General features: G+C 45.7%; 1 protein-coding gene across 5 annotated transcripts; it reads left to right on the top strand.

Annotated features, from left to right (window-relative positions):
- The first annotated feature begins 38,094 nt into the window (after positions 1–38,094).
- On the top strand, positions 38,095–216,514 carry SLCO2B1 (solute carrier organic anion transporter family member 2B1). 5 transcript variants are annotated; one of them, XM_069759476.1, is made up of 15 exons: positions 38,095–38,261; positions 99,255–99,361; positions 106,706–106,843; positions 128,360–128,522; positions 130,144–130,365; positions 152,202–152,300; positions 155,018–155,148; positions 169,553–169,655; positions 177,307–177,471; positions 180,417–180,615; positions 181,179–181,338; positions 191,455–191,624; positions 199,705–199,769; positions 201,576–201,696; positions 215,635–216,514. In XM_069759476.1, the coding sequence occupies exons 2-15, from the start codon at positions 99,278–99,280 to the stop codon at positions 215,819–215,821; spliced, it is 2,007 nt and encodes a 668-aa protein (XP_069615577.1). In that variant the 5' UTR covers positions 38,095–38,261; positions 99,255–99,277; the 3' UTR covers positions 215,822–216,514. The 5 variants fall into 5 exon arrangements, with proteins under 5 accessions (XP_069615577.1, XP_069615576.1, XP_069615578.1 ...); XM_069759475.1 differs by lacking the exon at positions 38,095–38,261 and adding an exon at positions 66,321–66,496; XM_069759477.1 differs by lacking the exon at positions 38,095–38,261 and adding an exon at positions 76,217–76,321 and having other exon boundaries at positions 215,635–216,300.
- Positions 216,515–288,358: the final 71,844 nt, after the last annotated feature.

Genomic DNA, 288,358 nt, shown 5'->3' on the forward strand with positions numbered 1-288,358 from the left:
GGTGTAATGTTCTGGGTGTAATGTTCTGGATGTATTGTTCTGGGTGTAATGCTCTGGGTGTAATGTTCTGGGTGTAATGCTCTGGGTGTAATGTTCTGGGTGTAATGTTCTGGGTGTAATGCTCTGGGTGTAATGCTCTGGGTGTAATGCTCTGGGTGTAATGCTCTGGATGTAATGTTCTGGGTGTAGTGTTCTGGGTGTAATGCTCTGGGTGTAATGTTCTGGGGGTGTATAGCTCTGGGTGTAATGTTCTGGGGTGTAATGTTCTGGGTGTAATGCTCTGGGTGTAATGCTCTGGGTGTAATGCTCTGGGTGAAATGTTCTGGGGTGTAATGTTCTGGGTGTAATGCTCTGGGTGTAATGCTCTGGGTGTAATGCTCTGGGTGAAATGTTCTGGGTGTAATGCTCTGGGTGTAATGCTCTAGGTGTAATGCTCTGGATGTATTGTTATGGGTGTAATGCTCTGGGTGTAATGTTCTGGGGGTGTAATGCTCTGGGTGTAATGTTCTGGGGGTGTAATGCTCTTTGTGTAATGTTCTGGGTGTAATGTTCTGGGGGTGTAATGCTGTGGGTGTAATGGTCTGGGGGTGTAATGCTCTGGGTGTAATGTTCTGGATGTAATGTTCTGGGGGTGTAATGCTGTGGGTGTAATGTTCTGGGGGTGTAATGTTCTGGGGGTGTAATGTTCTGGGTGTAATGTTCTGGGTGTAATGTTCTGGGGGTGTAATGCTCTGGGTGTAATGTTCTGGGGGTGTAATGCTCTTTGTGTAATGTTCTGGGGGTGTAATGCTGTGGGTGTAATGTTCTGGGTGTAATGTTCTGGGGGTGTAATGCTCTGGGTGTAATGTTCTGGGTGTAATGTTCTGGGGGTGTAATGCTCTGGGTGTAATGTTCTGGGTGTAATGCTCTGGGTGTAATGCTCTGGGTGTAATGTTCTGGGGGTGTAATGCTCTGGGTGTAATGTTCTGGGTGTAATGTTCTGGGTGTAATGTTCTGGGTGTAATGTTCTGGGTGTAATGTTTTGGGTGTAATGCTCTGGGTATCATGTTCAGGATGTAATGTTCTGGGTGTAATGCACTGGGTGTAATGTTCTGGGTGTAATGTTCTGGGTGTAATGTTCTGGGTGTAATGTTCTGGGGGTGTAATGCTCTGGGTGTAATGTTCTGGGTGTAATGCTTTGGGTGTAATGCTCTGGGTGTAATGTTCTGGGTGTAATGTTCTGGGGGTGTAATGTTCTGGGTGTAATGCTCTGGGTGTAATGTTCTGGGTGTAATGCTCTGGGTGTAATGTTCTGGATGTAATGTTCTGGGTGTATTGTTCTGGGTGTAATGCTCTGGGTGTAATGCCCTGGGTGTAATGCTCTGGGTGTAATGCTCTGGGTGTAATGCTCTGGATGTAATGTTCTGGGTGAAATGTTCTGGGTGTAATGTTCTGGATGTAATGTTCTGGGTGAAATGTTCTGGGTGTAATGCTCTGGGTGTAATGTTATGGGTGTAATGCTCTGGGTGTAATGTTCTGGGTGTAATGTTCTGGATGTATTGTTCTGGGTGTAATGCTCTGGGTGTAATGTTCTGGGTGTAATGCTCTGGGTGTAATGTTCTGGGTGTAATGTTCTGGGTGTAATGCTCTGGGTGTAATGCTCTGGGTGTAATGCTCTGGGTGTAATGCTCTGGATGTAATGTTCTGGGTGTAGTGTTCTGGGTGTAATGCTCTGGGTGTAATGTTCTGGGGGTGTATAGCTCTGGGTGTAATGTTCTGGGGTGTAATGTTCTGGGTGTAATGCTCTGGGTGTAATGCTCTGGGTGTAATGCTCTGGGTGAAATGTTCTGGGGTGTAATGTTCTGGGTGTAATGCTCTGGGTGTAATGCTCTGGGTGTAATGCTCTGGGTGAAATGTTCTGGGTGTAATGCTCTGGGTGTAATGCTCTAGGTGTAATGCTCTGGATGTATTGTTATGGGTGTAATGCTCTGGGTGTAATGTTCTGGGGGTGTAATGCTCTGGGTGTAATGTTCTGGGGGTGTAATGCTCTTTGTGTAATGTTCTGGGTGTAATGTTCTGGGGGTGTAATGCTGTGGGTGTAATGGTCTGGGGGTGTAATGCTCTGGGTGTAATGTTCTGGGTGTAATGTTCTGGATGTAATGTTCTGGGGGTGTAATGCTGTGGGTGTAATGTTCTGGGTGTAATGTTCTGGGGGTGTAATGTTCTGGGTGTAATGTTCTGGGTGTAATGTTCTGGGGGTGTAATGCTCTGGGTGTAATGTTCTGGGGGTGTAATGCTCTTTGTGTAATGTTCTGGGGGTGTAATGCTGTGGGTGTAATGTTCTGGGTGTAATGTTCTGGGGGTGTAATGCTCTGGGTGTAATGTTCTGGGTGTAATGTTCTGGGGGTGTAATGCTCTGGGTGTAATGTTCTGGGTGTAATTCTCTGGGTGTAATGCTCTGGGTGTAATGCTCTGGGTGTAATGTTCTGGGGGTGTAATGCTCTGGGTGTAATGCTCTGGGTGTAATGTTCTGGGTGTAATGTTCTGGGTGTAATGTTCTGGGTGTAATGTTCTGGGTGTAATGTTTTGGGTGTAATGCTCTGGGTATCATGTTCAGGATGTAATGTTCTGGGTGTAATGCACTGGGTGTAATGTTCTGGGTGTAATGTTCTGGGTGTAATGTTCTGGGTGTAATGTTCTGGGGGTGTAATGCTCTGGGTGTAATGTTCTGGGTGTAATGCTTTGGGTGTAATGCTCTGGGTGTAATGTTCTGGGTGTAATGTTCTGGGGGTGTAATGTTCTGGGTGTAATGCTCTGGGTGTAATGTTCTGGGTGTAATGCTCTGGGTGTAATGTTCTGGGTGTAATGTTCTGGGTGTAATGTTCTGGGTGTAATGTTCTGGGGGTGTAATGCTCTGGGTGTAATGTTCTGGGTGTAATGCTCTGGGTGTAATGTTCTGGGTGTAATGTTCTGGGTGTAATGTTCTGGGTGTAATGTTCTGGGGGTGTAATGCTCTGGGTGTAATGTTCTGGGGGTGTAATGCTCTTTGTGTAATGTTCTGGGTGTAATGTTCTGGGGGTGTAATGCTCTGGGTGTAATGCTCTGGGTGTAATGCTCTGGGTGTAATGCTCTGGGTTTAATGCTCTGGGTGTAATGCTCTGGGTGTAATGTTCTGGGTGTAATGTTCTGGGTGTAATGTTCTGGGTGTAATGCTCTGGGTATCATGTTCAGGATGTAATGTTCTGGGTGTAATGTTCTGGGTGTAATGCTCTGGGTGTAATGTTCTGGGTGTAATGTTCTGGGTGTAATGTTCTGGGTGTAATGCTCTGGGTATCATGTTCAGGATGTAATGTTCTGGGTGTAATGCTCTGGGTGTAATGTTCTTGGTGTAATGCTCTGGGTGTAATGCTCTGGATGTAATGTTCTTGGTGTAATGTTCTGGGGGTGTAATGCTCTTGGTGTAATGCTCTGGGTGTAATGTTCTGGGTGTAATGCTCTGGGTGTAATGCTCTGGGTGTAATGTTCTGGGTGTAATGTTCTGGGTGTAATGCTCTTGGTGTAATGCTCTTGGTGTAATGTTCTGGGTGTAATGTTCTGGGTGTAATGTTCTGGGTGTAATGTTCTGAGTGTAATTCTCTGGGTGTAATGCTCTGGATGTAATGTTCTGGGTGTAATGCTCTGGGTGTAATGCTCTGGGTGTAATGCTCTGGGTGTAATGTTCTGGGTGTAATGTTCTGGGTGTAATGTTCTGAGTGTAATTCTCTGGGTGTAATGCTCTGGATGTAATGTTCTGGGTGTAATGCTCTGGGTGTAATGCTCTGGGTGTAATGCTCTGGGTGTAATGCTCTGGGTGTAATGTTCTGGGTGTAATGTTCTGGGTGTAATGCTCTGGGTGTAATGCTCTGGGTGTAATGCTCTGGGTGTAATGTTCTGGGTGTAATGTCCTGGGTGAAATGTTCTGGGTGTAATGTTCTGGGTGAAATGTTCTGGGTGTAATGTTCTGGTTGTAATGTTCTGGGTGAAATGTTCTGGGTGTAATGTTATGGGTGTAATGCTCTGGGTGTAATGTTCTGGATGTATTGTTCTGGGTGTAATGCTCTAGGTGTAATGTTCTGGGTGTAATGCTCTGGGTGTAATGTTCTGGGTGTAATGTTCTGGGTGTAATGCTCTGGGTGTAATGCTCTGGGTGTAATGCTCTGGGTGTAATGTTCTGGGTGTAGTGTTCTGGGTGTAATGCTCTGGGTGTAATGTTCTGGGGGTGTATAGCTCTGGGTGTAATGTTCTGGGGTGTAATGTTCTGGGTGTAATGCTCTGGGTGTAATGCTCTGGGTGTAATGCTCTGGGTGAAATGTTCTGGGGTGTAATGTTCTGGGTGTAATGCTCTGGGTGTAATGCTCTGGGTGTAATGCTCTGGGTGAAATGTTCTGGGTGTAATGCTCTGGGTGTAATGCTCTGGGTGTAATGTTCTGGGTGTAAGGTTCTGGGTGTAATGTTCTGGGTTTAATGTTCTGGATGTAATGTTCTGGGTGTAATGTTCTGGGTGTAATGCTCTGGGTGTAATGCTCTGGGTGTAATGCTCTGAGTGTAATGTTCTGGGTATAATGCTCTGGGTGTAATGTTCTGGATGTAATGTTCTGGGTGTAATGCTCTGGGTGTAATGTAATTATTGTACTTGTTTTATTATTGTACTTGTTTTATTATGTATACCCCTCCTCACATGTAAAGCGCCATGGAATAAATGGCGCTATAATAATAAATAATAATAATAATAATAATAATAATAATAATAATAATGCTCTGGGTGTAATGCTCTGGGTGTAATGTTCTGGGTATAATGCTCTGGGTGTAATATTCTGGGTGTAATGTTCTGGGTGTAAGGTTCTGGATGTAATGTTCTGGGTGAAATGTTCTGGATGTAATGTTCTGGGTGTAATGTTCTGGATGTAATGTTCTGGGTGTAAGGTTCTGGGTGTAATGTTCTGGGTTTAATGTTCTGGATGTAATGTTCTGGGTTTAATGCTCTGGGTGTAATGCTCTGGGTGTAATGTTCTGAGTGTAATGTTCTGAGTGTAATGCTCTGGGTGTAATGTTCTGGATGTAATGTTCTGGGTGTAATTTTCTGGATGTAATGTTCTGGGTGTAATGCTCTGGGTGTAATGCTCTGGGTGTAATGCTCTGGGTGTAATGTTCTGGGTGTAATGTTCTGGATGTAATGTTCTGGGTGTAATGCTCTGGGTGTAATGTTCTGGATGTAATGTTCTGGGTGTATTGTTCTGGGTGTAATGCTCTGGGTGTAATGCCCTGGGTGTAATGCTCTGGGTGTAATGCTCTGGGTGTAATGCTCTGGATGTAATGTTCTGGGTGAAATGTTCTGGGTGTAATGTTCTGGATGTAATGTTCTGGGTGAAATGTTCTGGGTGTAATGCTCTGGGTGTAATGTTATGGGTGTAATGCTCTGGGTGTAATGTTCTGGGTGTAATGTTCTGGATGTATTGTTCTGGGTGTAATGCTCTGGGTGTAATGTTCTGGGTGTAATGCTCTGGGTGTAATGCTCTGGGTGTAATGCTCTGGGTGTAATGCTCTGGGTGTAATGCTCTGGATGTAATGTTCTGGGTGTAGTGTTCTGGGTGTAATGCTCTGGGTGTAATGTTCTGGGGGTGTATAGCTCTGGTTGTAATGTTCTGGGGTGTAATGTTCTGGGTGTAATGCTCTGGGTGTAATGCTCTGGGTGTAATGCTCTGGGTGAAATGTTCTGGGGTGTAATGTTCTGGGTGTAATGCTCTGGGTGTAATGCTCTGGGTGTAATGCTCTGGGTGTAATGCTCTGGGTGTAATGCTCTGGGTGTAATGCTCTAGGTGTAATGCTCTGGATGTATTGTTATGGGTGTAATGCTCTGGGTGTAATGTTCTGGGGGTGTAATGCTCTGGGTGTAATGTTCTGGGGGTGTAATGCTCTTTGTGTAATGTTCTGGGTGTAATGTTCTGGGGGTGTAATGCTGTGGGTGTAATGGTCTGGGGGTGTAATGCTCTGGGTGTAATGTTCTGGGTGTAATGTTCTGGATGTAATGTTCTGGGGGTGTAATGCTGTGGGTGTAATGTTCTGGGTGTAATGTTCTGGGGGTGTAATGTTCTGGGTGTAATGTTCTGGGTGTAATGTTCTGGGGGTGTAATGCTCTGGGTGTAATGCTCTGGGTGTAATGTTCTGGTTGTAATGTTCTGGGTGTAATGTTCTGGGTGTAAGGTTCTGGGTGCAATGTTCTGGGTGTAAGGTTCTGGGTGTAATGCTCTGGGTGTAATGTTCTGGATGTAAGGTTCTGGGTGCAATGTTCTGGGTGTAAGTTTCTGGGTGTAATGTTCTGGGTGTAATGCTCTGGGTGTAATGTTCTGAATGTAATGTTCTGGGTGTAATGTTCTGGGTGTAAGGTTCTGGGTGCAATGTTCTGGGTGTAAGGTTCTGGGTGTAATGCTCTGGGTGTAATTTTCTGGGTGTAAGGTTCTGGGTGCAATGTTCTGAGTGTAATGTTCTGGGTGTAATGCTCTGGGTGTAATGTTCTGAATGTAATGTTCTGGGTGTAATGTTCTGGGTGTAATGTTCAGGATGTAATGTTCTGGGTGTAATGCTCTGGGTGTAATGTTCTTGGTGTAATATTCTGGGTGTAATGTTCTGGGTGTAATGTTCTGGGTGTAATGCTCTGGATGTAATGTTCTTGGTGTAATGTTCTGGGGGTGTAATGTCCTGGGTGTAATGCTCTGGGTGTAATGTTCTGGATGTAATGTTCTGGGTGTAAGGTTCTGGGTATAATGCTCTGGGTGTAATGTTCTGGATGTAATGTTCTGGGTGTAATGTTCTGGGTGTAATGCTCTGGGTGTAATGCTCTGAGTGTAATGTTCTGGGTGTAATGCTCTGGGTGTAATGCTCTGGGTGTAATGTTCTGGGTATAATGCTCTGGGTGTAATGCTCTGGGTGTAATGTTCTGGGTGTAAGGTTCTGGGTGTAATGTTCTGGGTTTAATGTTCTGGATGTAATGTTCTGGGTGTAATGTTCTGGGTGTAATGCTCTGGGTGTAATGCTCTGGGTGTAATGTTCTGGGTATAATGCTCTGGGTGTAATGCTCTGGGTGTAATGTTCTGGGTGTAATGTTCTGGGTGTAATGCTCTGGGTGTAATGTTCTGGGGGTGTAATGCTCTGGGTGTAATGTTCTGGGGGTGTAATGCTCTGGGTGTAATGTTCTGGGTGTAATGTTCTGGGTGTAATGTTCTGGGGGTGTAATGCTCTGGGTGTAATGTTCTGGGGGTGTAATGCTCTTTGTGTAATGTTCTGGGTGTAATGTTCTGGGGGTGTAATGCTGTGGGTGTAATGTTCTGGGTGTAATGTTCTGGGGGTGTAATGCTCTGGGTGTAATGTTCTGGGTGTAATGTTCTGGGGGTGTAATGCTCTGGGTGTAATATTCTGGGTGTAATGCTCTGGGTGTAATGCTCTGGGTGTAATGCTCTGGGTGTAATGCTCTGGGTGTAATGTTCTGGGGGTGTAATGCTCTGGGTGTAATGTTCTGGGTGTAATGCTCTGGGTGTAATGTTCTGGGGGTGTAATGCTCTGGGTGTAATGTTCTGGGTGTAATGCTCTGGGTGTAATGCTCTGGGTGTAATGTTATGAGTGTAATGTTATGGGTGTAATGTTCTGGGTGTAATGTTCTGGATGTAATGCTCTGGGTGTAATGCTCTGGGTGTAATGCTCTGGGTGTAATGCTCTGGGTGTAATGTTCTGGTTGTAATGTTCTGGGTGTAATGTTCTGGGTGTAAGGTTCTGGGTGCAATGTTCTGGGTGTAAAGTTCTGGGTGTAATACTCTGGGTGTAATGTTCTGGGTGTAAGGTTCTGGGTGCAATGTTCTGGGTGTAATGTTCTGGGTGTAATGCTCTGGGTGTAATGTTCTGAATGTAATGTTCTGGGTGTAATGTTCTGGGTGTAAGGTTCTGGGTGCAATGTTCTGGGTGTAATGCTCTGGGTGTAATTTTCTGGGTGTAAGGTTCTGGGTGCAATGTTCTGGGTGTAAGGTTCTGGGTGTAATGTTCTGGGTGTAATGCTCTGGGTGTAATGTTCTGAATGTAATGTTCTGGGTGTAATGTTCTGGGTGTAATGTTCTGGGTGTAATGTTCTGGGTGTAATGTTCTGGGTGTAATGCTCTGGGTATCATGTTCAGGATGTAATGTTCTGGGTGTAATGCTCTGGGTGTAATGTTCTTGGTGTAATATTCTGGGTGTAATGTTCTGGGTGTAATGTTCTGGGTGTAATGTTCTGGATGTAATGTTCTGGGTGAAATGTTCTGGGTGTAATGCTCTGGGTGTAATGTTATGGGTGTAATGCTCTGGGTGTAATGTTCTGGGTGTAATGTTCTGGATGTATTGTTCTGGGTGTAATGCTCTGGGTGTAATGTTCTGGGTGTAATGCTCTGGGTGTAATGTTCTGGGTGTAATGTTCTGGGTGTAATGCTCTGGGTGTAATGCTCTGGGTGTAATGCTCTGGGTGTAATGCTCTGGATGTAATGTTCTGGGTGTAGTGTTCTGGGTGTAATGCTCTGGGTGTAATGTTCTGGGGGTGTATAGCTCTGGTTGTAATGTTCTGGGGTGTAATGTTCTGGGTGTAATGCTCTGGGTGTAATGCTCTGGGTGTAATGCTCTGGGTGAAATGTTCTGGGGTGTAATGTTCTGGGTGTAATGCTCTGGGTGTAATGCTCTGGGTGTAATGCTCTGGGTGAAATGTTCTGGGTGTAATGCTCTGGGTGTAATGCTCTAGGTGTAATGCTCTGGATGTATTGTTATGGGTGTAATGCTCTGGGTGTAATGTTCTGGGGGTGTAATGCTCTGGGTGTAATGTTCTGGGGGTGTAATGCTCTTTGTGTAATGTTCTGGGTGTAATGTTCTGGGGGTGTAATGCTGTGGGTGTAATGGTCTGGGGGTGTAATGCTCTGGGTGTAATGTTCTGGGTGTAATGTTCTGGATGTAATGTTCTGGGGGTGTAATGCTGTGGGTGTAATGTTCTGGGTGTAATGTTCTGGGGGTGTAATGTTCTGGGTGTAATGTTCTGGGTGTAATGTTCTGGGGGTGTAATGCTCTGGGTGTAATGCTCTGGGTGTAATGTTCTGGTTGTAATGTTCTGGGTGTAATGTTCTGGGTGTAAGGTTCTGGGTGCAATGTTCTGGGTGTAAGGTTCTGGGTGTAATGCTCTGGGTGTAATGTTCTGGATGTAAGGTTCTGGGTGCAATGTTCTGGGTGTAAGTTTCTGGGTGTAATGTTCTGGGTGTAATGCTCTGGGTGTAATGTTCTGAATGTAATGTTCTGGGTGTAATGTTCTGGGTATAAGGTTCTGGGTGCAATGTTCTGGGTGTAAGGTTCTGGGTGTAATGCTCTGGGTGTAATTTTCTGGGTGTAAGGTTCTGGGTGCAATGTTCTGAGTGTAATGTTCTGGGTGTAATGCTCTGGGTGTAATGTTCTGAATGTAATGTTCTGGGTGTAATGTTCTGGGTGTAATGTTCAGGATGTAATGTTCTGGGTGTAATGCTCTGGGTGTAATGTTCTTGGTGTAATATTCTGGGTGTAATGTTCTGGGTGTAATGTTCTGGGTGTAATGCTCTGGATGTAATGTTCTTGGTGTAATGTTCTGGGGGTGTAATGTCCTGGGTGTAATGCTCTGGGTGTAATGTTCTGGATGTAATGTTCTGGGTGTAAGGTTCTGGGTATAATGCTCTGGGTGTAATGTTCTGGATGTAATGTTCTGGGTGTAATGTTCTGGGTGTAATGCTCTGGGTGTAATGCTCTGAGTGTAATGTTCTGGGTGTAATGCTCTGGGTGTAATGCTCTGGGTGTAATGTTCTGGGTATAATGCTCTGGGTGTAATGCTCTGGGTGTAATGTTCTGGGTGTAAGGTTCTGGGTGTAATGTTCTGGGTTTAATGTTCTGGATGTAATGTTCTGGGTGTAATGTTCTGGGTGTAATGCTCTGGGTGTAATGCTCTGGGTGTAATGTTCTGGGTATAATGCTCTGGGTGTAATGCTCTGGGTGTAATGTTCTGGGTGTAATGTTCTGGGTGTAATGCTCTGGGTGTAATGTTCTGGGGGTGTAATGCTCTGGGTGTAATGTTCTGGGGGTGTAATGTTCTGGGTGTAATGTTCTGGGTGTAATGTTCTGGGTGTAATGTTCTGGGGGTGTAATGCTCTGGGTGTAATGTTCTGGGGGTGTAATGCTCTTTGTGTAATGTTCTGGGTGTAATGTTCTGGGGGTGTAATGCTGTGGGTGTAATGTTCTGGGTGTAATGTTCTGGGGATGTAATGCTCTGGGTGTAATGTTCTGGGTGTAATGTTCTGGGGGTGTAATGCTCTGGGTGTAATATTCTGGGTGTAATGCTCTGGGTGTAATGCTCTGGGTGTAATGCTCTGGGTGTAATGCTCTGGGTGTAATGTTCTGGGGGTGTAATGCTCTGGGTGTAATGTTCTGGGTGTAATGCTCTGGGTGTAATGTTCTGGGGGTGTAATGCTCTGGGTGTAATGTTCTGGGTGTAATGCTCTGGGTGTAATGCTCTGGGTGTAATGTTATGGGTGTAATGTTATGGGTGTAATGTTCTGGGTGTAATGTTCTGGATGTAATGCTCTGGGTGTAATGCTCTGGGTGTAATGCTCTGGGTGTAATGTTCTGGTTGTAATGTTCTGGGTGTAATGTTCTGGGTGTAAGGTTCTGGGTGCAATGTTCTGGGTGTAAAGTTCTGGGTGTAATACTCTGGGTGTAATGTTCTGGGTGTAAGGTTCTGGGTGCAATGTTCTGGGTGTAATGTTCTGGGTGTAATGCTCTGGGTGTAATGTTCTGAATGTAATGTTCTGGGTGTAATGTTCTGGGTGTAAGGTTCTGGGTGCAATGTTCTGGGTGTAATGCTCTGGGTGTAATTTTCTGGGTGTAAGGTTCTGGGTGCAATGTTCTGGGTGTAAGGTTCTGGGTGTAATGTTCTGGGTGTAATGCTCTGGGTGTAATGTTCTGAATGTAATGTTCTGGGTGTAATGTTCTGGGTGTAATGTTCTGGGTGTAATGTTCTGGGTGTAATGTTCTGGGTGTAATGCTCTGGGTATCATGTTCAGGATGTAATGTTCTGGGTGTAATGCTCTGGGTGTAATGTTCTTGGTGTAATATTCTGGGTGTAATGTTCTGGGTGTAATGTTCTGGATGTAATGTTCTGGGTGAAATGTTCTGGGTGTAATGCTGTGGGTGTAATGTTATGGGTGTAATGCTCTGGGTGTAATGTTCTGGGTGTAATGTTCTGGATGTATTGTTCTGGGTGTAATGCTCTGGGTGTAATGTTCTGGGTGTAATGCTCTGGGTGTAATGTTCTGGGTGTAATGTTCTGGGTGTAATGCTCTGGGTGTAATGCTCTGGGTGTAATGCTCTGGGTGTAATGCTCTGGATGTAATGTTCTGGGTGTAGTGTTCTGGGTGTAATGCTCTGGGTGTAATGTTCTGGGGGTGTATAGCTCTGGTTGTAATGTTCTGGGGTGTAATGTTCTGGGTGTAATGCTCTGGGTGTAATGCTCTGGGTGTAATGCTCTGGGTGAAATGTTCTGGGGTGTAATGTTCTGGGTGTAATGCTCTGGGTGTAATGCTCTGGGTGTAATGCTCTGGGTGAAATGTTCTGGGTGTAATGCTCTGGGTGTAATGCTCTAGGTGTAATGCTCTGGATGTATTGTTATGGGTGTAATGCTCTGGGTGTAATGTTCTGGGGGTGTAATGCTCTTTGTGTAATGTTCTGGGTGTAATGTTCTGGGGGTGTAATGCTGTGGGTGTAATGGTCTGGGGGTGTAATGCTCTGGGTGTAATGTTCTGGGTGTAATGTTCTGGATGTAATGTTCTGGGGGTGTAATGCTGTGGGTGTAATGTTCTGGGTGTAATGTTCTGGGGGTGTAATGTTCTGGGTGTAATGTTCTGGGTGTAATGTTCTGGGGGTGTAATGCTCTGGGTGTAATGCTCTGGGTGTAATGTTCTGGTTGTAATGTTCTGGGTGTAATGTTCTGGGTGTAAGGTTCTGGGTGCAATGTTCTGGGTGTAAGGTTCTGGGTGTAATGCTCTGGGTGTAATGTTCTGGATGTAAGGTTCTGGGTGCAATGTTCTGGGTGTAAGTTTCTGGGTGTAATGTTCTGGGTGTAATGCTCTGGGTGTAATGTTCTGAATGTAATGTTCTGGGTGTAATGTTCTGGGTGTAAGGTTCTGGGTGCAATGTTCTGGGTGTAAGGTTCTGGGTGTAATGCTCTGGGTGTAATTTTCTGGGTGTAAGGTTCTGGGTGCAATGTTCTGAGTGTAATGTTCTGGGTGTAATGCTCTGGGTGTAATGTTCTGAATGTAATGTTCTGGGTGTAATGTTCTGGGTGTAATGTTCAGGATGTAATGTTCTGGGTGTAATGCTCTGGGTGTAATGTTCTTGGTGTAATATTCTGGGTGTAATGTTCTGGGTGTAATGTTCTGGGTGTAATGCTCTGGATGTAATGTTCTTGGTGTAATGTTCTGGGGGTGTAATGTCCTGGGTGTAATGCTCTGGGTGTAATGTTCTGGATGTAATGTTCTGGGTGTAAGGTTCTGGGTATAATGCTCTGGGTGTAATGTTCTGGATGTAATGTTCTGGGTGTAATGTTCTGGGTGTAATGCTCTGGGTGTAATGCTCTGAGTGTAATGTTCTGGGTGTAATGCTCTGGGTGTAATGCTCTGGGTGTAATGTTCTGGGTATAATGCTCTGGGTGTAATGCTCTGGGTGTAATGTTCTGGGTGTAAGGTTCTGGGTGTAATGTTCTGGGTTTAATGTTCTGGATGTAATGTTCTGGGTGTAATGTTCTGGGTGTAATGCTCTGGGTGTAATGCTCTGGGTGTAATGTTCTGGGTATAATGCTCTGGGTGTAATGCTCTGGGTGTAATGTTCTGGGTGTAATGTTCTGGGTGTAATGCTCTGGGTGTAATGTTCTGGGGGTGTAATGCTCTGGGTGTAATGTTCTGGGGGTGTAATGCTCTGGGTGTAATGTTCTGGGTGTAATGTTCTGGGTGTAATGTTCTGGGGGTGTAATGCTCTGGGTGTAATGTTCTGGGGGTGTAATGCTCTTTGTGTAATGTTCTGGGTGTAATGTTCTGGGGGTGTAATGCTGTGGGTGTAATGTTCTGGGTGTAATGTTCTGGGGGTGTAATGCTCTGGGTGTAATGTTCTGGGTGTAATGTTCTGGGGGTGTAATGCTCTGGGTGTAATATTCTGGGTGTAATGCTCTGGGTGTAATGCTCTGGGTGTAATGCTCTGGGTGTAATGCTCTGGGTGTAATGTTCTGGGGGTGTAATGCTCTGGGTGTAATGTTCTGGGTGTAATGCTCTGGGTGTAATGTTCTGGGGGTGTAATGCTCTGGGTGTAATGTTCTGGGTGTAATGCTCTGGGTGTAATGCTCTGGGTGTAATGTTATGGGTGTAATGTTATGGGTGTAATGTTCTGGGTGTAATGTTCTGGATGTAATGCTCTGGGTGTAATGCTCTGGGTGTAATGCTCTGGGTGTAATGCTCTGGGTGTAATGTTCTGGTTGTAATGTTCTGGGTGTAATGTTCTGGGTGTAAGGTTCTGGGTGCAATGTTCTGGGTGTAAAGTTCTGGGTGTAATACTCTGGGTGTAATGTTCTGGGTGTAAGGTTCTGGGTGCAATGTTCTGGGTGTAATGTTCTGGGTGTAATGCTCTGGGTGTAATGTTCTGAATGTAATGTTCTGGGTGTAATGTTCTGGGTGTAAGGTTCTGGGTGCAATGTTCTGGGTGTAAGGTTCTGGGTGTAATGCTCTGGGTGTAATTTTCTGGGTGTAAGGTTCTGGGTGCAATGTTCTGGGTGTAAGGTTCTGGGTGTAATGTTCTGGGTGTAATGCTCTGGGTGTAATGTTCTGAATGTAATGTTCTGGGTGTAATGTTCTGGGTGTAATGTTCTGGGTGTAATGTTCTGGGTGTAATGTTCTGGGTGTAATGCTCTGGGTATCATGTTCAGGATGTAATGTTCTGGGTGTAATGCTCTGGGTGTAATGTTCTTGGTGTAATATTCTGGGTGTAATGTTCTGGGTGTAATGTTCTGGGTGTAATGCTCTGGATGTAATGTTCTTGGTGTAATGTTCTGGGGGTGTAATGTCCTGGGTGTAATGCTCTGGGTGTAATGTTCTGGATGTAATGTTCTGGGTGTAAGGTTCTGGGTATAATGCTCTGGGTGTAATGTTCTGGATGTAATGTTCTGGGTGTAATGTTCTGGGTGTAATGCTCTGGGTGTAATGCTCTGGGTGTAATGTTCTGGGTGTAATGCTCTGGGTGTAATGCTCTGGGTGTAATGTTCTGGGTATAATGCTCTGGGTGTAATGCTCTGGGTGTAATGTTCTGGGTGTAAGGTTCTGGGTGTAATGTTCTGGGTTTAATGTTCTGGATGTAATGTTCTGGGTGTAATGTTCTGGGTGTAATGCTCTGGGTGTAATGCTCTGGGTGTAATGCTCCGAGTGTAATGTTCTGGGTATAATGCTCTGGGTGTAATGCTCTGGGTGTAATGTTCTGGATGTAATGTTCTGGGTGTAATGTTCTGGGTGTAATGCTCTGGGTGTAATGCTCTGGGTGTAATGTTCTGGATGTAATGTTCTGGGGGTGTAATGCTCTGGGTGTAATGCTCTGGGTGTAATGCTCTGGGTATAATGTTCTGGGTGTAATGTTCTGGGTGTAATGTTATGGGTGTAATGTTCTGGGGGTGTAATGCTCTGGGTGTAATGTTCTGGGTGTAATGCTCTGGGTGTAATGTTCTGGGTGTAATATTCTGGATGTAATGTTCTGGGTGTAATGTTATGGGTGTAATGTTATGGGTGTAATGTTCTGGGTGTAATGTTCTGGATGTAATGCTCTGGGTGTAATGCTCTGGGTGTAATGCTCTGGGTGTAATGCTCTGGGTGTAATGTTCTGGTTGTAATGTTCTGGGTGTAATGTTCTGGGTGTAAGGTTCTGGGTGTAATGCTCTGGGTGTAATGTTCTGAATGTAATGTTCTGGGTGTAATGTTCTGGGTGTAAGGTTCTGGGTGCAATGTTCTGGGTGTAAGGTTCTGGGTGTAATGCTCTGGGTGTAATTTTCTGGGTGTAAGGTTCTGGGTGCAATGTTCTGGGTGTAATGTTCTGGGTGTAATGCTCTGGGTGTAATGTTCTGAATGTAATGTTCTGGGTGTAATGTTCTGGGTGTAATGCTCTGGGTATCATGTTCAGGATGTAATGTTCTGGGTGTAATGCTCTGGGTGTAATGTTCTTGGTGTAATATTCTGGGTGTAATGTTCTGGGTGTAATGTTCTGGGTGTAATGCTCTGGATGTAATGTTCTTGGTGTAATGTTCTGGGGGTGTAATGTCCTGGGTGTAATGCTCTGGGTGTAATGTTCTGGATGTAATGTTCTGGGTGTAAGGTTCTGGGTATAATGCTCTGGGTGTAATGTTCTGGATGTAATGTTCTGGGTGTAATGTTCTGGGTGTAATGCTCTGGGTGTAATGCTCTGGGTGTAATGTTCTGGGTGTAATGCTCTGGGTGTAATGCTCTGGGTGTAATGTTCTGGGTATAATGCTCTGGGTGTAATGCTCTGGGTGTAATGTTCTGGGTGTAAGGTTCTGGGTGTAATGTTCTGGGTTTAATGTTCTGGATGTAATGTTCTGGGTGTAATGCTCTGGGTGTAATGCTCTGGGTGTAATGTTCTGAGTGTAATGCTCTGGGTGTAATGCTCTGGGTGTAATGTTCTGGATGTAATGTTCTGGGTGTAATTTTCTGGATGTAATGTTCTGGGTGTAATGCTCTGGGTGTAATGCTCTGGGTGTAATGTTCTGGGTGTAATGTTCTGGATGTAATGTTCTGGGTGTAATGCTCTGGGTGTAATGTTCTGGATGTAATGTTCTGGGTGTATTGTTCTGGGTGTAATGCTCTGGGTGTAATGCCCTGGGTGTAATGCTCTGGGTGTAATGCTCTGGGTGTAATGCTCTGGATGTAATGTTCTGGGTGAAATGTTCTGGGTGTAATGTTCTGGATGTAATGTTCTGGGTGAAATGTTCTGGGTGTAATGCTCTGGGTGTAATGTTATGGGTGTAATGCTCTGGGTGTAATGCTCTGGGTGTAATGTTCTGGGTATAATGCTCTGGGTGTAATGCTCTGGGTGTAATGTTCTGGGTGTAAGATTCTGGGTGTAATGTTCTGGGTTTAATGTTCTGGATGTAATGTTCTGGGTGTAATGTTCTGGGTGTAATGCTCTGGGTGTAATGCTCTGGGTGTAATGTTCGGGGTGTAATGTTCTGGGTGTAATGCTCTGGGTATAATGCTCTGGGTGTAATGCTCTGGGTGTAATGTTCTGGGTGTAATGTTCTGGGTGTAATGCTCTGGGTGTAATGCTCTGGGGGTGTAATGCTCTGGGTGTAATGTTCTGGGGGTGTAATGCTCTGGGTGTAATGTTCTGGGTATAATGCTCTGGGTGTAATGCTCTGGGTGTAATGTTCTGGGTGTAATGTTCTGGGTATAATGCTCTGGGTGTAATGCTCTGGGTGTAATGTTCTGGGTGTAATGTTCTGGGTGTAATGCTCTGGGTGTAATGTTCTGGGGGTGTAATGCTCTGGGTGTAATGTTCTGGGGGTGTAATGCTCTGGGTGTAATGTTCTGGGGGTGTAATGCTCTGGGTGTAATGTTCTGGGGGTGTAATGCTCTGGGTGTAATGTTCTGGGGGTGTAATGCTCTGGGTGTAATGTTCTGGGGGTGTAATGCTCTTTGTGTAATGTTCTGGGTGTAATGTTCTGGGGGTGTAATGCTGTGGGTGTAATGTTCTGGGTGTAATGTTCTGGGGGTGTAATGCTCTGGGTGTAATGTTCTGGGTGTAATGTTCTGGGGGTGTAATGCTCTGGGTGTAATATTCTGGGTGTAATGCTCTGGGTGTAATGCTCTGGGTGTAATGCTCTGGGTGTAATGTTCTGGGGGTGTAATGCTCTGGGTGTAATGTTCTGGGTGTAATGCTCTGGGTGTAATGTTCTGGGGGTGTAATGCTCTGGGTGTAATGTTCTGGGTGTAATGCTCTGGGTGTAATGCTCTGGGTGTAATGTTATGGGTGTAATGTTATGGATGTAATGTTCTGGGTGTAATGTTCTGGATGTAATGCTCTGGGTGTAATGCTCTGGGTGTAATGCTCTGGGTGTAATGCTCTGGGTGTAATGTTCTGGTTGTAATGTTCTGGGTGTAAGGTTCTGGGTGCAATGTTCTGGGTGTAAAGTTCTGGGTGTAATGCTCTGGGTGTAATGTTCTGGGTGTAAGGTTCTGGGTGCAATGTTCTGGGTGTAAGTTTCTGGGTGTAATGTTCTGGGTGTAATGCTCTGGGTGTAATGTTCTGAATGTAATGTTCTGGGTGTAATGTTCTGGGTGTAATGTTCTGGGTGTAATGTTCTGGGTGTAATGCTCTGGGTATCATGTTCAGGATGTAATGTTCTGGGTGTAATGCTCTGGGTGTAATGTTCTTGGTGTAATATTCTGGGTGTAATGTTCTGGGTGTAATGTTCTGGGTGTAATGCTCTGGATGTAATGTTCTTGGTGTAATGTTCTGGGGGTGTAATGTCCTGGGTGTAATGCTCTGGGTGTAATGTTCTGGATGTAATGTTCTGGGTGTAATGCTCTGGGTGTAATGTTCTGGGTATAATGCTCTGGGTGTAATGCTCTGGGTGTAATGTTCTGGGTATAATGCTCTGGGTGTAATGCTCTGGGTGTAATGCTCTGGGTGTAATGCTCTGGGTGTAATGCTCTGAGTGTAATGTTCTGGGTATAATGCTCTGGGTGTAATGTTCTGGATGTAATGTTCTGGGTGTAATGCTCTGGGTGTAATGCTCTGGGTGTAATGCTCTGGGTGTAATGTTCTGGGTATAATGCTCTGGGTGTAATATTCTGGGTGTAATGTTCTGGGTGTAAGGTTCTGGATGTAATGTTCTGGGTGAAATGTTCTGGATGTAATGTTCTGGGTGTAATGTTCTGGATGTAATGTTCTGGGTGTAAGGTTCTGGGTGTAATGTTCTGGGTTTAATGTTCTGGATGTAATGTTCTGGGTTTAATGCTCTGGGTGTAATGCTCTGGGTGTAATGTTCTGAGTGTAATGTTCTGAGTGTAATGCTCTGGGTGTAATGTTCTGGATGTAATGTTCTGGGTGTAATTTTCTGGATGTAATGTTCTGGGTGTAATGCTCTGGGTGTAATGCTCTGGGTGTAATGCTCTGGGTGTAATGTTCTGGGTGTAATGTTCTGGGTGTAATGCTCTGGGTGTAATGTTCTGGATGTAATGTTCTGGGTGTATTGTTCTGGGTGTAATGCTCTGGGTGTAATGCCCTGGGTGTAATGCTCTGGGTGTAATGCTCTGGGTGTAATGCTCTGGATGTAATGTTCTGGGTGAAATGTTCTGGGTGTAATGTTCTGGATGTAATGTTCTGGGTGAAATGTTCTGGGTGTAATGCTCTGGGTGTAATGTTATGGGTGTAATGCTCTGGGTGTAATGTTCTGGGTGTAATGTTCTGGATGTATTGTTCTGGGTGTAATGCTCTGGGTGTAATGTTCTGGGTGTAATGCTCTGGGTGTAATGTTCTGGGTGTAATGTTCTGGGTGTAATGCTCTGGGTGTAATGCTCTGGGTGTAATGCTCTGGATGTAATGTTCTGGGTGTAGTGTTCTGGGTGTAATGCTCTGGGTGTAATGTTCTGGGGGTGTATAGCTCTGGGTGTAATGTTCTGGGGTGTAATGTTCTGGGTGTAATGCTCTGGGTGTAATGCTCTGGGTGTAATGCTCTGGGTGAAATGTTCTGGGGTGTAATGTTCTGGGTGTAATGCTCTGGGTGTAATGCTCTGGGTGTAATGCTCTGGGTGAAATGTTATGGGTGTAATGTTCTGGGTATAATGCTCTGGGTGTAATGCTCTGGGTGTAATGTTCTGGGTGTAATGTTCTGGGTGTAATGCTCTGGGTGTAATGTTCTGGGGGTGTAATGCTCTGGGTGTAATGTTCTGGGGGTGTAATGCTCTGGGTGTAATGTTCTGGGGGTGTAATGCTCTGGGTGTAATGTTCTGGGGGTGTAATGCTCTGGGTGTAATGTTCTGGGGGTGTAATGCTCTGGGTGTAATGTTCTGGGGGTGTAATGCTCTTTGTGTAATGTTCTGGGTGTAATGTTCTGGGGGTGTAATGCTGTGGGTGTAATGTTCTGGGTGTAATGTTCTGGGGGTGTAATGCTCTGGGTGTAATGTTCTGGGTGTAATGTTCTGGGGGTGTAATGCTCTGGGTGTAATATTCTGGGTGTAATGCTCTGGGTGTAATGCTCTGGGTGTAATGCTCTGGGTGTAATGTTCTGGGGGTGTAATGCTCTGGGTGTAATGTTCTGGGTGTAATGCTCTGGGTGTAATGTTCTGGGGGTGTAATGCTCTGGGTGTAATGTTCTGGGTGTAATGCTCTGGGTGTAATGCTCTGGGTGTAATGTTATGGGTGTAATGTTATGGATGTAATGTTCTGGGTGTAATGTTCTGGATGTAATGCTCTGGGTGTAATGCTCTGGGTGTAATGCTCTGGGTGTAATGCTCTGGGTGTAATGTTCTGGTTGTAAGGTTCTGGGTGCAATGTTCTGGGTGTAAAGTTCTGGGTGTAATGCTCTGGGTGTAATGTTCTGGGTGTAAGGTTCTGGGTGCAATGTTCTGGGTGTAAGTTTCTGGGTGTAATGTTCTGGGTGTAATGCTCTGGGTGTAATGTTCTGAATGTAATGTTCTGGGTGTAATGTTCTGGGTGTAATGTTCTGGGTGTAATGTTCTGGGTGTAATGCTCTGGGTATCATGTTCAGGATGTAATGTTCTGGGTGTAATGCTCTGGGTGTAATGTTCTTGGTGTAATATTCTGGGTGTAATGTTCTGGGTGTAATGTTCTGGGTGTAATGCTCTGGATGTAATATTCTTGGTGTAATGTTCTGGGGGTGTAATGTCCTGGGTGTAATGCTCTGGGTGTAATGTTCTGGATGTAATGTTCTGGGTGTAATGTTCTGGGTGTAATGCTCTGGGTGTAATGCTCTGGGTGTAATGTTCTGGGTGTAATGCTCTGGGTGTAATGCTCTGGGTGTAATGTTCTGGGTATAATGCTCTGGGTGTAATGCTCTGGGTGTAATGTTCTGGGTATAATGCTCTGGGTGTAATGCTCTGGGTGTAATGCTCTGGGTGTAATGCTCTGAGTGTAATGTTCTGGGTATAATGCTCTGGGTGTAATGTTCTGGGTGTAATGTTCTGGGTGTAATGCTCTGGATGTAATATTCTTGGTGTAATGTTCTGGGGGTGTAATGTCCTGGGTGTAATGCTCTGGGTGTAATGTTCTGGATGTAATGTTCTGGGTGTAATGTTCTGGGTGTAATGCTCTGGGTGTAATGCTCTGGGTGTAATGTTCTGGGTGTAATGCTCTGGGTGTAATGCTCTGGGTGTAATGTTCTGGGTATAATGCTCTGGGTGTAATGCTCTGGGTGTAATGTTCTGGGTATAATGCTCTGGGTGTAATGTTCTGGGTATAATGCTCTGGGTGTAATGCTCTGGGTGTAATGCTCTGGGTGTAATGCTCTGAGTGTAATGTTCTTGGTGTAATATTCTGGGTGTAATGTTCTGGGTGTAATGTTCTGGGTGTAATGCTCTGGATGTAATATTCTTGGTGTAATGTTCTGGGGGTGTAATGTCCTGGGTGTAATGCTCTGGGTGTAATGTTCTGGATGTAATGTTCTGGGTGTAATGTTCTGGGTGTAATGCTCTGGGTGTAATGCTCTGGGTGTAATGTTCTGGGTGTAATGCTCTGGGTGTAATGCTCTGGGTGTAATGTTCTGGGTATAATGCTCTGGGTGTAATGCTCTGGGTGTAATGTTCTGGGTATAATGCTCTGGGTGTAATGCTCTGGGTGTAATGCTCTGGGTGTAATGCTCTGAGTGTAATGTTCTGGGTATAATGCTCTGGGTGTAATGTTCTGGATGTAATGTTCTGGGTGTAATGCTCTGGGTGTAATGCTCTGGGTGTAATGTTCTGGGTATAATGCTCTGGGTGTAATATTCTGGGTGTAATGTTCTGGGTGTAAGGTTCTGGATGTAATGTTCTGGGTGAAATGTTCTGGATGTAATGTTCTGGGTGTAATGTTCTGGGTTTAATGTTCTGGATGTAATGTTCTGGGTTTAATGCTCTGGGTGTAATGCTCTGGGTGTAATGTTCTGAGTGTAATGTTCTGAGTGTAATGCTCTGGGTGTAATGTTCTGGATGTAATGTTCTGGGTGTAATTTTCTGGATGTAATGTTCTGGGTGTAATGCTCTGGGTGTAATGCTCTGGGTGTAATGCTCTGGGTGTAATGCTCTGGGTGTAATGTTCTGGATGTAATGTTCTGGGTGTAATGTTCTGGATGTAATGTTCTGGGTGTAAGGTTCTGGGTGTAATGTTCTGGGTTTAATGTTCTGGATGTAATGTTCTGGGTTTAATGCTCTGGGTGTAATGCTCTGGGTGTAATGTTCTGAGTGTAATGTTCTGAGTGTAATGCTCTGGGTGTAATGTTCTGGATGTAATGTTCTGGGTGTAATTTTCTGGATGTAATGTTCTGGGTGTAATGCTCTGGGTGTAATGCTCTGGGTGTAATGCTCTGGGTGTAATGTTCTGGGTGTAATGTTCTGGATGTAATGTTCTGGGTGTAATGCTCTGGGTGTAATGTTCTGGATGTAATGTTCTGGGTGTATTGTTCTGGGTGTAATGCTCTGGGTGTAATGCCCTGGGTGTAATGCTCTGGGTGTAATGCTCTGGGTGTAATGCTCTGGATGTAATGTTCTGGGTGAAATGTTCTGGGTGTAATGTTCTGGATGTAATGTTCTGGGTGAAATGTTCTGGGTGTAATGCTCTGGGTGTAATGTTATGGGTGTAATGCTCTGGGTGTAATGTTCTGGGTGTAATGTTCTGGATGTATTGTTCTGGGTGTAATGCTCTGGGTGTAATGTTCTGGGTGTAATGCTCTGGGTGTAATGTTCTGGGTGTAATGTTCTGGGTGTAATGCTCTGGGTGTAATGCTCTGGGTGTAATGCTCTGGATGTAATGTTCTGGGTGTAGTGTTCTGGGTGTAATGCTCTGGGTGTAATGTTCTGGGGGTGTATAGCTCTGGGTGTAATGTTCTGGGGTGTAATGTTCTGGGTGTAATGCTCTGGGTGTAATGCTCTGGGTGTAATGCTCTGGGTGAAATGTTCTGGGGTGTAATGTTCTGGGTGTAATGCTCTGGGTGTAATGCTCTGGGTGAAATGTTCTGGGTGTAATGCTCTGGGTGTAATGCTCTAGGTGTAATGCTCTGGATGTATTGTTATGGGTGTAATGCTCTGGGTGTAATGTTCTGGGGGTGTAATGCTCTGGGTGTAATGTTCTGGGGGTGTAATGCTCTTTGTGTAATGTTCTGGGTGTAATGTTCTGGGGGTGTAATGCTGTGGGTGTAATGGTCTGGGGGTGTAATGCTCTGGGTGTAATGTTCTGGGTGTAATGTTCTGGATGTAATGTTCTGGGGGTGTAATGCTGTGGGTGTAATGTTCTGGGTGTAATGTTCTGGGGGTGTAATGTTCTGGGTGTAATGTTCTGGGTGTAATGTTCTGGGGGTGTAATGCTCTGGGTGTAATGTTCTGGGGGTGTAATGCTCTTTGTGTAATGTTCTGGGGGTGTAATGCTGTGGGTGTAATGTTCTGGGTGTAATGTTCTGGGGGTGTAATGCTCTGGGTGTAATGTTCTGGGTGTAATGTTCTGGGGGTGTAATGCTCTGGGTGTAATGTTCTGGGTGTAATTCTCTGGGTGTAATGCTCTGGGTGTAATGCTCTGGGTGTAATGTTCTGGGGGTGTAATGCTCTGGGTGTAATGCTCTGGGTGTAATGTTCTGGGTGTAATGTTCTGGGTGTAATGTTCTGGGTGTAATGTTCTGGGTGTAATGTTTTGGGTGTAATGCTCTGGGTATCATGTTCAGGATGTAATGTTCTGGGTGTAATGCACTGGGTGTAATGTTCTGGGTGTAATGTTCTGGGTGTAATGTTCTGGGGGTGTAATGCTCTGGGTGTAATGTTCTGGGTGTAATGCTTTGGGTGTAATGCTCTGGGTGTAATGTTCTGGGTGTAATGTTCTGGGGGTGTAATGCTCTGGGTGTAATGTTCTGGGTGTAATGCTTTGGGTGTAATGCTCTGGGTGAAATGTTCTGGGTGTAATGCTCTGGGTGTAATGCTCTGGGTGTAATGTTCTGGGTGTAAGGTTCTGGGTGTAATGTTCTGGGTTTAATGTTCTGGATGTAATGTTCTGGGTGTAATGTTCTGGGTGTAATGCTCTGGGTGTAATGCTCTGGGTGTAATGCTCTGAGTGTAATGTTCTGGGTATAATGCTCTGGGTGTAATGTTCTGGATGTAATGTTCTGGGTGTAATGCTCTGGGTGTAATGCTCTGGGTGTAATGCTCTGGGTGTAATGTTCTGGGTATAATGCTCTGGGTGTAATATTCTGGGTGTAATGTTCTGGGTGTAAGGTTCTGGATGTAATGTTCTGGGTGAAATGTTCTGGATGTAATGTTCTGGGTGTAAGGTTCTGGGTGTAATGTTCTGGGTTTAATGTTCTGGATGTAATGTTCTGGGTTTAATGCTCTGGGTGTAATGCTCTGGGTGTAATGTTCTGAGTGTAATGTTCTGAGTGTAATGCTCTGGGTGTAATGTTCTGGATGTAATGTTCTGGGTGTAATTTTCTGGATGTAATGTTCTGGGTGTAATGCTCTGGGTGTAATGCTCTGGGTGTAATGCTCTGGGTGTAATGTTCTGGGTGTAATGTTCTGGATGTAATGTTCTGGGTGTAATGCTCTGGGTGTAATGTTCTGGATGTAATGTTCTGGGTGTATTGTTCTGGGTGTAATGCTCTGGGTGTAATGCCCTGGGTGTAATGCTCTGGGTGTAATGCTCTGGATGTAATGTTCTGGGTGAAATGTTCTGGGTGTAATGTTCTGGATGTAATGTTCTGGGTGAAATGTTCTGGGTGTAATGCTCTGGGTGTAATGTTATGGGTGTAATGCTCTGGGTGTAATGTTCTGGGTGTAATGTTCTGGATGTATTGTTCTGGGTGTAATGCTCTGGGTGTAATGTTCTGGGTGTAATGCTCTGGGTGTAATGTTCTGGGTGTAATGTTCTGGGTGTAATGCTCTGGGTGTAATGCTCTGGGTGTAATGCTCTGGGTGTAATGCTCTGGATGTAATGTTCTGGGTGTAGTGTTCTGGGTGTAATGCTCTGGGTGTAATGTTCTGGGGGTGTATAGCTCTGGGTGTAATGTTCTGGGGTGTAATGTTCTGGGTGTAATGCTCTGGGTGTAATGCTCTGGGTGTAATGCTCTGGGTGAAATGTTCTGGGGTGTAATGTTCTGGGTGTAATGCTCTGGGTGTAATGCTCTGGGTGTAATGCTCTGGGTGAAATGTTCTGGGTGTAATGCTCTGGGTGTAATGCTCTAGGTGTAATGCTCTGGATGTATTGTTATGGGTGTAATGCTCTGGGTGTAATGTTCTGGGGGTGTAATGCTCTGGGTGTAATGTTCTGGGGGTGTAATGCTCTTTGTGTAATGTTCTGGGTGTAATGTTCTGGGGGTGTAATGCTGTGGGTGTAATGGTCTGGGGGTGTAATGCTCTGGGTGTAATGTTCTGGGTGTAATGTTCTGGATGTAATGTTCTGGGGGTGTAATGCTGTGGGTGTAATGTTCTGGGTGTAATGTTCTGGGGGTGTAATGTTCTGGGTGTAATGTTCTGGGTGTAATGTTCTGGGGGTGTAATGCTCTGGGTGTAATGTTCTGGGGGTGTAATGCTCTTTGTGTAATGTTCTGGGGGTGTAATGCTGTGGGTGTAATGTTCTGGGTGTAATGTTCTGGGGGTGTAATGCTCTGGGTGTAATGTTCTGGGTGTAATGTTCTGGGGGTGTAATGCTCTGGGTGTAATGTTCTGGGTGTAATTCTCTGGGTGTAATGCTCTGGGTGTAATGCTCTGGGTGTAATGTTCTGGGGGTGTAATGCTCTGGGTGTAATGCTCTGGGTGTAATGTTCTGGGTGTAATGTTCTGGGTGTAATGTTCTGGGTGTAATGTTCTGGGTGTAATGTTTTGGGTGTAATGCTCTGGGTATCATGTTCAGGATGTAATGTTCTGGGTGTAATGCACTGGGTGTAATGTTCTGGGTGTAATGTTCTGGGTGTAATGTTCTGGGGGTGTAATGCTCTGGGTGTAATGTTCTGGGTGTAATGCTTTGGGTGTAATGCTCTGGGTGTAATGTTCTGGGTGTAATGTTCTGGGGGTGTAATGCTCTGGGTGTAATGTTCTGGGTGTAATGCTCTGGGTGTAATGTTCTGGGTGTAATGCTCTGGGTGTAATGTTCTGGGTGTAATGTTCTGGGTGTAATGTTCTGGGTGTAATGTTCTGGGGGTGTAATGCTCTGGGTGTAATGTTCTGGGTGTAATGCTCTGGGTGTAATGTTCTGGGTGTTATGCTCTGGGTGTAATGTTCTGGGTGTAATGTTCTGGGTGTAATGTTCTGGGGGTGTAATGCTCTGGGTGTAATGTTCTGGGTGTAATGCTCTGGGTGTAATGTTCTGGGTGTAATGCTCTGGGTGTAATGTTCTGGGTGTAATGCTCTGGGTGTAATGTTCTGGGTGTAATGCTCTGGGTGTAATGCTCTGGGTGTAATGCTCTGGGTGTAATGCTCTAGGTGTAATGCTCTGGGTGTAATGTTCTGGATGTAATGTTCTGGGTGTAATGCTCTGGGTGTAATGTTTTGGGTGTAATTTTCTGGGTGTAATGTTCTGGGGGTGTAATGGTCTGGGTGTAATGTTATGGGTGTAATGCTCTGGGTGTAATGTTCTGGGTGTAATGCTCTGGGTGTAATGTTCTGGGTGTAATGCTCTGGGTGTAATGCTCTGGGTGTAATGCTCTGGGTGTAATGTTCTAGGTGTAATGTTCTGGGTGTAATGCTCTGGGTGTAATGCTCTGGGTGTAATGCTCTGGGTTTAATGCTCTGGGTGTAATGCTCTGGGTGTAATGTTCTGGGTGTAATGTTCTGGGTGTAATGTTCTGGGTGTAATGCTCTGGGTATCATGTTCAGGATGTAATGTTCTGGGTGTAATGTTCTGGGTGTAATGCTCTGGGTGTAATGTTCTGGGTGTAATGTTCTGGGTGTAATGTTCTGGGTGTAATGCTCTGGGTATCATGTTCAGGATGTAATGTTCTGGGTGTAATGCTCTGGGTGTAATGTTCTTGGTGTAATGCTCTGGGTGTAATGCTCTGGATGTAATGTTCTTGGTGTAATGTTCTGGGGGTGTAATGCTCTTGGTGTAATGCTCTGGGTGTAATGTTCTGGGTGTAATGCTCTGGGTGTAATGCTCTGGGTGTAATGTTCTGGGTGTAATGTTCTGGGTGTAATGCTCTTGGTGTAATGCTCTTGGTGTAATGTTCTGGGTGTAATGTTCTGGGTGTAATGTTCTGGGTGTAATGTTCTGAGTGTAATTCTATGGGTGTAATGCTCTGGATGTAATGTTCTGGGTGTAATGCTCTGGGTGTAATGCTCTGGGTGTAATGTTCTGGGTGTAATGTTCTGGGTGTAATGTTCTGAGTGTAATTCTCTGGGTGTAATGCTCTGGATGTAATGTTCTGGGTGTAATGCTCTGGGTGTAATGCTCTGGGTGTAATGCTCTGGGTGTAATGCTCTGGGTGTAATGCTCTGGGTGTAATGTTCTAGGTGTAATGTTCTGGGTGTAATGTTCTGGGTGTAATGCTCTGGGTGTAATGCTCTGGGTGTAATGCTCTGGGTGTAATGTTCTGGGTGTAATGTCCTGGGTGAAATGTTCTGGGTGTAATGTTCTGGGTGAAATGTTCTGGGTGTAATGTTCTGGATGTAATGTTCTGGGTGAAATGTTCTGGGTGTAATGCTCTGGGTGTAATGTTATGGGTGTAATGCTCTGGGTGTAATGTTCTGGGTGTAATGTTCTGGATGTATTGTTCTGGGTGTAATGCTCTGGGTGTAATGTTCTGGGTGTAATGCTCTGGGTGTAATGTTCTGGGTGTAATGTTCTGGGTGTAATGCTCTGGGTGTAATGCTCTGGGTGTAATGCTCTGGGTGTAATGCTCTGGATGTAATGTTCTGGGTGTAGTGTTCTGGGTGTAATGCTCTGGGTGTAATGTTCTGGGGGTGTATAGCTCTGGGTGTAATGTTCTGGGGTGTAATGTTCTGGGTGTAATGCTCTGGGTGTAATGCTCTGGGTGTAATGCTCTGGGTGAAATGTTCTGGGGTGTAATGTTCTGGGTGTAATGCTCTGGGTGTAATGCTCTGGGTGTAATGCTCTGGGTGAAATGTTCTGGGTGTAATGCTCTGGGTGTAATGCTCTAGGTGTAATGCTCTGGATGTATTGTTATGGGTGTAATGCTCTGGGTGTAATGTTCTGGGGGTGTAATGCTCTGGGTGTAATGTTCTGGGGGTGTAATGCTCTTTGTGTAATGTTCTGGGGGTGTAATGCTGTGGGTGTAATGGTCTGGGGGTGTAATGCTCTGGGTGTAATGTTCTGGGTGTAATGTTCTGGATGTAATGTTCTGGGGGTGTAATGCTGTGGGTGTAATGTTCTGGGTGTAATGTTCTGGGGGTGTAATGTTCTGGGTGTAATGTTCTGGGTGTAATGTTCTGGGGGTGTAATGCTCTGGGTGTAATGTTCTGGGGGTGTAATGCTCTTTGTGTAATGTTCTGGGGGTGTAATGCTGTGGGTGTAATGTTCTGGGTGTAATGTTCTGGGGGTGTAATGCTCTGGGTGTAATGTTCTGGGTGTAATGTTCTGGGGGTGCAATGCTCTGGGTGTAATGTTCTGGGTGTAATTCTCTGGGTGTAATGCTCTGGGTGTAATGCTCTGGGTGTAATGCTCTGGGTGTAATGCTCTGGGTGTAATGTTCTGGGGGTGTAATGCTCTGGGTGTAATGTTCTGGGTGTAATGTTCTGGGTGTAATGTTCTGGGTGTAATGTTTTGGGTGTAATGCTCTGGTATCATGTTCAGGATGTAATGTTCTGGGTGTAATGCACTGGGTGTAATGTTCTGGGTGTAATGTTCTGGGTGTAATGTTCTGGGGGTGTAATGCTCTGGGTGTAATGTTCTGGGTGTAATGCTTTGGGTGTAATGCTCTGGGTGTAATGTTCTGGGTGTAATGTTCTGGGGGTGTAATGCTCTGGGTGTAATGTTCTGGGTGTAATGCTCTGGGTGTAATGTTCTGGGTGTAATGCTCTGGGTGTAATGTTCTGGGTGTAATGTTCTGGGTGTAATGTTCTGGGTGTAATGTTCTGGGGGTGTAATGCTCTGGGTGTAATGTTCTGGGTGTAATGCTCTGGGTGTAATGTTCTGGGTGTTATGCTCTGGGTGTAATGTTCTGGGTGTAATGTTCTGGGTGTAATGTTCTGGGGGTGTAATGCTCTGGGTGTAATGTTCTGGGTGTAATGCTCTGGGTGTAATGTTCTGGGTGTAATGCTCTGGGTGTAATGTTCTGGGTGTAATGCTCTGGGTGTAATGTTCTGGGTGTAATGCTCTGGGTGTAATGCTCTGGGTGTAATGCTCTGGGTGTAATGCTCTAGGTGTAATGTTCTGGGTGTAATGCTCTGGGTGTAATGTTTTGGGTGTAATTTTCTGGGTGTAATGTTCTGGGGGTGTAATGGTCTGGGTGTAATGTTATGGGTGTAATGCTCTGGGTGTAATGTTCTGGGTGTAATGCTCTGGGTGTAATGTTCTGGGTGTAATGCTCTGGGTGTAATGCTCTGGGTGTAATGCTCTGGGTGTAATGTTCTAGGTGTAATGTTCTGGGTGTAATGTTCTGGGTGTAATGCTCTGGGTGTAATGCTCTGGGTGTAATGCTCTGGGTGTAATGTTCTGGGTGTAATGTTCTAGGGGTGATATGTCCTGGTTGTAATGTTCTGGGTGTAATGTTCTGGGTGTAATTCTCTTGGTGTAATGCTCTGGGTGTAATGTTCTGGGTGTAATGTTCTGGGTGAAATGTTCTGGGTGTAATGTTCTGGGTGAAATGTTCTGGGTGTAATGTTCTGGATGTAATGTTCTGGGTGAAATGTTCTGGGTGTAATGCTCTGGGTGTAATGTTATGGGTGTAATGCTCTGGGTGTAATGTTCTGGGTGTAATGTTCTGGATGTATTGTTCTGGGTGTAATGCTCTGGGTGTAATGCTCTGGGTGTAATGTTCTGGGTGTAATGTTCTGGGTGTAATGCTCTGGGTGTAATGTTCTGGGTGTAATGTTCTGGATGTAATGTTCTGGGGGTGTAATGCTGTGGGTGTAATGTTCTGGGTGTAATGTTCTGGGGGTGTAATGTTCTGGGTGTAATGTTCTGGGTGTAATGTTCTGGGGGTGTAATGCTCTGGGTGTAATGTTCTGGGGGTGTAATGCTCTTTGTGTAATGTTCTGGGGGTGTAATGCTGTGGGTGTAATGTTCTGGGTGTAATGTTCTGGGGGTGTAATGCTCTGGGTGTAATGTTCTGGGTGTAATGTTCTGGGGGTGCAATGCTCTGGGTGTAATGTTCTGAGTGTAATTCTCTGGGTGTAATGCTCTGGGTGTAATGCTCTGGGTGTAATGCTCTGGGTGTAATGCTCTGGGTGTAATGCTCTGGGTGTAATGTTCTGGGGGTGTAATGCTCTGGGTGTAATGTTCTGGGTGTAATGTTCTGGGTGTAATGTTCTGGGTGTAATGTTCTGGGTGTAATGTTTTGAGTGTAATGCTCTGGTATCATGTTCAGGATGTAATGTTCTGGGTGTAATGCACTGGGTGTAATGTTCTGGGTGTAATGTTCTGGGTGTAATGTTCTGGGGGTGTAATGCTCTGGGTGTAATGTTCTGGGTGTAATGCTTTGGGTGTAATGCTCTGGGTGTAATGTTCTGGGTGTAATGTTCTGGGGGTGTAATGCTCTGGGTGTAATGTTCTGGGTGTAATGCTCTGGGTGTAATGTTCTGGGTGTAATGCTCTGGGTGTAATGTTCTGGGTGTAATGTTCTGGGTGTAATGTTCTGGGGGTGTAATGCTCTGGGTGTAATGTTCTGGGTGTAATGCTCTGGGTGTAATGTTCTGGGTGTTATGCTCTGGGTGTAATGTTCTGGGTGTAATGTTCTGGGTGTAATGTTCTGGGTGTAATGTTCTGGGGGTGTAATGCTCTGGGTGTAATGCTCTGGGTGTAATGTTCTGGGTGTAATGCTCTGGGTGTAATGTTCTGGGTGTAATGCTCTGGGTGTAATGTTCTGGGTGTAATGCTCTGGGTGTAATGCTCTGGGTGTAATGCTCTGGGTGTAATGCTCTAGGTGTAATGTTCTGGGTGTAATGCTCTGGGTGTAATGTTTTGGGTGTAATTTTCTGGGTGTAATGTTCTGGGGGTGTAATGGTCTGGGTGTAATGTTATGGGTGTAATGCTCTGGGTGTAATGTTCTGGGTGTAATGCTCTGGGTGTAATGTTCTGGGTGTAATGCTCTGGGTGTAATGCTCTGGGTGTAATGCTCTGGGTGTAATGTTCTAGGTGTAATGTTCTGGGTGTAATGTTCTGGGTGTAATGCTCTGGGTGTAATGCTCTGGGTGTAATGCTCTGGGTGTAATGTTCTGGGTGTAATGTTCTAGGGGTGATATGTCCTGGGTGTAATGTTCTGGGTGTAATGTTCTGGGTGTAATTCTCTTGGTGTAATGCTCTGGGTGTAATGTTCTGGGTGTAATGTTCTGGGTGAAATGTTCTGGGTGTAATGTTCTGGGTGAAATGTTCTGGGTGTAATGCTCTGGATGTAATGTTCTGGGTGAAATGTTCTGGGTGTAATGCTCTGGGTGTAATGTTATGGGTGTAATGCTCTGGGTGTAATGTTCTGGGTGTAATGTTCTGGATGTATTGTTCTGGGTGTAATGCTCTGGGTGTAATGTTCTGGGTGTAATGCTCTGGGTGTAATGTTCTGGGTGTAATGTTCTGGGTGTAATGCTCTGGGTGTAATGCTCTGGGTGTAATGCTCTGGGTGTAATGCTCTGGGTGTAATGTTCTGGGTGTAGTGTTCTGGGTGTAATGCTCTGGGTGTAATGTTCTGGGGGTGTATAGCTCTGGGTGTAATGTTCTGGGGTGTAATGTTCTGGGTGTAATGCTCTGGGTGTAATGCTCTGGGTGTAATGCTCTGGGTGAAATGTTCTGGGGTGTAATGTTCTGGGTGTAATGCTCTGGGTGTAATGCTCTGGGTGTAATGCTCTGGGTGAAATGTTCTGGGTGTAATGCTCTGGGTGTAATGCTCTAGGTGTAATGCTCTGGATGTATTGTTATGGGTGTAATGCTCTGGGTGTAATGTTCTGGGGGTGTAATGCTCTGGGTGTAATGTTCTGGGGGTGTAATGCTCTTTGTGTAATGTTCTGGGTGTAATGTTCTGGGGGTGTAATGCTGTGGGTGTAATGGTCTGGGGGTGTAATGCTCTGGGTGTAATGTTCTGGGTGTAATGTTCTGGATGTAATGTTCTGGGGGTGTAATGCTGTGGGTGTAATGTTCTGGGTGTAATGTTCTGGGGGTGTAATGTTCTGGGTGTAATGTTCTGGGGGTGTAATGCTCTGGGTGTAATGTTCTGGGGGTGTAATGCTCTTTGTGTAATGTTCTGGGGGTGTAATGCTGTGGGTGTAATGTTCTGGGTGTAATGTTCTGGGGGTGTAATGCTCTGGGTGTAATGTTCTGGGTGTAATGTTCTGGGGGTGTAATGCTCTGGGTGTAATGTTCTGGGTGTAATTCTCTGGGTGTAATGCTCTGGGTGTAATGCTCTGGGTGTAATGCTCTGGGTGTAATGTTCTGGGGGTGTAATGCTCTGGGTGTAATGTTCTGGGTGTAATGTTCTGGGTGTAATGTTCTGGGTGTAATGTTCTGGGTGTAATGTTTTGGGTGTAATGCTCTGGGTATCATGTTCAGGATGTAATGTTCTGGGTGTAATGCACTGGGTGTAATGTTCTGGGTGTAATGTTCTGGGTGTAATGTTCTGGGGGTGTAATGCTCTGGGTGTAATGTTCTGGGTGTAATGCTTTGGGTGTAGTGCTCTGGGTGTAATGTTCTGGGTGTAATGTTCTGGGGGTGTAATGCTCTGGGTGTAATGTTCTGGGTGTAATGCTCTGGGTGTAATGTTCTGGGTGTAATGCTCTGGGTGTAATGTTCTGGGTGTAATGTTCTGGGTGTAATGTTCTGGGTGTAATGTTCTGGGGGTGTAATGCTCTGGGTGTAATGTTCTGGGTGTAATGCTCTGGGTGTAATGTTCTGGGTGTTATGCTCTGGGTGTAATGTTCTGGGTGTAATGTTCTGGGTGTAATGTTCTGGGGGTGTAATGCTCTGGGTGTAATGTTCTGGGTGTAATGCTCTGGGTGTAATGTTCTGGGTGTAATGCTCTGGGTGTAATGTTCTGGGTGTAATGCTCTGGGTGTAATGTTCTGGGTGTAATGCTCTGGGTGTAATGCTCTGGGTGTAATGTTCTGGGTGTAATGTTCTGGGTGTAATGTTCTGGGTGTAATGCTCTGGGTATCATGTTCAGGATGTAATGTTCTGGGTGTAATCCTCTGGGTGTAATGTTCTTGGTGTAATGCTCTGGGTGTAATGCTCTGGATGTAATGTTCTTGGTGTAATGTTCTGGGGGTGTAATGCTCTTGGTGTAATGCTCTGGGTGTAATGTTCTGGGTGTAATGCTCTGGGTGTAATGCTCTGGGTGTAATGTTCTGGGTGTAATGTTCTGGGTGTAATGCTCTTGGTGTAATGCTCTTGGTGTAATGTTCTGGGTGTAATGTTCTGGGTGTAATGTTCTGGGTGTAATGTTCTGAGTGTAATTCTCTGGGTGTAATGCTCTGGATGTAATGTTCTGGGTGTAATGCTCTGGGTGTAATGCTCTGGGTGTAATGCTCTGGGTGTAATGTTCTGGGTGTAATGTTCTAGGGGTGATATGTCCTGGGTGTAATGTTCTGGGTGTAATGTTCTGGGTGTAATTCTCTTGGTGTAATGCTCTGGGTGTAATGTTCTGGGTGTAATGCTCTGGGTGTAATGCTCTGGGTGTAATATTCTGGGTGTAATGTTCTGGGTGTAATGTTCTGGGTGTAATGCTCTGGGTGTAATGCTCTGGGTGTAATGCTCTGGGTGTAATGTTCTGGGTGTAATGTTCTGGGTGTAATGTTATGGGTGTTAGGTTCTGGGTGTAATGCTCTGGGTGTAATGTTCTGGGTGTAATGTTCTGGGTGTAAGGTTCTGGGTGTAATGTTCTGGGTGTAAGGTTCTGGGTGTAAGGTTCTGGGTGTAATGCTCTGGGTATCATGTTCTGGGTGTAAGGTTCTGGGTGTAATGTTCTGGGTGTAATGCTCTGGGTGTAATGCTCTGGGTGTAATGTTATGGGTGTAAGGTTCTGGGTGTAATGCTCTGGGTGTAATGTTCTGGGTGTAATGTTCTGGGTGTAAGGTTCTGGGTGTAATGTTCTGGGTGTAATGCTCTGGATGTAATGTTCTGGGTGTAATGTTCTGGGTGTAATGTTCTGGGTGTAATGCTCTGGGTGTAATGCTCTGGGTGTAATGTTATGGGTGTAAGGTTCTGGGTGTAATGCTCTGGGTGTAATGCTCTGGGTGTAATGCTCTGGGTGTAAGGTTCTGGGTGTAATGTTCTGGGTGTAATGTTCTGGGTGTAATGTTCTGGGTGTAAGGTTCTGGGTGTAAGGTTCTGGGTGTAAGGTTCTGGGTGTAAGGTTCTGGGTGTAATGCTCTGGGTATCATGTTCAGGATGTAATGTTCTGGGTGTAAGGTTCTGGGTGTAATGTTCTGGGTGTAATGTTCTGGGTGTAATGTTCTGGGTGTAATGTTCTGGGTGTAATTCTCTGGGTGTAATGCTCTGGATGTAATGTTCTGGGTGTAATGTTCTGGGTGTAATGCTCTGGGTGTAATGCTCTGGGTGTAATGCTCTGGGTGTAATGTTCTGGGTGTAATGTTCTGGGTGTAATGCTCTGGGTATCATGTTCAGGATGTAATGTTCTGGATGTACTGCTCTGGGTGTAATGTTCTGGGTGTAATGTTCTGGGTGTAATGTTCTGGGTGTAATGTTCTTGGTGTAATGTTCTGGGGGTGTAATGTCCTGGGTGTAATGCTCTGGATGTAATGTTCTTGGTGTAGTGTTCTGGGTGTAATGTTCTGGGGGTGTAATGTTCTGGGGGTGTAATGTTCTGGGGGTATAATGTTCTGGGTGTAATGTTCTGGGTGTAATGTTCTGGGTGTAATGTTCTGGGTGTAATGTTCTGGGTGTAATGTTCTGGGTGTAATGTTCTGGGTGTAATGCTCTGGATGTAATGTTCTTGGTGTAGTGTTCTGGGTGTAATGTTCTGGGTGTAATGTTTTTGGTGTAATGTTCTGGGGGTGTAATGTTCTGGGGTGTAATGTTCTGGGTGTAATGTTCTGGGTGTAATGTTCTGGGTGTAATTCTCTGGGTGTAATGCTCTGGATGTAATGTTCTTGGTGTAGTGTTCTGGGTGTAATGTTCTGGGTGTAATGCTCTGGGTGTAATGCTCTGGGTGTAATGTTCTGGGTGTAATGCTCTGGGTTTAATGTTCTGGGTGTAATGCTCTGGGTGTAATGTTCTGGGTGTAATGTTCTGGGTGTAATTCTCTTGGTGTAATTCTCTGGGTGTAATTCTCTGGGTGTAATGCTCTGGGTGTAATGTTCTGGGTGTAATGCTCTGGGTATAATGTTCTGGGTGTAATGCTCTGGGTGTAATGCTCTGGGTGTAATGTTCTGGGTGTAATGTTCTGGGTGTAATGTTCTGGGTGTAATGTTCTGGGTGTAATGCTCTGGGTATAATGTTCTGGGTGTAATGTTCTGGGTGTAGTGTTCTGGGTGTAATGCTCTGGGTGTAATGTTCTGGGTGTAATGCTCTGGGTGTAATGTTCTGGGTGTAATGTTCTGGGTGTAATGTTCTGGGTGTAATTCTCTGGGTGTAATTCTCTGGGTGTAATGCTCTGGGTGTAATGCTCTGGGTATAATGTTCTGGGTGTAATGCTCTGGGTGTAATGCTCTTGGTGTAATGTTCTGGGTGTAATGTTCTGTGTGTTATGTTCTGGGTGTAATTCTCTGGGTGTAATTCTCTGGGTGTAATGCTCTGGATGTAATGCTCTTGGTGTAATGTTCTTGGTGTAATGTTCTGGGTGTAATGTTCTGGGGGTGTAATGTCCTGGGTGTAATGCTCTGGGTGTAATATTCTGGGTGTAATGTTCTGGGTGTAATGCTCTGGGTATAATGTTCTGGGTGTAATTCTCTGGGTGTAATGTTCTGGATGTAATGTTCTGGGTTTAATGTTCTGGGTGTAATGTTCTGGGTGTAATGTTCTGGGTGTAATGTTCTGGGTGTAATGTTCTGGGTGTAATGTTCTGGGTGTAATGTTCTGGGTGTAATGTTCTGGGTGTAATGTTCTGGGTGTAATGCTCTGGGTGTAATGTTCTGGGTGTAATTCTCTGGGTGTAATGTTCTGGATGTAATGTTCTGGGTGTAATGTTCTGGGTGTAATGTTCTGGGTGTAATGTTCTGGGTGTAATGTTCTGGATGTAATTTTCTGGGTGTAATGTTCTGGGTGTAATGTTCTGGGTGTAATGTTCTGGGTGTAATGTTCTGGGTGTAATGTTCTAGGTGTAGTGTTCTGGGTGTAATGTTCCGGGTGTAGTGTTCTGGGTGTAATGTTCTGGGTGTAATGTTCTGGGTGTAATGTTCTGGGTGTAATGTTCTGGGTGTAATGTTCTGGGTGTAATTTTCTGGGTGTAATGTTCTGGGTGTAATTCTCTGGGTGTAATGCTCTGGATGTAATGTTCTTGGTGTAATGTTCTGGGTGTAATGTTCTGGGTGTAATGTTCTTGGTGTAATGTTCTGGGGGTGTAATGTCCTGGGGGTGTAATGTCCTGGGTGTAATGCTCTGGGTGTAATGTTCTGGGTGTAATGTTCTGGGTGTAATTCTCTGGGTGTTATTCTCTGGGTGTAATGCTCTGGGTGTAATGTTCTGGGTGTAATGCTCTGGGTATAATGTTCTGGGTGTAATGCTCTGGGTGTAATGTTCTGGATGTAATGTTCTGGGTGTAATGTTCTGGGTGTAATGTTCTGTGTGTAATGTTCTGGGTGTAATGCTCTGGGTATAATGTTCTGGGTGTAATTCTCTGGGTGTAATGTTCTGGGTGTAATGTTCTGGGTGTAATGTTCTGGGTGTAATGTTCTGGGTGTAGTGTTCTGGGTGTAATGCTCTGGGTGTAATGCTCTGGGTATAATGTTCTGGGTGTAATGCTCTGGGTGTAATGCTCTGGGTGTAATGCTCTGGGTGTAATTCTCTGGGTGTAATGCTCTGGGTGTAATGCTCTGGGTATAATGTTCTGGGTGTAATGCTCTGGGTGTAATGCTCTGGGTGTAATGCTCTGGGTGTAATGCTCTGGGTGTAATGTTCTGGGTGTAATGTTCTGGGTGTAATGTTCTGGGTGTAATGCTCTGGGTGTAATGCTCTGGGTGTAATGCTCTGGGTATAATGTTGTGGGTGTAATTCTCTGGGTGTAATGTTCTGGATGTAATGTTCTGGATGTAATATTCTGGGTGTAATGTTCTGGGTGTAATGCTCTGGGTATAATGTTCTGGGTGTAATGCTCTGGGTGTAATGTTCTGGGTGTAGTGTTCTGGGTGTAATGCTCTGGGTGTAATGCTCTGGGTATAATGTTCTGGGTGTAATGCTCTGGGTATAATGTTCTGGGTGTAATGCTCTGGGTGTAATGCTCTGGGTGTAATGCTCTGGGTGTAATGCTCTGGGTGTAATGTTCTGGGTGTAATGCTCTGGGTATAATGCTCTGGGTGTAATGCTCTGGGTGTAATGCTCTGGGTGTAATGCTCTGGGTGTAATGCTCTGGGTGTAATGTTCTGGGTGTAATGTTCTGGGTATAATGTTCTGGGTGTAATGCTCTGGGTGTAATGCTCTGGGTGAAATGCTCTGGGTGTAATGCTCTGGGTGTAATGTTCTGGGTGTAATTCTCTGGGTGTAATGCTCTGGGTGTAATGTTCTGGGTGTAATGTTCTGGGTATAATGTTCTGGGTGTAATGCTCTGGGTGTAATGCTCTGGGTGAAATGCTCTGGGTGTAATGCTCTGGGTGTAATGTTCTGGGTGTAATTCTCTGGGTGTAATGCTCTGGGTGTAATGTTTTGGGTGTAATTCTCTGGGTGTAATGCTCTGGGTGTAATGTTCTGGGTGTAATGCTCTGGGTGTAATGCTCTGGGTGAAATGCTCTGGGTGTAATGTTCTGGGTGTAATTCTCTGGGTGTAATTCTCTGGGTGTAATGCTCTGGGTGTAATGTTTTGGGTGTAATTCTCTGGGTGTAATGCTCTGGGTGTAATGTTCTGGGTGTAATGTTCTGGGTGTAATGCTCTTGGTGTAATGTTCTGGGTGCAATGTTCTGGGTGCAATGTTCTGGGTGTAATGTTCTGGGTGTAATGTTCTGGGTGTAATGTTCTGGGTGTAATGTTCTGGGTGTAATTCTCTGGGTGTAATGCTCTGGATGTAATGTTCTTGGTGTAATGTTCTTGGTGTAATGTTCTGGGTGTAATGTTCTGGGTGTAATGTTCTGGGGGTGTAATGTTCTGGGTGTAATGCTCTGGGTGTAATGTTCTGGGTGTAATTCTCTGGGTGTAATGTTCTGGATGTAATGTTCTGGATGTAATGTTCTGGGTGTAATGTTCTGGGTGTAATGTTCTGGGTGTAATGCTCTGGGTATAATGTTCTGGGTGTAATGTTCTGGGTGTAATGTTCTAGGTGTAGTGTTCTGGGTGTAATGTTCCGGGTGTAGTGTTCTGGGTGTAGTGTTCTGGGTGTAATGTTCTGGGTGTAATGTTCTGGGTGTAGTGTTCTGGGTGTAATGTTCTGGGTGTAATGCTCCCTGTGTGTCTTGGCTGTTTTCCTCATGATTTCTGGAGCGGCTCCAGCCTCCGCCCGTTCTGCCTTCGCTCTCGCCCGGGTGTCGCAGTTTTATGTATTTATTTAACCTCATGGATCTAAATTCAGAAACTCTTAGTGGATTTTTCCATAAGTCGGAGGCGGCGGCCGTCATCCCGGACAGAACCACACGGCTCCGTGTAATTATAATGTTGCATCAGAACCTCGTCTCCTCCCTGGGAACAGAACTTTCACTTTCCTTGGAATGTGACTGATCGCAGGGATCGATGGACGGTGAGTGCGAGGAGCTGCGGCTGCAGGTGTCTGTCTGCTACACCTGAGATCACGTTGTATCATTCCTGCGCTTCTTCTATGTTGGTGGCAACATTGCTGGTGGTCTTGGTGACATGTATGATGATGGTTCGCAGCCCCCAGCCAGGGTCACTGTAACATCTCCAATTACCACGATTGCCTTGTAGCCTCTCGGTTTCTTTGTGCGATAAAAAGTTGCAGCAATCAGAGGAATGTCAGGATTATATTGTGACATTTTCTGGAGATTTGTTTATAAGTAATAATTATAGGGTCCGGATGTTCCCTTTAAGATTGCAGAGCAGACGGCGGCTGAGGGGCTCATGAGCTCGGGAGGCGATGTGTGGTGGTCTCCTGCTGATGGTGCTTGTGGGGCACAAGCAGCTTCAGCAGTATCAATTTTTCCTCTGTTTTCCAGGAGAGATTATCAGGGTATGTGCAGACAATCAGTAAATGCTGCGGGTTGGACGCTGTGTACTTGTGCAGCGTCCAGATGTTACAGCATAGTGGATGGAATTTCAAGAAATCTCATGTCCACTATGTGTCCAGAGACGTCCGCGGCTCACCCGCGGAGATGGACATGAGGCCTGTCTCTCCAGACAGCAGCATGTGTCTATGTATCTTGGGGAGATGTGAACCTCCAAGATAAATGTCACCCGTACAATGCATTGGGCGCGGTGAATCCACACAGAGGATCACAGAGGATTCACCTGCGATCAATAGCCGGCAGCACTTTGGACGCAGCGGACATGTGCTGCTCCTTCCGGATCGTGTGCACACAGCCTTATTGTCTCTATTTAGTGGCAGCATCGCTATTCTGCCTCCTGCGGGTGATATAACACAGGCTGAGGCCAGAAGTGAGAATAGACCACACTGCATGAACGAAACCAAACAGTAAATTTCTGGGTTTCCAGTCCCGAATCTTGACCACTGACTTTTTAATGTACATCTGATTTCCTGTTATTTACAAATTCTGATGTAAAATACTGACCAAATACTGAATTGTGAATAAGCCCTTAGGTAGCGCACTCTGCAACCCCAGTCTGTGGGAGTACTGTTCCTTTAAGTTTCTGTGTGTACTCTGCACCTCCGTCAGTGGGAGTACTGTTCCTTTAAGCCTCTGTGTGTACTCTGCACCCCACCTCTTAGAGTACTGTGCCAAAAGCCACTGTGTGTACTCTGCAACTCCCATCTGTGGGACTACTGTTCCTTTAAGACTCTGTGTGCATTCTGCACCTCCGTCAGTAGGAGTACTGTTCCTTTAAGACTCTGTGTGTACTCTGCACCCCACCTCTTAGAGTACTGTGCCAAAAGCCGCTGTGTGTACCCTGCAACCCCCGTATTTGGGAGTACTGTTCCTTTACGTTTCCTTGTGTACTCTGCACCTTGGTAAGTAGGAGTATTGTGCCTTTAAGCCGCTGTGTGTACTCTGCACCCCGCCTGTTACAGTACTGTGCCAAAAGCCGCTGTGTGTATTCTGCAACCCCTGTATGTGGGAGTAGTGTTCCTTTAAGTTTCTGTGTGTACTCTGCACCTTGGTAAGTAGGAGTATTGTGCCTTTAAGCCGCTGTGTGTACTCTGCACCCCGCCTGTTACAGTACTGTGCCAAAAGCCGCTCTTGTGTACTCTGCAACCCCTGTATGTGGGAGTACTGTTCCTTTAAGTTTCTGTGTGTACTCTGCACCTTGGTCAGTAGGAGTATTGTGCCTTTAAGCCGCTGTGTATACTCTGCACACCGCCTGTTACAGTACTGTGCCAAAAGCCGCTCTGTGTACTCTGCAACCCCTGTATGTGGGAGTACTGTTCCTTTAAGTTTCTGTGTGTACTCTGCACTCCCACCTGTGGGAGTACTGTGTCAAAAGCCACTGTGTGTACTCTGCAGCCGTGTCTGTACGACCGCTGTACATATAGAATAATTCTACTCATCCGCCATCTCATTGCCATTTGTAGACCAAACAAATGTTATTTCTTGACACCTGTGTGTTTTCTAGTATTGTTGCAAATAAATAATTTGTATCAGCCATCTCATTGCCAGTTGCAGGCAGAACAAATAATTTTTCTAGGCCGCTGTGTTTTCTCATAGTGTTGAAAAAAACCCTACTCTTTTGCCATCTCTTTGTGAGTAGTGTGGAGAAAAGCCACTTTCAAAAAATGAGGAAAGCCTTAAATAGAGGACATGGACGTGGTGGTGCTGGTGTATCTGCTGATGGTGGTGTACCCGATGCCGGGAGAGGACATAGGCATTCTGTATCTGCCAGGTGCCCAAATACAACACCTTTCTCTGGTGCAGGCAGGCAACAGCACGTTATGTGTCCTTTCGCAGGCCCGAGTATTGTTAAAGAAAATATTGATGAAAATATGCTAGACTGGATCCCTGAGAGTGGCTCCAGTTCGTTTTTGTTACCTTACACGTATGCAACTGCACAAAGTGCTCAGTTGGCACCTGAGGACCATGGTCATCCGGCTTCACCTCACCCCTTTGCAAATTAGCCAAACAGTCTGAGCCCCAACTCATGCAGCAGTTTTTTCTGCTTTTTGAGCAGTTCACAGACTAGGGTCCCATGGCCCATCCACCTGGATCCACCTCACAAGTGGAAGAGACTAAGTTCACTGATGCCCAACCACTTGTTAGGATGGAGGATGAGTATGTGGGAGGGCTAGTGCAGACAATCAGTGGACCACCGCAGCACATGTCAGATGATTTAGTTGCCAACAGCAGCATCTTTCTGCAGTGTGCACACTGGCATGGAGGGTAAGGTTGAGGAGTCGGTGGAAGACAATGCAGGGAATGATGAGGTTCTAGACCCAACATGGAGTGGAGGCCATCCTAGTGATGAGTGCAGTTTGGAGGAAAAGGAGGTGGCCACCCTTGCCCTAGCAGCACAGCAAAACAGGGAGCAGGGTGCAAAGGCACAGTGGGCAGCTGGTGTTGCCCACCATGCTGATGAATTCAACACACCAAAGATAGTTCCAAAGAGTTCCCTGGCGTGTCATTTCTGCAGGAAATGTGGTGAAGACAACAGGCAAAACTAACAGGTAAACCAAAATTTGTTATTCTTATCCTCTCTTGCTGACAATTTTATCTTCCAAAAGGTAGGGGAGAAAACAAGGGGATCTACTACCTTGGATCTAATCCTTATAAACAGGGAGGAAATGGTTGAGGAGGTAAGAGTGGTTGGGACCCTAGGAGGTAGCTACCATGCTATTTTAGAATTTTGGATAACTAGAGGAGGAAGAGCTGTGAAGACTCAGACTTCAAAGTTAGATTTCAGAAAGGCAGATTTTAAGGGACTAAGAAAGAGAATCGGAGGAATCCAATGGCTGGATATTCTTAAGGACAGAAATGTCCAGGAAAGATGGGAAATCTTGAAAAATTAGATTCGTTAACAATGACAAAAAGTGGGAAGAATAAGAAGCATTTAAGGAAACCAGGATGGATGAACACAGAACTTAAACACATGCTAAAAAGGAAGAAAGAAATGTTTATCAAATGGAAAGAGGGAGGCATATCTAAAGAAGAATATAATGTTGTCTGCAGAACCTGCAGGGCACGAATCAGATTATCTAAAGTTGACAATGAATTAAGGCTGGCAAGAGACGTGAAAAGCAATAAAAAAGGATTTTGGGGATCTGTCAAAAGTAAAAGAAAAGTCAAAGATGCTATAGGATTTTTACAGGATGGAAATGATGACATGGTAAGAAAGGGCAAACTGGTGAGAAGGCCGAACTTTTAAATTCCTATTTTGCATCTGTTTTCTCTCAGAAGGGAAATGTAACATCAACTGATTTTCACTGTCCTATTAAGGGAATGGAAGAATCCAGGATATCTATAAACAGAAAGATAGTGATAAAACACTTAGCTAACATAAATGAATTCAAGTCTCCAGGTCCAGATGAATTACACCCCAGAGTACTGAAGGAGATAGCAGAAGAAATTTTTGAACCACTCTCCATAATCTTTGAAAATTCTTGGAGAACAGGAGAAGTCCCAGAAGATTGGAGAAGAGCAAATGTTGTTACTGTCTTCAAAAAAGGGAAGAAGGTGGACCCAGGGAACTATAGGCTGGTGAGTCTGACGTCTATACCAGGAAAGATCTTTGAACAAATTATTAAACAACATGTATGTAAGTACCTGGATAAGAATGAAGTGTATTAAACAGAGTCAGCATGGGTTTGTAGCTAATAAGTCATGTCAGACTAACTTAATTTCTTTCTATGACAGAATCACTGACTGGGTGGATCAGGGAAATGCTGCGTAGTATATCTTGACTTCAGCAAAGCATTTGACAAAGTATCTCACACCATCCTTATTGAAAAAATTACTAAGTATGGAATGGACAAGGCAACTGTTAGGTGGATTCATAACTGGCTTAGTGATTAGACCCAAAGAGTGGTCGTAAATGGCTGCACATCCAGTTGGAAGAATGTCTCAAGTGGGGTTCCACAGGGCTCTGTCCTGGGCCCTGTATTGTTCAACAGCTTTATCAATGATTTAGATGAAGGAATTGAGGGTAAACTGATTACATTTGCTGATGACACAAAGCTAGGAGGGATAGCTAATACTAGAGAAGAGAAAAAGATATAAATAAACTGGAGCAGTGGGCAGCAACTAACAGAATGGTTTTTAGGGAAAAATACAAAGTACTACATCTGGGCAATAAAAATGAAAAAACAATATACAGAATGGGAGGAACAGGGGTAAGCAACAGCACATGTGTAAAAGACTAATACTAATAGATCATAAATAGTGATGAGCGAATATACTCGTTACTCGAGATTTCACGAGCACGTTCGGGTGTCCTGCGAGTATTATTTAGTGCTCGGAGTTTTAGTTTTTAGCACCACAGCTGAATGATTTACATCTGTTAGCCAGCATAAGTACATGTGGGGATTCCCTAGAAACCAGACAACCCCCACATGTACTTATGCTAAAACTCAGAGCACTAAAATATACTTGGAGGAAACCCGAGCGTGCTCGGGAGATCTCGAGTAATGAGTATATTTGCACATCACTAATCATAAACTGAACATGAGTCAACAGTGTGATGCAGCAGCAAAAAAAGGCAAATACAATTCTGGGATGTATTAACAGAAGCATACAGTTAGGGCCAGAAATATTTGGACAGTGACACAATTTTCGCGAGTTGGGCTCTGCATGCCACCACATTGGATTTGAAATGAAACCTCTACAACAGAATTCAAGTGCAGATTGTAACGTTTAATTTGAAGGGTTGAACAAAAATATCTGATAGAAAATGTAGGAATTGTACACATTTCTTTACAAACACTCCACATTTTAGGAGGTCAAAAGTAATTGGACAAATAAACATAACCCAAACAAAATATTTTTATTTTCAATATTTTGTTGCAAATCCTTTGGAGGCAATCACTGCCTTAAGTCTGGAACCCATGGACATCACCAAACGCTGGGTTTCCTCCTTCTTAATGCTTTGCCAGGCCTTTACAGCCGCAGCCTTCAGGTCTTGCTTGTTTGTGGGTCTTTGCGTCTTAAGTCTGGATTTGAGCAAGTGAAATGCATGCTCAATTGGGTTTAGATCTGGAGATTGACTTGGCCATTGCAGAATGTGCCACTTTTTGGCACTCATGAACTCCTGGGTAGCTTTGGCTGTATGCTTGGGGTCATTGTCCATCTGTACTATGAAGCGCCGTCCAATCAACTTTGCAGCATTTGGCTGAATCTGGGCTGAAAGTGTATCCCGGTACACTTCAGAATTCATCCGGCTACTCTTGTCTGCTCTTATGTCATCAATAAACACAAGTGACCCAGTGCCATTGAAAGCCATGCATGCCCATGCCATCACGTTGCCTCCACCATGTTTTACAGAGGATGTGGTGTGCCTTGGATCATGTGCCGTTCCCTTTCTTCTCCAAACTTTTTTCTTCCCATCATTCTGGTACAGGTTGATCTTTGTCTCATCTGTCCATAGAATACTTTTCCAGAACTGAGCTGGCTTCTTGAGGTGTTTTTCTGTCTATTTTTGGTATTGATGAATGGTTTGCATCTAGATGTGAACCCTTTGTATTTACTGTCATGGAGTCTTCTCTTTACTGTTGACTTAGAGACAGATACACCTACTTCACTGAGAGTGTTCTGGACTTCAGTTGATGTTGTGAACGGGTTCTTCTTCACCAAATTAAGTATGCGGCGATCATCCACCACTGTTGTCATCCGTGGACGCCCAGGCCTTTTTGAGTTCCCAAGCTCACCAGTCAATTCCTTTTTTCTCAGAATGTACCCAACTGTTGATTTTGCTACTCCAAGCATGTCTGCTATCTCTCTGATGGATTTTTTCTTTTTTTTCAGCCTCAGGATGTTCTGCTTCACCTCAATTGAGAGTTCCTTTGACCGCATGTTGTCTGCTCACAGCAACAGCTTCCAAATGCAAAACCACACACCTGGAATCCACCCCTGACCTTTTAACTACTTCATTGATTACAGGTTAACGAGGGCGACGCCTTCAGAGTTAATTGCAGCCCTTAGAGTCCATTGTCCAATTACTTTTGGTCCCTTGAAAAAGAGGACGCTATGCATTACAGAGCTATGATTCCTAAACCCTTTCTCCGATTTGGATGTGGAAACTATCATATTGCAGCTGGGAGTGTGCACTTTCAGCCCATATTACATATATAATTTTATTTCTGAACATGTTTTTGTAAACAGCTAAAATAACAAAACTTGTGTCACTGTCCAAATATTTCTGGCCCTAACTGTACAGTCTAGATCACGTGAATTCATTATTGCCCTCTACTCCTCTTTGGTCAGACCTCATCTGGAATACTGGGTCCAGTTTTGGGCACCACATTTTAAAAAGACATCAACAAACTGGAGCAAGTTCAAAGAAGAGCGACCAGAATGGTGACCGGTCTGCAAACCATGTCCTATGATGAACGTTTACAGGATTTGGGAATGTTTAGCTTGCAAAAAAGAAGACTGAGAGGAGACTTAAAAGCTATCTACAAATATCTCAAGAGCTGTCACATTGTCTGGGATGATTTAGTGAATCCTGCTTTGAGCAGGGGGTTGGACCAGATGATCCAGGAGGCTCCTTCCAACTCTACCATTCTATGATTCTATGAACTGGTGGTTTGCATGCTGTGCCATCACAGCCTGAAGCGAGGCATAAGTGTTCTGAACCTGAGCACCACTTGTATGATAATTCCAAGCACGAGGTGCACACCTTAAAAACCTTGACAGATCTGAGCCTCCTCCTGCTCCATCTTCTGCTGCAGTCTCGGCCTCTTACTCCTCCTCATGATCAACAGGGTCAGCTGCCTCTCTGCAAAGAGAGGATGTGACAGCATCACCAACAACAGCAGTGTCACAAAGCATCTCCACACAGTCCAATGGAAGTGTTCAGCTTTCCATCCCCCATATTCTCGAGGGAAAGGTGAGATACTCCCCTAGCCACCCATGAGCCATGATACTGAATGACAGCTTTCCACATTACTGGCCTTTGCAATGCTGCCATTCCGGCTGGTGGAGATGTACAGTTTTTTAAAAATTATGTCGATGACGGTCCCGCAGTATGTTGTACCCAACCGCCACTACTTTTCCAGGAGGACCATCACTGCTCTGTACAAACATATGGCCAACTAAATCAAGTGTGCACTGCGCAGCACCATCAGTGGTAAGGTCCACATAACCACCGATGTCTGGACCAGTAAGCACGGCCAGAGATGTTCCTTCTCCATAACTGCCCACTGGGTAAATGTAATGGCAGCTGGGACAGTGGTTGTCCTACCACAACGTAGGGTAACTGGATGTTTATCTGACAAAGTTACCTCTTCCTCCTACTCCTCTTTGTCCACTGCCTCCTCATCTGGTCACAGTAAGAACTGTAACACCAACTTTAGCATGGCCATGGGGAAACGACAGCAGGCTGTTCTGAAACTCATCTGTTTGGGAGGCAAATCCCACAACTCGCAGGATCAGACAGATGAGTGGTTGGTGCTGGTAAACCTCAAGCTCGGATTGGTTTTGGGCATAATCTGGTAGGAGCTCTAGGCCTAGCCGGTTTGTCAGACATCCATTGCTTGTGCTGAACTTGGTGGTACAGAGCTTCCTGAATAACGACCTACACATATCAGAGCTGCTGTTGAAAGTGCAGGCAGTGCGTGCTCGCTTTTGGAATTTTCACCCTGCTGCTGCTCGCGTATCTGCATTACAGCGTCACTTCTACCGTTGACTTGCTGATATGTGACATAACAAGGTGGAACTCAAAAGTGGAGGTTGAACTACAGAACACAAGGTTGAGTCGCAATGAAGATCAACCCACTTCACAACCAATGAGAGGGCCTCCATGGGGACCTGTGTGCCCTGTTGCACTACTTTGAATATTCCATTAATATGGTCAATGCTAATAACGCCATAATCGGCATTCCTTTTACCACTTATATGGTAATTCAGGCCATGATGGATGAGGTGATGGCACCGGAGGAAGAGGAGCAGGAGGAGAAGGGCTAATTCACACCGTTATCAGGTCTGTTGTCCACACATGGCTCAGAGGGTAGATTACTGTCCCAACGGTGTCCAGCCAGGGGACAGTTTGGGAGGAGGAGGAACAACCGTATTCACAGCAGGGTGGAGCTCACTGTAGCATGGCTGGGGGGATACGGAGTACCCAGACACTACACCTCACGCAAAGGACAGCTTGTCGTTGACTCAGGGCACACATTTGAAAATACATGCTGCTGTGCCTGAGTTGTCTGTATTGTTACCAGTGCAGATTACCGGGTGACTACCCTGTTGGATCCCCGCTAAAAGGACAACGTGCCATCATTACTTCCGTCACGAGTGGGATTGAAAAATGCGTGCATACAAGTGCACGCTGGTAGAGAAACTTCTGATGTCTTTCCCATCCGACACTGGGGACTCAGTGGAAGAATAAGGCGGAGAGAGAAGTTGGCAACGCAGCCGGGTCTCAGCCAGCACCTCAGAAGGCAGAGTGAGCATGGCCAAAATGTGTCAAAACTTTATGAGCATGCCACAACATCCAGCACCACCCTGTGATAGCAGGAGACAGTGTTTCAACAACATGGTGGAACAGCCCCGATTAAAATATGTAAACCTATACTCGTGTCCCATACAGGCTCCATTCCCGCGGTGTCGACACTCGCAGTCCCGAGGCTGTGATGCGGCGAAATGACATGTGGCGCGAAGAGGAAGTCCAAGATCAGCTGCAGCCATTACTCCCACTTCCTGCTCAGTTTGTTCGAAGGCAGAGACAGTCATGCCAGTGCTGATTGGGCTTCGGCCTCATGTGTCATTCCATCGTGTCACAACCCTTGGACTGCGAGTGCCGACACTGCGGAAATGGAGCCGGTACGGGGGGAGGGGGGGGGTTGGGAGTAAAGGTATATTTATTTTATCAGAGCCAAACATTTAGTTTATGAAGGTGTTGCCCTAGTAATTTTGTTCTATAAAATAGTTTTTATTGTGTAAAAGTGCCAAAATCTGAAAAACAATATAAATAGGGTATTGCTCTAATTGTAATATTGATAAGGAAGTTTTATTCTTTGGCTCAGTACAACACTCAACATAAAAAAATAAAATTCCTGAATTGTTGGTTTTTGTTCATTCTGCCTCCCAAAAATCAGAATAGAAACGATCCAAAAATGTCATGTGTATGAAAATGGTACCAATAAAAACTTCAACTCTTCCCACAAAAAGCAAACCCTCACATGACTCTGTCAACTGAAATATGGAAAAATGTGATACAAAAAATTGTTTTTGCAGTAAAAAGCGTCTTTTAGTGTGTGACAGCAGCCGAAAATGAAAACCCGATATAAATATGCTATCGTAATCGCACCAAAAAATAGTCACCTAATCACATATACAGCAGGAGGAATGTTGTAAAAAAATAAATAAATCCAATTCTTCACCTGCTGTTGATTTGTTTATTCTGCCTCCAAAAGATCGCAGTAAGGCTATATGCACACGTTCAGGAATTCATGCAGAAAATTCTTGAGAATTCCGGACATTTTCTGCATGAAATCCGCAAGAAAACTGCATGCGTTTTTGCCGCGATTTTGCCGCGGTTTTGCCGCGTTTTTGCCGCGGTTTTTTCCGGACACTTCCCAATGCATTTTGGAGTGGGAAATCCGCAAAAAAAATGCAAAAAGATAGAGCATGTCCGGATTTTGTGCGGTATGCGTTTTTTTTGCAGAAAAAAACGCATCATGTGCACAAAACATGCGGAATTCATTCTAAATGATGGGATGCTTATTGTATGCATTTTTTTTGCGGTTTTATAGCGTTTTTATCGAGAAAACCGCGAAAAAACCGCAACGTGTGAACACAGCCTAAGGCTCAGTGCACATTTATCCTGTGCTCTGCACTGAGCACTTTCACCAAGGTTTCCGTGTAAATCTCAAATGGAGACCAGAGTAATTCTGCTGCCTCATTATAGTTAATGGATCCCGGGGGGTTTCACCTGAATCATGTCACTCAGAGATTTAGATTGAAACCCCAATATAAGTGCTCAACATAGAGCGCTGGATAAATGTGATCCCAAACGTTATGTAAAATGTTCCCAATAAAAGCTTCAACTCAATCCACAAAAAAGCAAGTCCCCACTCAGGTCCATCATTTGTTAACGGAAAATAGGGACTTCCATATTACTGGTAGCACAAAGACTCTGGAAAAGCAAAATGGCTCCTCACCCTCCAAAAGAAATTCAGCAAATTCTACGCTCTTAAATCCAAATGCCCCCTCACTTCTAAGCCTCTCAGTGTACCTAAAGCACATATAGCGTCCACATTTGGCATTTCTGGAGTGATGAGAGTCCACCTAACTTACCACTGATCTAATGTTCATTTTTTTGCTGCACAAACAAGTCTTTTCTTCTTGTCTGTGGTCATGAGTCACAACTTCTTTGCAGCAATTTGACAATAAAGGTCTTTTCACATGGTCACCTCTGGATAACTGATGATGAGATGTGTCGACTTCTTGATGCCAGGAAATTATTTATGAGACATATTATTTGAGGTGCTGCCAGTTTGTGTTTGCTGGGGCTGGTAACACTGATGAACTTATCCTCTGCAGCCGTGGTAATTCTTTTTTTTTTTTTTTCTGGGGTGGTCCTCATGAGAGCCAGTTTCATTATCGCGATTGATGGTTTTCATGACTCTGCTTGAGGACACCTTCAGGGTTCTAGCAATTTTCTTGCTTGACTGACCTTTATGTCTTAAGGCTATGATTTGAGATGAGCGGATCAGGCAGAATTTAAAATAACCTATTCTCGTGGGTTTTCCTGGGAAATTCGATTTGTGCAGTGCAGGAAGCTCAGCTGAGATCTGCCTGCACTGCTCTCCAAGTCCAGCAGGTGTCTCTCCTGTACAACAATCAGTTTTTGCTGATTTATCTGGATCATCTGCAGACAGCGGGAAATTTATCCCTTCTTTTTTTGCAGTTTTTCTTCTTATTTTGTGTCCAGCTCATCTGCTGTTTGGTGAGTTATTGTGAGTAATCTGATTTAACATGATCCATTTTTTTTCTGGCAATCCTGTCCTGTGCATCGTATTATTCCACGGTGCTGTACATAACATCATATTCACCATTAGCTATGAAATTAAATCTTAACCATTCTCTACAGCAGTTTCTCCACCTATAGATCTCTGTCAGAAAAAATACACACTCCCTATCTGCCCTGACAGCTTCAGGTTGTAGGAATGTTGAGACTTGCACTTTTGCAATAGCTTGAAAGCTGCAGATTACAGAATACGGACCACACAAAAGTGTTGTTTTGGACTTGCAGTACCATTTCTCACCAGCATTGCAAGCAACATACTCTCATAGAAGTCATAACAACAGCGCCACCTTCTATAGGCTATTAGGGACTTTTTTTTAACTAAATAAATTTAGGTTTCATTACAAATTTTGCAGTGTTTTGCTTTTATAGGGTATTTTCCCTCAATATTCATCATTAATGTGGTTTCTGGTTATAAATCAGCTGAGAGGAGGTCAGAAAAGACAGATTGGAGATTAGCCCCAAAGGTGGACAAACCCTTCTGATAGCAGGGAGCAATAGATTGTAGGTCTTTTATTGAATAAAAAATACTTTCACGTGACACTAACTATGATACACTACAAATAAAACACAACAGAACAAAACATAAGAACAAAGCTCCAATCAGACGACAACAAACGACAAAAAATCACAAAGTAATAAACCGGAAATGGAACCAAAATGGAGAAAGTTCATGACCTACAAATCAGGGACGAGAAAGAAAAAATTCCAATAAAATAAAGAAAACAAAACTAAAAGACAACAAACAAAATACTCATAACTTACATGAATACCTGTAAAAATTATAAATAATAAATAGTATAAAATCAAGTAAGACGCCCGGACCACCTTCATTCATACTACTATATACAACCCCAACTACATTCACACCCTCCTATATACAATATTATATACAATATATACACTATAAACACATTATACTAAACCAAACACTATACAACACCGCAAACACAAAAAAACCCTGCTGGTCCCACTGCCGAACCTTACAGCCCCCCTTACACCACCACATTCACCCTACAACAAACCTAAACACAACACAGTGTACAACATTAAATTTTTTTTTCCTTTATTATTATTATTATTATTTTTTTAATATATATATGTGTATATATACGCCTACTCTAACTATCCCGCCACCCCTGATCCTGTTCTGGCCACAAAGTTCAGGAATCATCCGAGCTAGGATCGGGCCCCAAAGTTTTTCCCCAGGCGAGACCTGGGCCAGACCAGTTCAGTCTCTTATCACCGCCGTTGAACCCCCCAATCCCCCACCCAACCTTACGAAGACCCTCTATTATACACACTATATACAATATACTATATACAATATATACAATACGTATATACATAAACCAACATCACAGAACACAACCTACATTCTCACCACCCGAGGCTCAAGTTCGATGCCTGCAAACCTTCTATTCTGGGAACAGAAATACAAAACAAAAATCTAGGGTGTAAAGACATCAGCCCACCACCAGGATATAGGAGCGCTAACGGACTAAGGCACCCCGAAGGAGAAACCCCTCCAGAGATGGGCCGCCCTTTTGGCACCCAGTCTTTCGCACCATACCTCAAAAGAGTGGACCAGAGGTATTCGTGGTCGACCTGATCAAAGACTTTTGCCTGATGCAGGGTCAGCAAGAACCCCTTCCAAAGGCCCGCCCTGCCCCGATCCACGGCCTCTCGGACACCTAGAACAGCACTGAAAGTGCTACGGCCAGGAACGCAACAGTGCTGGGCCCCCGAAAGGAGCCGTGGCGCAAACTTCACCAGCCTGTTGAAGAGTATCTTAGCCAAAACCTTCCTGTCCACATTAAGAAGTGATATGGGACGCTAATTCTCAATGCGTGACGGATCCTTACCCTTTGACAAAATGATCAAAGCCGACCTCCTTAATGATCTCGGCAGAGTGCCCGAGCAGAGACACTCATTAAACACCTGAGTCAAGAGGGGGACCAAGGAGTCCCTAAAGGTCCTAAAGAACTCGGATGTTAATCCGGACCTGGCGATTTTTGGGGCCGGAGCCCATCGATCGCCAGTCTCACTTCCTCTTCCTTGATCGCTTCTGTCAAACCGCCCAGCGAGAGGTCAGCCCCTGGCTCTGGAACAGCTTCAGACAGGAAAGCCGACATAGTTAGTAAGTAAGTAACATAGTTAGTAAGGCCGAAAAAAGACATTTGTCCATCCAGTTCAGCCTATATTCCATCATAATAAATCCCCAGATCTACGTCCTTCTACAGAACCTAATAATTGTATGATACAATATTGTTCTGCTCCAGGAAGACATCCAGGCCTCTCTTGAACCCCTCGACTGAGTTCGCCATCACCACCTCCTCAGGCAAGCAATTCCAGATTCTCACTGCCCTAACAGTAAAGAATCCTCTTCTATGTTGGTGGAAAAACCTTCTCTCCTCCAGACGCAAAGAATGCCCCCTTGTGCCCGTCACCTTCCTTGGTATAAACAGATCCTCAGCGAGATATTTGTATTGTCCCCTTATATACTTATACATGGTTATTAGATCGCCCCTCAGTCGTCTTTTTTCTAGACTAAATAATCCTAATTTCGCTAATCTATCTGGGTATTGTAGTTCTCCCATCCCCTTTATTAATTTTGTTGCCCTCCTTTGTACTCTCTCTAGTTCCATTATATCCTTCCTGAGCACTGGTGCCCAAAACTGGACACAGTACTCCATGTGCGGTCTAACTAGGGATTTGTACAGAGGCAGTATAATGCTCTCATCATGTGTATCCAGACCTCTTTTAATGCACCCCATGATCCTGTTTGCCTTGGCAGCTGCTGCCTGGCACTGGCTGCTCCAGGTAAGTTTATCATTAACTAGGATCCCCAAGTCCTTCTCCCTGTCAGATTTACCCAGTGGTTTCCCGTTCAGTGTGTAATGGTGATATTGATTCCCTCTTCCCATGTGTATAACCTTACATTTATCATTGTTAAACCTCATCTGCCACCTTTCAGCCCAAGTTTCCAACTTATCCAGATCCATCTGTAGCAGAATACTATCTTCTCTTGTATTAACTGCTTTACATAGTTTTGTATCATCTGCAAATATCGATATTTTACTGTGTAAACCTTCTACCAGATCATTAATGAATATGTTGAAGAGAACAGGTCCCAATACTGACCCCTGCGGTACCCCACTGGTCACAGCGACCCAGTTAGAGACTATACCATTTATAACCACCCTCTGCTTTCTATCACTAAGCCAGTTACTAACCCATTTACACACATTTTCCCCCAGACCAAGCATTCTCATTTTGTGTACCAACCTCTTGTGCGGCACGGTATCAAACGCTTTGGAAAAATCGAGATATACCACGTCCAATGACTCACCGTGGTCCAGTCTATAGCTTACCTCTTCATAAAAACTGATTAGATTGGTTTGACAGGAGCGATTTCTCATAAACCCATGCTGATATGGAGTTAAACAGTTATTCTCATTGAGATAATCCAGAATAACATCCCTCAGAAACCCTTCAAATATTTTACCAACAATAGAGGTTAGACTTACTGGCCTATAATTTCCAGGTTCACTTTTAGAGCCCTTTTTGAATATTGGCACCACATTTGCTATGCGCCAGTCCTGCGGAACAGACCCTGTCGCTATAGAGTCCCTAAAAATAAGAAATAATGGTTTATCTATTACATTACTTAGTTCTCTTAGTACTCGTGGGTGTATGCCATCCGGACCCGGAGATTTATCTATTTTAATCTTATTTAGCCGGTTTCGCACCTCTTCTTGGGTTAGATTGGTGACCCTTAATATAGGGTTTTCATTGTTTCTTGGGATTTCACCTAGCATTTCATTTTCCACCGTGAATACCGTGGAGAAGAAGGTGTTTAATATGTTAGCTTTTTCCTCGTCATCTACAACCATTCTTTCCTCACTATTTTTTAAGGGGCCTACATTTTCAGTTTTTATTCTTTTACTATTGATATAGTTGAAGAACAGTTTGGGATTAGTTTTACTCTCCTTAGCAATGTGCTTCTCTGTTTCCTTTTTGGCAGCTTTAATTAGTTTTTTAGATAAAGTATTTTTCTCCCTATAGTTTTTTAGAGCTTCAATGGTGCCATCCTGCTTTAGTAGTGCAAATGCTTTCTTTTTACTGTTAATTGCCTGTCTTACTTCTTTGTTTAGCCACATTGGGTTTTTCCTATTTCTAGTCCTTTTATTCCCACAAGGTATAAACCGCTTACACTGCCTATTTAGGATGTTCTTAAACATTTACCATTTATTATCTGTATTCTTATTTCTGAGGATATTGTCCCAGTCTACCAGATTAAGGGCATCTCTAAGCTGGTCAAACTTTGCCTTCCTAAAGTTCAGTGTTTTTGTGACTCCCTGACAAGTCCCCCTAGTGAAAGACAGGTGAAACTGTACAATATTGTGGTCGCTATTTCCTAGATGCCCAACCACCTGCAGATTTGTTATTCTGTCAGGTCTATTAGATAGTATTAGGTCTAAAAGTGCTGCTCCTCTGGTTGGATTCTGCACCAATTGTGAAAGATAATTTTTCTTGGTTATTAGCAGAAACCTGTTGCATTTATGGTTTTCACAGGTTTCTGTTTTCCAGTTAATATCCGGGTAGTTAAAGTCCCCCATAACCAGGACCTCATTATGGGTTGCAGCTTCATCTATCTGCTTTAGAAGTAGACTTTCCATGGTTTCTGTTATATTTGGGGGTTTGTAACAGACCCCAATGAGAATTTTGTTACCATTTTTCCCTCCATGAATTTCGACCCATATGGACTCGACATCCTCATTTCCTTCGCTAATATCCTCCCTTAAAGTGGACTTTAGACAAGACTTTACATAGAGACAAACCCCTCCTCCTCTCCAACTTTTACGATCCTTTCTAAACAGACTGTAACCCTGTAAGTTAACTGCCCAGTCATAGCTTTCATCAGGGCCGTATTTGCCACTAGGCACTTGAGGGCACGTGCCTAGGGCGGCGGGATGCGGGGGGGCGCCCTTGAGCTAGGTTTTTTCTTTTTTTTTATTTTTTATTTTTTATAAAACTCCGGGGTCAAGTTTCCGCCCCCCCTCCTCCCTCCCTCCTTCCCGCCCCCCCCTCCTCCCTCCTTCCCGCCCCCCTCCCTCCCTCCCTGAAGACGTAATACTCACCTTCCTCCAGCGGTGGCTGCAACTGCGTCTCAGCGCCTGCAGCGCGTCCTGTCTTCAGCGGTCACATGGTACCGATCATTAAGGGTGATGAATATGCGCATATTCATCACCCTTAATTAGCGCTACCATGTGACCGCTGAAGACAGGAAGGAAGACGCTGAGATGCCAGGAAGTTCTGTGCTGCGCGCCGGTGAGAGGTAAGTATGACAGGGAAAAAAAGTGGGGTGCCGTGCACACAGGGGGGAAGGATGGGGAGCCGTGCATACAGGGGAGAAGGATGGGGAGCCGTGCATACAGGGGAGAAGGATGGGGAGCCGTGCATACAGGGGAGAAGGATGGGGAGCCGTGCATACAGGGGAGAAGGATGGGGAGCCGTGCATACAGGGGAGAAGGATGGGGAGCCGTGCATACAGGGGAGAAGGATGGGGAGCCGTGCACACAGGGGAGAAGGATGGGGAGCCGTGCACACAGGGGAGAAGGATGGGGAGCCGTGCATACAGGGGAGAAGGAAGGGGAGCCGTGCATACAGGGGAGAAGGATGGGGAGCCGTGCATACAGGGGAGAAGGATGGGGAGCCGTGCATACAGGGGAGAAGGATGGGGAGCCGTGCATACAGGGGAGAAGGATGGGGAGCCGTGCATACAGGGGAGAAGGATGGGGAGTCGTGCATACAGGGGAGAAGGATGGGGAGCCGTGCATACAGGGGAGAAGGAAGGGGAGCCGTGCATACAGGGGAGAAGGATGGGGAGCCGTGCATACAGGGGAGAAGGATGGGGAGCCGTGCACACAGGGGAGAAGGATGGGGAGCCGTGCACGCAGGGGAGAAGGATGGGGAGCCGTGCACGCAGAGGAGAAGGATGGGGAGCCGTGCACGCAGGGGAGAAGGATGGGGAGCAGTGAACGCAGGGGAGAAGGATGGGGAGCCGTGCATGCAGGGGAGAAGGATGGGGAGCCGTGCACGCAGGGGAGAAGGATGGGGAGCCGTGAACGCAGGGGAGAAGGATGGGGGAGCCGTGAACGCAGGGGAGAAGGATGGGGGAGCCATGAACGCAGGGTGGGAGGATGGGGGAGCCATGAACGCAGGGGAGAAGGATGGGGGAGCCATGAACGCAGGGGAGGATGGGGAGCCATGAACGCAGAGTGGGAGGATGGGGGAGCCATGAACGCAGAGTGGGAGGATGGGGGAGCCATGAACGCAGGGGAGAAGGATGGGGGAGCCATGAACGCAGGGGAGAAGGATGGGGAGCCATGAACGCAGGGTGGGAGGATGGGGGAGCCATGAACGCAGGGTGGGAGGATGGGGGAGCCATGAACGCAGGGGAGAAGGATGGGGGAGCCATGAACGCAGGGGAGAAGGATGGGGAGCCATGAACGCAGAGTGGGAGGATGGGGGAGCCATGAACGCATGGGAGAAGGATGGGGGAGCCATGAACGCAGGGGAGAAGGATGGGGAGCCATGAACGCAGAGTGGGAGGATGGGGGAGCCATGCTTGCAGGGGAGAAGGATGGGGGAGCCATGAACGCAGGGTGGGAGGATGGGGGAGGCATGAACGCAGTGTGGGAGGATGGAGTATAAATATGGAGTATAAATACTGGGCCCTATAAGGGGGACACAGTGTGAGAGGACAGTGTGAAGAGGGGACCGGTATAGAAAGGAGAGGTCAGTGTGAAGAGCATGTACCATAAGAGGGACAGTGTGGGGGTCATACTTTGTGCAGACAATATAGTGAGGGGCAATGTTTTATTTGGGAGCATTATAATGACACTTGTATCTTTAAGGGCGTCATGTGGAGACTTTCTGCAAAAGAGCGGCGAAGATGGAAGTCTGCAGAGACGGCTGTGGATGAGAAAAAACTCATCATGGGATCTGGACAAGATGAAGAAAAGGAGAACGGCTCCAGAGGCGACGTCATCTATCAGGTACCTGGATGTAAATGTTATTTGTGATGCTAACTCTCATGTTTTTATATATGCTAGGAGATTTAAAGGGACACTGTCACCTGAATTTGGAGGGAAAAATTTTCAGCCATAGGGGTGGGGTTTTCGGGTGTTTGATTCACCCTTTCCATACCCGCTGGCTGCATGCTGGCTGCAATATTGGATTGAAGCTCATTCTCTGTCCTCCGTAGTACATACTGTACCTGCACAATCTGCAATCTTGCCTTGTGCAGGCGTGTACTATGGAGGACAGAGAATGAGCTTCAATCCAATATTGCAGCCAGCATGCAGCCAGCGGGTAAGGAAAGGGTGAATCAAACACCCGAAAACCCCGCCCCTATGGCTGAAAATTGTTCCCTCCAAATTCAGGTGACAGAGTCCCTTTTAAAGGGGATGTCCAGGCTTGTGATGAGTCTGCAGTCATTCTTTGTGACTGCAGACTTCTGAATTCTCACAGTGCACACTGCACGCTGTCAGGATTCTCTCATGCTGGGGATTTACATTAATGCGATCATGTGCTGACTAGACATGCGTGACCTCCGTCAATGAAAATGAACTGAGCGAGGCCGGGCACATCTAGTCGGAATGTGGTCAGAAGTATACAAATCACATACTTGTGCTGACATGACCGTCCACCGGCAAGGGAGAATCCTAAAAGTGTGCAGTGCATGCGTTGTGAGAATTCAGAAGCTGCGATGTCAGGATTCAGCTCTGCAAGTTCCAGTAGTCGTCACATGGACACGTCACTCATATGCGATTTTCAGACTTAGAGTATGTGTCCACGTTCAGGATTGCATCAGGATTTGGTCAGTATTTTACATCAGTATTTGTAGCCAAAACCAGGAGTGGGTGATAAATACAGAAGTGGTGCATATGTTTCTATTATAGTTTTCCTCTAAGGCTATGTGTCCACTTTCAGGATGGCCGGCGGTATCGCCGGAGCGGCTTAGCCGCTCTGCGGTAAGCCCCGCCCCCTTTCTGGGACGCGATGATGCCGGATGTATTCACAGCACACATCCGGCATCATCGCACCCCACCATAGCGCCCTGTGCTATATCTTGCGGCGCCGCAGCGACGCCGCAAGATATACGGACATGCTGCGATCTGAAAAGACGCGCAGCATGTCCGGAGTCGCAGGGCCGCCGCGTGCGTGTTACCACGCATAGTGGAGACGGGATTTCATTAAATCCCCTCCACTATGCTGTAACATCTGGACGCTGCGTGTTTGACGTTGCGGCTCTATGCAGCGTCAGACACGCAGCGTTTCCTGCACGTGGAAACAGACCCTAATTGTTCCACTCCTGGTTTTGGCTTACAAATACTGATGAAAAATCCTGACCAAATCCTGATGCAATCCTGAACGTGGACACATACTCTTATGGTCCTGTGACAACGAGCTTCTCTTCTGCTTCTCTTAGTTTTTCACTGAACATTGAGAGCATTAGGGAGAGGAGCTCGTGGGCACATGACTGAGTGTGCAAATCACATATGTCCTTGGCGGAGGGGGGTCACCAAAATGAATTCTTTCCCCGGGTGCCAGAAACCCTAGATACACCTCGGCCGGTATGCTACTGCGAGCGGCGATTACCGGGTCCGGTGGAGGGAGGTCTGTGCACAGGCAGTGAGGCAGGGACTGAGGGTGTGCACAGAGAGGATGGAGACCCGGACACTGCCCGTCCCAGTCTACGCCGTAGCCTAGAGCCCTCATTATCATAGGAATATGTCAGTTAATAAATTGCTTTTCTGAAGCTTTATAGTGTAGTTATAGGTCAGGGAGGGTTGGATAGGGATGAGCTAGCAAGGTGCAGGGACAGGTAGTGATGGCTACTTGCGAACATGTGCGGCAATTGCGGTTTTGCACTTACGATGATACATAAAACACTGCTAGTAGTGTTTTTTCTCATTGCTGCAAGTACCGCATTTGCCGGATGGCGGCAAAACCGCAAGTGCCGCACATGTCTGTAAGTCCCATAGGGAATGAATGAGGCCGAATGCAGTGTTGCCCTAAGTGATCCATTACGCGGCAGATGCGGAAAAACTGTCGGATCTGCTGCAAAAGGCGACTTTCACATCAGCGATTTTTGCCAAAGTCACTGCCGATAGTGTTATACTCACCAAAGGGGGAGGCAGCACTAAAAGTGCCTAGGGCAGCAGAAACTCTAAATACGGCCCTGGCTTTCATCTAACCATGTCTCGGTTATTCCCACTATGTCAAAGTTACCTGTAGATATTTCTGCTTCTAGTTCTTCCATCTTGTTTGTCAGGCTTCTGGCGTTCGCGAGCATGCAGTTTAGAGGATTTTGTTTTGTTCCAATCTCCTCGCTGTGGATTGTTTTAGAAATGTTCTTACCTCCATTCTGAGTATGTTTTCCTGGGTCTTCTTTGTTCAAGTCTAATGTTTTTCTTCCCGTCACCTCTTCTTCTAGTTTAACGCCCTCCTGATGAGTGTAGCGAGTCTTCTGGCGAATGTGTGTTTCCCAGGTTTGTTGAGGTGTAGTCCGTCTCTGGCGAGGAGTCCATCGTACAAGTAATTCACACCGTGGTCCAGGAATCCGAATCCTTGTTGTCTGCACCATCGTTTTAGCCAGTTGTTTGCATCAAGGATCCTGTTCCATCTCCTGGTGCCATGCCCGTCTACTGGAAGGATAGAAGAAAAAACTACCTGTGCATCCAGTTCCTTTACTTTCTTCCCCAACTCTTCAAAGTCTTTGCAGACATCCTGTCACGATCCAGTTTCTTCCTTCCAAAGACGTGCGAGTAGTAAGAACTGACGACCTCCAAGATCCCTGATCTGGACCTTCTCAGGGATCCCGTACTGTCCATCAGCCCCGTCGCTATCTTACTCTTCAATGACATCTTGCAGCTTCTGTAAGGGTCGGGCGAGTAGTATTTCCCGTAGTCCCTCTCAAAAACCAAAGATGCATGCCTATCATACTGACACCTCATTAGCAAGGATTTCACACTGGAGATCGCCTCGCGGCTACCCCCAGTCAAGACAAGATGCTCAAGTTTCCTTCTCAGGCTCTGATACCAGGGATCCCTGTTCAGGCTTCTGAGGTTTGAGAGTTACCGGAAGAATCTCGTCACCCGATGTTTGAACATCTCCCACCACTCAGACTTAGTGTTACTTAGGCACAGCAGCGGACCTGGCTCTGAAGAAATTCCTCAAAGGACCGTCTTACAGCTTCTTCCTCAAGGAGTGACGAATTCAGCTTCCAATAACCTCTTCCCATCCGAGGAGTCTCTGTAACGCTCAGAGAAAACAATCAAACAGTGATCGGAAAATTCCACCTCCACAACCGACAACGGCGAGGAGACGGCCTCCTCCTTCAAATAAAACCTGTCTATCCTAGACCGGCACTGACTACCTCTAAAAAAGGTGAACCCCGCGTGGCCTGTGTTGTGCCGGATGTGGACATCCACCAGGCGTGCTTCACTTACTATCCTATTTAGCGTGACGCAATTGTAAGCCAGCCGGTCTCCGGAACCTCCTCTATCACAGGGTCTCGTGACGTTGTTGAAATCCCCTCCAAAGACCACCTGCTGGCTCGAAAATAAGAAAGGTTTGATCTTCATGAAGAGACACTTGCGGTCCCACTTGGACTGGGTACCGTAAATGTTAATGAGCCGAAGCTCTTGTCCCCCCATGGAGACATCTAGGATCAAGTATCTCCCCATTTCTAACTCGATCAATCGTCTGCATTCAACCGCTGCGGTCTTAAAAAGGACCGCCACCCCGCTATGCGGCTCGGCCGCAAGAGATCAGTAGGAGGGCCCGTGCCTCCACTCCCGCCTTGCCTTATGCATGGTTGATAGGTCGATCAACCTGGTCTCCTGCAAAAACAAAATATCGACGTCAAGTTGGCCGAGAAAATGAAAGGCCGTATACCTTGCCACTTCTGACTTTATGCTGGCAACATTAATGGTTGCCATCGTCAACGGGGTGGGTGGCGCCATAATGATTGATTGAATTAGATAGCCTTTTTCTTCCCACCCCCAACAGTTTCACCCTCTTCCTCTGACATTGATGAGTTTTTAGTGCGCTTAAGACAGACTCATCCATTCTCTCCTTACATACACTATGGCCTCTGTCTGGTAGTCCTGAGGTAGTCCCCCCCCAGGAAGGCTTTGTATTTGCCCCCTGAGAAGAAGACCCAGCGACCTCCTGAGCCCCAACAACCTTGTCCGCAACCTCTGGCTCCGGGTCCCCATGGCCCAATTCTGGAGGGGAGTCCTGGAGGGTCCGGAACCGGTTAGAGAGATCCACCAGAGGGGGGGCGGCTGGACCTTCCAATGGCACCTGGATCAGGGCTATGGAGTCAGAGGGGTCGCACTCCAAGGAGGAGGCTCGAGGCCCGGACCCCCTCTTATCCTTAGTTGTTTTCCTGTTACCCTTTTTCTTTTGCTGTGACCACTCCCCATCTCCCTCATCCAGACTGTCACCGGATGAAGGTTCCTGGGCAGACATGGCGTCCTTTTGCTCCTCCCTTTCAACTCTCTTGACTTCCTCGCTCAATTCGCTGTCTTTAGGATCCTCAGCTGCAAGTGAAGCACCCGGGTCAGAGTTTAGGGTCATTACTCCCTGCCCGCTGTTCCCATGGTGCTGCTCCTGCCGCCTGATATTGGATGGCGGCAGCCTGCTCCTCACCGGTTCCCTGCCTCCTCCGCCTCTGCTGGTCCCTTCACCGGCGAGATTAGTCCCGGCTTTCGCCTGTCCCGCACTCGCCGCTTTCAGGACCGCATTGGCAAAGGAACGCGGACAGCGACTGAACGGGTGACCGAGATCACCACACAAGTTACACCTAATCCTGCCACAGGTCGCAGCGAGATGGCCGAGGTCCCCACACAGTGCGCATTTCTGGGTGGTACACTGCGCACTGAAGTGTGTGGGGCTGCCGCACCTGTGACAGACCTTAGGCTGCCCCCGGTAGAAAATCAAGATCCTGTCCCTCCCCAAAAATGTTGAGGAAGGGATATGGGTAACGGTGTTTCCTGAAACCTTCAATTTCACCATGAAGGTCCAGGCTCCTGACCAGATACCATGCTCATCGAGGGTCTTCTCGGGAATACCGACGATGTCGCCGTATCGTCCAACCCAGGTGGAGATGTCAACACAGGAAAGTGACTCGTTACTGGTCAAAACGGTCACCCTCCTGACTGAGTTCTGGCGGGATATTGCTACAGGGAGGAAACCCCGCCATTCAGGGCGACCCCAAGCCAGCTCATGGCGAGACCAGAAAAGCTCAAAGCCCTCCGGTCTCACGAAGCTGACATCGAAGTAGGAGGTCCCATAGGGATGGATCAAGGCAAAGATGTCATATGCCGCGAAGCCCATCCCCAGCAGGAGCTCAGCAACCTTTGACCGATCAGGACAGGCATCCTTGCTTACCCACTGGAGACGGGCCACGTTCCTACGGTTACTCCTCTGCCCTGGTGTCGGCAGAGACCAGACAGTCTCTGCCCCTCTATCTCGGAAGGCGGAAAAACCGTGTCTCTCTATCCAGAAAGACAGATCAACCTCCCTCCCCTCTACATTGATGGAACTCTCCCCTCTCCTCAGGGCGTCCAGGAAGCGCTGCTGCAAGTCACCATCCTCAGGGTCACCAGACAAGGGCGCACTACTACCCCCAGCAGTGACAGCCCCTGAATAGCTTGGGGCTGAAGCCCCTGCCACTGCCGGGGGGGGCAGCGGGACCACCACCTAGTTCCCCTCCACCAACGCCAGTACTGCTCTCCTCATTCACTCAACCACTGCTCCCATCATTTGCAACTTCACCACTCCCATCATTCACTCCACTACTACTCCCATCATTCCCCTTACCATTGCCACCACTTCCCGTCACGTTATTACCAGTATTGTCACCACCATTTTCCCCAGTGTTCTCTGCACCTTCCACAGTCACATCCATTCCGTCCTCACTTGTGTCTGGCTTCTCTGCACTCACACCTGCTGGACCGGGGGAGGGGTGCAGCACCACACCCGGTTTCCCTTGATTGGTGCTGTGTTGTGTCTCTGGAGCTCCTTGCCCCCCCACTGCAGCAGTTTGTATTTTATTATTCTGGGCCTGCTGCTTGTTGGGGGGCGCTGCCTGCCCCGCACCCACAGACTTCGGGGTCCTGGTGTCACGTTTGGGCGCTGGAGCACTCTGTCCTCCCGCCACTGCAGGGCGCCCAGTGTTCCCTGCAGATGATTTGTCCTGCTTTTTCTGTGTTTTTTGGACTCGCTGCTCTCCTGTCGCAGCCGCATGCCTCTTCTCTGTTGAGGCGCACTGCACCCCTGTCACAACAGTGCACCCCCCTTTCGCCGCACCAAGTTTCTCGGACCTGCCCCCCACAGCCCCGGCGTCGGCTGGCTCAGCCGTAGTGAGCAGGGATGAAGTCTGCCCACACCGTCCCCCTTTCGCAGCCGCGTGCCTCTTCTCTGTTGAGGCACACTGCACCCCTGTCACACCAGTGCGCCCCCCTTTCGCCGCACCAAGTTTCTCGGACCTGCCCCCCACAGCCCCGGCATCGGCCGGCTCAGCCGTAGTGAGCAGGGATGGAGTCTGCCCACACCGTCCCCCTTTCGCAACAGCATGGACATCCCCTTCGCCCCCCTCAGCCCCGGTGATAACCGGCTTAGCCGCAGAGGGCAGGGAGGGAAACTCCTCGGGGTCCCCTATGTCCGGCGCCGTGAGTACCTCCACAGCCTCGCCTCCTGCACTGTTCCCCGCACAGACGGCAGCACCGCCGGACATCCTCCTCTCCCCACCTTGCCTATGCCCCGGACCCACTGCAGAGCCCGTGCCTTTAGGTTTGGTGGGGTTTACACAGGAGGCGGTAGGTGTAACATCATCCATCAGTACATATCTGTAACTCACCACCTCCCGTGCGGTCTCCTTCGTCGTCTTCTTCCTCTTCTTGGATTCCTCTGCTGGCTCGTCCTCACCAAAGGAAAAGCGGTCCAGGTTCACTGGAGACTCCAGCTGTCGGATCTCCTCTAGCAGACCGCCCTCCTCCTCTTCCTCCTCTAGCAGACCGCCCTCCTCCTCTTCCTCCTCTAGCAGACCGCCCTCCTCCTCTTCCTCCTCTAGCAGACCGCCCTCCTCCTCTTCCTCCGCTGACACTACAGCCTGTGCTGTCGGAGTCCTCTGCCGTGCCGGGAGGCCGCTCCCCTGTTGTCGGCTCTGCGACTCACTCTCCCGGCTGGTTCCAGCTTGTAGGACTCCAGTCACAGCCACGTCGTCCTCCTCCTCCTCGCTTAGGACGCCGGCTGGCGGCTTTCCTGAGGTATTTAACCCCTTCATTTCTGAGAACCGCCGCTGGTTCTTAAACCTCTCCAGGAAGGGACCTGCACTTTTCTCAATCCCCTCCCGGAGGAGCACTAACCGGACCATCTCATCTTTGAGGGCTCTGAACCTCTGGGAGGTCGCGGGTTTCTCTTTGTTAGAGGCTCGGGTGTTCAGGACCCGAGCCTCCCGCAGCTCCTCCTTCAGCCCGGTCAGTGCTTTGCCGGCGTCCTCGTACTCACGTAGCATGGCGACAACTCGGGAGGAGAAGGTACTCGAATACTCGCCGGAGCTCGTCTCCCCCCAGGATGTTCCTCTCCTTCCTGGGGCCTGGGGCGCCCCTGTCTCCCTCTCTGGGCAGACGATGAGCCGTCTCAGGGTTGGTGTAGGTGGGTATGGTTCTTCTCACCCGTCCCGACCTCCTCAGTCCCTCTTGGGCCGGTTGCTGCTGCTGCTCTGTCCCCCGCCGGCACAGACCGGGGAACAGAAGCCTGGGAAGCCATGTCGGCCTCCCAGGAAGCCTGCCTCTCCCTGGGGAGAAGAGAGGCCGACTCTGGGCCTCCTGCTGGAAGTGCTGGAGCTCACAAGACAGGTGCTGCTCCTAGCAGGGTGTGGCTGATTGTGGGCACCTGTCCTCCAGTCCCCTCCCCCAGTAATGGCTGATAACAGGGAGTAATAGGTTGCGATGTGGAGAGGTGGCTGTAGCTGTGGGGTCTCTGGTTCCTCCTCGTTCTGTGTAATTACTGTAATGAGATATTTGGTTTTGCACACAGACATAATATATAGATAGAGGACTCCACCTCCATGCCTGTATGGACCTTGTGCGATGGGCACAGTCATGGGGGCAGATAAGGGTCTTCCCCAAACTTCCCACAAAGCTGAAGCTACAATTGTCCAGAATGTCTTGTGCTGAAGATTACGATTTTCCCTCACTGGAGCTGAGGGGCCGAGGTCGCCCCTGATAACAGCCTATAGCATTATCCTCCTCCAGCATCTGTCGGGGCACAGTGCAGTTACGGGGAAACGTTCTCCTGGATTCAGCAAACCTAGCCTCCTCCATCAGACGCAGCTAGACAGAACACGTCTCCTCCAGAGTCCGGGGGTGGCGGCTTTACACCACTTCATCGTACGCTCGGCCTTGTGCTTGGTGATCTACGGCTACATGCAGCTGCTCAGTGGTGAAGCTCCTGATGGGGGCGCAGTGTTTTGTGTTGATACCAGAGGAGGTCTGGACGCTGCAGTTATGGGGTCAGCAGAGCGGTGGTGACTTTGTAACGTTACGGGGTCACGCAAGGCATAAATTGGAGACACTGAAGAACGAAGACAAGATCCAGAGGCAGAAAGCGAGCCAACGTAGGAGCAGGCAGGGAGCAGCATCACCAGGACAGGTGAGAATGATATCATCATATCTTAACCCCTTGCCAGTCCTAAAAAGAATCAAATCGCAAATAAAAATCATCAAATATCTGTGAAATTTAAAGTGACTTCCATTTGCCTTGAACCAGTTTGCGCAGCTTTACCGGACAGGATTGTGCACTTCCATGTTTATCAACGGGCAAAGTTTAATTTCTGGAATCTGTTTTACTGCTATGAACATTTCTTCATCAGAGACCCCAAATATTATACAATTAAAGGGACAATGCTCCCTAGTTCATACATTTTGTTCTGCAGTGTTCTCGCCATGGACGCTCGTTTTCTGTGGTTTCCTGAGGACGCACCCTGCAGAGAGATCCAGATAATACGCAAAAGCGAATGTCCAGAAATAATGCCGGAACCCCCCGGTATCGGCCCATTGTGTTATCACGGGCAGGTTCTTTCCCGTCTCCTTGTTACATATTTACCAGTTTTCCTTCTTTTGATACAAATGTAACTTTTCGCAACTTTTTCTGAAAGTTCTTGGGGTCTGAGAACGGATATTTGCCCCATATGTGGAGACGATTATCCTCAGATGATGGGCGCCATGTGCCCGACAATCCAAATGTCCTAAAGACTTTTTGGGGTGAACGTGCGACCCCCTCTCAGGACAGTCCGCACTCGGCTGCTGACCAATAAAACTTCCTGTATTTATGGCCGTCTGGCATTAAAAAAAAAAATGTGTCAGCAGAAAAAATGGGAAATAGGACAACAAAGGAAGAAGCCAGATCTGTGTCGTAACTCTGTGTCCGAGAAGTCAGGACGTCTCCTCCGTGTGGCTGCGATTGAGGGGACACAGGACGCCCCCCGACTGCCAAGGTGGAGTACGGCTGATGTCCATCACCAGGTGGAAGACTCCGAGGATCCTCCGCTCCCCGCGTCCTTCTATGCGGATGCTGCACTTATCGGTGAGTTTCTGGCTACTTTTCATTCTTGATACTTTTACTTTTTAAGATTTAAAGCTGGAAATGCAATGAAAAGACTGGAGGCAGAATTCTACGACTTCTCAGTTGTATCTATCTGTGTCTGTGATGATTTGGAATCTTAAGAGACCGTGAAAGCAGAATAAACGTCTTTTCGTGGCATTCGAGACCTGTACGAATCGGATCGTTTTATATGATCCAATCAAATCCGGCGGCCGCATTTAATGGATCTGCCCCCAATGAAGGAGATTCACTCATCCATCGCAGGGACACGGAGATGACCGAGCTCAGGGGTGCGAACTTTTTTTTATTTTTTTGTATCTTTTACCCCAAAATATAATCACAAAAATTCTATAAAGAGCAAAAAAAAAAAATACAAAAATTTGTGTTAACGTGCAATAGTAAAAAAAATTACGTAATTACAGTCATAAGCTTGCATATAATAATAATAATAATATAGATATGAAGCAAGGAGGGGACATTTTGGGGAATAGCGGTGTCTTTCTCCTGGAAGAAGAGGAATGTAACGACTCTGTATAATATCTGGGGGCTTAGAAATAACATTCTTTGGTAACTTTTTTGTGCTCCTCGCTCGGACCCTTCTCCGCTCTCCGTTTACACTGTTGTCCCCTCCGTAATAGAACTTTTTTCTGGAGGTACTCATTTATCAGTCTCAACAAAAAAAAGTTTTTTAGATTTGATCTTTTGCCCAGTTCATGAGAAAAACAGCAAAATCTGCTGTGGTAAAATGAGGAAGAGACTGAGAGGCCGATGCTGTTGTTGATAAGTTTAGTCCTGCTCCGTTCATCACTTCAGAAACCTCTGAAGTTGGTAGCGACGTTTCGCTCTTTCTGTGCTTCTTCACGGGTCCAACCAAAATGATTGCGTTGATGGAGACCAATGGGGCGCTGTCCCTGAAGTCACAGTTTGCAGAGACTGTCAGGAGTGGACTAAGAACAGAAAGATAAGGGGTGGGTGGGTTGACCACAACCCAAAAGATCAAAGTGAACCCTTCTTTGGTGTTTGTGTCTTCATCGTTCCATGATTCTTGGGCAATTTTCCTGAATTCCACATTCATTTTTTCATCTTTCTTCCACCCCCAAGAAAAGATACCAGGAGTGGCTCCACTCCATCAAAGGGCCACAATCACTTTTAGCATGACCTATAATGGTTCCTCTACTTAGGTCGCCCTTCTATTGAAAAAAGATCAATGGTGTTGAGGCGTTAAAAGGGACAAGACCCCCTCACCATGCAAAATCCATGTAGAGGAGGAGGCTGTGGTTGGTCGTAGTTGGTGTCCACTTGATACATTGTTACGTTTTTCAATTCTTTTCTTGATACATCGTTTATTCAGGTCCTACGACCATCGTGGTGGGGGGAGGGGAAGCATTGTAACTTCTTCATCCATCTTCTGGACCTCTCACACAGACTGTACATCTTTTTTTCTCTTTATTTAGCTCCCAGTTTATTGAGTCCCTGCTTAAAGGGCCGGTGCTAATTCTCTGCTGGTAATGGAGTGTGAGACAAGAGCTCTGATCAGGGACGGTCATTAGGGTCACTGACTTTATCTCTTTTGTTTGGTCAGCCCATTGTTTGTCACCTATTGATCTTGGTGTAAAGGGTCTGGGGGGCTTCAGGTGAGAGCTTTTCTTTTTGGGCTGAGGGGGGCTTATCTGCATTTGATAAATGGTTTCTATGGAGGAAGAGAATCCACAAATCCGTTAGCATCACAAAAGGCAATCTATTTTCTATCACCCTGGAGTAACTTGACGTTTTTTACAAATTCTTCAGTTTTACTCAAATTACTTGATGGAAAAATAAGCACCCCCCACCCTCCCCCATCAATAACTCCTACATCCAGTATTGTGTGTGACCTCCATGACATGTAAGAAGGCACCGAGTCTTCTAGGCCGGGAAGGAAGAAGTCGGCAATGGTAATGTTTATCTGGGCACTGTGCGGCAGTGTTTATCTGGGCACTGCATAGCAAAGTTTATCTTGACACTTTTTGGTAGTGTTTGTCATAGCAACGTTTATCTGGGCGATGTATAGTAATATTTATCTTTACACCATATGACAGCGTTTACCATACAGTGACCAGATAGAATTTGCAATACAGCGCTCAGATAAACACTGCAATATGGTGCCAAGGTAAACGTTACCATAGGTTGCCCAGATAAATATTGCCATTCCATGCTCTGATAAACAGTGCCATATCGTTCTCAGATAATCACTGCCGCACAGAATCTAGGGAAACACTACTAAACAGGTTCAAGATAAACTTTGTCATGCAGTGACCAGATAAATTTTGCTATACTGTGCTCAGATAATGTTTATCTGGGCCCCTTATGGCAATGTTTATCTGGGCACTGTATCACATTTGTTTATTTTTATATTATTAGTTTTCGTCATGTAATTTTGTGGTCAGTGGTTATAATTATGAATGTTGTATGACTGTTTATGAGCCAAAGGCAATAATTGCTTCTTAGTCTGTCTATCTGGGCGTTATATGTGTACGGTGCTATTCGATACACAGAACTCGTAATAGAGGAAATAGGGGGACACAAGTGGTAAAAAGTGGTTGCATGGCCTATCCAGGCGTTAGCACCTGGCGCACCCGGGCAAGTGCCGGGGCCCTGAGCAGGAAGGGGGCCCACTCGCCGTCGGGGACACTGGAACGCTATAGTGCCGGCCCCCGCGAGTGGACCCCCCGCCTGCTCCGGACCCCGTCACTTACGATACTTACCTCTCCCGGTTCCAGCGCTGCAGCGTCTTCCATCCTCTGACTGTGACGTTCAGGTCAGAGGGCGCGATGACGTCACCAGTGCGCGCCCCCTGCCTGAGCAGTCACAGCACAGAGAACAGGAAGACGCCGATGGTGAGGAGTCCAGAGCAGCGACAAGCAACAACACGTGAGTATTTCATTTATTTAGTTTTAATATTTAGAGCAATATATGGGGACCATCAGAAAGGGCCCATATATGGAGCATTATATGGCGCTAATTCTATATGGAGCATCTTATAGGGCCAATAATATAGGGAGCATCTTATGGGGCCAATTACATATGGAGCAGTATATGGGGCCAATAATATATGAAGCATCTTATGGGACTAATTATATATGGAGCATTTTATATGGCCAATTATATATGGAGCATTATATGGGGCCCATTATACATGGAGCATCTTATGGGGCCAATTATTTTTGGAGCATTATATGGGACCCATTCTGTCAGGAGTATTATATGGGGCCCATTCTGTATGGAGCAATATATGGGACTCAGCATACTGTATGGGGCCGATCATATACTGTTTGGAGCATTATATGAGGCCCATTATATATGGAGCAATAGATGGGGCCCATCATATACTGTATGGAGCATTATATGGGGTCAATTCCGTATGGAGCAATATATGTGGCTCATTCTGTATGGAGCATAATATTGGGCTTATTCTGTTTGGAGCAATATATTATTCTGTATAGAGGACTATGTGGTGCCAATTATACTGTATGGAGCACTATAGGGGGCCATTATACTGTATGGGGCAATATATGGGGCCATTATACTGTATGGGGCAATATATGGGGCTCATTATACTGTATAGAGGACTATGTGGTGCCAATTATACTGTATGGAGCACTATATGGAGCCATTATACTGTATGGGGCAATATATGGGGCTCATTATTCTGTTTGGAGCAATATATGGGGCTCATTATTCTGTATAGAGGACTATACTGTCCGGTTTCTGAGCTAATGTAGAATGTTCAATAGATATCACCATGTAATGTAAGAAGTAAGTGAAATCTTTGGCATTGTACTATACCTATATTTCTCTGCCGTGTCCGTGAATTATGAATTGTGGTATGTGTTAAAGGGGCCCAACCGGACTCTTTCGCCCAGGGCCCATGGAAACCTGGAGCCGGCCCTGGGCCTATCCCATCTCTTACACTATGGTGGCATATGTAAAGTGGCATATACCAGTCACCAGTTTGTATCTGTATACATACTAACATGAAATGCATTAGAGTTCAAGAAGTCTTTCGTGATTCTATTAAATTTAAAGGGATTCTCTGAGAAATAATCCACAGAGGCGTCGTTGAGGATGCAGCCCATCCTAGGCACGGACAAGGACAGGCAGAAGTCTGAAGGGATGCCACATATCCTGACTGTCGGGCCGCTGAGCAGCATCGTGAACAAGCGGAACTGATCCATTCCTTCAAAGTCTGAAAGTTATGAAAGATAAACCCAGACTCTTATCTAACCTCGTCCAGTCCTTTATATGTGTGCACACAGAAATTTTGTTGCTGGTGAAGCCCATTAGTGTTTATGGCTCCCAAAGTGCCACTCACACCATTTGATGCCCATCACACAGTATGATGCCCCATATTGTCCCTCCGACACACAGTATAATGCCCCCCAAACACACACATTATGCCAACAATCCCTCAACAGACATGATGATGCCCACAATACCCCCACACAGTATTGTGCCTTTGTGGTATCCATGCACGGTATGATGCCCCACATTGCGACCTACAGTGAGGGCCAGAAATATTTGGACAGTGACACAATTTTTGCGAGTTGGGCTCTGCATGCCACCACATTGGATTTGAAATGAAACCTCTACAACAGAATTCAAGTGCAGATTGTAACGTTTAATTTGAAGGGTTGAACAAAAATATCTGATAGAAAATGTAGGAATTGTACACATTTCTTTACAAACACTCCACATTTTAGGAGGTCAAAAGTAATTGGACAAATAAACATAACCCAAACAAAATATTTTTATTTTCAATATTTTGTTGCAAATCCTTTGGAGGCAATCACTGCCTTAAGTCTGGAACCCATGGACATCACCAAACGCTGGGTTTCCTCCTTCTTAATGCTTTGCCAGGCCTTTACAGCCGCAGCCTTCAGGTCTTGCTTGTTTGTGGGTCTTTGCGTCTTAAGTCTGGATTTGAGCAAGTGAAATGCATGCTCAATTGGGTTTAGATCTGGAGATTGACTTGGCCATTGCAGAATTTTCCACTTTTTGGCACTCATGAACTCCTGGGTAGCTTTGGCTGTATGCTTGGGGTCATTGTCCATCTGTACTATGAAGCGCCGTCCAATCAACTTTGCAGCATTTGGCTGAATCTGGGCTGAAAGTATATCCCGGTCCACTTCAGAATTCATCCGGCTACTCTTGTCTGCTCTTATGTCATCAATAAACACAAGTGACCCAGTGCCATTGAAAGCCATGCATGCCCATGCCATCACGTTGCCTCCACCATGTTTTACAGAGGGTGTGGTGTGCCTTGGATCATGTGCCGTTCCCTTTCTTCTCCCCATCATTCTGGTACAGGTTGATCTTTGTCTCATCTGTCCAGAATACTTTTCCAGAACTGAGCTGGCTTCTTGAGGTGTTTTTCTGTCTATTTTTGGTATTGATGAATGGTTTGCATCTAGATGTGAACCCTTTGTATTTACTGTCATGGAGTCTTCTCTTTACTGTTGACTTAGAGACAGATACACCTACTTCACTGAGAGTGTTCTGGACTTCAGTTGATGTTGTGAACGGGTTCTTCTTCACCAAATTAAGTATGCGGCGATCATCCACCACTGTTGTCATCCGTGGACGCCCAGGCCTTTTTGAGTTCCCAAGCTCACCAGTCAATTCCTTTTTTCTCAGAATGTACCCAACTGTTGATTTTGCTACTCCAAGCATGTCTGCTATCTCTCTGATGGATTTTTTCTTTTTTTTCAGCCTCAGGATGTTCTGCTTCACCTCAATTGAGAGTTCCTTTGACCGCATGTTGTCTGCTCACAGCAACAGCTTCCAAATGCAAAACCACACACCTGGAATCCACCCCTGACCTTTTAACTACTTCATTGATTACAGGTTAACGAGGGAGACGCCTTCAGAGTTAATTGCAGCCCTTAGAGTCCATTGTCCAATTACTTTTGGTCCCTTGAAAAAGAGGACGCTATGCATTACAGAGCTATGATTCCTAAACCCTTTCTCCGATTTGGATGTGGAAACTATCATATTGCAGCTGGGAGTGTGCACTTTCAGCCCATATTACATATATAATTTTATTTCTGAACATGTTTTTGTAAACAGCTAAAATAACAAAACTTGTGTCACTGTCCAAATCTTTCTGGCCCTAACTGTAAATCACACAGTATGATAGCCCCCTCACACACACATTATGATGTCCACAGTGCCCCACACAGTACTGTGATTCCATTCATATTATCTGAGAATGGTGATATGACCTTACGTCCCTTGCAGGCCTCTTTGGATAGGACGGGTAAGAGAGTAGACAGATTAAGAGGAGATGTAGGGCAGTGCAGCAATGTGGAGAGGACAGGTATGGTGGTAGACAGAGGTGAGGAGGAGATGTAGTGCGGTGCAGCACTGTGGAGAGGATGGTCAGTGAGGTAGACAGATAAGGAGGAGATGTAGGGCCATGCAGCACTGTGGAGAGGACGGGGAGGGAGGTAGACAGAGGTAGACAGAGGTGGAGAGGAGATGTAGGGTGGTGAAGGACTGTGAAGAGGATGGGTGTTGTGAATTCTGTTGTCGGGCTCCCTCCTGTGGTCATGAATGGTACTTCGGCTGGTTCTGTCCATGGGTGTTTCTGAGTTTCCTTTCACAGGTGACGAGGTTAATTCGTTAGCTGCTGCTCTATTTAACTCCACTTAGATCTTTGCTCCACGCCACCTGTCAATGTTTCAGTATTGGTCTAGTTCACTCCTGGATCGTTCTTGTGGCCTGTCTTCCCATCAGAAGCTAAGTTCCTGCTTGTTTTTCTTTGGTTTGCTATTTTTCTGTCCAGCTTGCTATTTAATTTGTTGTCTTGCTTGCTGGAAGCTCTGGGACGCAGAGGGAGCGCCTCCGCACCGTGAGTCGGTGCGGAGGGTCTTTTTGCGCCCTCTGCGTGATCTTTTTGTAGGTTTTTGTGCTGACCGCAAAGTAACCTTTCCTATCCTCGGTCTGTTCAGTAAGTCGGGCCTCACTTTGCTTAATCTATTTCATCTCTGTGTTTGTATTTTCATCTTTACTCACAGTCATTATATGTGGGGGGCTGCCTTTTCCTTTGGGGAATTTCTCTGAGGCAAGGTAGGCTTTATTTTCCTTTCTTCAGGGCTAGCTAGTTCCTTAGGCTGTGCCGAGTTGCATAGGGAGCGTTAGGCGCAATCCACGGCTATTTCTAGTGTGGTTGATAGGTTTAGGGATTGCGGTCGGCAGAGTTCCCACGTCCCAGAGCTCGTCCTTTATTATCAGTAACTATCAGGTCATTCCGTGTGCTCTTAACCACCAGGTCCATTATTGTCCTGACCACCAGGTCATAACAGATGGGTATGGTAATAGGCAGATGAGAATGAGATGTAGGGCTGTGCAGCACTGTGGAGAGGACGGGTAGGGTGGTAGACAGAGGTGAGGAGGAGATGTAGGGTGGTGCAGCACTGTGGAGAGGACAGGTAGGGAGGTAGACAGATGAGAAGGAGATGTAGGGTGGTGCAGCATTTTGGAAAGGACAGGTAGGTGGTAGACAGATGAGGAGGAGATGTAGGACGGTGCAGCACTGTGGAGAGGACGGGTAGGGTGGTAGACAGGGGTGAGGAGGAGATGTAGGGTGGTGCAGCACTGTGGAGAGGACGGGTAGGGTTGTAGACAAAGGTGAGGAGGAGATGTAGGGTGGTGCAGCACTGTGGAGAGGACGGGTAGGGTGGTAGACAGATGAGGAGGAGATGTAGGATGGTGCAGCACCGTACAGAGGATAAGTAGGCTGGTAGAATGAGATGAGGGAGCACATGTAGGGCGGTGCAGCACTGTGTGGAGATTTTGGGGTAAGTTTGATAAGTTTACAGTATATTGTATGGAAAATAGCATAAGACTGATCTGGCACCACTAACACAAGCCTTGTTCACTTGTGACTGGGACACGCCATGTGACTACCGGGATCTTGTGCTTAACTCTAAAAAAAGCAAATGTAACAGTCTTCATGAAAATAAGAGAAAGAGTGGCACTCACCATCCCATAAATCATTTTTTTGTTTCAGACACATTAAAAACTGTTTGCAGGAGGGTGCAGGTAACACTGTGGACGACCATCGCTTGGATAGTAGGTTCTATTGAAGCATTAGTACAATGTGAAGCGATCGTCGTCCACAGTGCTACGTGCGCTCTCCTACAACCAGTTTTGAATGTGTCTGAAACAAAGGATTGCTATTATGGGATGGTGAGTGCCACTCTTTCTTCATGAAGACTGTTACAGTATATTTTTTGCTAAAGTAAGGAGGAGGACCAGGCTGCAAGTACATGTATTGAGCCGGGTCCGGAACTGCTGAGGCTGCATCCTCTGTTTCCTGGGGAAAGGAATAGAGGACCGGACAGGCCTCATGACCCAGGAAGAGGGGGCCTGTTTAGAGAGTAAACCTGGCCGGAAAATAGGGAGAAAGCACTCGAAGCTGCAGAGAGGCCCCTGCCATCAGCGTGCGAGCAGCAGGGAAGGCAGCGCACTCCGCACCCAACCCTCCGGTGCTGCGATGGACTGCAGCAGACAGACCCGGTGGCCTAGAGAGAGACTTGGCGGGAACAGACAGCGCACAGCAGGGGGATGTGAGTGCTCCAGCCATCAAGCATAAATGTAGCGCAGGCCCGTGCTCGACTTTTCCCGCCAGCCGTGAGAGGAGCAAGGTGCTCCGTGAGGTGTGCAGCCAGGCCGAGGCGAAACGGGGCCAGCCATATGCCAGGACGCTGCTGGAGCTTGCCGCAGTGACAGTGAGAGAGCCGGGAGCCCTGTTCAGCTGAGCGCCGCACGTAATCTTAAGAGCCAGGGCAGTGTGCAGGACTGTTTGTTGCTGCTCACATTGCTGGATGTTGCCACACTGTTTGACCAGGACCCTGACAGTATTGCGGCCTTGCCTGCGTTGACCACAGCCATTTATGGACTAGGGGCCCAGGGGAAGGTACTGCACACCCACCACTGCCGCCAGAAGACTGACCGCCATTACCAGCAGGACCTTCTTGGACAAGCACCGCACCAGCTGTTGTCGGCGATACTGACTATCAAGCAGCATCTAGAGTCTGTGAAACTTCTGACACAATAAGTGTACAGAGGAGCTGCTGTTACTAAATCTACTGTTTTTCAACCCTGCATATCCGCTTGCCATTAAAGCGTTCATTCTGCCATTTAACTGTTTATTTCCCTGTTGCCTCCCTGCGTGGAGTATCCCCATGTTCAAGTAAAATTGTTAACTCTTGCTCTTCCTCCTGTCCTGTGCATCCCATTACCTGCTCGCACTACAATGGATGGACAATCGGTGCAATGACTGCACAGCATGAAGATATTAGAGGAATGGAGATAGCACTGAATGCCAGGTCTGTTGTTTGTTCAATAGGGTCTGTAAAGAATTGTCATAGAATGCAATAATAAATGGCTAAAATCTTCTGCCCTGGGCAGTAAATGCGCTATGACCCCACCCATAGTGAAGTCCTGGAGGGACCTCATTGTCCACCTCTCCACATGCCAAACCAGAATGTCAAAATCCAGTGTGGGAAGTGCGGGATTCTGTCCAGGAATTTATTGATACATTGTATCCAGTAGTGACCTGTTCTGCAGCCCTGAGCTGTGAGTATTTTCTGGGCTCAGGGGTGAATGTGGCCGGTCTGGTTTACTTTGTGTTTAAAGGTCACAAAACATTTCTCTATAATAGAGAGCGCAGGGACTGAAGGCGCAGATCTAGAGGAGACGGGTCCTGGCAGCACCTGGGTTGATGATCTATGGACTCAGGGACGAGAGAACACAACTTGTATCAAGGTAACTACTTACTTTGTGTCTTCCCGGTCAATGATGACAACAATAATGGTCAGAAACTTCAGTGTGCGCTGTCAATGTGCACATGTATTATTGCTGCATCTTTTATACTGTTTTTATACACGTAGCCCGGTGATCTTCAACCAGCGTGTGCTATCAATGTCCACGCGTATTTCCAGGATTTATTTCACCCTGTGGTCAATGTGCAACAATCCAGATGTTGATTCACTGCAGCCGGGTGTCCAGAGCTCGCGTATTAGTAATAGTTCTGGAATTTATATATATTTACCTGTTTATGGAAATGACTTTATTCGTGTTATACCGATGAGTAAAATTTCCGCATCATTTCTGCATCTCTTGGCAGGAAAAACGCAGCACAAAAATGGGTGGTTTCGCCTGCTTTTTTTTCCAAGCGTTTTCACCTGCCTTTTTCCATGTGTTTTTGCCTGCTTTTTTTCTGTACATTTTTGGTGTGTTTTTGCCTGCTTTTTTCCAAGCATTTTTATTTGGTTTTGGTGAGTTTTTGCCTGCTTTTTTCCATGTGTTTTTGCCTACCTTTTTCCAAGCATTTTTGCAGCATTTGTGGTGTGTTTGTGCCTGCCTTTTTGTAAGCATTTTTACAGCATTTGTGGTGTGTTTTTGCCTGCCTTTTTCCAAGCATTTTTGCAGCATTTGTGGTGTGTTTTTGCCTGCCTTTTTCCAAGCATTTTTGCAGCATTTGTGGTGTGTTTTTGCCTGCCTTTTTCCAAGCATTTTTGCAGAATTTGTGGTGTGTTTGTGCCTGCCTTTTTGTAAGCATTTTTGCAGCATTTGTGGTGTGTTTTTGCCTACCTTTTTCCAAGCATTTTTGCAGCATTTGTGGTGTGTTTGTGCCTGCCTTTTTCCAAGCATTTTTGCAGCATTTGTGGTGTGTTTGTGCCTACCTTTTTCCAAGCATTTTTGCAGCATTTGTGGTGTGTTTTTGCCTACCTTTTTCCAAGCATTTTTGCAGCATTTGTGGTGTGTTTGTGCCTGCCTTTTTCCAAGCATTTTTGCAGCATTTGTGGTGTGTTTGTGCCTACCTTTTTCTAAGCATTTTTGCAGCATTTGTGGTGTGTTTTTGCCTACCTTTTTCCAAGCATTTTTGCAGCATTTGTGGTGTGTTTTTGCCTACCTTTTTCCAAGCATTTTTGCAGCATTTGTGGTGTGTTTGTGCCTGCCTTTTTCCAAGCATTTTTGCAGCATTTGTGGTGTGTTTGTGCCTACCTTTTTCCAAGCATTTTTGCAGCATTTGTGGTGTGTTTGTGCCTGCCTTTTTGTAAGCATTTTTGCAGCATTTGTGGTGTGTTTTTGCCTGCCTTTTTGGTGCTTTTTTTTCGTGTGCTTTTGACTGATTGGAGTGAAGTCAAGTGTGAGAAACGCCGGGCAAAAACGCACAGAGAATTGACGTGCTGTAGATCATGTTCTGCGCCAAATCTGCAAGTCAAAAATACTCTACGTGTGCATTACACTTCAGGTTTCTCATTCACTTTGCTGTGAATAAACCTTTGCTGCAGGTTTATCTAGAAAATCTGCAAGGAAAAAATGCACCAAACCTGCAACGTGTGCACACAGACAAACTCTCCAGGTGCTATAAGGTTAGAGGTCCCGGTATGATAACTTTATATATTGATAAATAAGATAATGAATACAACTATCAATAAGTTACCAATATTGCTACACTTAATTATTGCGTATACTGGAAATTGATGATGCAAACCTGCCTCTTTGTAGTGCGCAGTAATATTTTTGGGTTTTGGTGTGCACAGATGACCTGTGGCCAAAGCTTTCACTTAAACATCCCTCCTGAGCCATTTGTATCGGCATGTACATCGCAGAAAGTTGAATAAAATGATATCCTGGTAGAAGCGAAACGCCCGCCAGGGCCGTAGGGTACTCGGCACCGGGTCCGGTACTTAAAGGGATGTGTCACGACAGCGGCGACCCGATCCGTGGCCCTGGGCGCCCATATTAAAGGGAATGTCTTTAGAGGGATTTGTGAGATAATAAGAGTTCGTGACGCCACCTGTGGTATTTGGGACAGTTGGGACCAACGCTGCTTTAAGGGGTCCTCTGGGGTGATGTTATGGCAGCTGAGATGATATAACTTCCCACAGGTGAAGTATATCTCCAGGGTGTAGATGAAGATGGTGAGTGGTGCAATAAAGAATGGAGGACACAGGTTTGCAGTCTCTACCTGGTTTACTGATGGCAGCAGGCAGCCACAGTCCAGGGCACCAGATCACAGGTACAGGCAGAGTCCGGCCGGCTTGGAAGCGAGTTCAGAGTCCCCTTTACCAGGTGGAGATGAAAGCCTTCCTCTAGCGCGGTGGTATTGTAGTCCCTTACTGCCTATGGCTTCTGGCAAGGTCCTCACAGTTCTCTCAGTCCCCCTTTAGGTAGGACTCAAACCCGTATGGCAGGAGACTCGAGCCTTTTTACAGGGTCTCTATCATGACCTGGGCTCTATGCGCCACTGTGTCACCTGGGTATTAGGGCTGACAAGTTACATGTAATCTAGCTGTCCTATCGGTTTCTGTTGTGCCTCCTAGAGTATGACACAACCTCGGTCTTCCGGTTACCGGTATCTGCGCTCTGTCAGGGAAGTAGCCCAGTCTCTGCTATTCCCCCTTATTGTCACTCTCCTGTGCTTCGCTCTCCGGCACGTTCGCTTCAAGTTGTTCTTCCTTCTGTATCTCGCTATCTTGGAGCTGCAGTATTTCAGGCTACATGGCCCCTCACTCGTCCTTCTGCCTCCGACTGCTCCCCTCTGCTGTCTGGCACCAACTGTCTAACGCTTTCTAACTGCCTAGCAACTGCCTAGCAACTGACTCCTCGTCCCGACCAGAGAGAGCAGCTCTGGCCTGTAGTCAGAGTGGTGTTGTATGTGCTGATTACCTGTCTAAAGGATCCTTCATCGCTTCCAAGCATGACATCACTCTCTCCATGAGGAAAGCAATGCCACTGTAACAACCAGGACCTGGGGCGTCACACCTGCAACCTGATGACTTATTCTTGAGAAACGCACATTTTTCTTAATATGTAATTGAGCTGTTAAGATCTATGGGCGAGGCATAGATCTCCCTGAGAATTGCTTTTGGAGCGCAGTATGTGAAATCTCTGCTTTCAATGCAACGGGGCTTTTCCTTAGAGTTTTCACTGGAGGTGTGAGCTTCAGCCATCCTTCCAGACACTGCCAATCAGCTGGTTTGGAACTACAAGTCCCAGCATATAGTCAGGCAGTGTGGAGAATGTATGGCATGCTGGGATTTCTAGTTTTATTTCAGTTGGGGGAGGTGCGGGATGAGGACCTGTTCTCCAATACAGACAGGAAAGAGGGGTCACTTAATTAACTAATTCCCATTCTCAGATTAACGATTGCCACTTTGTCAATAACTTTAAATTTCTACAAGGAAATCCATCAAATTCTAAATATCTTATCTGAAAAATTCAGCAATTTAAATGTGTGGGGTTTTTTTTAATCATGCGGTGTCGTCCTTCAGGTTGTGGAATCTCAGTTCAGATTGTAAGAAAAAAAAGTGAGTTACAAAACGTTTGTTGTTACTGATAAAGATAAATGGCAGAAATTATTGATGATGAGATGAAAAGATAACACAGCAAACAAAACAAGTAATGTACTAGAGCTGTAACGCTATGCCGACGTCCCTGCGTGATGGATCTCGCTCCTCCATGCAGGGATGCCGACATACTCACCGCCCGGCCATGGCAGCTTCCTCGTTCCCTGCTTCTTCCTCCCTGTCTCCCGGCACGCTCCTGTGTAGCGTGTACCTTACCCTGAGCCACGCCGACATTGCCTGAACTCTGGAACAGCTCCATGTTCCCTGAACTCTGAAAGCACACTTGTCAGAACAGGCTCCGAAGCAGCCATAGCTGTAACGCTGCATCCGGTCCGTGTCAGCAGTGGCGTAACTTGAATCTCATGGGCCCCGATGCAAAAGCTCCAACGGGTCCCCAAATATTTTAAATCTTTGATAGCAATACTCTTTTTCTATAGGCCAAAGGGACTTATAGGGCCCCCTAGGCTCCAGGGCCCGGGTGCGATTGCAACCCCTGCACCTGTAGTAGTTACACCCCGGTCAGCAGATGCAATACCGGGACGACCTTGAGTAGTAACTGGAGGCAGCGTAAACCTAACTCCACCAACAAGAGCTACGCTGAAAATTACGTAGCCACTGAGCTACATCTCTACTCGCTACATTATAGCATGACAATCAGTATTATATTAGTTATATTCTTGTACATAGGAGGAGTATTATAGTAGTTATATTCTTGTACATAGGAGGAGTATTATAGTAGTTATATTCTTGTACATAGGGGCAGTATTATAGTAGTTATATTCTTGTACATAGGGGCAGTATTATAGTAGTTATATTCTTGTATATAGGGGCAGTATAATAGTAGTTATATTCTTGTACATAGGAGCAGTATTATAGTAGTTATATTCTTGTACATAGGGGCAGTATTATAGTAGTTATATTCTTGTACATAGGAGCAGTATTATAGTAGTTATATTCTTGTACATAGGAGGAGTATTATAGTAGTTATATTCTTGTACATAGGGGCAGTATTATAGTAGTTATATTCTTGTACATAGGAGCAGTATTATAGTAGTTATATTCTTGTACATAGGAGCAGTATTATAGTAGTTATATTCTTGTATATAGGGGCAGTATTATAGTAGTTATATTCTTGTACATAGGGGCAGTATTATAGTAGTTATATTCTTGTATATAGGGGCAGTATAATAGTAGTTATATTCTTGTACATAGGGGCAGTATTATAGTAGTTATATTCTTGTACATAGGAGCAGTATTATAGTAGTGATATTCTTGTACATAGGGGCAGTATTATAGTAGTTATATTCTTGTACATAGGAGCAGTATTATATTATTTATATTCTTGTACATAGGGGCAGTATTATAATAGTTATATTCTTGTACATAGGGGTAGTATTATAGTAGTTATATTCTTGTACATAGGAGGCAGTATTATAGTAGTTATATTCTTGTATATAGATGCATTATTATAGTAGTTATATTCTTGTATATAGGAGCAGTATTATAGTAGTTATATTCTTGTACATAGGGGCAGTATTGTAGTAGTTATATCCTTGTACATAGGGGCAGTATTATAGCAGTTATATTGTACATAGGGGCAGTATTATAGTAGTTATATTCTTGTACATAGGAGCAGTATTATAGTAGTTATATTCTTGTACATAGGGGCAGTATTATAATAGTTATATTCTTGTACATAGGGGTAGTATTATAGTAGTTATATTCTTGTACATAGGAGGCAGTATTATAGTAGTTATATTCTTGTATATAGATGCAGTATTATAGTAGTTATATTCTTGTATATAGGAGCAGTATTATAGTAGTTATATTCTTGTACATAGGGGCAGTATTGTAGTAGTTATATCCTTGTACATAGGGGCAGTATTATAGCAGTTATATTGTACGTAGGGGCAGTATTATAGTAGTTATATTCTTGTACATAGGGGCAGTATTATAGTAGTTATATTCCTGTACATAGGGGCAGTATTATAGTAGTTATATTCCTGTACATAGGGGCAGTATTATAGTAGTTAAATTTTTGGACATATTTATCTCCCAGCTTCCTCTACACCAGTGCCATTATTCCTTACTCAGGGTTTTCTAACATGTCTGGATTTTCTTTGTTTGTTTCTTCTGCAGTAGATTATTATGACTTCTGCACTTTGGCCATTCGCTCGTCAGTTTGCTTTCTTTTTCATACACGGTAGGAATGTCGTTTCTCTGCATTGTGTGATACAACGTTCTCAGAATTTTCATATCTTCGGATTTTAGCTAACAGAGGTAAAGATAATAACCCGTCACCCAGATAATACAGGCTACGCCGCGCTGCGTGTGAGTTTAGTAGTATGCCTCAGGCAGACATATGTTCCTTGAAGAGTTTCTGCTCCTCAGGCCACCACTTTTGTCAGGAAGTGATAGGGATCCAGTGAAATACTTTAATATTTTACTGTTTTTCTTTTCATACCTTCATCACTATTCCAGTTACTCTTTATTAGTCTCAGTTTTCAGACAATTCTAAACGGATCTTATTTACTTGTGAATCCATCCTAAAGCCTTCCCTCCACAAGGGTCAGCCATGCCTACAAGTTACTTGTATGGAGAGAAGGAGAGGACAATCAAATGTCGGTGTTGGCTTCAAAAGCCCTTACGTTTTTGTATTTGGGGAAGTCCTGAAGGAGTTTGGTATCTTCTCACCTCATTATAGAGGCTAAATTCCCAAATATCCGGCAAGGATAGGGTCTCTTACGTTTATAGCCGATAATTTCCACACTATTCCTCTTCTCAAGCTTATGGTTGAGTGGACTAAGGTAGAGACATAGACTGGACAAGCTGGACCTAAAGCTCCTGGGTCCCTCAGCTATGATATATTATTCATAGTTTTTGTTTTCTGTAAATGTGTCAGAAGAACATCACGGCCCATTCCTCCCAACCATCTTTTATCCAGTAGGACAAATTTGGGGAGGTGTTCTGCTGCCCCAATACATCAGGGCTATGTCCCGACTTCAGCTATGTAGCACAGTGATGCATCCTCCACGCAGGCTCAGGCGATGCCTTGATTGTTCAGTTCCTCCTCTGACAAAGGAACTCTATATTGACAAGGATAAGAGAATTATATATGACTACACCTCTACATTCTGTTAATCATACAATCCTAGATTGCTGGAGTTGGAAGGGACCTCCAGGGTCATCTGGTCCAACCCCCTGCTCAATGAAGGATTTACGAAACCATCTCAGACAGATGTCTGTCCATCCTCTGTTTGAAGACTTCCTTTGAAGGAGAACTCGCCACCTCTCGTGTTCCACTCATTGATCGCCCTCACTGTCAGAGTGTTTTCTAATATCTAATCTGTACCTTCTCCCTTTCAGTTTCATTCCATTGCTTCTCGTGTTTCCATGTGCAAATGAGAATAATGATGATCCCTCTACACTGTAACAGCCCTTGAGATATTTGTAGACAGCTATTAAAGTCTCCTCTTAGTCTTTTTTTGCAGCTAAACATTCCCAGATCCTGTAACCGTTCCTCATAGGACATGGTTTGCAGTCTGCTCACCATCCTGATTGCTTTTCTCTGAACTTGCTCCAGTTTTTCAATGTCTTTTTTAAAATGTGGTGCCCAGAATAGGACACAGTATTCCAGATGAGGCCTGACCAAGGAGGAGTATAGCGGGATAGTTACTTCATGTGATCTAGACTCTATGCTTCTCCTAATACATCCTAGAACTGTGTTTGCCTTTTTTGCTGCGGCATCACACTGTTGACTTATGTGCAGTCTGTGATCTATTACTATATCCGTCTTTTTCATATGTGCTGTTGCTTAGTTCTTTTCCTCCCATTTTGTATATGCTTTTTTTCATTTTTCTTGCCCAGATATAGGACTTTTCAGTCCTCCTTCTTAAAAACCATTTTGTTATTTGCTGCCCACAGTTTATTTAGATCTTTTTGAATCCTCTCTCTTTTCTAGTAATAGCTATCGCTCCTAGCTTTGCGTCATCAACAACTGTAATCAGTTTACACTCAATTCCTTCATCTAAATCATAAATAAAGATCTTGAACAACACTGGAGTCAGGAGAAAGACTTGAGGTACCCCACGTGAAATATTCTTTCAACTGGATGTGCAACCATTTATAACCACTCTTTGGGTCCGATCACTGAGCCAGTTATGAATCAATCTAACAGTTGACTTGTCCATTCCATAGTTGGTAATTTTATTTAATAAGGATGGTATGAGATATTGGGTTACCCTGCATTTCTCTGATCCACCCAGTCAGTGATTCTGTCATAGAATGAAATTATGAAATTAAGTTATTCTGTTCTTTTTTTTATAGGCACATTGTACTGGTAAATTGAGATACAGTTCTTCTGTGTACAATCTAAATCAGTAAACATATATATATATAACTTATTTAGTTAGTACATAGAGGTGTAATTTTATATAGCGCTGTCTCACGATGTACCAGTACCATGTGCCTATGGAGAAGAACAGCATCTAGAGATACAGTCATAGACAATTCTCCCCTCTAATATTTTGAAATTTCTTATCTTTCAAATGCACTACATTATTTATTAAAGGTGTTGTCCAGAATTGTGTCAAAAGTGTGTAGTCACTCTGCTGTTGCAGACTGCTGACACGTGACAGTGTTCTGTGCAAGAGCCATTGCTGGTGCGATGTTGTGAATTCTGCTCTTGGGTTCCCTCCAGTGGTTGTTGGTGGGAATGCAGTTGTCTCTGACTCGCAGTCCTGGCCAGGTGTATCGGATAATTACAATTCTGACTGGGATATTTAGGTGTGCAGGATCCTTTAGCCCTTGCCAGTTGACAATGTTCCTTGTGAAGTGTTGGATCTCTTTCTGGCTTCTCCAGCTTGCTGCCAAATTCAGCAAAGATAAGTGTTTTGTTTTTGTATCTGTGGCACACTGCTGTGTGCTTGTTTCAGTTTTATTCCTGCTCTATTTGTAGGATTCACTGGAGTTGCAGATACACGCTGCTACATCTTTAGTTAGATGTAGGAAGTTTTTTGTATATTCTGCTGTGGATTTTTTGAAGGGTTTTAATACTGACCGCTCAGAACTCTGTCCTATCCTGTCCTATCTAGCTAGAGTGGCCTCCTGTGCTAAATCCTGTTTTTCTGCCTGTGTATGTTTTTTCCTCTCCGACTCACCGCCAATATTTGTGGGGGGCTGTCTATCCTTTGGGGATTTTTTCTGAGGCAAGATATTATTCCGATTTCCATCTTTAGGGGTATTTAGTCCTCCGGCTGTGACGGTGTCTAGGTTTGTTAGGTACACTCCACGGCTACTTCTAAAAATCATAGATAATAGACCTGGCCTATTTGAATGACACTTCCTTTAAATTAGAAAACAAAACCAAAAAGAGATTCTAGGAAGCAATTGTCATGAGTATCTAAAACCAACAAGTTTTATTAAGTACAAACACAAAATTATCATTAATCACACTCCCCCGGAAGAAGCAAGACGCGAAACACGCGTTGGGGCTTTCAGGACTGCACGTGCAGGTTATGTATAGCATTCATATTCCCTTGTTATTGATTTGATTGGTATGGGGCATGCTGTGGCTATCCACCCCCTGAGCACAGGCTATGTTAAGTATTGGTAATCATACAATGACTGCTATGTGAGTAAATTTATTGAGCATTATTTACTGGTTTATACAGCCACTTGCAATAGTTCGGTCCATACTTAGTACAGTGAGGTGATAGTGATTACTACATATCTAAGACATTAGGTCTTTTTCTGTCTAGTTTTTTTTTTTTTTTTTTACTTTTCATAGTACTATATCCAGACACCCATCTGCTCTATGCTGTATCCTGTGCACAATGATGTTACTATTGGAGACCTAGTTTGGCTGCTTTGCATGGCTTTGTGCCTGCGGTTATATTTTGTATGTGTATCTCGTCTAGGACAGTGTACTGTATATGTTATGTGATTAATGATAATTTTGTGTTTGTACTTAATAAAACTTGTTGGTTTTAGATACTCATGACATTTGCTTCCTAGAATCTCTTTTTGGTCACAGCTACTTCTAGTTGCGGTGTTAAAGGGAACCTGTCACCCCGTTTTTTGAGATTGAGCTATAAATACTGTTAAATAGGGCCTGCGCTGTGTGTTCCTATAGTGTATGTAGTGTACCCCGATTCCCCATGTATGCTGAGAAATAACTTACCAAAGTCGCCGTTTTCGCCTGTCAATCAGGCTGGTCAGGTCGGGAGGGCGTGGTGACATCGCTGGTTCTTCCTCAGCTGGGGCGGCCGAGTTTGCATCTCGGCTTTGGGAAAATGGCCGCCGCGATCTCTAATGCGCACGCGCGGCATCCCGCGGCCATTTTCCTGAAGCCCCGTGCAGCAGAGCACTCGATCTGCGCACGCGCGGCCCCAGGAAGATGGCCGCCCCCACCGACGAAAGGGATGACAGCGCAGATCGCGCGCTGCTTGTTCACCACTACGCCACTACGCCACCAACGTAAAGCTGAGGAAGAACCAGCGATGTCACCACGCCCTCCCGACCTGACCAGCCTGATTGACAGGCGAAAACGGCGACTTTGGTAAGTTATTTCTCAGCATACATGGGGAATCGGGGTACACTACATACACTATAGGAACACACAGCGCAGGCCCTATTTAACAGTATTTATAGCTCAATCTCAAAAAACGGGGTGACAGGTTCCCTTTAAGTTCAGGTTTGCAGTCAGTATAGTGGCCACTTTCTCCAGTGAAAGTTCTCATGCAGCTCCAAGGTCACCGGATCATAACAGTACAACTGGCCAACAATGAGTTAAATGCATCTCAGAAGAAGGGAAGGAAGCTCTTGAGCCATTTTTTTCCTCCAATCTGTTTTGTGTTCTCTTCCCTCTTAATATCTGGGTGGCTGAGGAGCCTGGTGCAAGCATGAATGTTCAGGAATTAGCTTCTCGTGTAGACCAGCTTGCTGCTAGGGTGCAAGGTATTTCTGATTATATTGTTCAGACTCCTACTTTAGAACCGAAGATTCCTACTCCTGATTTGTTTTCTGGTGACAGGTCTAAATTTTTGAGTTTTAAAAACAACTGTAAACTGTTTTTTGACCTGAGACCTCGATCCTCTGGTGATTCCATTCAGCAGGTAAAAATCGTAATCTCCCTGCTGCGTGGCGACCCGCAGGATTGGGCGTTTTCCCTGGAATCTGGGAATCCGGCTTTGCTTAATATTGACTCCTTTTTTCAGGCTTTAGGACTATTATATGATGAACCTAATTCTGTGGATCAAGCTGAGAAGACCTTGTTGGCCCTGTCTCAGGGTGAAGAGGCGGCAGAATTGTATTGTCAGAAATTCAGAAAATGGTCTGTGTTGACTAAATGGAATAATGATGCTTTGGCGGCAATTTTCAGAAAGGGTCTTTCTGAATCCGTTAAAGATGTTATGGTGGGGTTTCCCACGCCTTCCGGTCTGAGTGATTCTATGTCTCTGGCCATTCAGATTGACCGACGCCTGTGGGAGCGTAGAACTGTGTGCGCTGTGGCATTATCCTCAGAGCAAATTTCTGAGCCTATGCAGTGTGATAGGATTCTGTCTAGAACGGAACGACAAGGTTTCAGACGTCAAAATAGGTTGTGTTATTATTGTGGCGACGCTTCTCATGTCATTTCTGTCTGCCCTAAGCGGACAAAGAGGATCGCCAGTTCAATTACCATCAGTACTGTACAACCTAAATTTCTGTTATCTGTGTCCTTGATCTGCTCATTGTCATCATTTTCTGTCATGGCGTTTGTGGATTCAGGCGCCGCCTTGAATTTAATGGATTTTCAGTTTGCCAAGCGTTGTGGTTTTCCCTTGAAGCCTTTGCAGAACCCTATTCCTTTGAGGGGTATTGATGTTACACCCTTGGCTAAAAATAAGCCCCAGTTTTGGACACAGGTAACCATGCGCATGGCGCCAGCCCATCAGGAAGATTGTCGATTTCTGGAGTTGCATAACTTGCATGATGTTATCGTGCTGGGTTTTCCATGGTTGCAGGTACATAATCCTGTGTTGGACTGGAAGTCCATGTCTGTGACTAGTTGGGGTTGTCAGGGGGTTCATAATGATGTTCCTTTGATGTCAATCTCCTCTTCTTCACCTTCTGAGATTCCAGAGTTTTTGTCTGATTTTCAGGATGTATTCGATGAGCCCAAGTCCAATTTTCTTCCACCGCACAGGGACTGTGATTGTGCTATTGACTTGATTCCAGGCTGTAAGTTTCCCAAGGGTCGACTTTTTAATCTATCTGTGCCTGAACATACCGCCATGCGGAGCTATATTAAGGAGTCTTTGGAGAAAGGGCATATTCGGCCATCTTCTTCACCGTTGGGAGCGGGGTTCTTTTTTGTTGCTAAAAAAGATGGTTCCTTGAGACCCTGTATAGATTATCGCCTCTTGAATAAAATCACGGTCAAGTTTCAATACCCTTTACCTTTGCTTTCCGATTTGTTTGCTAGGATTAAGGGAGCTAGTTGGTTTACAAAGATTGACCTTCGAGGGGCATATAATCTTGTTCGTATTAAGCAGGGTGATGAATGGAAAACTGCGTTTAACACGCCCGAAGGCCATTTTGAATACCTTGTGATGCCATTCGGACTCTCTAATGCTCCATCTGTTTTTCAGTCCTTCATGCATGATATCTTCCGGACTTATCTTGATAAATTCTTGATTGTATATTTGGACGATATTTTCATTTTTTCCGTTGATTGGGAGTCTCATGTGCAACAGGTCAGGATGGTATTTCAGATCCTTCGTGACAATGCCCTGTTTGTGAAAGGGTCTAAGTGTCTTTTTAGGGTGCAGAAATTCTCTTTTTTGGGCTTCATTTTTTCTCCTTTGTCTATAGAGATGGATCCGGTTAAGGTTCAGGCCATTCATGATTGGATTCAGCCTACATCCGTGAAGAGCCTTCAGAAATTTTTGGGTTTTGCAAATTTTTATCGCCGTTTCGTTGCTAATTTTTCCAGCGTGGTTAAACCCTTGACAGATTTGACGAAGAAGGGCGCTGATGTGGCGAATTGGCCCTCTGCGGCTGTCTCTGCCTTTCAGGAGCTTAAACGTCGATTTACTTCTGCTCCAGTGTTGCGCCAACCGGATGTTTCTCTTCCGTTTCAGGTTTAGGTTGACGCTTCTGAGATTGGGGCAGGGGCCGGTTTGTCTCAGAGGGATCCTGTTGGTTCCTTAATGAAACCGTGTGCCTTCTTTTCCCGTAAGTTTTCGCCTGCTGAACGCAATTATAATGTCGGCAATCGGGAGTTGTTGGCTATGAAGTGGGCGTTTGAGGAGTGGCGACATTGGCTTGAGGGAGCTACGCACCGTATTGTGGTCTTGACCGATCATAAGAATTTGATTTACCTCGAGTTGGCCAAGCGGCTGAATCCTAGACAGGCTCGATGGTCCTTGTTTTTTTCCCGTTTTGATTTCGTGGTCTCGTACCTTCCGGGTTCTAAGAATATTAAGGCTGATGCCATCTCTAGGAGTTTTTTGCCTGATTCTCCTGAGGTCTTAGAGACGGTCGGTATTCTGAAAGAGGGGGTGGTCCTTTCTGCCATTTCCCCTGATTTACGACGGGTTCTTCAGGAATTTCAGGTTGACAAACCTGACCGCTGTCCTGTGGGGAAACTGTTTGTTCCTGACAGATGGACTAGTAGAGTGATTTCTGAGGTTCACTGTTCCGTGTTGGCCAGTCATCCTGGCATTTTTGGTACCAGAGATTTGGTTGGTAGGTCCTTTTGGTGGCCTTCATTGTCAAGTGATGTGCGTTCTTTTGTGCAGTCCTGTGGGACTTGTGCGCGGGCCAAGCCTTGTTGTTCCCGTGCTAGTGGGTTGCTTTTGCCATTGCCAGTCCCTGAGAGGCCCTGGACGCATATTTCGATGGATTTTATTTCTGATCTTCCGGTCTCCCAGAAGATGTCTGTTATCTGGGTTGTTTGTGACCGGTTCTCTAAGATGGTTCATTTGGTGCCCTTACCTAAATTGCCTTCCTCTTCTGATTTGGTTCCGTTGTTCTTTCAGCATGTGGTTCGTTTGCATGGCATTCCAGAGAATATTGTGTCCGACAGAGGTTCCCAGTTTGTTTCTAGGTTTTGGCGGGCCTTTTGTGCTAGGCTGGGCATTGATTTGTCTTTATCTTCTGCATTTCATCCTCAGACAAATGGCCAGACCGAGCGTACTAATCAGACCTTGGAGACTTATTTGAGATGCTTTGTGTCTGCTTATCAGGATGATTGGGTGGCCTTCTTGCCATTGGCCGAGTTTGCCTTTAATAATCGGGCTAGTTCTGCTACCTTGGTTTCGCCTTTCTTTTGTAATTTTGGTTTTCATCCTCGTTTTTCTTCTGGGCAGGTTGAGCCTTGTGATTGTCCTGGTGTGGATTCTGTGGTGGACAGGTTGCAGCAGATTTGGGCTCATGTGGTGGACAAGTTGGTGTTGTCTCAAGAGGAGGCTCAACGTTTTGCTAATCGTCGTCGGTGTGTTGGTTCCCGGCTTCGGGTTGGGGATCTGGTCTGGTTGTCTTCCCATCATGTTCCTATAAAGGTTTCTTCTACTAAGATTAAACCTCGGTTTATTGGTCCTTATAGGATTTCTGAGATTATTAATCCGGTGTCTTTTCGACTTGCGCTTCCGGCCTCTTTTGCTATCCATAATGTCTTCCATAGATCTTTGTTATGGAAATATGTGGAGCCCGTTGTTCCCTCTGCTGGTCCTCCGGCCCCTGTGTTGGTTGATGGGGAGTTGGAATATGTTGTTGAGAAGATTTTGGATTCCCGTTTTTCGAGGCGGAAGCTTCAGTACCTGGTCAAATGGAAGGGTTATGGCCAGGAGGATAATTCTTGGGTTTTTGCCTCTGATGTCCATGCTGCTGATTTGGCCCGTGCCTTTCATCTGACTCGTCCTGATCGTCCTGGGGGCCCTGGTGAGGGTTCGGTGACCCCTCCTCAAGGGGGGGTACTGTTGTGAATTCTGCTCTTGGGTTCCCTCCAGTGGTTGTTGGTGGGAATGAATGCAGTTGTCTCTGACTCACAGTCCTGGCCAGGTGTATCGGATAATTACAATTCTGACTGGGATATTTAGGTGTGCAGGATCCTTTAGCCCTTGCCAGTTGACAATGTTCCTTGTGAAGTGTTGGATCTCTTTCTGGCTTCTCCTGTTGCTGCCAAATTCAGCAAAGATAAGTGTTTGGTTTTTGTATCTGTGGCACACTGCTGTGTGCTTGTTTCAGTTTTATTCCTGCTCTGATTGTAGGATTCACTAGAGTTGCAGATATACGCTCCTACATCTTTCAGTAGATGTAGGAAGTTTTTTGTATATTCTGCTGTGGATTTTTTGAAGGGTTTTAATACAGAACTCTGTCCTATCCTGTCCTATCTAGCTAGAGTCGCCTCCTGTGCTAAATCCTGTTATTCTGCCTGTGTATGTTTTTTCCTCTCCGACTCACCGCCAATATTTGTGGGGGGCTGTCTATCCTTTGGGGATTTTCTCTCAGGCAAGATAGAAGTATTCCTATTTTGTTATGAAAGGCAATTCAGTATCACAATGGACATGGAGGTCAGAGCACATACTGTGATCTGACAATAACCCAAAATCATAGAACGAGCTCTGAGACGTGGGAACTCTGCAGACCGCAATCCCTGATCCTCTCCAAACACAACTAGAGGCAGCCGTGGATTGCGCCTAACGCTACCTATGCAACTCGGCACAGCCTGAGAAACTAACTAGCCTGAAGATAGAAAAAATAAGCCTACCTTGCCTCAGAGAAATACCCCAAAGGAAAAGGCAGCCCCCCACATATAATGACTGTGAGTAAGATAAAAAGACAAACGTAGGGATGAAATAGATTCAGCAAAGTGAGGCCCGATATTCTAGACAGAACGAGGATAGGAAAGATAACTTTGCGGTCTACACAAAACCTTAAAGAAAACCACGCAAAGGGGCAAAAAGACCCTCCGTACCGAACTAACGGCACGGAGGTACACCCTTTGCGTCCCAGAGCTTCCAGCAAAACAAATAGACAAGCTGGACAGAAAAAATAGCAACAAATAGCAAAGAAGCACTTAGCTATGCAGAGCAGCAGGCCACAGGAATGATCCAGAGAAACACAAGTCCAACACTGGAACATTGACAGGAAGCATGAATCAAAGCATTAGGTGGGGTTAAGTAGAGAAGCACCTAACGACCTCACCAGATCACCTGAGGGAGGAAACTCAGAAGCAGCAGTACCAGTTTCCTCCACAAACGGAAGCTCCCAGAGAGAATCAGCCGAAGTACCACTTGTGACCACAGGAGGGAGCTCTGCCACAGAATTCACAACAGTACCCCCCCCCTTGAGGAGGGGTCACCGAACCCTCACCAGAGCCCCCAGGCCGACCAGGATGAGCCACATGAAAGGCACAAACAAGATCGGGAGCATGGACATCAGAGGCAAAAACCCAGGAATTATCCTCCTGAGCATAACCCTTCCATTTAACCAGATACTGGAGTTTCCGTCTTGAAACACGAGAATCCAAAATCTTCTCAACAATATACTCCAATTCCCACTCCACCAAAACCGGGGCAGGAGGGTCAACAGATGGAACCATAGGTGCCACGTATCTCCGCAACAATGACCTATGGAAGACGTTATGTATGAAAAAAGAATCTGGGAGGGTCAGACGAAAAGACACAGGATTAATAACCTCAGAAATCTTATAAGGACCAATGAAACGAGGTTTAAACTTCGGAGAGGAAACCTTCATAGGAATATGACGAGAAGATAACCAAACCAGATCCCCAACACGAAGTCGGGGACCCACACGGCGTCTGCGATTAGCGAAACGTTGAGCCTTCTCCTGGGACAAGGTCAAATTGTCCACTACATGAGTCCAAATCTGCTGCAACCTGTCCACCACAGTATCCACACCAGGACAGTCCGAAGACTCAACCTGTCCTGAAGAGAAACGAGGATGGAACCCAGAATTGCAGAAAAATGGCGAAACCAAGGTAGCCGAGCTGGCCCGATTATTAAGGGCGAACTCAGCCAAAGGCAAAAAGGACACCCAGTCATCCTGATCGGCAGAAACAAAGCATCTCAGATAGGTTTCCAAGGTCTGATTGGTTCGTTCGGTCTGGCCATTAGTCTGAGGATGAAAAGCCGAGGAAAAAGACAAGTCAATGCCCATCCTACCACAAAAGGCTCGCCAAAACCTCGAAACAAACTGGGAACCTCTGTCAGAAACGATATTCTCTGGAATGCCATGCAAACGAACCACATGCTGGAAGAACAATGGCACCAAATCAGAGGAGGAAGGCAACTTGGACAAGGGCACCAGATGGACCATCTTAGAAAAGCGATCACAGACCACCCAAATGACTGACATCTTTTGAGAGACGGGAAGATCTGAAATAAAATCCATAGAGATGTGTGTCCAAGGTCTCTTTGGGACCGGCAAGGGCAAAAGCAACCCACTGGGACGAGAACAGCAGGGCTTAGCCCGAGCACAAATCCCACAGGACTGCACAAAAGAACGCACATCCCGCGACAGAGACGGCCACCAAAAGGATCTAGCCACTAACTCTCTGGTACCAAAGATTCCAGGATGACCAGCCAACACCGAACAATGAACCTCAGAGATCACTTTATTTGTCCACCTACCCGGGACAAACAGTTTCTCCGCTGGACAACGATCAGGTTTATTAGCCTGAAATTTTTGCAGCACCCGCCGCAAATCAGGGGAGATGGCAGACACAATTACTCCTTCCTTAAGGATACCCGCCGGCTCAGATAAACCCGGAGAGTCGGGCACAAAACTCCTAGACAGAGCATCCGCCTTCACATTTTTAGAGCCCGGAAAGTACGAAATCACAAAGTCAAAACGGGTGAAAAACAGCGACCAACGAGCCTGTCTAGGATTCAAACGCTTAGCAAACTCGAGATAAGTCAGGTTCTTATGATCAGTCAATACCACCACGCGATGCTTAGCTCCTTCAAGCCAATGACGCCACTCCTCTAATGCCCACTTCATGGCCAGCAACTCTCGGGTGCCCACATCATAATTCCGCTCAGCAGGCGAAAACTTCCTGGAAAAAAAAGCGCATGGTTTCATCACTGAACAATCAGAACCTCTCTGCGACAAAACAGCCCCTGCTCCAATCTCAGAAGCATCAACCTCGACCTGGAACGGAAGAGAAACATCAGGTTGACATAACACAGGGGCAGAAGAAAAACGACGCTTCAACTCTTGAAAAGCTTCCACAGCAGCAGAAGACCAATTGACCAAATCAGCGCCCTTCTTGGTCAAATCGGTCAATGGTTTGGCAATACTAGAAAAATTGCAGATGAAGCGACGATAAAAATTAGCAAAGCCCAGGAACTTTTGCAGACTTTTCAGAGATGTCGGCTGAGTCCAATCATGGATGGCTTGGACCTTAACAGGATCCATCTCGATAGTAGAAGGGGAAAAGATGAACCCCAAAAATGAAACCTTCTGCACACCAAAGAGACACTTTGATCCCTTCACAAACAAAGAGTTAGCACGCAGGACCTGAAAAACCATTCTGACCTGTTTCACATGAGACTCCCAATCATCCGAGAAGATCAAAATGTCATCCAAGTACACAATCAGGAATTTATCCAGGTACTCTCGGAAGATGTCATGCATAAAGGACTGAAACACTGATGGAGCATTGGCAAGTCCGAATGGCATCACTAGATACTCAAAATGACCCTCGGGCGTATTAAATGCAGTTTTCCATTCATCGCCTCGCCTGATTCGCACCAGATTATACGCACCACGAAGATCAATCTTGGTGAACCAACTAGCCCCCTTAATCCGAGCAAACAAATCAGATAACAAAGGCAAGGGGTACTGAAATTTAACAGTGATCTTATTAAGAAGGCGATAATCTATACAAGGTCTCAACGAACCATCCTTTTTGGCTACAAAAAAGAACCCTGCTCCTAATGGCGACGATGATGGGCGAATATGCCCCTTCTCCAGGGATTCCTTCACATAACTGCGCATAGCGGTGTGCTCAGGCACGGATAAATTAAACAGTCGACCTTTTGGGAATTTACCACCAGGAATCAAATTGATAGCACAATCACAATCCCTATGCGGAGGTAGGGCATCGGACTTGGGCTCATCAAATACATCCCGGTAATCAGACAAGAACTCTGGAACCTCAGAAGGGGTGGATGACGAAATTGACAAAAATGGAACATCACCATGTACCCCCTGACAACCCCAGCTGGACACCGACATGGATTTCCAATCCAATACTGGATTATGGGCTTGTAGCCATGGCAACCCCAACACGACCACATCATGCAGATTATGCAACACCAGAAATCGAATATCCTCCTGATGTGCAGGAGCCATGCACATGGTCAGCTGGGTCCAGTATTGAGGCTTATTCTTGGCCAAAGGCGTAGCATCAATTCCTCTCAATGGAATAGGACACTGCAAGGGCTCCAATAAAAACCCACAACGCTTAGCATATTTCAAGTCCATCAAATTCAGAGCAGCGCCTGAATCCACAAACGCCATGGCAGAATATGATGACAAAGAGCAGATCAAGGTAACGGACAGAAGAAATTTTGACTGTACCGTACCAATGGTGGCAGACCTAGCGAACCGCTTAGTGCGCTTAGGACAATCAGAGATAGCATGAGTGGAATCACCACAGTAGAAACACAGCCCCTTTAGACGTCTGTGTTCTTGCCGTTCAACTCTGGTCAAAGTCCTATCGCACTGCATAGGCTCAGGTTTAAGCTCAGGTAATACCGCCAAATGGTGCACAGATTTACGCTCACGCAAGCGTCGACCGATCTGAATAGCCAAAGACATAGACTCATTCAAACCAGCAGGCATAGGAAATCCCACCATGACATCCTTAAGGGCTTCAGAGAGACCCTTTCTGAACATAGCTGCCAGCGCAGATTCATTCCATTGAGTGAGCACTGACCATTTTCTAAATTTCTGGCAATATACCTCTATCTCATCCTGACCCTGACAAAGAGCCAGCAAATTCTTTTCTGCCTGATCCACTGAATTAGGCTCATCGTACAGCAATCCGAGCGCCAGGAAAAATGCACTGATATTACTCAATGCAGGATCTCCTGGCGCAAGAGAAAATGCCCAGTCCTGAGGGTCGCCGCGCAAAAAAGAAATAATAATCAAAACCTGTTGAACTGGATCACCAGAGGAACGAGGTTTCAAGGCCAGAAATAACTTACAATTATTTTTGAAACTCAGAAACTTAGTTCTATCTCCAAAAAACAAATCAGGAATAGGAATTCTTGGTTCTAACATAGATTTCTGATCAATAGTGTCTTGAATCTTTTGTACTCTTGCCGAGAGCTGATCCACAAATGAAGACAGACTTCTAATGTCCATCGCTACACCTGTGTACTGAACCACCCAAATGTCTAGGGGAAAAAAAAGACAAAACACAAAGCCAAGAAAAAAAAATGGTCTCAGAACTTCTTTTTTCCCTCTATTGAGAATCATTAGTACTTTTGGCTTCCTGTACTGTTATGAAAGGCAATTCAGTATCACAATGGACATGGAGGTCAGAGCACATACTGTGATCTGACAATAACCCAAAATAATAGAACGAGCTCTGAGACGTGGGAACTCTGCAGACCGCAATCCCTGATCCTCTCCAAACACAACTAGAGGCAGCCGTGGATTGCGCCTAACGCTACCTATGCAACTCGGCACAGCCTGAGAAACTAACTAGCCTGAAGATAGAAAAAATAAGCCTACCTTGCCTCAGAGAAATACCCCAAAGGAAAAGGCAGCCCCCCACATATAATGACTGTGAGTAAGATGAAAAGACAAACGTAGGGATGAAATAGATTCAGCAAAGTGAGGCCCGATATTCTAGACAGAACGAGGATAGGAAAGATAACTTTGCGGTCTACACAAAACCCTAAAGAAAACCACGCAAAGGGGCAAAAAGACCCTCCGTACCGAACTAACGGCACGGAGGTACACCCTTTGCGTCCCAGAGCTTCCAGCAAAACAAATAGACAAGCTGGACAGAAAAAATAGCAACAAATAGCAAAGAAGCACTTAGCTATGCAGAGCAGCAGGCCACAAGAATGATCCAGAGAAACACAAGTCCAACACTGGAACATTGACAGGAAGCATGAATCAAATCATTAGGTGGGGTTAAGTAGAGAAGCACCTAACGACCTCACCAGATCACCTGAGGGAGGAAACTCAGAAGCAGCAGTACCAGTTTCCTCCACAAATGGAAGCTCCCAGAGGGAATCAGCCGAAGTACCACTTGTGACCACAGGAGGGAGCTCTGCCACAGAATTCACAACACTATTTCCATCTTTAGGGGTATTTACTCCTCCGGCTGTGACGAGGTGTCTAGGTTTGTTAGGTACACTCCACGGCTACTTCTAGTTGCGGTGTTAAGTTCAGGATTGCGGTCAGTATAGTGGCCACTTTCTTCAGTGAAAGTTCTCATGCAGCTCCTAGGTCACCGGATCATAACAGTGCGAGTATTTTTATTATTATTTATTTATATAGCACCATTAATTCCATGGTGCTGTACATGAGAAGGGGTTACATACAAATTACAGATATCACTTACAGTAAACAAATTTACAATGACAAACTGGTACAGAGGGGAGATGACCCTGTCCTTGCGGACTTACATTCTACAGCAGTGTTTCTCAATTCCAGTCCTCAAGACCCCACAACAGGTCATGTTTTCAGGATTTCCTTAGTATCGCATAGGCGATGGAATTAATGCTTGAGCAGGTGATTAAATTATCACCTGTACACTACTAAGGAAATCCTGAAAACATGACCTGTTGTGGGGTCTTGAGGACTGGAGTTGAGAACTGCTGTTCTACAGGATAATGGGGAAGAGACAGAAGGTCGGGGGTGCGGCAGCTCCGGTGGTGGTGAGGCGGCAGCTCTGGTGGTGGTGAGGTGGCAGCTCAGGTGGTTGTGAGGCGGCAGATCTGGTGGTGGTGAGGTGACAGGTTGGGTGGTGGTGAGGCAGCAGCTCTGGTGGTGGTAAGGCGGCAGCTCTGGTGGTGGTGAGGCAGCAGCTCTGGTGGTGGTGAGGCGGCAGCTCTGGTGGTGGTGAGGCAGCAGCTCTGGTGGTGGTGAGGCGGCAGCTCTGGTGGTGGTGAGGCGGCAACTCTGGTGGTGGTGAGGTGGCATCTCTGGTGGTGGTGAGGCGGCAGGTCAGGTGGTGGTGAGGCGGCAGCTCTGGTGGTGGTGAGGCAGCAGCTCGGGTGGTGGTCAGGCGGCAGGTTGGGTGGTGGTGAGGCGGCAGCTCTGGTGTTGGTGAGGCAGCAGCTCTGGTGGTGGTGAGGCGGCAGCTCTGGTGGTGGTGAGGCGACACGTCGGGTGGTGGTGAGGCGGCAGCTCTGGTGGTGGTGAGGCGGCAGCTCTGGTGGTGGTGAGGCGGCAGCTCTGGTGATGGTGAGGCAGCAGCTCTGGAGGTTGTGAGGCGGCAGCTCGGGTGGTGGTGAGGCGGCAGCTCAAGTGGTGGTGAGGCGGCAGCTCGGTTGGTGGTGAGGTGGCAGCTCTGGTGGTGGTGAGGCGGCAGCTCTGGTGATGGTGAGGCAGCAGCTCTGGAGGTTGTGAGGCGGCAGCTCGGGTGGTGGTGAGGCGGCAGCTCAAGTGGTGGTGAGGCGGCAGCTCGGTTGGTGGTGAGGTGGCAGCTCGGGTGGGGGTGAGGCGGCAGCTCTGGTGGTGGTGAGGCAGCAGAATGGTTATTGCAGACTGTAGGCTTTCCACATTTACTCCACACTGTCACAATTCGGCAGCCTGCACACTTTTATCCAGAGCATGGACAACCATTTTAACTTGTTACCTCTGCAGCCAATTTTCATTTTTATTTTTTGCATTTTTCCCTCCATTTTTCCAAGTACCACAGCTTTCTATTGTTCATTGACATAGCTTTACTAGAATTTTTTGTGTGGGAAAAGTTGTAGTTTTGACTGGCAGTATTCACGTCATCATGTATTGTACTGAAAAAATGGGGAAAAAATCCAAGTGAGATGAAATGCTGAAAAAATGCAATTCTGACATGATTTTAGGGTTTTTCTATACGTGGCAAAGGGAGAATGAGATGCAAATGGGTGAGGCCAGAGTTGTGGTTAAGTTTGTGGCAGAAACTTTTTCACGATGTTTGATCTGTCCCGGTTTTACTTCTTGGGTAATTTGACCTCCTACAGCTCTCCGGCACCCAGATCATTACAGAAGATGATGGTGTAATGTATTTTTTTATCCTCACCCTTTTCTTTCCCTGAAGTTGATAGGATGGAAAGAGTCTGAGCTGCTGAGATCCTCTTACACTATATTCATTTTTTTACAGAGGAGTAAAGTATCTGCTGGAAAATGACGGCCACGAGTCAAAACATCTACTGTGAAAATCAGACAAAAAACAAGAAATGCTGCAGGAATCCATTCACCAGCATCAAGGTAAGAGACCGACAAACCGCACTCACCCTCCGTCCACTCCTCACTCACAGCGCACTCACCCTCACCTCACTCACAGCGCACTCACCCTCACCTCACTCACAGCGCACTCACCCTCACCTCACTCACAGCGCACTCACCCTCACCTCACTCACAGCGCACTCACCCTCACCTCACTCACAGCGCACTCACCCTCACCTCACTCACAGCGCACTCACCCTTACCTCACTCACAGCGCACTCACCCTCAGTCCACACCTAACTTATAGCGCACTCACCCTCAGTCCACACCTCACTCACAGCACACTCACCCTCAATCCACTCCTCACTCACAGCGCACTCACCCTCAGTCCACACCTAACTTATAGCGCACTCACCCTCAGTCCAAACCTAAGTGATAGCGCACTCACCCTCAGTCCACACCTCACTCACAGTGCACTCACCCTCAGTCCACACCTCACTCACAGCACACTCACCCTCAATCCACTCCTCACTCACAGCACACTCACTCTTAGTCCACACCTCACTCACAGCACACTCATTCTCAGTCCACTCCTCATTCACAGCGCACTCACCCTCAGTCCACACCTCACTCACAGCGCACTCACCCTTAGTCCACAACTCACTCACAGAGCACTGACCCTCAATCCACTCCTCACTCACAGCACACTCATCCTCAGTCCACACCTCACTCACAGCGCACTCACCCTCAGTCCACACCTCACTCACAGCACACTCACCCTCAGTCCACACCTCACTCACAGCACACTCACCCTCAATCCACTCCTCACTCACAGCACACTCACTCTCAGTCCACACCTCACTCACAGCACACTCATTCTCAGTCCACTCCTCACCCACAGAGCACTCACCCTCAGTCTACTCCTTACTCACAGTGCACTCACCCTCAGTCCACACCTCACTCACAGTGCACTCACCCTCAATCCACTCCTCACTCACAGCACACTCACCCTCAGTCCACACCTCACTCACAGCGCACTCACCCTCAGTCCACACCTCATTCACAGCACACTCACCCTCAATCCACTCCTGACTCACAGCACACTCACTCTCAGTCCACACCTCACTCACAGCACACTCATTCTCAGTCCACTCCTCACCCACAGAGCACTCACCCTCAGTCTACTCCTTACTCACAGTGCACTCATCCTCAGTCTACACCTCACTTACAGGCAACTCACCCTCAGTCCACTCCTCACTCACAGCCAGGGGTGGATTAAGGGTAGCCAGGGCCCCGGGCTATTCAGACACTGTGGGGCCCCCGGTCATGTGACGGGGTCATGTGATGGGGTCGTGACGGGTCATGCGACGGGGTCATCATATACCTGAACCAGATTATTCCAGAAAAATAGTTGCTGTGTGAAACTATAACCTGTCAAACATCCATTGATCTAGTCAATTTACCCTTCAGTTCAGTATATAGTATACAGTGTATAGTGTCAGTGTATAGGTAACACTGACTCACCAGTGACGTCTCTAGGTGAAGTCCTTCATCTTTCATCCAGCCCAGACCGCCATCACTTCATCCAGCCGGGACTCGTCTCTGCAGGAAATAACACAGTTATCTCGAGCTCCGCTTGTAGAACACATTACTTAATTTTTCCCAACTTCTACATTACACCACATGAAGAAAAAGAGGCGACATAGTGTCACTCTACACGGTAACAGGACCGCCCCCCAATTTAAAACAGTGTCCTCAAAAAATAAAATAAATACATCACTGCAGTAATAATATCCTTTAATTAGCCCCTATGGTAATAATAATATCCCCCATCCTGGCCCCATGTATCTCATTCCTGGCTCCAGCCATATGTTCTCCCATCCTGCCCTTATGAGTATCCATCCTGCCCCATATAATCTCCCCATCCTGCCCCATCAGTCTCCATCATATCCATCCTGCCCCATGATCCGGCACAATCTGTCTCCAATCCTGCCCCATGTCTTTCATTCTGCTCCGTGTCTCCAATCAGGCCCCGTATCTACATTCTGCCCATGTCTCCAGTCCTGTCCCCAGTGTGTCCAGCATCTCTGCCCCCAGTGTCCAGCATCTCTGCCCCCAGTGTCCAGCATCTCTGCCCCAATGTATCCAGCATCCTGCCCCCAATGTGTCCAGCATTCTGCCCCCAGTGTGTCCAGCATCTCTGCCCCCAGTGTGTCCAGCATCTCTGCCCCCAATGTGTCCAGCATCCTGCCCCCAGTGTGTCCAGCAATCTGCCCCAGTGTCTGACTCCAGCATATTGCCCCCAGTGTCTCCAGCATTGCCCCAGTGTGTCCAGCAATCTGCCCCAGTGTTTCAAATATTGCCCCAGTGTGTCCAGCAATCTGCCCTAGTGTGTCCAGCACATTACCCCCAGTGTGTCCAGCAATCTGCCCCAGTATGTCCAGCATATTGCCCCAGTGTGTCCAGCAATCTGCCCCAGTGTCTCCAGCATTGCCCCCAGTGTGTCCAGCAATCTGCCCCAGTGTCTCCAATATTGCGCCAGTGTGTCCAGCAATCTGCCCCAGTGTGTCCAGCATATTACCCCCAGTGTGTCCAGCAATCTGCCCCAGTATGTCCAGCATATTGCCCCAGTGTGTCCAGCATTGCCCCCAGTGTGTCCAGCAATCTGCCCCAGTGTCTCCAGCATTGCCCCCAGTGTGTCCAGCAATCTGCCCCAGTGTGTCCAGCAATCTGCCCCAGTGTGTTCAGCATATTGCCCCGGGCCCCCCGGATTGCCATTCGCAAAAAAACAAAAAAAATGCCAGTTCTCCTCACCTGACTGGCGCTCCAGCGGCAAGCTCCCTCCAGCAGCGCGGACTCGCCGGCAACTGACAATAACATCAGATGCCGGCGACGTGTGCACTGAGCCTGCGGCCGACTTCAGCTGCCAGCCTCCAATTGGCTGGCGGCTGTTGTTAACTATTGACGTGCGGGCGCGTGAAACTGCCGCAGCGCCGGTACGGGCCCGGTGAGCAGATGAGACGGGGCCCGATGCGGGCCCCCTCTGCCCACCGAGCCAATACGCCAGTCAGGGCAGTAATGCCCTGATGGTGGCGGGCAATCTGAGCGGTAGCCCAGGGCCCCCCCCACACCACTGGGCCCTGGGCTACCGCCCAGATTGACCCTATTATAATCCGCCCCTGCTCACAGCGCACTCACCCTCACCTCACTCACAGCGCACTCACCCTCAGTCCACACCTCACTCACAGCGTACTCACCCTCAGTCCACACCTCACTCAGAGTGCACTCACCCTCAGCCCACACCTCACTTACAGAACACTCATCCTCAATCCACTCCTCACCCACAGTGCACTCACCATCAGTCTACTCCTTACTCACAGTACACTCACCCTCAGTCCACACCTCACTCTGTGTACTCACTCACAGCACACTCACCCTCAATCCACTCCTCACAGCACATTCACCCTCAATCCACTCCTCACCCACAGTGCACTCACCATCAGTCTACTCCTTATTACAGTACACTCACCCTCAGTCCTCACCTCACTCTCCGCACACTCACCCTCAGTCTACTCCTCACCCACAGAGCACTCACCATCAGTCTACTCCTTACTCACAGCGCACTCACCCTCAGTGTACTCTATACTCACAGTGCACTCACCCTCAGTCCACTCCTCACTCACAGCGCACTCACCCTCAGTCCACACCTCACTCTCCGCACACTCACCCTCAGTCTACTCCTTACTCACAGCGCACTCACCCTCAGTGTACTCCATACTCACAGTGCACTCACCCTCAGTCCACACCTCACTCTCCGCACACTCATCCTGAGTCTACTCCTTACTCACAGAGCACTCACCCTCAGTGTACTCCATACTCACAGTGCACTCACTCTCAGTCCACACCTCACAGCACACTTACCCTCAATCCACTCCTCACTCACAGCACACTCACCCTCAGTCTACTCCTCACTCACAGCACACTCACCCTCAGTTCACTCCTCACCCACAGTGCACTCACCATCAGTCTACTCCTTACTCACAGTTCACGCACCCTCAGTTCACTCCTCACACACAGCGCACGTGTTTGGCAGCTGACACTTTTTATGAATTTTCTCCTTTTCATGCTCCACCTGCATATGATCTATTATACAATCAGTTATGTAATGGCAGATGTGTGACATCCCGAATATGCAGGAGACCGGGAATTACTAGTTTTACCAGGTCATATAAAGAATCCAAATGTGCGCAGTGATGCCCCCACCGTACACATGAGAATTACTAGATCTAACTTCTGCGTCATGTTCTCACACGCTACCCTTGTATAACACAAGACTTTTTGTGCAATATGTATTCTTTGTACCCTCAAAGCTGCTGACTTATGATATTAGGAACCAAACTCCAGAGCTGCACTCACTATCCTGCTGGTGCAGTCACTGTGTACTTACATTACATTACTGACCCTGAGTTACATCCTGTATTATACCCCAGAGCTGCACTCACTATTCTGCTGGTGCAGTTACTATGTACATACATTACTGATCCTGAGTTACATCCTGTATTATACTCCAGAGCTGCACTCACTATTCTGCTGGTGCAGTCACTGTGTACATACATTACGTTACTGATCCTGAGTTACATCCTATATTATACCCCAGAGCTGCACTCACTATTCTGCTGGTGCAATCACTGTGTACATACATTACATTACTGATCCTGAGTTACATCCTGTATTATACTCCAGAGCTGCACTCACTATTCTGCAGGTGCAGTCACTGTGTACATACATTACATTACTGATCCTGAGTTACATCCTGTATTATACCCCAGAGCTGCACTCACTATTCTGCTGGTGCAGTTACTATGTACATACACTACTGATCCTGAGTTACATTCTGTATTATACTCCAGAGCTGCACTCACTATTCTGCTGGTGCAGTCACTGTGTACATACATTACATTACTGATCCTGAGTTACATCCTATATTATACCCCAGAGCTGCACTCACTATTCTGCTGGTGCAATCACTGTGTACATACATTACATTACTGATCCTGAGTTACATCCTGTATTATACTCCAGAGCTGCACTCACTATTCTGCTGGTGCAGTCACTGTGTACATACATTACATTACTGATCCTGAGTTACATCCTGTATTATACCCCAGAGCTGCGCTCACTATTCTGCTGGTGCAGTCACTGTGTACATACATTACATTACTGATCCTGAGTTACCTCCTGTATTATACCCCAGAGCTGCACTCACTATTCTGCTGGTGCAGTCACTGTGTACATACATTACATTATTGATCCTGAGTTACATCCTGTGTTATACCCCAGAGCTGCGCTCACTATTCTGCTGGTGCAGTCACTGTGTACATACATTACATTACTGATCCTGAGTTACATCCTATATTATACCCCAGAGCTGCACTCACTATTCTGCTGGTGCAATCACTGTGTACATACATTACATTACTGATCCTGAGTTACATCCTGTATTATACTCCAGAGCTGCACTCACTATTCTGCTGGTGCAGTCACTGTGTACATACATTACATTACTGATCCTGAGTTACATCCTGTATTATACTCCAGAGCTGCGCTCACTATTCTGCTGGTGCAGTCACCGTGTACATACATTACATTACAGATCCTGAGTTACATCCTATATTATACTCCAGAGCTGCACTCACTATTCTGCTGGTGAAGTCACTGTGTACATACATTACATTACTGATCCTGAGTTACATCCTGTATTATACCTCAGAGCTGCGCTCACTATTCTGCTGGTGAAGTCACTGTGTACATACATTACATTACTGATCCTGAGTTACATCCTGTATTATACCTCAGAGCTGCGCTCACTATTCTGCTGGTGCAGTCACTGTGTACATACATTACATTACTGATCCTGTATTATACCTGACATTTCTAGTTGCTAAATAATAGTTTTTGGATATAACATAGTAATAATATTTAAGGACAGTGACACAATCGGGGAGATTTATTACTGTAATGTAAGTATTTGTGACTACAGTGTGTCTGTAAAGTCATGGTGCACTTTTGACCAGTCACTGGAAAGCAACAAAAGACGATAGAAATGTGATATCTGCTCCAAATAAAAGAAAAATTCTCCCAGTTTCATACCTATTCAGTGCAGTTCGATGTGAGCTCCATTTGTTGCCCTACACACATCCTAACGATAGTGGATGCATGATGTCAGTTTATTAATCAGAGTTCAGTTTATCGGGGGTTAATGTGACTGAGGGCTCAGCATCAGCTTAAATGAGTTTGTGTTGTTTGATTGGTTCTTGTTATCTCTCAAAACACAACATGAAGAGCAGACTCACCAAAACCTTGTCCGATGACAAATGCACTCGCAGGGTGCAGCAGGCCCCTGATAATAAATGCTAAAGCAGCACATGTGCCAGCTACTGATGAGAGCAACCACCCAGGGCGCCAAAAGTGCACCATGACTTTACGGACACACTGTGTAATACATTTTGTTGCAGGGTTGTATTGAACATTTTGTCCCTTTAGTTTTCCGCATCCTCTGTGTATCAGCAGCCTGTTCTCTGCTCTGTTGCTTTCATCTCTCATATAAACTGATTGGCGACGAGATGGAAGCTGAGCTCTGATTTGGTCATAATAACTGAAATCCGCTTACAAGATGCTTCAGGATAGAGTAGTCAGCATTACAGAGAAGACAATGAGCTGACTGACGTATAATAATAATGTGTTATCCAGACAGCTATGTACTGTGATGCATAGAGGATACAGAAGACATGCGCTGCTAAGTTTTTCATGAAACCTTAACACTGAAATGATTTTTTTAGCAAAAAATGAGTACAGTTAAGTAAAAAAAGTAATCCAAATTGTGGCCTCAGTCCCAATACTCACATTAAACCATTTATAAATTCATATTGGGGACTTAGCACCTATAAATATCAGACTTGTGGTACTGATATTAATTGTGTCATTTTATTTATTACATTTGTAGATGAGGAGGTTTGTTGCACCAATTCCGCACTCTCATTTACCATCTTCCGCACCTCCCCTTGTTATGATTGACAGCTGCCTTTATTGATTCCGTAGCTCTGCACACACTGGCACTGCAGGAGCCGAGAGCACACACAGTGTCAGTGTGTGTGCGTGCTCTCATCTCCCTCTCCTGTCCGCATCAGCCGCACATATGCTTTGGCATTACAAGAAGACGAGAGCGACTAATAATGAGATACAATAAGCCCTGCAATTATCACCCGCAAAGATCCTGCCTCGTAGACTGTGATCCATCTGGGCTCCTCGGGGGAGGGAACCTTGTGCAAACTAGAAGCATTAACATATGAAATATTGGCTACAATGTAACATTTCTCATTCTTTCAGGTCTTCGTGGTTTGTCATGGTCTCCTCCAACTCTCCCAGCTCCTCCTCTCCGGCTACCTCAAAAGTTCAATCTCCACCATCGAGAAGCGATTTGGGCTCTCCAGTCAGACATCTGGGATTCTAGCTTCCTTTAACGAGGTGACTGTACCCCACCCAGAAATGTTATTCCAAACACCTGTCCCTCTCAGACCCTCTCTGTCCAAGTCAACGACCAGCTCCTGAAGCCACAGTCCTCCAAATTCATCCACATCTTCAGACTCTGCTGACTGACGACCCTTCTACTGTGATGTGCTGCTCCCCAAATTATTATTTAGGGGGAGATGACAAAACGCAAACGCTAATCCAACATCCATTATCCTCCACATGAGTGGAAAATGTAGGATGGTCCAACGGAAGCATCAAAATCCAGATCCCAACATGAATTTTGAACTCAGTCTAAAGCTTTTAAAAAAAAAAAATACAGACCCCCTGAATGAATACAGACCTCGGAATGAGTTTAGAAATCAAGCCCCTAATCTCACATACAGTACCAGGTCTCATATACTTGGCTACAAAATTGTTTTAAACTGTAAATCCAACCTGTAGACCATTACAGACCTCAACATTCCGAAGGAATCCTAAATCAATTGCCTAATAAACCCCCATCCCAGACCAATCCCCTCAGTAGAACAGACAGGCCCCTGACTATCCCTCCACAAGTCAGAACCAGATAATCTAACTAAATTCTGAAATTCTGACCTCAGACCTGACCCAATTATTTTTTTTTACTCTGGTCAAGGGGTTTATATTTATTTTCAGTCTGAATTGAGTTGCATCTAATCTCTCCGTTTGGGCCGCACTGCACCGTCTCCCTCTGAAGTCAGCATGAAGAACACCATAGTAATTAGTAAAGATTAGTGACGCCGCTATTGTGTGTCGACTAGAGTAGGGACAGGATACTGCTCAAGTGAGGGACAGTGTAAAATAAATAAATAACGGAAAAAAATGACGTGGGGACCTCCGTATGCTTAATAACCAGCCAAGGAAAAGCAGACAGCTGTGAGCTGGTCTTATTATGCTGACAAAAGGGCCAAAATTCATGCTGGTTTGTCTTTGCTGGTTATTAAAAATGGGGGTACCCCAAAAAAATGATGTGTGGTCCCCACTATTTTTAAAAAACAGCTAAGACAAGGGGGAAAGCAGGGGGCTGATATTAATAGGCTGGTAGGGTCCACGGATAGTCATTAGTCTTCGCCTTTTGGCCCTTGAGGCCACCAGTTGACATGACTGTGAGGTCCTTCTTCCATCTATACAAATCACGCCTTTTGACCAGGGCATTGCCCATGTGGACAGGCTTTTTATTACTGAACATGCATTCTGAAGCACCCCAAAAATCTCACAATGGGGGGAAGGCTTTACTTGGTGCCAGACTCTTGACTTTGATATCTATGACTTGGGATTTTTGCGATGAAACCACAATATCTGCTCTTGCTTCTCTTCTTGTAAGTGTTACGTATGCTGCTATTCCCTGCAAGATAAGTTACAGTATAAAATTGATTGATGTCGCAATTTGCAAGGATTTTTCACATTGATTCATCCACACAGTGCACGATGAACTTGAGTTTTTCTATTATAGAAAGAAGCTGTGGAATCTCACACGCCACATACAGGTGCTTCTCAAAAAATTAGAATATCATCAAACAGTTAATTTATTTCAGTTTTTCAATACAAAAAGTGAATCTCATGTTATGTAGAGTCAATACACCCAGCGTGATCTATTTCACGTGTTTATTTCTGTTAATTGTTGATTGATTAGTGTTGATGTGTTGAAGTGTTGATGATTAAGGCTTACAGCCAATTAAAACCCAAAAGTCATTATCTTAGTAAATTAGAATAATTAACAAAAAACACCTGTAAAGGCTCCTAAGCATTTATAAAGGTCCCTTAGTCTGTTTCAGTAGCTCCACAATCATGGGGAAGACTGCCTAACAGGTGTCCAGAAGGCGTCACTGACACACTCCACAAGGAGGGGAAGCCACAAAAGGCCATTGGTAAAGAAGCCGGCTGTTCACACAGTGCTGTATCCAAGCAGATTGATGAAAAGTGGAGTGGAAGGAAAAAGTGTGGTAGAAAAAGGTGCACAAGCAACCAGCGATAACTGCAGCCTGGAAAGGATTGTTAAGAAAAGGCCATTCAGTAATGTGGAGGAGATTCACAAGGAGCGGACTGCTGCTGGAGTCATTGCTTCACCACACACAGACGTATCCAGGACATGGACTACAAGTGTCACATTCCTGGTGTCAGCCACTCATGACCAATAGACAACGCCAGAAGCGTCTTACCTGGGCCAAGGAGAACCAGAACTGGACTGTTGTCAGTGGTCCAAAGTGTTGTGTTCAGATGAAAGTAAATTTTGCATTTCATTTGGAAATCCAGGTCCCGGAGTCTGGAGGAAGAGTGGAGGCCACAATCCAAGCTGCTGGAGGTCTAGTGTGAAGTCTCCACAATCAGTGATGGTTTGGGGAGCCATGTCATCTGCTGGTGTAGGTCCACTGTGTTTTATCAAGACCAAAGTCAGCGCAGCCGTCTACCAGGACATTTTAGAGCACTTCATGCTTCCCACTGCCGACAAGCTTCTTGGAGATGGAAATGTCATTCTCCAGCAGGACTTGGCACCTGTCCACACTGACAAAAGTACCAATACCTGGTTTATAAACAGCAGTATCACTATGTTTGGCAGAAAACTCACCTGATCTTAACCCCATAGAGAATCTACGGGGTATTGTCAAGAAGAAGATGAGACACGAGACCTAATACTGCAGACGAGCTGAAGGCTGCTATCAAAGCAACCTGGGCTTCCATAACCCCTCAGCAGTGCCACAGGCTGATCGCCTCTATGCCACGCCGCATTGATGCAGTAATTCATGCCAAAGGAGCCCGACCAAGTACTGAGTGCATTTACTGAACATACATTTCAGTAGGACAATATTTCAATTTTACAATCCTTTTTTCAAGCTGGTGTTATAAAGTATTCTAATTTACTGAGTTAATGACTTTTGGGTTTTCATTGGCTGTAAGCCATAATCATCAACATTAACAGAAATAAACACGTAAAATAGATCAATCTGTGTGTAATGACTCTATAATAATCTTTATTATTATAGATATATTCTGTAGAATATATGAGATTCACTTTTTGTATTGAAGAACTGAAATACCGTATTTTTCGCTTTGTAAGACACACTTTATTTCCCCCAAATGTGGGGGAGAAATGGGGGTGCGTCTTACAAAGTGGATTTACCACTTACCGTTATCGTTGCAGGCTGGGATGAGGGGGTGTCCGCCGGCGCTGCCTAGGGTGTCCAATGCTGACCAGGGTGATGCTGGAGTCTCCAGTGCTGCAGGAGGCTCTGCCGACATTTTGTGAAAGGCCAGAGCCCCGGGCAGTTCGTCCATGCTTTCCTGTGCGACAGACTCTGGGAAAATGGCCGCCGGGAGGCGGCGCATGCGCATGCGCAGATAGAGATCTCGGCACCAAGATCTCGGGAGATGAGATTTCAGCGCTGAGATCTCATCTCTCGAGATCTTGGTCCGAAGATCTCCATCTGCGCATGCACTGCCTCTTGGTGGCCATTTTCCCAAAGTCCGCTGTACAGGAAAGCATGGACGAACTGCCGGGGGGCTCTGGCCTTTCACAAAATGTCAGCAGAACCCCCTGCAGCAACGGAAGCGTGCACTCACCCTCATCCCAGCCTGAAGCAACGCTCCACTCCTGCCTCCTCCAGCAGCGACCCTTGGACCCTGCTTCATGGCAGCAACCACCCCCGGTAAGCAATAAGATGCATGGATTATAAGAAGCACCACCAATTTATTAAAAAAAAGCTTTTTTCCTATTTTTCTCAAAATTTGGGGTGTGTCTTATAATCCGGAGCATCTTTCAAAGCAAAAAAATACGGTAAATTAACTTTTAGATGATACTCTTATTTTGGGAGAAATGCCTTTACACTCCCTGACAGAAGTTATGTTGCTTATCCATGTTATGTAAATAAAAGCTTATAACCTGTCGTTAAATTCATCCATGTGTTGTATAAATTATTCTTTTGAAAGCTGAAACCCTCCGAAATGTGGTTTAGGTTAAGAAAATAAATTGGCATCAATGCAGAAATATTGATCAGTTAATGGACACAGAATGGTCAGATTTTGGCAAGACAAAAGTTTTGTTGCCTGGTCATATAATGCACCCAATCCTAGTTTACATCCTCACCTGTGCTCAGTAAATGATCGGTTAAATACTGTGTGTGTGTATAAAAAGAAACCCAACACCCCAGACCTTCACTCAGAGGCGTAGCTAGAGCTTTTGCCGCCCGGGGCTGCCCCCGAGTTTGGCGCCCGCCCCCCCCCATCCCCGCTCAATACATAGTAACATAGTAACATAGTTAGTAAGGCCGAAAAAAGACATTTGTCCATCCAGTTCAGCCTATATTCCATCATAATAAATACCCAGATCTACGTCCTTCTACAGAACCTAATAATTGTATGATACAATATTGTTCTGCTCCAGGAAGACATCCAGGCCTCTCTTGAACCCCTCGACTGAGTTCGCCATCACCACCTCCTCAGGCAAGCAATTCCAGATTCTCACTGCCCTAACAGTAAAGAATCCTCTTCTATGTTGGTGGAAAAACCTTCTCTCCTCCAGACGCAAAGAATGCCCCCTTGTGCCCGTCACCTTCCTTGGTATAAACAGATCCTCAGCGAGATATTTGTATTGTCCCCTTATATACTTATACATGGTTATTAGATCGCCCCTCAGTCGTCTTTTTTCTAGACTAAATAATCCTAATTTCGCTAATCTATCTGGGTATTGTAGTTCTCCCATCCCCTTTATTAATTTTGTTGCCCTCCTTTGTACTCTCTCTAGTTCCATTATATCCTTCCTGAGCACCGGTGCCCAAAACTGGACACAGTACTCCATGTGCGGTCTAACTAGGGATTTGTACAGAGGCAGTATAATGCTCTCATCATGTGTATCCAGACCTCTTTTAATGCACCCCATGATCCTGTTTGCCTTGGCAGCTGCTGCCTGGCACTGGCTGCTCCAGGTAAGTTTATCATTAACTAGGATCCCCAAGTCCTTCTCCCTGTCAGATTTACCCAGTGGTTTCCCGTTCAGTGTGTAATGGTGATATTGATTCCCTCTTCCCATGTGTATAACCTTACATTTATCATTGTTAAACCTCATCTGCCACCTTTCAGCCCAAGTTTCCAACTTATCCAGATCCATCTGTAGCAGAATACTATCTTCTCTTGTATTAACTGCTTTACATAGTTTTGTATCATCTGCAAATATCGATATTTTACTGTGTAAACCTTCTACCAGATCATTAATGAATATGTTGAAGAGAACAGGTCCCAATACTGACCCCTGCGGTACCCCACTGGTCACAGCGACCCAGTTAGAGACTATACCATTTATAACCACCCTCTGCTTTCTATCACTAAGCCAGTTACTAACCCATTTACACACATTTTCCCCCAGACCAAGCATTCTCATTTTGTGTACCAACCTCTTGTGCGGCACGGTATCAAACGCTTTGGAAAAATCGAGATATACCACGTCCAATGACTCACCGTGGTCCAGCCTATAGCTTACCTCTTCATAAAAACTGATTAGATTGGTTTGACAGGAGCGATTTCTCATAAACCCATGCTGATATGGAGTTAAACAGTTATTCTCATTGAGATAATCCAGAATAACATCCCTCAGAAACCCTTCAAATATTTTACCAACAATAGAGGTTAGACTTACTGGCCTATAATTTCCAGGTTCACTTTTAGAGCCCTTTTTGAATATTGGCACCACATTTGCTATGCGCCAGTCCTGCGGAACAGACCCTGTCGCTATAGAGTCACTAAAAATAAGAAATAATGGTTTATCTATTACATTACTTAGTTCTCTTAGTACTCGTGGGTGTATGCCATCCGGACCCGGAGATTTATCTATTTTAATCTTATTTAGCCGTTTTCGCACCTCTTCTTGGGTTAGATTGGTGACCCTTAATATAGGGTTTTCATTGTTTCTTGGGATTTCACCTAGCATTTCATTTTCCACCGTGAATACCGTGGAGAAGAAGGTGTTTAATATGTTAGCTTTTTCCTCGTCATCTACAACCATTCTTTCCTCACTATTTTTTAAGGGGCCTACATTTTCAGTTTTTATTCTTTTACTATTGATATAGTTGAAGAACAGTTTGGGATTAGTTTTACTCTCCTTAGCAATGTGCTTCTCTGTTTCCTTTTTGGCAGCTTTAATTAGTTTTTTAGATAAAGTATTTTTCTCCCTATAGTTTTTTAGAGCTTCAATGGTGCCATCCTGCTTTAGTAGTGCAAATGCTTTCTTTTTACTGTTAATTGCCTGTCTTACTTCTTTGTTTAGCCACATTGGGTTTTTCCTATTTCTAGTCCTTTTATTCCCACAAGGTATAAACCGCTTACACTGCCTATTTAGGATGTTCTTAAACATTTCCCATTTATTATCTGTATTCTTATTTCTGAGGATATTGTCCCAGTCTACCAGATTAAGGGCATCTCTAAGCTGTTCAAACTTTGCCTTCCTAAAGTTCAATGTTTTTGTGACTCCCTGACAAGTCCCCCTAGTGAAAGACAGGTGAAACTGCACAATATTGTGGTCGCTATTTCCTAAATGCCCGACCACCTGCAGATTTGTTATTCTGTCAGGTCTATTAGATAGTATTAGGTCTAAAAGTGCTGCTCCTCTGGTTGGATTCTGCACCAATTGTGAAAGATAATTTTTCTTGGTTATTAGCAGAAACCTGTTGCCTTTATGGGTTTCACAGGTTTCTGTTTCCCAGTTAATATCCGGGTAGTTAAAGTCCCCCATAACCAGGACCTCATTATGGGTTGCAGCTTCATCTATCTGCTTTAGAAGTAGACTTTCCATGGTTTCTGTTATATTTGGGGGTTTGTAACAGACCCCAATGAGAATTTTGTTACCATTTTTCCCTCCATGAATTTCAACCCATATGGACTCGACATCCTCATTCCCTTCGCTAATATCCTCCCTTAAAGTGGACTTTAGACAAGACTTTACATAGAGACAAACCCCTCCTCCTCTCCGATTTTTACGATCCTTTCTAAACAGACTATAACCCTGTAAGTTAACTGCCCAGTCATAGCTTTCATCTAACCATGTCTCGGTTATTCCCACTATGTCAAAGTTACCTGTAGATATTTCTGCTTCTAGTTCTTCCATCTTGTTTGTCAGGCTTCTGGCGTTTGCGAGCATGCAGTTTAGAGGATTTTGTTTTGTTCCAATCTCCTCACTGTGGATTGTTTTAGAAATGTTCTTACCTCCCTTCAGAGTATGTTTTCCTGGGTCGTCTTTGTTCGAGTCTAATGTTTTTCTTCCCGTCCCCTCTTCTTCTAGTTTAACGCCCTCCTGATGAGTGTAGCGAGTCTTCTGGCGAATGTGTGTTTCCCAGGTTTGTTGAGGTGTAGTCCGTCTCTGGCGAGGAGTCCATCATACCAGTAATTCACACCGTGGTCCAGGAATCCAAATCCTTGTTGTCTGCACCATCGTCTTAGCCAGTTGTTTGCATCAAGGATCCTGTTCCATCTCCTGGTGCCATGCCCGTCTACTGGAAGGATAGAAGAAAAAACTACCTGTGCATCCAGTTCCTTTACTTTCTTCCCCAACTCTTCAAAGTCCTTGCAGATTGTCGGTAGGTCCTTCCTTGCCGTGTCATTGGTGCCAACATGTATCAGAAGAAATGGGTGGACGTCCTTGGAGCTGAAGAGCTTTGGTATCCTATCGGTCACATCCTTGATCATCGCACCTGGAAGGCAGCATACTTCTCTTGCAGTTATGTCCGGTCTGCAGATGGCTGCTTCTGTGCCTCTCAGTAGTGAGTCTCCCACCACCACCACTCTTCGTTGCTTCTTGGCTGTACTTTTTGCTGTCACTTGTTGCTGTGTGCCCTTTTCTTTTTTGCTTGCTGGTATTGCTTCATTCTTAGGTGTGCCATCTTCATCCTCTACAAAGATTTGATATCGGTTCTTCAGTTGTGTGGTTGGTGATTTCTCCATGGTCTTCTTGCTTCTTTTGGTCACATGCTTCCACTCATCTGCTTTTGGAGGTTCTCTGACACTTTTTTCACCTTCTGTGACCAGTAGAGATGCTTCTGTTCTGTCTAGAAAGTCTTCATTCTCTTTGATGAGTTTCAAAGTTGCTATTCTTTCTTCCAGACCCCGCACCTTTTCTTCTAAAAGGGCCACTAGTCTACACTTCTGACAGGTGAAATTGGATTCTTCTTCTGGTCGATCTGTGAACATGTAGCACATGCTGCAGCTCACCATGTAGGTTGTCACATCTGCCATGTTGCTCCTAGATCCTGCTGACTTGCTGTGTGTTTTCCTTCTTGTGTAATCTACTCAGCCAAGCTCTCTTGCAATAATGTCCTACAGGCAAAAATTCGCGCGCCGTAAGGCGCGCGGTTTGGTGATGCTTTCGAAGCAGCTGGTCCCGGCTGTACCCAACGATCTTCTAGCTTAGGGAGACTTCGCTTCTCCCAGAAGGCACCTGGAATATGCAAATTAGCCTCCTGAAGCTTGAATCCCTGGTTTGGTGATGCTTTCGAAGCAGCTGGTCCCGGCTGTACCCAACGATCTTCTAGCTTAGGGAGACTTCGCTTCTCCCAGAAGGCACCTGGAATATGCAAATTAGCCTCCTGAAGCTTGAATCCCTGGTTTGGTGATGCTTTCGAAGCAGCTGGTCCCGGCTGTACCCAACGATCTTCTAGCTTAGGGAGACTTCGCTTCTCCCAGAAGGCACCTGGAATATGCAAATTAGCCTCCTGAAGCTTGAATCCCTGGTTTGGTGATGCTTTCGAAGCAGCTGGTCCCGGCTGTACCCAACGATCTTCTAGCTTAGGGAGACTTCGCTTCTCCCAGAAGGCACCTGGAATATGCAAATTAGCCTCCTGAAGCTTGAATCCCTGGTTTGGTGATGCTTTCGAAGCAGCTGGTCCCGGCTGTACCCAACGATCTTCTAGCTTAGGGAGACTTCGCTTCTCCCAGAAGGCACCTGGAATATGCAAATTAGCCTCCTGAAGCTTGAATCCCTGGTTTGGTGATGCTTTCGAAGCAGCTGGTCCCGGCTGTACCCAACGATCTTCTAGCTTAGGGAGACTTCGCTTCTCCCAGAAGGCACCTGGAATATGCAAATTAGCCTCCTGAAGCTTGAATCCCTGGTTTGGTGATGCTTTCGAAGCAGCTGGTCCCGGCTGTACCCAACGATCTTCTAGCTTAGGGAGACTTCGCTTCTCCCAGAAGGCACCTGGAATATGCAAATTAGCCTCCTGAAGCTTGAATCCCTGGTTTGGTGATGCTTTCGAAGCAGCTGGTCCCGGCTGTACCCAACGATCTTCTAGCTTAGGGAGACTTCGCTTCTCCCAGAAGGCACCTGGAATATGCAAATTAGCCTCCTGAAGCTTGAATCCCTGGTTTGGTGATGCTTTCGAAGCAGCTGGTCCCGGCTGTACCCAACGATCTTCTAGCTTAGGGAGACTTCGCTTCTCCCAGAAGGCACCTGGAATATGCAAATTAGCCTCCTGAAGCTTGAATCCCTGGTTTGGTGATGCTTTCGAAGCAGCTGGTCCCGGCTGTACCCAACGATCTTCTAGCTTAGGGAGACTTCGCTTCTCCCAGAAGGCACCTGGAATATGCAAATTAGCCTCCTGAAGCTTGAATCCCTGGTTTGGTGATGCTTTCGAAGCAGCTGGTCCCGGCTGTACCCAACGATCTTCTAGCTTAGGGAGACTTCGCTTCTCCCAGAAGGCACCTGGAATATGCAAATTAGCCTCCTGAAGCTTGAATCCCTGGTTTGGTGATGCTTTCGAAGCAGCTGGTCCCGGCTGTACCCAACGATCTTCTAGCTTAGGGAGACTTCGCTTCTCCCAGAAGGCACCTGGAATATGCAAATTAGCCTCCTGAAGCTTGAATCCCTGGTTTGGTGATGCTTTCGAAGCAGCTGGTCCCGGCTGTACCCAACGATCTTCTAGCTTAGGGAGACTTCGCTTCTCCCAGAAGGCACCTGGAATATGCAAATTAGCCTCCTGAAGCTTGAATCCCTGGTTTGGTGATGCTTTCGAAGCAGCTGGTCCCGGCTGTACCCAACGATCTTCTAGCTTAGGGAGACTTCGCTTCTCCCAGAAGGCACCTGGAATATGCAAATTAGCCTCCTGAAGCTTGAATCCCTGGTTTGGTGATGCTTTCGAAGCAGCTGGTCCCGGCTGTACCCAACGATCTTCTAGCTTAGGGAGACTTCGCTTCTCCCAGAAGGCACCTGGAATATGCAAATTAGCCTCCTGAAGCTTGAATCCCTGGTTTGGTGATGCTTTCGAAGCAGCTGGTCCCGGCTGTACCCAACGATCTTCTAGCTTAGGGAGACTTCGCTTCTCCCAGAAGGCACCTGGAATATGCAAATTAGCCTCCTGAAGCTTGAATCCCTGGTTTGGTGATGCTTTCGAAGCAGCTGGTCCCGGCTGTACCCAACGATCTTCTAGCTTAGGGAGACTTCGCTTCTCCCAGAAGGCACCTGGAATATGCAAATTAGCCTCCTGAAGCTTGAATCCCTGGTTTGGTGATGCTTTCGAAGCAGCTGGTCCCGGCTGTACCCAACGATCTTCTAGCTTAGGGAGACTTCGCTTCTCCCAGAAGGCACCTGGAATATGCAAATTAGCCTCCTGAAGCTTGAATCCCTGGTTTGGTGATGCTTTCGAAGCAGCTGGTCCCGGCTGTACCCAACGATCTTCTAGCTTAGGGAGACTTCGCTTCTCCCAGAAGGCACCTGGAATATGCAAATTAGCCTCCTGAAGCTTGAATCCCTGGTTTGGTGATGCTTTCGAAGCAGCTGGTCCCGGCTGTACCCAACGATCTTCTAGCTTAGGGAGACTTCGCTTCTCCCAGAAGGCACCTGGAATATGCAAATTAGCCTCCTGAAGCTTGAATCCCTGGTTTGGTGATGCTTTCGAAGCAGCTGGTCCCGGCTGTACCCAACGATCTTCTAGCTTAGGGAGACTTCGCTTCTCCCAGAAGGCACCTGGAATATGCAAATTAGCCTCCTGAAGCTTGAATCCCTGGTTTGGTGATGCTTTCGAAGCAGCTGGTCCCGGCTGTACCCAACGATCTTCTAGCTTAGGGAGACTTCGCTTCTCCCAGAAGGCACCTGGAATATGCAAATTAGCCTCCTGAAGCTTGAATCCCTGGTTTGGTGATGCTTTCGAAGCAGCTGGTCCCGGCTGTACCCAACGATCTTCTAGCTTAGGGAGACTTCGCTTCTCCCAGAAGGCACCTGGAATATGCAAATTAGCCTCCTGAAGCTTGAATCCCTGGTTTGGTGATGCTTTCGAAGCAGCTGGTCCCGGCTGTACCCAACGATCTTCTAGCTTAGGGAGACTTCGCTTCTCCCAGAAGGCACCTGGAATATGCAAATTAGCCTCCTGAAGCTTGAATCCCTGGTTTGGTGATGCTTTCGAAGCAGCTGGTCCCGGCTGTACCCAACGATCTTCTAGCTTAGGGAGACTTCGCTTCTCCCAGAAGGCACCTGGAATATGCAAATTAGCCTCCTGAAGCTTGAATCCCTGGTTTGGTGATGCTTTCGAAGCAGCTGGTCCCGGCTGTACCCAACGATCTTCTAGCTTAGGGAGACTTCGCTTCTCCCAGAAGGCACCTGGAATATGCAAATTAGCCTCCTGAAGCTTGAATCCCTGGTTTGGTGATGCTTTCGAAGCAGCTGGTCCCGGCTGTACCCAACGATCTTCTAGCTTAGGGAGACTTCGCTTCTCCCAGAAGGCACCTGGAATATGCAAATTAGCCTCCTGAAGCTTGAATCCCTGGTTTGGTGATGCTTTCGAAGCAGCTGGTCCCGGCTGTACCCAACGATCTTCTAGCTTAGGGAGACTTCGCTTCTCCCAGAAGGCACCTGGAATATGCAAATTAGCCTCCTGAAGCTTGAATCCCTGGTTTGGTGATGCTTTCGAAGCAGCTGGTCCCGGCTGTACCCAACGATCTTCTAGCTTAGGGAGACTTCGCTTCTCCCAGAAGGCACCTGGAATATGCAAATTAGCCTCCTGAAGCTTGAATCCCTGGTTTGGTGATGCTTTCGAAGCAGCTGGTCCCGGCTGTACCCAACGATCTTCTAGCTTAGGGAGACTTCGCTTCTCCCAGAAGGCACCTGGAATATGCAAATTAGCCTCCTGAAGCTTGAATCCCTGGTTTGGTGATGCTTTCGAAGCAGCTGGTCCCGGCTGTACCCAACGATCTTCTAGCTTAGGGAGACTTCGCTTCTCCCAGAAGGCACCTGGAATATGCAAATTAGCCTCCTGAAGCTTGAATCCCTGGTTTGGTGATGCTTTCGAAGCAGCTGGTCCCGGCTGTACCCAACGATCTTCTAGCTTAGGGAGACTTCGCTTCTCCCAGAAGGCACCTGGAATATGCAAATTAGCCTCCTGAAGCTTGAATCCCTGGTTTGGTGATGCTTTCGAAGCAGCTGGTCCCGGCTGTACCCAACGATCTTCTAGCTTAGGGAGACTTCGCTTCTCCCAGAAGGCACCTGGAATATGCAAATTAGCCTCCTGAAGCTTGAATCCCTGGTTTGGTGATGCTTTCGAAGCAGCTGGTCCCGGCTGTACCCAACGATCTTCTAGCTTAGGGAGACTTCGCTTCTCCCAGAAGGCACCTGGAATATGCAAATTAGCCTCCTGAAGCTTGAATCCCTGGTTTGGTGATGCTTTCGAAGCAGCTGGTCCCGGCTGTACCCAACGATCTTCTAGCTTAGGGAGACTTCGCTTCTCCCAGAAGGCACCTGGAATATGCAAATTAGCCTCCTGAAGCTTGAATCCCTGGTTTGGTGATGCTTTCGAAGCAGCTGGTCCCGGCTGTACCCAACGATCTTCTAGCTTAGGGAGACTTCGCTTCTCCCAGAAGGCACCTGGAATATGCAAATTAGCCTCCTGAAGCTTGAATCCCTGGTTTGGTGATGCTTTCGAAGCAGCTGGTCCCGGCTGTACCCAACGATCTTCTAGCTTAGGGAGACTTCGCTTCTCCCAGAAGGCACCTGGAATATGCAAATTAGCCTCCTGAAGCTTGAATCCCTGGTTTGGTGATGCTTTCGAAGCAGCTGGTCCCGGCTGTACCCAACGATCTTCTAGCTTAGGGAGACTTCGCTTCTCCCAGAAGGCACCTGGAATATGCAAATTAGCCTCCTGAAGCTTGAATCCCTGGTTTGGTGATGCTTTCGAAGCAGCTGGTCCCGGCTGTACCCAACGATCTTCTAGCTTAGGGAGACTTCGCTTCTCCCAGAAGGCACCTGGAATATGCAAATTAGCCTCCTGAAGCTTGAATCCCTGGTTTGGTGATGCTTTCGAAGCAGCTGGTCCCGGCTGTACCCAACGATCTTCTAGCTTAGGGAGACTTCGCTTCTCCCAGAAGGCACCTGGAATATGCAAATTAGCCTCCTGAAGCTTGAATCCCTGGTTTGGTGATGCTTTCGAAGCAGCTGGTCCCGGCTGTACCCAACGATCTTCTAGCTTAGGGAGACTTCGCTTCTCCCAGAAGGCACCTGGAATATGCAAATTAGCCTCCTGAAGCTTGAATCCCTGGTTTGGTGATGCTTTCGAAGCAGCTGGTCCCGGCTGTACCCAACGATCTTCTAGCTTAGGGAGACTTCGCTTCTCCCAGAAGGCACCTGGAATATGCAAATTAGCCTCCTGAAGCTTGAATCCCTGGTTTGGTGATGCTTTCGAAGCAGCTGGTCCCGGCTGTACCCAACGATCTTCTAGCTTAGGGAGACTTCGTTTCTCCCAGAAGGCACCTGGAATATGCAAATTAGCCTCCTGAAGCTTGAATCCCTGGTTTGGTGATGCTTTCGAAGCAGCTGGTCCCGGCTGTACCCAACGATCTTCTAGCTTAGGGAGACTTCGCTTCTCCCAGAAGGCACCTGGAATATGCAAATTAGCCTCCTGAAGCTTGAATCCCTGGTTTGGTGATGCTTTCGAAGCAGCTGGTCCCGGCTGTACCCAACGATCTTCTAGCTTAGGGAGACTTCGCTTCTCCCAGAAGGCACCTGGAATATGCAAATTAGCCTCCTGAAGCTTGAATCCCTGGTTTGGTGATGCTTTCGAAGCAGCTGGTCCCGGCTGTACCCAACGATCTTCTAGCTTAGGGAGACTTCGCTTCTCCCAGAAGGCACCTGGAATATGCAAATTAGCCTCCTGAAGCTTGAATCCCTGGTTTGGTGATGCTTTCGAAGCAGCTGGTCCCGGCTGTACCCAACGATCTTCTAGCTTAGGGAGACTTCGCTTCTCCCAGAAGGCACCTGGAATATGCAAATTAGCCTCCTGAAGCTTGAATCCCTGGTTTTCATATACATACAAAGTTTACCAAAAATAGTTTTCCTGTTTTGTAAAACTTAAACTGGGCCTAATGGTGTCACCCCCACATGCCAAACCTGTGACTTTTAATTAATTAATATCAGAGAGAACAAATGACCGCCATACACAACAGAATCCACTATACCAAGACCAATAATATCACATACAGGAAGAAACACCACCACACCATGACCAGACCACATAGTGACCGAATAATACTATATACAAGGGACAAATACCGCCTCACCATGACCAGATCACATATTACCACCACTTGGTGACCAAATAGCACATACAAGGGACAAATACCACAACACCATTTCCAGACCACATATTACCACCACATAGTGACTGAATACTACAATACTGATCAGTAATAAAAAAAACACAATACTATCACCATAAGTGCCAGTATTCACAGGAGATCTGTACTTAGTATGCAGTGTCTGTGTAGAGGTAATACAGAGATCACTGGTGGTATTATACACAGGAGCTCTGTATATAATGTATAGGTAATACAGTGATCACTGGTGACATTGTACACAGGACCGCTGTATATAGTATATAGTGTACAGTGTCAGTGTATAGGTAACACTGACTCACCAGTGACGTCTCTAGATGAAGTCCTTCATTCATCTGTCATCCAGCACAGACCGCCATCATTTCTTCCAGCCAGGACTCGTTTCTGCAGGAAATAACACAGTTATCTTGAGCTCCGCTTGCAGAACACATTACTTAATTTTTAACAACTTCTACATTACACCACATGAAGAAAAAAAGGTGATATAGTGTCACTCTGCACAGTAACAGGACCGCCCCCCCATTTAAAACAGTATACTCAAAAAATAAATTAAATACATCATTGCAGTAATAACATCCCTTAATTAGCCCCTATGGTAATAATATTCCCCACCCTGGCCCCGTTTATCTCATTCCTGGCTCCAGCCATATGTTCTCCCATCCTGCCCTCATGAGTATCCATTCTACACCATATGATCTCCCCATCCTGCCCCATCAGTCTCCATCGTATCCATCCTGCCCATGATCCAATCCTGCCCCATGTCTCCAATCATGCCCCGTGTCTACATTCTGCCCATGCCTCAAGTCCTGCCCCCAGTGTGTCCAGCAATCTGCCCCAGTGTGTCCAGAAATCTGCCCCAGTGTGTCCAGCATATTACCCCCAGTGTGTCCAGCATATTACCCCCAGTGTGTCCAGCAATCTGCCCCAGTATGTCCAGCAATCTGCCCCAGTGTGTCCTGCATTGCCCCCAGTGTGTCCAGCATTGACCCCAGTGTGTCCAGAAATCTGCCCCAGGGTCTCCAGCATTGCCCCAGTGCGTCCAGCATTGCCCCCAGTGTGTCCAGCGATCTGCCCCAGTGTCCAGCATTGCCCCAGTCTGTCCAGAAATCTACCCCAGTCTGTCCAGAAATCTGCCCCAGTCTGTCCAGAAATCTGCCCCAGTCTGTCCAGAAATCTGCCCCAGGGTCTCCAGCATTGCCCCCAGACAGAGTCAGACAAAGAAAAAAAAAAAAGTAAAATCCTCACCTCTCCCGTTCCCAGCGCAGGTCCGGTGCACTCAACGTCTCTCCTGCTCTGCAACGCTCAGGACAGAGAGGCTGAGCGCGCAGTGATGACGTCATCGCACCCTCTGCCCTGAGACGTCGCAGAGTCAGAGAGCGCTGAAGACGCTGCAGCTACCGCGCAGCCGCAGGAACCAGGAGAGGTGAGTATTAGCGCTGGCACGGGGGGGGGGGGGGGCCCGAAGATTTAAAGGGCACACATCGTTTTTTTTTTCCCTCCACCTGCAGCGCCGGCCGTGACCCGCCCCCCACAGTGTGCCGCCCGGTGCGGCCCGCCCCCCCCCCCCGCACCCCCCTTCCTACGCCACTGCCTTCACTTGAACTGCAACTTGAGCTCTGACAACATGCCAAAAATCCACATTGCGACCAAAGCCTGGACCAAGCCTGAAGACCAGATCCACTGCAGAGGTGCTGGCACCTTTAATGTGTCTCAGCATCAAGTACACAGAATTAAAAAAAGATTTGAAGAGACTAGAGATGTGTTTGACAAGCTCAGTGTCACGATCAGCTGCAGCCGCTGACGCGGCACAGCCCATAGACATCTGGGACAGATGGCCCAGGGCATCAGTTACATCAGGACATCGGACACAGAAAGGACATCAGGAAATCATGACACAGGCAGGGTTACAGGGTACAGACAGGACATCAGGACATCTGGACCCAGGGTCATCGGCAGACATCAGACAGGAGTCGTTTGGCTCCGGACATCCGACATGACCTACAAGCACCACCATAGGTTGAAGTGAAGGACAGCATCCAATCCAGGTGAAAGCAAATATTTTCTTTATTGTGCCAAAAGTGCAACATTTCAACCTCAAGGGTCTTTTTCATGCTTGAAAAAGACCCTTGAGGTTGAAACGTTGCACTTTTGGCACAATAAAGAAAATATTTGCTTTCACCTGGATTGGATGCTGTCCTTCACTTCAACCTATGGTATGTACTTTTCCACTTGGATCCAGTGGAAGTAGGACGGGCATCTGCTTTTGTCAGTAGTGCTGTCAGCCGCCATTTTTCTGTTTTGGACTACAAGCACCACCAGTCATCAGGCTCCAGACAGCGGTCATCAGGTTCCAGACTGCGGTCGTCAGGCTCCGGGCATCGGACCTATGAAGGAACTCAAGTGTGATGGTGCAGGCACCGCCGTACTGGACGTGGGCCAGACGGGGTTAACACCGCATGGTAGTCAGAGCACAGAGTAGTAGATGCTCAGAAGAAACACCGGTTACAAGAGACTCAAAGTCACAGGGTGCGAGCCTCCACATGCAGAGGGATTCGAGGAACATAATCACAGCAGACACAGACAGGTACAGGACAGGTACAGGATCAAGGATTTGGACCTGGATATACCGCCTCCAGGACAGGCGCCAGAACAGGACAACACAGGAATCAAGGCAAGGACTTTGGTACCAAAACATAGATAGGAGAGGTGCAGGAACACAAACACACATAGCAAAGTTCAGGAGCTTTGTAAGTAGATCAGGCCCCGCTCATAGGGCAGGGGAACTTTATATAGGAGCTGCCCCTCAGCAATTGGCTGGGGACAGCATTTCAAGTACACACACTAACCCTGATAAACGCAGGGGAGGTGTGGCCGCTCATGCCCTAAGCGCAAACAGAAACCATTACAGCACAATCAGTGCAGGAACTGTGGCTTAGGGCACCTGGCAGCGACTGCATGCCCAGACACACGTGCAAAGTCATGCACCAGATGCAGATGACCTCGCAACCCGTGGACAGCTTCCACAGCGGCCACCAGGGACCGTACAAGCGGATGGTCATGCAAAAGAACAAAGACCCAACCACCCATGTACGGCTACGCAGCAATGCAGGGAACTGAGAAGGCTCCATACAGGTAACAGCCAACAGTATCCCAGCTCACTTAGGGGGAAAGGAACAAAGCGTTAAAGCAAAGACATTTATTGTCATGCCGAAAACCATATACAGACAGAACGGCCTGACACTCAGGTCCGGCAGACCCCGCACGACAACTGCTCAGGAGGAACGTTTGTTGTTTAGAAAATCCAAAGCAAGCCCCTCTTCCACTGCAACAGATCTCCAACAGGCCTAGTCACCTCAAGTCCCTGTGTCAACTAGAACAGTTTGTAGGATTCTGTCTCGAAATGGCCTCCATGGTCGAATCCGTGCCCAGAAAGAAGCCAGCACTAAACAAAAGGCAAATAGAAAACCGTGTGGCATTTGCAAAGTCCCACAGCCTGCTAAACAGATGGACGCTGGAAAAGTGGCAGAAGGTGGATTTCTCTGATGAATCTTCCGTAGAATTACACCACAGCCACAGCAAATACTGCAGGAGACCTACTGGAGCCCGTATGGATCCAAAATACACCCAGAAAACAGTTACATTTGGTGGTGGAAAGATCATGGTCTGAGGTTACATTCATTATGGGAGTGTGCGAAACATTTGCAAGGTGGAAGGCAACAGCAATAGTCTAAAATATCAAGAAGTGTTAGCTACCTCTTATATTCCAAACCATAAAAGGGGTCAAATTCTGCAGCAGGATGGTGCTCCATCTCCTACATCCATCTCTACAACAAAGTTCCTCCATCAAAAAAGATCAAGGTGCTCAAGGACTGGCCAGCCCAGTCACCAGACATGAACATCATTGAGCATGTTTGGGGTAGGATGAAAGAGGAAGCTTGGAAGACAAAACCAAAGAATCTAGATGAACTCTGGGAGGCATGGAAGACTGTATTCTTTGCTATTCCTAATGATTTCATTAACCCCTTCATGACCTTGGGATTTTCCATTTTTCCGTGTTCGTTTTTCGCTCCCCTCCTTCCCAGAGCCATAACTTTTTTATTTTTCCGTCAATATGGCCATGTTAGGGCTTATTTTTTGCAGGACTAGTTGTCCTTTTGAACGGCAGCATTGGTTTTACCATGTCATGTACTAGAAAATGGGGAAAAAATTCCAAGTGCGGTGAAATTGCAAAAAAAGTGCAATCCCATGCGTGTTTTTTGTTTGGCTTTTTTGCTAGGTTCACTAAATGCTAAAACTCATCTCCAATTATGATTCTCCAGGTCATTACGAGTTCATAGACATCAAAAATGTCTAGACTATTTTTTATCTAAGTGGTGAAAAAAAATTCAAAAGTTTGCTAAAAAAATAAAAAAATAATTGCATCATTTTCCGATAATCCTAGCGTCTCCGTTTTTCGTGATCTGGGGCCATTTCGGTGCAGATACGTTCTTTTGATCGCCCGTTATTGCATTTTGATGCAATGCAGCGGTGACCAAAAAAAGTAATTTTGGCGTTTTGAATTTTTTTCTCGCTGTGCCGTTTAGCAATCAGGTCAATCATTTTTTATTGATAGATTGGATGATTCTGAACGCAGCAATACCAAATATGTGTAGGTTTGATTTTTTTTATTGTTTTATTTTGAATGGGGCGAAAGGGGGGTGATTTAAACGTTTATATTTTTCTTATTTATTTCATATTTTTTTAAACCTTTTTTTTTACTTTTGCCATGCTTCAATAGCCTCCATGGGAGGCTAGAAGCTGGCATAGCCTGATCGGCTCTGCTACATAGCAGCGATCATCAGATTGCTCTTATGTAGCTGATTTACAGGCTTGCTATGAGCGCCGACCACACGGTGGCGCGCTCAGCAAGCCGACATCAGTAACCATAGAGGTCTCAAGGAGACCTCTGGTTACTATGCCGGCGCATCGCTGACCCCCGATCATGTGACAGGGGGCGGCGATGTGGGCATTTCCGGCCGCGTGGCTGGAAGCGGTAGATGCCACTGTCTGCGCTTGACATCGGCATTTACCTAGTTAATAGCGGCGGGTGGATCGCGATTCCACTCGCCAATATTGCTCTCACATGTCAGCTGTACAAAACAGCTGACATGTCGCGGCTTTGATGTGGGCTCACCACCAGAACCCTCATCAGAATGGGCCAAATTGCACCCCGAAAAAGTGCAAAAAAACACATATAAAGATATGTGAGGTATTAGTTTATATTTTGGCCAAAATACGCAAGCTCGTAACCCAGGTCATGGGACCCCAGGCTTATGAGTCCTACTCTAACCAATACTAGCACAAAAAGATAATTTTTAGGACCCTAATAGCACCACAACTTCATTCACCAATGTTATGCAACATATATTTGTATTTTAAGTTAATTATTTGTTTGAATATCACATTACTTTCTGTGGGCGACAAAACTTTTGTCTTGCCAAAATCTGACCCTTCTGTGTCCATTAACTGATCAATATTTCTTGATTGATGCCAATTTATTTTCTTAACCTAAACCACATTTCGGAGGGTTTCAGCTTTCAAAAGAATAATTTGTACAACCAATCGTCAGGTTATAAGCTTTTATTTACATAACATGGATAAGCGACATAACTTCTGTCAGGGAGTGTATATGGCTGGAACATGCCAGACCTCCTGCCCCAATGGTAACCATGATGACACGTACATAAAAGGCTTTCTGCGATATAACATTGATGGCCTTAGTCTATCCTTAGCAGAAAGAAGGAGTGGTATTGTTGCAAGAAGTAGCACTCATCTTACTACTGCTCTCATCATTGTGGTTTTACCTTGTACTGCAGCTCAGCTTTTGAATGGGGATGAGCTGCAGTTGTAAGCTCAGCCATATGGATGACAGTGGCGCTATGTTGGGTACTGGTGTCGAAAAAAATTGTCAGCAAATCCATCTTTCCCAGTTACTGCTAATAGAACTGTACTTTACTTATAATGTAGACAAAAACCATTTCACATCTGCAGCCTGCATGTATCAGAAAACACTGCAAGCTGCTCCATTCTGTTCAGTGCCAACCCTGACAGTCGAGTGAATGTAAGCTGAATCCTGAAATGATTTGATATACAGTATATGATCTGATTTACATTCAGAATAAGACAGGAGGGGTTGAAAAGGGAGCCAACCTCAAACCCAAACTGTTTGTCATGATTCAGTTCCAGGTTTGTTTCTGATTATTCTCTGCCCGGGATGGTCATGCGGGGGTTAATCTTCCTTGCCTTGTTTTGGGATCTGTCTGGCTATTTCAGTCCCCTGTTACCTGCAAGCAGTGTCAGTTGTAGATCATGTCTCTGGCTTGAACAGCTGACCCCGTTATACCCTGATTTGTCCTCTGCCTGTTTACCTAGGTCCTGTTCCTGTGTTCCCTGTAACTTCGCTCGTTACTGTACTCGCTCCCAGCATTGTGAACCCTTGGTATTTGACTCGGCTTGTTCTGTGACCTGTTTGACTTTCTTGCATTTCTGGCTTTCCGTTCGGCTCTGACTTCTTTGGCTTGTTTCCGACCACGTGTATTGCTGTGACCTCTGCTACTTCATTCCCTCTCAGTTGCTGACCCGGCTTTGTCTGACTACTCTTTCGCCACCTAATGGCTCCTGTCTGCTGCTTTGTGATTTCACTGTGAGTGTACCTGTTTTCCTTCACCATCACCCCCCGGTGGAGGTTGTGTACTACTGCACTGCAGCAGGCATTACACTGTTGAGATTGATTGGAATGAGCAGCTTGCAATGTGCTGTAATATATGCAAGATGCAAAAACAAAATGGTGAAAAATTTTCAATTAAAACCAATGATAAAAACCTTTTTTCATATATTTGAGAATTTTCAGGTCATTTGTAACTTTTCTGTTACTTTTGGCTTCAGATTGGGAACACCCTGCTCATCGTCTTCGTCAGCTACTTTGGAAGCAGAGTCCACCGACCGCGGTTCATCGGCGCTGGGGCTCTGATTGTCTGCGCTGCTGGATTCATCATGTGTCTACCTCACTTCATCATGGGACAGTATGAATATGACAAATCTATTGCCAGTAAGTAAAGAGTTTGGGGAACTATCCTACTGGGCTGTGCCTAGAGGATGTAAGAAAAAAGTACAAAAAGTGTAGATATATAAGGAGCTTCATGGATGGGAATTCTTGTGTCCACGGGATGCTGAAGAGGAAATGTATGCTTTCCTTGTGTTCTAGCTGCGAGTTTAGTATTTGTGATCCTGTTGGTCAAGGGGTAGTTGAGAAATTAATTTCCTTTAATTAATATATAAAGGAAATGGGTAATATCAGCATCCCTAGTAGTCAAGTGTAATAGAGGCACTCATGCCTACTTCCTCAGTGATCTACCGGGGACATTAATGTTTGTTTCCCTAATGGTCTAGGGTAATGGAGAGGTGAATACCTGGTGGCCTAGAGCAATGAAGGAGGTTATGATTTTCTCTGGTGTTTTAGGAAACCATTTGACAGGTCAATAGGGCCTCTCAAGAATAAAGTGCTGCAACAAGAGAAGATAGTATTCTGCTACAGATGGATCTGGATAAGTTGGAAACTTGGGCTGAAAGGTGGCAGATGAGGTTTAACAATGATAAATGTAAGGTTATACACATGGGAAGAAGGAATCAATATCACCATTACACACTGAACGGGAAACCACTGGGTAAATCTGACAGGGAGAAGGACTTGGGGATCCTAGTTAATGATAAACTTACCTGGAGCAGCCAGTGCCAGTCAGCAGCTGCTGCCAAGGCAAACAGGATCATGGGGTGCATTAATGAAGAGAGCATTATACTGCCTCTGTACAAATCCCTAGTTAGACTGCACATGGAGTACTGTGTCCAGTTTTGGGCACCGGTGCTCAGGAAGGATATAATGGAACTAGAGAGAGTACAAAGGAGGGCAACAAAATTAATAAAGGGGATGGGAGAACTACAATACCCAGATAGATTAGCGAAATTAGGATTATTTAGTCTAGAAAAAAGACGACTGAGGGGCGATCTAATAACCATGTATAAGTATATAAGGGGACAATACAAATATCTCGCTGAGGATCTGTTTATACCAAGGAAGGTGACGGGCACAAGGGGGCATTCTTTGCGTCTGGAGGAGAGAAGGTTTTTCCACCAACATAGAAGAGGATTCTTTACTGTTAGGGCAGTGAGAATCTGGAATTGCTTGCCTGAGGAGGTGGTGATGGTGAACTCAGTCGAGGGGTTCAAGAGAGGCCTAGATGTCTTCCTGGAGCAGAACAATATTGTATCATACAATTAGGTTCTGTAGAAGGACGTAGATCTGGGGATTTATTATGATGGAATATAGGCTGAACTGGATGGACAAATGTCTTTTTTCTGCCTTACTAACTATGTTACTATGTTAATTAAATAGAAAAAGAACTGTTCTTGTATCAGAGGGGTTAATATCTACTTCATTAGGGATGTAGGATAATGGAGGATTTAAAGCTTCCCTGAAGGTCTAAGTTAGTGAACAGGTGAATAAAACCTTCCCTGGTGGCAATGGATGAAACCTACATCTGCTCATCTCCAAGAGCCTCAAACCCTCAGTATAGCTGATGCTACACAGTGCGGAGAGGAGACACCGACCATTGGAAGACAAGAGGCGACTATGGGGATACTCACCTTCTTCTCTCTCCCACTCTCTATAACAGGTGTCTACAGTAACTCAACAGATATCTGTCAGCCCGGGCCAATAAACCAAAGTCCCAGGAGCGACCAGTGTGTGACAAAGGCTCAGAAAGGCAACATGGATGTTCTGTCCATTCTCTTCATCGGGCAGATCCTGCTCGGGATCGGTGGCGTGCCCATACAGCCATTTGGAATTTCCTACATTGATGACTTTGCGAGCAAAAGAAACTCTCCTCTGTACATAGGTAAAATCAGCAACGCAGGCTTGTTAAATATGAGAAAATGATTGGGTGTAAAAAAATATGAACTAATGACTATTTCCCAATTGTGATCTGAGTATTATTATTTATAAGAGCCCATTGATTCCATGGTGGTGCACATGAAGACGGTTACACACAAGATAGGGATGTAGATTACAATGAAAAAACTAGTAGTGACCCACTGGTGCAGAAAGGAGAGGACCCTGTCCTTGGGGGCCTACATTCTACAGGATAGTGGGAAGGAGACAGTAGGTCGGGGGTTGAAGTAGCTCCGGTAGTGGTGAGGTGGCCGTTTGGTCATTGCAGGCTGTAGGCTTTCTTGAAGAGATAGGTTTTCAGGTTCTGTCTGAAGGTTCCGAATGTGGTGGATAGTCGGACGTGTTGGGGCACAGAATTCCAGAGGATAGGTGACCCTCAAGAGAAGTCATAGAGGCGATTGGGTGAGGAACATATGTGTGTGGAGGAGAGAAGGAGGTCTTGGAGGATTGAAGATTACGTGAGGGAAGATATCTGGAGATTAGTTTGGACATATATGGAGGAGAAAGATTATAGACGGCTTTGAAGGTCAATGATAGTAGTTTGAACTGGACATGTTGGGGAATTGGGAGCCAAAGAAGGGATTTGCAGAGGAGAGAAGTGGAGAAATAGCAAAGGCAAAATGGATAAGTCGGGCTGCAGTATTAATGACGGACTGGAGAGGTGCTAGGGTGTTAGCTGGGAGGACACAGAAGAGGATATTGCAGTAGTCAAGGTGGGAAATGATAAGGACACTATTATTTTAGTAGATTCACGATTGAGGAAAGGACAGATTTTGTAAAATATTATTGAGTTGGTTTTTGCGGAGGTGTCAAGACATTGGATGTGTGGATTGAAGGACAAGGCAAAGTCGAGGGTTACTCCGAGGCAGTGGATTTCCAGTACAGGGGAAAGAGTGATATAATTTATTGTGATGGATAGATCAGGCAGGGAAGGTGATGAGTTCTGTTTTGTTCACATTGAGTTTTAGAAAGAAATTAAGGAGGATATGGCTGATAGACATTTAGGGATTCTGGACAGTAGAGAGGTGACATCTGTGCCAGAAGTAGATCTGAGTGTCATCAGCATAAAGATGGGTCTGAAAGCCATGGGACTTTATGAGTTGTCCCAGAACAAAGGTATAGATGTAGATGAGTAGGGGTCCCAGAACAGAACCTTGAGGGACCACAACAGAGAGAACGGGATGAGGAGGTTGTGTGGGAGGTGCTGAATGTGAGATTAGACGTACTCAGGAGATCCAGGAGAGGGCAAGGTCTTTGAATCCAGGGAAAGGAAAGATCTGTAGTAGGAGGCAGTGGTCGATTGTGTGAAAGGCAGAGGTCAGGTCTTGAAGGAGGAATAAACAGAATTGTCTGTTAGATTTGGCAGTAAGTCTAGTTTATTTTGGTCAAGGCATTTCAGTGGACCTTTGCGGCAGAAACTGGATTGTAGGCTGTTGAAGAATGAGTTAGATATGAGATGGAAGGAAAGTTCAGCATGACCATTCTGTTCGAAGAGTTTGGACGTGATCGGGAGCAGCGAGACAATAGCTGAACGTAGAGGTCGAGTCGAGGGATAATCTTTTCAGGATAGGTGACATACTTAGGGTTTGTGGTGGATCTGCAATAAAGACTTGTCTTGTCCTGTATTATACCCCAGAGCTGCACTCACTATTCTGCTGGTGCAGTCACTGTGTACATACATTACATTACTGATCCTGAGTTACCTCCTGTATTATACTCCAGAGCTGCACTCACTATTCTGCTGGTGCAGTCACTGTGTACATACATTACATTACTGATCCTGAGTTACCTCCTGTATTATACCCCAGAGCTGCACTCACTATTCTGCTGGTGCAGTCACTGCGTACATACATTACATTACTGATCCTGAGTTACATCCTGTATTATACTCCAGAGCTGCACTCACTATTCTGCTGGTGCAGTCACTGTGTACAGACATTACATTACTGATCCTGAGTTACCTCCTGTATTATACTCCAGAGCTGCACTCACTATTCTGCTGGTGCAGTCACTGTGTACATACATTACATTACTGATCCTGAGTTACCTCCTGTATTATACCCCAGAGCTGCACTCACTATTCTGCTGGTGCAGTCACTGCGTACATACATTACATTACTGATCCTGAGTTACATCCTGTATTATACTCCAGAGCTGCACTCATTATTCTGCTGGTGCAGTCACTGTGTACATACATTACATTACTGATCCTGAGTTACATCCTGTATTATACCCCAGAGCTGTACTCACTATTCTGCTGGTGCAGTCACTGTATACATACATTACATTACTGATCCCGAGTTACATCCTGTATTATACTTCAGAGCTGCACTCACTATTCTGCTGGTACAGTCACTGTATACATACATTACATTACTGATCCTGAGTTACATCCTGTATTATACCCCAGAGCTGCACTCACTAGTCTGCTGGTGCAGTCACTGTATACATACATTACATTACTGATCCTGAGTTACATCCTGTATTATACCCCAGAGCTGCACTCACTATTCTGCTGATGCAGTCGCCGTGTACATACATTACATTACTGATTCTGAGTTACATCCTGTATTATACCCCAGAGCTGTACTCACTATTCTGCTGATGCAGTCGCCGTGTACATACATTACATTACTGATTCTGAGTTACATCCTGTATTATACCCCAGAGCTATACTCACTATTCTGCTGGTGCAGTCACTGTGTACATACATTACATTACTGATCCTGAGTTACCTCCTGTATTATACTCCAGAGCTGCACTCACTATTCTGCTGGTGCAGTCACTGTGTACATACATTACATTACTGATCCTGAGTTACCTCCTGTATTATACCCCAGAGCTGCACTCACTATTCTGCTGGTGCAGTCACTGCGTACATACATTACATTACTGATCCTGAGTTACATCCTGTATTATACTCCAGAGCTGCACTCACTATTCTGCTGGTGCAGTCACTGTGTACAGACATTACATTACTGATCCTGAGTTACCTCCTGTATTATACCCCAGAGCTGCACTCACTATTCTGCTGGTGCAGTCACTGTGTACATACATTACATTACTGATCCTGAGTTACATCCTGTATTATACCCCAGAGCTGTACTCACTATTCTGCTGGTGCAGTCACTGTATACATACATTACATTACTGATCCCGAGTTACATCCTGTATTATACTTCAGAGCTGCACTCACTATTCTGCTGGTGCAGTCACTGTGTACATACATTACATTACTGATCCTGAGTTACATCATGCATTATACTCCAGAGCTGCACTCACTATTCTGCTAGTGCAGTCACTGTATACATACATTACATTACTGATCCTGAGTTACATCCTGTATTATACCCCAGAGCTGCACTCACTAGTCTGCTGGTGCAGTCACTGTATACATACATTACATTACTGATCCTGAGTTACATCCTGTATTATATTGAAGAGCTGCACTCACTATTCTGCTGGTGCAGTCACTGTGTACATACATTACATTACTGATCCTGAGTTACATCCTGTATTATACCCCAGAGCTGCACTCACTATTCTGCTGGTGCAGTCACTGTGTACATACATTACATTACTGATCCTGAGTTACCTCCTGTATTATACTCCAGAGCTGCACTCACTATTCTGCTGGTGCAGTCACTGTGTACATACATTACATTACTGATCCTGAGTTACCTCCTGTATTATACCCCAGAGCTGCACTCACTATTCTGCTGGTGCAGTCACTGCGTACATACATTACATTACTGATCCTGAGTTACATCCTGTATTATACTCCAGAGCTGCACTCACTATTCTGCTGGTGCAGTCACTGTGTACAGACATTACATTACTGATCCTGAGTTACCTCCTGTATTATACTCCAGAGCTGCACTCACTATTCTGCTGGTGCAGTCACTGTGTACATACATTACATTACTGATCCTGAGTTACCTCCTGTATTATACCCCAGAGCTGCACTCACTATTCTGCTGGTGCAGTCACTGCGTACATACATTACATTACTGATCCTGAGTTACATCCTGTATTATACTCCAGAGCTGCACTCATTATTCTGCTGGTGCAGTCACTGTGTACATACATTACATTACTGATCCTGAGTTACATCCTGTATTATACCCCAGAGCTGTAACATACATAGTAACATAGTAACATAGTAACATAGTAACATAGTAACATAGTTAGTAAGGCCGAAAAAAGACATTTGTCCATCCAGTTCAGCCTATATTCCATCATAATAAATACCCAGATCTACGTCCTTCTACAGAACCTAATAATTGTATGATACAATATTGTTCTGCTCCAGGAAGACATTCAGGCCTCTCTTGAACCCCTCGACTGAGTTCGCCATCACCACCTCCTCAGGCAAGCAATTCCAGATTCTCACTGCCCTAACAGTAAAGAATCCTCTTCTATGTTGGTGGAAAAACCTTCTCTCTTCCAGACGCAAAGAATGCCCCCTTGTGCCCGTCACCTTCCTTGGTATAAACAGATCCTCAGCGAGATATTTGTATTGTCCCCTTATATACTTATACATGGTTATTAGATCGCCCCTCAGTCGTCTTTTTTCTAGACTAAATAATCCTAATTTCGCTAATCTATCTGGGTATTGTAGTTCTCCCATCCCCTTTATTAATTTTGTTGCCCTCCTTTGTACTCTCTCTAGTTCCATTATATCCTTCCTGAGCACCGGTGCCCAAAACTGGACACAGTCCTCCATGTGCGGTCTAACTAGGGATTTGTACAGAGGCAGTATAATGCTCTCATCATGTGTATCCAGACCTCTTTTAATGCACCCCATGATCCTGTTTGCCTTGGCAGCTGCTGCTGGCACTGGCTGCTCCAGGTAAGTTTATCATTAACTAGGATCCCCAAGTCCTTCTCCCTGTCAGATTTACCCAGTGGTTTCCCGTTCAGTGTGTAATGGTGATATTGATTCCCTCTTCCCATGTGTATAACCTTACATTTATCATTGTTAAACCTCATCTGCCACCTTTCAGCCCAAGTTTCCAACTTATCCAGATCCATCTGTAGCAGAATACTATCTTCTCTTGTATTAACTGCTTTACATAGTTTTGTATCATCTGCAAATATCGATATTTTACTGTGTAAACCTTCTACCAGATCATTAATGAATATGTTGAAGAGAACAGGTCCCAATACTGACCCCTGCGGTACCCCACTGGTCACAGCGACCCAGTTAGAGACTATACCATTTATAACCACCCTCTGCTTTCTATCACTAAGCCAGTTACTAACCCATTTACACACATTTTCCCCCAGACCAAGCATTCTCATTTTGTGTACCAACCTCTTGTGCGGCACGGTATCAAACGCTTTGGAAAAATCGAGATATACCACGTCCAATGACTCACCGTGGTCCAGTCTATAGCTTACCTCTTCATAAAAACTGATTATATTGGTTTGACAGGAGCGATTTCTCATAAACCCATGCTGATATGGAGTTAAACAGTTATTCTCATTGAGATAATCCAGAATAACATCCCTCAGAAACCCTTCAAATATTTTACCAACAATAGAGGTTAGACTTACTGGCCTATAATTTCCAGGTTCACTTTTAGAGCCCTTTTTGAATATTGGCACCACATTTGCTATGCGCCAGTCCTGCGGAACAGACCCTGTCGCTATAGAGTCCCTAAAAATAAGAAATAATGGTTTATCTATTACATTACTTAGTTCTCTTAGTACTCGTGGGTGTATGCCATCCGGACCCGGAGATTTATCTATTTTAATCTTATTTAGCCGGTTTCGCACTGCTAGTGCAGTCACTGTATACATACATTACATTACTGATCCCGAGTTACATCCTGTATTATACTTCAGAGCTGCACTCACTATTCTGCTGGTACAGTCACTGTATACATACATACATTACATTACTGATCCTGAGTTACATCCTGTATTATACCCCAGAGCTGCACTCACTAGTCTGCTGGTGCAGTCACTGTATACATACATTACATTACTGATCCTGAGTTACATCCTGTATTATACCCCAGAGCTGCACTCACTATTCTGCTGATGCAGTCGCCGTGTACATACATTACATTACTGATTCTGAGTTACATCCTGTATTATACCCCAGAGCTGTACTCACTATTCTGCTGGTGCAGTCACTGTATACATACATTACATTACTGATCCTGAGTTACATCCTGTATTATATTGAAGAGCTGCACTCACTATTCTGCTGGTGCAGTCACTGTGTACATACATTACATTACTGATCCTGAGTTACATCCTGTATTATACCCCAGAGCTGCACTCACTATTCTGCTGATGCAGTCGCCGTGTACATACATTACATTACTGATTCTGAGTTACATCCTGTATTATACCCCAGAGCTGCACTCACTATTCTGCTGATGCAGTCGCCGTGTACATACATTACGTTACTGATTCTGAGTTACATCCTGTATTATACCCCAGAGCTGTACTCACTATTCTGCTGGTGCAGTCACTGTGTACATACATTACATTACTGATCCTGAGTTACATCCTGTATTATACCCCAGAGCTGCACTCACTATTCTGCTGATGCAGTCGCCGTGTACATACATTACATTACTGATCCTGAGTTACATCCTGTACTATACCCCAGAGCTGCACTCACTAGTCTGCTGGTGCAGTCACTGTATACATACATTACATTACTGATCCTGAGTTACATCCTGTATTATACTCCAGAGCTGCACTCACTATTCTGCTGATGCAGTCGCCGTGTACATATATTACATTACTGATTCTGAGTTACATCCTGTATTATACCCAGAGCTGTACTCACTATTCTGCTGGTGCAGTCACAGTGTACATACATTACATTACTGATCCTGAGTTACCTCCTGTATTATACCCCAGAGCTGTACTCACTATTCTGCTGGTGCAGTCACTGTGTACATACATTACATTACTGATCCTGAGTTACCTCCTATATTATACCCCAGAGCTGCACTCACTATTCTGCTGATGCAGTCGCCGTGTACATACATTACATTACTGATCCTGAGTTACATCCTGTATTATACCCCAGAGCTGCACTCACTATTCTGCTGGTGCAGTCACTGTGTACATACATTACATTACTGATCCTGAGTTACTTTCTGTATTATACCCCAGAGCTGCACTCACTATTCTGCTGATGCAGTCGCCGTGTACATACATTACATTACTGATTCTGAGTTACATCCTGTATTATACCCCAGAGCTATACTCACTATTCTGCTGGTGCAGTCACTGTGTACATACATTACATTACTGATCCTGAGTTACCTCCTGTATTATACTCCAGAGCTGCACTCACTATTCTGCTGGTGCAGTCACTGTGTACATACATTACATTACTGATCCTGAGTTACCTCCTGTATTATACCCCAGAGCTGCACTCACTATTCTGCTGGTGCAGTCACTGCGTACATACATTACATTACTGATCCTGAGTTACATCCTGTATTATACTCCAGAGCTGCACTCACTATTCTGCTGGTGCAGTCACTGTGTACAGACATTACATTACTGATCCTGAGTTACCTCCTGTATTTTACCCCAGAGCTGCACTCACTATTCTGCTGGTGCAGTCACTGTGTACATACATTACATTACTGATCCTGAGTTACATCCTGTATTATACCCCAGAGCTGTACTCACTATTCTGCTGGTGCAGTCACTGTATACATACATTACATTACTGATCCCGAGTTACATCCTGTATTATACTTCAGAGCTGCACTCACTATTCTGCTGATGCAGTCGCCGTGTACATACATTACATTACTGATCCTGAGTTACATCCTGTATTATATTGAAGAGCTGCACTCACTATTCTGCTGGTGCAGTCACTGTGTACATACATTACATTACTGATCCTGAGTTACATCCTGTATTATACCCCAGAGCTGCACTCACTATTCTGCTGATGCAGTCGCCGTGTACATACATTACATTACTGATTCTGAGTTACATCCTGTATTATACCCCAGAGCTGCACTCACTATTCTGCTGATGCAGTCGCCGTGTACATACATTACGTTACTGATTCTGAGTTACATCCTGTATTATACCCCAGAGCTGTACTCACTATTCTGCTGGTGCAGTCACTGTGTACATACATTACATTACTGATCCTGAGTTACATCCTGTATTATACCCCAGAGCTGCACTCACTATTCTGCTGATGCAGTCGCCGTGTACATACATTACATTACTGATCCTGAGTTACATCCTGTACTATACCCCAGAGCTGCACTCACTAGTCTGCTGGTGCAGTCACTGTATACATACATTACATTACTGATCCTGAGTTACATCCTGTATTATACTCCAGAGCTGCACTCACTATTCTGCTGATGCAGTCGCCGTGTACATATATTACATTACTGATTCTGAGTTACATCCTGTATTATACCCAGAGCTGTACTCACTATTCTGCTGGTGCAGTCACAGTGTACATACATTACATTACTGATCCTGAGTTACCTCCTGTATTATACCCCAGAGCTGTACTCACTATTCTGCTGGTGCAGTCACTGTGTACATACATTACATTACTGATCCTGAGTTACCTCCTATATTATACCCCAGAGCTGCACTCACTATTCTGCTGATGCAGTCGCCGTGTACATACATTACATTACTGATCCTGAGTTACATCCTGTATTATACCCCAGAGCTGCACTCACTATTCTGCTGGTGCAGTCACTGTGTACATACATTACATTACTGATCCTGAGTTACTTTCTGTATTATACCCCAGAGCTGCACTCACTATTCTGCTGATGCAGTCGCCGTGTACATACATTACATTACTGATTCTGAGTTACATCCTGTATTATACCCCAGAGCTATACTCACTATTCTGCTGGTGCAGTCACTGTGTACATACATTACATTACTGATCCTGAGTTACCTCCTGTATTATACTCCAGAGCTGCACTCACTATTCTGCTGGTGCAGTCACTGTGTACATACATTACATTACTGATCCTGAGTTACCTCCTGTATTATACCCCAGAGCTGCACTCACTATTCTGCTGGTGCAGTCACTGCGTACATACATTACATTACTGATCCTGAGTTACATCCTGTATTATACTCCAGAGCTGCACTCACTATTCTGCTGGTGCAGTCACTGTGTACAGACATTACATTACTGATCCTGAGTTACCTCCTGTATTTTACCCCAGAGCTGCACTCACTATTCTGCTGGTGCAGTCACTGTGTACATACATTACATTACTGATCCTGAGTTACATCCTGTATTATACCCCAGAGCTGTACTCACTATTCTGCTGGTGCAGTCACTGTATACATACATTACATTACTGATCCCGAGTTACATCCTGTAATATACTTCAGAGCTGCACTCACTATTCTGCTAGTGCAGTCACTGTATACATACATTACATTACTGATCCTGAGTTACATCCTGTATTATACCCCAGAGCTGCACTCACTAGTCTGCTGGTGCAGTCACTGTATACATACATTACATTACTGATCCTGAGTTACATCCTGTATTATATTGAAGAGCTGCACTCACTATTCTGCTGGTGCAGTCACTGTGTACATACATTACATTACTGATCCTGAGTTACATCCTGTATTATACCCCAGAGCTGCACTCACTATTCTGCTGATGCAGTCGCCGTGTACATACATTACATTACTGATCCTGAGTTACCTCCTATATTATACCCCAGAGCTGCACTCACTATTCTGCTGATGCAGTCGCCGTGTACATACATTACATTACTGATCCTGAGTTACATCCTGTATTATACCCCAGAGCTGCACTCACTAGTCTGCTGGTGCAGTCACTGTGTACATACATTACATTACTGATCCTGAGTTACTTTCTGTATTATACCCCAGAGCTGCACTCACTATTCTGCTGATGCAGTCGCCGTGTACATACATTACATTACTGATTCTGAGTTACATCCTGTATTATACCCCAGAGCTATACTCACTATTCTGCTGGTGCAGTCACTGTGTACATACATTACATTACTGATCCTGAGTTACCTCCTGTATTATACCCCAGAGCTGCACTCACTATTCTGCTGATGCAGTCGCCGTGTACATACATTACATTACTGATCCTGAGTTACATCCTGTATTATACCCCAGAGCTGCACTCACTAGTCTGCTGGTGCAGTCACTGTGTACATACATTACATTACTGATCCTGAGTTACTTTCTGTATTATACCCCAGAGCTGCACTCACTATTCTGCTGATGCAGTCGCCGTGTACATACATTACATTACTGATTCTGAGTTACATCCTGTATTATACCCCAGAGCTATACTCACTATTCTGCTGGTTCAGTCACTGTGTACATACATTACATTACTGATCCTGAGTTACCTCCTGTATTATACCCCAGAGCTGCACTCACTATTCTGCTGGTGCAGTCACTGTGTACATACATTACATTACTGATCCTGAGTTACCTCCTGTATTATACCCCAGAGCTGCACTCACTATTCTGCTGTTGCAGTCACTGTGTACATACATTACATTACTGATCCTGAGTTACCTCCTATATTATACCCCAGAGCTGTACTCACTATTCTGCTGGTGCAGTCACTGTGTACATACATTACATTACATTACTGATCCTGAGTTACCTCCTGTATTATACTCCAGAGCTGCACTCACTATTCTGCTGGTGCAGTCACTGTGTACATACATTACATTACTGATCCTGAGTTACATCCTGTATTATACTCCAGAGCTGCACTCACTATTCTGCTGGTGCAGTCACTGTGTACATGCATTACATTACTGATCCTGAGTTACATCCTGTATTATACTCCAGAGCTGCACTCACTATTCTGCTGGTGCAGTCACTGTGTACATACATTACATTACTGATCCTGAGTTACCTCCTATATTATACCCCAGAGCTGTACTCACTATTCTGCTGGTGCAGTCACTGTGTACAGACATTACATTACTGATCCTGAGTTACATCCTGTATTATACCCCAGAGCTGTACTCACTATTCTGCTGGTGCAGTTACTGTGTACATACATTACATTACTGATCCTGAGTTACCTCCTGTATTATACTCCAGAGCTGCACTCACTATTCTGCTGGTGCAGTCACTGTGTACATACATTACATTACTGATCCTGAGTTACCTCCTGTATTATACTCCAGAGCTGCACTCACTATTCTGCTGATGCAGTCACTGTGTACATACATTACATTACTGATCCTGAGTTACATCCTGTATTATACTCCAGAGCTGCACTCACTATTCTGCTGGTGCAGTCACTGTGTACATACATTACATTACTGATCCTGAGTTACCTCCTATATTATACCCCAGAGCTGTACTCACTATTCTGCTGGTGCAGTCACTGTGTACAGACATTACATTACTGATCCTGAGTTACATCCTGTATTATACTCCAGAGCTGCACTCACTATTCTGCTAGTGCAGTCACTGTGTACATACATTACATTACTGATCCTGAGTTACATCCTGTATTATACTCCAGAGCTGCACTCACTATTCTGCTGGTGCAGTCACTGTGTACATACATTACATTACTGATCCTGAGTTACATCCTGTATTATACTCCAGAGCTGCACTCACTATTCTGCTGGTGCAGTCACTGTGTACATACATTACATTACTGATCCTGAGTTACCTCCTGTATTATACTCCAGAGCTGCACTCACTATTCTGCTGGTGCAGTCACTGTGTACATACATTACATTACTGATCCTGAGTTACATCCTGTATTATACTCCAGAGCTGCACTCACTATTCTGCTGGTGCAGTCACTGTGTACATACATTACATTACTGTTCCTGAGTTACCTCCTGTATTATACTCCAGAGCTGCACTCACTATCCTGCTGGTGCAGTCACTGTGTACATACATTACATTACTGATCCTGAGTTACCTCCTGTATTATACTCCAGAGCTGCACTCACTATTCTGCTGGTGCAGTCACTGTGTACATACATTACATTACTGATCCTGAGTTACATCCTGTATTATACTCCAGAGCTGCACTCACTATTCTGCTGGTGCAGTCACTGTGTACATACATTACATTACTGATCCTGAGTTACATCCTGTATTATACTCCAGAGCTGCACTCACTATCCTGCTGGTGCAGTCACTGTGTACATACATTACATTACTGTTCCTGAGTTACCTCCTGTATTATACTCCAGAGCTGCACTAACTATTCTGCTGGTGCAGTCACTGTGTACATACATTACTGATCCTGAGTTACATCCTGTATTATACTCCAGAGCTGCACTCACTATTCTGCTGGTGCAGTCACTGTGTACATACATTACATTACTGATCCTGAGTTACCTCCTGTATTATACCCCAGAGCTGCACTCACTATTCTGCTGGTGCAGTCACTGTGTACATACATTACATTACTGATCCTGAGTTACCTCCTGTATTATACTCCAGAGCTGCACTAACTATTCTGCTGGTGCAGTCACTGTGTACATACATTACTTTACATTACTGATCCTGAGTTACTATCTATCTATCTATTATCTATTATCTATCTATCTATTATCTATCTATTATCTATCTATCTATCTATTATCTATCTATCTATTATCTATCTATCTATTATCTATCTATCTATCTATCTATCTATCTATTATCTATCTATCTATCTATCTATCTATCTATCTATCTATCTATCTATCTATCTATCTATTATCTATCTATCTATCTATCTATCTATTATCTATCTATCTATTATCTATCATCTATCTATCTATCTATCTATTATCTATCTATCTATCTATCTATTATCTATCTATCTATCTATCTATCTATCTATTATCTATCTATCTATTATCTATCTATTTAAAGACACTCCTAGAAGAGAAACATCAGTGGTATAAGGTGTACCAAAATGACCCCACATCGTTAGCTAAGAAAGGTGCCTTTACCAACATAAAAAGAAAGCTACAAATCAAGCTACGCGAGATGCAGGATATCTGGTTTAGCAAGAGGGCCGACGAAATTCAGGGCTATGCAGATACCCATGACCAGAAACGCTTCTACGATGCGCTGTACAAACACATACAAAGCTGTATATGGACCCCAGTCATCAAGCTCTTCATCTCTGCTTAACGCAGATGGAACTAAGCTGCTGACAGAAAGGAAACAAATTCTGGAACGGTGAGTTGAGCATTTTAATAATATTCTTAATCGCCCTGCCAATATCAATGATGAGGCTATTGCTCGCCTGCCCGAGGTAGAAATCAACAAGGAGCTTGATGTTCTTCCAAGTGGAGATGAAGTCAGGAAAGCAGTAAAACAACTTTCTTGAGGAAAAGCACCCGGAAATGATGCTATACCTGCTGAGGTATATAAATCTGGCGGCCCTGTTCTGATGCAAACGGTGACCAAACTATTCCAATATATGTGGACAAAGGAACAGGTTCCACAACAGATGAAAGATGCCAGCATAATCCACATATACAAGAGGAAAGGTAATCGCCAATCTTGTGACAACCATCGAGGCATCTCCCTTCTGTCCACTGCAGGCAAGATATTGGTTCGTGTCCTGCTCAACCGCCTTTTACATCAGCTTGAGCAAGGACTATTACCCGAAAGCCAGTGTGGTTTCCGTGCTAAACGTGGAACAGTAGATATGGTCTTTGCAGCACGTCAGCTTCAGGAAAAGTGCCAGGAGCAACACCGTGACCTTTATGTAACTTTTGTTGATTTGACCAAGGCTTTTGACACAGTCAGTAGAGATGGCCTGTGGAAGATCATGGCAAAATTTGGCTGCCCGAGCAAGTTCATCTCAGTCATCCAGGAGTTCCATGATGGCATGATGGTAAAGGTTCTGAACGATGGAGACGTATCTGAGGCTTTCCCAGTAACAAATGGCGTAAAACAAGGCTGTGTGCTGGCTCCAACCCTGTTCAGTATGCTGTTCTCTGCAATGTTAAGTGATGCCTTTAACAACTGTGAAGATGGAATCCAGGTTAGGTACAGGACTGATGGCAAGCTATTCAACCCAAAACGCCTGAAGGCGGTTACGAAAGTGCATGAGACTGTTATCCGTGAATTACTATTTGCTGATAACTGTGCACTTAACGCTAGCACGGAACAGCAGATGCAGCATGAAATGGACAGTTTTTCGCAAGCCTGCGACAGTTTTGGTCTCGAGATCAACATTAGAAAAACGAAAGTCATGTATCAACCGGCTCCAGGAAAACTGTACAAGGAGCCACGTATCACGGTGAAAGAGCAAAACCTCAAAGCAGACGATAACTTCACCTACTTAGGCAGCACACTTTCCCGTGAAGTAACCATAGACGCTGAGGTTAACAACAGAATCGCCAAAGCCAGTGCCGCCTTCGGGAGACTGCGTAAGAACGTCTGGGAACGAAGGGGACCCAGCCTTACTACCAATATGAAGGTCTACTGCGCGGTGGTCCTCACCACACTTCTCTATGCTAGCGAGACCTGGACAGTGTACAGCCGGCATGGTAAACAGCTTAATCATTTCCACATGAGTTGCCTCCGCAGACTCCTCCACATCAGGTGGCAAGACAATGTCCCAGACACGGCAATTCTGGAACAAACTGGGATCTGCAGCGTTTACACTCTCCTGCTGAAAGTCCAAGCCAGGTGGGCTGGACATGTGGTCCGAATGCCGGACAGCCGACTACCGAAACAACTGCTGTACGGAGAACTGTGCCAAGGAAAGCGAGCAGTTGTGGGCAGAAGAAGCACTAAAAAGACTGCCTTAAGGTGTCTCTCAAAAACCTGGAAGTCAACACCAATGAATGGGAAGAGCTTGCCCTGGATCGTCCAGGTTGGCAGGGCAGGATCTCCTCAGGAGCACGTGCAGCTGAAGATAGGAAAATCTGTGACGCAAAAAGAAAGCGTGCTGTACGCAAGGCACAAGCAGAATCTGGTGTACTGACCACATCTGCTTTGGTATGTCAAGTATGTGGGCGAACCTTCAGGGCCCGGATTGGACTCATCAGCCACCTCCGGACCCATAACTATTAATTCTTCTAACCCTGAAGTCATGGTCTTCTTCGAAAACGAAGGACGAACATCATCTACCTATCTATTATCTATCATCTACCTATTATCTATCTATTATCTATCTATTATCTATCTATCTATCTATCTATCTATCTATCTATCTATCTATTATCTATCTATTATCTATTATCTATCATCTGTCTATTATCTATCTATTATCTATCATCTATCTATCTATCTTTCTATCTACTGTATCTAGTAGTAAAAAACAGAAGGCAGCACTACAAAAAGTACCATAGTTTCAAAATAAGGTGGACTTTAACGCTTATAGCCGAAACGTCGCTACGCCATGTGGACCTAATAAAGTGCACCTTATTTTGAAACTACTTTTTGGAGTGCTGCCTTCCGTTTTTTACTACTATATGTTGGCAAGTATGGATTGATTGCTGTGAGACTCTGCACCAAATTAATTTTTAGTGTTGTTCCATTTTCTCTATCTATCTATCTATCTATCTATCTATCTATCTATCTATCTATCTATCTATCTATCATCTATCTATTATCTATCTATCTATTATCTATCTATCTATTATCTATCAATTATCTATCTATCTATCTATTATCTATCTATCTATTATCTATCTATTATCTATCTATCTATCTATTATCTATCTATCTATCTATTATCTATCATCTATCTATTATCTATCTATCTATTATCTATCTATCTATTATCTATCAATTATCTATCTATCTATTATCTATCTATCTATTATCTATCTATTATCTATCTATCTATCTATTATCTATCTATCTATCTATCTATTATCTATCTATCTATCTATCTATCTATTATCTATGTATCTATTATCTATCTATTATCTATCTATCTATCTATCTATTATCTATTATCTATCTATCTATTATCTATCTATCTATTATCTATCTATCTATCTATCTATTATCTATCTATCTATCTATATATCTATTATCTATCTATTATCTATCTATCTATCTATTATCTATCTATCTATCTATCTATTATCTATCTATTATCTATCTATCTATCTATCTATCTATTTATCTATCTATCTATTATCTATCTATTATCTATCTATCTATCTATCATCTATCTATCTATCTATCTATTTATCTATTATCTATCTATCTATTATCTATCTATTATCTATCTATCTGTCTATCTATTATCTATCTATTATCTATCTATCTATCTATTATCTATTATCTATCTATTATCTATCTATCTATCTATCTACTATCTATTATCTATCTATTATCTATCTATCTATCTATTATCTATCTATCTATTATCTATCTATTATCTATCTATCTATCTATCTACTATCTATTATCTATCTATTATCTATCTATCATCTATTATCTATCTATCTATCTATTATCTATCATCTATCTATTATCTATCTATCTATTATCTATCTATCATCTATCTATCTATCTATCTATCTATCTATCTATCTATCTATCTATCTATTATCTATCTATCTATCTATCTATTATCTATCTATCTATCTATCTATCTATCTATCTATCTATCTGTCTATCTATTATCTATCTATTATCTATCTATCTACCTATTAGCTATCTATTATCTATCTATCTATCTATCTATCTATCGATCTATCTATCTATCTATCTATCTATTATCTATTATCTATCTATCTATTATCTATCTATCTATTATCTATCTATCTATTATCTATCTATCTATCTATATATCTATTATCTATCTATTATCTATCTATCTATCTATCTATCTATTATCTATCTATCTATCTATCTATTATCTATCTATTATCTATCTATCTATCTATCTATCTATTTATCTATCTATCTATTATCTATCTATTATCTATCTATCTATCTATCATCTATCTATCTATCTATCTATTTATCTATTATCTATCTATCTATTATCTATCTATTATCTATCTATCTGTCTATCTATTATCTATCTATTATCTATCTATCTATTATCTATCTATCTATCTATCTATCTATTATCTATTATCTATCTATTATCTATCTATCTATCTATCTACTATCTATTATCTATCTATTATCTATCTATCTATCTATTATCTATCTATCTATCTATTATCTATTATCTATCTATTATCTATCTATCTATCTATCTATCTACTATCTATTCTCTATCTATTATCTATCTATCATCTATTATCTATCTATCTATCTATCTATCTATTATCTATCTATCATCTATCTATCTATCTATCTATTATCTATCTATCTATCTATCTATTATCTATCTATCTATCTATCTATCTATCTATCTATCTGTCTATCTATTATCTATCTATTATCTATCTATCTACCTATTAGCTATCTATTATCTATCTATCTATCTATCTATCGATCTATCTATCTATCTATCTATCTATCTATCTATCTATCTATCTATTATCTATCTATCTATCCATCTATCTGTCTATTATCTATCTATCTATCTATCTATCTATCTATCTATCTATCTATCTGTCTATTATCTATCTATCTATCTATCTATCTGTCTATTATCTATCTATCTATCTATCTATCTATCTATCTATCTATCTATTATCTATTATCTGTCTGTCATCCATCCATCTCCATCTGGGTTTCTTCAGATAATAATATACTGGATTCTGCTCCTTGCGGATAATCATTGTAATGAATTCTATCTCTGGACCGGGCGCTTTCTGCTCTGCAGGTTCCACAGTTTATAATTTGCAGGATCAAATATTTGCTCATAAATTACATTTTGCAGAGTGACTTCGGGTAATCCCCAGATAACGAGCGTCGTCATGCATAATGTAACGCTGCGTCTGCTTTCATGTCACAGATCGCAGATATCCAGAGGTTGTGATACTCTGCAGCCGCTGCTAATGAGACTCCTTCTGTTTTATGCAGGATTTTTCTTGGTGTTTCTTCATCTTGAACATTTCAGTATTTTGATGTTCTTCTAATTTTATCTTGTTAGAATATTGCTAGTAGTTCATGGAAGCTTATACATGAATTGTGAGTGGCAGAAAAGAGTCAACTTCACAATGACAAGAGCGTGAATAGTAAATAATTCTGTTTCCCGGCTGATTTTTTTCCTCTTTGTACGGAACAAAACAAGGAGAAAGAACTAACAATGTTCTCTGATCCTCTTATCCCTGTACTTCATCCTTCTCCCCATTGATTCCTTCTATGATTTGCTTTCATCCATGTGCCCCGACTCTCAGTTTCTCCATCACACTCCTATTTCATTCATGTACCTGTCCCTTGTAGATGTTGCAGGACCTTACCAGTTGGTTCCTTGAACTTTCTTGGCTTCAGTTTGGGCCTGCAACATCTTCATCTCTGTCAAGCTGTCTCCTAACGTCTCATGTACAACTCCATCTCTGTCCATCCAATGTTCCATCTCTGTCCGTCACCAGCTCCACCTCTGTCCATCCACGGCTCTCTCTCTCCATCCATGGCTCCATCTCTGTCCATCCAATGTTCCATCTCTGTCCGTCACCAGCTCCACCTCTGTCCATCCACGGCTCTCTCTCTCCATCCATGGCTCCATATCTGTCCATCCCCGGCTCGATCTCTGTCCATCCATGGCTCAATCTCTGTCCATCCACGGCTCCATCTCCGTCCGTTCACAGCTCCTTCTCTGTCCATCCACGGCTCCATCTCTGTCCATCCACGGCTCCATCTTGTCCATCCACGGCTCCATCTCTGTCCATCCACGGCTCCATCTCTGTCCATCGATGGTTCCATCTCTGTCCATCGACAGCTCCATCTCTGTCCATCGATAGCTCCATCTCTGTTCGTCCACGGCTCCATCTCTGTCCATCCACGGCTCCATCTCTGTCCATCGACTGCTCCATCTCTGTCCATCGACTGCTCCATCTCTGTTCATCCACAGCTCCATCTCTGTTCATCCACAGCTCCATCTCTGTCCATCCACGGATCCATCTCTGTTCATCCACGGCTCCATCTCTGTCCATCGATAGCTCCATCCCTGTTCGTCCACGGCTCCATCTCTGTCCATCCACGGCTCCATCTCTGTCCATCCACGGCTCCATCTCTGTCCATCCACGGCTCCATCTCTGTCCATCGATAGCTCCATCTCTGTCCATCGACTGCTCCATCTCTGTCCATCCACGGCTCCATCTCTGTCCATCGATGGTTCCATCTCTGTCCATCGACAGCTCCATCTCTGTCCATCGATAGCTCCATCTCTGTTCCTCCATGGCTCCATCTCTGTCCATCGACTGCTCCATCTCTGTCCATCCACAGCTCCATCTCTGTTCATCCATGGCTCCATTTCTGGCTGTCCACGTCTCCAACCCTGATATTTATTTTATTTTTACTCTCTTATAAGGTGCTAATATTTCCACAGCCCTGTACAGACCTCATCATCTCTGTCCCCATTGAGGCTCACAATCTATATTCCCTATCAGTCTTTGGGCTGTGGGAAAAAGTAGAATCTATAAGAAACCTAGGCAAACACTGGGAGAACATACAAACTCCTTGTAGATGTTGTCCTTGGTGGGATTTGTGTCGAGGACTTCAGTGCAGCAAGGCTACAGTGCTAACCACTGAGCCACAATGCTGCTATGGCTCCATCCCAGTCCTGAAACATCTCCAGCCCTGCTTTGACATGTCTCCAGCTCTGCTCTGCCACGTCTCCAACCCTGTCCTGCCATGTATCCAGCCTTGTCCTGCCACGTCTCCATCCCTGTCCTGCCACGTTTCCAGCCCTGTACTGCCACATCTCAAGCCCTGTTCTACCACATTTCTAGCCCTGTTCTGCCACATCCCCAGCTCTGTCCTGCCACATCTTCTGCCCTGTTCTGACATGTCTCCAACCCTGTCCTGCCACATCTCCAACCCTGTCCCGCCACATCTCCACCACTGTTCTGCCATGTCCCCAGCTGTTCCGACACATCTCCTGCCCTGCCACATCTTCTGCCCTGCTACATCTTCTGCCCTGTCCTGCCACATCTTCAGCCCTATCCTACCATGTCTCCTGCCTGTCCTGCCACGTCTCCTGCCCTGTCCTGCCACATCTCCTGCCCTGTCCTTCCACATCTTCAACCCTGCTCCGCCACATCTCCAGCCCTGTTCTTCCATGTCCTCAGCTGTTCCGACACATCTCCTGTCCTGCCACATCTTCTGCCCTGCTACATCTTCTGCCCTGTCCTGCCACATCTTCAGCCATATCCTACCATGTCTCCTGCCTGTCCTGCCACGTCTCCTGCCCTGTCCTGCCACATCTCCTGCCCTGTCCTTCCACATCTTCAACCCTGCTCCTCCACATCTCCAGCCCTGTTCTTCCACGTCCCCAGCTGTTCCAACACATCTCCTGTCCTGCCATATCTTCTGCCCTGCTACATCTTCTGCCCTGTCCTGCCATATCTTCAGCCCTATCCTACCATGTTTCCTGCCCTGTCCTGCCACGTCTCCTGCCCTGTCCTTCCACATCTTCAACCCTGCTCCTCCACATCTCCAGCCCTGTTCTTCCACGTCCCCAGCTGTTCCAACACATCTCCTGTCCTGCCATATCTTCTGCCCTGCTACATCTTCTGCCCTGTCCTGCCATATCTTCAGCCCTATCCTACCATGTCTCCTGCCCTGTCCTGCCACATCTTTTGCCCTGTCCTGCCACATCTTCTGCCCTGTCCTGCCATGTCTCCTGCCCTGTCCTGCCATGTCTACTGCACTGTCCTGCCATGTCTCCTGCCCTGTCCTGCCACGTCTCCTGCCCTGTGCTGCCCTGTCTACTGCATTGTCCTGCCATGTCTTCTGCCCTGTCCTGCCATGTCTCCTGCCCTGTCCTGCCATGTCTTCTGCCCTGTCCTGCCACGTCTCCTGCCCTGTCCTGCCACGTCTCCTGCCCTGTGCTGCCCTGTCTCCTGCACTGTCCTGCCATGTCTCCTGCCCTGTCCTGCCATGTCTCCTGCCCTGTGCTGCCCTGTCTACTACACTGTCCTGCCATGTCTTCTGCCCTGTCCTGCCATGTCTTCTGCCCTGTCCTGCCACGTCTTCTGCCCTGTCCTGCCACGTCTTCTGCCCTGTCCTGCCATGTCTTCTGCCCTGTCCTGCCACGTCTCCATCCCTGTTCTGCCATGTCTCCAGCCCTGTCCTGCCCCGTCTCCAGCCCTGTCCCGACATGGCTCCATCACTGTCCTGCCAAATCTCCAAATCTATACTTTTGTGCCTCATACTCTGTCCAGCAGCTGGTCCACCCCTGTCCTCCCAATTGTCAATCTCTGTCCTTTAACAGCTCCATCTCTGCTCTGCCACATATCCATTTCTCTCCAAACATATGTACATCCATGTCTGACAATGTTTCTAACCCTTTCTCGCCATGGTCCATCCCTGACCTTTCATCCATTTTCCTCTCCGCCATACCTCTCCTTTCTCCCTTTGTTCCTTCACCCCATACCTCTGTTGTATGAGCTGCCCCCATTACCCCTTTATGCTCCTTCCCTTTTCCGGCACTAAGCCTCCTTTACCTGCCTCTCACAGTACCAGGCAATGGAGCTGAGCCTTAGTACCAGAGACACAACACAAGGACAGGAGCCGCCATTTTGTTCTAGTCCTGGATCCCTTTAAGAACTATATATCTTGGAGTTTTTGCTCCATTTCTTTACGTTGGTTGCAGTCACATAAGTATTTCTCAGGATGCAGAGTTCCCTCTGAAGCTTCCTACTTTTTGTCTCCTTGCAGGCATCCTCTTCGCTGTGACAGTGATGGGCCCCGGCGTCGCTTTCATCCTCGGATCTGCCACGTTACGCTACTATGTGGACATTGACAAGCTCCCAGCCAGTGAGTGTGAACGCTGAGCCGGCATCGAAGCTTCATGACCCAAAAATAAAGGCGAGCTGACAGGCGTTGTGCTGCCGAGCGTCTCTGCCTTCTGCTGATCCATAAAACCTCTATTATCAGCCCGGCGAGGTGTCTGTGGCAGCATATGCCGCCATGTCAGCGTGCAAGACCTGCTCTCCGCAAGGAAACCTCAGGCTGCGGAGAGATGCCAAGTATCTAGATGTATCTAGGCCAGACACCATGCTTCTCTCCTTGTAGCCATAGTGTCCCTGCAGCACGGACTCATGCTACTGTAACAGGGCCGGTACAGAGACCCCCAATGCAGCTGCATAGTTAAACAACAATCAAAACTACACCAAGACTATTCTGTGCAACTACACAAAAATCAGTCCATAATGAATTCCTGCAAAGTTTATTATATCATTTATGGCCACCATGAAGTATGATGTCCCAAACTTGCCTTCCTCGCAGATTGATGCACACACATTGCCCCCTTACACACACAGCATAATAATACCCCTACACAGTGTTATTCCCCCACATCAATCACCTCCACACAATATGATCCTACCTATACACAGTATGATGCCCCCTCAGTGCCCCCACATAGCATGATCCTACCTATACACAGTATGATGCCCCTCAGTGCCCCACACAGTATAATCCTACCTATGCACAGTATGATGCCCCCTCAGTGCCTCCACACAGTATGATCCTACCTATACACAGTATGATGCCCCCTCAGTGCCCCCACACAGTATGATCCTACCTATACACAGTATGATGCCCCTCAGTGCCCCCACACAGTATGATCCTACCTATACACAGTATGATGCCCCTCAGTGCCCCCACATAGTATGATCCTACCTATACACAGTATGATGCCCCTCAGTGCCCCCACATAGCATGATCCTACCTATACACAGAATGATGCCCCTCAGTGCCCCAATATAGCATAATCCTAACTATATACAGTATGATGCCCCTCAGTGCCCCCACATAGTATACTCCTACCTGTACACAGTATGATGCTCCTCAGTGCCCCACACAGTATGATCCTACCTATACACAGTATAATGCCCCTCAGTGCCCCCACATAGTATGATCCTACCTATACACAGTATGATGCCCCTCAGTGCCCCCACATAGCATGATCCTACCTATACACAGAATGATGCCCCTCAGTGCCCCAATATAGCATAATCCTAACTATATACAGTATGATGCCCCTCAGTGCCCCCACATAGTATACTCCTACCTGTACACAGTATGATGCTCCTCAGTGCCCCACACAGTATGATCCTACCTATACACAGTATAATGCCCCTCAGTGCCCCCACACAGTATAATCCTACCTATACACAGTATGATACCCACTCAGTGCCCCCACACAGTATGATCCTACCTATACACAGTATGATGCCCCTCAGTGCCCCCACATAGTATGATCCTACCTATACACAGTATGATGCCCCTCAGTGCCCCCACACAGTATGATCCTACCTATACACAGTATGATGCCCCTCAGTGCCCCCACACAGTATAATCCTACCTATACACAGTATGATGCCCACTCAGTGTCCCACGCAGTATGATCCTACCTATACACAGTATGATGTCCCTCAGTGCTCCCACACAGTATAATCCTACCTATACACAGTATGATGCCCCTCAGTGCCCCCACACAGTATGATCCTACCTATACACAGTATGATGCCCCTCAGTGCCCCCACACAGTATGATCCTACCTATACACAGTATGATGCCCCTCAGTGCCCCACACAGTATAATCCTACCTATACACAGTATGATGCCCCTCAGTGCCTCCACACAGTATGATCCTACCTATACATAGTATGATGCCCCTCAGTGCCTCCACACAGTATGATCCTACCTATACATAGTATGATGCCCCTCAGTGCCCCACACAGTATAATCCTACCTATACACAGTATGATGCCCCTCAGTGCCTCCACACAGTATGATCCTACCTATACATAGTATGATGCCCCTCAGTGCCCCCACATAGTATGATCCTACCTATACACAGTATGATGCCCACTTAGTGCCCCACACAGTATGATCCTACCTATACACAGTAAGATGCCCCTCAGTGCCCCCACACAGTATAATCCTACCTATACACAGTAAGATGCCCCTCAGTGCCCCCACACAGTATAATCCTACCTATACACAGTAAGATGCCCCTCAGTGCCCCCACACAATATAATCCTACCTGTATGCAGTATTATTCCCTCACAGTGCCCCACACAGTATGATCCTACCTATACACAGTATGATCCTACCTATACACAGTATGATGCCCCTCAGTGCCCCCACACAGTATAATCCTACCTATATGCAGTATTATTCCCTCACAGTGCCCCCACACAGTATTATCCCATCTGTATACATTGTGATGCCCCCACAGTGAGCCCACAAAGTATGATACTACCCAGTATTGAAGCAGCCATCCTTCTCGTTGCACCCATCTCACGAGTTGTGATTAACCCCTTTAAAATGTCGTTCTAACGATGAAACTTTCTTGACATTGGCAGTGGTTTCATGTCTGGACAGAAATTCCAGACATGAAAGGCTTTATTATAGAGAAAAAAATAAAGTTTTGTAAAATAATAAAGAAAAAACCTCATTATAAAAAATGTATAAATACAAGAAATCGGAAATCTGCTCATCATTGCTTTTCATTTGTTTCATAGGTGAAATAGTTCTTACTCCCAGTGACCCGCGCTGGATCGGAGCCTGGTGGCTCGGCTTCATAGTGGCAGCGAGCATTGTAGCGCTGGCCTCCATTCCTTACTTCTTCTTCCCCAGGGAAATGCCAAAAGAGGTAACTGCCATGTAATGTCCGGACACTAAAGGATAGATAGATAGATAGATAGATAGATAGATAGATAGATAGATAGATAGATAGATAGATAGATAGATTAGAATACTTTCTAACACCAGCTTGAAAAATGACTTTATAATCTAAAATGTTCCCTACTGAAATGTATGTTCAGTAAATGCCCTCAGTACTTGGTCGGGCTCCTTTTGCATGAATTACTGCATCAATGTGGAGTGGCATAGAGGCGATTGGCCTGTGACACTGCTGAGGGGTTATGGAAGCCCAGGTTGCTTTGATAGCAGCCCTCAGCTCGTCTGCATTGTTGGGTCTGGTGTCTCATTTTCCTCTTGACAATACCCCGTAGATTCTCTATGGGGTTAAGGTCAGGTGAGTTTGCTGCCAATCAAGCTCAGTGATACTGTTGTTTTTACACCAGGTATTGGTACTTTTGGCAGTGTGGACAGGGGCCAAGTCCTGCTGGAGAATGACATTTCTATCTCCATAAAGCTTGTCGGCAGAGGGAAGCATGAAGTGCTCTAAAATGTCCTGGTAGACGGCTGCGCTGACTTTGGTCTTGATAACACACAGTGGACCTACACCAGCAGATGACATGGCTCCCCAAACCATCACTGATTGTGGAAATAGATAGATAGATGATAGATAGATAATAAATAGATAATGGATAGTGGTGTGGGCGGGTTATACGCACCTGTCGTTGGTGTGGGCAGGGTTATATCCAGCTGTCAATGGTGTGGGCGGGGTTATATGCAGCTGTCAGTCATGTGGGCAGGGTTATATCCAGCTGTCAATGGTGTGGGTGGGGTTATACCCAGCTGTCGGTGGTGTGGACGGGGTTATACGCAGCTGTCAGTGGTGTGGGTGGGGTTATATCCAGCTGTCAGTGGTGTGGGCGGGGTTATATGCAGCTGTCGGTCGTGTGGGCGGGGTTATATCCAGCTGTCAATGGTGTGGGTGGGGTTATACACAGCTGTCGGTAGTGTGGACGGTGTTATACGCAGCTGTCAGTGGTGTGGGCGGGGTTATATCCAGCTGTCAATGGTGTGGGTGGGGTTATACCCAGCTGTCGGTGGTGTGGACGGGGTTATACCCAGCTGTCAGTGGTGTGGGTGGGGTCATATCCAGCTGTCAGTGGTGTGGGGTGGGGGTTATACGCAGCTGTCAATGTTATGGGCGGGGTTATATCCAGCTGTCAGTGGTGTGGGCGGGGTTATACACAGCTGTCAGTGGTATGGGCAGGGTTATACTCAGCTGTCAGTGATATGGACGAGGTTCTACACAGCTGTCAGTGGTGTGGGGTGGGGGTTATACGCAGCTGTCAATGTTATGGGCGGGGTTATATCCAGCTGTCAGTGGTGTGGACGGGGTTATACGCAGCTGTCAGTGGTGTGGGCGGGGTTATATCCAGCTGTCAGTGGTGTGGGGTGGGGGTTATACGCAGCTGTCAATGTTATGGGCGGGGTTATATCCAGCTGTCAGTGGTGTGGACGGGGTTATACGCAGCTGTCAGTGGTGTGGGCGGGGTTATATCCAGCTGTCAGTGGTGTGGGGTGGGGGTTATACGCAGCTGTCAATGTTATGGGCGGGGTTATATCCAGCTGTCAGTGGTGTGGACGGGGTTATACGCAGCTGTCAGTGGTGTGGGCGGGGTTATATTCAGCTGTCAGTGGTGTGGGGTGGGGGTTATACGCAGCTGTCAGTTATGGGCGGGGTTATATCCAGCTGTCAGTGGTGTGGGCAGGGTTATACTCAGCTGTCAGTGGTGTGGGGGGTATACTCAGCTGTCAGTGGTGTGGGCGGGGTTATACTCAGCTGTCAGTGATGTGGACGGGGTTATACTCAGCTGTCAGTGATGTGGACGGGGTTATGCACAGCTCTCAGTCGTGTGAATGGGGTTATACACAGCTGTCACTGGTGTGGGCGGGGTTATACACAGCTGTCAGTGGTGTGGGGTTATACTCAGCTGTCAGTAGTGTGGACGGGGTTATATTCAGCTGTCAATGGTGTGGGTGGGGTTATACACAGCTCTCAGTGGTGTGGGTGGGGTTATATGCAGCTGTCACTGGTGTGGGCAGGGTTATACACAGCTGTCAGTAGTGTGGGTGGGGTTATACGCAGCTGTCAGTGGTGTTGGCGGGGTTATAGACAGCTGTCATTGGTGTGGGTGGGGTTATATCCAGCTGTCAGTGGTGTGGGCGGGGTTATATCCAACTGTCAGTGGCGTGGGCGGAGTAATAGACAGCGGTCAGCGATGTGGGCGGGGTTATGCACAGCTTTCAGTGCTGTGGGTGGGGTTATGCACAGCTGTCAGTGGTGTGGGCGTGGCTATACACAGCTGCCCGTGGTGTGGGCAGGGTTATACACAGCTGTCCGTGGTGTGGGCAGGGTTATACACAGCTCAGCATTCAAGCTCTGCTACATCTGCAGTAGAAAAAACAGTGATTCTATCACAACTGTTGCACTCGGTGAACTATGTGATACATCACTGGAATCAGGGTTTCTGTCTCTACATCATGCTGTTGTCGGATTGCATAGCAAAAGAAAAGCCTGCTTCCAGACTCCCTTTAAGACTTGTTTTGGTGCTTCTTGACCCCCCACACTCATAGGTCCAGGTCTTAGGTCCGGGTCCATTTTATGGCCCTTTAGCAATATTTCAGCACCTGTGCAGATTGTCACCTCCAAGAATATAATGACAAGACCAACCTGTAGTAAGCCCCCCATTAGTCCATTTCCATGGACCCCACAGCCACATGTGCTGCCCCTGTGTATGTTGTCATGTCCCGGGGCACGTGAGTCGTCCAATCTTGCACATCCCATAACTGAGCTTCAGTAAAACGTCTGGGGAGCCAGAATCTTACTCCGACCTTACACCTTTCTATGTCCGATCATTCGGAATGTTTTTCCATAACGCGGCCACGTGATGAGGAGAACGAGATCCTGGAGTCTGCAGTGTTTGGGCGCAGAACGAGTTGTGGTTTGTCTGTTTTGCTGAGTACAGTGTAATGGTTAGAGCTGTAACAAGCAAATATGGGGTAAAAAGGAGGGACGGAGACAAACATGGGCACGTGGAGCCCAAAGGGCCCTGCTACATCCAGTGGCGGACATTAGACATGGGGATGAGGCCCTTCTACTAAATGTCTATTTCCAGAGCTGGTTTTGGTCAGAGTGTGGCCCCTAGTACAAAATTGTGGCCCTTAATATTGAAATATTGTAGCTATAACTCAGCCGTATGCAATATATTCTAATCAGTCACTATTCGAAAGTAATATTCCCTAAGAGGCATAAGTAATACTACCACAACATGACCTTTATACATCTGACTCTAGAATATTACCACCACACAGTGACCATACAGTCCTGCAGATCATAGAGGTGACCCACAGGTGGCATCCTCCCTGATTGTAGATGGTCACTTTTGTTTCCTGTCTGGCCCAGACCGCCATGATGACCTCTCCCAGCCACAACTTGTGTCTGTGGCTTTTGCTGCATACACTTCTTGGTTCCTCACTTTTCAAATTCTCTTGTCACCTTTTATTTGACTTACACAAATGCCCCTTCCTGCTTCTAGCCTATATTATGTGTTGTTTGCTGCCCCATCTGCCCCTCTTGCTGTACCTTCTGTGGGTCATGTTGTACCCAAATACTGTGCCACATAATAGGTATGGCTACATCTAAAAGAAATGCAACACGGACGGCACTACTGGTAAAAAAAAAGTGCCCAAAAAATACATTTTGCCAAACCGTTCCCCAACATTGTGACCCAGACATTGGTTGTGCCCCAGATGGTGCAACTCCTCTAATATTGGTTGTGAAGACACAGGAGGCAGGCGGGCACCCCAGGGTCCTCTAGCTGGAACTGCATGGACCAGGGATCGTCCCGCCTAACGCCCGCTCTCCCTTTAACGTGGGCATAACACTACTCAGACAACACAGGGTGAGGGTAAAACAGGGTGGCAATATTTTATTGAACCACAAAACAGTCAGATAACACATAGAACAGTCCCAGCACAATACCCAAGATGGAGCACATCACAGAGTCTCACCCTTCCACTGACTCACCGGGATAATGGCAGATGTTATGTCAGAACTCCCCGGGTCGGCTATCCCACCTGTGGCACACACACAGAGAGCAGGAAGCGTAGGAAGATGACCGTCCATAGAGTCCATACAGGGTACAAGGCCAGGTGACCCAAGGGTCACAACCTGGCTTATCTAAACATCTTGTGCACAAATAACACAGGCCACTCGATGTAAGAGTCGGGTGTCTGACACGCTCAGCTCTGCTACGTCTGCAGTAGGCACACACTTGCACAATGCCTTTTGGCACATGATCTGGATGGCAAATGTCCGTGTAAAGAGGAAGTGGCGGAGGACGACGCGCGTCTGACTTCTTCATTTTAGAGATTTGGGAGAAAAAGTCAAATGACTGTAAATATTTACAGTATTAAATATTAATATGATCAGAAGAATAAAAGGGAAGCTGGGAGACGACCGCCATTGTCACCGCGACACTATGGGGCCGGTGTTATCCGCAGCCCCACAATAGCAGGCCAGGACCAGTAATCACTGCCAGGACTAGTAATCGGTGACAGGACCAGTAATCACTGACAGGACTAGTAATCGGTGACAGGACCAGTAATCACTGACAGGACCAGTAATCGGTGACAGGACCAGTAATCACTGACAGGACCAGTAATCACTGACAGGACCAGTAACCACTGACAGGACCAGTAATCACTGACAGGACCAGTAACCACTGACAGGACCAGTAATCACTGCCAGGACTAGTAATCGGTGACAGGACCAGTAATCACTGACAGGACCAGTAACCACTGACAGGACCAGTAATCACTGACAGGACCAGTAATCACTGACAGGACCAGTAACCACTGACAGGACCAGTAATCACTGCCAGGACTAGTAATCGGTGACAGGACCAGTAATCACTGACAGGACCAGTAACCACTGACAGGACCAGTAATCACTGACAGGACCAGTAACCACTGACAGGACCAGTAATCGGTGACAGGACCAGTAATCACTCACTGCCAGGGCCAGTAATCGGTGACAGGACCAGTAATCACTGCCAGGACTAGTAATCGGTGACAGGACCAGTAATCACTGACAGGACCAGTAATCACTGACAGGACCAGTAACCACTGACAGGACCAGTAATCACTGACAGGACCAGTAACCACTGACAGGACCAGTAATCACTGCCAGGACTAGTAATCGGTGACAGGACCAGTAATCACTGACAGGACCAGTAACCACTGACAGGACCAGTAATCACTGACAGGACCAGTAACCACTGACAGGACCAGTAATCGGTGACAGGACTAGTAATCACTGACCAGACCAGTAATCACTGCCAGGACCAGTAATCACTGACCGGACCAGTAACCACTGACCGGACCAGTAATCACTCACTGCCAGGGCCAGTAATCGGTGACAGGACCAGTAATCACTGCCAGGACCAGTAATCACTGCCAGGACTAGTAATCGGTGACAGGACCAGTAATCACTGACAGGACCAGTAACCACTGCCAGGACCAGTAATCACTGCCAGGACTAGTAATCGGTGACAGGACCAGTAATCACTGACAGGACCAGTAACCACTGACAGGACCAGTAATCACTGCAAGGACCAGTAATCGGTGACAGGACTAGTAATCACTGACCAGACCAGTAATCACTGCCAGGACCAGTAATCACTGACGGAACCAGTAACCACTGACCGGACCAGTAATCACTGCCAGGGCCAGTAATCGGTGACAGGACCAGTAATCACTGCCAGGACCAGTAATCACTGCTAGGACTAGTAATCGGTGACAGGACCAGTAATCACTGACAGGACCAGTAACCACTGCCAGGACCAGTAATCACTGCCAGGACTAGTAATCGGTGACAGGACCAGTAATCACTGACAGGACCAGTAACCACTGACAGGACCAGTAATCACTGCCAGGACCAGTAATCGGTGACAGGACTAGTAATCACTGACCAGACCAGTAATCACTGCCAGGACCAGTAATCACTGACGGAACCAGTAACCACTGACCGGACCAGTAATCACTGCCAGGGCCAGTAATCGGTGACAGGATCAGTAACCACTGACAGGACCAGTAATCACTGACAGGACCAGTAATCGGTGACAGGACTAGTAATCACTGCCAGGACCAGTAATCACTGCCAGGACCAGTAACCACTGACCGGACCAGTAATCACTGCCAGGACCAGTAATCGGTGACAGGACCAGTAATCACTGACAGGACCAGTAACCACTGACAGGACCAGTAATCACTGCCAGGACTAGTAATCGGTGACAGGACCAGTAATCGCTGACAGGACCAGTAATCGATGACAGGACCGGTAATCACTGACAGGACCAGTAATCACCGCCAGGACCAGTAACCACTGACAGGACCAGTAATCACTGCCAGAACTAGTAATCGGTGACAGGACCAGTAATTGGTGACAGGACCAGTAATCACTGCCAGGACCAGTAACCACTGCCAGGACCAGTAATTGGTGACAGGACCAGTAATCACTGACAGGACCAGTAATCACTGCCAGGACCAGTAATCGGTGACAGGACCAGTAATCACTGACAGGACCAGTAATCACTGACAGGACCAGTAATCACTGCCAGGACCAGTAATCACTGACAGGACCAGTAATCACTGCCAGGACCAGTAACCACTGACAGGACCAGTAATCGGTGACAGGACCAGTAATCACTGACAGGACCAGTAATCACTGACAGGACCAGTAATCACTGCCAGGACCAGTAATCACTGACAGGACCAGTAATCACTGACAGGACCAGTAATCGGTGACAGGACCAGTAATCACTGACAGGACCAGTAATCGGTGACAGGACCAGTAATCACTGACAGGACCAGTAATCACTGCCAGGACCAGTAATCGGTGACAGGACCAGTAATCACTGACAACAGGACCAGTAATCACTGCCAGGACCAGTAATCGGTGACAGGACTAGTAATCACTGACCAGACCAGTAAACACTGCCAGGACCAGTAATCACTGACCGGACCAGTAACCACTGACCGGACCAGTAATCACTGCCAGGGCCAGTAATCGGTGACAGGACCAGTAACCACTGACAGGACCAGTAATCACTGCCAGGGCCAGTAATCGGTGACAGGACCAGTAACCACTGACAGGACCAGTAATCGGTGACAGGACTAGTAATCACTGCCAGGACCAGTAATCACTGCCAGGACCAGTAATCGGTGATAGGACCAGTAACCACTGACAGGACCAGTAACCACTGACAGGACCAGTAACCACTGACAGGACCAGTAATCACTGCCAGGACCAGTAATCAATGACAGGACTAGTAATCACTGACCAGACCAGTAATCACTGCCAGGACCAGTAATCACTGACCGGACCAGTAACCACTGACCGGACCAGTAACCACTGACCGGACCAGTAATCACTGCCAGGGCCAGTAGTCGGTGACAGGACCAGTAACCACTGACAGGACCAGTAATCACTGACAGGACCAGTAATCGGTGACAGGACTAGTAATCACTGCCAGGACCAGTAATCACTGCCAGGACCAGTAATCACTGCCAGGACCAGTAACCACTGACCGGACCAGTAATCACTGCCAGGACCAGTAATCGGTGACAGGACCAGTAATCACTGACAGGACCAGTAACCACTGACAGGACCAGTAATCACTGCCAGGACTAGTAATCGGTGACAGGACCAGTAATCACTGACAGGACCAGTAATCGGTGACAGGACCGGTAATCACTGACAGGACCAGTAATCACCGCCAGGACCAGTAACCACTGACAGGACCAGTAATCACTGCCAGAACTAGTAATCGGTGACAGGACCAGTAATTGGTGACAGGACCAGTAATCACTGCCAGGACCAGTAATCACTGCCAGGACCAGTAACCACTGCCAGGATCAGTAATTGGTGACAGGACCAGTAATCACTGCCAGGGCCAGTAATTGGTGACAAGAGCAGTAATCACTGACAGGACCAGTAATCACTGCCAGGACCAGTAATCGGTGACAGGACCAGTAATCACTGACAACAAAACCAGTAATCACTGCCAGGACCAGTAATCACTGCCAGGACCAGTAATCACTGACAGGAACAGTAACCACTGACAGGACCAGTAATCGGTGACAGGACCAGTAATCACTGACAGGACCAGTAATCACTGCCAGGACCAGTAATCGGTGACAGGACCAGTAATCACTGACAGGACCAGTAATCGGTGACAGGACCAGTAATCACTGACAGGACCAGTAATCACTGCCAGGACCAGTAATCGGTGACAGCACCAGTAATCACTGCCCGGACCAGTAATCACTGCCAGGACCAGTAATCACTGCCCGGACCAGTAACCACTGCCAGGACCAGTAACCACTGCCAGTTCCAGTAATCGGTGACAGGATCAGTAATCACTCCCAGGACCAGTAATCACTGCCAGGACCAGTAATCACTGCCAGGACCAGTAATCACTGCCAGGACCAGTAATCGGTGACAGGACCAGTAATTACTGCCAGGACCAGTAAGCGGTGACAGGACCAGTAATCACTGCCAGGACCAGTAATCACTGCCAGGACCAGTAATCGGTGACAGGACCAGTAATCACTGACAGGACCAGTAATCGGTGACAGGACCAGTAATCACTGACAGGACCAGTAACCACTGCCAGGACCAGTAATCGGTGACAGGATCAGTAATCACTCCCAGGACCAGTAATCACTGCCAGGACCAGTAATCACTGCCAGGACCAGTAATCGGTGACAGGACCAGTAATTACTGCCAGGACCAGTAATCACTGCCAGGACCAGTAATCGGTGACAGGACCAGTAATTACTGCCAGGACCAGTAGGCGGTGACAGGACCAGTAATCACTGCCAGGACCAGTAATCACTGCCAGGACCAGTAATCGGTGACAGGACCAGTAATCACTGACAGGACCAGTAATCGGTGACAGGACTAGTAATCACTGCCAGGACCAGTAATCACTGCCAGGACCAGTAATCACTGCCAGGACCAGTAACCACTGACCAGACCAGTATTCACTGCCAGGACCAGTAATCGGTGACAGGACCAGTAATCACTGACAGGACCAGTAACCACTGACAGGACCAGTAATCACTGACAGGACCGGTAATCACTGACAGGACCAGTAATCACCGCCAGGACCAGAAACCACTGACAGGACCAGTAATCACTGCCAGAACTAGTAATCGGTGACAGGACCAGTAATTGGTGACAGGACCAGTAATCACTGCCAGGACCAGTAATCACTGCCAGGACCAGTAACCACTGCCAGGATCAGTAATTGGTGACAGGACCAGTAATCACTGCCAGGGCCAGTAATTGGTGACAGGAGCAGTAATCACTGACAGGACCAGTAATCACTGCCAGGACCAGTAATCGGTGACAGGACCAGTAATCACTGACAACAGGACCAGTAATCACTGCCAGGACCAGTAATCACTGCCAGGACCAGTAACCACTGACAGGACCAGTAATCGGTGACAGGACCAGTAATCACTGACAGGACCAGTAATCACTGCCAGGACCAGTAATCGGTGACAGGACCAGTAATCACTGACATGACCAGTAATCGGTGACAGGACCAGTAATCACTGACAGGACCAGTAATCACTGCCAGGACCAGTAATCGGTGACAGCACCAGTAATCACTGCCCGGACCAGTAATCACTGCCAGGACCAGTAATCACTGACAGGACCAGTAACCACTGCCAGGACCAGTAACCACTGCCAGGACCAGTAATCGGTGACAGGATCAGTAATCACTCCCAGGACCAGTAATCACTGCCAGGACCAATAATCACTGCCAGGACCAGTAATCGGTGACAGGACCAGTAACCACTGCCAGGACCAGTAATCACTGCCAGGACCAGTAATCGGTGACAGGACCAGTAATCACTGCCAGGACCAGTAATCACTGCCAGGACCAGTAATCGGTGACAGGACCAGTAATTACTGCCAGGACCAGTAAGCGGTGACAGGACCAGTAATCACTGCCAGGACCAGTAATCACTGCCAGGACCAGTAATCGGTGACAGGACCAGTAATCACTGACAGGACCAGTAATCGGTGACAGGACCAGTAATCACTGACAGGACCAGTAACCACTGCCAGGACCAGTAATCGGTGACAGGACCAGTAATCACTGCCAGGACCAGTAATCACTGACAGGACCAGTAACCACTGACAGGACCAGTAATCACTGACAGGACCAGTAATCACTGCCCGGACCAGTAACCACTGCCAGGACCAGTAACCACTGCCAGGACCAGTAATCGGTGACAGGATCAGTAATCACTCCCAGGACCAGTAATCACTGCCAGGACCAGTAATCACTGCCAGGACCAGTAATCGGTGACAGGACCAGTAATTACTGCCAGGACCAGTAATCACTGCCAGGACCAGTAATCGGTGACAGGACCAGTAATTACTGCCAGGACCAGTAGGCGGTGACAGGACCAGTAATCACTGCCAGGACCAGTAATCACTGCCAGGACCAGTAATCGGTGACAGGACCAGTAATCACTGACAGGACCAGTAATCGGTGACAGGACTAGTAATCACTGCCAGGACCAGTAATCACTGCCAGGACCAGTAATCACTGCCAGGACCAGTAACCACTGACCGGACCAGTATTCACTGCCAGGACCAGTAATCGGTGACAGGACCAGTAATCACTGACAGGACCAGTAACCACTGACAGGACCAGTAATCACTGACAGGACCGGTAATCACTGACAGGACCAGTAATCACCGCCAGGACCAGAAACCACTGACAGGACCAGTAATCACTGCCAGAACTAGTAATCGGTGACAGGACCAGTAATTGGTGACAGGACCAGTAATCACTGCCAGGACCAGTAATCACTGCCAGGACCAGTAACCACTGCCAGGATCAGTAATTGGTGACAGGACCAGTAATCACTGCCAGGGCCAGTAATTGGTGACAGGAGCAGTAATCACTGACAGGACCAGTAATCACTGCCAGGACCAGTAATCGGTGACAGGACCAGTAATCACTGACAACAGGACCAGTAATCACTGCCAGGACCAGTAATCACTGCCAGGACCAGTAACCACTGACAGGACCAGTAATCGGTGACAGGACCAGTAATCACTGACAGGACCAGTAATCACTGCCAGGACCAGTAATCGGTGACAGGACCAGTAATCACTGACATGACCAGTAATCGGTGACAGGACCAGTAATCACTGACAGGACCAGTAATCACTGCCAGGACCAGTAATCGGTGACAGCACCAGTAATCACTGCCCGGACCAGTAATCACTGCCAGGACCAGTAATCACTGACAGGACCAGTAACCACTGCCAGGACCAGTAACCACTGCCAGGACCAGTAATCGGTGACAGGATCAGTAATCACTCCCAGGACCAGTAATCACTGCCAGGACCAGTAATCACTGCCAGGACCAGTAATCGGTGACAGGACCAGTAACCACTGCCAGGACCAGTAATCACTGCCAGGACCAGTAATCGGTGACAGGACCAGTAATCACTGCCAGGACCAGTAATCACTGCCAGGACCAGTAATCGGTGACAGGACCAGTAATTACTGCCAGGACCAGTAAGCGGTGACAGGACCAGTAATCACTGCCAGGACCAGTAATCACTGCCAGGACCAGTAATCGGTGACAGGACCAGTAATCACTGACAGGACCAGTAATCGGTGACAGGACCAGTAATCACTGACAGGACCAGTAACCACTGCCAGGACCAGTAATCGGTGACAGGACCAGTAATCACTGCCAGGACCAGTAATCACTGACAGGACCAGTAACCACTGACAGGACCAGTAACCACTGACAGGACCAGTAATCACTGACAGGACCAGTAATCGGTGACAGGACCAGTAACCACTGCCAGGACCAGTAACCACTGCCAGGACCAGTAATCGCTGACAGGACCATTAACCACTGGCACAGGCACAGGGACATAGGAAATAATGACAAGACGTGACATTTATAGAGACATCTGGTTATATTAATGCTACAAACACGACCAGCACCTCGTGCTGTGCTGCTGACTACTTCTGATGCCGAACCTTCAGCTGACAGATTTCTGCTCTTGAGGAAAATGTATTAATCCGTAAATCGCAGCACTGACCAATCATATATTATGTGAGGTCACCAGTGACTGAATCACTGAGCTCCACTGACAGCTGTACCCTGTATGACTGCGCTGCCACATGGGGACAAGGGTCCTGTGTGCACAGTGCTGTACAGCACCAAGAAACCCGCTGCACAGGTCAGAGATTGTCATGAGATGCCATCACCAGCCGCTTCCTGCAGGTCTTACATAGGACTGCAGGTGATATCTAGTACATTATCTGTACTCAGAGAGCTATCACTGTGTTATCTGTGCTGTTACATAGGACTGCAGGTGACATCTACTACATTATCTGTACTCAGAGAGTTGTCACTGTGTTATCTGTGGTGTTACATAGGACTGCAGGTGACATCTACTACATTATCTGTACTCAGAGTTATCACTGTGTTATCTGTGGTGTTACATAGGACTGCAGGTGACATCTACTACATTATCTGTACTCAGAGAGTTGTCACTGTGTTATCTGTGGTGTTACATAGGACTGCAGGTGACATCTACTACATTATCTGTACTCAGAGTTATCACTGTGTTATCTGTGGTGTTACATAGGACTGCAGGTGACATCTACTACATTATCTGTACTCAGAGAGTTATCACTGTGTTATCTGTGGTGTTACATAGGACTGCAGGTGACATCTACTACATTATCTGTGCTCAGAGAGTTATCACTGTGGTATCTGTGGTGTTACATAGGACTGCAGGTGACACCTACTACATTATCTGTACTCAGAGATATCACTGTGTTATCTGTGGTGTTACATAGGACTGCAGGTGACACCTACTACATTATCTGTACTCAGAGATATCACTGCATTATCTGTGGTGTTACATAGGACTGCAGGTGACATCTACTACATTATCTGTGCTCAGAGAGTTATCACTGTGTTATCTGTGGTGTTACATGGGACTGCAGGTGACATCTAGTGCATTATCTGTACCCAGAGAGTTATCACTGTGTCATCTGTGGTGTTACATAGGACTGCAGGTGACATCTACTACATTATCTGTACTCAGAGAGCTATCACTGTGTTATCTGTGGTGTTACATAGGACTGCAGGTGACATCTACTACATTACCTGTACTCAGAGAGTTATCACTGTGTTATCTGTGGTGTTACATAGGACTGCAGGTGACATCTACTACATTATATGTACTCAGAGAGCTATCACTGTGTTATCTGTGGTGTTACATAGGACTGCAGGTGACATCTACTACATTATCTGTACTCAGAGAGTTATCACTGTATTATCTGTGGTGTTACATAGGACTGCAGGTGACATCTACTACATTATCTGTACTCAGAGAGCTATCACTGTGTTATCTGTGGTGTTACATAGGACTGCAGGTGACATCTACTACATTATCTGTACTCAGAGAGTTATCACTGTGTTATCTGTGGTGTTACATAGGACTGCAGGTGACATCTACTACATTATCTGTACTCAGAGAGTTATCACTGTGCTATCTGAGGTGTTACATAGGACTGCAGGTGACATCTACTACATTATCTGTACTCAGAGATATCACTGTGTTATCTGTGGTGTTACATGGGACTGCAGGTGACATCTACTACATTATCTGTACTCAGAGAGTTATCACTGTGTTATCTGTGGTGTTACATAGGACTGCGGTTTACATCTACTACATTATCTGTACTCAGAGAGTTATCACTGTAATCTGTGGTGTTACATAGGACTGCAGGTGACATCTACTACATTCTGTACTCAGAGAGTTATCACTGTTATCTGTGGTGCTACATAGGACTGCAGGTGACATCTACTACATTATCTGTACTCAGAGAGTTATCACTGTGTTATCTGTGCTGTTACATAGGACTGCAGGTGACACCTACTACATTATCTGTACTCAGAGATATCACTGTGTTATCTGTGGTGCTACATGGGACTGCAGGTGACATCTAGTGCATTATCTGTACCCATACATAGGAGCGTGCTCAGCTCTGTGGCCCCTATATATTATATATTATATTGCACAGATTTTGATCTGTTACCAATCCTGGAGCAGAACGTGCGATGACGATGATGATGATGATGACGATGATGACGATGATGATGATGAAGACGATGATGATGAATATCTGTGACATCGTCCGTCTCTTATTAACCCCTCCTGTGCGTTGCGGACGTCTCTGCTCCTTTTTTTGGCTTTTGAGATTCTTCTCGATTTCTTCTTCTTGCAGGTTACAATTGAGAGCGCAGAGGAGAGCAAGCCCGGCCTGATGGACGCCTTCAAGAATAATCCTGACACCAGTGACCCCGTGTCCTTGGCAAAGTTCATCAGAGGTACTGCACCTCATTGCCCCCCATCATGTTGCCCCAGGGACTCTCTGTTAACCCCTGCAAGACTGGGTTCCTACATAAGACGCAGAGGTCTGGAAACGTAGCACAATTACATCGGATGGAAAGTAGGAAGGTTTCCTGTGATAACTGCGGGAATAGATTGTCTGTGGTGGGAAATGTTCCTCATTTGTCTTCTTTTTCCTTATACTTTTCACCTTCCTATTTTGTTTTTTCTTCCCTTTATCTCCCCTTCATGTTTTACTTTTCTACCCGTCCTCTTTCCTCTCTTTCTCCAATTCTTCTCTCTTCTCCTCCTCTTTCACTTTCCTGTTACTAAATATGACGCTTTCCCTTTCACAATTCCTTTGACCATTTCTCTTTTTCTTCTTTCTACTTTCCTTCGCTTCCCTTTCTTTTCCACTTCTCTTCTCTCCTTTTACTTTACTGTCACTTTTTCTGGCATTTTCCCATTGTTCCTTTCTTTCACCCTTCTCCCCTTTCCCTTCCTCCCCTTTCCCTTTCTTTTACTCTCCACTTCCCCTTCTCTTCCTTTTCCCTTTATACTTTTATATTTTGTTCCTATTCTGATTCTGTTACCTTTTCCCTTCATCTTCCTTTATTTTTCTTCTTCCCTTTTCTCGTCCCTTCCACTTTTCCATTCACTCCCTTTCTTTCAAATCCCTTTTTCCTTTATCCTTGCTTTTTCTTCTCTCTCTTCCACCTTTCTTCTACATTTCCCTTCCTTTACCTCCCACTTCATTAATGCGCGTTTTTTCATCTCTTCCCCTTCTCCTCATCTTTTTATTTTCATTTGTTTTCCACCTTTCCCCTTCCTTTTCACTTTCCGTATCTCCTCCTCTTTTCCTTCATTCTATCTCTCTTCCCTATCAACTTTCAATCTCTTTCCTCCTGTTTTTCTTTTGCCTTACTCTTTATCTCATTTTCCTCTTCTCCTTCATTTTCCCTTCTTTCCATTTTCCTTCTCCTTCCCTTTCCATGTTCTGGGCACTTTTCACTGCCCTTCCTCTCCTTTCTCTCCCCTTTTTGTACAATGACATCACTTCCTTCTCTCCTTCCCTTTTTTTTCCTTCTCCTTCCCTTTCCATGCCCTTCCTCTCCTTTCTGTTCCCTTTTTTCACTTTCCATTCTTTTATTGTCGTCCTTTACTTCCAGTACAATGACGTCACTTTCTTCGCTCTCCCTTTCCTTTTCCTTCTCCTTCCCTTTCCATGCCCTTCCTCTCCTTTCTGTTCCCTTTTTTCACTTTCCATTCTTTTATTGTCGTCCTTTGCTTCCAGTACAATGACATCACTTCCTTCTCTCTCCCTTTTCTTTTCCTTCTCCTTCCCTTTCCATGCCCTTCCACTCATTTCTGTTCCCTTTTTTCACTTTCCATTCTTTTATTGTCGTCCTTTACTTCCATTACAATGACATCACTTTCTTCTCTCTCCCTTTCCTTTTCCTTCTCCTTCCCTTTCCATGCCCTTCCTCTCCTTTCTGTTCCCTTTTTTCACTTTCCATTCTTTTATTGTCGTCCTTTACTTCCAGTACAATGACATCACTTCCTTCTCTCTCCCTTTCCTTTTCCTTCTCCTTCCCTTTCCATGCCCTTCCTCTCCTTTCTGTTCCCTTTTTTCACTTTCCATTCTTTTATTGTCGTCCTTTACTTCCAGTACAATTACATCACTTCCTTCTCTCTCCCTTTCCTTTTCCTTCTCCTTCCCTTTCCATGCCCTTCCTCTCCTTTCTGTTCCCTTTTTTCACTTTCCATTCTTTTATTGTCGTCCTTTACTTCCAGTACAATTACATCACTTCCTTCTCTCTCCCTTTTCTTTTCCTTCTCCTTCCCTTTCCATGCCCTTCCTCTCCTTTCTGTTCCCTTTTTTCACTTTCCATTCTTTTATTGTCGTCCTTTGCTTCCAGTACAATGACATCACTTCCTTCTCTCTCCCTTTCCTTTTCCTTCTCCTTCCCTTTCCATGCCCTTCCTCTCATTTCTGTTCCCTTTTTTCACTTTCCATTCTTTTATTGTCGTCCTTTACTTCCAGTACAATGACATCACTTTCTTCTCTCTCCCTTTCCTTTTCCTTCTCCTTCCCTTTCCATGCCCTTCCTCTCCTTTCTGTTCCCTTTTTTCACTTTCCATTCTTTTATTGTCGTCCTTTACTTCCAGTACAATGACATCACTTCCTTCTCTCCTTCCCTTTCTTTTTCCTTCTCCTTCCCATTCCATGCCATTCCTCTCCTTTCTGTTCCCTTTTTTCACTTTCCATTCTTTTATTGTCGTCCTTTGCTTCCAGTACAATGACATCACTTCCTTCTCTCTCCCTTTCCTTTTCCTTCTCCTTCCCTTTCCATGCCCTTCCTCTCCTTTCTGTTCCCTTTTTTCACTTTCTATTCTTTTATTGTCGTCCTTTGCTTCCAGTACAATGACATCACTTTCTTCTCTCTCCCTTTCCTTTTCCTTCTCCTTCCCTTTCCATGCCCTTCCTCTCCTTTCTGTTCCCTTTTTTCACTTTCCATTCTTTTATTGTCGTCCTTTACTTCCAGTACAATGACATCACTTCCTTCTCTCTCCCTTTCCTTTTCCTTCTCCTTCCCTTTCCATGCCCCTCCTCTCCTTTCTGTTCCCTTTTTTCACTTTCCATTCTTTTATTGTCGTCCTTTACTTCCAGTACAATGACATCACTTCCTTCTCTCCTTCCCTTTCTTTTTCCTTCTCCTTCCCTTTCCATGCCATTCCTCTCCTTTCTGTTCCCTTTTTTCACTTTCCATTCTTTTATTGTCGTCCTTTGCTTCCAGTACAATGACATCACTTCCTTCTCTCTCCCTTTCCTTTTCCTTCTCCTTCCCTTTCCATGCCCTTCCTCTCCTTTCTGTTCCCTTTTTTCACTTTCCATTCTTTTATTGTCGTCCTTTGCTTCCAGTACAATGACATCACTTTCTTCTCTCTCCCTTTCTTTTTCCTTCTCCTTCCCTTTCCATGCCCTTCCTCTCCTTTCTGTTCCCTTTTTTCACTTTCCATTCTTTTATTGTCGTCCTTTACTTCCAGTACAATGACATCACTTTCTTCTCTCCTTCCCTTTCTTTTTTTCCTGAATCATTTTATGTTTTATTTTCTATTCCATTTTTTTCTTCCCCCCTTTTCCTTCTTTTCCTCCCGCACCTCAATGTCCTTCTCATCTTTCCTTCAGATTCTTTCTTGTTTCTTTTTCTCTTCTTCCTCCCTTTTCTTTTCTTTGCCTTTTTTTCCGTTTCCTTTCTTGTCCTGTTTCTTTCGTTTTTCGTCACTTCCCTTTTTTCCTTTCTCCCAATCTTCTTTTTCTATTTTCCCCACCATGATCCCGGTTCCTTTCTCCCTTTCCTCACCTCCCATTCTCCTGGTAATGCAGCAATATACAGTAGGAGCTGATGATGATGAGGAAAAGAGGAAGAAGGAGGAAGCCGGCCGACCGCTACATTGTTAATGTGGATGGTCGCTGGTTGTTAAGGGTTAAACGCTTCTTCCTTCATGTGTAAATATGAATAACTGGACAGATTTTACAACTGATCACACAACTATTTGTCATGGTTTCCCAAATATAACGACATAATACCGCCCGGAGCCATGTGGCAGAGGAGGATGGTCAGAGCTCACACTCCTGAGTCACCGCCTCACTTTCACATAAACATCAGTGATACATTGTTTCTCTCTGTGTATACAGTCATAGCTTGCTCCATTATATGTGTAATGACCCCCGTCACCGGCTGCTCTTTCCATAGGGGACGTCGTCTCCACCAAGGTAACCAATCGCACTCTGCATATACGCCCCTCGATGTTGGAGTCAGTACACCAACAAGGAAAAGCGGTGGAATTATGCAGATCACAGGATGGAGACGTCACTGGTCTGCAAACGATGAAAAATGGAAACAATATTTTCAGAATCTCTTGATTTATTCAGTCTGGATCAGGAGCACCAAACGGAGAAGTCCCCACACTGACAAGTCACTGGAGCTCCAGTGAGCAGCCGGCGTGGCCTATACAGTCATGGCCGAAAGTGTTGGCACCCTTGAAATTGTTCCAGAAAATGAAGTATTTCTCCCCAAAAATTATTACAATTCCCCATGTCCTGTTAGTCTTATGTTTATTTCCTTTTTGTGTATTGGAACAACACAAAAAATTGGACATAGTTTTACACAAAACCCCAAAAATGGACCGGACAAAATTGTTGGCACCTTTCTAAAATCATGCGTAAACAACTTTGTGTCGATGCTCGTTCACACTCACCTGTGGCAAGTAACAGGTGTGGGAAATACAAAAATCACACCTGAAACCAGATGAAAAGGTGAGAAGTTGACTCAGTCTTTGCATTGTGTGTCTGTGTGTTCCACACTAAGCATGGAGAACAGAAGGAGGAGAAGAGAACGGTGTGAGGACTTCAGAACCAAAATTGTTGAGCAATATGAACTATCTCAAGGTTAGAAGTCCGTCTCCAGAGATCTGGATGTTCCTTTGTACATGGAGTGAAACATAATCAAGAAGTTTGCAACCCATGCTAAATCTCTCTGGAAGGCAGGAAAAATTCCTGAATGGTTGTACCACAGGATAGCCGGGTGGTGGATAAGCAGTCATATTTAAGGTCCAAAGAAATTCAAGCTGTCCTGTAGGCTCAGCATGAAACATGCATCCACATGTGAATGAAATGAAACACTATGGTAGGAGACCCAGGAGGACCCCACTGCTGACACAGAGACATAAAAAAGCTAGACTTCAGGAGGCCAAAATGTACATACGACAAAATCCTTCAGGGAAAGAGTCTTGTGGACAGATGAGACCAAGATAGAGCTTTCTGGTAAAATACATAATTCTACTGTTTACTAAAAACAGAATGAGGCTTAAAAAAAAAGAACACAGCACCTACAGTCAAATATGGTGGAGGGTCAATATTTGTTTTCAAATGGGAGTGCAGCCAAATATTAAGTTGAGGGGGCCAAAAATTTTGTCCTGTCCATTTTTGGGGATTTTGTGTGAAATTATGTCTAATTTGCCTTTTTTTTCCATTTTTTTTGTGTTGTTCCAATATACGGAAATAAACGTGTATGATAAAACATGCACTTGCAATAATTTTCTTGGAGAAATAGATACCGGTAATTTTCCAGAGCAATTTCAAGGGTGTTCTAAACTGAAGGAATCAAAATATTTAAAAAATGTAGTTTCCGTGTTTCATAATTTGTAGATCACTGACGTCTCCATCCGGTGATTTCCACAATTCCACCGCTATTTCTTCTTGGTGTTTGCAGTTTCAATGTTGAGCAGTTTGGATCTACTTCTATATTATGCTCACACAGCGGTTCTGCAGAGGAGACCGGGACCATTCACATCCTGATCCATTCTGCAGATTTTATTTATGAAAGGTCTTTCAACTCCTTAAAAACGTAAACGTTTCAAATTAAAACTTTATTTCAATTTCTGCACAGCTCGTTTCAAAACCTAATTTCTGACAACCGGGTTAATATCAAAAATAAGTTTTGTAAAGTTTTACCTTTGCTATATTTGCTTTATCAATCAATTTTAAGCGTTTACTAATGGACCTTTACCAGCCTGAGAATCCCAGCTGTCTGCTTTAGCAAGGCTGGTTGTCAAAAATGGGGAGGTCGACGTTTTTTTGTTTTTTTTTAAATCATTTATTTATTTATTTATTAGTACTACTCATGTGATCTGATCATTAATTTATTTTATTATTTTCATTCTTAAAAATTAATTTATAATTATTATTATATTTTTGTAGTTCATTTGTGCTTCCCTTGTTTTATCCACTTAGCAGCTTTTTTTTATTTCATAAATATTTTCTTTACGTTTTTTCTTTTTCTATTTATCGTGTTTTGTAGATTCCTGTATTTATTAGTATGTAATTGTTTTTTCATTGAGTGTTTTTTTTATTTGGTGTTTACTTTATTATCCTTTTTTATGACGTAGTCATGTTCTCTTTTTTTCTTGTATTTTGCAGTTATCTGTAATTATTTTTTAATTGAGTATTTTTTTTATTTTATCCTTATGTATTACGTAGTCATGTTCTCTTTTTTTCTTGTATTTTGCAGTTTATCTGTAATTATTTTTTAATTGAGTATTTTTTTTATTTTATCCTTATGTATTACGTAGTCATGTTCTCTTTTTTTCTTGTATTTTGCAGTTATCTGTAATTATTTTTTAATTGAGTGTTTTTTTATTTGTTTTATTATCCATTTGGATTACGTAGTCATGTTCTCTTTTTTTCTTGTATTTTGCTGTTATCTGTATTTATGACTATGCAATTATTTTTTCATTGAGTGTTTTTTTATTATTTTGCTTTGCTTTATTATCTGTATTTCTTATGAAGGTGTTTTTGTTTCTTTTGTAGTTTTTTTTATTATTTGAATCTGTTATTATATTATTTTTTCCTATTATTATTTTGCAGTTATTTTATCGTTTATTTCTTTATGTGCTCAGTCCTTATATTTTCCATTTTTGTCTCCAGCGCTTTGTGTTTTTGTCCTTGTAGTTTTTTCTCCTCTTTTTCACAGTTTAGGTGTTTTTTGATCTTGACACTTCAGACGGGGCTACTGTTTTTCGTGAGTCCCGGAGGAGGCGGCACATTTTATGGAGGTTACTATCCAGTCTGATGCCTCCATGGAACCTTCTTCTAAATACAGAAAAATGCCGTCGTCTCTCTGAATCCTCCCGAGACCGAGGTGTTAAGAACTCGACATCACGGAGACCTTGGATTATTCACACTTTTCCAGGAGCTGCCTATGGCTTATCTGAAAATTGAAACCAGAAAATGAAAATTGCAGATGTCGAATATTATGGGAGGGGGAGGGGTAATGGGATTTTTAATATACTCAGTTTTTCCCAGGTTCTGCAGTCCTATGCAAAATTGTATCTCAACAGCGATCCCTTCTACTGAGCTAAATGTGTCAGTATTCACTGCCATCCTTGCATTACATTCATGAATCAGGAGGCCCAGGATGAACAGTAGATATCGGTTTTACAGTGTTAGAAAATTTCATCGTCATTCTTCTTTGAAACAGCACCACACCTGGTTGTTTCTGGTATTGCAGCTTAAACTCCACTGAAACGAATGAAGCTGAGCTGCAATAATGGAGCCGACCTGTGGTCAGAAGTGGCGTTGTTTGCTAGAAATGTTTGTAAAATTATGGACAACCCCTTTAACATATCGGTTTATGTTAAAGGGGTAGTAAAATATTAGAAAAACTTGGCATATTTCTTCCAAAACAGCACCATCCCCATCAACAGGTTTTGCGTGATATTGCAGGCTTGCATCAATCACTTCTATGGTGGTAAATTGCAATACCAGAAGCAACCATTAGACTGGGTGGCGCTGTTTTTGGAAGAAAGTGGTCATGCTTTACTACTAATGGAAAACCAAGAGGGTGACAGAAAATCTGAACCAGCGCGTCCTTAGCAAGGAATTTGCAGACACTATTGTCTCTTTATTTTAGGGACTAGTTAGCATCTTGACCCCTGGATGCCATCGATGTTTTTGCCCAGTCTCTATGACATTAAATTAAACAGCACTCCTAGTGGTGAACTTCAGTAGTACAACTCACAGTGACAGTACAAAACCAGAAAATTCCACTAATTCATGTTATTAATTCAAATTTTTATTTGTTTCAGTCTTTCCCAAAGTTTTGCTCAGGACTTTGAAAAATCCAATCTATATCTTGGTGGTTTTGGCTCAAGCGAATCTGTCGGCCATGATATGCGGGCTGGCGACATTCATGGCCAAGTTCCTGGAGAGACAGTTTTCGATCACGGCGTCCTTGGCTAATCTGATGATCGGTAGGTGGCCACGGGGTAAATCGGTGATAGATCATACGATGTGATTTCTGGGTGCCTGGACTTATAAATTGGCCCTTGGAACCAGCAGTAAAGTCATCAGCTATGGTCATCTTATGGCCAATTGCATGAACTAATAAGATTTCTACACCCACCCACCCGCCAAAAATCACTTTTTAAACTTCACTCTGTATGCAAATTACCATTAAACAGACATCTGGGTGGGGTCAATATCAGGAGGAGTCATAGTATCTGGATTCCAACCTCACCCTCCCATAGTGATGGATGTTACCCAGCCTACTTGTGCCAGAGCTGTTAGAAGAAGATTTTTGCATTCACAGTAATAGAATCCTAATGAACTCAAACCCGTCCTTTAAACAAATCATGTAGAGTCTGGATTTGCTGCCCTGGTTCTTCATAAGAAGCTAAAACTGCCTTTATTGCACATGTCAGGCAAGTATGGCCAGGAACCATCCCTATTCTCCTGCTGTGTGACTTGCCACCCTCACTTTTTTTAAGTGAACAGTTCCCCTTCCTTCCTGCCAGCACTACAGGTGCAAGAACATTCTTTATCTCTCTCACCCACTCCCCAGGATGCATTGCTCTTGGCACTACCCAATCTTTTCTCTGGCCTGAATGAGACCCCTCACCACAATTGGTACAAAGACAAAGACCCACCCTATTTCCTGAAGAAAGACAAAGATCCACCTCCACTTCTTGAAAACATATAAAGGCAAACCTCACTTCCTGTAGAGAGAAAAAGATTGGCCTCCACTTCCTGTAGAGAGAAAAAGATCTGCCTTCACTTCCTGTACAGAGTCAAAGGACCACCTTCTCTTCTTGTAGGGAGAAATAGATTTGCCTCCACTTTCTTTAGAGAGACAAAAGCACACTAGAGAAACAAAGATTTACCTTCTCTTGCTGTAGAGAGACAAAGACCCACCCTATTTCCTGTAGAGACAAAGACCTGCCCCACTTCCTGTAGAGACAAAGACCTTCCCCACTTCCTGTAGACAAAGACCTGCCCCACTTCCTGTAGAGACAAAGACCTGCTCCACTTCTTGTAGAGACAAAGACCTGCCCCACTTCCTGTAGAGACAAAGACCTGCTCCACTTCCTGTAGAGACAAAGAGACGCCCCACTTCCTGTAGAGACAAAGACCTGCCCCACTTCCTGTAGAGACAAAGACCTGCCCCACTTCCTGTAGAAACAAAGACCTGCCCCACTTCCTATAGAGACAAAGACCTGCTCCACTTCCTGTAGAGACAAAGAGCCGCCCCACTTCCTGTAGAGACAAAGACCTGCCCCACTTCCTGTAGAGACAAAGACCTGCCCCACTTCCTGTAGAGACAAAGACCTGCCCCACTTCCTGTAGACAAAGACCTGCCCCACTTCCTGTAGAGACAAAGACCTGCCCCACTTCCTGTAGAGACAAAGACCTGCCCCACTTCCTGTAGAGACAAAGACCTGCTCCACTTCCTGTAGAGACAAAGAGCCGCCCCATTTCCTGTAGATACAAAGATCCTTCCTGTAATCCATTTTTGGTGACCAGAAAATTGCCCACAGGAAAATTGCCCACATGGAAAATTGCCCACACGGAAAATTGCCCACATGGGCAATTTTCCGTGTAGGCATTTTTCATGTGGGCAATTTTCCTGTGGGCAATTTTCCTGTGGGCATCTTTCAGGGAACTACAACCATGTAACAAAAATAGAACTTAGAATGTGATTAATATTCAAATTAGGTAATTATAACTTTTACAGAGGAAATGTATCTGGTCAGAATAAACCCTCTTGTGAGTGCTACAATTCAGTATTAGGCTATGTTCACACTTTGCAGATTCCACTGCGGATTTTTCCGCAGCAGAATTCCAAAATCCGCAGTGAAAACCGCAGCGCGTTTTCACTGCGGATTTATCGCGGTTTTTACTGCGTTTTCTTCTGCGGATTTTCAACTGCAGTTTTCTATTGGAGCAGCTGAAAATCCGCAGAAAAGAAGTGACATGCTGCGGAATGTAATCCGCAGCGTTTCCGCGCGGATTTTTCTGCAGCATGTGCACAGCGTTTTTTGTTTCCCATAGGTTTACATTGAAATGTAAACTCATGGGAAACTGCTGCGGATCCGCAGCGGTCAAATCCGCTGCGGATCCGCAGCAAAATCCGCAAAGTGTGAATATAGCCTTAATCTGCAGATTGTTCAGTTACAGCTAAATCACATTCCCTCAAGGCTGAAATTAATTTATAGAATTACAACAACTCATGACGTATTCCATGAATATTTTCTCTTAACCAGCAGGCTCACATTGATGGAAGCATCCATAGAAGATATATACTGACACGCTACACTCTCTCTGCAATGGCTATAATTATTGGGATCTTTGTGCTTTTATACCAGTAGTTTGGTCATTTTTTAACTTGATCCTCAAATAAACAATAACATCCGGACTCGAAACGCGTCGGTATTGTTAGATGCACACGCTACTAGTTTAATGAAGTCAATGCTTTGCTGGATACAGAAGGGAAGCGCTATGGAGACATATCAACGATAAGACCATTTACTACCAGTTCTCATGTGTTTGATGTACGCAGCTTCCAATCTATTCTACCAGACTTGCATTAAGGCAGGGCTGGGGTTATTTGTCCAAAAACAACCTGATCGCTTCTCTAAGGCTCATTAGTGTTTGATTAGGGGGCTAGTAATAGAATATTCGGTATTGTTATAGGGGCCCTCGCTGACCATAACCCATCCGGAACTGTGTGATACATTGTATCAATGTTTTGTCAACATGACTACTTTAAGATAAACATTCCACTTGGTCAGGGCCTGAGGGTGAGAATCCCCTGGAAAGCTTTTCTATGGCTTTTATAGCTCACGGCCCCCTCTGTGATCAGTGTCATGGACATAAGGAACGTTTTTACAGTTGAGTAAAGTAATATCGTTCTCCTCAGGATCGGTGAATATTCCGGGGGCCATGTCCGGCATTGTATTAGGTGGATTTATCATGAAGAGGTGCCAGTTGTCCCCCAAGCAGTGCGGAGCGATGTGCGTCATCGGATTGTTGTGCTGCGTTCTGATTGCTCTTCCTCTGCTGTTTTTGGGATGCTCAACACAGCAGTTTGCAAGTCCCAGTGCCGACCAGCGCTTGAGGTAAAAAAACGTTTCTTATGTTTTGCACAAATCACTTTACATTGCAGTTATTCAATCCTCCTATAAAACTCAAATGTCCAGAATACACAGAGATTAAATGTTAAAACTCAGCCTATCTGCAGCCACCACTAGGGGGAGCTGACTGTAAACTGTGATATTATTGAGGACAATGTAAAATCTACATGCAATGAGCCCCCTCTACTGGCGGAGTCTGGAATTGTAGGGGATTCGAAGCTCTATGTTAGAGGAATGGTGGTTTCTATCTATCTCCCCTTCAGTGCACGTGACACTTTATATCTTCTGCACCTTTAAGCATGAATTTTCCATCTTTGGGGGTAAGCATATTTTTCAGCCCTATTTAAGGCGGTAGGCAATTTTTTGGGCGCTGTAAAGCCTCCAATTTCCACCTTCTAAATATTACACATCTGTTGTCGAGGTATGCCACTGTGAACGCAGCTCTTGATGTGACTAGAGTATAATTAGACATGATGTACTTTAGGATTAGTAAAGATAAGTAGTAGCGCGTAGACTTTTCTTTATCGGAGATGTGTATTGTTTTTCAGTGCTGGACTTTGGCACAATGTTACAGAATGCAGCAGTAATTGTGGCTGCTCCAAATCCGCTTTCAACCCAATCTGTGGTGCGGACGACATCGAGTACATCTCCCCGTGCTATGCCGGCTGCGAAGACGTGAACTTTGACTACAAGGAGAATAAAGTGCTGGTAAGTAAGTCCCTTGTCCGATTGTGGCAACTACTAAATTGTATCCTACCAGCTTCTCCGTAACCTCCTGATCCTCCTGGAGTGAAGCCGGAGTTCTGCCGCGTGTTGTAATCCAAACAGATGTCTCCTTCAACTCCCTCCTACCCTCAGACATGTTAAGGTAGAGATACTGCAGCTGCATCTCCCTCCTCCCGTCTCACGACATGCAGTCTATAGATATACAGGAGAGATACTGCAGCTGCATCTCCCTCCTCCCGTCTCACAGCATGCAGTCTATAGATATACAGAAGGAGAGATGCTGCAGCTGCATCTCCCTCCTCCCGTCTCACGACATGCAGTCTATAGATATACAGAAGGAGAGATACTGCAGCTGCATCTCCCTCCTCCCGTCTCACAGCATGCAGTCTATAGATATACAGAAGGAGAGATGCTGCAGCTGCATCTCCCTCCTCCCGTCTCACAGCATGCAGTCTATAGATATACAGAAGGAGAGACGCTGCAGCTGCATCTCCCTCCTCCCGTCTCACAGCATGCATTCTATACATATACAGAAGGAGAGACACTGCAGCTGCATCTCCCTCCTACCCTCTCACAGCATGCAGTCTATAGATATACAGAAGGAGAGACACTGCAGCTGCATCTCCCTCCTCCCCTCACAGCATGCAATCTATAGATATACAGAAGGAGAGATACTGCATCTGCATCTCCCTCCTCCCCTCTCACAGCATGCAGTCTATAGATATACAGAAGGAGAGACACTGCAGCTGCATCTCCCTCCTCCCGTCTCACAGCATGCAGTCTATAGATATACAGAAGGAGAGATACTGCAGCTGCATCTCCCTCCTCCCCTCTCACAGCATGCAGTCTATAGATATACAGAAGGAGAGACACTGCAGCTGCATTTCCCTCCTCCCTTCACAGAATGCAATCTATAGATATACAGAAGGAGAGATACTGCAGCTGCATCTCCCTCCTCCCCTCTCACAGCATGCATTCTATAGATATACAGAAGGAGAGACACTGCAGCTGCATCTCCCTCCTCCCCTCACAGCATGCAATCTATAGATATACAGAAAGAGAGATACTGCAGCTGCATCTCCCTCCTCCCCTCTCACAGCATGCAGTCTATAGATATACAGAAGGAGATACACTGCAGCTGCATCTCCCTCCTCCCCTCACAGCATGCAATCTATAGATATACATACAGAAGGAGAGATACTGCAGCTGCATCTCCCTCCTCCCCTCTCACAGCATGCAGTCTATAGATATACAGAAGGAGAGACACTGCAGCTGCATCTCCCTCCTCCCCTCACAGCATGCAATCTATAGATATACAGAAGGAGAGATACTGCAGCTGCATCTCCCTCCTACCCTCTCACAGCATGCAGTCTATAGATATACAGAAGGAGAGACACTGCAGCTGCATCTCCCTCCTCCCCTCACAGCATGCAATCTATAGATATACAGAAGGAGAGATACTGCAGCTGCATCTCCCTCCTCCCCTCTCACAGCATGCAGTCTATAGATATACAGAAAGAGAGACACTGCAGCTGCATCTCCCTCCTCCCGTCTCACAGCATGCAGTCTATAGATATACAGAAGGAGAGATACTGCAGCTGCATCTCCCTCCTCCCCTCTCACAGCATGCAGTCTATAGATATACAGAAGGAGAGACACTGCAGCTGCATTTCCCTCCTCCCTTCACAGCATGCAATCTATAGATATACAGAAGGAGAGATACTGCAGCTGCATCTCCCTCCTCCCGTCTCACAGCATGCAGTCTATAGATATACAGATGGAGAGATACTGCCGCTGCATCTCCCTCCTCCCCTCTCACAGCATGCATTCTATAGATATACAGAAGGAGAGACACTGCAGCTGCATCTCCCTCCTCCCCTCACAGCATGCAATCTATAGATATACAGAAGGAGAGATACTGCAGCTGCATCTCCCTCCTCCCCTCTCACAGCATGCAGTCTATAGATATACAGAAGGAGATACACTGCAGCTGCATCTCCCTCCTCCCCTCACAGCATGCAATCTATAGATATACATACAGAAGGAGAGATACTGCAGCTGCATCTCCCTCCTCCCCTCTCACAGCATGCAGTCTATAGATATACAGAAGGAGAGACACTGCAGCTGCATCTCCCTCCTCCCCTCACAGCATGCAATCTATAGATATACAGAAGGAGAGATACTGCAGCTGCATCTCCCTCCTCCCCTCTCACAGCATGCAGTCTATAGATATACAGAAGGAAAGACACTGCAGCTGCATCTCTCTCCTCCCCTCACAGCATGCATTCTATAGATATACAGAAGGAGAGATACTGCAGCTGCATCTCCCTCCTCTCCTCACAACATGCAATCTATAGATATACAGAAGGAGAGATACTGCAGCTGCATCTCCCTCCTCCCCTCTCACAGCATGCAGTCTATAGATATACAGAAGGAGAAATACTGCAGCTGCATCTCCCTCCTCCCCTCTCACAGCATGCAGTCTATAGATATACAGAAGGAGAGACACTGCAGCTGCATCTCCCTCCTTCCCTCACAGCATGCATTCTATAGATATACAGAAGGAGAGATACTGCAGCTGCATCTCCCTCCTCCCCTCACAGCATGCAATCTATAGATATACAGAAGGAGAGATACTGCAGCTGCATCTCCTTCCTCCCCTCACAGCATGCATTCTATAGATATACAGAAGGAGAGATACTGCAGCTGCATCTCCCTCCTCCCCTCACAGCATGCAATCTATAGATATACAGAAGGAGAGATACTGCAGCTGCATCTCCCTCCTCCCCTCTCACAGCATGCAGTCTATAGATATACAGAAGGAGAGACACTGCAGCTGCATCTCCCTCCTTCCCTCACAGCATGCATTCTATAGATATACAGAAGGAGAGATACTGCAGCTGCATCTCCCTCCTCCCCTCACAGCATGCAATCTATAGATATACAGAAGGAGAGATACTGCAGCTGCATCTCCCTCCTCCCCTCACAGCATGCATTCTATAGATATACAGAAGGAGAGATACTGCAGCTGCATCTCCCTCCTCCCCTCACAGCATGCAATCTATAGATATACAGAAGGAGAGATACTGCAGCTGCATCTCCCTCCTCCCCTCTCACAGCATGCAGTCTATAGATATACAGAAGGAGAGATACTGCAGATGCATCTTACCCCTCCCTTCTCACAGAATGCAGTCTATAAATATACAGAGGGAGAGATACTGCAGCTGCATCTCCCTCCTCCCTTCTCACAGAATGACTGCAGTATTGATAGAAGCACCTATTGAGCTAGTACAGCCATGAGTCTTCTTGGGAATGATACAAGTTTTTCCCCCCTGGATTTGGGGATCCTCGGCCATTCTTCCTTGCAGATCCTCTCCAGTTCCGTCAGGTTGGATGGTGAACGTTGGTGGACGCCATTTTCAGGTCTCCCCAGAGATGCTCAGTTGGGTTTAGGTCAGGGCTCTGGCTGGGCCGGTCAGGAATGGTCACAGAGTTGTTCTGAAGCCGCTCCTTTGTTATTTTAGCTGTGTGCTTAGGGTCATTGTCTTGTTGGAAGATGAACCTTCGGCCAAGTCTGAGGTTCAGAGCACTCTGGAAGAGGTTTTCATCCAGGATATCTCTGGACTTGGCCACATTCATGTTTCCTTCAATGACAACCAGTCGTCCTGTCCCTGCAGCTGAAAAACACCCCCATAGCATGATGCTGCCACCACCATGCTTCACTGTGGGGATTGTATTGGGCAGGTGATGAGCAGTGCCTGGTTTTCTCCACACATTCCGCTTAGAATTATCATCAAAAAGGTCTATCTTCATCTCATCAGACCAGAGAATCTTATATCTCATAGTCTGGGAGTCCTTCGTGTGTTTTTTTTAGCAAACTCTATGCGGTTTTCATATGTCTTGTACTGAGGAGAGGCTTCAGGTGACTACAATCTTTTACTCCCTGTTATCAGCCATTACTGGGAGAAGCGACTTTAAAATGAGGGAATAAAATGAGTTTCTTTGTTATCAGACATTTCAGGCTGGTACAGACTGTCTTTACCTCCTACAATCCTTTCATTATTGATCATCTACAACGCAATAATATAAAATATAAGATGTCCTCCGGCAAATGCACAATGAGTCCAATAATGAAACAAGCATTACCAGGAAAATCCCATTATCTTCTGCCGATAAGTTTCCATTACTTTAAATAATTGCTTCTTGCTGTTTGTCAATAAAGATAATTTCAGAATAAACACAAAACACGAGTGTGATATTGTATCCGGCTGCTGCTGGCTCTCCACACATTTTACATCCTACACGTGTGATGTTTGTATCGTGGTGTTAAAGCCACAGCCCCGATCCTGATGGCAGATCCCTGAATCATTGACTGACTTAATCTGGTTTGTTACAATGTATCAGGTTGGAGTTTAGACTGATTGCCCGACTAAGGATTTTCTAGACTTGATGGAAGTGTAACAAACAGATGTATTATGGCTTTGTAGATATTTAGCTTCCTGATGTAAGCCATTTAGAAAGTATCTTCCTCCTACTGGAGCCACTAGATTCCCCTTTCATTGCGCCCATAGAGGTTGATGTCCACAAAAGTGCCCCCCCAAACAATGTATCCTATCTCCCCAGTGAATTCCTCCACAGTCTCCTCCATATGCCAGTATGATGACCCCACTGTACCCCACCTCAACTCCCCCCGGAAAAATATGGTGACCCCAATACTGTGTGATCCCCCAACTGTGATCTCAACACAGCCCACCATGTAGTACTTTATGATGGACCTCAATATACAGTATAATGCCCCCACACCTCATCACACTGTATAATGGCACCCGATAGCTCTCCAAACAGTATACTGGCCCCCACACAGCCCACAACACAATATGATGGCCCTCGCATAAACCTTCACACTGTATAATTGCTTGCATACAGTATAACGGCCCCCACATTGCCCACCAAATATTATAAAGCAAGCCCCCCACATGACTCTCCATAAAGTATGAAGACTCCCACATAGCCCTCCAAATATTATAATGGCCCCCACATAGCCCTCCAAATATTATAATGGCCCTCACATAGCATCCATATATTATAGTGGAACTCACATAGCCCCCCACAAATTATAATGAGCCCCATAGTCTTCCATATTGTATAATGCAGTTCCCTTAATTCTCCATATAGTATAATACACTCCCCATAGTCCTCCATGCAGTATAATGCACACTTCATTTTCCTCCAAATAAAATAATGTACTCATCATAGTCCTCCATATATTATTATGCAATCCCTATAATCCTCCTTATAGTATAATGCATTCCCCATAGCCCTCCATATAGTATAATGCACTCCACATAGTCATCCATACAGCATATTGGACTACCTATAGTCCTCCATATAGAATAATGCATTCCCCAGTCATTAAACAGTATATTGGACTCCCCATAGTCTTCCATACAGTACAATACACTCCCCATAGGCCTCCACACAGTATAGTGCACTCCCCATAGTCGTCCCTATAGTATAATACACCTCATAGTCCTCCACATAGTATAATACACTCCCTATAGTCCTCTATCTTATATATAATTGTCTATGGGTCACTTCCGTCTGTCTGTCTGTCCTTCTGTCACGGTTATTCATTCGCTGATTGGTCTCGCCAGCTGCCTGTCATGGCTGCCGCGACCAATCAGCGACGGGCACAATCCCGAAGAAAATGGGTGCTCCTTATTCCCCGCAGTCAGTGCTTGTCGCCCGCATACTCCCCTCCGGTCACCGCTAACACAGGGTTAATGCTGGCGGTAACGGACCGCGTTATGCCGCAGGTAACGCACTCCGTTACTGCTGCTATTAACCCTGTGTGTCCCCAACTTTTTACTATTGACGCTGCCTATGCGGCATCAATAGTAAAAAATGTAATGTTAAAAATAATAAAAATAAAATAAACCTGCTATACTCACCCTCCGTAGTCACTCCCGCCGGCCGCCATCTTCCGTTGCAGGTTCAGGTGGCAGAAGGACCTGCCATGACGTCACGGTCATGTGACCGCGACGTCATCACAGGTCCTGCGCTCATACCAACCCTGGGACCGGAACCTGCCGTGGACTACAAGGGCTCCCTCGGAAAGGTGAGTATATGTTTATTTTTTATTTTTTCACCTGTGACAAACCTGGCTGGGCAATATATTATGTGGCTCTGTGCTATATACTACTTCGCTGGGCAATATACTATGTCACTGGGCAATATACTACGTCGCTGCACAATATACTACGTAACTGGGCAATATACTATGTGGCTGCGCAATATACTACGTCACTGGGCAATATACTATGTGGCTGCGCAATATACTACGTCACTGGGCAATATACTACGTCACTAGGCAATATACTACGTAACTGGGCAATATACTACGTCACTAGGCAATATACTACGTAACTGGGCAATATACTACGTCACTAGGCAATATACTACGTAACTGGCCAATATATTACGCGACTGGGCAATATACTACGTGGCTGCGCAATATACTACGTGATTGGGCAATATACTACGTGACTGGGCAATATACTACGTCACTAGGCAATATACTACGTCACTGGGCAATATACTATGTGGCTGCGCAATATACTACGTCACTGGGCAATATACTACGTCACTAGGCAATATACTACGTCACTGGGCAATATACTACGTCACTAGGCAATATACTACGTAACTGGGCAATATACTACGTCACTAGGCAATATACTACGTAACTGGCCAATATATTACGCGACTGGGCAATATACTACGTGGCTGCGCAATATACTACGTGATTGGGCAATATACTACGTGACTGGGCAATATACTACGTGGCCGGGCAATATACTACGTGACTGGGCAATATACTATGTCACTGGGAAATATACTACGTGGCTGGGCAATATACTACGTGACTGGGCAATATACTACGTAACTGGGCAATATACTATGTGGCTGGGCAATATACTATGTGGCTGGGCAATATACTATGTCACTGGGAAATATACTACGTGGCTGGGCAATATACTACGTGACTGGGCAATATACTACGTGGCTGGGCAATATACTATGTGGCTGGGCAATATACTATGTGGCTGGGCAATGTACTACGTGGCTGGGCAATATACTATGTGACTGGGCAATATACTACGTGACTGGGCAATATACTATGTGACTGTGCAATATACTACGTGGCTGGGCAATATACTATGTCACTGGGCAATATACTACGTGACTGGGCAATATACTACGTGGCTGGGCAATATACTATGTGGCTGGGCAATATACTATGTGGCTGGGCAATGTACTACGTGGCTGGGCAATATACTATGTGACTGGGCAATATACTACGTGACTGGGCAATATACTATGTGACTGGGCAATATACTACGTGGCTGGGCAATATACTATGTCACTGGGCAATATACTACGTGGCTGGGCAATATACTACGTCGCTGGGCAATATACTACGTGACTGGGCAATATACTACGTGACTGGGCAATATACTACGTGGCTGGGCAATATACTATGTCACTGGGCAATATACTACGTCACTGGGCAATATACTATGTGGCTGGGCAATATACTATGTGGCTGGGCAATATACTATGTGGCTGGGCAATATACTACGTGGCTGGGCAATATACTACGTGGCTGGGCAATATACTAGGTGGCTGGGCAATATACTACGTGGCTGGGCAATATACTACGTGGCTGGGCAATATACTACGTGGCTGGGCAATATACTACGTGGCTGGGCAATATACTACGTGGCTGGGCAATATACTACGTGGCTGGGCAATATACTACATGACTGGGCAATATACTACGTGACTGGGCAATATACTACGTGGCTGGGCAATATACTACGTGACTGGGCAATATACTACGTAGCTGGGCAATATACTACGTGGACATGCATATTCTAGAATACCCGATGCGTTAGAATCGGGCCACCATCTAGTATAGTATAATGCACTCCCCAGTCCTCCATATATATGATAATGCACTCCCCATAGTACTCGTTATAATATAGTTCACTTCCCATAGTTCTCAATACAGTATAATGCACGCCAAAGTCTTCCATACAGTATAATGCACTCCCCATAGTATTCGTTATAATATAATTCACTTCCCGTAGTCCTCCATACAGAATAATGCACCCCTAAGTCTGCCATATTCTATAATGCACTCCCTAGAATCCTCCATACAGTATAATGTACCCCATAGTCCTCCATAGTCCATACAGTATAATGCACTCCCCATAGTCCTCCATATAGTATAATTCACCTCATAGTCTGCCATGCAGTATAACCCCCATAGTCCTCCATAGTCCATACGCTATAATACACTCCCCATAGTCCTCCATACAGTATAATGCACCCCATAGTCTGCCATATTCTATAATGCACTCCCTAGAATCCTCCATACAGTATAATATACCCCATAGTCCTCCATAGTCCATACAGTATAATGCACTCCCCATAGTCCTACATACAGTATAGTTCACCTGATAGTCCTCTATACACTATAATGCACTCCCCTTAGTCCTCCATATACTATGATGCCCTCCCCATAATTCTCCATACAGTATAATGTATCCCATAGTCCTCCATATGCTATAATGCACTCCCCATAGTCCTCCATATAGTATAATTCATCTCATAGTCTGCCATACAGTATAATACACTCCGCATAGTCCTCCATAGTCCATACGCTATAATACACTCCCCATAGTCCTCCATACAGTATAATGCACCCCATAGTCATCCATACACTGTAATGCACTCCCCTTAGTCCTCCATATACTATAATGCCCTCCCCATAGTCCGTCATACAGTATAATGCACCCCATAGTCCTCCATACAGTATAATGCACAACCCATAGTCCTCCATATACTATAATGCCCTCCCCATAGTCCTCCATACAGTATAATGCACCCCATAGTCATCCATATAATATAATGCACCCCATAGTCCTCCACACAATATAATGCACTCCCCATAGTCCTCCATACAGTTTAATGCACCCTATAGTTCTCCATACAGTATAATGCACCCCATAGTCCTCCATACACTATAATGCACTCCCCATAGTCCTCCATACAGTATAATGCACCCCATAGTTCTCCATAAAGTATAATGCACTCCCCATAGTCCTCCATATAGTATAATGCACCCCCCACAGTCCTCCACACAGTAGAATGCAGTCCCCAAAGCCCTTCATAGACTTTTACAGTATAATGCACCCTCGTAGTACTCCATACAGTATATTGCATTCCACATAGTCTACTATATAGTTTAATGCACTCCCCATAGTCCTCTGTACAGTATTATGGAAACCAAAATTTACTCACTGATTTAGAGAAAAATACAAATACTCACCTCTCCTCTTTGTTCTCCCGCTGCTCCGGTCTCTGCAGTGAGCGTTCTGTAGCGCCCGTATATCTCACTGCAGCGAATTCCATTTATTGGCTTCATTGCGTCCTCTGCACTGAGGCGTCAGATGCAGAGGGGGAATGATGGGGGAGGGAGCATCAGTTGACGCTCCCTATTCCATTATTGCTTTCATCCAGGATGCCAATACAGTTGAACTTGCGATGATGGGTGGAGATGGGAGACGGTGCCGGCACTGGCATGGGGGAACCCCAGTCCACAGGCCCCATAGCAGCCACGTGTCCTGCCATATGTTGGATGAAAAAAGCAACAACGTCTATTAAGATAGGATCACAGAATCACCATGAGCCCAGATGGTAAAATCCCCAATGATCATCATCAAGGCAGGATTCTACTGGACAAACATACGGCAGCTGCAAAGGAAACGGGGTGCAAGGGAAAGACTGTATTCGAGATAACGCCTTTCTGTAGCTAAGACTGAAGATGTGATGTCAATAAGTATTTGTACATTGCAAGATAAGAAATACATGTAGCAAAATAATCATTCCGGGCAAAGATAAGGCCAAGATTGGTCATAATGTGAAGTCTGACCACAATGGATAAGAACATAGAAAATCTGCATTGTTGCTTTGGATACATGATACACGGAGTATAAACTACAATACACATGTTTGTTCTCCTCATTACAGAACTACACCGGGTGCCGCTGTATAACATCTCTAGGATCTGGCCGCTCCGCCACTCCGGGGTCCTGTGGAAGCAGCTGCCGCCATCTCTTCCTGCCCTTTATGGTGCTGTCCTGCCTGGCAGGGGCTCTCGCCAGCACATCCCAGACGCCATCGTTCATGTTGATACTCAGGTAGAGATATATGTATAAGGATCAGATCTTAAGAAATATTAGTGTGTTATGTGTAGTGTTGAGCATTCCGATACTGCAAGTATCGGGTATCGGCCGATACTTACTGTATCGGAATTCCGATACCGAGTTCCGATATTTTTGTGATATCGGAAATCGGTATCGGAGTGTGCGGTGCGTATGGTTCCAAGGGTCTGGAGGAGAGGAAACTCTCCTTCAGGCCCTGGGATCCATATTAATGTAAAAAATAAAGAATAAAAATAAAAAATATGGCTATACTCACCCCTTCGAAGAACCCTGGCTGTCACCGCTGCAAGCGTCCGCCTCCGTTTCTGAGACTGTAGTGAGCGAAGGACCTTCGATGACGTCACGGTCAGGTGAGCGGTCACCTGACCGCGACGTCATCGAAGGTCCTTCACTCACAGCATTCTTAAGGACGGAGGCGGACGCTTGCAGCGGTGACAGCCAGGGTTCTTCGGAGGGGTGAGTATAGCCATATTTTTTATTTTTATTCTTTATTTTTTACATTAATATGGATCCCAGGGCCCGAAGGAGAATTTCCTCTCCTCCAGACCCTGGGAACCATCGAGGATCACTTCCGATATTTGTGTCCAATTGACTTGTATTGGTATTGGGTATCGGTATCGGCGAGATCCGATATTTTGCCGGTATCGGCCGATACCATCCGATACCGATACTTTCAAATATCGGAAAGTATCGCTCAACACTAGTTATGGGGGTTACTATATAAATTCATGACATTAAGGCCTCCTTTCCACTTGAGAGATAAAGAACGGTCCGATTTACGGACCGAAAAAACGGAGGAAAATCATGTGATTGTCATGCGAGTGTCATGCGATTTTTTTTTATCGCAACATCCGTATTGCTGTCCGATTTTAACGCAGCAGTGTCCTTTGAAAAGCCGGTAATTCAGCACAGTGTACAGTAAAATCACACTGACAGCTTAGATTAGAGTAGATATATACACATAGAATAGGTATATATATATATATATATATATATATATATATATACATACATATATATGTCAGTGAGACATCTATATATATATATTTATATTTAATGCAGCGCTAGATAGCAGAAAAGCCGGTAATTCAATTGCCGGCTTTTTCTATCTCCTTCCCAAACCCGACATGATATGTGACATGATTACATACAGTAAACCATCTCATATCCCTTCTAAAAACATCTGCCCCCAGCCACCTCAGAAAAGGCGCATCTGGAAGATGCGCCTATTCTGGCACTTGGCCTCTCTCTTCCCACTGCCGTGTAGCGGTGGGATATGGGGTAATGAAGGGTTAATGTCACCTTGCTATTGTACATGGTTACATGCAGTAATCCATCTCATATCCCTTCTTTTATTACATATTCCTCTTTAGTAATGTAAGAAGTGTCTTTCAGTCAAATTTGGTGTTTCTGGATATTAAATTAAAGGGTTAAATCCCGGAAAAAATTGGCGTGGGCTCCCGTGCAATTTTCTCCGCCAGAGTGGTAAAGCCAGTGACTGAGGGCAGATATTAATAGCCTGGAAAAGGACCACGGTTATAGGACCCCCCCTGGCTAAAAACATCTGCCCCCAGCCACCCCGGAAAAGGCACATCTGGAAGATGCGCCTATTCTGGCACTTGGCCACTCTCTTCCCATTCCCGTGTAGCGGTGGGATATGGGGTAATGAAGGGTTAATGTCACCTTGCTATTGTAAGGTGACCTTAATCCAGATTAATAATGGAGAGGCTTCAATTATGACACCTATCCATTATTAATCCAATAGTACAAAATGGTTAATAAAACACACACATTATTATAAAGAATTTTAATTAAATAAATACACAGGGTGTTTTAATATTTTATTATACTCTTAATCCACCTGAAGACCCTCGTTCTGTAAAAAAGGAAAAATTAAAAATCAACAATATCCCATACCTTCCGTCGTTCAGTCACGTCCCTGGGAACTTTTCAGAATATTTTCCCACGCTCGAGGTCATATGAGTTCATCCAGCAGAGGGCGCATCACCACGACTCGAGGTAACTACAGGTCATTCCCCTGCATTCCATTCATTCACAGAATTTTACAGCCACGAGCACAGCTGCATTAGCAGAGCTCCTGGGTGTAAAATGATTTAACCCCTTCAGATGGATTTACATCGTGGGACATGACTGAATGACGGAAGGTATGGGATATTGTTGATTTTTAATTTTTCCTTTTTTACAGAACGAGGGTCTTCAGGTGGATTAAGAGTATAATAAAATATTACAACAACCTGTGTATTTATTTGATTAAAATACTTTGTAATAATGTGTGAGTGTTTTATTAACCATTTTGTACTATTGGATTAATAATGGATAAGTGTCATAATTGACGTCTCTCCATTATTAATCTGGCTTAATGTCACCTTACAATAGCAAGGTGACATTAACCCTTCATTACCCTATATCCCACCGCTACACGGCAGTGGGAAGAAAGAGGCTAAGTGCCAGAATAGGCGCATCTTCCAGATGCGCCTTTTCTGAGGTGGCTGGGGGCAGATGTTTTTAGAAGGGATATGAGATGGTTTACTGTATGTAACCATGTCACATATCATGTCGGGTTTGTGAAGGAGAGAGCAAAAGCCGACAATTGAATTTCCGGCTTTTAAGCTATCTAGCGCTGCATTAAATATAAATATATATATATATATAGATGTCTCACTGACATATATATATATATATATATATATATATATATATATACCTATTCTATGTGTATATATCTATTCTATTCTAACCTGTCAGTGTGATTTTACTGTACACCGCGCTGAATTGCCGGCTTTTCAAAGGACACCGGTGCTTAAAAATCGGTGCGAGTGCTGTGTGTTTTTTTTCTCGCACCCATTAACATTGGCGAGTCTCGTCCGAGAATCGCAGCAATACGCAGCATGCTGCGATTTTTTTTCTCAGTCCGATTTCGGCTGAGAAAAAAATCACAAATGAAAAGACACCTATTCAATAACATTGGTCCGAGTGCAATCCGATTTTTTATCAGATTGCACTCGTCCATTTTCCTCGCAAGTGGAAAGGAGCCCTAAAGGGAATCTGTCCCCCCCGGATGATTTTGATCTATTACTATGGGCATACAGGTAACAGAAGGATTACACCAATCTTACCTGTGTGCCTCATAGCTGCAGTGTAGAACTTGAGAAAAACATTTATAATGTTATATTTGTTATCTTACAGGCTCCAGGGCCATGCGGTGTCTGGAGGAAATTACTGCCTCCTCACTTCATTAAAATGGTTCCCCCTCCAATTAGCGTCAAACTGACCTGTTCGGCGCTTTAATCCTGTGTGTGCGCTATGCACGCACACGGTTACGTGAACCCAGTCCGCCCTCCTGTGGGCATTGTCTGTACTGATTATCTGCGCAGACGCGGTGAGTCACTGCACAGGAGGTGAGACCCGCCGGCACCTGCACAGAAGATCAATGCAGACACTGCAGCTGGGAGTAGCAAAATCAGAAAAGTGCCGTCATTATTTGCAATATGTGAAGAGTAAAAAAACCTGTTTTTAAAATCCTGTTACCGCAGAATATCACATAATTAATTAATTCACCATCACACAACTCACAGCTCCATCACCTTCCTATTCACATACACATAACTCTACAAGTCCAACAGCTTCCTATTCACATACATATAACTGTAGCTCCAGCACCTCCCTATTCACATGCATATAACTGTAGCTCCAGCACCTCCCTATTCACATGCACATAACTCTGCAGCTCCAGCACATCCTTATTCACATGCACATAACTCTGCAGCTCCAGGACCTCCCTATTCACATGCACATAACTCTGCAGCTCCAGCACCTCCCTATTCACATGCACATAACTCTGCAGCACCAGGACCTCCCTATTCACATGCACATATCTCTGCAGCTCCAGCACCTCCCGATTCACATGCACATAACTCTGCAGCTCCAGCACCTTCCTATTCACATATACATAACTGTGCAGCTCCAGCACCTCCCTATTCACATGCACATATCTCTGCAGCGTCTCCGTATTCACATGCACATAACTCTGCAGCTCCAGCACCTCCCTATTCACATGCACATAACTCTGTAGCTCCAGCACCTCCCTATTCACATGCACATAACTCTGCAGCTCCAGAACCTCCCTATTCACATGCACATAACTCTGTAGCTCCAGCACCTCCCTATTCACATGCACATACAGTGCCTACAAGTAGTATTCAACCCCCTGCAGATTTAGCAGGTTTACACATTTGGAATTAACTTGGCATTGTGACATTTGGACTGTAGATCAGCCTGGAAGTGTGAAATGCACTGCAGCAAAAAAGAATGTTATTTCTTTGTTTATTTTTTTTTTAAATTGGGAAAAGTTTTTTCAGAGGTCATTTATTATTCAACCCCTCAACCCACCAGAATTCTGTTTGGTTCCCCTAAAGTATTAAGAAGTAGTTCAGGCACAAAGAACAATGAGCTTCACATGTTTGGATTAATTATCTTTTTCCAGCCTTTTCTGACTATTTAAGACCCTCCCCAAACTTGTGAACAGCACTCAAACATGGTCAACATGGGAAAGACAAAGGAGCATTCCAAGGCCATCAGAGACAAGATCGTGGAGGATCACAAGGCTGGCAAGGGGTACAAAACCCTTTCCAAGGAGTTGGGCCTACCTGTCTCCACTGTTGGGAGCATCATCCGGAAGTGGAAGGCTTATGGAACTACTGTTAGCCTTCCACGGCCTGGACAGCCTTTGAAAGTTTCCTCCCGTGCCGAGGCCAGGCTTGTCCGAAGAGTCAAGGAGGCTAACCCAAGGACAACAAGGAAGGAGCTCCGGGAAGATCTCATGGCAGTGGGGACATTGGTTTCAGTCAATACCATAAGTAACGTACTCCACCGCGATGGTCTCCGTTCCAGACGAGCCCGTAAGGTACCTTTACTTTCAAAGCGTCATGTCAAGGCTCGTCTACAGTTTGCTCATGATCACTTGGAGGACTCTGAGATTGACTGGTTCAAGGTTCTCTGGTCTGATGAGACCAAGATCGAGATCTTTGGTGCCAACCACACACGTGACGTTTGGAGACTGGATGGCACTGCATACGACCCCAAGAATACCATCCCTACAGTCAAGCATGGTGGTGGCAGCATCATGCTGTGGGGCTGTTTCTCAGCCAAGGGGCCTGGCCATCTGGTCCGCATCCATGGGAAGATGGATAGCACGGCCTACCTGGAGATTTTGGCCAAGAATCTCCGCTCCTCCATCAAGGATCTTAAGATGGGTCGTCATTTCATCGTCCAACAAGACAACGACCCAAAGCACACAGCCAAGAAAACCAAGGCCTGGTTCAAGAGGCAAAAAATCAAGGTGTTGCAGTGGCCTAGTCAGTCTCCTGACCTTAACCCAATTGAAAACTTGTGGAAGGAGCTCAAGATTAAAGTCCACATGAGACACCCAAAGAACCTAGATAACTTGGAGAAGATCTGCATGGAGGAGTGGGCCAAGATAACTCCAGAGACCTGTGCCGGCCAGATCAGGTCTTATAAAGGACGATTATTAGCTGTAATTGCAAACAAAGGTTATTCCACAAAATATTAAACCTAGGGGTTGAATAATAATTGACCCACACTTTTATGTTTAAAATTTATAAAAATTTAACTGAGCAACAAAACTTTTTGGTTTGTAAGATTTATGCATCTGTTAATAAATCCTGCTCTTGTTTGAAGTTTGAAGGCTCTAACTTATTTGCATCTTATTAAACCTGCTAAATCTGCAGGGGGTTGAATACTACTTGTAGGCACTGTAACTCTGTAGCTCCAGCACCTCCCTATTCACATGCACATAACTCTGCAGCTCCAGCACCTCCCTATTCACATGCACATAACTCTGCAGCTCCAGCACCTCCCTGTTCACATGCACATCTCTGCAGCTCCAGCACCTCCCTATTCACATGCACATAACTCTGCAGCTCCAGCACCTTCCTATTCACAGACACATAACTCTGCAGCTCCAGCACCTCCCTATTCACATGCACATAACTCTGTAGCTCCAGCACCTCCCTATTCACATGCACATAACTCTGTAGCTCCAGCACCTCCCTATTCACATGCACATAACTCTGCAGCACCAGCGCCTCCCTATTCACATGCACATAACTCTGCAGCTCCAAAGCTTCCCTGTTCACATGCACATATCTCTGCAGCTCCAGCACCTCCCTATTTACATGCACATCTCTGTAGCTCCAGCACCTCCCTATTCACATGCACATATCTCTGCAGCTCCAGCACCTCCCTATTCACATGCACATAACTCTGCAGCTCCAGCACCTCCCTATTCACATGCACATAACTCTGTAGCTCCAGTACCTCCCTATTCACATGCACATAACTCTGTAGCTCCAGCACCTCCCTATTCACATGCACATAACTCTGTAGCTCTAGCACCTCTCTATTCACATGCACATAACTCTGCAGCTCCAGTGCCTCCCTATTCACATGCACATAACTCTGCAGCTCCAGCGCCTCCCTATTCACATGCATATAACTCTGCAGCTCCAGCACATTCCTATTAACATGCACATAACTCTGCAGCTCCAGCACCTCCCTATTCACATGCACATAACTCTGCAGCTCCAGCACCTCCCTATTCACATGCACATCTCTGCAGCTCCAGCACCTCCCTATTCACATGCACATAACTCTGCAGCACCAGCACCTCCCTATTCACATGCAGATAACTCTGCAACACCAGCACCTCCCTATTCACATGCACATAACTCTGCAGCTCCAGCACCTCCCTGTTCACATGCACATCTCTGCAGCTCCAGCACCTCCCTATTCACATGCACATAACTCTGCAGCTCCAGCACCTCCCTATTCACATGCACATAACTCTGTAGCTCCAGCACCTCCCTATTCACATGCACACAACTCTGTAGCTCCAGCACCTCCCTATTCACATGCACATAACTCTGCAGCACCAGCACCTCCCTGTTCACATGCACATAACTCTGTAGCTCCAGCACCTCCCTATTCACATGCACATCTCTGCAGCTCCAGCACCTCCCTATTCACATGCACATAACTCTGCAGCTCCAGCACCTCCCTATTCACATGCACATAACTCTGTAGCTCCAGCACCTCCCTATTCACATGCACATAACTCTGCAGCTCCAGCACCTCCCTATTCACATGCACATCTCTGCAGCTCCAGCACCTCCCTATTCACATGCACATAACTCTGCAGCTCCAGCACCTCCCTATTCACATGCACATAACTCTGTAGCTCCAGCACCTCCCTATTCACATGCACACAACTCTGTAGCTCCAGCACCTCCCTATTCACATGCACATAACTCTGCAGCTCCAGCACCTCCCTATTCACATGCACATAACTCTGTAGCTCCAGCACCTCCCTATTCACATGCACATAACTCTGCAGCACCAGCACCTCCCTATTCACATGCACATAACTCTGTAGCTCCAGCACCTCCCTATTCACATGCACATATCTCTGCAGCTCCAGCACCTCCCTTTTCACATGCACATAACTCTGTAGCTCCAGCACCTCCCTATTCACATGTACACAACTCTGTAGCTCCAGCACCTCCCTATTCACATGCACATAACTCTGCAGCACCAGCACCTCCCGATTCACATGCACATAACTCTGTAGCTCCAGCACCTCCCTATTCACATGCACATATCTCTGCAGCTCCAGCACCTCCCTATTCACATGCACATAACTCTGCAGCTCCTGCACCTCCCTGGTTGGCTCGGCTAGATCTTATGATGTGATAGGAGCAGGGCATTATGGGAAAGCCCACAAAGCCGCATTTGACATTATTACTCTCGCTTTCTTTTTATTCAGCAGTGTATGAACTGGCGCCTGTCCTGCTTTTTCATTTTTTGCATTTGTTTCTAATTGCAAAGTGGGTACCTGCAAATTTCAGGTGATCCGACTCGAAGTTGATCCTCCGCCGATCACTCCTCTCATCTCTACAACTGATATAAATGTATTACATTGAATCTATGGTTTATATTTATTTCCTGTTCTATATTTCAGAAGTGTGAATGCAGCAGAAAAGTCCTTGGCTATTGGGATTCAGTTTATGCTTTTGAGGATCCTCGGTAAGAAGATGCTTCATATGGTGGGATCACTTGTCCTGTCCTGATGACAGCTCAGTGGATGCTTCACTGGATAATTTCCTTTACACATTTTACTAAACATACAAGACTCCGTGGGACAGTGATACCAGCTGCTCCGGTCTACTGAATGGTATACTGTATGTCCCCTCTAAATGTGACCATAGTTTTAGTGCCCCAGTATCTGGTGTCCAGTGGTTAAGGGTCCAAGTCCTGTAATTTAGGGTCTCAGTTCCTTGTGCCTAATGGTTTTATGTCCCATTCCTTGGTGGCCAGTGTATTTGTGTCTCGGTTCCTGGTGTCCATGACTTTAGTTTCTTCGTCTTTGGTGTGTGTGATTTAGTGTCCCAGTACCTGATGTCCAGTGGTTGAGGGTACTAGTTCCTCATGTCCAGTAACTTAGTCTCCCAGTTCCTTGTGCCTAGTGGTCTCATGTCCTATTCCCTGATGTCCAGTGTATTTGTTTCTCAGTTCCTGGTGTCCAGTGTATTTGTGTCTCAGTCCCTGGTGTCCATAACTTTAGTTTCTTCGTCTTTGGTGTGTGTGTTTTAGTGTCCCAGTACTTGATTTCCAGTGGTTGAGGGTACTAGTTCCTTATGTCCAGTAACTTGGTCTCCCAGTTCCGTGTGCCTAGTGGTCTCATGTCCTAGTCCCTGGTGTCCAGTGTTTTGGTGTCTCAGTCCCTGGTGTCCGTGAACTTAGATTCTTTGTCTTTGGTGTGCTGTAGTTTAGTGTCCCAGTCCCTGGAATAAAGTGCTTTAATGTTCTGGTCCTTGGTGTCCAAGTCAGTTAGTGCCCCAGTCCTTGGTTTTTAGTGGTTTAATGTCTTGGTCCATAATGTCTAGTGGTGTAGTGTCTGAATTCCCAGTGTGCAGTGATTTAGTGTCCCAGTCCCTTCTGTCCAGAAGTTTATAGCTGTCCTTGGGGCACAGTCGTTTAGTGTCCTAAACCCTTGTGTAGAGTGGGTAGGTGTCATGGCTCCTGGTGCTCAGTTGTTCAGTGATCCCAGTTTATGATGTCCTTTGGTTTAGTGGTCTCCGTACATCTGTATGTACCGCAGTTATTTGGGTCCAGATGTTGGGTGTCCCAGTATCAATATCTGGTGGCTCGGTGTCTGAGTCCCGGATGTCTAATGAAGTATGCTATGTATTATGTATCAGCTCAACGAAATAGTGAAAAATCCATAGTTTATTTCACTTAAAATATAGTGAAAGGACAAAACATCAGCATACAAAAAAATATTTTAAAACCAAGGTCAACGCGTTTCCGGTGACTAAGCACCCTTAATCATGATTAAGGGTGCTTAGTCACCGGAAACGCGTTGACCTTGGTTTTAAAATATTTTTTTGTATGCTGATGTTTTGTCCTTTCACTATATTTTAAGTGAAATAAACTATGGATTTTTCACTATTTCGTTGAGCTGGATCTCCTTCTCTTTCCTGTTCGTCTACGCCCTGACACAGCGGTTCCGTGCTCCGAACTCTTGGGAATGTCGGTATGGTGAGCTGGATTTTGTTTTTTCCATTATGTATCAGACCCTATTGTCCGGTGCAATATTCTTTGTATCCAGAGGTTTAGTATCCCAGTAATGATGTATTGTGGTTCTCCGTCCCGGTACCTAGTGTGCAGGGAGAGTGAAAACTTGAGTCCTTGAGGTTCAGTTGACACATATTTATTATATGGTCCTAATAAATGGATCCGATGCTGAGAAGATGACGGTGAATAAGAAAGTTTATAAATATTCTGTGATTATTTTTCTGGTAATTTATGACTTTAATACCTATTTTCCAGCCTGGCTGCCTGGTCCCGTCATGTTTGGAAGTATGATTGACAGCACTTGTATATTATGGGGGAAGAAGTGTGGAGCCAAAGCCTCCTGCCAATATTATAATAACAACCTGCTGAGGCAACGGTAAGTGACAGGCAAAGGTAAAATCACAATAGATAGAAATTATTATTAAAGATTAGTGATGAGCGAATATTCTCGTTACTCGAGATTTCCCGAGCGTGATCGGGGGTCCTCCGAGTATTTTTTTAAGTGCTCAGAGATTTAGTTTTTCTTGCTGCAGCTGATTGATTTAGATCTGTTAGCCAGCATAAGTAACTGTGGGGGTTGCCTAGTAGCTAGGGAATCCCCACATGTAATCAAGCTGGCTAAGAGATGTAAATCATTCAGCTGCGGCAAGAAAAACAAAATCTCCAAACACTAAAAAATACTCGGAGAACTCCCGAGCGTGATCGAGAAATCTCGAGTAACGAGAATATTCGCTCATAACTATTAAAGATGTTAATGCTAGTCTACTGCACGGTAGAAAACAATCTTCAATTAAAATTACAATGGAACATACATTTCACTAATACTGCTCCTCTCTACAAGAATATAACTATTATAATACTGCCCCTATGTACAAGAATATAACTATTATAATACTGCCCCTATGTACAAGAATATAACTACTATAACACTGCTCCTGTGTACAAGAATATAACTACTATAATACTGCTCCTATGTACAAGAATATAACTACTATAATACTGCTCCCTATGTACAAGAATATAACTACTATAATACTGCCCCTATGAACAAGAATATAACTACTATAATACTGCTCCTATGTACAAGAATATAACTACTATAATACTGCTCCTATGTACAAGAATATAACTACTATAATACTGCTCATATGTACAAGAATATAACTACTATAATACTGCTCCTATGTACAAGAGTATAACTACTATAATACTGCTCCTATGTACAAGAATATAAGTACTATAATACTGCCCCTATGTGCAAGAATATAACTACTATAATACTGCTCCTATGTGCAAGAATATAACTACTATAATACTGCCCCTATGTACAAGAATATAACTACTATAATACTGCCCCTATGAACAAGAATATAACTACTATAATACTGCTCCTATGTACAAGAATATACCTACTATAATACTGCTCCTATGTACAAGAGTATAACTACTATAATACTGCCCCTATGTACAAGAATATAACTACTATAATACTGCTCCTATGTACAAGAATATAACTACTATAATACTGCTCCTATGTGCAAGAATATAACTACTATAATACTGCCCCTATGTACAAGAATATAACTACTATAATACTGCCCCTATGAACAAGAATATAACTACTATAATACTGCTCCTATGTACAAGAATATACCTACTATAATACTGCTCCTATGTACAAGAGTATAACTACTATAATACTGCTCCTATGTACAAGAATATAACTACTCTAATACTGCCCCCTATGTACAAGAATATAACTACTATAATACTGCTCCTATGTACAAGAATTTAACTACTATAATACTGCCCCTTTGTACAAGAATATAACTACTATAATACTGCTCCTATGTACAAGAATATAACTACTATAATACTGCCCCTATGTACAAGAATATAACTACTGTAATACTGCCCCCTATGAACAAGAATATAACTACTATAATACTGCCCCTATGTACAAGAATATAACTACTATAATACTGCTCCTATGTACAAGAATATAACTACTATAATACTGCTCCTATGAACAAGAATATAACTACTATAATACTGTCCCTATGTACAAGAATATAACTACTATAATACTGCTCCTATGTACAAGAATATAACTACTATAATACTGCCCCTATGAACAAGAATATAACTACTATAATACTGCTCCTATGTACAAGAATATAACTACTATAATACTGCCCCTATGAACAAGAATATAACTACTATAATACTGCTTCTATGTACAAGAATATAACTACTATAATACTGCCCCTATGTACAAGAATATAACTACTATAATAATGCCCCTATGTACAAGAATATAACTACTATAATACTGCCCCTATGTACAAGAATATAACTACCATAATACTGCTCCTATGTGTAAGAATATAACTACTATAATACTGCCCCTATGTACAAGAATATAACTACTATAATACTGCCCCTATGTACAAGAATATAACTACTATAATACTGCTCCTATGTACAAGAATATAACTATTATACTGCTCCTATGTACAAGAATATAACTACTATAATACTGCTCCTGTGTACAAGAATATAACTACTATAATACTGCTCCTATGTACAAGAATATAACTACTATAATACTGCTCCTGTGTACAAGAATATAACTACCATAATACTGCTCCTATGTACAAGAATATAACTACTATAATACTGCCCCTATGTACAAGAATATAACTACTATAATACTGCTCCTGTGTACAAGAATATAACTACTATAATACTGCTCCTGTGTACAAGAATATAACTACTATAATAGTGCTCCTATGTGCAAGAATATAACTACTATAATACTGCTCCTATGTACAAGAATATAACTACAATAATACTGCCCCTATGTACAAGAATATAACTACTATAATACTGCTCCTGTGTACAAGAAATAACTACTATAATTCTGCCCCTATGTACAAGAATATAACTACTATAATACTGCCCCTATGTACAAGAATATAACTACTATAATACTGCTCCTGTGTACAAGAATATAACTACTATAATACTGCTCCTGTGTACAAGAATATAACTACTATAATACTGCCCCTATGTACAAGAATATAACTACTATAATACTGCTCCTGTGTACAAGAATATAACTACTATAATACTGCCCATATGTACAAGAATATAACTACTATAATACTGCCCCTATGTACAAGAATATAACTACTATAATACTGCTCCTGTGTACAAGAAATAACTACTATAATACTGCCCCTATGTACAAGAATATAACTACTATAATACTGCCCCTATGTACAAGAATATAACTACTATAATACTGCTCCTGTGTACAAGAATATAACTACTATAATACTGCTCCTGTGTACAAGAATATAACTACCATAATACTGCCCCTATGTTCAAGAATATAACTACCATAATACTGCCCCTATGTACAAGAATATAACTACTATAATACTGCCCCTATGTACAAGAATATAACTACTATAATACTGCTCCTGTGTACAAGAATATAACTACTATAATACTGCTCCTGTGTACAAGAATATAACTACTATAATACTGCTCCTATGTACAAGAATATAACTACTATAATACTGCCCCTATGTACAAGAATATAACTACTATAATACTGCCCCTATGTACAAGAATATAACTACTATAATACTGCCCCTATGTACAAGAATATAACTACTATAATACTTCTCCTATATACAAGAATATAACTACTATAATACTGCTCCTGTGTACAAGAATATAACTACTATAATACTGCCCCTATGTACAAGAATATAACTACTATAATACTGCCCCTATGTACAAGAATATAACTACTATAATACTGCCCCTATGTACAAGAATATAACTACTATAATACTTCTCCTATATACAAGAATATAACTACTATAATACTGCTCCTGTGTACAAGAATATAACTACTATAATACTGCCCCTATGTACAAGAATATAACTACTATAATACTGCCCCTATGTACAAGAATATAACTACTATAATACTGCCACTATGTACAAGAATATAACTACTATAATACTGCCACTATGTACAAGAATATAACTACTATAATACTGCCCCTATGTGCAAGAATATACAGTAGTTACTATAACACTTCTCATTATAAATAAGAATACTTTTTTTTTGACAGTCCAGAACTTCTTTATACATATCACATTTTCAGTGTAGCCCGTCAAAAAATATGGTTGGTGTTTTATGAACTGTACATTAATTAAAATTACAAGAGGCTATAGTCACCCCTGGATACTTATTATTTGTTATTGGTTGTGAATTAATTTTCACTTCTGTGTCCTTGTCCTTCTATAATAAGTAGCTTGCTGTATGGTACAATTACTCTTTGTATTGGAGTTTTATGGCCTTTTTGTGAAAACTAGCAGTGAATTTCATTACACGGAGTCATGTAAACCAAGGAAACAAATTCCCAAAATGAAAACGTCAGGATGAGAAATGAAAATCTACAAAGTAGCAAATATAGTTATGATGTACAAGAGGTTGCTGAAATCAGGTTATGAAAAATACTACAAGATAATGAGACATGGGGAAGAGAAATCCAACTCAGTACTGCATATATATTAGTATGATAGTAGTTAAAGTGGAATATATAGGCAGCATTAAGTGCAATAATATAACTACTAAATTACTGCCCCTATGTAGAAGAATATAACTACTATAATACTGCCCATATGTACAAGAATATAACTACTATAATACTGCTCCTATGTACATGAATATAACTACTATAATACTGCCCCTATGCACAAGAATATAACTACTATAATACTGCCCCTATGTACAAGAATATAACTAATATAATACTGCTCCCTATATTCAAGAATATAACTACTATAATACTGCTCCTATGTACAGGATTATAACTACTATACTGCTGCCCCTATGTACAAGAATATAACTACTATAATACTGTCCCTATTTACGAGAATATCACTACTATAATACTGCTCCCTGTGTACAAGAACATAACTACTATAATACTGCTTCTATGTACAAGAATATAACTACTATAATACTGCCCCTATGTACAAGAATATAACTACTATAATACTGCCCCTATGTACAAGAATATAACTACTATAATACTGCCCCTATGTACAAGAATATAACTACTATAATACTGCCCATATGTACAAGAATATAACTACTATAATACTGCTCCTAAGTGCAAGAATATAACTACTATAATACTGCTCCCTATGTTCAAGAATATAACTACTATAATACTGCTCCATGTACAAGAATATAACTACTATAATACTGCCCCTATATACAAGAATATAACTACTATAATACTGCTCCTATGTACAAAAATATAACTACTATAATACTGCTCCTATGTACAAGAATGTAACTACTATAATACAGCCCCTATGTAGAAGAATATAACTACTATAATACTGCCCCCTATATACAAGAATATAACTACTATAATACTGCCTCCAATGTACAGGAATATAACTATTATAATACTGCTCCCTAGTTACAAGTATATAACTACTATAATACTGCCCCTACATACAAGAATATAACTACTATAATACTGCACCTATGTATAAGAATATAACTACTATAATACTGCCCCTATGTACAAGAATATCACTACTATAATACTGCCCCTACATACAAGAATATAACTACTATAATACTGCTCCTATGTTCAAGAATATAACTACTATAATACTGCCCCTATGTACAAGAATATAACTATTATAATACTGCTCCTATGTACAAGAATATAACCACTGTAATACTGCTCCTATGTACAAGAATGTAACTACTATAATACAGCCCCTATGTAGAAGAATATAACTACTATAATACTGCCCCTATGTACAAGAATATAACTACTATAATACTGCCTCCAATGTACAGGAATATAACTATTATAATACTGCTCCCTAGTTACAAGTATATAACTACTATAATACTGCCCCTACATACAAGAATATAACTACTATAATACTGCACCTATGTATGAGAATATAACTACTATAATACTGCCCCTATGTACAAGAATATCACTACTATAATACTGCCCCTACATACAAGAATATAACTACTATAATACTGCCCCTATATACAAGAATATAACTACTATAATACTGCTCCTATGTAAAAAAATATAACTATTATAATACAGCCCTTATGTAGAAGAATATAACTACTATAATACTGCCCCCTATATACAAGATTATAACTACTATAATACTGCTCCTACGTGCAAGAATATAACTAATATAATACTGCTCCTATGTACAAGAATGTAACTACTATAATACAGCCCCTATGTAGAAGAATATAACTACTATAATACTGCCCCTATATACAAGAATATAACTACTATAATACTGCTTCCAATGTACAGGAATATAACTATTATAATACTGCTCCCTAGTTACAAGTATATAACTACTATAATACTGCCCCTACATACAAGAATATAACTACTATAATACTGCACCTATGTATGAGAATATAACTACTATAATACTGCCCCTATGTACAAGAATATCACTACTATAATACTGCCCCTACATACAAGAATATAACTACTATAATACTGCTCCTATGTACAAGAATGTAACTACTATAATACTGCTCCTATGTACAAGAATGTGACTACTATAATACTGCACCTATGTATGAGAATATACAGTGGGGCAAAAAAGTATTTAGTCAGTCAGCAATAGTGCAAGTTCCACCACTTAAAAAGATGAGAGGCGTCTGTAATTTACATCATAGGTAGACCTCAACTATGGGAGACAAACTGAGAAAAAAAAATCCAGAAAATCACATTGTCTGTTTTTTTAACATTTTATTTGCATATTATGGTGGAAAATAAGTATTTGGTCAGAAACAAAATTTCATCTCAATACTTTGTAATATATCCTTTGTTGGCAATGACAGAGGTCAAACGTTTTCTGTAAGTCTTCACAAGGTTGCCACACACTGTTGTTGGTATGTTGGCCCATTCCTCCATGCAGATCTCCTCTAGAGCAGTGATGTTTTTGGCTTTTCGCTTGGCAACACGGACTTTCAACTCCCTCCAAAGGTTTTCTATAGGGTTGAGATCTGGAGACTGGCTAGGCCACTCCAGGACCTTGAAATGCTTCTTACGAAGCCAATCCTTCGTTGCCCTGGCGGTGTGCTTTGGATCATTGTCATGTTGAAAGACCCAGCCACGTTTCATCTTCAATGCCCTTGCTGATGGAAGGAGGTTTGCACTCAAAATCTCACGATACATGGCCCCATTCATTCTTTCATGTACCCGGATCAGTCGTCCTGGCCCCTTTGCAGAGAAACAGCCCCAAAGCATGATGTTTCCACCACCATGCTTTACAGTAGGTATGGTGTTTGATGGATGCAACTCAGTATTCTTTTTCCTCCAAACACGACAAGTTGTGTTTCTACCAAACAGTTCCAGTTTGGTTTCATCAGACCATAGGACATTCTCCCAAAACTCCTCTGGATCATCCAAATGCTCTCTAGCAAACTTCAGACGGGCCCGGACATGTACTGGCTTAAGCAGTGGGACACGTCTGGCACTGCAGGATCTGAGTCCATGGTGGCGTAGTGTGTTACTTATGGTAGGCCTTGTTACATTGGTCCCAGTTCTCTGCAGTTCATTCACTAGGTCCCCCCGCGTGGTTCTGTGATTTTTGCTCACCGTTCTTGTGATCATTCTGACCCCACGGGGTGGGATTTTGCGTGGAGCCCCAGATCGAGGGAGATTATCAGTGGTCTTGTATGTCTTCCATTTTCTAATTATTGCTCCCACTGTTGATTTCTTCACTCCAAGCTGGTTGGCTATTGCAGATTCAGTCTTCCCAGCCTGGTGCAGGGCTACAATTTTGTTTCTGGTGTCCTTTGACAGCTCTTTGGTCTTCACCATAGTGGAGTTTGGAGTCAGACTGTTTGAGGGTGTGCACAGGTGTCTTTTTATACTGATAACAAGTTTAAACAGGTGCCATTACTACAGGTAATGAGTGGAGGAAAGAGGAGACTCTTAAAGAAGAAGTTACAGGTCTGTGAGAGCCAGAAATCTTGATTGTTTGTTTCTGACCAAATACTTATTTTCCACCATAATATGCTAAAAAAATGATAAAAAAAAACAGACAATGTGATTTTCTGGATTTTTTTTTCTCAGTTTGTCTCCTGTAGTTGAGGTCTACCTATGATGTAAATTACAGACGCCTCTCATCTTTTTAAGTGGTGGAACTTGCACTATTGCTGACTGACTAAATACTTTTTTGCCCCACTGTAACTACTATAATACTGCCCCTATGTACAAGAATATCACTACTATAATACTGCCCCTACATACAAGAATATAACTGCTATAATACTGCTCCTATGTTCAAGAATATAACTACTATAATACTGCCCCTATGTACAAGAATATAACTATTATAATACTGCTCCTATGTACAAGAATATAACCACTGTAATACTGCTCCTATGTACAAGAATGTAACTACTATAATACTGCTCCTATGTACAAGAATGTAACTACTATAATACAGCCCCTATGTAGAAGAATATAACTACTATAATACTGCCCCTATATACAAGAATATAACTACTATAATACTGCCTCCAATGTACAGGAATATAACTATTATAATACTGCTCCCTAGTTACAAGAATATCACTACTATAATACTGCCCTACATACAAGAATATAACTACTATAATACTGCACCTATGTATGAGAATATAACTACTATAATACTGCTCCTATGTACAAGAATGTAACTACTATAATACTGCCCCTATGTACAAGAATATAACTACTATAATACTGCTCCTATGTTCAAGAATATAACTACTGTAATACTGCCCCTATGTACAAGAATATAACTATTATAATACTGCTCCTATGTACAAGAATATAACCACTGTAATACTGCTCCTATGTACAAGAATGTAACTACTATAATACTGCTCCTATGTACAAGAATGTAACTACTATAATACTGCCCCTATATACAAGAATATAACTACTATAATACTGCCTCCAATGTACAGGAATATAACTATTATAATACTGCTCCCTAGTTACAAGAATATCACTACTATAATACTGCCCCTACATACAAGAATATAACTACTATAATACTGCACCTATGTATGAGAATATAACTACTATAATACTGCTCCTATGTACAAGAATGTAACTACTATAATACTGCCCCTATGTACAAGAATATAACTACTATAATACTGCTCCTATGTACAAGAATGTAACTACTATAATACTGCCCCTTATGTACAAGGTGGATTAGTGACAGGTGAAGGTGTGGTGCTCTGAGACTCCTGCCAAATTCAGACAACAAACCAGATGGAGACCCAACTTGGAGTCTCCACAGTTGAAAAGATTATTGCCACACACCACTAAAGTAGCATCAATTTCCACAGAGTAGAGACAGTATCATGTTGCTCTGACACCCCTTCCAGTACAGGCAACTCAACAGATGGAGACCCAACTTGGAGTCTCCATATTTCTAAACATTTTGTGTGGCATCAGCAGCAGGAGCAACAGCAGGCACAGAAACCATGAAAAATGTGTCACAGACTGCAATAACACGAGATCAATGCATTACACTAAAAACTACACCCATCATCACCTTGTCTGCGACTGGGGTGCAAAAGTCATTGGATATCTATGACTAGTTCATTTTGATGAAAGTTAGGCCGTCTACACTTTTAGGGGACAGCAAGATGCACTTTTCTATGAGGACACGACAGCAGCGCTGAACACTCGTTATGAGAGAACACTATCTGCCGGGCATGACAAAACCTCCAAGGCGTGAGAGGTGAGCTCAGGCCACTTTTCCATTTTAGAAGACCCAGATTCAAAAGGGTTCAAATTCCCCCTGATGGCATTGATATTGAGCTTGAGATACTCCTGCAGCATCCTGTCCAGTCTTTCACAACATGTCAGACTTTTACTCAGTTCTGCTGGTGTATGGGTTGGTCTTAAAAATGGGTTTAACAACTCACAGAAACTGAACATGCCACTTACACTGCTGCTGCTGCTAATGTTTTTGTGTTGATGACTTGACGGTCCCAGGGTTGGAAGTCCGTAACTGCGATGAACAATGTGTGCCTCTCTGCTGTCTTCGTGAAAACCACTCTTATAGACAAGATTGTCTATAAGCATGTTTCGGTGTTCTACCATGCACGCGTCCCTTTCCAGGGGGGAAGCATCAGGCAAAATTTACTCTTGTACCATGGATCTAACAGAGTGGCAACCCTGTAGTCAGCACTATTTCTAATCCTAACAATACAGACATCATGTTGCAGATAGGGCAGCAAGAAGGTGCTCATGTGTTGGGTGCTTCCTTGAGGTCAAAAACCATGGTTTGGTGGTGGGGTAACACTTAAGGTTGCTTCCTCTGTCCCCTACTGCAACCACAGACAACAGAGGGGATCATTATGCTCTTCATCTCCTGACTGTTGCGCACCCATCACCTCTTCCTCCTCGTCCTCCTCCATTTGTTCTTTGGCTCCTGCACCTTCATTAACAGTTTGTATGGTACCATGAGCTCCCCTTGGTCACTGCAATCCACCATCCAATGGCACCCGCATGTGCAACAACAGTCCAGAACTTAGAGATATTGTTATCCATTCCGCATCCTCCTCCTTTTCCAACTCTTCCTCGGGGACCAGCACCTCCTCTTGCAAACTATTCAAAGAGTGCTTCAGCATGTAGATGACGGGAATAGTGATGATGATGGTGGCATCTTCAGCAATAGTCATCTTAGTAGCAATTTTGAAACTGTGCAAAAGGGTGCAGAGGTCATTCATCTGTGCCCACTCCGCAAGCATGATTTGCACCACGTACAGATTGCGTTAGCCCAGGCTATTCAAAAGGATATACTGCACCAGGGCTCGTTACTGCTGCCACAGTTACTGCAACATGTGCAGAGTGGAATTACACTGTGTCGGCACATCGTAAATCAAACAGTTAACTGGTAGGCCGAAAGACCTATGTAGCAATGCGAGTTAATTATCTGTGGGGTGCAATCAGCAGAAGTAAGTACAGTGCGAATGTGCTTTCTGCAGCTTTGCATCCAGGCCAGATGTGTACGCAGTAAGGAGGTGGGGTGGATTCTCTCTGCATTGTTGGAACGCTTGTCTCATTAAGGGAGAGGTTGAGGGTGCAGGTGGAGGCCCTAGAGGAGGTGGAGGAGCCAGAAGCAGTGGAGAAAGTGTTGGATACAGAGGTTTTTCCCGCAAGCCTTGGGGATTCCAAGACTTGTGGAGCAGCCCCTTGACCGCCTGACCCCACAGCCACCAGAGTTACCCAGTGCCCAATTAGCAAAATGTAATGCCCCTGCCTATGTTTACTCTTCCAGCTGTCAGTGGTGAAATGCACCCTGGCAGACATAGATTTTTGGGGGGAACGGGTGATCTTGTTTGCGATATTCTGATGTAGTGCAGGCACAGCTTTCTTAGAGAAGTAATGGCAACTGGGCAACTGGTACTGGGGGACTGCAACAGTTATCAACTTTCAGAAACCATCTGTATCCACCAGGCAGAAAGGCAGCATATCCGTGGCCAACAGATTGGAAATGGTGGAGGTCAAGCTTTTAGCTTTGGCATGTGTGGGAGGAAATATTCTTTTATGTGACCATAACTTCAGGACCAAGGTCTGGCTGCTGTGCTGAGAAAGGATGAAGTAGGGTGAACAAGACAAACTGCTGGACTGTAAGGAAGGTGCAGGCAGAGATGGTATGGTGGATTGAGAAATATGTGGTGTGCTCGGTGAAACAAAAACAGTAGGGATCTCCACTTCCATAAGAGCTGATGGGCTCTCACTCACCCTGACTGTAAGGGGTAAACAAGTGGTATTTCTGCAGCCAGAGACCTGTGTCAGAACACTTGCCACTGTGATGGAGTATAGATAGATTGTATAGATAGAAAGTATAGATTCCCAGACTAAGGCATGTCGATTGCACATGTGACGATTCATGCATGAAGTAGTATTATTCTATGGCTGGTCCGAATAACTAAAGTAATTGTTACCATCCACCTCTCATGTCTCTCCTTTTCCTCATAGTCTGTAGCTTGCGAGCAGCAGGGCCCTCATTCCTCTTGGTATCTATTTTCAACTGTGATTTCTGTTATGCTGTGATGTCTATTGTCTGTACAAGTCCCCTCTATAAATTGTAAAGCGCTGCGGAATGTGTTGGCGCTATATAAATAAAATTATTATTATTATTAGTAAAATTATTGCAATTTTTGCCTCTACTGAGATGTTTTTTTCAAAGTTGGCAGATAACTTGAGTTGGGTCATCTTTTGCCGTCTCAAAAAAGGGCCAGGCTAGGCAACCCTTGCTGCCTTTGTGAACTGCAGACTCATGACCGATGCTGGCTACAGCCACAGTTGTGGCTGAGGATGCACTGCTTGCCATGGTTGCATCACTCCATGTCTGTACAGCAAGCCACAACATAATCTTCTCATTTTCCTCCACCTCCACCTCCTCTGCTGAGCTACTGAGCTGAATGCCTCTAGGTTCACACAAAGTGGGATCTACAACCTCATAGTCATCCTCTCTGTTCTCCCACTCCTCACCCTGAGAGTCACCCTCCTCCCATTCCTGCTCTGGCACTACAGTACAGTCTGCATTTGCCGCTCAGGTATCTTAGTCTCATTAGGATCACTTGGTGGTTAATGTCTGGTGGCGAGGGTCTGGACTCTGCTCGGACCCTACTTCGTCCTACTCTGGCTCCAACAGGAAAAAAATTTGGGCATCAGTGCAGATGCTTTCCTCCTCTGGATTCTGTGAATCTTTGCAGTAGACCTCTGATGCCCATGGAATAGAATGTGTGAAAAGCTCTACCGAATGGCCCATCTGTGGTTCTCCACAGTCTGTTGTGCTGTTGCAAAGTTGTGATAAGGGTGGAAACAATCATAATTAGGGTGCCACCTTTGAGGATTGTACGGTTTGTGATGTTAAGATGGAGAAAGAGGAGGAGAGCCCACTTGATGCAACGCTGGTTATCCATTGGAGCACATGATCTTTCTAGCCCTCATCTACAAGGCGTACCTCTGTGCGGCTGCTAAAGAAAAGGAGTGGAGTAGCCCTTCTAGTAACAGATGTTGTCAGTGGTCTTTGGATAGGACAAGATGGTGTTTATTCAGTTGAGCTTTCATTCACATTAATACATTATCCACGTACATGTCGTACACCAAGCCTATTCCCCCTTCCATCATGACCTCACTTTTTCCCACTCATGTAGTATGTACCCTTCCCCTCTTTTAACCAGCTGTTTCACAACCCTAGGCCCACAGCTGTCAGTCACCTGTTACTAAATGAACAATCTGTATTTTCTGAGATAGTGTGCCTGAACAACAATATTAATCCTAATGGTCTTAAGTACTAAATGGGGCCTCCTGGCTGAATCCAAAAATTAGACCTAACAATTTTGATTAGTAAATGGGGCCTCCTTGCTGCACCTCAATATTATCCCCATCTATAGTGATTAGCAAATGGGGCCTCCTTGCTACACCTCAATATTATCCCCATCTATTTTGATTCGCAAATGGGGCCTCCTGAATCCTGACTGCAACATAGATTTAGTGTAAACAATTTTTAGTAGAAAATGTGGACTCCTGCCTGCACAACACTATTAGCACAAACTAGTTAGATGTTGGAAGGTCGATTTCTCACAGGACAGAATCCTATTTAACTATATGACAACTTGTAGGACTAGCCTCTCTGCACTGTTACACTGAGAAAATTGTGCCAGCAATACAACATGTCCGCTTATTATGTGGAGAGGAACATGCGACTTCAGTCGCCAATGACAAAAGCCCTTATGTCCGGACGTTGTGGATAATTTCTGTGCCCTGATTGGCTGCCAAAATGTATACACATTAAGATATTGGAGGAAAAAAATTACAGTCTGCCGCTCCTCTGACGTAGACACATCCCCTTCCCTCATAAAACATGTCCAGGCAGCTCCACTATCCTAAGCAAAGTCCTAACAAAAGCATTAGTGGAACACGATCATTTACCGAACTGTGACCGAATTTTGCCGAGGTTTCGCTCATGTCTAGTCGGTATCACTGATTTGCATACAGTTTTGTGTAGAAGCATTTATTAGATCTAGCGGTTTTACAGTACATTGTGCTAATGACTCTTTTCAGCTAAATTGAACAGATCTACATTGTTGCTGAGTCTGGCTGTACATACATAATATTATTAATGCAGCTCGGTGCTCTATGATCTTCACTTTCACCCATCTGGCTTTTGTTCTCCGCAGGTACATCGGCTTGCAGATTCTCTTTGAAATTGGAGCTTTGATCTTATTCATTGCGGTTTACTTTGTATTACGTCACAAAGAAAAGGTCAAGATAGAGGACGAACAAAACCCAGAGATGCATAAATTAAATGAAAAGCAGGAAAATCTTATCATTGTCCCAGGGCGGGATAAGGAGGAGGCTGCTTAGATCAATGACGGGAAGTTCCATGGGGAGGCGGAATTCGTGCTATGAGTGTTGGACATGACCGAATACTTGGGACGTGGCAATAGAAGTTCACTAGAAACCTCTCATCTCCAGCGGTGATATATTTGGCAATAATCTCTTTTTTCCCCATTATGTCTTTTTGGAAAAAATGGCTGAACAAGCTACAAATGTTTCAAAAATATTACATGGAAAAAGACCAAGGACCAAGGATTACCCAACAGCTTCCGTCATAAACTTCCTTTGTATTTGTTCTGATCATTGCTTGGTGATAAATGTTACTTTTTTCAATAGAGCTGAACATATGCTGCATCTGCGGAGGCAAACAGGTCCGAGAAGCTTCCTCGTGGTTTGGGCATAAACATGATATAGTAAGAATATAACTTATCTCACAAATTCCACCTATTATGTATTTCTTTATTGATCCAGGAGAAATTAAAAACTGTGAAGTGGTTAATGATGAACCTAATGCTGTAATTTGCAGGACCAAAGTCATAAAAATAGTCAAACATGTGAAGAATAGATACAATTCAGAACATTCCGTATAAGACATAAACGGTTATTCTAGATCCAGTTTATCTTATTGACACATTGTGAAGGAATTTCAACTTCATCTGCTGTTCTTGCTCTAGTTGGCCTCTACTTACCATATATTCCATAAAAGAAATGTTACCTTCAGCTGCTATCATCGTCCATTTAATTGATTTACTTTAACGAAACTTTCATTTGTACACATACAGCTGTTATTCTAGCTCAACCTAGTCTTTATTTGCCGTATATTCTATAAATTCACGTTTACTTGCGGCTGATATCCTAGTTCCAATTGATTTTACTTGCTCTATATTCTAGAAAGGAAACTTCAAGGTAAGTTGCAATTCTAGCTTCAGTTGGAATTTACTTATTCTTTATTCCACAAAACAAAATTTACCTTCAGCTGCTATTCTAGCTCCAGTTGGCCTTTACTTGCTCTATATTCCATAAAGGAAACTTTACCTTTAGCTGCAGTCTTGGCTTTAGATTCCTTTAATAGCTCTGTGTTCCATAAAGGAAACATCAGCTCCAACTGCTTTTCCTGCTCCATTTGGTCTTTACTTGCTTTATAGTCTAATAATATAAAACATCTTCATCAGCTGCTACCCTTGCTCCAGTTGGCCTTTACTTGTTTTATATCCCATAAAGGAAACTTCAGCTTAGGTTGCTATCTCGGCGCCAATTGAAATTTACTTGTTTTATTTGCCACAAAAGACACTTTACTTTCATCTACTATTCTAGCTCCAGTTGGCCTTTACTTGCTCTATATTCCATAAATTAAACTTTACCTTTAGCTGCAATCTTGGCTTTAGTTTCCCTTTAATTGCTCTGTGTTCCATAAAGGAAACATCAACTCCAGTTGCTTTTCCTGCACCATTTGGTCTTTACATGCTTTATATTCTAATAAAAGAAGCATCTTCATCGGCTGCTACCCTTGCTCCAGTTGGCCTTTACTTGTTTTATATTCCATAAAGTTAACTTCAGCTTAGGCTGCTATCTCAGCGCAATTTGGAATTTACTTGTTTTTTTGTGCCACAAAAGACACTTTACTTTCATCTACTATTCTAGCTCCAGTTGGCCTTCCCTTGCTTTAGATTCCAAAAAGGAAACTTTGTCTTAAGCTTCTTTCCCTGCTTCAATGAACCCTTACTTGTATTATATTTTAATTATAAATCATCTTTAGCTGCTACCATAGCTCCAGTTGGCCTTTGCTGGCTCTATATTCCATAAAGGAAACTTTTTCTTTAGCTGCAATCTTGGCTTTAGTTTCCCTGTAATTATTCTATGTTCCATAAAGGAAACTCCCAACTGCTTTTCTTGCTCCATTTGGTCTTTACTTGCTTTATAGTCTAATAAAAGAAGCATCTTCATCAGCTGCTACCCTTGCTCCAGTTGGCCTTTACTTGTTTTATATCCCATAAAGGAAACTTCAGCTTAGACTGCTATCTTAGCGCAATTTGGAATTTACTTGTTTTTTGTGCCACAAAAGACACTTTACCTTCATCTACTATCCTAGCTCCAGTTGGCCTTCCCTTGCTTTAGATTCCAAAAAGGAAACTTTGTCTTAAGCTTCTTTCCCTGCTTCAATGAACCCTTACTTGCATTATATTTTAATTATAAATCATCTTTAGCTGCTACCATAGCTCCAGTTGATCTTTGCTTTCCCTATATGCCATAAAAAATTTTTTTAACTTAAGCTGTGATCCTAACTCCAAGTGACATTTTTTGTGTGGTGTATTCCACAAAATAAATGTTACTCGGAAGTCTAAGAGCAGCATTCCTGCAAATATGATCAAAGACCTAATATGATCCTTTATATCAGAGCCATGAGCATGAGAATAGTAAGCAACATGGACTTCAGGCAGGACGTAAGAACTGACACGGCATAAACCATTACAAAAAGAGGAGATAACATTTTGATTATTTTTTGGAACGTTTCCCTATCTAGATCCACGAAGAACTATAAATCCTTGGAAAAAAAAATGAGTCTTTTTTATAGCAAACTCGTTACTTTATAGAGAAATAAAATTAATTATAATATCAGCGTGATACATTCCATGTTTTATGTGTCCCACATCCCATAGAAGCTCTGTGCAATTTATATATGTACAGGACGTTATAATGGCAGGGATAATATTTATGCTGTTACAAATCAGGGACCAGTTTTATATAAAGGGAAATAGAGTTTTAGTGAGCTCAGCTCTGGAGTATAATACAGGATGTAACTCACAAACAGTATAGAATAGATAATGTACAGTATGTACACAGTGACTCCAGAGCTGCACTCACTATTCTGCTGGAGCAGTCACTGTGTACATACATTACATTACTGATCCTGAGTTACCTCCTGTATTATACTCCAGAGCTGCACTCACTATTCTGCTGGTGCAGTCACTGTGTACATACATTACATTACTGATCCTGAGTTACATCCTGTATTAGACCCCAGAGCTGCACTCACTATTCTGCTGGTGCAGTCACTGTGTACATACATTACATTTCTGATCCTGAGTTACCTCCTGTATTATACTCCAGAGCTGCACTCACTATTATGCGGGTGCAGTCACTGTGTACATACATTACATTACTGATCCTGAGTTACATCCCGTATTATATCCCAGAGCTGCACTCACTATTCTGCTGGTGCAGTCACTGTGTACATACATTACATTACTGATCCTGAGTTACATCCCGTATTTTATCCCAGAGCTGCACTCACTATTCTGCTGGTGCAGTCACTGTGTACATACATTACATTACTGATCCTGAGTTACATCCTGTATTATACTCCAGAGCTGCACTCCCTATTCTGCTGGTGCAGTCACTGTGTACATACATTACATTACTGATCCTCAGTTACCTCCTGTATTATACCCCAGAGCTGCACTCACTATTCTGCTGGTGAAGTCACTGTATACATACATTACATATCCTGAGTTACATCCTGTATTATACCCCAGAGCTGCACTCACTATTCTGCGGGTGCAGTCACTGTGTACATACTTTACATTACTGATCCTGAGTTACATCCTGTATTATACCCCAGAGCTGCACTCACTATTCTGCAGGTGCAGTCACTGTGTACATACATTACATTACTGATCCTGAAGTTACATCCTGTATTATACTCCAGAGCTGCACTCACTATTCTGCTGGTGCAGTCACTGTGTACATACATTACTGATCCGGAGTTACATCCTGTATTATACCCCAGAGCTGCACTCACTATTCTGCTGGTGCAGTCACTGTGTACATACATTACATTACTGATCCTGAAGTTACATCCTGTATTATACCCCAGAGCTGCACTCACTATTCTGCTGGTGCAGTCACTGTGTACATACATTACATTACTGATCCTGAGTTACATCCTGTATTATACCCCAGAGCTGCACTCACTATTCTGCTGGTGCAGTCACTGTGTACATACATTACATTACTGATCCTGAAGTTACATCCTGTATTATACCCCAGAGCTGCACTCACTATTCTGCTGGTGCAGTCACTGTGTACATACATTACATTACTGATCCTGAGTTACATCCTGTATTATACCCCAGAGCTGCACTCACTATTCTGCTGGTGCAGTCACTGTGTACATACATTACATTACTGATCCTGAAGTTACATCCTGTATTATACTCCAGAGCTGCACTCACTATTCTGCTGGTGCAGTCACTGTGTACATACATTACTGATCCGGAGTTACATCTTGTGTTATACCCCAGAGCTGCACTCACTATTCTGCTGGTGCAGTCACTGTGTACATACATTACATTACTGATCCTGAGTTACATCCTGTATTATACCCCAGAGCTGCACTCACTATTCTGCTGGTGCAGTCACTGTGTACATACATTACATTACTGATCCTGAAGTTACATCTTGTGTTATACCCCAGAGCTGCACTCACTATTCTGCTGGTGCAGTCACTGTGTACATACATTACATTACTGATCCTGAAGTTACATCCTGTATTATACCCCAGAGCTGCACTCACTATTCTGCTGGTGCAGTCACTGTGTACATACATTACTGATCCGGAGTTACATCCTGTATTATACTCCAGAGCTGCACTCACTATTCAGGATCTAGAGATGAACATTAATTTTGCAAATGATTATTGGACAAATGATGAGAATTTGTTACTCTTTTTCTATACAAATGAATCTGATCTATTTCTAGAGTAATATAGAGTTATATTATAACTATATTATATAATGTTCGTTTATTCAACAGGATTTCTTTTTTCTGTATTTGTTCTGATCCTTTTTCTGGTCCAATTTGAGCGTTTTTATTGCAGAATTGGATGTTTGGATAAACATAGATATAATATATGTTGGTATGAAACAGAGAAGGTGGACTTTAGTAAAAATAAATCAGTACTGTGTGATTGTGCCATAAAGGAAGATGGCAATAACCTGTCGCTGCTTCATTGCGCCTTATGGGAGGGGTGGTAGTAATAAAATTTATTGATATAACGGAGTGAGCGTTGACTTCATGTTCTACCGATACCAAACATGACCAACTGTAATCCTGCTCAGACATTAATAAGGACAAATCCTTTAGGAGTGATTTTATTTGTTCGCTAGGCATTTTGCTGTGAATGTTTTAATGCATCGTTCCACATTTTTTCTGAATAAAGGTGGAAAACAGATACAAAGAGCACTTTTAAAGTTGCACAAAATTCATGTGTTCTCTTGCGCCATTTTGCTAAATTTGGCACAAAAGAAAAGCAGGTAAAACCACAAGACAAAAATGTGATTCTAAAAAAGGACAAATTATATGTTGCAACCTTTGTGCTCAGGGCAGGATCAGTGTATGTGAAGCCCTCAGGACAAACATTGTATTAGGCCGGTTTCACACGTCAGTGGCTCCGGTACGTGAGGTGACAGTTTCCTCACGTACCGGAGACACTGACACATGTAGACACATAAAAATCAATGCATCTGTGCAGATGTCATTGATTTTTTGCGGACCGTGTCTCCGTGTGCCAAACACGGAGACATGTCAGTGTTCGTGGGAGCGCACGGATTACACGGACCCATTAAAGTCAATGGGTCCGTGTAAAACACGTACCGCACACGGACGTTGTCCGTGTGCAGTCCGTGTGCCGTGCAGGAGACAACGCTACAGTAAGCGCTGTCCCCCCCACTGGTGCTGAAGCCCCATTCATATCTTTCCTGCAGCAGCGTTTGCTGTAGAGAAGATATGAATATTTCTTTTTTTTTTTTTGTTTCTCGTGTTTAAAATAAAGCTCCATGTGCCCACCCCCCTCCCAGCCCCTGTGCGTCCGCCCGCTGTTCTTAAAATACTCACCCGGCTCCCTCGGTGGCTGGCGCTGCTTCCTGTCCTGGCCGCACCTTCTACTGTATGAGCGGTCACGTGGGGCCGCCGATTACAGTCATGAATATGCGGCTCCACCTCCCATAGGGGTGGAGCCGCATATTCATTACTGTAAATGGGCGGCTCCACGTGACCGCTCATACAGTAGAAGGTGTGGCCAGGACAGGAAGCAGCGCCAGCCACCGAGGGAGCCGGGTGAGTATTTTAATAACATCGGGCGGGCGCACAGGGGGTGTGAGGGGGATGGGGACCTGGATATTGATTTTACACACTAATATTCATATCTTCTCTACAGCAAACGCTGCTACAGGGAAGATATGAATGGGGCTTCAGCACCAGATGCAGGGGACAGCACTAAACTTTAGCGCTGTCTCCTGCACGGTGCATGTGGTACCCAGTGGGCACACGGGCGGCACACATGTGCCGCCCGTGTGCCACACTGATGTGCCACAGAAACACACGGGCACACGGACACGGATAATTCCGGTAACGATTTTTCCGGTACCGGAATTATCTGGACATGTGAGACTGGCCTAAGAGTTTCCACAATCGAATAACAGTCCCAAACCAGGGGCGGACATATAGCCAGTGCAGCTGCACTGGGCACGGGAATGGAGGGGGGTCCTTGCAGAGTGGTAAAAATGAGGGCAGTCTCGCCTATTTCTCATGGGGCCCATGGCCAGATTGCCATCATCATGTGTGGCGTGCTGGGCAGCTCCACTGCCTACAAGAGGTAAGTGGAGTAAGTGGAGCTGCAGGTTCCCGCTTCCTGCCCAGCGTTTTATCAGTGACACAGGTGCACGCAGCATGATGATGTCAGCATGCAATGTGCGTCTGTGTAATTTAGAAAGTAGTGGGCTGAGAAGAAAAAATTGATGCTGCGGAAGGACGGATGGAGAGATGAGTGTTTTCTTTTACCAATACACTGCTGAGAGGACAGTGATGGGAGTGGGGAGAGGGCAGTGATGGGAGTGGGGAGAGGACCATGATGGGGAGTGGGAAGAGGACAACGATGGGGAGTGGGGAGAGGATAATGATGGTGAGTGTGGGGAGGCCATGATGTGGAGTGGGGAGAGGATAGTGATGGGGAGTGGGGAGAGGACAGTGATGAGAGTGGGGAGAGGACCATGATGGGGAGAGGGGAGAGGCCAATCATGGGAGTGGGGAGAGGCCAATGATGGGAGTGGGGAGAGGCCAAAGATGGGGAGTGTGGAGAGGCCAATGATGGGGACTGGGGAGAGGAAATTGATGGGAGTGGGGAGATGACCATGGAGGGGAGAGGCCAATGATTGGGAGTGAGAAGAGGACAGTGATGGGAGTGGGGAGAGGACCATAATGGGGAGTGTGGAGAGGCCAATGATGGGGAGTGGGGAGAGGACAATGATGGGGAGTGGGGAGAGGACAGTGATGGGAGTGGGGAGAGGACCATGGTAGGGAGTGGGGGAGCACCATAATGGGGAGAGGGGAGAGGACCATGATGGGGAGTGGGGATAGGACAATGATGGGGAGAGGGGAGAGGCCAATCATGGGACTGGGGAGAGGCCAATCATGGGAGTGGGGAGAGGCCAAAGATGGGGAGTGTGGAGAGGCCAAAGATGGGGAGTGTGGAGAGGCCAATGATGGGGACTGGGGAGAGGAAATTGATGGGAGTGGGGAGATGACCATGGAGGGGAGAGGCCAATGATTGGGAGTGGGAAGAGGACAGTGATGGGAGTGGGGAGAGGACCGTGATGGGAGTGTGGAGTGGACGGTAATGGGAGTGGGGAGGGGACCATGATAGGGAGTGGGGAGAGGACCATAATGGGGAGTGGTGAGAGGACCATGATGGGGAGTGGGGATAGGACAATGATGGGAGTGTGGAGAGGCCATGAGGAAGAGTGAGGAGAGGACAGTGATGGGGAGAGGACAGTGATGGTAGTGGGGAGAGGTTAGTGATTGGACTGTGGAGAGGACCGTGATGGGAATGGGGGAGGACAGTGATGGGAGTGGGGAGAGGACCATGATGGGAAGTGGGAAGAGGCCAATGAAGGGGAGTGGGGAGAAGACAATTATGGGGAGTGGGGAGAGGACAGTGATGGGAATGGGGAGAGACCATGATGGGGAGTGAGGAGAAGACAGTGATGGGAGTGTGGAGAGGACAGTGATGGGAGTGTGGAGAGGACAGTGATGGGAGTGAAGAGAGGACCGTGATGGGGAGTGGGGAGAGGACAGTGATGGGAGTGGAAAGAGGCCATGAGGTGAAGTGGGTAGAGGCCATGATGGGGAGATGACAGTGATGGGAGTGGGGAGAGGCCATGATGGGGAGTGGGGTAAGGACAATGATGGGGAGTGGGGTGAGAATAGTGATGGGATTGGGGAAAGGACCATGAAGGGGAATGTGGAGTGGTCAATGATGGGGAGTGGGGAGAGGACCATGATGGGGAATGGGGAGAGGTCAATGATGGTGAGTGGGGAGAGGACCATGTTGGGGAGTGGAGAGTGGACAATGATGGGAGTGTGGAGAGGCCATGAGGGGGAGTGGGGAGAGGACAGTGATGGGGAGTGGGGAGAGGACAGTGATGGGAGTGGGGAGAGGTCAGTGATGGGAGTGTGGAAAGGACCATAATGGGCAGTGGGAAGACACAAATGATGGGGAGTGGGGAGAGGACAGTGATGGGAGTGGGGAGAGGACCGTGATGGGGAGTGGAAAGAGGACAGTGATGGAGTGGGAAGAGGCCATGAGGGGGAGTGGGGAGAGGCCATGATGGGGGATGACAGTGATGGGGAGTTGGGAGAGGACAATGATGAGAGTGGAGAGATGCCATGATGGGGAGTGGGGTAAGGACAATCATGGGGAGTGGGAGTGGGGCGAGGACAGTGATGGGAGTGGGGAAAGGACCATGAAGGGGAATGGAGAGAGGTCAATGATGGGGAATGGGGAGAGGATAATGATGGGAAGTGGGGAGAGGACAATGATGGGATTGGGGAGAGGCCATGATGGGGACTGGGGAGAGGACCATGATGAGGAGTGGGGCGAGGACAGTGATTGGGAGAGGACAGTGATGGGGAGTGGGGAGAGGACAGTGATGGGAGTGGGGAGACGACCATGATGGGGAGTGGGGAGAGGACAATGATGGGGAGTGGGGTGAAGCCAATGATAGGGAGTGGGGATAGGACAATGATGGGAGTGTGGAGAGGCCATGAGGGGGAGTGGGGAGAGGACCATGATGGGGAGTGGGGAGAGGCCAATGATGGGGAGTGGGGAGAGGACAGTGATGGGGAGTGGGGAGAGAGGGCAGTGATGGGAGTGGGGAGAGTACCATGATGGGGAGTGGGGAGACAACAATTATGGGGAGTGGGGAAAGGGCAGTGATTGGAGTGGGGAGAGTACCATGATGGGAGTGGGGAGAGAACAATGATTGGTAGTGGGGAGAGGACAGTGATGGGAATGGGGAGAGGCCATGATGGGATTGAGGAGAAGACAATGATGGGAGTGTGGAGAGGACAGTGATGGGAGTGGGGAGAGGACAGTGATGGAGTGGGGAGAGGACAATGATGGGGAGTGGGGAGAGGACAATGATGGGAGTGGGAAGAGGCCATGAGAGGGAGTGGGGAGAGGACCATAATGGGAAGTGGGGAGAGGCTAATGATGGGGAGTGGGGAGAAGACAGTGGGATTGGGGAGAGGACAGTGATGGGGAGTGGGGAGAGGGCAGTGATGGGAGTGGGGAGAGTACCATGATGGGGAGTGGGGAGAGGACAATGATGGGGAGTGGGGAGAGGCCAATGATGGGGAGTGGGGATAGGACAATGATGGGAGTGTGGAGAGGCCATGAGGGGCAGTGGGGAGAGGACCATGATGGGGAGTGGGGAGAGGACAATGATGGGGAGTGGGGAGAGGCCAATGATGGGGAGTGGGGATAGGACAATGATGGGAGTGTGGAGAGGCCATGAGGGGGAGTTGGGAGAGGACAGTGATGGGGAGTGGGGAGAGGTCAGTGATGGGAGTGGGGAGAGTACCATGATGGGGAGTAGGGAGAGGACAATTATGGGGAGTAAGGAGAGGGCAGTGATTGGAGTGGGGAGAGTACCATGATGGGAGTGGGGATAGAACTATGATGGGTAGTGGGGAGAGGTCAGTGATGGGAATGGGGAGAGGCCATTATGGGATTGAGGAGAAGACAATGATGGGAGTGTGGAGAGGACAGTGATGGGAGTGGTGAGAGGACCGTGATGGGGAGTGGGGAGAGGACAATGATAGGGAGCGGGGAGAGGACAATGATGTGAGTGGGAAGAGGCCATGAGGGGGAGTGGGGAGAGGCCAATGATGGGGAGTGGGGATAGGACAATGATGGAGTGTGGAGAGGCCATGAGGGAGAGTTGGGAGAGGACAGTGATGGGGAGTGGGGAGAGGACAGTGATGGGGAGTGGGGAGAGGTCAGTGATTGGAGTGGGGAGAGTACCATGATGGGAGTGGGGAGAGAACAATGATGGGTAGTGGGGAGAGGACAGTGATGGGAATGGGGAGAGGCCATGATGGGATTGAGGAGAAGACAATGATGGGAGTGTGGAGAGGACAGTGATGGGAGTGGTGAGAGGACCGTGATGGGGAGTGGGGAGAGGACAATGATGGGAGTGGGAAGAAGCCATGAGGGGGAGTGGGGAGAGGACCATAATGGGAAGTGGGGAGAGACTAATGATGGGGAGTGGGGAGAAGACAGTGGGATTGGGGAGAGGACAGTGGTGGGGAGAGGGCAGTGATGGGAGTGGGGAGAGTACCATGATGGGGAGTGGGGAGAGGACAATGATGGGGAGTGAGGAGAGGACCATGATGGGGACCATGATGGGGAGTGGGGAGAGGCCAATGATGGGGAGTGGGGAGAGGCCAATGATGGGGAGTGGGGATAGGACAATGATGGGAGTGTGGAGAGGCCATGAGGGGGAGTGGGGAATGGACAGTGATGGGGAGTGGGGAGAGGACAGTGATGGGAGTGGGGAGAGGTCAGTGATGGGAGTGGGGAGAGGACCGTGATGGTGAGTGGGGAGAGGACCATAATAGGAAGTGGGGAGAGGCTAATGATGGGGAGTGGGGCGAAGACAGTGGGATTGGGAGAGGACAGTGATGGGGAGTGGGGGGAGAGGGCAGTGATGGCAGTGGGGAAAGTACCATGATGGGGAGTGGGGAGACAACAATTATGGGGAGTGGGGATAGGGCAGTGATGGGAGTGGGGAGAGAATAATGATGGGTAGTGGGGAGAGGACAGTGATGGGAATGGGGAGAGGCCATGATGGGGAGTGTTGAGAGGACAGTGATGGGAGTGTGGAGAGGACAGTGATGGGAGTGGTGAGAGGACTGATGGGCAGTGGGGACAGGACAGTGATGGAGTGGGGAGAGGACAGTGATGGAGTGGGGAGAGGACAATGATGGGAGTGGGAAGAGGCCAATGGTGGGGAGTGGGGAGAGGCCAATGATGGGGAGTGGGGCAGGACAATGATGGGAGTTTGTAGAGGCTATGAAGGGGAGTGGGGAGAGAACAGTGATGGGAAGTGGGGTGAGGACAGTGATGGGAGTGGGGAGAGGACCGTGATGGTGAGTGGGGAGAGGACCATCGTGGGGAGAGGCTAATGATGGGGAGTGGGGAGAAGACAGTGGGATTGGGGAGAGGACAATGATGGGGAGTAGGAAGAGGGCAGTGATGGGAGTGGGGAGAGTACCATGATGGGGAGTGGGGAGAGGACAATGATGAGGAGTGTATAGAGTCCATGATGTGGAGTGGGGAGAGGATAGTGATGGGGAATGGGGAGAGGATAGTGATGGGGAATGGGGAGAGGACAATGATGGGAGTGGGAAGAGGCCATGAGGGGGAGTGGGAAGAGGCCATGAGGGGGAGTGGGGAGAGGACAATAATGGGAAATGGGGAGAGGCTAATGATGGGGAGTGGGGAGAAGACAGTGGGATTGGGGAGAGGACAATGGTGGGGAGAGGACCATGATGGGGAGTGGGGAGAGGCCAATGATGGGGAGTGGGGATAGGACAATGATGGTAGTGTGGAGAGGCCATGAGGGGGAGTGGGGAGAGGACCATGATGGGGAGTGGGGAGAGGCCAATGATGGGGAGTGGGGATAGGACAATGATGGGAGTGTGGAGAGGCCATGAGGGGGAGTGGGAAAGGACAGTGATGGGGAGTGGGGTGAGGACAGTGATGGGAGTGGGCAGAGGACCGTGATGGTGAGTGGGGAGAGGACCTAAGGCAAACAGGATCATGGGGTGCATTAAAAGAGGTCTGGATACACATAATGAGAGCATTATACTGCCTCTGTACATATCCCTAGTTAGACCGCACATGGAGTACTGTGTCCAGTTTTGGGCACCAGTGCTCAGGAAGGATATAATGGAACTAGAGTGGGGAGATTTGGGGCTCCACGCAAAATCCCACCCCGTGGGGTCAGAATGATCACAAGAACGGTGAGCAAAAATCCCAGAACCACGCGGGGGGACCTAGTGAATGACCTGCATAGAGCTGGGACCAATGTAACAAGGCCTACCATAAGTAACACACTACGCCACCATGGACTCAGATCCTGCAGTGCCAGACGTGTCCCACTGCTTAAGCCAGTACATGTCCGGGCCCGTCTGAAGTTTGCTAGAGAGCATTTGGATGATCCAGAGGAGTTTTGGGAGAATGTCCTATGGTCTGATGAAACCAAACTGGAACTGTTTGGTAGAAACACAACTTGTTGTGTTTGGAGGAAAAAGAATACTGAGTTGCATCCATCAAACACCATACCTACTGTAAAGCATGGTGGTGGAAACATCATGCTTTGGGGCTGTTTCTCTGCAAAGGGGCCAGGACGACTGATCCGGGTACATGAAAGAATGAATGGGGCCATGTATCGTGAGATTTTGAGTGCAAACCTCCTTCCATCAGCAAGGGCATTGAAGATGAAACGTGGCTGGGTCTTTCAACATGACAATGATCCAAAGCACACCGCCAGGGCAACGAAGGAGTGGCTTCGTAAGAAGCATTTCAAGGTCCTGGAGTGGCCTAGCCAGTCTCCAGATCTCAACCCTATAGAAAACCTTTGGAGGGAGTTGAAAGTCCGTGTTGCCAAGCGAAAAGCCAAAAACATCACTGCTCTAGAGGAGATCTGCATGGAGGAATGGGCCAACATACCAACAAAAGTGTGTGGCAACCTTGTGAAGACTTACAGAAAACGTTTGACCTCTGTCATTGCCAACAAAGGATATATTACAAAGTATTGAGATGAAAATTTGTTTCTGACCAAATACTTATTTTCCACCATAATATGCAAATAAAATGTTAAAAAAACAGACAATGTGATTTTCTGGATTTTTTTTTCTCAGTTTGTCTCCCATAGTTGAGGTCTACCTATGATGTAAATTACAGACGCCTCTCATCTTTTTAAGTGGTGGAACTTGCACTATTGCTGACTGACTAAATACTTTTTTGCCCCACTGTATATGTATATATATTAATATTTCATACAGCGCTAGATAGCTTAAAAGCCGGTAATTCAATTGCCAGCTTTTCCCATCTCCTTCTCAAACCCGACATGATATGAGACATGGTTTACATACAGTAAACCATCTCATGATGGGAGTGTGGAGAGGACAGTGATGGGAGTGGTGAGAGGACTGATGGGCAGTGGGGACAGGACAGTGATGGAGTGGGGAGAGGACAGTGATGGAGTGGGGAGAGGACAATGATGGGAGTGGGAAGAGGCCAATGGTGGGGAGTGGGGAGAGGCCAATGATGGGGAGTGGGGCAGGACAATGATGGGAGTTTGTAGAGGCTATGAAGGAGAGTGGGGAGAGAACAGTGATGGGAAGTGGGGTGAGGACAGTGATGGGAGTGGGGAGAGGACCGTGATGGTGAGTGGGGAGAGGACCATCGTGGGGAGAGGCTAATGATGGGGAGTGGGGAGAAGACAGTGGGATTGGGGAGAGGACAATGATGGGGAGTAGGAAGAGGGCAGTGATGGGAGTGGGGAGAGTACCATGATGGGGAGTGGGGAGAGGACAGTGATGAGGAGTGTATAGAGTCCATGATGTGGAGTGGGGAGAGGATAGTGATGGGGAATGGGGAGAGGATAGTGATGGGGAATGGGGAGAGGACAATGATGGGAGTTTGTAGAGGCTATGAAGGAGAGTGGGGAGAGAACAGTGATGGGAAGTGGGGTGAGGACAGTGATGGGAGTGGGGAGAGGACCGTGATGGTGAGTGGGGAGAGGACCATCGTGGGGAGAGGCTAATGATGGGGAGTGGGGAGAAGACAGTGGGATTGGGGAGAGGACAATGATGGGGAGTGGGGAGAGGACCATGATGGGGAGTGGGGAGAGGCCAATGATGGGGAGTGGGGATAGGACAATGATGGGAGTGTGGAGAGGCCATGAGGGGGAGTGGGGAGAGGACCATGATGGGGAGTGGGGAGAGGCCAATGATGGGGAATGGGGATAGGACAATGATGGGAGTGTGGAGAGGCCATGAGGGGGAGTGGGAGAGGACAGTGATGGGGAGTGGGGTGAGGACAGTGATGGGAGTGGGCAGAGGACCGTGATGGTGAGTGGGGAGAGGACCTAAGGCAAACAGGATCATGGGGTGCATTAAAAGAGGTCTGGATACACATAATGAGAGCATTATACTGCCTCTGTACAAATCCCTAGTTAGACCGCACATGGAGTACTGTGTCCAGTTTTGGGCACCAGTGCTCAGGAAGGATATAATGGAACTAGAGTGGGGAGAGGCTAATGATGGGGAGTGGGGAGAAGACAGTGGGATTGGGGAGAGGACAGTGATGGGGAGTGGGGAGAGGGCAGTGATGGGAGTGGGGACAGTACCATGATGGGGAGTGGGGAGAGGACAATGATGGGGAGTAGGGAGAGGGCAGTGATGGGAGTGGGGAGAGTACCATGATGGGGAGTAGGGAGAGGACAATGATGAGGAGTGTATAGAGTCCATGATGTGGAGTGGGGAGAGGATAGTGATGGGGAATGGGTACAAAGGATGGCAACAAAATTAATAAAGGGGATGGGAGAACTACAATACCCAGATAGATTAGCAAAATTATGGGGAGCGGGGAGAAGACAGTGGGATTGGGGAGAGGACAGCGATGGGGAGTGGGGAGAGGGCAGTTATGGGAGTGGGGACAGTACCATGATGGGGAGTGGGGAGAGGACAATGATGGGGAGTAGGGAGAGGGCAGTGATGGGAGTGAGGAGAGTACCATGATGGGGAGTGGGGAGAGGACAATGAAGGGGAGAGTATAGAGTCCATGATGTGGAGTGGGGAGAGGATAGTGATGGGGAGTGGGGAGAGGACAATGATGGGAGAGGACAGTGATGGTAATGGGGAGAGGACCATGAAGGGGAGAGGCCAATCATGGGAGTGTGGAGAGGCCAATGATGGGGAGTGTTGAGAGGCCAATGATTGGGACTGTGGAGAGGACAGTGATGGGAGTGGGGAGATGACCATGATAAGGAGTGGGGAGAGGCCAATGATAGAGAGTGGGGGAGGCCAATGATTGGAAGTGGGAAGCAGACAGTGATGAGATTGGGGAGAGAACCATGATGGGGAGTGGGGAGAGGCCAATGATGGGGAGTGGGGAGGGATTATGATGGGGAGTGGGGAGAGGACATTGATGGGAGTGGGGAGAGTACAGTGATGGGAATGGGGAGATGACTGATGGGAGTGGGGAGGGAGCCATGATGGGGAGTGGGGGGAGGACTATGATGGGGAGTGAGGATAGGACCATGATGGGGAGTGGGGTGAGGCCAATGATGGGGAGTGGGGAGAGGCCAATGATGGGGAGTGCGGGAGGACAATGATGGGAGTGTGGACAGGCCATGAGAGGGAGTGGGGAGAGGACAGTGATGGGGAGTGGGGAGAGGACAGTGATGGGGAGTGGGGAGAGGACAATTATGGAGAGTGGGAAGTGGGGAGAGGACAGTGATGGGAATGGGGAGAGGCCATGATGGGGAGTGAGGAGAAGACAGTGATGGGAGTGAGGAGAAGACAGTGATGGGAGTGGGGAGATGACAATGATGGGAGTGGGGAGAGGACCATGATGGGGAGTGGGGAGAGGACAGTGATGGAGTGGGGAGAGGACAGTGATGGAGTGGAGAGAGGACAATTATGGGGATTGGGAGAGGACAATGATGGGAGTGGGAAGAGGCCATGAGGGGGAGTGGGGGAGGCCATGATGGGGAGATGACTGTGATGGGGTGTTTGGATAGGACAATGATGGGATTGGGGAGATGCCATGATTGGGAGTGGGGTGAGGACAATCATGGGGAGTGGGGAGAGGACGGTGATGGGAGTGGGGAAAGTACCATGATGGGGAGAGGAGAGTAGCCAATGATGGGGAGTGGGGAGAGGATAATGATGGGATTGGGGTGAGGCCATGATGGGGAGTGGGGAGAGGCCAATGATGGGGAGTGTGGATAGGACAGTGATGGGAGTGGAGAGAGGACCATGATGGGGCGTGGGGAGAGGATAATGATGGGGAGTGGGGAGAGGACAATGATGGGAGTGGGGAGAGGACAATGATGGGAGTGGGGAGAGGACATGATGGGGAGTGGGGAGAGGCCATGAGAGGGAGTGGGGTGAGGCCAATGATGGGGAGTGTTTAGAGTCCATAATGTGGAGTGGGGAGAGGATAGTGATGGGGAGTGGGGTGAGTACAGTGATGGGAGATGACAGTGATGGGAGTGGGGAGAGGACCATTTGTGCAATCTAAGTGTCACTTTACTTTTTTTGAAAGGCCACAGAGGCTGCAACTCCATTAACAAGAGGCACCACTAACAAAACCACCATGAAGACCAATGAGATGTCCAAACAACACCATGAATACCAAGCAGATCTCCGCACAACACCAGAATAACAAGGAGATCTCCAAACAACACCAGGAAATCTTCAAAGGATACCTTGAAGACCAAGGAAATGTCCAAACAATGCCATGAAGACCAAGGAGATCTGAAAACAACACCATGCAGAACAAGGAGATCTCCAAACAGCACCATGAAGACTAAGGAAATCTCCAAACAAGACCATGAAGAGCAAGGAGATCTCCAAACAACACTGTGAAGACCAAGGAGATCTCCAAACACCACCATGAAGACCAAGGAGATCTCCAAACACCACCATGAAGACCAAAGAGATCTCCAAACAAGTCAGGGACAAAGTTGTTGAGAAGTACAAGTCAGGGATTTGTTAAAAAATATCTCCCAATATCTGATGATCGCCGGAGCACCATTAAATCCATTATCATCACATGGAAAGAACATGGTACTACAATAAACCTGCCAAGAGAGGGCTGCCCACCAAAACTCTCAGCCCGGGCAAGGAGGACATTAATCAGAGAGGCAGCACAGAGACCAAAGGTCATTCTGAAGGATCTGCAGAGCTCCCAGGTAGAGACTGGAGTATCTGTCCATACGACCACAATAAGCCGTACACTCCACAGTGGGGGCCTTTACGAAGAGAAAATGCCTTTACTTACACACAAAAATTGTAAGACTCATTTGCCAAAAGACATGTGGGAGACTCACCAAATGTATGGAGGAAGGTGCCGTCAGATGAGACCAAAATTTAACTTTTTGGTTCCAAATCAACACAGCTCATCACCCCAAGGATACCATCCCCCACATTGAAACATGGTGGTGGCAGCATCATGCTTTGGGGATGTCTTTCAGCCGCAGGGACAGGGAAAATGGTCCGAGTCGAGGAGAAAGATGGATGGTGCGAAATACAGGGATATTCTTGAGCAAAACCAGTTTAATTCTGTGAGTGATTTGAGACTGGGATGGAGGTTCACCTTCAAACAAGACAATGACCCCCCCACAATGACCCTCGAGTGGTGTAAGGAGAAATGTGTAAGGCTTGCTTCACACTAGCGAGTTTTACGGACGTATTAGAGGTGCAGAAAATACGGATTGCATACGGTACAATGATTCTCTATGGCCCAGATCCTATCTGCCGTATTTTACTGATCCGTATTATACGGTCTTCTACGGCCGTAGAAAATCGCAGCATGCTGCATTTGTCACCGTATTGCGCAAAAAATATGCCAATGAAAGTCTATGGGGGCGAGAAAAATACGGATTACACACGGACCAACAGTATGACTTGCGAGAAATACGCAGCGGAGTTCTATAGAAAAGCCGGCAATTCAGTGCGGTGTACAGTAAACTCACACTGACAGGTTAAAATAGAATAGCTAAGATAAATGTCCACACATAGTGTAGGGGTATAATATATATATATATATATATATATATATATATATATATATATATATATATATATATGTCAGTGAGACACATACAGTGGGGCAAAAAAGTATTTAGTCAGTCAGCAATAGTGCAAGTTCCACCACTTAAAAAGATGCGAGGCGTCTGTAATTTACATCATAGGTAGACCTCAACTATTGGAGACAAACTGAGAAAAAAAAATCCAGAAAATCACATTGTCTGTTTTTTTAACTTTTTTTTGCATATTATGGTGGAAAATAAGTATTTGGTCAGAAACAAACAATCACGATTTCTGGCTCTCACAGACCTGTAACTTCTTCTTTAAGAGTCTCCTCTTTCCTCCACTCATTACCTGTAGTAATGGCACCTGATTAAACTTGTTATCAGTATAAAAAGACACCTGTGCACACCCTCAAACAGTCTGACTGCAAACTCCACTATGGTGAAGACCAAAGAGCTGTCAAAGGACACCAGAAACAAAATTGTAGCCCTGCACCAGGCTAGGAAGACTGAATCCGCAATAGCCAACCAGCTTGGAGTGAAGAAATCAACAGTGGGAGCAATAATTAGAAAATGGAAGACATACAAGACCACTGATAATCTCCCTCGATTTGGGGCTCCACGCAAAATCCCACCCCGTGGGGTCAGAATGATCACAAGAACGGTGAGCAAAAATCCCAGAACCACGCGGGGGGACCTAGTGAATGACCTGCATAGAGCTGGGACCAATGTAACAAGGCCTACCATAAGTAACACACTACGCCACCATGGACTCAGATCCTGCAGTGCCAGACGTGTCCCACTGCTTAAGCCAGTACATGTCCGGGCCCGTCTGAAGTTTGCTAGAGAGCATTTGGATGATCCAGAGGAGTTTTGGGAGAATGTCCTATGGTCTGATGAAACCAAACTGGAACTGTTTGGTAGAAACACAACTTGTTGTGTTTGGAGGAAAAAGAATACTGAGTTGCATCCATCAAACACCATACCTACTGTAAAGCATGGTGGTGGAAACATCATGCTTTGGGGCTGTTTCTCTGCAAAGGGGCCAGGACGACTGATCCGGGTACATGAAAGAATGAATGGGGCCATGTATCGTGAGATTTTGAGTGCAAACCTCCTTCCATCAGCAAGGGCATTGAAGATGAAACGTGGCTGGGTCTTTCAACATGACAATGATCCAAAGCACACCGCCAGGGCAACGAAGGAGTGGCTTCGTAAGAAGCATTTCAAGGTCCTGGAGTGGCCTAGCCAGTCTCCAGATCTCAACCTTATAGAAAACCTTTGGAGGGAGTTGAAAGTCCGTGTTGCCAAGCGAAAAGCCAAAAACATCACTGCTCTAGAGGAGATCTGCATGGAGGAATGGGCCAACATACCAACAAAAGTGTGTGGCAACCTTGTGAAGACTTACAGAAAACGTTTGACCTCTGTCATTGCCAACAAAGGATATATTACAAAGTATTGAGATGAAAATTTGTTTCTAACCAAATACTTATTTTCCACCATAATATGCAAATAAAATGTTAAAAAAACAGACAATGTGATTTTCTGGATTTTTTTTTCTCAGTTTGTCTCCCATAGTTGAGGTCTACCTATGATGTAAATTACAGACGCCTCTCATCTTTTTAAGTGGTGGAACTTGCACTATTGCTGACTGACTAAATACTTTTTTGCCCCACTGTATATGTATATATATTAATATTTCATACAGCGCTAGATAGCTTAAAAGCCGGTAATTCAATTGCCAGCTTTTCCCATCTCCTTCTCAAACCCGACATGATATGAGACATGGTTTACATACAGTAAACCATCTCATATCCCTTTTTTTTTGCATATTCCACACTACTAATGTTAGTAGTGTGTATGTGCAAAATTTGGGCACACTAGCTATTAAATTAAAGGGTTAAATCGCGGAAAAAATTGGCGTGGGAACTTTTCAGAATATTTTCCCACGCTCGAGTTCATATGAGGACATCCAGCAGAGGGCGCATCACCGTAACTCGAAGTAACTACAGGTCATTCACCTACATTTCATTCATTCCCCGGGTTTTTACAGGCAGGGGCACAGCTGCATTAGCAGGCTTCTGCTTGTAAAATTAGTTAACCCTTTCAGATGCATTTACAGCGTGGGACGAGACGAGTCGTCGGAAGGTATAGAATATTGTTGTCTGTTTTGTTTACATTTGTTCCAGGTGACAAGGGTCTTCAGGTGGATTACCAGGATAATAAAATATTACAACAACCTGTGTATTTATTTCATTAAAGTACTTTGTAATAATGTGTGTGTGCTTTTTTAACCATTTCATAGTATTGGATTAATAATGGATAGGTGTCATAATTGACACCTCTCCATTATTAATCTGGCTTAATGTCACCTTACAATAGCAAGGTGACATTAACCCTTCATTACCCCATATCCCACTGCTACACGGGAATGGGAAGAGAGTGGCCAAGTGCCAGAATAGGCGCATCTTCCAGATGTGCCTTTTCTGGGGTGGCTGGGGGCAGATGTTTTTAGCCAGGGGTGGGGCCAATAACCATCGACCCTCTCCAGGCTATTAATATCTGCCCTCAGTCACTGGCTTTACCATTCTGGCAGAGAAAATTGTGCGGGAGCCCACGCCAATTTTTTCCGTGATTTAACCCTTTAATTTAATAGAGCTCCCAAATTTTGCACATACACACTACTAACATTAGTAGTATGGAATATGCAAAAAAAGAAGGGATATGAGATGGTTTACTGTATGTAACCATGTCTCATATCATGTCGGGTTTGTGAAGGAGATAGGAAAAGCCGGCAATTGAATTACCGGCTTTTAAGCTATCTCGCGCTGGATGATATATACAGTATATATATATATATATATATGTGTGTCTCACTGACATATATATATATATATATATATATATATATATATATATATAGACAGTATATATGTTTTTACGATTATTTGAGCCCATGGATCCATTGTATATCCGTATGTCGGTTTTGCAAGCCGGTGAGAAAATCTCGCAGTACGGACGCCATACGGATTACATACGGAGGATGCATGCGCAAAATACGCTGACACACCCTGCCTACGGATGACATAGGGATCACTATTTTGGGGACTTTTCTGCGTATTACGGCCGTAAATAACGGACCGTATTTTTATACGCTGAGTGTGAGGCCGGCCTCAATGTTCTGGAGTGGATGAGTCGCAGCCCAGACCTTAATCCAATGGAGAATCTGTGGTCAGATGTGAAGATCGCTGTTCACCAGAGGAAAAATCTAATGTGAAGGAGACGGAGCAGTTTTGTCTTGAGGAATAGACAAAAATCCCATAGGTAAAATGTGGAAAGCTCATAGAGACTTATCTAAAGCGACTTACAGCTGTAATTGTGGGGAAAAGAGGCTCCACAAAGTACCGACTTTAGGGGGTTGAACAGTTATGCACACTGAAGATTTCTGTTATTTTGCCCTATTTGTTGTTTGCTTTACAGTAATATGAAAATCAAATGTTCACAGTTGTCGGCGTGTTCTTTACATGAATTGATACACACCCATAAAAAAAACAGCGAAATTCCAGATTGTGAGGTAGCAAAACACGGAAAATGCCAAGGGGGCTGAATATTTTCGTAAGTAAGTTTTAGTAAGGTTTTACTAAGCCCCATCCCTTTGTAAGAACTGTCCAAGCAAAATTGGGGCTTTTGGCATGTACAGTATGCAGCATTGCAGGCGCAGACTGAAGTCTCACGTCCACTCTATGGAGACTTTATTTTTCTGATTGTACATTTTTTTTATAGCAGCATGCCAGGAACAGAAAACAGAAGAAAAGTAATAAAAAGTAGAACAAGCTAATTTCTAGATAATGATTCATTCATTTGACAGATGGTCGTGAAGGATCTTCTCTGATTCTACTTCCTTTTTCGTGGTGCTGGTGACTCATGATAAGTCCCACAACATTAGTTCATCCCTAGGAAATATTGACAGTATAAAATATGGGTGACATACGCCTGATGAGAACACACAGACATAATGATGGATGGAAACCAGTCTCCATAGTCATCACTACTGGTGCGTCACACCCCATTAGTAAATCACCATTACTGGCTCCAAAATTCACAATCTGTTCCAATAAAGTTCCATAAAGCATATAAAATACCAAATGCAATTCTTAACTCGGGAGAAGAAATATGGAAGAGGTGGATATTTTTATCTGTGTTTGTTTATCATGAGAAAAAGTACAGTAATCATAACGAGAATGAAAGCGAATGGGTCACGTGCCATGGGGGTCACCATCACATTGCACAACTCAAGGGCCTAAAGTTGGTCCTCCTTAAGCCAAAAAGACCGCCAGTTTACTGAGCCAACATATTGCAGATGCCTATTGAAACCTATGAAGATAGGCGTAGGGAGGAGAGGCACATACACACAGAAACAGCACTGATGTTTTCTAATTAATATCTTTTTCACCCTAGATCTTGATTCACAGCTACACTGCTCACTATTGCTGAGCAATGTTATCTATGCTGCTGTTTCTAGAACTTACTTTATTTTCCCCAGAGCTGAATTTATAGCTGAATGTATAGCTATCCTGCTTAGTTCTACATTATAGAGAGAGTACAAAGGAGGGCAACAAAATTAATAAAGGGGAAGGGAGAACTACAATACCCAGATAGATTAGCGAAATTAGGATTATTTAGTCTAGAAAAAAGACGACTGAGGGGCGATCTAATAACCATGTATAAGTATATAAGGGGACAATACAAATATCTCGCTGAGGATCTGTTTATACCAAGGAAGGTGACGGGCACAAGGGGGCATTCTTTGCGTCTGGAGGAGAGAAGGTTTTTCCACCAACATAGAAGAGGATTCTTTACTGTTAGGGCAGTGAGAATCTGGAATTGCTTGCCTGAGGAGGTGGTGATGGCGAACTCAGTCGAGGGGTTCAAGAGAGGCCTGGATGTCTTCCTGGAGCAGAACAATATTGTATCATACAATTATTAGGTTCTGTAGAAGGACGTAGATCTGGGGATTTATTATGATGGAATATAGGCTGAACTGGATGGACAAATGTCTTTTTTCGGCCTTACTAACTATGTTACTATGTTACTATGTTACTATCATAATAGCCTCCTTGCTGCTTCTTTGTTCTTAGTCTTTATCTAATCTATCTGCTGATTTCACAGCTATACTGCTGTCTAATGTGCCTTCATGCTACTAGTAATTGTTTTATCTCTCCTCAGTGCTGGGGTTACAGCTACACTGCTCAGTACTGCTGCACAAAGTGCCACCATGCTACTGCTATCTAGTACACATTTTTCTCTTCCCAGTGCTGGAGTCACAGCTACATTTCTCAGTACTGCTGCATTTCATGTCTCTAGGCTACTGATGTCTAGATAGTCTAATACCTCCCCAGAGTTGGAGTTACAGCTACACAGCACAGTACTGTTATATTTTGTGCTTCTATGTTACTGCTATCCAGTAAGCTTTTATCCAATCCCCAGTGCTGCTGTGACAGCTACATTTCTTCATATGTCTGTATAATGTGATTCCATGCTGCAGCTATCTAGTAGGTGTTTTGTCTCCCCTGTTATGACCTGGTGGTCAGGACAATAATGGACCTGGAGGTTAAGAGCACACAGAATGACCTGATAGTTACTGATAATATAGGACGAGCTCTGGGACGTGGGAACTCTGCTGACCGCAATCCCTAATCCTATCAACCACACTAGAAATAGCCGTGGATTGCTCCTAACGCTCCCTATGCAACTCGGCACAACCTAAGGAACTAGCTAGCCCTAAAGATAGAAAAATAAAGCCTACCTTGCCTCAGAGAAATTCCCCAAAGGAAAAGGCAGCCCCCCACATATAATGACTGTGAGTAAAGATGAAAATACAAACACAGAGATGAAATAGATTAAGCAAAGTGAGGCCCGACTTACTGAACAGACTGAGGATAGGAAAGGTAGCTTGGCGGTCAGCACAAAAACCTACAAAAAGACCACGCAGAGGGCGCAAAAAGACCCTCCGCACCGACTCACGGTGCGGAGGCGCTCCCTCTGCGTCCCAGAGCTTCCAGCAAGCAAGACAACAATCCAAACAGCAAGCTGGACAGAAAAATAGCAAACCAGAGAAAAACAAGCAGTCACTTAGCTTCTGCTGGGAAGACAGGTCACAAGAACGATCCAGGAGTGAACTAGACCAATACTGGAACATTGACAGGTGGCATGGAGCAAAGATCTAAGTGGAGTTAAATAGAGGAGCCAGCTAACGATTTAACCTCGTCACCTGTGGAAGGAAACTCAGAAACACCCACAGCCACCAGAGAAAGTCCATGGACAGAACCAGCCGAAGTACCATTCATGACCACAGGAGGGAGCCCGACAACAGAATTCACAACAGTACCCCCCCTCCCTTGAGGAGGGGTCACCGAACCCTCACCAGAGCCCCCAGGCCGACCAGGACGAGCCAAATGAAAGGCACGAACCAGATCGGCAGCATGAACATCAGAGGCAAAAACCCAGGAATTATCTTCCTGACCATAACCCTTCCACTTGACCAGGTACTGGAGTTTCCGTCTCGAAATACGAGAATCCAAAATCTTCTCCACCACATACTCCAACTCCCCCTCAACCAACACCGGGGCAGGAGGATCAACGGATGGAACCACAGGCGCCACGTATCTCCGCAACAACGACCTATGGAACACATTATGGATGGCAAAAGAAGCAGGAAGGGCCAAACGAAATGACACAGGATTGATAACCTCAGAAATCTTACCAATGAAACGAGGCTTAAACTTAGGAGAGGAAACCTTCATAGGAACATAACGAGACGACAACCAAACCAAATCCCCAACACGAAGTCGGGACCCACACAATACCGGCGGTTAGCGAAACGTTGAGCCTTCTCCTGGGACAATGTCAAATTGTCCACCACATGAGTCCAAATCTGCTGCAACCTATCCACCACAATATCTACACCAGGACAGTCCGAAGACTCAACCTGCCCTGAAGAGAAACGCGGATGGAAACCAGAATTGCAGAAAAACGGCGAAACCATAGTAGCCGAGCTGGCCCGATTATTAAGGGCGAACTCAGCCAACGGCAAAAAGGACACCCAATCATCCTGATCAGCAGAAACAAAGCATCTCAGATATGTTTCCAAAGTTTGATTAGTTCGTTCAGTTTGGCCATTTGTCTGAGGATGGAAAGCCAAGGAAAAAGACAAATCAATGCCCATCCTAGCACAAAAAGATCGCCAAAACCTCGAAACAAACTGGGAACCTCTGTCAGAAACGATGTTCTCCGGGATACCATGTAAACGAACCACATGCTGGAAAAATAATGGCACCAAATCAGAGGAGGAAGGCAATTTAGACAAAGGTACCAAATGGACCATCTTAGAAAAGCGATCACAAACCACCCAAATGACCGACATCTTTTGAGAGACGGGGAGATCCGAAATAAAATCCATAGAAATATGCGTCCAGGGCCTCTTCGGGACCGGCAAGGGCAAAAGCAACACACTGGCACGAGAACAGCAGGGCTTAGCCCGAGCACAAGTCCCACAGGACTGCACAATAGAACGCACATCCCGTGACAAAGACGGCCACCAAAAGGATCTAGCCACCAAATCTCTGGTACCTAAGATTCCAGGATGCCCAGCCAACACTGAACAATGAATCTCAGAGATAACTCTACTAGACCATCTATCAGGGACAAACAGTTTCTCTGCTGGGCAACGGTCAGGTCTATCAGCCTGAAATTTTTGCAGCACCCGCCGCAAATCAGGGGAGATGGCAGACAAAATTACCCCCTCTTTGAGAATACCCGCCGGCTCAGGAACACCCGGAGAGTCAGGCACAAAACTCCTTGACAGGGCATCAGCCTTCACATTCTTAGAGCCCGGAAGGTACGAAACCACAAAATCAAAACGGGAGAAAAATAACGACCATCGAGCCTGTCTCAGATTCAACCGTTTGGCAGACTCAAGATAAGTCAAATTCTTGTGATCTGTCAAGACCACCACGCGATGCTTGGCTCCTTCAAGCCAATGACGCCACTCCTCGAATGCCCACTTCATGGCCAACAACTCTTGATTACCAACATCATAATTGCGCTCAGCAGGCGAAACTTTCTAGAAAAGAAAGCACATGGCTTCATCACCGAGCCATCAGAACTTCTTTGCGACAAAACAGCCCCAGCTCCAATCTCAGAAGCATCAACCTCAACCTGAAACGGGAGCGAAACATCTGGCTGGCACAACACAGGGGCAGAAGAAAAACGACGCTTCAACTCCTGAAAAGCCTCTACAGCTGCAGAAGACCAATTGACCACATCAGCACCCTTCTTGGTCAAATCAGTCAACGGTTTAGCAACACTAGAAAAATTAGCGATGAAGCGCCGATAAAAATTAGCAAAGCCCAGGAACTTTTGCAGGCTCTTCACAGATGTCGGCTGAGTCCAATCGTAAATGGCTTGGACTTTAACAGGGTCCATCTCGATAGTAGAAGGGGAAAAAATGAACCCCAAAAATGAAACCTTCTGAACTCGAAAGAGACACTTTGACCCCTTCACAAACAAGGAATTCGCACGAAGGACCTGGAACACCATTCTGACCTGCTTCACATGAGACTCCCAATCATCCGAAAAGACCAAAATATCATCCAAATACACAATCAGGAATTTATCCAGGTACTCTCGGAAGATGTCATGCATAAAGGACTGAAATACTGATGGAGCATTGGAAAGCCCGAATGGCATAACCAGGTACTCAAAATGGCCCTCGGGCGTATTAAATGCTGTTTTCCATTCATCGCCTTGTTTAATACGCACAAGATCATACGCCCCTCGAAGAGCTATCTTGGTGAACCAACTAGCCCATTTAATACGAGCAAACAAATCAGACAGCAACGGCAAAGGATACTGAAATTTGACTGTAATTTTATTGAGAAGGCGGTAATCAATACAAGGTCTCAAAGAACCATCCTTCTTGGCCACAAAAAAGAACCCTGCTCCTAACGGTGATGACGACGGCCGAATATGGCCTTTCTCCAAGGATTCCTTTATATAACTCCGCATAGCGGCGTGTTCTGGCACAGATAAATTGAACAATCGGCCCTTAGGAAACTTACTACCAGGAATCAAATTAATTGCACAATCGCAATCCCTATGAGGAGGTAGGGCACTGGCTTTGGGCTCATCAAATACATCACGATAATCCGACAAAAACTCTGGAACTTCAGAAGGAGTGGAAGACGAAATAGACAAAAATGGAACATCACCATGTACCCCCTGGCAACCCAAGCTGGACACAGACATAGATTTCCAGTCCAATACTGGATTATGAACCTGTAGCCATGGCAACCCCAAAACGACCACATCATGCAGATTATGCAACACCAGAAAGCGGATATCCTCCTGATGTGCAGGAGCCATGCACATGGTCAGTTGGGTCCAGTACTGAGGCTTATTCTTGGCCAAAGGCGTAGCATCAATTCCTCTCAATGGAATAGGATACTGCAAGGGCTCCAAGAAAAAACCACAGCGCCTAGCATACTCCAAGTCCATCAAATTCAGGGCAGCGCCTGAATCAACAAATGCCATAACAGAATAGGATGACAAAGAACAAATCAGAGTAACGGACAATAGAAATTTAGACTGTACCGTACCAATGGTGGCAGACCTAGCGAACCGCTTAGTGCGCTTAGGACAATCGGAGATAGCATGAGTGGAATCACCACAGTAAAAACATAGCCCATTCCGACGTCTGTGTTCTTGCCGTTCAGCTCTGGTCAAAGTCCTATCACATTGCATAGGCTCAGGCCCATGCTCAGATAGTACCGCCAAATGGTGCACAGCTTTACGCTCACGCAAGCGTCGATCGATCTGAATGGCCAAAGACATAGACTCATTCAGACCAGCAGGCATGGGAAATCCCACCATGACATCCTTAAGGGCTTCAGAGAGACCCTTTCTGAAGATTGCTGCCAGGGCACATTCATTCCACTGAGTAAGCACAGACCACTTTCTAAACTTCTGACAATATATCTCCGCTTCATCCTGACCCTGACACAGAGCCAGCAAGATTTTCTCTGCCTGATCCACTGAATTAGGTTCGTCATAAAGCAATCCAAGTGCCAGGAAAAACGCATCAACATCACGCAATGCCGGATCTCCTGGCGCAAGGGAAAATGCCCAGTCTTGAGGGTCACCACGTAACAAAGAAATAATGATCTTTACTTGTTGAACAGGGTCACCTGAGGAGCGAGGTTTCAAGGCAAGAAACAATTTACAATTATTTTTGAAATTCAAGAACTTAGATCTATCACCAAAAAACAAATCAGGAATTGGAATCCTAGGCTCTGACATCGGATTCTGAACCACAAAATCTTGAATGTTTTGTTCACTTATAGTGAGATTATCCATCAAAGAGGACAGACCTTGAATGTCCATGTCTTCTCCTGTATTCTGAACCACCCAGATGTAAAGGGGAAAAGAGAGACAAAACACACTGTAAAGAAAAAAAAATGATCTCAGAACTTCTCTTATCCCTCTATTGAGATGCATTAGTACTTTTGGCCACCTGTACTGTTATGACCTGGTGGTCAGGACAATAATGGACCTGGAGGTTAAGAGCACACGGAATGACCTGATAGTTACTGATAATATAGGACGAGCTCTGGGACGTGGGAACTCTGCTGACCGCAATCCCTAATCCTATCAACCACACTAGAAATAGCCGTGGATTGCTCCTAACGCTCCCTATGCAACTCGGCACAGCCTAAGGAACTAGCTAGCCCTAAAGATAGAAAAATAAAGCCTACCTTGCCTCAGAGAAATTCCCCAAAGGAAAAGGCAGCCCCCCACATATAATGACTGTGAGTAAAGATGAAAATACAAACACAGAGATGAAATAGATTAAGCAAAGTGAGGGCCGACTTACTGAACAGACTGAGGATAGGAAAGGTAGCTTGGCAGTCAGCACAAAAACCTACAAAAAGACCACGCAGAGGGCGCAAAAAGACCCTCCGCACCGACTCACGGTGCGGAGGCGCTCCCTCTGCGTCCCAGAGATTTTAGCAAGCAAGACAACAATCCAAACAGCAAGCTGGACAGAAAAATAGCAAACCAGAGAAAAACAAGCAGTCACTTAGCTTCTGCTGGGAAGACAGGTCACAAGAACGATCCAGGAGTGAACTAGACCAATACTGGAACATTGACAGGTGGCATGGAGCAAAGATCTAAGTGGAGTTAAATAGAGGAGCCAGCTAACGATTTAACCTCGTCACCTGTGGAAGGAAACTCAGAAACACCCACAGCCACCAGAGAAAGTCCATGGACAGAACCAGCCGATGTACCATTCATGACCACAGGAGGGAGCCCGACAACAGAATTCACAACACTCCCCCCAGTGCTGAAGAAACAGCTATATTTCTCAGTACTGCTGTAAAATATGACTCCATGCTGATGCTATCTAGTAAGTGTTTTATCTACCCTCAGTGCTGCATTCACATTTACACTACTCAGTACTGCTATATGGTGTGCCTCGATGTTACTCTTATCTAGTAAGCTTTTTTAGTCTCTCCCCTACAGATACACTGCCTAGTATTACGGTGCAATGTCCTTAATTAGCCTGTTGGGGTTATGGCTTGTTCACTATCATCGTTAGGAAAATCCAGGTGATGCAAATTTTCCAGCTTTAAAAAAAAAACCAGCCTCCTCTAACCTTGTGCCAAAAATCAGCAGCCATGGGGACTTTTAAGTAGCTGCCGAGAACTCTGAAAATGGTGGAGGCCCACAAAGCAGGAGGCTACAATAAGATAGTCAAGTGTTGTCAAGTTCCCCTTTTTTGTCAGTTTGAAATAGAGTTAAGAAATGGCAGTTACCAGGAACAGTGGAGGTCAAGATAAGGTCTGGAAGATCAAGCAAAATTTCAGTGACAGCTGATCGTAGGATTGTTAGAGAGACAAATCAGAACCCTCGCTTGACTGCAAAAGACCTTCAGAAAGATTGATCAGACTCTGGAGTTGTAGTACATTGTTCTACTGTTCAGAAACTTCTGCACAAATATGGTCTTCATGGAAGAGTCATCAGAAGAAAACCTCCCCTGCGTCCTCACCATAAAATTCAGCTTCAGAAGTCTGCAAAATAACATCTAAACAAGCCTGATGCATTTTAGAAACAAGTCCTTGGACCAATGAGGGTTAAATAGATGGATTTTTCCCTTTGCTTTCTCAAGGAAAAACCATGCAGGGTGCCCAAAATTTTGTATTGGCCCATTTTCCTTTTTGTAATTTTAAAATGTAAAACATGAAAAAAATATCTATAAATATATAGATATATAGAAATATTTTTTAACGGAAATGCAAAGGAAATGTGTCATCTGTAACTTTACGTCTTTTACAGATCGTTTCATCTTCATCTTGCTTAACTGTTGACAATAACAGTCATTTTGACCAGGGGTGCACAAACTTTTGTCATTGTATATTTTACTGGCTCTCCTTTAAATTTAAGCAATGGAGGCTCCGAGTCCTAAACTTAATTACTTTGTAAAGTAAATATCTAACATCCTAGATTCTAAAGCCAAGCTGCCTGGAAGATATATGTGACGCCAGATGCCGGTCTGTGGTCAGACAGTCCAAAAAGGCATCGAAGGTGAACATTAAAATCGATGGCGGAGCAGAAGGACTCGCAGAGGAATGGCCTGGAATATATCACGCTGGAAGGAAGATCCGCCGGGAAACGCATGAAAGGAGAGTTAATAACAGAAATCAATCTTTAAAGTTGTTCTGCAGATTTCTGGACCGGCTCCGCTGTGGATTTTGGGATATAAAATATTCTGCCTTCTATTATTTATTTTCGATTTTTCTTCACAAGATCTTTATTTATTTACTGAAGTTCTCGGAAAACTTCTCTCAACTTATTAACTTTTATTCCATTCTTTTATCTCTTCACCACATAAATAAATCTCAACTTACAGTAGCTGAAAAAAAATATATATTAAACCTGAAACTAAATGTCAAGTCTCAGCCCAATGACATATAAAGAACCTGCAAGGCCAGACCCCAATGAGTAGCGCTGGACATACATAAAAAAGTATTGGACCCAGAATTAAAGTCCTAATCAATGAATTCCATTATTTACTTCTGTCCTATTGCCTCCAGTGTAGAAAATCCAGCCCCATCACCCCCTCTGTATAACATCCAGCCCCATCGCCCCCTCTGTATAACATCCAGCCCCATCGCCCCCTCTGTATAACATGCAGCCCCATCGCCCCCTCTGTATAACATCCAGCCCCATCGCCCCCTCTGTATAACATCCAGCCCCATCGCCCCCTCTGTATAACATCCAACCCCATCGCCCCCTCTGTATAACATCCAGCCCCACCGCCCCCTCTGTATAACATCCAGCCCCATCGCCCCCTCTGTATAACATCCAGCCCCATCGCCCCCTCTGTATAACATCCAGCCCCACCGCCCCCTCTGTATAACATGCAGCCCCATCGCCCCCTCTGTATAACATCCAGTCCCATCGCCCCCTCTGTATAACATCCAGCCCCACCGCCCCCTCTGTATAACATCCAACCCCATCACCCCCTCTGTATAACATCCAGCCCCCGGTGTGCAACATCCAGCACCTTCACCCCCTCTGTATAACATCCATCCCCATTCTTTCCCCTTCTGTATAACATCTGGCCCACGGTGTACAACATCCAGCCCCACCGCCCCCTCTGTATAACATCCAGCCACCTCACCCCCGGTGTACAACATCCAGCCCCATCACCCCACAGTGTAGAACATCCATCCCCTTCCCCCCTCTGTATAACATCCAGCCTCTTCCACCCTCTGTATAACATTCAGCCCCCTCACCCCACAGTGTACAACATCCAGCCCCTTCCCCCCTCTGTATAACATCCAGCCCCTTCCATCCTCTGTATAACATCCAGCCCCCTCACCCCACAGTGTACAACATCCAGCCCCTTCCCCCCTCTGTATAACATCCAGCCCCTTCCACCCTCTGTATAACATCCAGCCCCCTCACCCCACAGTGTGCAACATCCAGCCCCTTCCCCCCTCTGTATAACATCCAGCCCCTTCCATCCTCTGTATAACATCCAGCCCCTCACCCCACAGTGTGCAACATCCAGCCCCTTCCCCCTCTGTATAACATCCAGCCCCTTCCCCCCTCTGTATAACATCCAGCCCCTTCCATCCTCTGTATAACATCCAGCCCCCTCACCCCACAGTGTGCAACATCCAGCCCCTTCCACCCTCTGTATAACATCCAGCCCCCTCACCCCACAGTGTGCAACATACAGCCCCTTCCCCCTCTGTATAACATCCAGCCCCTTCCCCCCTCTGTATAACATCCAGCCCCTTCCATCCTCTGTATAACATCCAGCCCCCTCACCCCACAGTGTGCAACATCCAGCCCCTTCCACCCTCTGTATAACATCCAGCCCCCTCACCCCACAGTGTGCAACATCCAGCCCCTTCCCCCCTCTGTATAACATCCAGCCCCTTCCATCCTCTGTATAACATCCAGCCCCCTCACCCCACAGTGTGCAACATCCAGCCCCTTCCCCCCTCTGTATAACATCCAGCCCCTTCCCCCCTCTGTATAACATCCAGCCCCTTCCCCCCTCTGTATAACATCCAGTCCCTTCCATCCTCTGTATAACATCCAGCCCCCTCACCCCACAGTGTGCAACATCCAGCCCCTTCCCCCCTCTGTATAACATCCCGCCCCTTTCCCCCTCTGTATAACATCCCGCCCCTTCCCCCCTCTGTATAACATCCAGCCCCTTCCACCCTCTGTATAACATCCAGCCCCTTCCACCCTCTGTATAACATCCAGCCCCCTCACCCCACAGTGTACAACATCCAGTCCCTTCTCCCCTCTGTATAACATCCGGCACCTCACCCCCGGTGTATAACATCCGGCACCTCACCCCCGGTGTATAACATCCAGCCCCTGTATTGTCAAGTTTTTAACACTAAGGGTACCGTCACACTATACGATTTACCTACGATCACGACCAGCGATACGACCTGGCCGTGATCGTAGGTAAATCGTAGTGTGGTCGCTGGGGAGGTGTCACACAGACAGCTCTCCAGCGACCAACGATGCTGAGGTCCCCGGGTAACCAGGGTAAACATCGGGTTACTAAGCGCAGGGCCGCGCTTAGTAACCCGATGTTTACCCTGGTTACCAGCGTAAAAAAAACCAAACAGTACATACTTACATTTCGGTGTCTGTCCCTTGCCGTCTGCTTCCCGCACTCACTGACTGCCGGCCGTAAAGTGAAAGCACAGCACAGCGGTGACGTCACCGCTGTGCTCTGCTTTCACTTTACGGCCGGCAGTCAGTGAGTGCGGGAAGCAGACGGCAAGGGACCTGACGGACACCGGAATGTAAGTATGTACTGTTTTTTTTTTTTTACATTTACACTGATAACCAGGGTAAACATCAGGTTACTAAGCGCGGCCCTGCACTTAGTAACCCGATATTTACCCTGGTTACAAGCGAACGCATCGCTAGATCGGTGTCACACACACCGATCTAGCGATGACAGCGGGAGATCCAGCGACGAAAGAAAGTTCCAAACGATCTGCTACGACGTACGATTCTCAGCAGGGTCCCTGATCGCTGCTGCGTGTCAGACACAGCGATATCGTAACGATATCGCTGGAACGTCACGAATCGTACCGTCGTAGCGATCGAAATGGCACTGTGTGACGGTACCCTAAGGTTTGGATACAGCTTTAAAGAAGGCTACTACTTGTGATATAACATAATTTTTTTTAAAAGTACAAAATTAAAGTTTGTAAATGTTAACAAATAACAACAAAATATAACAAATAAAGATTAAATACACATAAAGATTAAGTACATATACTCACATCATCCGTCACCAAGGAGCTTTTAAACATAATCCATCTGGAATATCAGAGAAGCAAGCACAAAGACAGAAAACTACTGGAAAATTCACACCACTGCATGGGCGTCCCTACGTATGCAGGTATCACAACACTGTACGCGTATAAGTACGGGCACCCAACTTTCTGCTTCTATCTTAGTCACGTTTCTCTGGCCTTGTATGGTGATTTGCAGTATGTGAAGCTCTGATTCAGCCTCGTCCTCTAGTGGCCAGATTTTGGGATAGGGTGAATCAGAGAGACCAGTCAAACATCAGACAATGGGCAACAAACCCAAACAATATAAAAGCTCCCTAGACAACATAAGTCCATAACAGAGTTAGGTTAAACAAACCTCTATGTATTACAATAACAAACAATAAACATAGAGAAACATAGAACTATTTGTGAGGTAAAAATCTCCAGACAATGGGAGTAAAGAGTTCTCAATATTGTGTCACTATGAACTGTCTGTAAAGGTATGACCAGCAATGCTGCTCTGTCATGGTCTGGAGGCATTCGGCATATTTCAATACGGGCTCAGAATATCCATATTTATGTTCACACTACAAACCCCCATTGCATCCTCTGTATAACATCCAGCCCGACCCCCCCCCCCCCCGTGTATAACATTGAGCCCAATTCCCCCTCATCTGTATAACATCCGGCCTCATTACTATTGGTGGATAACATCCGGCCCTTAGCCCCGGAGTAAAGCATCCTGCCATTAGCCAAGGAGTATAACATCTGGCTGCATTACCATTGGTGCATAACATCTGTCCCCATTGCCCCTGATGTATAACCTCTGACCCTTTGCATGGAATCCAATGTTTGGGGGTTTTATCATCATTAATTTCTTTAGGAAATGACTTTCATTGAATATTTTGACCCAATGAACAACGACCTTAGAGATGACGTACCCACCAATATAACAGACCAGTATCAAATGCTGCTGATATGAAGCCGACAAAACTGAGTTCTGCGGAGAAATGTTCCATCTCTCCAGTGGTGTCCCAAAGAGATTTCAATTAATATTTGTTTTTCAGAAAGTTTGGTCGTGCGGAGCTGAAACCTTATCTGAAGCCTTCCAAAGCACCTATTTACCACGCAATTTTGGGCCAGATTAGTTGACTTGTTTGGACATAAATTAATATTTCCTTTTGTATTCCATTTTTTGGTGCACAGTATATCCCAAAAACGGTCAGATCTAGAAAGAACCTTTGGAAGCATCTGATTTATCTATGTGCTAAATTTGGATCAGATTGGTCCAGTCATTTCCAGGCGCGCAAGAATGGAAAACAGATATTAGTTTTTATATATATAAAAGATAAGGGCGCTTGGGTCCCAAGGCTGAGACCCACTACACTGGTGTATTGGTTGCAGTATGCAGGTAGTGTACTGTGAGATGGGGAAACAGACATCTTGTTACGCCATCACCACTGCCTTCCCGGGTGCCATTTCATACTTACCGCTCCACGGCATCCCGGCACGGTCCCGCTCCTTCTCCGGCATCTTCTCTTCTGCTCGCGCAGCCGGCATCTGCCTCTGGTCGGGTGCACGCGCGCACTGGATTTCACAGTGCACGCACACCCTCATCTCTTTGATTTATGCCGCTCCTTCAGCTCTGCTCTATTCCCCTGGAGGACTCTGACCCGGAAGGTATGCTGCCACTCTGCTTATCAGGCCGCCTCTTCCGCCCAGCAGTGCCGGATTATCATTTGTATATTGCCAGTGTCTCTGGCCCTCTCCTCTCCCAGCATACTCTCCTGTCTTCCATCCATTCTACCTTGCTGATTGTCCCTCTTCTGGTTTTTCTTTTAGTCCTGGTCATCCATTACCTCCGTTCCTCCAGTATACCTGAGTTCCTGCCGTTCCAGTCTGCTGTCTTACCCTCGTCCGTGTTCCTGTATCTTCCCCTAGCGTTCCGTCCTGGTCACCCATTTCCTCCGTCCCTCCAGTGTATCTGAGTTCCTTGCCGTTCCAGCCTGCTGTCTTACCCTCGTCCGTGTTCCAGCATCCTCGCCTAGCATTCCGGTTTGTCTCTCCACTTTACCATTCTTCCTTTCTTGGTACCAGCTGCCATAGCAGTAGTCTCCCCTAGGCCTGCTCCTAGCGCTCCCTGTATTGGGGGTGGTCTACATTGTCTAATCGCCCTCGGGAGGTTTGCTGTCGCGGTCCTGTTGGTTCACCCTTTGGAGTCTTTTCCAGTCCTAACAGTATAATCAGACCAGGACCCCGCTGGTACCTCTGCCTCCACCAAAAAGGAACTGGCGTTCCTACGGGAGAATCAAACCAGGATCATGGCTTTCCTAAAATCTATGGAGTCCCGTATATCTGTGCTTCAGCCTTCTGACCCTGGGAACGCCTCCCAGTTGGCAGGCCTCCAGCAGGAACTCGCCCAGCAATGCGATACTCAGGGCCATATCCTTAATTATATGGCTTCGGTGGATAATCGTCTCCTTTCTCTGCCATCATCTGCCTCTGCCTCTACTCTGACTCCGCACCCTCCGCCTCGTCTGGCTAAACCTCCACGCCATTTCAAATTACTGCCACTCCAATATCCCACAGACCGAGCTAGGGTGGCCTTTGTGGTGTCATGGGAGGGAGAGGCTCTAGCCTGGGTTAACCCTCTCTGGGAACAGGATGATCCTCTTATCTCCCGACTTTCGACTTTCTTGGAGACCTTTCGGAGGGTCTTCGATGAGCCTGGGTGACTCGCCTCTACCATTTTTAATCTTCATCAGGGCTCGCTTACCATCAGTCAGTACGCTGTCCGTTTCCGTACGTTGTCCTCTGAATTAGGTTGGAACAACGAGGCCTTAGTAGGAGCTTTTTGGCATGGATTGTCTGGTCGCAACGTCCTTGGAGGATCTTATTTCTTTGGCAACCCGCATAGATTTGCGCTTCCAGGAGCGCCTCCATGAATCTGCCAGGGAGAAAAAACTTCCTCGTCAAGCTTCTACCACTCGCAGTCCTCCTCGTCCATTACATGTCTCGTCTTCTGCGGCTTCAGCTCCTGAGCCCATGCAAGTGGACCGAATCAAGCCAGCGGAACTATGTCGCAAGGAGAGACTTGCACGGGGTCTCTGCTTCTATTGTGGCAGCGCTTCTCATCTTCTGCGTTCTTGTCCGTTGAGGCCGGGAAACGCCTCCGCCTAGGACAGGTAAGAGAGGCCTCCCTAGGTGTCAGTAATACCTCTCAACCCTTTACTCTCTCTGTTTTGTTGAATTTAGGGTCCAGTCATTTTTCTGAGGTGGCTTATATTGACTCTGGAGCAGCGGGGAATTTTATTCAGCTTGAACGGTTAAAAGGTTTCAAATTCCTGTCAAGTCCCTGGAGTCTCCTCTGCAGATTGCTTCAGATTATGGCAGACCCTTGCGGGAGACCGTTACCTTGGTTACCGAAGAGGTGGAACTACAGATCGGCGCCTTGCACCGGGAAAGGATCGCCTTCTACGTGTTGCCCTTGTTGTCCTATACGTTTCTTCTGGGCCTTCCATGGTTAAGAATTCATGAACCTGTCTTGGATTGGCGTTCTGGTGATGTCCTACGTTGGAGGCATTCCTGCCAGTCTACATGCCTGCTCACCGTCCAGCCTTTAAGTTCTTCCCGGTCTACTTCTGTGCCTGCTGATCTACCTCTGGCCTATTGTTCCTTTGCAGACGTCTTCAATAAGAAAGAAGTGGAGAGCTTGCCACCACTTCGTCCTTACGACTTCCCTATCGACCTTGTCCCAGGTTCAACCCCGCCTAGAGGTAGAATTTACCCTTTGAATCCTCTCGAGTCTCAAGCCATGACTGACTATATCCTGGAGAATTTGGCCAGGGGTTTCATCCGGAAGTCCTCTTCTCCAGCTGGTGTAGGTTTCTTTTTTGTCAAGAAGAAGGATGGATCTCTCAGCCCCTGTATCGACTACAGGGGTCTTAACAGTATCACGATTAAGAATAAATATCCGCTTCCTCTCATCCCAGAACTTTTTGATCGCCTACGGGGAGCACGAATCTTTACTAAACTGGATCTTCGTGGAGCCTACAATTTAAACCGAATCCGTCGCGGAGATGAATGGAAAACTGCTTTTAATACCAGAGATGGTCACTATGAGTACTTGGTCATGCCCTTCGGCCTTTGCAATGCCCCTGCGGTATTCCAAGAATTTGTGAATGACGTGTTCTGTGATCTTCTATATTCGTGTGTGGTTGTATATTTGGATGACATTCTCTTTTACTCCCCGGATCTATCTACTCATAAAAGGGACGTCCGCCTCGTTCTTCGGCGTTTGAGAGAGAATCGTCTTTTTGCCAAGCTCGAAAAATGCGCTTTTGAGTTGTCTTCCCTTCCGTTCCAGGGATATATCATCTCGGACTCTGGTCTATGCATGGATCCGGAGAAGGTGTCTGCCATGCTCAACTGGCCTTATCCTCATGGCATCAAGGCAATTCAGCGATTCCTTTGGTTCGCAAATTATTATCGTCAATTCATCCCACACTTTTCTTCTTTAATCAGTCCCATTATCTCTCTGATTCGCAGTGGGTTCCAATCCTCACATCTGGTCGTCAGAAGCTAACGAGGCCTTCCAGTCTCTGAAACAAGCCTTCATCACAGCTCCCGTACTCCATCGTCCAGAGGCCAACAAACCTTTTATTCTTGAGGTAGATTCCTCTGCCATTGGAGCTGGAACAGTACTTTCTCAAAAATCTCCGTCTGGTCGGCTAGTCACCTGCGGTTTCTTCTGCAAGACATTCTCTTCTTCGGAACGGAAATATTCCATTGGAGACAGGGAGTTATTGGCCATTAAGTTGGCCTTGCAACAATGGAGGTATCTGTTGGAGGGAACCGTCTATCCATTTAAGATCTATACAGACCACAAGAATCTAGCGCAGCACGGTGGCGCAGGGCAGCACGGTGGCGCAGTGGTTAGCACAGCAGCCTTGCAGCGCTGGAGTCCTGGGTTCAAGCCCCACTAAGGACAACATCTGCAAAGAGTTTGTATGTTCTCTCCGTGTTTGCGTGGGTTTCCTCCGGGCACTCCGGTTTTCTCCCACATTCCAAAGACATACTGACAGGGAATTTAGATTGTGAGCCCCAATGGGTACAGCAATGATAATGTATGTAAAGCGCTGCGGAATATGTTAGCGCTATATAAAAATAAAGATTATTATTTATTATTAGCGTATATCCATTCGGCACAGAGACTTAATCCTCGGCAAGCTATATGGTCTCTGTTCTTTGCCTGTTTTAATTTTGAATTACACTTCCGTCCTGGCAATAAGAATCTCAAATCTGATGCACTCTCCAGATCCTTTTTCTCCACCGATATGGAGGAGGAACCCTCGCACATCATGGATCCCTCCAAGGTCATCATGGTTGCACCAGTCGATATGTCTTCCTTACCTTCTGGTAAGACCTTAGTTTCCAGACGCGACAGGAGACTCGCCCTGGGGAGGTTCGCTGTCGCAGTCCTGTGGGTTCACCCTTTGGAGTCTTTTCCAGTCCTAACAGTATAACACATCTCCCCTTTGCTCTTCTGATTGTCCTCCTGAGTTCTGTTTCTGTTGCTGCCCAGCCTTTGTATTGTGTCTTTAATGCAATGTGGATCATCTTCTCTAATTACGCATGACTCTAATTGTCTTAAAGCCCCCTTCTCCAATAGACTGATGTTGACTGGACCTCCTGACTCTTCTCCGACAACACCTGTTTGGTAAGGATTCTGCATGTCCACTTTGGAGCTGGTCATTCCTTTTGTCACAGAAAGACAAGATGGCGTCAGAAGAGTCTAGCAGTGACTCTGTCATGGAGAATACAGAAAAGCTCAGCAGATAACCAGTGGATACATTGAATCAGGAGCTACCAGGAAGCAAAGGGGGAAGTTGTCCCGAGCTCTGCACTCAGAAGAGTCCACATGGAGCTACCGCTCCTCGAGTCTTAACTATATCGGCATGCAACCTGGTGACAGATTTGCTTTAAAATTACAAAACTATTACTTTTTTTTCAAAATGTTTAATAGAATGAGTCTCTCATTATGTGCCAGTATAGAGATACTGTACCATCCAAATTGGTCACTATCAGAATTGTCTTGATGTCTGACTATCAGATGATATTAATGTCATGATCCAGTTCGTTCGTTTGTTTTCTGCCATCCTTTCTTCGGACTGGTCATGTGGTGGTTAATCCCCTCAGCCTCATTTTGGAGCTGGCTGGGCTTTTTAAGTCCTCTGCAGTCTGCTGGCCAGCGTCAGTGATAGTTCATACTACCAGGCTAGAGCAGTTGACCCTTATACCCTGGTGATCCTTCTGCCTCTGACTTCTTGTATTGTATTAGACCCATTCCCTATCCATGATTGAGTGTTCGTCTGATTGTTTCCCTACAGTGTATGACTCGGCCTGATCTCTGAACCCCGACTCTTGTTTTCCATCTCTGATACCACGTTCCTCGACTGGCTTTGACTCTCTGGCTTGTACCCCAACTTCATCTTACGTCTCACGTTTTGGATACTGCGCTCCCGTTTGGCTCTGACTTCTGGCTTGTCTCTGACTACGTGCATGGTTGTTACTTCTGGTACTTCTGCTCCAGACAGGTTCTGACTCAGCTCGTCTGAACACTCTTTACCTGTGACACCTGTGCGGCCGCTCAGTGTTGCTGCGCTGTGAGTGTGCGGCCTCTCTTCCCTCGCCAGCACCCCCTGGTGGAGGTCGCACTACACTGCACTGCAGCCGCTTCACAATTATGCTAATTTTTTATCAATTTTTTGGTATTTTCTTATATTTAAATTTCGATAACTTTTTCCAAAGCCACAAGGTGATGATCCCTTTCTAATTCGTCTTCCTTTCTCATTTGCCTGAGACATTCCACTTTTATTTATAGATCTTTAGAGGAAGAAATGTCACTACTGACTCGAGAATATCCTGATGAATCACATTGCCTTGAGGCTCTTAGGATAGTCAGAGACGATTGATTTCTCCAACTTGATGTAATAACCCTCCTTGAAGCTTTTCATTGCTGTCTTCAAACCTCTGACATTGGGTTGAGTGGTGGAGTGATTGCAGTCTGAAGGTCTTTGAGTTATATCAATAGTTAAGATTGAAGAGGCAACAACCTAAGAAGTCTTCATTCATGGATGGAGATGAGCCTTGAAAGACAGGAGCTTTTGAGCTTATGTATTTTATTTCCAGTAACTCATACATGATGGCACTACTATCAAGCACTCTTTAGTCCCTGTGCCCAGTGGAGCTTACAGTTTAATTTTTTTCTATCTCGGTTGCACATACAGTACATGAAATAAGACCATGTTTATAAGGAAAAACCGCAACATACTGAATATACTTTTGGGGCGGAGGTCAAGAGAATCCAGAAGAAGCCTACGAGAACTCTAGATGAAGTGATGACCATGATTGGATTCGTAACCACATCCTCTGCACTCATGGACAATGGTAATAATTACTCAACCCCCATTCTTGAAATTAACAGGATAGGAGGCACCAACCTCACTCCAAAAGTTAAACTTAACTAATCCGTGCTGACCAGGAGAGCCACCACAATCTTCTTGCTTGCTGTTCCTGCAGTAATCTTCTTTTGAAGTTTTGGGCAGTTGTTGCCCTCTCCATTCTGGGATCCCATGCACCATAGTCATCTCTCCATTAGCTCAATGGACACATGTGATTGAACGCAACCATCCCCTCTGCATAATGCAGATTTCGAGTGCCATGAAGTTGTCAAGGTAAAAATATACGTTTTTATACCCTTTTGTACTTTTATATATTCTTATGCTGTGAAACAATAAGTTTTTCCCCTTTGCTTGCTAAATGCAAATTTAACTGTATTTAAGATGGCTGCCAGTATTCACTTTTGCCTTAGTTTTTGTACTTGCCAAGAATCTACTTTCGTTTCTGAAGCTAAAGTATCGTTTCTGGAGAAATGGAAACTTAACAAGATGTGGACAAAGGAAGATTCATCAGATGATGTCAGAGCCAATCAGAGGGACTGAATACTAGATACATTGCTTAAACCCCGCCTAACCCCGCCCTCTGCACACCTTCCCCCAATGGACTATATAATGTTATGTATATGAAATAAACAGTTGAGTTGCTGTGACGTTACACACGAGCGTGCAATGAGTTTGAACCAGCATTGTGTCTGACTCATTCTTATCCGGTACCAACATGCTCCTAATCTGATTTGGAATGACTGGTGGATGAAGGGTATTGTCGTGACGACCCCGACAAAGTGTCATACCTGGTTGACAGAAGTTTCAGGTGACTTAGATGAAACAGGCTCATCATCATTAACTACTGTCCTTCCATAAGGAAATACATAGTGGATGCTTTCCTGAAACGGAAAGTACTTGCAAGCAGTATAATACAAAGAATAGCAGGTTTACCCAGAATCCTTTGCAGTAGGCGGAGCTATGCAAATCATCTCTTTCCACCCCAGTCTAATCCACAGCGCTTGGAACCGCCAAGCGTGCAATGCTGCGGATTAGTTTCTAAATTTACACAGCCAACCAATTCCTACCTGTGAACACGTGTTTCGGGCTTTAGGCCCTCATCAGCACAGGGCTGGAATTGGTTGGCTGTATGGAGTGGGGCTCGGTGAGCAAGCGATACATATATGCTAGCCACCTTAGGGAGAGACCCAAGTTGGGCTAAATGTAGCGGGACGAAAGAGACCGAAAAGCCCTCTACTTAAAGGAAATACATAGTGGATGCTTTCCTGAAACCGAAAGTACTTGCAAGCAGCATAATACAAAGAATAGCAGGTTTACCCAGAATCTGTTGCAGTAGGCGGAGCTATGCAAATCATCTCTTTCCACCCCAGTCTAATCCACAGCGCTTGGAACCGCCAAGCGTGCAATGCTGCGGATTAGTTTCTAAATTTACACAGCCAACCAATTCCTACCTGTGGACACGTGTTTCTGGCTTTAGGCCCTCATCAGCACAGGGCTGGAATTGGTTGGCTGTATGGAGTGGGGCAGCATTGCACGCTGCAGGCCGCACTTGCCTCAGTTAAGATCAGTGTTCATGATTCCACCATAAGAAAGAGGCTGGTCAAAAATGGCCTGCGTGGCAGAGTTTCAAGATGAAAACAACTGCTGAGAAATAAGAACATAAAGGCTTGTCTCAGTTTTGCCAGAAAACATCTTGATGAGCCCCAAGACTTTTGGGATAATACTTTGTGGACTGACTAAACAAAAGTGTAACTTTTTAGAAGTTGTATGTCCCATTACGTCTGGTGTGGAAGTAACAGCATTTCAGAAAAGGAATATCATACCAACAGTAAAATATGGTGGTGGTAGTGTGATGGTCGGGGTCTGCTTTGCTGCTTTAGGACTTGGTAGACTTGCTGTGGTAAATGGAACCATGAATTCTGCTGTCTACTAAAAAATCCTGCAGGAGAATGTCGGGCCATCTGTTCATGACCTCCAGCTGAAGCGCACTTGGATTATGGAGCAGAATGATCCAAAACACACGGAAAGTTCACCTCTGAATGACTTAAGAAAAGCAAAAATAAGACTTTGGAGTGACCTAGTCAAAATCCTGACCTTAATCTGATGGAGATGCTGTAATGACCTTAAAAAGGCGGTTCATGCTTGGAAACCTGCAATGTGGCTAAACTACAACAATTTTGCGAAGATGAGCGGCTAAAATTCCTCCAGAGCGTTTTAAAGACGGTTGCTGACAATCTCATATTCCCTACATATTTTCACTTTAAAGCAAGAAAAATTCAAATTATCTCTGTCTCATGGTTTATGGCTCGGTACGAGCTGCTCTGTTGCCTCAGTACATTACTGGGGATATGACCAAGATAGTGAATACTGTCTGTACTTCACTGCACACAATCCTAGAAATATATTCATTCATCGTAATGTGAAGCTGCTCTGACCAAATGCAAACGCCGGAACCCAGCACAGATCCATTATGTGACTGCTTTATGTGAACCCCAGGAAGCAATGAAAATACAGAGGAAAAAGTGGCGAGATGTGCACAGAATGTTAGATTCACACCCCTCTCCCAAAATACATCTATCTATGTTTCTACTTATCTCACTCACTGCTCTGCTCTCCCCCACACTCACATACTGCTCTGCTCTCTGCTCCACACTCACATACTGCTCTGCTCTCTGCTCCACACTCACATACTGCGCTACTCTCTCCCCCATACTCACATACTGCTCTGCACTCTCCCCATACTCAAATACTGCAACGCTCTCTCCCCCACACTCACATACTGCTCTGCTCTCTGCCCCGCACTCACATACTGCGCTGCTGTCTCCTCCGCACTTACATACTGCTCTGCTCTCTCCCCCGCACTTACATACTGCTCTGCTCTCTGCCCCGCACTCACATACTGCGCTGCTGTCTCCTCCACACTTACATACTGCGCTGTTCTCTCCTCCGCACTTACATACTGCTCTGCTCTCTCCCCCGCACTCACATACTGCGCTGTTCTCTCCTCCGCACTCGCATACTGCACTGCTCTCTCCCCCATACTCACTTACTGCTCTGCGCTCTCCCCATACTCAAATACTGCGCCGCTCTCTCCCCCCCACTCACATACTGTGCTGCTCTCTCCCCCACACTCATACTGCTCTGCTCTCTGCTCCACACTCACATACTGCGCCTTTCTCTCCTCCGCAGTCGCATACTGCGCTGCTCTCTCCCTCATACTCACATACTGCGCTGCTCTCTCCCTCATACTCACATACTGTGCTGCTCTCTCCCCCGCACTCACATACTGCGCTGTTCTCTCCTCTGCACTCACATACTGCGCTGTTCTCTCCTCCGCACTCACATACTGCGCTGCTCTCTCCCCCCCACTCACATACTGTGCCGCTCTCTCCCCCACGCTCACATACTGCTCTGCTCTCTCCCCACTCACATACTGCGCTGCTCTCTCCACCGTACTCACATACTGCACTGCTCTCTCCCCCATACTCACATACTGCGCTGCACTCTCCCCATACTCAAATACTGCGCTGCTCTCTCCCCCATACTCACATACTGCGCTGCTCTCTCCCCCACACTCACATACTGCTCTGCTCTCTGCCCCGCACTCACATACTGCGCTGTTCTCTCCTCCGCACTCGCATACTGCACTGCTCTCTCCCCATACTCACTGCTCTGCGCTCTCCCCCTTACTCAAATACTGCGCCGCTCTCTCCCCCATACTCACATACTGTGCTGCTCTCTCCCCCACACTCACATACTGTTCTGCTCTCTGCTCCACACTCACATACTGCGCTGTTCTCTCCTCCGCACTCGCATACTGCACTGCTTTCTCCCCCATACTCACATACTGCTCTGCGCTCTCCCGCATACTCACATACTGCGCTGCTCTCTCCCTCATACTCACATACTGTGCTGCTCTCTCCCCCGCACTCACAAACTGCACTGTTCTCTCCTCTGCACTCACATACTGCGCTGTTCTCTCCTCCGCACTCACATACTGCGCTGCTCTCTCCCCCGCACTCACATACTGCTCTGCGCTCTCCCTCACATCCTGCACTGCTCTCTCTCTCACACTCACATACTGCGCCGCTCTCTCCCCCACGCTCACATACTGCTCTGCTCTCTCCCCACTCACATACTGCGCTGCTCTCTCCACCGCACTCACATACTGTGCTAATCTCTCCTCCACACTCACATACTGCGCTGCTCTCTCCTCCACACTCACATACTGCACTGCTCTCTCCACCGCACTCACATACTGCACTGCTCTCTCCTCCACACTCACATACTGCGCTGCTCTCTTCCCCACACTCACATACTGCACTGCTCTCTCTCCCACACTCACATACTGCACTGCTCTCTCCCCCACTCTCACATACTGCACTGCTCTCTCCCCCACACTCACATACTGCACTGCTCTCCCCCGCACTCACATACTGCGCTGCTCTCTACCACATACTCACATACTGCACTGCTCTCTCCCCCACACTCACATACTGTGCTGCTCTCTCCCCCACAGTCACATACTGCACTGCTCTCTCCCCCACACTCACATACTGCACTGCTCTCTCCTCCACACTCATACTGCACTGCTCTCTCCCCCACTCTCACATACTGCACTGCTCTCTCCTCCACACTCACATACTGCACTGCTCTCTCCCACATACTCACATACTGCGCTACTCTCTCCCTCACACTCACATACTGCGCTGCTCTCTCCCACACGCGCATACTGCACTGTTCTCTCCCTCACACTCACATACTATGCTGCTCTCTCCCCCACACTCACATACTGTGCTGCTCTCTCCTCTGCACTCACATACTGCAATGCTCTCTCCCCACACTCACATACTGCACTGCTTTCTCCCCACACTCACATACTACGCTGCTCTCTCCCCCACACTCACATACTGCACTGCTCTCTCCCCACACTCACATACTGCGCTGCTCTCTCCACCGCACTCACATACTGTGCTGCTATCTCCTCCACACTCAGATACTGTGCTGCTCTCTCCCCACACTCACATACTGCGCTGTTCTCTCCACCGCACTCACATACTGTGCTGCTCTCTCCCCACACTCACATACTGTACACACTCACATAATTTTCCTTCTGTATAACATCCAGCCCCATCGAACCCTCTGTATAACATCCAGCCCCATCGCCCCCTCTGTATAACATCCAGCCCCATCGCCCCCTCTGTATAACATCCAACCCCATCGCCCCCTCTGTATAACATCCAGCCCCATCGCCCCCTCTGTATAACATCCAGCCCCACCGCCCCCTCTGTATAACATCCAGTCCCATCGCCCCCTCTGTATAACATCCAGCCCCACCGCCCCCTCTGTATAACATCCAACCCCATCACCCCCTCTGTATAACATCCAGCCCCCGGTGTACAACATCCAGCACCTTCTCCCCCTCTGTATAACATCCATCCCCATTCTTTCCCCTTCTGTATAACATCTGGCCCACGGTGTACAACATCCAGCCCCACCGCCCCCTCTGTATAACATCTAGCCCCCTCACCCCCGGTGTACAACATCCAGCCCCATCGCCCCCTCTGTATAACATCCAGCCCCCTCACCCCACAGTGTAAAACATCCAGCCCCTTCCCCCTTCTGTATAACACCCGGCCCCTCACTCCCAGTGTATAACAATGAGCCCCATTTTCCTGCTCTGTATAACATCCGGCACCTCACCCCCGGTGTACAACATCCAGCCCCATCACCCCACAGTGTAGAACATCCATCCCCTTCCCCCCTCTGTATAACATCCAGCCTCTTCCACCCTCTGTATAACATTCAGCCCCCTCACCCCACAGTGTACAACATCCAGCCCCTTCCCCCCCTCTGTATAACATCCAGCCCCTTCCATCCTCTGTATAACATCCAGCCCCCTCACCCCACAGTGTACAACATCCAGCCCCTTCCCCCCTCTGTATAACATCCAGCCCCTTCCACCCTCTGTATAACATCCAGCCCCCTCACCCCACAGTGTGCAACATCCAGCCCCTTCCCCCCTCTGTATAACATCCAGCCCCTTCCATCCTCTGTATAACATCCAGCCCCCTCACCCCACAGTGTGTAACATCCAGCCCCTTCCCCCTCTGTATAACATCCAGCCCCTTCCCCCCTCTGTATAACATCCAGCCCCTTCCATCCTCTGTATAACATCCAGCCCCCTCACCCCACAGTGTGCAACATCCAGCCCCTTCCACCCTCTGTATAACATCCAGCCCCCTCACCCCACAGTGTGCAACATACAGCCCCTTCCCCCTCTGTATAACATCCAGCCCCTTCCACCCTCTGTATAACATCCAGCCCCCTCACCCCACAGTGTGCAACATCCAGCCCCTTCCCCCCTCTGTATAACATCCAGCCCCTTCCATCCTCTGTATAACATCCAGCCCCCTCACCCCACAGTGTGCAACATCCAGCCCCTTCCCCCCTCTGTATAACATCCAGCCCCTTCCACCCTCTGTATAACATCCAGCCCCTTCCACCCTCTGTATAACATCCAGCCCCCTCACCCCACAGTGTGCAACATCCAGCCCCTTCCCCCCTCTGTATAACATCCAGCCCCTTCCCCCCTCTGTATAACATCCAGCCCCTTCCCCCCTCTGTATAACATCCAGCCCCTTCCATCCTCTGTATAACATCCAGCCCCCTCACCCCACAGTGTGCAACATCCAGCCCCTTCCCCCCTCTGTATAACATCCAGCCCCTTCCCCCCTCTGTATAACATCCAGCCCCTTCCACCCTCTGTATAACATCCAGCCCCTTCCACCCTCTGTATAACATCCAGCCCCCTCACTCCACAGTGTACAACATCCAGCCCCTTCTCCCCTCTGTATAACATCCGGCACCTCACCCCCGGTGTATAACATCCGGCACCTCACCCCCGGTGTATAACATCCAGCCCCTGTATTGTCAAGTTTTTAACACTAAGGGTACCGTCACACTATACGATTTACCTACGATCACGACCAGCGATACGACCTGGCCGTGATCGTAGGTAAATCGTAGTGTGGTCGCTGGGGAGGTGTCACACAGACAGCTCTCCAGCGATCAACGATGCTGAGGTCCCCGGGTAACCAGGGTAAACATCGGGTTACTAAGCGCAGGGCCGTCCTTAGTAACGTCCCTACGTATGCAGGTATCACAACACTGTACGCGTATAAGTACGGGCACCCAACTTTCTGCTTCTATCTTAGTCACGTTTCTCTGGCCTTGTATGGTGATTTGCAGTATGTGAAGCTCTGATTCAGCCTCGTCCTCAAGTGGCCAGATTTTGGGATAGGGTGAATCAGAGAGACCAGTCAAACATCAGACAATGGGCAACAAACCCAAACAATATAAAAGCTCCCTAGACAACATAAGTCCATAACAGAGTTAGGTTAAACAAACCTCTATGTTTTACAATAATAAACAATAAACATAGAGAAACATAGAACTATTTGTGAGGTAAAAATCTCCAGACAATGGGAGTAAAGAGTTCTCAATATTGTGTCACTATGAACTGTCTGTAAAGGTATGACCAGCAATGCTGCTCTGTCATGGTCTGGAGGCATTCGGCATATTTCAATACGGGCTCAGAATATCCATTTTTATGTTCACACTACAAACCCCCATTGCATCCTCTGTATAACATCCAGCCCGACCACACCCCCCCCCCCCCCCCGTGTATAACATTGAGCCCAATTCCCCCTCATCTGTATAACATCCGGCCTCATTACTATTGGTGGATAACATCCGGCCCTTAGCCCCGGAGTAAAGCATCCTGCCATTAGCCAAGGAGTATAACATCTGGCTGCATTACCATTGGTGCATAACATCTGTCCCCATTGCCCCTGATGTATAACCTCTGACCCTTTGCATGGAATCCAATGTTTGGGGGTTTTATCATCATTAATTTCTTTAGGAAATGACTTTCATTGAATATTTTGACCCAATGAACAACGACCTTAGAGATGACGTACCCACCAATATAACAGACCAGTATCAAAGGCTGCTGATATGAAGCCGACATAACTGAGTTCTGTGGAAAAATGTTCCATCTCTCCAGTGGTGTCCCAAAGAGATTTCAATTAATATTTGTTTTTCAGAAAGTTTGGTCCTGCGGAGCTGAAACCTTATCTGAAGCCTTCCAAAGCACCTATTTACCACGCAATTTTGGGCCAGATTAGTTGACTTGTTTGGACATAAATTAATATTTCCTTTTGTATTCCATTTTTTGGTGCACAGTATATCCCAAAAACGGTCAGATCTAGAAAGAACCTTTGGAAGCATCTGATTTATCTATGTGCTAAATTTGGATCAGATTGGTCCAGTCATTTCCAGGCGCGCAAGAATGGAAAACAGATATTAGTTTTTATATATATAAAAGATAAGGGCGCTTGGGTCCCAAGGCTGAGACCCACTACACTGGTGTATTGGTTGCAGTATGCAGGTAGTGTACTGCGAGATGGGGAAACAGACATCTTGTTACGCCATCACCACTGCCTTCCCGGGTGCCATTTCATACTTACCGCTCCACGGCATCCCGGCACGGTCCCGCTCCTTCTCCGGCATCTTCTCTTCTGCTCGCGCAGCCGGCATCTGCCTCTGGTCGGGTGCACGCGCGCACTGGATTTCACAGTGCACGCACACCCTCATCTCTTTGATTTATGCCGCTCCTTCAGCTCTGCTCTATTCCCCTGGAGGACTCTGACCCGGAAGGTATGCTGCCACTCTGCTTATCAGGCCGCCTCTTCCGCCCAGCAGTGCCGGATTATCATTTGTATATTGCCAGTGTCTCTGGCCCTCTCCTCTCCCAGCATACTCTCCTGTCTTCCATCCATTCTACCTTGCTGATTGTCCCTCTTCTGGTTTTTCTTTTAGTCCTGGTCATCCATTACCTCCGTTCCTCCAGTATACCTGAGTTCCTGCCGTTCCAGTCTGCTGTCTTACCCTCGTCCGTGTTCCTGTATCTTCCCCTAGCGTTCCGTCCTGGTCACCCATTTCCTCCGTCCCTCCAGTGTATCTGAGTTCCTTGCCGTTCCAGCCTGCTGTCTTACCCTCGTCCGTGTTCCAGCGTCCTCGCCTAGCATTCCGGTTTGTCTCTCCACTTTACCATTCTTCCTTTCTTGGTACCAGCTGCCATAGCAGTAGTCTCCCCTAGGCCTGCTCCTAGCGCTCCCTGTATTGGGGGTGGTCTACATTGTCTAATCGCCCTCGGGAGGTTTGCTGTCGCGGTCCTGTTGGTTCACCCTTTGGAGTCTTTTCCAGTCCTAACAGTATAATCAGGCCAGGACCCCGCTGGTACCTCTGCCTCCACCCAAAAGGAACTGGCGTTCCTACGGGAGAATCAAACCAGGATCATGGCTTTCCTAAAATCTATGGAGTCCCGTATATCTGTGCTTCAGCCTTCTGACCCTGGGAACGCCTCCCAGTTGGCAGGCCTCCAGCAGGAACTCGCCCAGCAATGCGATACTCAGGGCCATATCCTTAATTATATGGCTTCGGTGGATAATCGTCTCCTTTCTCTGCCATCATCTGCCTCTGCCTCTACTCTGACTCCGCACCCTCCGCCTCGTCTGGCTAAACCTCCACGCCATTTCAAATTACTGCCACTCCAATATCCCACAGACCGAGCTAGGGTGGCCTTTGTGGTGTCATGGGAGGGAGAGGCTCTAGCCTGGGTTAACCCTCTCTGGGAACAGGATGATCCTCTTATCTCCCGACTTTCGACTTTCTTGGAGACCTTTCGGAGGGTCTTCGATGAGCCTGGGTGACTCGCCTCTACCATTTTTAATCTTCATCAGGGCTCGCTTACCATCAGTCAGTACGCTGTCCGTTTCCGTACGTTGTCCTCTGAATTAGGTTGGAACAACGAGGCCTTAGTAGGAGCTTTTTGGCATGGATTGTCTGGTCGCAACGTCCTTGGAGGATCTTATTTCTTTGGCAACCCGCATAGATTTGCGCTTCCAGGAGCGCCTCCATGAATCTGCCAGGGAGAAAAAACTTCCTCGTCAAGCTTCTACCACTCGCAGTCCTCCTCGTCCATTACATGTCTCGTCTTCTGCGGCTTCAGCTCCTGAGCCCATGCAAGTGGACCGAATCAAGCCAGCGGAACTATGTCGCAAGGAGAGACTTGCACGGGGTCTCTGCTTCTATTGTGGCAGCGCTTCTCATCTTCTGCGTTCTTGTCCGTTGAGGCCGGGAAACGCCTCCGCCTAGGACAGGTAAGAGAGGCCTCCCTAGGTGTCAGTAATACCTCTCAACCCTTTACTCTCTCTGTTTTGTTGAATTTAGGGTCCAGTCATTTTTCTGAGGTGGCTTATATTGACTCTGGAGCAGCGGGGAATTTTATTCAGCTTGAACGGTTAAAAGGTTTCAAATTCCTGTCAAGTCCCTGGAGTCTCCTCTGCAGATTGCTTCAGATTATGGCAGACCCTTGCGGGAGACCGTTACCTTGGTTACCGAAGAGGTGGAACTACAGATCGGCGCCTTGCACCGGGAAAGGATCGCCTTCTACGTGTTGCTCTTGTTGTCCTATACGTTTCTTCTGGGCCTTCCATGGTTAAGAATTCATGAACCTGTCTTGGATTGGCGTTCTGGTGATGTCCTACGTTGGAGGCATTCCTGCCAGTCTACATGCCTGCTCACCGTCCAGCCTTTAAGTTCTTCCCGGTCTACTTCTGTGCCTGCTGATCTACCTCTGGCCTATTGTTCCTTTGCAGACGTCTTCAATAAGAAAGAAGTGGAGAGCTTGCCACCACTTCGTCCTTACGACTTCCCTATCGACCTTGTCCCAGGTTCAACCCCGCCTAGAGGTAGAATTTACCCTTTGAATCCTCTCGAGTCTCAAGCCATGACTGACTATATCCTGGAGAATTTGGCCAGGGGTTTCATCCGGAAGTCCTCTTCTCCAGCTGGTGTAGGTTTCTTTTTTGTCAAGAAGAAGGATGGATCTCTCAGCCCCTGTATCGACTACAGGGGTCTTAACAGTATCACGATTAAGAATAAATATCCGCTTCCTCTCATCCCAGAACTTTTTGATCGCCTACGGGGAGCACGAATCTTTACTAAACTGGATCTTCGTGGAGCCTACAATTTAAACCGAATCCGTCGCGGAGATGAATGGAAAACTGCTTTTAATACCAGAGATGGTCACTATGAGTACTTGGTCATGCCCTTCGGCCTTTGCAATGCCCCTGCGGTATTCCAAGAATTTGTGAATGACGTGTTCTGTGATCTTCTATATTCGTGTGTGGTTGTATATTTGGATGACATTCTCTTTTACTCCCCGGATCTATCTACTCATAAAAGGGACGTCCGCCTCGTTCTTCGGCGTTTGAGAGAGAATCGTCTTTTTGCCAAGCTCGAAAAATGCGCTTTTGAGTTGTCTTCCCTTCCATTCCAGGGATATATCATCTCGGACTCTGGTCTATGCATGGATCCGGAGAAGGTGTCTGCCATGCTCAACTGGCCTCATCCTCATGGCATCAAGGCAATTCAGCGATTCCTTTGGTTCGCAAATTATTATCGTCAATTCATCCCACACTTTTCTTCTTTAATCAGTCCCATTATCTCTCTGATTCGCAGTGGGTTCCAATCCTCACATCTGGTCGTCAGAAGCTAACGAGGCCTTCCAGTCTCTGAAACAAGCCTTCATCACAGTTCCCGTACTCCATCGTCCAGAGGCCAACAAACCTTTTATTCTTGAGGTAGATTCCTCTGCCATTGGAGCTGGAACAGTACTTTCTCAAAAATCTCCGTCTGGTCGGCTAGTCACCTGCGGTTTCTTCTGCAAGACATTCTCTTCTTCGGAACGGAAATATTCCATTGGAGACAGGGAGTTATTGGCCATTAAGTTGGCCTTGCAACAATGGAGGTATCTGTTGGAGGGAACCGTCTATCCATTTAAGATCTATACAGACCACAAGAATCTAGCGCAGCACGGTGGCGCAGGGCAGCACGGTGGCGCAGTGGTTAGCACAGCAGCCTTGCAGCGCTGGAGTCCTGGGTTCAAGCCCCACTAAGGACAACATCTGCAAAGAGTTTGTATGTTCTCTCCGTGTTTGCGTGGGTTTCCTCCGGGCACTCCGGTTTTCTCCCACATTCCAAAGACATACTGACAGGGAATTTAGATTGTGAGCCCCAATGGGTACAGCAATGATAATGTATGTAAAGCGCTGCGGAATATGTTAGCGCTATATAAAAATAAAGATTATTATTTATTATTAGCGTATATCCATTCGGCACAGAGACTTAATCCTCGGCAAGCTATATGGTCTCTGTTCTTTGCCTGCTTTAATTTTGAATTACACTTCCGTCCTGGCAATAAGAATCTCAAATCTGATGCACTCTCCAGATCCTTTTTCTCCACCGATATGGAGGAGGAACCCTCGCACATCATGGATCCCTCCAAGGTCATCATGGTTGCACCAGTCGATATGTCTTCCTTACCTTCTGGTAAGACCTTAGTTTCCAGACGCGACAGGAGACTCGCCCTGGGGAGGTTCGCTGTCGCAGTCCTGTGGGTTCACCCTTTGGAGTCTTTTCCAGTCCTAACAGTATAACACATCTCCCCTTTGCTCTTCTGATTGTCCTCCTGAGTTCTGTTTCTGTTGCTGCCCAGCCTTTGTATTGTGTCTTTAATGCAATGTGGATCATCTTCTCTAATTACGCATGACTCTAATTGTCTTAAAGCCCCCTTCTCCAATAGACTGATGTTGACTGGACCTCCTGACTCTTCTCCGACAACACCTGTTTGGTAAGGATTCTGCATGTCCACTTTGGAGCTGGTCATTCCTTTTGTCACAGAAAGACAAGATGGCGTCAGAAGAGTCTAGCAGTGACTCTGTCATGGAGAATACAGAAAAGCTCAGCAGATAACCAGTGGATACATTGAATCAGGAGCTACCAGGAAGCAAAGGGGGAAGTTGTCCCGAGCTCTGCACTCAGAAGAGTCCACATGGAGCTACCGCTCCTCGAGTCTTAACTATATCGGCATGCAACCTGGTGACAGATTTGCTTTAAAATTACAAAACTATTACTTTTTTTTCAAAATGTTTAATAGAATGAGTCTCTCATTATGTGCCAGTATAGAGATACTGTACCATCCAAATTGGTCACTATCAGAATTGTCTTGATGTCTGACTATCAGATGATATTAATGTCATGATCCAGTTCGTTCGTTTGTTTTCTGCCATCCTTTCTTCGGACTGGTCATGTGGTGGTTAATCCCCTCAGCCTCATTTTGGAGCTGGCTGGGCTTTTTAAGTCCTCTGCAGTCTGCTGGCCAGCGTCAGTGATAGTTCATACTACCAGGCTAGAGCAGTTGACCCTTATACCCTGGTGATCCTTCTGCCTCTGACTTCTTGTATTGTATTAGACCCATTCCCTATCCATGATTGAGTGTTCGTCTGATTGTTTCCCTACAGTGTATGACTCGGCCTGATCTCTGAACCCCGACTCTTGTTTTCCATCTCTGATACCACGTTCCTCGACTGGCTTTGACTCTCTGGCTTGTACCCCAACTTCATCTTACGTCTCACGTTTTGGATACTGCGCTCCCGTTTGGCTCTGACTTCTGGCTTGTCTCTGACTACGTGCATGGTTGTTACTTCTGGTACTTCTGCTCCAGACAGGTTCTGACTCAGCTCGTCTGAACACTCTTTACCTGTGACACCTGTGCGGCCGCTCAGTGTTGCTGCGCTGTGAGTGTGCGGCCTCTCTTCCCTCGCCAGCACCCCCTGGTGGAGGTCGCACTACACTGCACTGCAGCCGCTTCACAATTATGCTAATTTTTTATCAATTTTTTGGTATTTTCTTATATTTAAATTTCGATAACTTTTTCCAAAGCCACAAGGTGATGATCCCTTTCTAATTCGTCTTCCTTTCTCATTTGCCTGAGACATTCCACTTTTATTTATAGATCTTTAGAGGAAGAAATGTCACTACTGACTCGAGAATATCCTGATGAATCACATTGCCTTGAGGCTCTTAGGATAGTCAGAGACGATTGATTTCTCCAACTTGATGTAATAACCCTCCTTGAAGCTTTTCATTGCTGTCTTCAAACCTCTGACATTGGGTTGAGTGGTGGAGTGATTGCCGTCTGAAGGTCTTTGAGTTATATCAATAGTTAAGATTGAAGAGGCAACAACCTAAGAAGTCTTCATTCATGGATGGAGATGAGCCTTGAAAGACAGGAGCTTTTGAGCTTATGTATTTTATTTCCAGTAACTCATACATGATGGCACTACTATCAAGCACTCTTTAGTCCCTGTGCCCAGTGGAGCTTACAGTTTAATTTTTTTCTATCTCGGTTGCACATACAGTACATGAAATAAGACCATGTTTATAAGGAAAAACCGCAACATACTGAATATACTTTTGGGGCGGAGGTCAAGAGAATCCAGAAGAAGCCTACGAGAACTCTAGATGAAGTGATGACCATGATTGGATTCGTAACCACATCCTCTGCACTCATGGACAATGGTAATAATTACTCAACCCCCATTCTTGAAATTAACAGGATAGGAGGCACCAACCTCACTCCAAAAGTTAAACTTAACTAATCCGTGCTGACCAGGAGAGCCACCACAATCTTCTTGCTTGCTGTTCCTGCAGTAATCTTCTTTTGAAGTTTTGGGCAGTTGTTGCCCTCTCCATTCTGGGATCCCATGCACCATAGTCATCTCTCCATTAGCTCAATGGACACATGTGATTGAACGCAACCATCCCCTCTGCATAATGCAGATTTCGAGTGCCATGAAGTGTCATACCTGGTTGACAGAAGTTTCAGGTGACTTAGATGAAACAGGCTCATCATCATTAACTACTGTCCTTCCATAAGGAAATACATAGTGGATGCTTTCCTGAAACGGAAAGTACTTGCAAGCAGCATAATACAAAGAATAGCAGGTTTACCCAGAATCCTTTGCAGTAGGCGGAGCTATGCAAATCATCTCTTTCCACCCCAGTCTAATCCACAGCGCTTGGAACCGCCAAGCGTGCAATGCTGCAGATTAGTTTCTAAATTTACACAGCCAACCAATTCCTACCTGTGGACACGTGTTTCGGGCTTTAGGCCCTCATCAGCATTGGTTGGCTGTATGGAGTGGGGCTCGGTGAGCAAGCGATACATACATGCTAGCCACCTTAGGGAGAGACCCAAGTTGGGCTAAATGTAGCGGGACGAAAGAGACCGAAAAGCCCTCTACTTAAAGGAAATACATAGTGGATGCTTTCCTGAAACCGAAAGTACTTGCAAGCAGCATAATACAAAGAATAGCAGGTTTACCCAGAATCTGTTGCAGTAGGCGGAGCTATGCAAATCATCTCTTTCCACCCCAGTCTAATCCACAGCGCTTGGAACCGCCAAGCGTGCAATGCTGCAGATTAGTTTCTAAATTTACACAGCCAACCAATTCCTACCTGTGGACACGTGTTTCGGGCTTTAGGCCCTCATCAGCACAGGGCTGGAATTGGTTGGCTGTATGGAGTGGGGCAGCATTGCACGCTGCAGGCCGCACTTGCCTCAGTTAAGATCAGTGTTCATGATTCCACCATAAGAAAGAGGCTGGTCAAAAATGACCTGCGTGGCAGAGTTTCAAGATGAAAACAACTGCTGAGAAATAAGAACATAAAGGCTTGTCTCAGTTTTGCCAGAAAACATCTTGATGAGCCCCAAGACTTTTGGGATAATACTTTGTGGACTGACTAAACAAAAGTGTAACTTTTTAGAAGTTGTATGTCCCATTACGTCTGGTGTGGAAGTAACAGCATTTCAGAAAAGGAATATCATACCAACAGTAAAATATGGTGGTGGTAGTGTGATGGTCGGGGTCTGCTTTGCTGCTTTAGGACTTGGTAGACTTGCTGTGGTAAATGGAACCATGAATTCTGCTGTCTACTAAAAAATCCTGCAGGAGAATGTCGGGCCATCTGTTCATGACCTCCAGCTGAAGCGCACTTGGATTATGGAGCAGAATGATCCAAAACACACGGAAAGTTCACCTCTGAATGACTTAAGAAAAGCAAAAATAAGACTTTGGAGTGACCTAGTCAAAATCCTGACCTTAATCTGATGGAGATGCTGTAATGACCTTAAAAAGGCGGTTCATGCTTGGAAACCTGCAATGTGGCTAAACTACAACAATTTTGCGAAGATGAGCGGCTAAAATTCCTCCAGAGCGTTTTAAAGACGGTTGCTGACAATCTCATATTCCCTACATATTTTCACTTTAAAGCAAGAAAAATTCAAATTATCTCTGTCTCATGGTTTATGGCTCGGTACGAGCTGCTCTGTTGCCTCAGTACATTACTGGGGATATGACCAAGATAGTGAATACTGTCTGTACTTCACTGCACACAATCCTAGAAATATATTCATTCATCGTAATGTGAAGCTGCTCTGACCAAATGCAAACGCCGGAACCCAGCACAGATCCATTATGTGACTGCTTTATGTGAACCCCAGGAAGCAATGAAAATACAGAGGAAAAAGTGGCGAGATGTGCACAGAATGTTAGATTCACACCCCTCTCCCAAAATACATCTATCTATGTTTCTACTTATCTCACTCACTGCTCTGCTCTCCCCCACACTCACATACTGCTCTGCTCTCTGCTCCACACTCACATACTGCTCTGCTCTCTGCTCCACACTCACATACTGCGCTACTCTCTCCCCCATACTCACATACTGCTCTGCACTCTCCCCATACTCAAATACTGCAACGCTCTCTCCCCCACACTCACATACTGCTCTGCTCTCTGCCCCGCACTCACATACTGCGCTGCTGTCTCCTCCGCACTTACATACTGCGCTGTTCTCTCCTCCGCACTTACATACTGCTCTGCTCTCTCCCCCGCACTCACATACTGCGCTGTTCTCTCCTCCGCACTCACATACTGCGCTGTTCTCTCCCCCATACTCACTTACTGCTCTGCGCTCTCCCCCATACTCAAATACTGCGCCGCTCTCTCCCCCCCACTCACATACTGTGCTGCTCTCTCCCCCACACTCATACTGCTCTGCTCTCTGCTCCACACTCACATACTGCGCCTTTCTCTCCTCCGCAGTCGCATACTGCACTGCTCTCTCCCCCATACTCACATACTGCTCTGCGCTCTCCCCCATACTCACATACTGCGCTGCTCTCTCCCTCATACTCACATACTGTGCTGCTCTCTCCCCCGCACTCACATACTGCGCTGTTCTCTCCTCTGCACTCACATACTGCGCTGTTCTCTCCTCCGCACTCACATACTGCGCTGCTCTCTCCCCCCCACTCACATACTGTGCCGCTCTCTCCCCCACGCTCACATACTGCTCTGCTCTCTCCCCACTCACATACTGCGCTGCTCTCTCCACCGTACTCACATACTGCACTGCTCTCTCCCCCATACTCACATACTGCGCTGCACTCTCCCCATACTCAAATACTGCGCTGCTCTCTCCCCCATACTCACATACTGCGCTGCTCTCTCCCCCACACTCACATACTGCTCTGCTCTCTGCCCCGCACTCACATACTGCGCTGTTCTCTCCTCCGCATTCACATACTGCTCTTCTCTCTCCCCCGTACTCACATACTGTGCTGTTCTCTCCTCCGCACTCACACACTGCTCTGCTCTCTCCCCCGCACTCACATACTGCGCTGTTCTCTCCTCCGCACTCGCATACTGCACTGCTCTCTCCCCATACTCACTGCTCTGCGCTCTCCCCCTTACTCAAATACTGCGCCGCTCTCTCCCCCATACTCACATACTGTGCTGCTCTCTCCCCCACACTCACATACTGCTCTGCTCTCTGCTCCACACTCACATACTGCGCTGTTCTCTCCTCCGCACTCGCATACTGCTCTGCGCTCTCCCCCATACTCACATACTGCTCTGCGCTCTCCCCCATACTCACATACTGCGCTGCTCTCTCCCTCATACTCACATACTGTGCTGCTCTCTCCCCCGCACTCACATACTGCACTGTTCTCTCCTCTGCACTCACATACTGCGCTGTTCTCTCCTCCGCACTCACATACTGCGCTGCTCTCTCCCCCGCACTCACATACTGCTCTGCGCTCTCCCTCACATCCTGCACTGCTCTCTCTCTCACACTCACATACTGCGCCGCTCTCTCCCCCACGCTCACATACTGCTCTGCTCTCTCCCCACTCACATACTGCGCTGCTCTCTCCACCGCACTCACATACTGTGCTATTCTCTCCTCCACACTCACATACTGCGCTGCTCTCTCCTCCACACTCACATACTGCACTGCTCTCTCCACCGCACTCACATACTGCACTGCTCTCTCCTCCACACTCACATACTGCGCTGCTCTCTTCCCCACACTCACATACTGCACTGCTCTCTCTCCCACACTCACATACTGCACTGCTCTCTCCCCCACTCTCACATACTGCACTGCTCTCTCCCCCACACTCACATACTGCGCTGCTCTCTACCACATACTCACATACTGCACTGCTCTCTCCCCCACACTCACATACTGTGCTGCTCTCTCCCCCACAGTCACATACTGCACTGCTCTCTCCCCCACACTCACATACTGCACTGATCTCTCCTCCACACTCATACTGCACTGCTCTCTCCCCCACTCTCACATACTGCACTGCTCTCTCCTCCACACTCACATACTGCACTGCTCTCTCCCACATACTGACATACTGCGCTGCTCTCTCCCTCACACTCACATACTGTGCTGCTCTCTCCCACACACTCCCATACTGCGCTGCTTTCTCCACCACACTTACATATTGAACTGTTCTCTCACCCGCAGTTACATACTGCGCTGCTCTCTCCCACACGCGCATACTGCACTGTTCTCTCCCTCACACTCACATACTATGCTGCTCTCTCCCCCACACTCACATACTGTGCTGCTCTCTCCTCTGCACTCACATACTGCAATGCTCTCTCCCCACACTCACATACTGCACTGCTTTCTCCCCACACTCACATACTACGCTGCTCTCTCCCCCACACTCACATACTGCACTGCTCTCTCCCCACACTCACATACTGCGCTGCTCTCTCCACCGCACTCACATACTGTGCTGCTATCTCCTCCACACTCAGATACTGTGCTGCTCTCTCCCCACACTCACATACTGCGCTGTTCTCTCCACCGCACTCACATACTGTGCTGCTCTCTCCCCACACTCACATACTGCGATGCTCTCTCCACCGCACTCACATACTGTGCTGCTCTCTCCTCCACACTCACATACTGTGCTGCTCTCTCCCCACACTCACATACTGCGCTGTTCTCTCCACCGCACTCACATACTGCGCTGCTCTCTCCCTCACACTCACATGCTGTGCTGTTCTCTCCGCCGTACTCACATACTGCGCTGATCTCTCCCCCACACTCACATACTGCAGTGCTCTCTTACCACACTCACATACTGCGCTGCTCTCTCCACCGCACTCACATACTGCGCTGCTCTCTCCATCACACTCACATACTGCGCTGCTCAATCCCCACACTCACATACTGCGCTGCTCTCTCCACCACACTCACATACTGCGCTGCTCTCTCCTCCACACTCACATACTGCTCTGCTCTCTCCATCGCACTCACATACTGTGCTGCTCTCTCCTCCACACTCACATACTGCGCTGCTCTCTCCTCCACACTCACATACTGCGCTGCTCTCTCCACACTCACATACTGCGCTGCCATCTCCTCCACACTCACATACTGAGCTGCTCTCTCCCACACTCGCATACTGCACTGTTCTCTCCCTCACACTCACATATTGTGCTGCTCTCTCCCCTGCACTCGCATACTGCGCTGCTCTCTCCCCCACACTCACATACTGCGCTGCTCACTCCCCCACACTCACATACTGCTCTGCTCTCCACAGCACTCACATACTGCTCTGCTCTCCCTCACACTCACATACTGCACTGCTCTCTCCCCCATACTCACATATTGTGCTGCTCTCTCCCCCACGTTCACATACTGTGCTGCTCTCTGCCCCGCACTCACATACTGCGCTGTTGTCCCCTCCGCACTCGCATACTGCTCTGCTGTCTCCCCCATACTCACATACTGCTCTGCGCTCTCCCCCGCACTCACATCCTGCACTGCTCTCTCTCCTACACTCACATACTGAACTGTTCTCTCCCCCGCACTCACATCTTGCACTGCTCTCTCCCTCACACTCACATACTGCGCTGCTTTCTCCCCCACACTCACATACTGCGCTGCTCTCTCCCCCGCACTCACATACTGCGCTGTTCTCTCCCCCACACTCACATGCTGCACTGCTCTCTCCCTCACACTCACATACTGCGCTGTTCTCTCCCCATGATCACATACTGCGCTGCTTTCTCCCCCACACTCACATAATCCTCTGCTGTCTCCCACATACTCACATAATGCGCTGTCTCTCCCCCACACTCACATATTGAACTGTTCTCTCACCCGCAGTTACATACTGCGCTGCTGTCTCCCACACTCGCATACAGCACTGCTCTCTCCCCCACACTCACATACTGCTCTGCTCTCTCCCTCACACTCACATACTGTGCTCCTCTCTCCCCCACACTCACATACTGCGCTGCTCACTCCCCCACACTCACATACTGCTCTGCTCTCCACAGCACTCACATACTGCGCTGCCATCTCCTCCACACTCACATACTGAGCTGCTCTCTCCCACACTCGCATACTGCACTGTTCTCTCCCTCACACTCACATATTGTGCTGCTCTCTCCCCTGCACTCGCATACTGCGCTGCTCTCTCCCCCACACTCACATACTGCGCTGCTCACTCCCCCACACTCACATACTGCTCTGCTCTCCACAGCACTCACATACTGCTCTGCTCTCCCTCACACTCACATACTGCACTGCTCTCTCCCCCATACTCACATATTGTGCTGCTCTCTCCCCCACGTTCACATACTGTGCTGCTCTCTGCCCCGCACTCACATACTGCGCTGTTCTCCCCTCCGCACTCGCATACTGCTCTGCTGTCTCCCCCATACTCACATACTGCTCTGCGCTCTCCCCCGCACTCACATCCTGCACTGCTCTCTCTCCTACACTCACATACTGAACTATTCTCTCCCCCGCACTCACATCTTGCACTGCTCTCTCCCCCACACTCACATACTGCGCTGCTTTCTCCCCCACACTCACATACTGCGCTGCTCTCTCCCCCGCACTCACATACTGCGCTGTTCTCTCCTCCGCACTCGCATACTGCTCTGCTGTCTCCCTCATACTCACATACTGCTCTGCGCTCTCCCCCACACTCACATGCTGCACTGCTCTCTCCCTCACACTCACATACTGCGCTGTTCTCTCCCCATGATCACATACTGCGCTGCTTTCTCCCCCACACTCACATACTGCACTGCTCTCTCCACTGCACTCACATAATCCTCTGCTCTCTCCCACATACTCACATAATGCGCTGTCTCTCCCCCACACTCACATATTGAACTGTTCTCTCACCCGCAGTTACATACTGCGCTGCTGTCTCCCACACTCGCATACAGCACTGCTCTCTCCCCCACACTCACATACTGCTCTGCTCTCTCCCTCACACTCACATACTGTGCTCCTCTCTCCCCCACACTCACACACTGTGCTGCTCTCTCCCCCACACTCACATGCTGCACTGCTCTCTCCCTCACACTCACATACTGCGCTGTTCTCTCCCCATGATCACATACTGCGCTGCTGTCTCCCCCACACTCACATACTGCACTGCTCTCTCCACTGCACTCACATAATCCTCTGCTCTCTCCCACATACTCACATAATGCGCTGCTCTCTCCCTCACACTCACATATTGAACTGTTCTCTCACCCGCAGTTACATACTGCGCTGCTGTCTCCCACACTCGCATACAGCACTGCTCTCTCCCCCACACTCATACTGCTCTGCTCTCTCCCTCACACTCACATACTGTGCTCCTCTCTCCCCCACACTCACACACTGTGCTGCTCTCTCCTCCACACTCAAATACTGCGCTGCTCTCTTACCGCACTCATATACTGCGCTGCTCTCTTCACCGCACTCACATACTGCGCTGCTCTCTCCTCCACAATCAAATACTGCGCTGCTCTCTTACCGCACTCATATACTGTGCTGCTGTCTACCACATAGGCAAGTAAGCTAGGAGAACAACTAATATATATACATAAACCTGTTGTGAATTCCGCTCTTGGGCTCCCTCCGGTGGTTGTAAGTAGCATTTTTATGAGTTCTGCTCTTGGGCTCCCTCCTGTGGTTTTGAGTGGTATGGCTGCTTCTTGGATTTAGCTTCAGCAGCTGTTTTCACTGTTCGTCTTTCTGGCCTGGCTATATTAGTCTGGCCTTATCCCTCATTCAATGCCAGTTGTCAATTGTTCCTGCCTGGAGTCATTGCTCTTAGGATTTTCCTGACACTCTGACCAGTTCAGCAAAAGCTAAGTCCTTGCTTTTCCTTTTGCAGTTCACTTGTTGTGGACTTGTTGTTCAGCACTTTCTATGTTTTGTTCATTTGTCCAGCTTATCAGTATGGATCTATTCAGCTAGGCTGGAAGCTCTGGGCAGCAGAGTTTGCCCTCCACACCTTTAGTCAGGTGTGGAGATTTTTGCATTCCTCTGCGGTGGACTTTTTCTAGTTTTTATTACTGACCGCACAGCGTTCTGTCCTGTACTATTTCTATCTAGCTAGAAGTGGCCTCCTGTGCTTAATCTTGTTTCATACTACGTATGTCTTTTCCTTCTCCTTTCACAGTCATTACTTCTGGGGGGCTAATCTATCCTTTGGGGATTTTCTCTGAGGCAAGATAGTTTTCCTGCTTCTATCTTAAGGGGTAGTTAGCTCTTAGGCTGTGACGAGATGCCTAGGCAGAGTTAGGAGCATTCCACGGCTACTTCTAGTGTTGTGTCGAGCTTAGGGACTGCGGTCAGTATAGTTACCACCTGCTCAGAGCTAGTCGCATGTCGCTCCTTAATCACCAGACCATAACAGTACAACTGGCCAAAAATGAGCTGAAAAAGAGTTCTGAGCCATTTTTTTTTTTCTTTAGTTTGTTTTGTCTTTTTCCTTCCTCTTAATTTCTGGGTGATTCAGGATTTGGATGCAGGCATGGATGTTCAGGGGTTGTTTTCTCGTGTGGATCAGCTTGCTGCAAGAGTACAGAGCATTCAAGATTATGTTGTTCAGACTCCGGCCTTAGAGCCTAGAATTCCTACTCCGGATTTGTTTTACGGGGATAGATCTAAGTTTTTGAACTTTAAAAATAACTGCAAATTGTTTTTTGCTCTGAAACCCCGTTCCTCTGGTGATCCTATTCAGCAAGTAAAGATAGTTATTTCTCTGCTGCGTGGCGACCCTCAGGACTGGGCATTCTCTCTTGAGTCAGGGAATCCGGCATTGCTTAATGTAGATGCATTTTTTCAATCGCTCGGATTATTGTATGATGAACCTAACTCTGTAGAGCATGCTGAGAAAACACTATTGGCCTTGTGTCAGGGTCAGGAAGCGGCAGAATTATACTGCCAGAAATTTAGAAAATGGTCTGTGCTCACTAAATGGAATGAGGATGCTCTGGCAGCAATTTTCAGAAAGTGTCTTTCTGAAGCCCTTAAAGATGTTATGGTGGGGTTTCCCACGCCTGTTGGTTTGAGCGAATCTATGTCTCTGACCATTCAGATTGATCGGCACCTGCGCGAACGCAAAGTGGTGCACCATATGGCAGTGTCCTCTGAGCAGAGTCCTGAGGCCATGCAATGTAATAGGATTTTGACTAGAGTGGAACAGAGGGGATACAGATGTCAGAATGGGCTGCGTTTTTACTGTGGTGATTCTGCTCATGCTATTTCTGATTGCCCTAAGCATATTAAGAGGGTCGCTAGATCTGTTACCATTAGTACTGTGCAGCCTAAGTTTCTCCTGTCTGTGACCCTGATTTGCTCATTGTCATCTTTTTCTGTCATGGCATTTGTGGATTCGGGCGCTGCTCTGAACTTAATGGACTTAGAATTCGCTAGGCGCTGTGGTTTTTCTTTGCAGCCTTTGCAGAGTCCTATACCCTTGAGGGGTATTGATGCTACACCATTGGCCAAGAATAAACCTCAGTATTGGACTCAGCTGACTATGTGCATGGCTCCTGCACATCAGGAAGATTGCCGTTTTCTGGTGTTGCATAATTTACATGATGTTGTTGTACTGGGTTTTCCATGGTTACAAGTACACAATCCAGTGCTGGATTGGAAATCAATGTCTGTGACTAGTTGGGGTTGTCAAGGGGTACATAGTGATATTCCTTTAATGTCAATTTCCTCTTCCCCCTCTTCTGATGTTCCTGAATTTTTGTCAGATTTCCAGGATGTATTCGATGAGCCCAAGTCCAGTTCCCTTCCTCCACATAGGGACTGTGATTGTGCTATTAACTTGATTCCTGGTTGCAAGTTCCCTAAGGGCCGACTTTTCAATCTGTCTGTGCCAGAGCATGCCGCCATGCGGAGCTATGTTAAGGAGTCTTTGGAGAAGGGGCATATTCGGCCGTCTTCGTCACCATTGGGAGCGGGATTCTTTTTTGTTGCCAAGAAGGATGGCTCCTTAAGACCCTGTATTGATTATCACCGTCTTAATAAGATCACGGTCAAGTTCCAATACCCTTTACCTTTGCTCTCTGATTTGTTTGCTAGGATTAAGGGGGCTAGTTGGTTTACCAAGATTGACCTTCGAGGGGCATATAATCTTGTTCGTATTAAACAGGGTGACGAATGGAAAACTGCATTTAATACGCCCGAAGGCCATTTTGAATACCTTGTGATGCCATTCAGGCTCTCTAATGCTCCATCTGTGTTCCAGTCTTTCATGCATGATATTTTCCGCATATATCTTGATAAATTCATGGTCGTATATTTGGATGATATTTTGATTTTTTCCGATGATTGGGAGTCTCATGTGAAGCAGGTCAGGATGGTATTCCAGATCCTTCGTAATAATGCTCTATTTGTGAAGGGGTCTAAGTGCCTATTTGGAGTTCAGAAGGTCTCTTTTTGGGGGTTTATTTTTTCCCCTTCGTCTATAGAAATGGATCCTGTTAAGGTCCAAGCTATTCATGACTGGATTCAACCCACATCTGTGAAGAGCCTTCAGAAATTTTTGGGCTTTGCTAATTTTTATCGCCGTTTCATTGCCAACTTCTCTAGTGTGGTTAAACCCCTGACCGATTTGACGAAGAAAGGCGCTGATGTAACTAATTGGTCCTCTAAGGCTGTTGAGGCCTTTCAGGAGCTTAAACGCTGATTTACTTCTGCCCCTGTCTTGCGTCAGCCGGATGTTTCTCTTCCCTTTCAGGTTGAGGTTGACGCTTCTGAGATTGGGGCAGGGGCCGTTTTGTCACAGAGGAATTCTGATGGTTCCTTGATGAAGCCATGTGCCTTCTTTTCCCGAAAGATTTCGCCTGCGGAACGCAATTATGATGTTGGCAATCGGGAGTTGTTGGCTATGAAGTGGGCATTTGAGGAGTGGCGACACTGGCTTGAGGGAGCCAAGCACCGCATTGTGGTCTTGACCGATCATAAGAATCTGATTTACCTTGAGTCGGCCAAGCGGCTGAACCCTGGACAGGCTCGGTGGTCCCTGTTTTTCTCCCGTTTTGATTTTGTGGTCTCATATCTTCCAGGATCTAAGAATGTTAAAGCGGATGCCCTCTCTAGGAGTTTTTTGCCGGATTCTCCTGGAGTCCTTGAGCCGGTTGGCATTCTTAGGGAAGGGGATAAACTCACTTGTTCAGACTGGCCTACCGCCTCAATGCATTAACCTAACGATCCCTGTGTGGCCTATTTATAAAAAAAAAAAAAAAAAACTATCAGGTTCCTCGCATCATGTTCTCATTCACTTTATGCAGTTAATAGCCCACTGTGTCTGTACTGCTACATACTTAGGCAGTTAACTGGTTCATGCAGCTTTACATGAACACCCGAGCCTTACACTATGGCCGGTCCGAATAACTAAAGCAATTGTTACCATCCACCTCTCATGTCTCCCCTTTTCCTCATAGTTTGTAAGCTTGCGAGCAGGGCCCTCATTCCTCCTGGTATCTGTTTTGAACTGTATTTCTGTTATGCTGTAATGTCTATTGTCTGTACAAGTCCCCTCTATAATTTGTAAAGCGCTGCGGAATATGTTGGCGCTATATAAATAAAAATTATTATTATTATTATTATAAGGGGTGATTCTGTCTGCCATCTCCCCTGATTTGCGGCGGGTAGGGTTGAGTGAGCTTTACTTTTTTAGGGTATAGTCGGGTTTCGCGAAACCCGACTATCTCAAAAGTCGAGTCGAGTGGAATCGGCCGATTATCGCGAAAAGTCGGGGGTCGACCGAAACACGAAACCCAATGCAAGTCAATGGGGGAGCATAGTCGGCAGTGAGTGGAGGCCAGGAAAACATGTACAGAGCCCATTTTAATGGCAAAAACATCCATTCTTGTTACTGAAGCTTATCAATCTTAATTTAGCTTATAATAATAGTAAGGCATTGGAAATTGGGGGTCATTTGGCTAAAGTTGTGGGGGGTAGGGCTGGTTTAAGTAATTAGTGGGCCCAGGAAATCTGGACCACGTCACGGCAGTGGAGCAGGGAGAGGTAAGTATTTCAACTTTGCAAGTGCTGTGATCCTGAGCAAGCAGGGGGGGCCCACTCGTTGGCATTGGCACTGGCACAGGGCCCCTCAAAGTACAGCGGTGTGTTTGCACGGCGGGGGCGCCTCCCACCGGCAGCAACACTTTTGCGTACTATGAGGGGCCCTGTGCCAGTGACGTCGCCAACGAGTATTCCTCCCCCCACCTGATGAAGGAACCTGCACCTTCATCTGCACCTTCCTCTTTGTCCCCGTGTAAGGTGGTAAGGTATGCGGGAAGGGGGACCTGACTTTCAGCAGGGTCACATTCTTGCAGTGTAGCGTGCACGGGGAATGTTGCGTTATGGGTCAATGTACCAGCAGACTCATCTATCACTGGCTGGGCAATGGGCAGGATGAGGAGGAAACACAGTTATAGGCCCAAAGAATAAAGTGGGCTAAATGCAGTTCAAAATTGGTAACAGGACTAACCAGGGGGCATTGTTTTGTTCAGTGGAGGACAACTAGAATGAGAGGCTGACACAGAGAGTAGGCCCAAATCAGTAAGTAGTCTAAATGCAGTTCAAAATTGGCAACCGTAGTAAACAGGCGGCACAGCTTTGTTCACTGTAGGAGAACAGCAAGGAGCGGCAGACACCGATAGTAGGCCCCAACCCAACTAGTAGGCCCACTGCAGTTTTAAAATTCCGATAGGCTGAAAACCAGATAATTGTAGGTCATTTTTTGTAAAGAGGACAGCTGTATTGAGTGGCGCAGGCAGACACTACAAGTAGGCCTTAAACCACAAAGTTGGCTCGACGTTGGTTTAAAAAAGGTTACATGGGTACACGGTCTGCATTGTTGTGCTCAGTGGAGGACAATTGGAAGGAGGGACTTTGTAGGCGTAAAATTACAAAATAGGCTCTATGCAGCTTCGATTATGTGGCAACCTGGAGAACACCTTGGAGCGGCAGACAACGTCTCTACGACCCAGACCCAACTTGTAGGCCTAATGTAGTGTTGTTTCAACAACTACTTAAGACGAGCATGAAGATTGAAGCAATGGAGAGGAAACCTGGAGAACACCTTGGAGTGAAAGACACCATCTCTACAACCCAGACCCAACTTGTAGGCCTAATGCAGTGTTGTTTTCAACAAATACTTAAGAAGAGCTAGAAGATCGAAGCAATGGAGAGGAAACCTGGAGAACACCTTGGAGTGGAAGACATCGTCTCTACAACCCAGACCCAACTTGTAGGCCTAATGCAGTGTTGTTTTCAACAACTACTAAACGAGTGCCAGAAGATCGAAGCAATGGAGAGGAAACCTGGGGAACACCTTGGAGCGGAAGACACCGTTAGTAGGCCCTAGCGAAGTAGTAGCCCCAATGCAGTTTTCAAATTCCTATAGGCTGAAAACCAGACTATTGACGCTCAGCTTTTTTAAAAGGAGGACAGCTGTATTGAGTGGCGCAGACAGACACAGGTAGTAGGCCTTAAACCAAAAATTTGGCTCAATGCAGTTTAAAAAAGGTTACAGGGGTACACGGGCAGCAGTGGTCTGGTGAGTGGAGGACTAGTGGAAGGAGGGACCGCAGACAGGCTTAGTAGGTGTTGTGAATTCTGTGGCTGAATTCACTCCTGTGGTCACAAGTGGTACTGCAGCTTCTGAGCTTCCTCCCTCAGGTGTTCTGGTGAGCTCGTTAACTGCTTCATTACTTAACTCCGCCTGATGCTGCTATCCTTGCTCCTTGTCAATGTTTCAGTGTTGGATCTGAGCTTCTCCTGATTGTTCCTGTGACCTGCTGCTCTGTATAGCTAAGTGCTTTTTGCTTTTTTGTTGCTTTTTTTCTGTCCAGCTTGTCTTTTGTTTTGCTGGAAGCTCTGAGACGCAAAGGGTGTACCGCCGTGCCGTTAGTTCGGCGCGGTGGGTTTTTCTTGCCCCCTTTGCGTGGTTTTGCTTTAGGGTTTTTTGTAGACTGCAAAGTTCGCTTTACTGTCCTCGCTCTGTCCTAGAATATCGGGCCCCACTTTGCTGAATCTATTTCATCCCTACGTTTTGTCTTTTCATCTTACTCACAGTCATTATATGTGGGGGGCTGCCTTTTCCTTTGGGGAATTTCTCTGGGGCAAGTCAGGCCTATTTTTCTATCTTCAGGCTAGCTAGTTTCTTAGGCTGTGCCGAGTTGCCTAGGTAGTTGTTAGGCGCAATCCACAGCCGCTTTTAGTTGTGTTTAGGATAGGATCAGGTGTGCAGTCTACAGAGTTTCCACGTCTCAGAGCTCGTTCTTGTATTTTTGGGTATTTGTCAGATCACTGTGTGCGCTCTGATCGCTAAGCACACTGTGTTTCTGGATTGCCTTCATAACACCTGTCATTAGCAAACATAACAGTACAAGGAGCCAAACTAATGATTCTCAATAGAGGGAAAGAAAAAGTTCTGACATCATTTTTTTTTTTTTTTCTGCTCTGTGTTCATTTTTTTTTTTTTTCCCCCTAGACATTTGGGTGATTCTGGACACAGGTGTGGACATGGATATTCAGGGTCTGTGCTCTTCAATGGATAATCTCGTTATAAATGTACAAAAAATTCAAGATACTATTGATCAGAAATCTATGTTAGAACCAAGAATTCCTATTCCTGATTTGTTTTTTGGAGATAGAACTAAGTTTCTAAGTTTCAAAAATAATTGTAAGCTATTTCTGGCCTTGAAACCTCATTCTTCTGGTAATCCTATTCAACAGGTTTTGATTATTATTTCTTTTTTGCGCGGCGACCCTCAAGACTGGGCATTTTCTCTTGCGCCAGGAGACCCTGCATTGAGTAGTGTCGATGCGTTTTTCCTGGCGCTCGGATTGCTGTACGATGAGCCTAATTCAGTGGATCAGGCTGAGAAAAATTTGCTGGCTTTGTGCCAGGGTCAGGATGATATAGAAGTATATTGTCAGAAATTTAGGAAATGGTCAGTACTCACTCAGTGGAATGAATCTGCGCTGGCAGCTTTGTTCAGAAAGGGTCTCTCTGAGGCTCTTAAGGATGTCATGGTGGGATTTCCTATGCCTGCTGGTTTGAATGAGTCTTTGTCTTTGGCCATTCAGATCGGTCGACGCTTGCGCGAGCGTAAATCTGTGCACCATTTGGCGGTACTGCCTGAGGTTAAACCTGAGCCTATGCAGTGCGATAGGACTATGACTAGAGTTGAACGGCAGGAATACAGACGTCTGAATGGTCTGTGTTTCTACTGTGGTGATTCCACTCATGCTATTTCTGATTGTCCTAAGCGCACTAAGCGGTCCGCTAGGTCTGCCGTCATTGGTACTGTACAGTCCAAATTCCTTCTGTCCATTACCTTGATATGCTCTTTGTCGTCGTTTTCTGTCATGGCGTTTGTGGATTCGGGCGCTGCCCTGAATCTGATGGATTTGGATTATGCTAAACATTGTGGGTTTTTCTTGGAGCCTTTGCGGTGTCCTATTCCATTGAGAGGAATTGATGCTACAGCTTTGGCCAAGAATAAACCTCAATACTGGGCCCAGCTGACCATGTGCATGGCTCCTGCACATCAGGAAGTTATTCGCTTTCTGGTGTTGCATAATCTGCATGATGTGGTCGTGTTGGGGTTGCCATGGCTACAAACCCATAATCCAGTATTGGATTGGAATTCCATGTCGGTATCCAGCTGGGGTTGTCAGGGGGTACATGGTGATGTTCCATTTTTGTCGATTTCGTCATCCACCCCTTCTGAGGTCCCAGAGTTCTTGTCTGATTATCAGGATGTATTTGAAGAGCCCAAGTCCGATGCTCTACCTCCGCATAGGGATTGTGATTGTGCTATCAATTTGATTCCTGGTAGTAAATTCCCTAAAGGTCGATTATTTAATTTATCCGTGCCCGAACACGCCGCTATGCGCAGTTATGTGAAGGAATCCCTGGAGAAGGGACATATTCGCCCATCGTCATCACCACTGGGAGCAGGGTTCTTCTTTGTAGCCAAGAAGGATGGTTCGCTGAGACCGTGTATTGATTACCGCCTTCTTAATAAGATCACTGTTAAATTTCAGTATCCCTTGCCATTGTTATCTGACTTGTTTGCTCGGATTAAGGGGGTTAGTTGGTTCACTAAGATAGATCTTCGTGGTGCGTATAATCTGGTGAGAATCAGGCAAGGAGATGAATGGAAAACTGCATTCAATACGCCCGAGGGTCATTTTGAGTATCTAGTGATGCCGTTCGGACTTGCCAATGCTCCATCTGTGTTTCAGTCTTTTATGCATGACATCTTTCGTGAGTATCTGGATAAATTCCTGATTGTTTACTTGGATGACATTTTGATCTTCTCAGATGATTGGGAGTCTCATGTGAAGCAGGTCAGAATGGTTTTTCAGGTCCTGCGTGCTAACTCTTTGTTTGTGAAGGGATCAAAGTGTCTCTTCAGTGTGCAGAAA

This window comes from Ranitomeya imitator, chromosome 3 (assembly GCF_032444005.1).
Source record: "Ranitomeya imitator isolate aRanImi1 chromosome 3, aRanImi1.pri, whole genome shotgun sequence".
Taxonomy (NCBI): Eukaryota; Metazoa; Chordata; class Amphibia; order Anura; family Dendrobatidae; genus Ranitomeya; species Ranitomeya imitator.

Excerpts from the sequence above, each read along its gene's own strand:
- SLCO2B1 (XM_069759476.1), top strand. The coding sequence starts at position 99,278 with ATGACGGCCACGAGTCAAAACATCTACTGTGAAAATCAGACAAAAAAC. Across the intron at positions 106,844-128,359 it reads TTCTAGCTTCCTTTAACGAG|ATTGGGAACACCCTGCTCAT; the intron begins GTGACTGTACCC and ends TTTTGGCTTCAG. Across the intron at positions 169,656-177,306 it reads CTTGGCAAAGTTCATCAGAG|TCTTTCCCAAAGTTTTGCTC; the intron begins GTACTGCACCTC and ends TATTTGTTTCAG.